This window comes from Orcinus orca, chromosome 15 (assembly GCF_937001465.1).
Source record: "Orcinus orca chromosome 15, mOrcOrc1.1, whole genome shotgun sequence".
NCBI classification, from domain to species: Eukaryota; Metazoa; Chordata; class Mammalia; order Artiodactyla; family Delphinidae; genus Orcinus; species Orcinus orca.
The window spans coordinates 39835085-40095288 of NC_064573.1; the positions used below are offsets into that span (position 1 = coordinate 39835085).

The following is a 260204-nucleotide window of genomic DNA, read 5'->3' on the forward strand; positions in this document are numbered from 1 at the left end:
GAGATTGATGTTTTAATTGAATTTTTAATCGAACAGTGAACTTATTGAATCTTCATTGGGTTTCTATTTGGCAACAATGAGAAGTTCATTTCTTTTAATCTTGTTAGGTAACATGGTGGGAAATGACTAATATATATACTACCCAGTATTGCCTCTAGGCCTCCCAAATGCCAACATATACTTTTATTTAAAAAACATTTTTCAGGAGGTACAGTCCAGTTTGCTTACTTTTTCTGGATTTGTATTGCTTTTAAAAATTCCTTATTTTATATCATCTTTTTGTGACTGGGATTATACTGCTGCAGGTAATAACACTTTCATATTGAGTAAAAGAATTTAGAACAGAAAAAAAAAAGGAAATATGTATCCTTATCTCCACACTTCCATAATTCCCCAAAATCATACTTTAATGTAAAAGTAAGTGATAGCTTTAAAATTTTTCAGTATACTCTCTTCTTATTTATTAATCCAGTTTCCTCTTACCATTCCAGTGAAGTTGAACCTTAGAAGATAGTAACCTTGTAATTGCCAAATCCAGTGACCGCTTCTCAATCCTTATCCTTCCTGAGCTCAAGCACTTTGTCACTGTTGACAGCCTATCCTTTTTTTTTTTTTTTTTTTTTTTAGTTTCTAGGGCACTGTTTTTCTCTACTACTCCAGCCGCGCGTTGCCTAGCTAGCTCCTCTTTACCACCTACTTCCTTCCTTCAGGCTTCTGCTGAGCTCATCTTCAACACTCTCCATATGTATTCCCTCTGTTGGGGGAGTGATTTCACTCTTCTACTCATACATAAATGATCTCCCAATTTGTATTTTCATTCCTGACTTGTTTACTAAAGGAAAACCATTTCTCTATTCATGACACTTCTGACACCAAATGTGTGGGTTTTCATTACCCAGCAATTCTCCAGTTCTCTGGGGACACAAACTAGCTGTCCTACAGTTTAATTCAGTTCTGACACTAACTACCCAGTCAGCACAGACCCCACAGGTTAAAGGTTGAGTCCCATAATACTGCCCCCAACTTGAGACAACAATTTTTTTTTTTTCTTTTTTTTCGGTACGCGGGCCTCTCACTGTTGTGGCCTCTCCCGTTGCGGAGCACAGGCTCCGGACGCGCAGGCTCAGCGGCCATGGTTCACGGGCCTGGTCGCTCCGCAGCATGTGGGATCCTCCTGGACTGGGGCACGAACCCGTGTCGCCTGCATCGGCAGGCTGACTCTCAATCACTGCGCCACCAGGGAAGCCCCCGAGACAACAATTTTAAGTAGTGGGTTCCCAGCTTACCCACACTTCTGTCTGACTTGGCTATAAATTGGAGGTTCCCACAGTCCCTCCTGCACAGGTATGATAATTTGCTCTAACGGCTCACAGAACTCAGGGAAATACTTGACTTACTATTACTGATTTATTATAAAGGATACAAATGAACAGCCAGATGAAGATGTATATAGGGTGAGGTCAGGAAGGGTCTCAAGGTGTGGGAGCTTCTGTTCCCATAGAGTTTGGGTTGTGCCACCCTACTGGTAGCTTTCTGAACCCATCATTTAGGATTTTTATGGAGGTTCCATTACAAAAGCATGATTGATTAAATCATCGACCACTGACGATTAACTGAATCCCTAGTCCCTCTCCTCTCCCTGGAGGTCGCTGGGTGAGGCTGAAAATTCCAGTCCTCTAATCATGTCGTTATTTTCTCTGGCAAACAGCCCTTCCAAGAGTCACTCCATTAGCATATACTCAGGTGTAGTTGAAAGGGGCTTATTATGAATAACAAAAGACACTCCTTTCACCCCACCACTCAGGAAATTCCAGGGGGTTTAGGAGCTCTGTGTGAGGAACTGGGGATGAGGACCAAATATGTCTTTCTTATTATATCTACCAAGCCCCAAATCTTAATTTCCAACCTGTGAGTACATGTATCCTGGACAGTTTACCAATTCTTCAACATTCACACAGCCAAATCCGACTTGACTACCTTCCTTCATTTTTAATCTTATTAATAATTGTTATATTATGGAATTATTAGAATAATTACTTATTAACTTGCCTTTTTAACCTCGCACATCACGGCTAAGTAGAAATTTTAGGGCCAGTGGAAGGGACTGGGAAAAATTGGTCATTTAAAAACTTTGATCGTATTGAGGCAGGAGATAGATGGGCCCCAGGCTGAGCAGCCAGAGTTTGTCCCCTGTGACAGATACTCCAAAATAGCAGGAGGGAGGAGAAGCTGAGCCCTGCCCAGATAAGAGATAAAAGACCACATATTCCTCATTCTCCAAGTCAAGGAGACCTTCCTGACTACACAGGCGCAGAAAGTCTCCTTGGAGGTCAGTAAGGGAGGGGGCACCACCCCAGAGTAAGTGATGCCAACCTACACATAGCCCTCTTTGCTAGAATCCATCTTGGCTAAGAGATGCACGCACACACGCACGCACGCACGCACGTGGGAGGACCCTGAGATATACCAAATACGGACTCAAAACCAGGCAAAGGAAGATGATTGGTCAAAGAAAACCCAGAAGAAATGCCCCATAAAAGTGATTCAAACTACCAAGAGGTGCAACTCCCTCTGAGCCCGCCCATGTGTCTATCCACAAGGACTCTTTTTCCTCCTAGTAAACACTTTGTTTCACTACTTGCCGTGTCTTTGTGGGAATTCATTTCTGCAAAGCCGAAAGGCCAGGGCCTTGTCACTGACCACTGGTCTAGTGGGTAGGATTCAGCACTCACTGCCGCGGCCTGACTTCAGTCTCTGGCTGGGAACCGAAATCCTACTTCAAGCTGCTGCAGGCCAAGGCCACCTGAGATCAGTATTGAATCATCATCTGAAGTAGCTCAAATTTGTCTTCTTTTCCTTTTTGCTGTTTTAATTCAAACCTTTATTATCTTTCTAGTAATAGCTTCTTAATCGATCTTGACTCACATCTGCCCTCTTACTCCGGTGCACCTTGCAGATTGCTGCCAGAGTCTTAACATGAATCTGATGATGTAATCATCCTATGTAGAAATCTTTGCTGCCTTGCTGTGTCCTCAGAATATAAGGTGCACACCATTACCACGCCATTCAGCATCTTCCTCCTTCTGACCCACAGTATTGTCTCTTGTATACTCGGGCATCAAAGCTGAGGCATCATCTCTCTCATCCTGCTCTGTTCAACATTTTGCCTTTGCGAGATGTCTTTAATAACCTTTTTGCTTTTGGATGTAATCCTGAGCATCCTTCAAGGCTGCTTTATGTATTGTTTTCCCTTTGAAACCTTCCTCAGCACCCTAGGAAGGGCTCTGTTATGAGTTGCTCCTCTTGTATGTGTCAGTATTCCTAGGATCTAGCAAAGCACTTTGAGCATACTGTTAACTTCTTTTTAAAATGTGAAGTCCTTATTTTTAGAAACGATCCTTAAAAATGTAGTTTTTATTACCATTTAGTTCTTTACCTGGTACATTTCCTTTGTTTGATTTCTTAGCAAACGAAACTAACATCATCATCACCCTCATCAACACTTTGACAAACATTTAACAGATGTCTAGACTGCTTGCATGCAATTAGGGGGCAGAAAGATTTAACAGTTGGTCCTGCACCACCAGCTCAGTCAGCTCCACGGTAGCCCTGAAGTGATGTTGCGTGATTGTACTTCTTCCAGTGCTGTGCTACCATACAGCCCATGGTGAGTCCTAGCAGAGACTGTGCACAGGAAGATGATGTGCTACAAAGTCTCCAAGTTTCATTTGAAATTCAAGGTCTACCCTGATGCACACTTCACACATTTCTAAGCTTAGTGGCTACTCCCTTATATAATTTTAAACAGGTCTCAAGTCAATTTTGCAGTTAAACAAGTCTAGTCGGTTTAGTTTTGTGTTTAAATAGCAACAGATTTCTCAGTCTCCTAGGAAACTGCATGGCAACTAGGAACTCTTTAAATATAGAGCATGCCAGGATCTCTTAAATCTTTAAAAGCAAGGACACTATTAATTAACAGTTTATATAGGTAAGCATGATGACATGGCAGAATGAAATAAAGTCAACTAATGACTGAATCTAACCAAACCAAACCAAACAAACTCCAACAAGTAATTATTTATCTTTAATATCTAACTGGCCCAATATTTTACCATAATTTTATTATTCTATAAAAGGATCACATCCTACAGGTATAATAAAATATATAAAAATGTTGAATGTCAGTCAAACAGAAGTACCTATGCCATGGGATAAATTCTTCTATTTTTACCGACTCATATACTTGTACAAAGAATGAGTAATTTAAACGACCTTAAAACCCTCACTAGTTTTTGTAGTTATTTAATTGTATTATTGTTAGTATCTATATTAATAATATAGATATATAAAGGGTTAGTATTATAAACTGTAAAAGTATATCACATATTAATCATGTTTATTAGACTGAAAGGTCATCAAATGTGCACATGAGAGGTGTTTCAGACTGCTCAAAGCATTCTTCAGTTTCTCTTATTCCCAAGCTCCCCTTGTTCCTTTACCTCTCTCCTCTCTGGCTTGGCAGGAACCTTGCTAGTTTGCGTTGTGTTACACCTGTTGTGAATTAACAAGCAGGTGATAATTAGCAACAGTGGTGACACTGGATCTAACTGTAAAATGGTTGAAACCATCCAATGACCTCTACTGCTTTGGACATTCAGTTTGGTTGGAACCAGTAGAATAGCTAAATTTTTGTTTCCCACAGTCCAGCAATTCTTTAGTGGTTCTAAATACTCAGGAGAAACAGTCACAGGATTTTCGCGACGTTTTCCTGGAGCATGCTGCCACCTCTTGGCCAGATGAAAGCAGGGCAGCTTTTGTAGGATCCCAGTGGAGCCTGCAGTATAATTCCTCATTCCCACTAAAATTTAATGCTTTCTGAACAGAGTAATTTGGATTTTCAACATCTAGAGGATTCATCAAATATTTGAATTATAAATAAAAATCATATAACAGCCAAAGGGACCAAATAATCTGAAATACTTCCCACAGAGTTATACAAGGATGCTGCAAAAGAGTAAACTCTATTACAGCTAATTTTGAGTTATATAAACAGAAAGAAAATTAGCCTTGGAGAATTTTATAGTGAAACTCTTAAGGATCAATTCCTCTTATGCTTATTCAGTCTTATAAGTCTGTCATATCTTTTTAACAGAGAAAGGTTTATCGCAGGACCAAAAGGGATGTCGGCTCCCCTGGCCCCGAGGGAGCCACCAACTGATAAACCTTTCTCTGTTCCAGACTCCGGCGTTTTGGTATTGTCTGGCCTCACTGTGTGTCATTGGGCACACGGACTTGCATCTTGGTAACAAAAATATCAATAGAGTCAATATGTGCTATACCTAAATTTTTTGATATCTAATCAAATCAACAATGTCTATTAATCATCATCAAGCCAAACACTCTACTAGGTTCTGTGACTACTACAGTGAATAGAAGACAAAGGGTCCTGCCTTCTGGAAACCTGTCTAGAGGGTGTCATGGAGACATCAACAGAATTCTAGAACACAGTAAGGTGCATTATACATAGAGTACTTTGGGAGCATGCGGGAGGAACTCTCAACCCCATCTTGGATTATGGAAAATAAAAGACAAAGCAGATTAATGTAAATAGTCTTTAATAGGCACACCAGTTTGCAGCTGACAAATACAGACAAATTTATGTCTCCCCTAACAAAAACTTAAGCCCCAGTTTTATATTGTCAGGTTTCTATCCAAAGTGTATATTATTCATTGTAAATTTCCCTTTTTCTTCTCTCAAGGTAAAATACTTAAATTTGGAAAAATTGTGTACTCTTTCCATAGTTAAGATGTAAATCATTTAATAACTAAAGCTTAGAAATGACTAGAAGCTATGAAAGTTATATTTATAGTCTCTCTGGGTTTAACATTTAGTGTCTTAGGAATGATCACTTTTACTTTTTTATGATCACTTACCAATGTGGTAATCATGCTGCCCTCCCATTTTATAATTTAGGCTTATGTTCTATAAAAAATTGCTTCTTTAAATAGATTTTTAGCTCTGTAGGTCTGAAAGCTTAAGAATATAATTCCCTTCAGCTTTTAAATTTATTTTGTTTGAAATGAAAGGACAAGGAATACAGTGTAGAAGTTCCTCAGAAAACTAAAAATAGAATTACCACATGATCCAGCAATCTCACTCCTGGGCATATACCCAGACAAAACTAATTTAAAAAGATACATGCACCCCAATGTTCATAGCAGCACTATTCACGATAGCCAAGACATGGAAGCAACCTAAATGTCCATTGACAGAGATATGGATAAAGAAGATGTGGTACATATATACAATGGAATACTATTCAACCATAAAAATGAACAAAATAATGCCATTTGCAGCAACATGGATGCAACCAGAGATTATCATACTAAGTGAAGTAAGTCAGAAAGAGAAAGACAAATACCATATGATATCACTTATATGTGGAATCTAAAATGTGGCACAAATGAACCTATCTACAAAACAGAAACAGACTCATAGACATAGAGAACAGACTTCTGGTTGCCAAGGGAGAGGGGGTGGGAGAGGGAAGGACTGAAAGTGTGGGATTAGCAGATGTAAACTATTATATAAAGGATGGGTAAACAACAAGGTCCTACTGTATAGCACAGGGAACTATACTCGGTATCCTGTGATAAATCCTAATGGAAAAGAATATAAAGAAGAATGTCTATATGTGTATCACTGAGTCACTGTGCTGTACAGCAGAGATTGCCACAACTTTGTAAATCAACTCTACTTCAATAAACAAAAATTAAATAACATGAAAGTTATCAGTCTGGGATGAATGACTAAAATAAACAAGTACATAAGTAAACAAATGAATAAATAGGTAAACACACACAGTACACAGATAATAAGCTGTTGGAATATTTCTCTCAAACTTTAGGTTGCTGCTGTAGTAAACTGTAGCTCTTTGGTATTTCCTACTAGTCATCTTCCTAGTGCAAAAGCTGCTTCCCCCACCCCTGCCAATTGTCCACCTTCATTGTTGTCTTTAAACAATATATTTTTTCTCTTTAAAATAGTGTGGCATTTCTAGACCTCAGAATTTCATAAAATTCAGTTGTTAATGCCTTTAAAATTTGCTAAAATACTTTTATGATTGTTCCTATTTTTAAGTAAATTTAAACTAATTTCTTAGACTGTTGAGTGGGAAATCATTTTTCAGTATTTTGACTCAGGGGCTCTTGGTAGCATCTTAAGACCTCCCAGTCTCTGATTACGTGTTTATAAGAATATTTTCAGTCTATTCAAATTGCTTGGGATACCTTTTAATGGAGGTTAAAATGAATAAAATAATCTTTTCCTAATCTGCTTAAAAGTTGTTTTTAATCTAATATTTTGAACAGATAAATTTTTGAATGATTCAAAAAAGTAACAAAAAGTATAAAATGAAAAATTTTTTCTTATCTACTCAGTTCCCACCTACCTGCCTACCCCTGGATAGCCAATATAAGTGGTTTATTATATATCATTACAGAGTTTCTTTTTGCATATAAGCAATATATATATATATTTATATTTTCTTAAGTTACCCTTTTACTCAAAAGGAAGCATACCATATATTCTGTTTTCACTTTACTTTTTAAAAAAAACAAATAATAGTTTTAATAATAGATACCTTTCTGTATTATTTAACTGAAGAACTTTTCCATTTTTTCACAACTGCATAATATTCTATCATGTAAAATTTACTGAACTATAACTTAATCAGGTTATTGCTGATGGACATTTAGGTTGTTTCCAATTTTTTGCTGTTATAAAGAGTGCTACAGGAATAACCAGATATGTTTTTAAAGAGGATTATTGATCTTATTGTTTTCTGTGAATATTTTTCCTCATTTATTCTTTGCTTTTTTGCTTTTCTTCTTTTTTTTTGAGATTTTTTTGGTTTTGTTTTTGTCATGCAGAACTTTTTGATTTTATATAGTCAGTTTTGTTAATTGTTTCTTCTATGGCTTCTTTGTTTTGTATCATGGTAAGAAAAGCCTGCCTTACTGCAAGGTTAAAAAGAAGTTTCTATTTTCTTCTAGTACTTTCATTGCTTTATCTTCACACCTAAGTCTTTGATCCATTTAGAATTTATCCTGATGTAAAGTGTGGGTCTAACCTTTACTTCCAGGTGGCTGTCCAATTGTTACAACACAGTTTATTGAATATTCCAACTTTCCCTGACCAATTTCAGATAACACCCTTTTCATATACTTAACTCCCAAATGTATTTGATTTATTTCTTGGCTTCCTATTCTGTTCCTCTGGATTTGTCTGGCTATATATGTGTCAGGTTTTCTAATTGCTTTTGATTAATTAAACAGTATGATTTTTGTTTGCTTTTGTTCAATAAAGTATATGGCTAGTAAACATCCTGTGCTTTGGGAGGCATATTTTGATTCTCAAGGTAGGGTGTGAATAAAGACAGAGAGTAGAACTGCCCATGCCTATCCTTGATATGCTCAGTGTCTAGTTCTCTTGTTTTCAGCCTGCAGGCCAACGTTTTCTTAGATGTGTTGGAGAGATGCTTAAAACATTTTATTAGTCATATAGGCTCCCTGATAATAGCTGTATGATTTGGACATGAAGTAGATCATGTAAATAATCAAAGGTGAAAAGAGGACTTGATCTTGCCCAGCTCTACAACAAAGGAAAGTCAGAAATATGCAAATAATCACTTAGTACTCATAGAACCGTTTTTCTTATAATGTATTATTTCAGTTATTTCTTGCCATGACGTGGTAGATAATGTTATTTTGTTTAAGGATGACAAAACCAAGGCACAGATTGCTTAGATGAGCTCAAGTTCACACAGGGGGTGGTGGAGCCTAGATTTGAACTTAGGCAGAGCTTTTTCTTTGTTTTGTTTTGTTTTTGAGATAACTACAGATTCACAGGAAGCTGCAGAATAGTACAGAGAGGTCCTGTGTACCCTCTACTCAGTTTTCCCCAGTGATTACATAAGATGTAACATAACCACTGGGGAAACTAGATACAGGCACACTTCAGTTTATTATGTTTTGCAGATATGTTTTTAACAAACTGAAGGTTTGTGGCAACGCTGCATTGAGCAAGTCTATCAGTGCCATTCTCCCAACAGCATTTGTTCACTTGGTGTCTCTGTGTCACATTTTGGTAATTCTTGCAATACTTCAAACTTTTCCATTATTATTATATTTGTTGTGGTGATCTGTGATCAGTGATCTTTCATGTTACTATGGCAAAAAAATTACAACTCATTGAAAGCTCAGATGATGGTTAGCATTTTTTTTTTTTTTTTTTTTTTTGCGGTACACGGGCCTCTCAGTGCTGTGGCCTCTCCTGTTGCGGAGCACAGGCTCCGAACGCACAGGCCCAGCGGCCATGGCTCACGGGCCTGGCTGCTCTGTGGCATGTGGGATCCTCCCGGACAGGGGCACGAACCCGAGTCCCCTGCATCAGCAGGCGGACTCTCAACCACTGCGCCACCAGGGAAGCCCGATGGTTAACATTTTTAAGCAATAAAGTATTTTTTAAATTGAAGTATAGTTGATTTACAATGTTTTGTTAGTTTCTGGTGTACAGAAAAGTGATTCAGTCATATATATATATACACACACACACATATTCTTTTTTATATTCTTTTCTATTACAGTTTATTACAGGATGTTGAATATAGTTCCCTGTGCTATACAGTAGGACCTTGTTGTTTATCTATTTTATATATAGTAGTTTGTATCTGCTAATCCCAAACTCCTACTTTATCCCTATCCCAACCCCTTTCCCCTTTGGTAACCATAAGTTTGTTTTCTGTGTCTGTGAGTCTGTTTCTGTTTTGTAAATAAGTTCATTTGTGTCATGTTTTACATTCCACATGTAAGTGGTATCATATGGTATTTGTCTTTCTCTGTCAAACTTACTTCGCTTAGTATGATCATTTCTAGGTCCATCCATGTTGCTGCAAATGGCATTATTTCATTCTTTTTTATGGATGAGTAGTATTCCACTGTGTATATGTACCACATCTTCTTTATCCATTCTTCTGTTGATGGCCATTTAGACTGCTTCCATGTCTTGGCTATTGTAAACAGTGCTGCAGTGAACTTTGGTATCTTTTCAAATTTTAGTTTTCTCTGGATATATGCCCAGGAGTGGGCATATATCCTCTTGTATATGTCAGTATTCCTAGGATCTAGCAAAGCACTGGATCATACAGAGACTCTATCTGCTGGACTCTATTTGCTGGATCATACAGAGACTCTATTTTTAGTTTTTTAAGGAAACTCCATACTGCTCTCCATAGGGGCTGCACCAACTTACATTCCTACCAACAGGGTAGGAGAGTTCCCTTTTCTCCACACCCTCTCCAGCATTTGTTATTTGTAGACTTTTTAATGATGGCCATTCTGACTGGTGTGAGGTGGTACCTCATTGTAGTTTTGATCTGCATTTCTCTAATAATTAGCGATGTTGAGCATCTTTTCATGTGCTTTTTGGCCATCTGTCTTCTTTGGAGAAATGTCTGTTTAGGTTCTCTGCCCTTTTTTTTTTTGATTGGATTGTTTGTTTTTTTGTTATTGAGTTGTATGAGCTGTTTCTATATTTTGGAAATTAAGCCCTTGTCAGTAACATTGCTTGCAAATATTTTCTCCCAGTCTGTAGATTGTTTTTTTGTTTTGTTTATGGTTTCCTTTGCTGTGCAAAAGCTTATAAGTTTGATTAGGTCCCATTTGTTTATTTTTGCTTTTCTTTCTATTGCCTTGGGAGACTGACCTAAAAAACCATTGGTACGATTTATGTCAGAGAATGTTTTGCCTATGTTCTCTTCAGGAGTTTTGTGGTATCATGTCTTATATTTAAGTTTTTAAGCCATTTTGAGTTTATTTTGTGTATGGTATGAGGGTATGTTCTAAATTCATTGATTTACATGTGGCTGTCCAGCTTTCTCAACACCACTTGCTGAAGAGACTGTCTTTTCTTCATTGCATATTCTTGCCTCCTTTGTTGAAGATTAATTGACTGTAGGTATGAGAGTTTATTTCTGGGCTCTGTATTCTGTTCCACTGATCCATATTTCTGTTTCTGTAAACAATAAAGTATTTTTAAATTAAGGTGTACCTTTAAAAAAAATAATGCTGTTGCACACTTGAGAGACAACAGTATGGTGTAAACATAGCTTTTTAAAAAAAATTTGTATTGGAGTACAGTTGATTTACAATGTTGTGTTAGTTTCTGCTGTACAGCAAAGTGAATCAGTTATACATAATCATATATCCACTCTTTTTTAGATTCTGTTCCCATATAAGTCATTACAGAGTATTGAGTAGAATTCCCTGTGCTATACAGTAGGTTCTTATTAGTTATCTATTTTATATATAGTAGTGTGTATATGTCAATCCCAATCTCCCAATTTATCTCTCCCCCCCAAACATAACTTTTATATGCACTGGGAAACTAAACAATTCATGACTCTCTTTGTTGCAATATTTGCTTTATTGTGGTGATCTGGAAGTGAACCTGCAATATCTCTGCAGTATGCCTATAAAAGGGTTACATCTTATGTAACCATGATACAATATTAATACTAGAAAACTGACATTGGTGCAATGTGTGTGTATAGTTCTATGCCATTCTATAACATGTAGATTTGTGTAACTGCCACTGCAATTAAGATACAGAACTATTCCTTTACTGCAAAGATTTCCCTAATGCTATCCCTTTATAGGCACGCCCACCCCAACCCTAACCCTGGTAACTGCTAATCTGTTCTCCATATTTTTAATTTTGTCATTTTGAGAATGTTATATAAGTGGAAAAATATAGTATGTGACCTTCTGAGGACTTTTTTCACCCAGCATCATGACCTTGAGTGCCATCCAAGTTGTTGTATGCAGTTTGCTGCAGACAGTGTATATCTGGGTCACGGTTTTTATCCACTCTGCCAATCTCTGTTTAAGTGGGGAACTTAGACTATTTTCATTTAATGTAATTATTGATATCTTATAGCTTAAGTATTCCATCTTATTTTTCATTTTCTGTTTGTTCTCTCTGTTTCTCCATTTTGCCTTCCTGTGGGTTGCTAAAACATTCTTTGGAATTCCGTCTTAATTCATCTATAGTGTTTTGAGTGTGTGTCTTTGTATAGCTTTCTGAGTGGTTGCTCTAGGCATTGTATTATGATACATAACTTATCACAGTCTACTGGTGTTGGCCTTTGCCATTTCAAATAAAGTATAGAAACCTTACCTCCACCATTTATAATGTAATTGTCTTAAATATTGATATTTCCTCTACTTACATTTAGAACCACATCAAATAATGCTATAATTTTTTTACTTCAACCATTAAACACAGTTTAGAAAACTCAAGAGGTGAAGGAATGTCTATTGTATTTGCCTAAATTTTTACTCTTTTTGTTCTTTCTTCCTTCCTGATGTTCCAAGTTTCCTTCTTGTATCATTCCTTTCTGATTTAAGAACTTCTTTTAGCCATTCTTTAGGGTAGCCTGCTGGCAACAAATTCTCTTACTTTTCTTTCATCTGAGAATGTCTGATTTTCCTTTCATTCTTGAAGGATATTTTCATGGATATAGAGTTTTTTTCTTTCACTGCTGCAAGAATATTCAGAGTCTTCTTATGTGTGTTTTATATATAATGTCCCAGGATTTTAGCAATGCTTAGCAGGAGGATTAGGGAGAGGTACATTTATGCCGTCTTGTCTTGGAACCAGAAACCCATTGGGCAGTTTTTAATATTTAGTGTTATTTGTATTCAGATTTGGAAAATGGAGACTCCAGGAGTTATCCAACATGTAGTTGATTTTTTCAAATATTCTAGAATTATTGTCAGTGGTACTAAAGTCATATGTCCTGTATATATAATGGAATATTACTCAGCCATAAAAAGGAACGAAATTGGGTCATTTGTAGAGACATGGATGGATCTAGAGACTGTCATACAGAGTGAAGGAAGAAAGAGAAAAACAAATATCATATATTAACACATACATACGGAATCTGAAAAAATTCGTTTAGACGATCTTATTTACAAAGCAGAAATAGAGACACAGATATAGAGAACAAACATATGGATACCAAGGGGGGAAAGCGGGAGGGGTGGTGGTGGTGGGATGAATTGGGAGATTGGGATTGACACTATTGATACTATGTATAAAACAGATAACTAATGAGAACCTACTGTATAGCTCAGGGAACTCTACTCAGTGCTCTGTGGTGACCTAAATGGGAAGGAAATCCAAAAAAGAGGGGATATATATATGCGTATAGCTGATTCACTTTGCTGTACAGTAGAAACTAACACAATATTGTAAAGCAACTATACTCCAATAAAAATTTTTTAAAACATCATATGTCCTGAAGCCACCAGAAAATGATGTCAAGAACAAAGCTTAAGATATTGGATGCAAACTCTAGATGCATTTCTAAGAAGTGTACAATAATTTATTTACCAACAGAAAAAGATATTAGAGTACAAATAAAAAAGCCAGCTGAATATGTCCAGTGTTTGTCACTCAGTCTGTTTTAGATTGATTACTTTCTGGGAGCTTAATGGAATAGCTCTTTGAGAAAGGAAAGGACTCCTTTCCAAAATTACGCGTGCAGGGTTTTAGTGAGACACACACTCATTAGTGTTGATTGGAGTTAAGTAACTCATATCACCTAGGGCATTTAGCTCGCTTTGTTAGTGTCTAATCTGGTGCCAGGCTCCCAAAAGGCCCTGAATTTGGCAAGGCCACAGTAAGATGAAATGCATAGCTGTTTCTTAAAAAAAATAAATGCAGTCCAAGCTGTTCTCTATAAGTTTTAAGCTTAGATTTAATCAAGTCCAGCCAAAATTATTCCACCCAGGAGCTATTATCACATTCTTCCTTTTGAAAGCATCTAAAACCACGGAATTGTTGGCAGTCACATCCAATCCTTTAGAAACGAAAAATTCTTATAGCCTCCCAATTCCTAACTCCAACTTCCTTTTCCTGTTTAACATGTTTGTGGAGTTATTTGGGGAAAAAAAGATTTGAGTTTTAATTTGTAAATCTTCAATTTAATGCAAGGTAACTTTCTGGTAATGAAAAGGATACTGAATCTGGGAGAAAAAGTAATTGGAAAGCTGGTTTACAAAGGGATTAATACAGATTTATTTCTCTCTCTCTCTCTCTTTAGTTAGCAAAAGATAACATAAGAACAAAACCCAAGAGATAATGGCAGTAACCTCAGACTGACTTTAAGAACTACCAGTTTTTATTTATTTAAATACTTTTTGAGCTGAAAAACTCAAAGCTGGACTTAGCCATAATTCCCCCTCCCCCATCCAAATCTGTTTCTTCACCTTTTTTGAAATAGATGTTTACATGAAAAAGAAAATACTTAAAGTTGTATATGTTCTACTAATACCTTGTCAGAACCATCTGTGGTTTTGTTTGGGATCTCTTTCTGTTTATGCAATAGCCACCTGCAGCTTAATAAACAGATACTTTTTAATTGGTTGGGCAGTTCACGTTAGGGAAGGCCTTTTAGAGCTGATCATGCGTGGTACAGGATGTGCTCATTCTAAACAAAGTTGAGAAATACATGGAAGCATGCTTTTGGCTCTTTCTTAAATCAGTACCCTGTTTCTCTTTCCTGAGTTCACCCATTTCTACCTATCCTGAGGCCTGATTGTACTTTCACAGGGCTGTCGGCAGATCTTTGCTACCATTAGCTTAAGGTATATATACAAAATGATTTAAGTAAGGTAAGGTTCCTCCCAATGTGTTTTGCTTTTTAAACAGGATCTTTGGAAGATAAAAAGGTGCTTTTCCTCTTCCACTCTGCCTGCCTGAGGCCAGAAGGAGTTAGTTAGCATGCCATCTTGAAGGAGTATGAACCCCTGGTCTGTGCCTGTTTGATATACACATTAGACTTTTTATGAATTATGGAAGCACTTCTGGGAGGAGAAGGGCTCCAACGTGAACAAATCACTGGAGTCTAGCCATCCGGGGCTCTCAAGGGAAGAGCTTAAGCTAAAGGCCTTCCCTCACTGGGCCATCAATCCAAATCAAACAATAAATTGCAAGTGACCATCTGCTCTCTTAATCATGTGCTTCTTTCTTTCCTTGGGCAGGCTGTCATCCTCTGGTCTGGCCCCTTTTTCTAATTAGCTGAAGCTTGATCTTTAGGTGAACCACAGTTTCATTTTATCCTGAATGGAATATGGGTTTATTTATTCTTCCACTTGGTTAAACCATTTGAGGGAAAATTTAAAAAATTGTTGTTACTCTGAAGTTTACAAAAGCTGGTTATTTAGAATCTGGGTTGATATTTTACTTTTGCTGGGTACCTTTGAATGCTCCCAAATGAATGGTTTTATTTTATTCCTTTTCTCAGCTTGGCAGTGAAAATGGTAATGTTTACATTTACTGTTTTTTAGAGCTAGACAGTATTCTTTGTTGTTTATTAAGTTTATTAAGTAATACGTATATATCACAAAGGATCTAGTTATATTGTATAAAGGCAAAGTTTAGATAACTGGTGCTAACAGTTTGGTATGCATCCTTTTGCTATGTTTATACGAATACAAGATGAACTCAGTATTTAAATGTAGCAAAGCTATCGGGGAATATTTCTATAACGTGGTGGGGTGGGATATTGGAGTGAAGGAGGGGAGCTTTGTAGGCAAGACGGAAAACCCGGAAGCTTAAAGTCAGATCTGAACTACATTAAAAGTTGAACTTTCTGAAGACGATAACCAGTTTGGGAAGTTGTTTATGATTCCCAAACAGTTGAATGTTTATTTCACCAAGCATAGTGTTTTCAAGGTCCAACCATGTTGTAGCATATATCATGCCATTTAGGCAAGGAACTCCAGAGTCATGGGGACCTGGAGAATATTCTAGAATGGGGATGTTTTGTGCTAAGAGGAGTGGAGAGGAGGACCAGAGTGGGGGCTCAGGGTCCTCATACAGCGCGTGAGGAGCAGCATTACGTTATTTATTGAAGCAAGTTATTAGAAATGTTGAACTGCCTAACAATAGAGGGAAGGTTGAGTGTATCCCCTTAATAAGAAGCCATAAACCACCAAAAACTTTAAACTTGGAGGTTATATAGCAACATGGAAAATGTTTATTGTGTATAAAATCCAATGTGAAATGTCCAGACTGTAAAATTGAATGGATACTATGACTTTAACTATAATACATAAAACATCAGCTAAAGAAGTTCCACTTCTAGGAATGTATCCCACCAATATACTCTCATATCTGCATAAATATATGAGTACCAGAATGTTTGTTGCGGCATTGTTTGTAATAACAAAAAATTACGAACAAGTGATTTGGTATTTTATAGGGACTGGGTAAATAAATTATGCTACATCGTACACTGAAATAACATGCAGGCATTAAAAAGAGTGAGGCAGCTTTAAATACCAATATGAATGCGTCTCCAAGAAATATTTTAGGTGAAAAAAAAAAAGCAAGGTGCATATAATATACTCCTTTTGGTGTAAAAGAAAGGATTTTATATATATGAAAAAACAAGACTAGACGGGGATAATGCAAATGATAATAGTTTTAAGGTGGCAGGGATGTGCATGGTGATTTTTCTTCATTTTCTAAACATTCTTTAGTGCTTTTTTTTTTTTTTTTTTTGTGGTACGCGGGCCTCTCACTGTTGTGGCCTCTCCCGTTGCGGAGCACAGGCTCTGGACGCACAGGCTCAGCGGCCATGGCTCACGGGCCCAGCCACTCCGCGGCATGTGGGATCTTCCCGGACCGGGGCACGAACCCGTGTCCCCTGCATCGGCAGGCGGACTCTCAACCACTGCGCCACCAGGGAAGCCCTCTTTAGTGCTTTTTAACTTAAAAAGGAAGATTAAGGAAAAATGAATGCCTAAGCAGCCATGAGAGGGAGGTTTCATGAGCCTTAATCACCTCTTCTTATGCTGCTGAATTCTGGCACTACTTAAATTTCAGCAGACTTGTTCATATCACAAGTCTTCATTGTCCCTGTTGTGTTCAGAGGCAGAGTGTTATGATTTGGCTTCTATTAATACAGTCATGTAAACATTGAGTATGTCTGTACGTTATAAAATGATGAAAAATATGGTTTCTGAACCTCATTATTGGGTTGCACGATGTAGCTACACTCAAGAGAGAAGGCTGAATTCTAGAGAAATCTCTGGCTTTGGCTAAGATTTACCAAATGGTTCATTTCTGTTAATGATTTCTGGCACATTTCTTATGAATAAAATAAGGCACCTGGATGCTTTTTTTAGCTTTTCTAATTGAGCCTTAGCTTGCATCATTTTATCTTTAGATATTGTACTTCCTTTCATACCTACCCTTCTGACTCTTGATAACTGTTTGGTCCTAATAGAAGAATTAAGGCAGATAACTTCTACAACAAAAGGATCTGGTACTATTTTGAAAAGCCTGGGGTATTGTGGTGATAAAATCAATTAAATCTTCTGAGTTTCTTCATTCTCTGTGTTCTGCAAGACTTAGCAAACTCATAAATATCTATTATTGGCCTGCTTGGCTATATAGGTGACATTTCAAGGGCTAAGCTGGTACTTATTTCTTATTAGCAGCACCTATGGAAGTGCCTGACTTATTAGTCCATGTTAGATTTCCAGTTGGTGCTAAATTTCTACCCTAGTTCTTGCGTTCCAGTACTTTTAATTTTTTTCCAAATTCTTGGTAATAATTACATAAATAAATTACTCTTTTTTTTTTGCACAGATGAAAAGGAAATGATCCTAGATTGATTCAATTTTATTCCAGGCACAGGCAAATTGTTTATGATTATAGCTTCCTTAATTGGCACGTAAACTAACCTTTAACTGTAGCTTATCTCCTAAAAGATACGATTCATTAAAATTGGAGAAATCCTCTTGATTTATGCTTACAGTTTTCATGTACCCTTTGCTGATGCTTCATTCAAATTAGTAAGTAATCAGATTGCCAAGTTATGCTCACAACTGGTGTTCTAATTAGTTTGGGATGGCAGCTCATTCATTTGAACCCACATAATAAGCTGGGAAAAGGGTGTTATATTTTTTAATTGAATTGTTGTCTCAGATCAGAATTCTGTTGCATTTTTTACCTTCTAGTTTTTGAATTTAAAATCCCTCTATTCAAGAGACAGCACATTCTGTATATTTATTCTGTAAACTTTGCCATTTTTTCCTCTAGGAGGTTATCAGATTGATAATGGAGAGAGTAAGACGTTTTATAAGCAGAGTTCCTGACTGGTTTAAAAATTATGTCTTTTCCCTTGTAAAATTTGGCAGGCAGCAGAGTATGTTAAAAACAACATGGGTTTGAAGTAGGCCAAGGTTGGAATGCTAACGTACTAATTACTAGTTACTTTCACACAAGTTACTAGATGTGTACATTGGCAAATTAAGCTTTCTAACACACAATTGCTTCAAATATAAAGTAGGCATATAATCTTTGTCATGCTAGGAAGTTGTGAGACATAATAAGAGAATATATAAAACTCTGGCATGTATGATTTTCAGTTTGGCCTTCAATTCAATAAATGCATACTACATTCTCAATATCTCTTAAAAATAAATCTTCTTGATGACTTCTTTTTTTTTTTTTTTTTAACTGCTCCACATGGCATGCGGGATCTTGTTTCCCCAACTAGGTCTCAAACCCATGCCCCCTGCAGTGGAAGCTCGGAGTCCGAACCACTGGACCTCCAGGGAACTCCCCTTAATGACTTCTAAATAAAAGGATACGTCACAGAATACTGTGCTATAGTAAAAGAATAATTGATATTTTATCATCTGGAAACCTCTCTTATTCAGTATTTCTGCATATCTATTATATAATAACGATGATTAATGTTTATTAGTGTAACCCTGAGCCCAGAGGATCCTCCCAAATGATTAAAAATAGGGAATTCATATGATTTCCTCTTTAAGCATTTTTATTATGTTCTAATTCCTTAAAAGTCAGTAATCCACTTGATTGGGTTTCCTTTTGGGTACAGGCAAAAAGTCCATGGTTTAATACTACATATTACTTTTAACAATGATAAATATATATATGAAAACTGTCTGCTGACTAGAATATAGTTTTTCATAATCATGCCAGATAACCAGTCCATTGAAAAGTACTAAGAATAACATAATAATACCACCCATTACCCAGTGCTTCCAATGTGCCAAACTCTTGTACGTTTCTCATCTGATCTCAACATCTAATCTTAACGTTAACTTGGACCACGAGGGATGTGTAATATTATTCCAATTTCACAGATTAAGGAAGTCAGAGAGGTTAAATAAATTGTTCAAGGTCATACAGGAAGTGAGGGACAGAACACAGACTTGAGCCTATAGCTGTCTTACTTAGCCACCTTACTCCAAAGCTTGAGCTCTTAACCTCCGTGGAATTCTAGACTGCCTCTTATAACTAGCTTCTCCTTAGTCTTTTTCTTATGCCTTGTGGTCAAACCCCTTTCTCTGAATGATTGTGTGCTAGGAAAATGGATTGTGCCTTATTATTATGTGTTCTGATATACAAGTCAAGACTATTTCAGCAGGAGGGAAAATGTACTGGCAAGTAGCAAAACAACACCACATCTGTGAGGCTGATGGGGTAGAAAGGTCACACCAAACTTAGCATCATTGTTGAAGATGTGGGGGTTCAACAGTGTGGAAAGTCCATTGTGAGTCATTTCCCTATGTCATGGCCAGAATATAGTAATGGAAACGGTACATTTCACACCCAGTAGAAAACAAAATCAAAGAATGGGAGGGCTTGCTGGTAATATCTGCAGAGAGATGACCTGGCAACATTAACCTGTGACTGAGAAGGATTCTAATCTCTCAGTGGAGACACCCCTAAAGTTGGCAGCCATCTAGACTGTTGTATGTGGGATATGTGTTTTTTTTCTGGGCAGAGGGTCCAACAGCACTGTCAAATTCTCTATGGTACTCATAATGAAAATAGTTAAGAATTAGCTCATCTAAATTTAGCCTTACAAAGTGATTTTAAAAAAGTTATAAAGATATAATTGAAGATACTTTCTGAGGATGTAATTATGTATGGTTTTATGTTAACCACTCCAGATAAAGAGAACTTTATGGGCAATATTACCTAAAGTTTAAGAGCAGTAAGTTTTGGAAGTCAGTGAGTGGGTTTGAACCATTATCACTGTCCTAGCCATTTCTAACTTAACTTCTGAGGCTCAACTTCCACATCTGTAAAATGGGAAAGTAATATATACTTCATTGGGTTGTTATGGGGATTATATGAGGGAAATTGAATTATCTGAGCAAAGAAAAATATAAATTATCCAAATAGAGCAAACAGTATGATAAGGGTTCATAGGTATTCAGTATATGATTATAGTCAGAGTCCCATAGCCTTTATTTCAAAACTTAAAACAGCTAAGTGAATCTAGCCCATGTCCAGGACACAGGAAACATAACAAAAAGAGTAAATTAGTTTAAGTCAAGGAAAGTGACTTTTCAGCAAAATTGAGGCAGGAAGTGTGAGAGAAGGCAGAGAGTTTGTTGTAGATGAAGCAAATATCCAGGTTACCTTGGGAAGGCTGGGTGGAGGATTTAGGAGTGATCTGATTGAGCAGTTGCTGGAAGAATGTGATGCTGCTTTGAGGTTACCTCAGATGCAAGAGTGGATCACACACCATAGGTACCATGTTCAGAGCTTCAGTGTTTAATTATGTAAATGACTTCTTGAGGGGATATTCCAGCTGCTTGCAAAGCCATGCCTCATTTATTATAGTCATGAACACACACAAGTCCTCATATTGAAAAATATATTAGTTTGTAATTGGGGTGGGGGTGGGAGATGAAAAGGAAGGCCTTGATAACTAAAAATTCTCCAGAGGTCCCATTGCCCTTAACAACAGTCAGAAGATGGGCAGGCACAATCCTTCACCTCAAGCAGGAGAGAGACTCCTTCACAGGTCAGCTTTCCTCAGCCTGCTTTTAAAAGAAGGTGTTAGTACGATATAAAAGAAATGCACTTTCACAATAAAATTAAAAATTTCCCAACAGAAATTGAAATAAGAGAAAATTTTTAATGACAATCAGCAATCGTCAAAACTTGAAGATGGAAACTAACATTTTAGATTAGCTATTTCCTTAATGTAATAATTTATATTAAATTTCCTAGCATGGAGCTTGTAGCATAGTAGGCTTCACATATTTTTTTCTCCCCTGCCCTTTCATATCTTTCCTGTTCAATGAAAACTTCAGAACTCAGTAGGGAACCTGGTCACAATACTACAGTGGTGTTCTCTAATGAATGACAAGGCACATTTATGTGATAAAATATCTTTTTTTTAAAAACTTTCAAAATATATCCTGCATAAGATTTTCGTGCCGTTTCAGAGCTAAACATTCTCTGTTCTCCAAGAATATGAAAGCTGAAGACATTTAACAAATAGAAACGGGATTTTTTTTTTTTTTTCTGTGCAGTAAAGGCCATAGAAAAGTTTATGGACTTGTCCTTGGCTTTTATGAATGGGACGTGAAAACACCCACTTCCCTTTCCCAGAGACTGTTTCAGGGAAAACCTCTTTTCTCATTCTACTTATATTCTAAATCCTTACACAAAACTATTAATTTATATTTGCTGATTTGACTGAATGTATAATCTCAATCTTAAGGCATTTCAAGTTCTTTTTGGCAATTACAGGAAGTTTCCATGTTCCTAAAGGGATGTTCAGTTTACTTTCTTCTTTAATTATGAGTTTTTAAACCTATCAGAAGTGATACGTTTTGATTGAAAGGATATCTAGATACTATGATGGGATGGTGAGGGACAATCAAATCATGAAGACTGTTCAGCAAGCAGCAAGTTAAAATTGACCTCCCGTCCTTGGTACTATCAGAACACCAATAGCCAGGATATGTCTACTTTATTCAGATTTAAAGGGATATATTCCAAACCTCATAGTAGTATCCCGTTGCTTATAGTGACAAACATCATTACTTTTCATCCAGATGACCCATAATTTTGTGTTATAAGAGGACTTTGGGCTAAATTTTTATATCTATAGTCATTAATTTTACATGAAACATGATAATTTTCTAGTGTTTCCTCTTGTTTTTTAAACAGTATATTTTGGTAGCACAGTATTGTCCCAAATTATCCCTTAGGGGACACAGTAACTTCTAGGCTTATAGCAAATTGGGAAAAGATGCTGGATAAAGATCTAGAAACCTTAATAAGGTGTCTGAGAACATCCAAATGCCAGGATAGATTTGGGACCCTCAGCGTCTCCCTGTGTTTCCCTTGTTAGAAGTCTCACATAGAACTATAATGAACCTGGGATCCACTTGGATGATTAGTGGCAAAAGTAATCTGCTCTGGGTACCAGCCAGACTTGGAGAGCTTCAGGAGTCCCTGAAAGGGCGGATGAATTTTTGAGAGCTCTTATCACAGTTAAAAGCTCACAGGAGTGGGTGGCAAGCTGTGGTCTCTGTGGTCAGACTGTCTGGTTTCAAGTTCTAGTTCTGCCATTTACTGGTTGTACAACCCTGGGGAAGTTATTCAACCTCTCTGTGCCTTAGTTTTCTCATCTGTAAAGTGGGAAGATGATAACAGCAGAGTTGTTTCGAGGATTAAATAAATTAATTTTTAAAAAGCCGAATAGGGCCTGGGACATAGTAACTGTGCATGTTTAGAAAAGAAACTACCAGAGAAGAGGAAGATCAATATACTCTAGAGCAGGAGGTGGTAAATTATCACCCGTAGGCCAAATCTGGCTTGCCTCTCTCTTTTTTTTGTAAATAAAGTTTTATTGGAACACTGCTACACCTATTCATTTATGTATTGTCTATGGCTGTTTTCGTGATACAACAGAAGAGTTTAGTAGTTGTCACAGAGACCTAATGGCCTGCAAAATCTAAAATATTTACTATTTGGCCCTTCACAGGCTCTGAACTATGGTCTTCATTCTTTTACATTAGTGTATTTCCTTTATTCAATAGTAAATGCTTTTGCCACAGATCCAGCAAAAGTGCTTCCAGCCACTCTTTCCCTCTCCAAATGCGTGGGAGTCTGTAGGTCATGAAACTCCCACGAAGCAGCATATTATACCAAGCCAACAGGCCGCCCATGTCACAGAATGAATTGTGACTGGATCTTTTGTGGTGGTACTGTGGACCATTGAGACTAATATGACAATTACCTTCTGAGTATTTATGTGAGATAATTTAATTTTAGAGCTCATAAACAAGATCAGAGTTATGTGGTTTAACAAAAGGTCTCCTTATGTGTACATACTCTTGCCAGAAACATGATGAAATCCTGAAACACGGCAAACTTAATGTGCACTTTTAGATTTACATGTGGCAAACAGAATTGAGTAGCGTATCTGTTCGTAAATATTCCTGCTGCTATTAGCTATTAGGAGGCACTTGGGAAACCTGGATAGTTCTATTCAATATGAAAATTATTTCCTCCCTCACTGTGGAGCCCCCTCCCAGTAAATACACTCATACCAAAACCCTGCAGGTGATTTTTCTTTTTAAAATTTTATGTTCACTTGTACCTGGCCTTGCTTACGCTGCCTGCTCATTGTAAAAGGAACTCCTGTCTTGAGGCTGCCCTGGTGCCGTGTCTTCCAGAGGCTCCAAAAGCATAGCAGGATACAAGAAAAGTTAAGTCTGTACTGGTACTAGGTTAAAGATTAGATTTGGTTTATTTACCTAACTTTTCAGGTAACTTTAACATTAAAAACAACCTTTTTTCTTTCAACCCAATTTGAAAACACCAGGCCCAGTCATGCCTACATGTCAACTGGAAAAGAATTGGTAGAGGAAAATGTGTTCAAATTAATTCAAAGTTATTGAAGAGATACACAACCACTCAGGAATGCACTGATAATTAGGGGCTTTTTTTTTTTTTAAAGGAGATGGTTTTATTACCTTTGCTGACAGCAAAGGCCACCAGTGATCAGTTTGGTTCAGCAAGTACTTATTTAGTACAGATTCAGTACAAAGCTTGTGTGGCCATACTTCTTTAAATTAGATATAGTGGAACCAGTGTTCTAATTACCTGACTATAGATTCGAATAAAGATATTTTAGCAATTTTGATTTTTAAACATAATATATATAATATAAGCATTTAATCACTGTAAATATAATAGTATGTATGAAAAAAGGACGGTAGTCATCTTATGAAAAATGCATACTGTATAAAACCTCACTGATAATTAAAAGAAGCAGACCAAAATAAGATATCACTTTTTACTTACAGATTGGCAAAGTTTGATAATGTGCCATGTGTTGGGTATGAGGGGAAATGATGACTCACATACACTGTTGGTGGAAGTTTAAATTTGACAAACCTTTTTGGAGGGCAGTTTGGCAATAGGTACGAAAATATATTCCTTTGACTCAGCAGTTCTGCTTCTAGGAGTTTATTCTACAGATACACTCACACACGTTCAAAGACACATGTACAACGATATTCATTGCAGCACTGTTACAATGGTAAAAAGCTGAAAACAGCAGAATTTATAATGCATTTGTTATGGACTGAATTGTGTTCCCCCCAAATTCATATGTTGAAGTCCTAACCCCCAGTATCTTAGAATGTGACTATATTTGGAAATAGGGCCTTTAAAGAGGTGATTAAGTTGAAATGAGGTCATAAGGGTGGGGCCTTAATTCAATATGACTGGTGTCCTTATAAGAAGAGAAAGAGACCAGGGGGCACACACAGAGAGGAAAGGCCATGTGAAGACACAATGAGAAGGTAGCTGTCTGCAAGGCAAGGAGAGAGGCCTCAGGAGAAAACAAACCTGTTGGCACCTTGATCTTGGACTTCTAGCCGCCAGAACTGTGAGAAAGTAAATTTCTGTTGTTTTAAGCCACCCGGTCTGTTGTATTTTATTGGGCAGCCCTGGCAAACCAATGCAGCATCCAGCTAATGAAGTACTCTACAGTTTCAGTGTAAGGTATATTATCCTCCCATTTATTGGATTCAAAAACATTTTAAAGATATACTATGGTATGCTTGTATATTCATAAACATTTTGCAGTTTTTTGGGGGGAAAGTCCTCCTAGTGGGGCTTGGGAGTAGGTGAGGGAGGCTTTTATTTTTCATTATATACCATTTTGTATTGCTTGAATGTATTTCTAAGAACTTATAGGTTTTATAATAATAAAGCATCCGGTTAAAATAGATAAAAGCAAAACAACATTCTGCCTAGAATATGAATATTATTTGACAGATAGGGGATGGAGTACCCCCCACACACCATACATACTTATAGAATAGTGTTTGTTTTATTGTCGTTTTTTCCCATTGAATTTCAGCATTGAGGAATTTATCCTAAGGATAAGATCAGAGATAGGTAAAATGATAGATGTTCAAAGGTGCCCAATGTAGCTATGCTTATGAGAATGAAATATTGGGAATTTAAACAACAGGGTGTGGTGTAAGACCTAGAGTTAAGTTTCAAGATTATGTACTGCCTTCTGCTATATTTAAAGTAGATAACCAACAAGGGCCTACTGTAGAGCACAGGGGACTCTTCTCAATATTATGTAATAACCTAAATAGGAAAAGAATTTGAAAAAGAATAGATACATGTATATGTGTAACTGAATCACTTTGCTGTACACCTGAAACTAACACAACATTGTTAATCAACGATACGCCAATATAAAATAAAAAGTTAAAAAAATAAATAAAAAGATTATGTGCTGCCTTGACATCTGAAACTGTGTGTGTGGAGAGGCTTGAATGGCTTAACTGCAAATTCCCCCCCCGCCCCCCCCCCCCCGCCCAATTCTGCTCCCTTGGATAAGATACACTGGCCCAAACCTCTCCTTATCGGGGGGCCAGGCACAGTGCTGCTTATCCCTGAGTAGTGGGTTTCAGTTTCCTGCCAGTCTGCAGGATTATTCAGAGAAGCCAATGGCACCCTCCTGCAGGAGCTAGGGGTCACCTCACCCTATTGTTTCAATGGAGCCTGCCTCTCACAGACGCTGCTTGTTCACTCTGTTCCCGGGGGGTAGCCCCCAGGCGGCTCCATGTGTTATGCAGTGTCTTCCCTGGGACGTGAGTATATGGGAGCAATAAACTGTTGTTGGTCTCATCAGTCCAGGTGTCATGTATCTGGCCATCCCTGTCACCCTAGGGCAGGAATCCCTCCCTCACCAGTGGGGTGAAGTGGAGGTAAATAAAACACAAGGGATTCATGAATTAAATTATGGTACATCCAAAAGCCAAAAATCTTGTAAAATATTTAATAATATGTAAAACTACTTATAATATATTAGGCTTAATAAGTAAACACTTTGAGATGTTGTGTCATCTGTCAATCTCTTGGTAGTTTTGAAAACTAAATGGACACAGGGGACAGTACTTGGAGGAACAACAGAAAGTCCCCCAGGACTCCAAGAGTTTGAATAATGGTATCAGACTTTTAGACTGGAAATCCACGGAGGTCACTTCTTGCCCTGATGTGTTGACTCATCTGAAAAATGAAGAGGTTGGACCGCTTCCTTTTTTATCTCTGAGGTCTCTTCTAGCTGTAACATTGTGATTCTATAGGATCAATTTCAAGGGGAATTGCATTCCAAGCAGCAATATTAGAGTCACATTCCAGTCCCCTGAGCGTAGTGACAGTACTTCCTGCATTGACACAGGGACCAGGGCCTCTTTTGGGACTGCTTGTGTATGTAAGACACACACACACACACACACACAACAGAGGCACACGTACAGTCTCTTTTCTACTCTCTGTCTTGGAGAATATATCAATAATTACCTGCACACTAATATGCCTAGTCAAAAATTGGCTCTTGGGTCTCATGAAACCCCAGGACCATCATTATGACGTGTCAGAGCATTCCACAGTGTTGGTTGGGAAATGGTACTCTAGGAATAGGGATACAGAAATAAGCCCTATTCCTAGGTATTTTTTCTTCTCACCATTTTTGCCTTTCAACATTCTAAAGAACTTGAGCAGAAATATTCATAGTAGTCTTTACTGCTTAGATTCTCATAAAAGAAAGACTAAAGCCCAGACAGTTGAGACCTAGAAAGAAAAAGCATATAATTTTTTGAGAGATCAAATTTCATTGGAAATGATTAATTTCAGAAGTATTTAAACTGATAATTCCATACCATAATATAACATGTAATATGATATAGAAGGGAATAAAGTAGTAAAGGGAAGGTGTAAGAAAACTATTTAACAGACTTGGATTCCAGGAGGCCCCACAGAGGTCAGAACTATTCTAAGGTAACACTGGAGCCCATTTACATTTATCCTGGAGAGAGAAAACCTGAGATTCTCCAGTAGTTTAGGAGGTAGTTTAACATGGTGGTTGAGAACATGATTTCTGGAGTCGAACTGTAATAGGGTCCCAACAGGAATCAAACTATACGTTCAAATTAGGTTAATCTATGGAGGATTTAATTCAGGGACAGTTTACAAGGATAGAAATCCCATTGGATAGTGTGTACCCAGAGCTAGTAGCAATATAGCTGTTAGCAGCTCTGGCTTGAAGGGATGAAGGAGTGGGGGCATTTGGTTCCTGGAACCCTTCAGGAGAGAATCATCTAGAGAGCCACGTCTTGAGAAGAGCAGTGATATCACTTGAGGCACAGAAACTTGAGGTGACTCCACAGGCAGGAAGCCCAGGGAATAAGCAGCCCAGCCTTAGTCTCCTTCTTCCCTCTGACCTCCTGCCTCGGCTCCCATGGGCTAAACAACTGCCATCCAGAAGGCAAGGAAGCCCATTGATGCGATTCACAGAGGTCAACCGCCTGGGTATAAAATTGGCACAATTTATCACATTGGTGCAGAGATTAGGGTGGAAGGTAGATCTGGGGGGGGGGGCAAATGAAGAGGTTCAGCGCGAAGACCCATCTGAGTTTGGGTTGAGGCCTTGCTACTTCTTAGCTGTGTAACTTTGGGCAAGTTATTCGGTCGTCATAAGCTTATTTCCCATATGTAAACTGGGCTTGATAGTCCTATCCCAGAGTCATTGTGAGGTTTAAGTGAGCTAATTTAGATCATGCTCTTTGTGTGATACTTCACTTGTAGAAATGAACAATAAACGCCAGCTATTTTCGTTGTCATCACCATATCCTCCTCCTCCTCCACAGATCATGTTTCTCAATGCACGACTACCCTGGGTTTGATTTCAAGGATCTATTGAGTAAGACAAGGATCCCTTAGGGGCAGTTTTGATCCCTTGCAGAGGGGAAGCAGTGTCTCACGCTGATTTTTATGTCCTCTCAAGCCAGGGCAACAGATTTATTGTTGAAATGACCTGATATTTTAGTTACAAAAAGTTTTTTTCTTGTGAAGATAACTTTTAAGATCTATTCTCTAAGCAACTTTCAAATATGCAGTATGGTATTAACTATAGTCACCATGCTCTATATTACGTCTCCAAGACTGGCTTATTTTATTTATTTATTTATTTATTTATTTATTTTTTTTTTGCGGTACGCGGGCCTCTCACTGTTGCGGCCTCTCCCGTTTCGGAGCACAGGCTCCGGACGCGCAGGCTCAGCGGCCATGGCTTACGGGCCCAGCTGCTCCGCGGCATGTGGGATCTTCCCGGACCGGGGCACGAACCTGCGTCCCCTGCATCGGCAGGCAGACTCTCAACCACTGCGCCACCAGGGAAGCCCTGGTTTATTTTATAACTGGAAATTTGTACCTCTGAACACTCTTAACCCCCCTTTTTTTTTGTTTTTAATGTTTCTTTTTACATGAATACATAATGTTGTCAGAATGTGATAATGTCTATTGTCTGGTAATAAGTTTGGAAAGTCCATCAGACACAAAATATCACCATAGTGGGGAAAAGGACAATCACTAAACATGTTAACTGCCATGATCCTTGGAATAGTTTCTGAAAAACTGTGTGAACTTTTTCTGGAGCCTACCTGCGTGCAATTCATTTTATTTTTGTTTAAAAACGTGCTGTTTTAAATTTGTGTTTAGAAAAGGTATCTGTGCATCTCATAATAAAACACAAAGTGAATAGTACATGACATTTCATTGAATGGGAAAACATTACCTTCTTGACAGTGAGTACAGCTTAATTCATCGGAGAAGGAAGATGTGTGAGAGCATTTCTTAGAGGAACATGTCTTTATAATTATGATTCCTTGGATTGTGGTTATTTTTATCATAACAACCATATATTGAAACCGTGTGAAATGAGCCAGTTAAAAATCAGGGTTCTGGGCCTCCAACTGAGGTGTCCTCCATTCACAGTTTGTCAAGTAAAGTTCTTATTACATAACCCCAAACGTCTATGGCAACAATATCCCATGATCTCTTCATACTCCCTCATAGCCTCAAAAAGTTACTATAACATGCTGCACTCGGGACCCAAGGATTAATATGTGTCCGAGACTTCCGTGCTTTAGGAAGGTCAATTGAGAAGAAAGTCTTTTCATTTCATGTCATTTCATTTTTTAATTTCAGAGAGTACTAGTTATCCCATTGCCTTTGTTAGAACTGCTTAAGGGATACACTGCCCTTCTTCACTTTAAACAGTTAATGTCAGAATGATACAAGGAGGAAAATAAAGGTTAAAAATGAAAATGTATGTCAATATTGCATGTTTCTTTTTCTAAGAATTCAAAATACTTTTCATGATGTATAATAATTTCATAAAATATCAGATTTTAAGTAAAATTCATATTAATCCCCTTCCCTCACTCCTCAAACACACACACACACATACACACACACACACACACACTCACGCACGCATACATACACACACATCATGTGCCAAAAGGGAAATCAGCCATTGTCCTTAGAAATGGTGCTGGTTTGGTTAACTAAAAACTCAAGTACATCCCAGACCTCATCCAGCGTCAAAGCTGAAATGTTGTGGAAAATCAACTCCAGAAGAGCATGGGAGATATTTCCTAACTTCACCAAAGTTTTTTTTTTTTGTAATGGAAATCTATAGTAGTGATTCATACAGTCTCCAAATTGCAAATTGATTTTGTTCCAAAAGTTCACTTGTAAGCCAGTTGTCATCGCTCAGAACTCATTTTTCCATATAAGCAATGTTTTACTGTTCCGTTCCCAGGCTGGTTCCTGAAAGCTTATTTAACACATGTGCAATTGAGCAATGCTGCTCTAGACTTGCAGATTATTAGTACCTGAAGGATCTTCAGAGGTCTTCAAGTTGAGTAAAAACATTAACTCATACAAAGGATGGGAGAAGGTAAGTGACTTGTTTGGGGTTATCCAGCAGAGCCAGGACTGGATCCATGTCTGACTTTCAGGTTGTGACCTTTCCAGTGTCCTGTAATTTATAAAATTAGACCACTATTTACCAGCTTATATCTCTAAATAATTTACTTCTGGATAAGTATGTATCGCTATAGCACTTAGAAAATGCTTTCCCACATAGTAGGCTCACAAAATCTTCACAACAATCCTATGACGATGGTAGAGCAGATGGTCTTCCCATTTTAAGGGTAAAGACATGGAAGCTGAAAGAGGTGAAATAAAGTATCCGTCGACACACAATTAGGAAGTGGAGGACTTCGGACTCAAGCCCAGCTCTTCGGAGTCTGAGGCCAGTGTCTGCTCCTCCGTAGACATTCTGGCAGGAGTGCAGCCCAGGGCTTGCTTGCACACCAGGTCTCCTGAGCAGGGAATGGCAGCTGCTGTGCAGGCTGGAGGCTGGGTCAGTCCTGGAGCTGAGGGGCACCTGCCGAGGGAGGCTGCAGGGCTGATGGGGCAGCAGAGGGGAGGAGAGAGGATGGGAGGGGAGATCAAGGGCTCCGGTGATGGTATAGCTTAGGGCAGTTCCCGGCGCCATGGTGGGGTGTAGGTGGTGCTCCGTGGCAGGAGGTTGAAATGAACGGATGAGTTGTGCTTGTTGATCTGTTCACATCACTTTTCCTTAGGAACTGCCTATACATAAAGGTGAGCTTTAATATATCATCTAGCATATGGTCGACAGTTTAATTTTTTAAGTTTGTGTGGATTAGACCATAGTACCTTGATATTAGTAGGCACTTGTAACGTAAATCCTTATTGAATTAACCTAACTGGAATTAACCTCAAACTTCTTTATAAACAGATGAAATGGCTACAGAGTGCCTTAAAACAAAACCAAAACCAAAACCAAAACTAATCCCCGCTTGAAGAGCAAGTGCTTAACTGGGCAATATAAGCTAATAATTTTACTAAGTCTCCCTTTACAGCTTTATGGATTTTAACCACTACCTTTTTAGAAAGAAATATTTACCTATAAAAACAAACCTAATGAATATGGAAGAAAAATTGATGACGGCTACAGGGTTTTAAAGGCTCTAACATTTTTGAGCATTCTGAATGTGATTTTTAAAATTCCCTGAAAGGGAGAGCAAGAGAGAAAACTTTAGGAAGAGTGTGACTTTTCCCTGGCGTGTGTCACTGCTGCTTGCCACTCAGCCCTTCAACCTGCTGGATAAAGGTGTTGGCAGGTGTGGGTGTGGTTGGGAGCATGAAGATTCCTCCTGCTTGTTCAGTAGTAAAGATGGAGTCAGATTCCAATGTACACTGGTGGACTAAGGGGGGAAGACATAAAATCTGTAGCAGCAGCCTGCAGTCTGGAGGCTCGCTGCAGAACTGACAATGCTTCCAGAACAACATCATGTTTCAGTGCCAAGTGCCACATTTCTAAGCATTATGTCATGTCGGGATTTAATTTGCATTCCTCAGTGCTTAATTTTCATTGTGAGGGTCTGTTTGCTCACTGATGCTTTCAATTTATTACCCTCCTATTGCAAAATGTAGCACTCAAAGTTGCTGATCCTGTTAATGTCAGGAAACGGAGGGGAAAACCCACATGGCAGGACATGGAACTAATTTATGAAATGATTGGAAACCTGCATCTGCCTTCTCCTTTATGTCATTCATTTTACCCCCCAACTTCTTTGTCCCACTCTTTCCTCTAATTTTTGTTTTTTTCTTGTTCTATATTCCTTTTACTTTCTCTAACTCTTGTCTTTCTCCATCTCCAGATTTCACCTTATCTCCTAGTTCTTTTTATGCCTCCTTTATATATATTCCTTCCTCTCCCACTCTCTCTTCTTATTCTTTGAGTCTCAGGATTCTTTCCCATTCCTCCTCCAGAACTCACGCACAGTTACCCCCTACCCACCTACTGTCTTTGGTTTATTCATTTTTCTTTCTTTGTCCGTAATAATGCTGTTTATTTTTAATTATGTCTTGTACTATAAGAAAGAGAGTCTGGTTCTAAGCTTGTGAGCTCTATCCTAAGGTGCCATTTGAGAAGAGGGGATAATTTTCACAATCTCATGGTCTAGGATTACTGAACCATCTCAGAGACATTGGAAAAAAGGTAGTGTATGCATCCAACATACTTGCCACATTTGCATTATTATGTCTGCTAATAATAACTATGTAATGATGAGTTACATCTACTTTGCAGGTCTTCCAACTTGGTTATGTACTAGTTCAAGCAAATGGCATAGTTTCTATTTTGGAGAGGCAAGGCAGCACAATATTGTGAGAAAAAACATGGACTTTTGAGTCAAACAGATGTGAATTTAAATTTTGGTTCTGCCCTTAATTAGCACTATAACATGGGCAAATTATTACCATCATTATTGATTTTTTTAATTATGAAGTATCTGAAGCTCAGAAAGATGTATATACAATACCATGTTTAGCCACCATTGTAACTTTGTCAGATCTTATCATTTTGCCATATTAATTTCAGATCCCTTCCTTTTTTGTTAAGAAATAAAATGTTATAGCAATTACGTAGTTGCTCTGATTTGCAGTTTCTTCTACTCTGAAATGTGTCTAATTATATTTCTACTCCAGAGTCGTTAGAATTAAACAGCATGACATATCTAAAGGGTCTGCCGTATTTTAAGGCATGTAGACAAGTTGTTATGTAGACAATCATGAATAAATCACTTTAGTGGCCTTTTAAAAACTTCAAATGAATTAAAAAAAAAAAGACAACATAATTTTGCTAATTCTAGGTAGGCCCTAACCTTGATTTTGTTACTAGAAAAATAAAGATGATTTTCTCTACCACTGACTTAGAAAATAACTCCAAATTTAGTATTTCCTGAGTCTTAGTTTTTCTAAGTATTAAACTTTCACAAGTATTAGAATTTTTTTCTTCAACATCTTTATTGGAGTATAATTGCTTACAATGTTGTGTTAGTTTCTGCTGTATAACAAAGTCAATCAGCTATATGCATATGTATATCCCCATATCCCCTCCCTCTTTGTTTCCCTCCCGCCCTCCTTTATTTTTTAACACCTTTATTAGAGTATAATTGCTTTACAATGGTGTGTTAGTTTCTGCTGTATAACAAAGTGAATCAGCTATACATATACATACATCCCCATATCTCCTCCCTCTTGCGTCTCCCTCCCACCTTCCCTATCCCACCCCTCTAGGTGGTAACAAAGCACCAAGCTGATCTCCCTGTGCTATGCGGCTGCTTCGCACTAGCTATCTATTTTACATTTGGTAGTGTATATATGTCAATGCCACTCTTTCACTTGTCCCAGCTTACCCTTCCCCCTCCCCGTGTCCTCAAGTCCATTCTCTATATCTGCATCTTTATTCCTGTCCTGCCCCTAGGTTCTTCAGAACCTTTTTTTTTAGATTCCATATATATGTGTTAGCATATGGTATTTGTTTTTCTCTTTCTGACTTACTTCACTCTGTATGACAGTCCCTAGGTCCATCTACCTCACTACAAATAACTCAATATCGTTTATTTTTATGGCTGAGTAATATTCCATTGTATATATGTGCCATATCTTCTTTATCCATTCATCTGTCGATGGACACTTAGGTTGCTTCCATGTCCTAGCTATTGTAAACAGAGCTGCAATGAACATTATGGTGCATGACTCTTTTTGAATTATGGTTTTCTCAGGGTATATGCCCAGTAGTGGGATTGCTGGGTCGTATGGTAGTTCTATTTTTAGTTTTTAAAAGAACCTCCATACTGTTCTCCATAGTGGCTGTATCAATTTACATTCCCACCAACAGTGCAAGAGGGTTCCCTCTTCTCCACACCCTCTTATTGTTTGTAACTTTTTTGATGATGGCCATTCTGACTGGTGTGAGGTGATACCTCATTGTAGTTTTGATTTGCATTTCTCTAATGATTAGTGATACTAAGCATCCTTTCATGTGTTTGTTGACAATCTGTATATCTTCTTTGGAGAAATGTCTATTTAGGTCTTCTGCCCATTTTTGGATTGGGTTGTTTGTTTTTTTGATATTGACTTGCTTGTAAATTTGGGAGATTAATCCTTTGTCAGTTGCTTCATTTGCAAATATTTTCTCCCATTCTGAGGGTTGTCTTTTGGTCTTGTTTATGGTTTCCTTTTCTGTGCAAAAGTTTCTCAGTTTCATTAGGTCCCATTTGTTTATTTTTGTTTTTATTTCCATTTCTCTAGGAAGTGGGTCAAAAAGGATCTTGTTGTGATTTATGTCACAGAGTGTTCTGCCTATGTTTTCCTCTAAGAGTTTTACAGTGTCTGGCCTTATATTTAGGTCTTTAATCCATTTTGAGTTTATTTTTGTATACGGTGTTAGGGAATGTTCTAATTTCATTCTGTTACATGTAGCTGTCCAGTTTTCCCAGCACCATTTATTGAAGAAGCCGTCTTTTCTCCATTGTATATTCTTGCCTACTTTATCAAAGATAAGATGACCATATGTGTGTGGGCTTTTCTCTGGGCTTTCTATCCTGTTCCATTGATCTATATTTCTGTTTTTGTGCCAGTATCATTCTGTCTTGATTACTGTAGCTTTGTAGTATAGTCTAAAGTCCAGGAGTCTGATTCCTCCAGCTCCGTTTTTCTTCCTCAAGATTGCTTTGGCTCTTCAGGGTCTTTTGTGTTTCCATACAGTTGTGAAATTTTTTGTTCTAGTTGTGTGAAAAATGCCATTTGTAGTTTGATAGGGATTGCATTGAATCTGTAAATTGCTTTGGGTAGTAGAGTCATTTTCACAATGTTGATTCTTCCAATGCAAGAACATGGTATATCTCTCCATCTGTTTGTATCATCTTTAATTTCTTTCATCAGTGTCTTATAATTTTCTGCATACAGGTCTTTTGTCTCCTTAGGTAGGTTTATTCCTAGGTATTTTATTATTTTTGTTGCAGTGGTAAATGGGAGTGTTTCCTTAATTTCTCTTTCAGATTTTTCATCATTAGTGTATAGGAATGCCAGAGATTTCTGTGCATTAATTTTGTATCCTGCTACTTTACCAAATTCATTGATGAACTCTAGTAGTTTTCTGGTAGCATCTTTAGGATTCTCTATGTATAGTATCATGTCATCTGCAAACAGTGACAGCTTTACTTCTTTTCCGATTTGGATTCCTTTTATTTCCTTTTCTTCTCTGATTGCTGTGGCTAAAACTTTCAAAACTATATTGAATAAGAGTGGTGAGAGTGGGCAACCTTGTCTTGTTCCTGATCTTAGAGGAAATGCTTTCAGTTTTTCACCATTGCGGATGATGTTGGCTGTGGGTTTGTCATATATGGCCTTTATTATGTTAAGGAAAGTTCCCTCTATGCCTACTTTCTGCAGGGTTTTTATCATAAATTGGTGTTGAATTTTTTCAAAAGCTTTTTCTGCATCTGTTGAGATGATCATATGGTTTTTCTCCTTCAATTTGTTAATATGGTTTATCACATTGATTTGCGTATATTGAAGAATCCTGGCATTCCTGGAATAAACCCCACTTGATCATGCTGTAGGATCCTTTTAATGTGCTGTTGGATTCTGTTTGCTAGTATTTTGTTAAGGATTTTTGCATCTATGTACATCAGTGATATTGGCCTGTAGTTTTCTTTCTTTGTGACATCCTTGTCTGGTTTTGGTATCAAGGTGATGGTGGCCTCGTAGAATGAATTTGGGAGTGTTCCTCCCTCTGCTATATTTTGGAAGAGTTTGAGAAGGATAGGTGTTAGCTCTTCTCTAAATGTTTGATAGAATTCGCCTGTGAAGCCATCTGGTCCTGGGCTTTTGTTTGTTGGAAGATTTTTAATCACAGTTTCAATTTCAGTGCTTGTGATTGGTCTGTTCATATTTTCTATTTCTTCCTGATTCAGTCTTGGCAGGTTGTGCATTTCTAAGAATTTGTCCGTTTCTTCCAGGTTGTCCATTTTATTGGCATAGAGTTGCTTGTAGTAATCTCTCATGATTTTTGTATTTCTGCCGTGTCAGTTGTTACTTCTCCCTTTTCATTTCTAATTCTATTGATTTGAGTCTTCTCCCTTTTTGTCTTGATGAGTCTGGCTAGTGGTTTATCAAGTTTGTTTATCTTCTCAAAGAACCAGCTTTTAGTTTTATTGATCTTAGCTATTGTTTCCTTCATTTCTTTTTCATTTATTTCTGATCTGATCTTTATGATTTCTTTCCTTCTGCTACCTTTGGGCCTTTTTTGTTCCCTTCTCTAATTTCTTTAGGTGTAAGGTTAGGTTGTTTCTTTGAGAGGTTTCTTGTTTCTTGAGGTAGGATTGTATTGCTGTAAACTTCCCTCTTAGAACTGCTTTTGCTGCATCCCGTAGGTTTTGGGTCATCGTGTTTTCATTGTCATTTGTTTCAAGGTTGTTTTTGATTTCCTCTTTGATTTCTTCAGTGATCTCTTGGTTATTTAGTAGTGTATTTTTTAGCCTCTATGTGTTTCTATTTTTTACAGTTTTTTTTCTTGTAATTGATATCTAGTCTCATAGGGTTGTGGTCGGAAAAGATACTTGATACAATTTCAATTTTCTTAAATTTACCAAGGATTGATTTGTGACCCAAGATATGATCTATCCTGGAGAATGTTCCATGAGCACTTGAGAAGAAAGTGTATTGTGTTGTGTTTGGATTGAATGTCCTATAAATATCAATTAAGTCCATCTTGTTAATGTGTTTAAAGCTTGTGTTTCCTCGTTTATTTTCATTTTGGATGGTCTGTCCATTGGTGAAAGTGGGGTGTTAAAGTCCCCTACTATGAATGTGTTACTGTCGATTTCCCCTTTTATGGCTGTTAGTATTTGCCTTATGTATTGAGGTGCTGCTACGTTGGATGTGTAAATATTTACAATTGTTATATATTCTTCTGGATTGATCCCTTGATCATTATATAGTGTGCTTTTTTGTCTCTTGTAATAGTCTTTATTTTATTTTTAAGCATTTCCAATGACCCTCTTAATTCTTTTTTTTTAAATTAATGTTATTTATTTTTGCTGTTTTGGGTCTTCCTTTCAGTGCGTGGGCTTTCTCTAGTTGTGGCAAGCGGGGGCCACTCTTCATCGTGGTGCACAGGCCTCTCACTGTCGCGGCCTGTCTTGTTGCAGAGCACAGGCTCCAGACGCGCAGGCTCAGTAGTTGTGGCTCACAGGCCCAGTCGCTCCGCGGCATGCGGGATCCTCCCAGACGAGGGCTCGAACCCGTGCCCTCTGCATTAGCAGGCAGACTCTCAACCACTGCACCACCAGGGAAGCCCAATAGTCTTTATTTTAAAGTCTAGTTTGTTTGATATGAGAATTGCTACTCCAGCTTTCTTTTGATTTCCATTTGCATGGAATATCTTTTTCCATCCCCTCACTTTCAGTCTGTATGTGTCCCTATGTCTGAAGTGGGTCTCTTGTAGACAGCATATGTACAGGTCTTGTTTCTTTATCCATTCAGCCAGTCTGTGTCTTTTGGTTGGAGTATTTAATCTGTTTACATATAAGGTAATTAGCGATATGTATGTTCCTATTACCATTTTCTTAATTGTTTTGTGTTTGTTTTTGTAGGTCTTTTCCTTCTCTTGTGTTTCCTGCCTAGAGAAGTTCCTTTAGCACTTGTTGTAAAGCTTGTTTGGTGGTGCTGAATTCTCTTAATTTTTGCTTATGTGTAAAGGTTTTAATTTCTCCTTCATTCTGAATGAGATACTTGCTGGTTAGAGTAATCTTGGTTGTAGATTTTCCCCTTTCATCACTTTAAATATGTCCTGACACTCCCTTCTGGCTTGCAGAGTTTCTGCTGAAAGATCAGCTGTTACCCTTATGGGGATTCCCTTGTATGTTATTTGTTGCTTTTCCCTGCTGCTTTTAATATTTTTTCTTTGTATTTAATTATTATTTTTTTTTTTTGCGGTACGCGGGCCTCTCACTGCTGTGGCCTCTCCCGTTGCGGAGCACAGGCTCCGGACGCGCAGGCTCAGCGGCCATGGCTCACGGGCCCAGCCGCTCCGCGGCACGTGGGATCTTCCCGGACCGGGCACGAACCCATGTCCCCTGCATTGGCAGGCGGACTCTCAACCACTGCGCCACCAGGGAAGCCCCTGTATTTAATTTTGATAGTTTGATTTATATGTGTCTCGGCATGTTTCTCTTTGGGTTTATCCTGTGTGGTACTCTTTGTGCTTCCTGGGCTTGATTGACTATTTCCTTTCCCATGTTAGGGATGTTTTCAACTGTAATCTCTTCAAATATTTTCTCAGACCCTTTTTCTCTTCTTCTTCTGGCGCCCTGATAATTCACATGTTGGTGCATTTAATGTTGTCCCAGAGGTGTTTGAGACTGTCCTCAATTCTTTTCATTTTTTTCTTTATTCTGCTCCCTGGCAATTACTTCCACTATTTTATCTTCTAGCTCACTTATCCATTCTTCTGCCTCAGTTATTCTGTTACTGATTCCTTCTAGGGTATTTTAAATTTCAGTAATTGTGTTGTTCATCACTGTTTGTTTGCTCTTGAGTTTTTCTAGGACTTTGTTACATGTTTCTTGTGTTTTCTCCATTCTGTTTCTGAGATTCTGGATCATCTTTACTATCATTACTCTGAATTCTTTTTCAGGTAGTTTGCCCAGTTCCTCTTCATTTATTTGGTCTTGTAGGTTTTTACCTTGCTCCTTCGTCTATAACATATTTTTTTGTCATTTCATTTTTTTTTTTTTTGATGGGTGGTTCTGTATTCCTGTCTTACTGGTTGTTTGGCCTGAGATGTCCAGCACTGGAATTTGCAGGCTGTTGGATAGAGCTGGGTCTTGGTGCTGAGGTGAGGACCTCCAGGAGGCCTCACTCTGATTGATATTCCCTGGGGTCTGAGGTTCTCTGTTAGTCCAGCTGTTTGGACTCAGAGCTCCCACCTTAGGAGCTTGGGCCCGACCTCTGGCCTGGGCACCAAGATACCGCAAGCTTCATGGCGCAGTTGGAAAAAAAAAAGGAAGAAAGAAAGAAAAAAAGGAGTAGTACAATGTGAAAGAATAAAAAGCAAAATAAAATTAGAAAGAAAAAATATATTAGGAAAAATAAAACTATAATTGAAACAACTGCAACAAGGTAAACTAAAAGCACAACAGAAAAAAGAAAGAAAAAGGGGGGGAACAAATGAAAACGAGAGAACAATAACAAAGTATAAAGAATAAAATAAAATTAGAAAAATAAAAGATTTTTTAGGAAAAATAAATAACAATAAATCAACAAGGTAAAACAGAACTCCAATCTAAAAGGGGAAAAAAGAAAAGAAAAAAAAAACCTTGGCTATGGGGGTAGAGTTTAGGTGGGTGTGGAACTTAGGCAGGGGTGGGGTTTTGGGTGGGGCGGGACCTAGGCAGTTGTGGGGGGTGACATTTGAGTGTGGGGCAGGGCCTATGCAGGGCGAGGTTCAAGCATGGGGCAGGGCCTCTGTTTAGTACCTGCGCAGAAGGGGAGAGGCAGCACATGGAAAGGAGGGCCTCTGGAGTGTGGAGTTCTGGAGTTTGGAGGTAGGGCCCTGTGTGGGGGTGTGTGGGTGGGGTTTAGGCCTAGCGCATTGGAGGGGGTCTCAGAGGGGGTCTCCGAGTGTAGAGGTGCAGCACTGGGTGGCGGTGTAGGGGCGGGGCTTGGGCACTGCACTGCAGGAGGGAGGCTCCAAGGGCAGAGGATTAGGCTTCCCGGTCCCTAAGTGGACAGGGAAGGCACTGTCCCCGTTCCCTTCCGTTCCTTCGTGCCCCTCCCCCACTGTCTCCCCCAGGGTTTCCCCCGTCCACGCTGGACCCCTAACCGTGGGTGGATCCCGCTGGGTGTAGGAACTCCTCCCCTCCCCCAGCCACCCCTCAGGGGCGCTGGTCCCGGAGGTCCGGCCTTTACTTTTGCTCCCCCTTCCCTCCCTCCCACTCCCTCAGGACTCGCCCGGCTGGAGGGGGCCTAGGTGGGCAGAGAATCAGGCCTGGGATCTCAGCAGGTTCCTGGGGGCCCAAGTGGGCAGGGGAAACCTGGCCACTCTCCCTTTTGATCCTCTGCCCTCTCAGTGGTTCCCCAATTTCCCCCTTGGGGTGTGGGGTCCCTTCCCCTCCCCCAGCTGCCCCTCAGGGGCGCCAGTCCCATCCCACCTCCACTCCTCCTCCCCCTTCACTCCTCCCCACGTCCCATGTCCTACCCGGTCACTGGGTGTTCCTCCCGTCCCCTTAGGTGTCCGTGGTCCCCCACCGGTGCCTGGTAGGTGCCCTAGTTGTGAGGAAACGTGAATTTGGCATCCTCCTAGTATGCCATCTTGACTCCGAACCAGGTATTTGAATTTTTAAGTACCAACTAGTTCCTCATTAAATGCATTTTGAAAACTAATATTTTATAGTCACTTGGCTACTTTGTAAAAAGTGAAAGAGTTACTTTTCCTGGCACATGAGGTTTGAAAGTCTTTCTAAGTGAATTTTCCAGATGTTGGGATGGGAAGTGTTTCCTTCAGTAGTTGATTCTGCTGCAGCAGCAGCTGCCCTAAAATAAGCTGTTGTCCAGGCAGATGAGGAAAGAGTGTCCCAGGTGGGGAGAGGGTGGCACGTCAGGGAGGCGTGATTGCCAGGGAACCTAGGAGGATCACTGCCTAGAAAATGCTAAGGCTGTCTGAAACCAGCTAAGCAGTGGAAGCTTGTCATTAGTTTGTGTTTATTAAGTGCTTACTGAATGCCAGGTGCTATTCTATGCACTTGGGATTCAGGGATGAACCAACGGTCAAAAGCCCCTTTGTCATGGAGGTTACATTCAGAGGGACGTGGAGATGAGGAGATAATAAGTAAAAGAAATAAGTAAATTTATAGCATGTTAGAGGCAGTAAGTGCTATGGAGGGGAAAAAACAAAGGAGGGGAGGGGGTTAGGAAGTGCTGGGTGGGGGCACGGTTTACAATGGCTGCGGCTTTATTTAATATGTTCATTCATTTATTCAACAAACATTTGTTGAACAACCATGTTACCTGGGCCATCTGGGTAGTGTAGCAAGACAGTTCAGGATCAGAAGTTACTTAAGGCATTTCAACTTTTTAGGGTTAGGGAGGGCTTCTTGGAAGAGGAGACAGTTTTGTTCTGTTTTTTTTTCCTCTTTTTAAAAAAATTGAAGTATAGTTGATTTACAATGATTCAGGTGTACAGCAAAGTGATTCAGTTTATATATATATATATTCTTTTTCAGATTATTTTTCATTATAGGTTACTACAAGGTACTGAATATAATTCCCTGTGCTATACAGTAAGTCCTTGTTGGTTATCTATTTTATGTATAGTAGTGTGTATCTGTTAATACCAAATTCCCGGTTTATCCCTCCTCTCCTCCCCCTTTGGTAACGATAAGTTTGTTTTCTATGTCTGTGCATCTATTTCTGTTTCATAAATAAGTTCATTTGTATCATTTTTTTAGATTCCACATATACGTGATATCATATAATATTTGTCTTTCTCTGTCTGACTTACTTCACTTAGTATGATAATTTCTGGGTCCGTCCATGTTGCTGCAAATAGCATTATTTCATTCTTTATGGCTGAGTAATAGTCCATTGTATGTATGTATGTATATATATATTTTTATATATATATATATATATATATGTACACACACACACACACATATACCACATCTTCTTTATGCATTAATCTGTTGATGAACATAAAGGTTGCTTCCATGTCTTGGCTATTGTAAATAGTGCTGCTATGAACGTTGCGATGCATGTATCTTTTTGAATTGGAATTTTCGTCTTTTCGGGATATACGCCCAGGAGTGGGATTGCTGGATTATATGGCAACTCTATTTTCAGTTTTTAAAAGAACCTCCATACTGTTCTCCATAGTGGCTACACCAATTTACGGTTCCACCAACAGTGTAGGAGGGTTCCCTTTTCTCCACACCCTGTCCAGCATTTATTATGTGTAGGCTTTTTGGTGATGGCCATTCTGACCGGTGTGAGGTGGTACCTCATCGTAGTTTAGATTTGCATTTCGAGGAGACAGTGTTGAGTAATAATAAAGAGTTGGAATTGATGGGACATAACTGGAAGTTGGGGCTGACTGAGGCAAGGTGTCCAGGACAAGGCCTGGTTCCGGCATGGCAAGCCGGGTGGCAGTGGTTCTGTCTCGTTCAGTCAGGGGATGCAGGAGGAGCTCGGTGGTTTGGGTGTGGTGATGAGTTCTGTCTAACGCCTTTGGGAATCTGGGGCAGTCGAATAGATGCGCTCACAGCAGAGAAGTCTGGCCTGGAGAAACCACGTGGTGCAGTGGGGGATTCCTGGCAGGTTGTCCAGAACGCATCGTGCTCATAAGCACAGCTCCCTTCTGTGCAGAATGACTTAGAAGACGAAAGGGATCTCACAGACTGCCTGGTGCACTCTTTTATGTGGGCCAGCCACAGATCTTTCTGTCCCTGCCCTTGTTCCCTTCTTATAATCTTACACCCACGCTTTAGGACTAATCTCTGGGGGAAATTAAGGAACCCTTGTTTAAGAGCTCAGGCAGGTCAGCCTTGTGGCCAGTCATACGCAGAACCTCAGCACCTATCACTTGCCTAGGACCTCGACCACCACACAATTTAATAACTGGGCCTTTATTTTCCCAGATTCTAAATCCTGTCCTGATACCAAGTCTTAGACTCTTACTCCCTTAAGACTAGTTCCCTGCTTTGACCTTGATAGTTCAGTTCCGTTTATTCCTGAGCACTTGCAAAGTATCGAGCACCAAAGGAACCATGCAAGGTGCTGAGATTCAAAAATGAGTTAAACATGGTCCCTCACAGACCTACTGGAGAACGGACTTGAGGATATGGGGAGGGGGAAGGGTGAGCTGTGACAGGGCGAGAGAGAGTCATGGACTTATACACACTAACAAACGTAAGGTAGGTAGCTAGTGGGAAGCAGCCGCATGGCACAGGGATATCGGCTCGGTGCTTTGTGACCGCCTGGAGGGGTGGGATAGGGAGCGTGGGAGGGAGGGAGACGCAAGAGGGAAGAGATATGGGAACATATGTATATGTATAACTGATTCACTTTGTTATAAAGCAGAAACTAACACACCATTGTAAAGCAATTATACCCCAATAAAGATGTTAAAAATAAATAAATAAATAAAAATTAAAAAAAAAAAAAAGCATGGTCCCTGCCTTTATGGAGCATATTAGTCTAGTAGGACAGCTGGTCAGATAAGCATGCAATGATGATACTGTATGATTTGGTATAATAATAGAAGATTGTTTTCTGTCTAGAGGACGTACAGTTCTGCCGAGGAGTAGGGGTACTAAAACCCAATCCTGGCCTCAGAGCCACGTGTACCTGCTGTAAGAGTTCCCTGTTGGTGGCTTCCCAACACTATTCCTCACTCTGATTTTATAGGACTGACCCATCAGTGGCTCTAAGCATTCTTTTGGGAGCCTAGACACTGTGTTTTGCCTGGTGCCTCCACTGCCTTTCTCTACTAAAGACCTGAACTGAGCAGCCTGTGTCCCTTCCCTCTGTGCCCTCCCATCTCACTTTGACCTCATGTGTACACTAGTTCCTAGTCCCCATTCTTAACATGGAAATTAACCCATGTAAGAGTCTCAAATCTGTATCAGAATTTGAATCCATTGTCCTGGAGTCCTAGCACAGTGCTCCTCCCATGAAAGCTCCTGGCCACGTATTTGAAAGGATGATGAGGAATCTGCATTTTCAATAAATACAGTACGGTGGTTTTAAAACACATCTGCAAATTCTTTGACATTCCTCCTATCAAAAGGTGGAATCTAATCCCCCTCTTTGAGTATGGACTGCCTTTGTCATTTGATTTTAGAGAATAGAATGTGGCAGAATGACAGTGATTGACCTAAAAGGCTAGGTTAGAAGAGGTGACGTGGCTTATAGCTGGCTCTCTCTTGGGATGTTGGTGTGTGGGACCCAGATGCCATGTTGTGAGGAAGCCCAGGCCACACAGAAAGGCTTTGTGCTGTGGCTCTAGTCCAGCTAAGGTCCCAGCTGACAGCTAACTTCAACCACTGGACTTGTGATCAACGAGCCTTCAGATGCTTGCAGCTCTCAGCCTTTGTGCCATCTGAGATGGCTCTGAGTGAAACAGAAATGAGCTGTTCCTGTTGAGTTCTGACCAAACTGTATATAAGACACTAGCTTTTGCAGTGGTTTTTGATATAGCAGTAGATCATCAGAACACATAATAAACAGAATTACTGGTCATGTTAAAAGTTGTTTGTAAGGTATCTGAAACCTTGATTTTGCATAAGGAAGGCAAAGAAAAATAGCAAAACTGTTCCTTCTTGTACTAGAATTGTTTGATCATCTGTGAATCACACACATTTATAACATTCTTTTGAAGAACTAAATCCTTCTCAGCTTTTGTATGGGACTGATTTGTCTATTTGCAGTTAGTTATGCCTATCTGTACAAGTGATATAATTTCAGTAGATTTGAGCAGAAGGAGGCCAGTCTCTAGTTCCTTATGTGTTATTTTTTAAAAAAACAGCTTTATTGAGGTATAATTGACATTCAATACTGTACATGTTTAAAGTATGTGCAGATAGTATTGATACATTTTGACCTAGGTACACACTGGTGAAATCATCATTACAATCAAAATAATGAACATATCCATCACCTCCCAAAAGTTTCTGTATGACCCTTTGCAATCTCTCCCTCCTGAGAGATCTGAGGCAACCACGTTGATCTGTTTTCTGTCCCTGTAGATTAGTTTTCTAGCGTTTCATATAAATGGAATCATATTTTATATATATATATATTTGTCTTTTTTTATTCAGCATAATTATTTTAAGATTCCTCCTTGTGTTACATGTATCATTACTTCATTCTTTTTATTTCTCAGGAATATTCCATCATATGGATATATTACAATTTGTTTAACAATTCACCTGTGAGTGTGCATCTGGGTTGTTTCCAGGTTTTGGTTATTACATATAGAACTGCTGTGAACACTTGTATACAAATCTTTGGGTGGAATGGCTGGATCATATGGCAGGTGTATATTTTACTTTTTAAGATATTAACAAATTGTTTTCCGAACTGGGTATACCATTCTGCATTCTCACCAGCAGTGTATGAGTGTTTAAAGTTGCTCAGTTTACTGTCACCAACACTTGTTCCTGTGAATCTTCGTAATTTTAGCCATTCTAATAGGTGTGTAGTGGTGTCTCTTTGCTATTTTAATTTGTATTTCCCTAATTACTAATGATGTTGAGCATCCTTTCATGTATTTACTTGCTACTTGTATATCTTCTTTGATGATATCTGTTCACATCTTTTGTCTATATGTTTGTTGGATTGTTTGTGCTGTCATTTTGGAATTTTGAGAATTCTTTATATATTCTGGATACAAATCTTTTATAAGATAAATGCTTTGTAGGTATTTTCTTCCAGTCCGAGGACTGTCCTTTCATCTCTTAACAGGTTTTAGTTTTCATGAAGTCCAGTTTATCAATTTGTTTTCTTATGAATCATGCTTTTGACGTTGTAGCTAAGAAATCTTTGCCTAACCCAAGGTCATAAAGGTTTTCATACATGTTTTGTTTCTGAAGTTTTATCATTTTAGGTTTTACGTTTAGGTCTGTGATACATTTAAAATTAATCTTTGTATATGGTGTGAAGTATTGATCTAAGTTCACTTCTTATGCATATTCTAGCACCATTTGTTGAAAAGATCCTTCCTCCACTGAATTGCTTTCACATCTTTGTTGAAAGTCAGTTGGCCATATATGTTTGGGCCTTTTTTATAAGCTCTTTAGGCATTTCCATTGATGCATTTGTTTATCTTCATGACAATACCACACCATCTTTATTACTGTAGCTTTATAACACCTTTTGAAATCAAGTAGTGTTAGTCCTTTAACTTTGTTCTTTAAAAACACTTTTTCTATTGTTATTCTGGATCCTTTGCAGTTCCATATGAATTTTATAATCATCTTGTCCTCGTCTGCAAAAAGTCAGCTGGGATTTTGATAGGAATTATGCTGAATCTATAGATCAATTTGGGGAGAGCTGCCTTCTGAATAGTATTGAGTCTTTTGACCCATAAACAATGAGCAGATTTCCAATCATTTAAGTGTTCTTTAATTTTTTCCAGCAATGTTTTATAGTTTCAGTGTATATATCTTTCAATGTATATATCTTTTATCATTGTGTAAAAGATGTTTATATACATCTTTTTTCATATTTTTGATGCTATTGTAAATGATATTTTATTTCAATTTCCAATTATTCATCACTAGTCTATAGGTACATAGAAATACAATTGATTTTGTACATTGCTTGTATCCTGCAGTGTTGTTAAATTCACCTATTAAAAAGTATTCCTTAGGATTTTCTACATAGAAAATTATGTCATATGCAAATGAACACTGTTTTACTTTTTGCTTTTTAAGCCAGATGCCTTTTATTCCTTTTCTTGCCTTATTAAACTGGCCAACATCTCCTGGGGCATCCCACAAATGGATTTCCACTTGGAATTTCCCCCAGTCAGTAAGCTAGGTAAATCATAGGGCTCACCTCATTTGTTTCCTATTTCTCAGGAATCACTGTCCACCACTGTGTGATATGCAGTATCTTGAAAACCATTGTTTCATACATTTTGTCTGTTTTTTGCTTTTATTTTTTAACCTTTCAGGTAGAAGGGCAAATCTGATCCTTGTTACTCTATGATGCTTGGAAGTGGAAGTTCTTATGTATTCTTAAAAAAAAAAGAAATTCATTTACAGGCTTTACTTTGACAGTAGAGTTCAGTGTTCAGTTTACTTAGCCTAAAATTTATCTTCTCTTTCACCCTTCAGACACCAGACCTGACATTACTTTCACTAAGAGATAGAGTGTTGTAATTAAAAGCTCAGATTTTCTTCCTCTTCATGAGACTTATCAACTTTCTGATATACTATATAGTTTGGTTATTTATTTTATTTATTTACTTTCTGTCCCTCCCCCTCCCAACAAGTGCTGTGAAGAAAAGGATTTTTGTCTGTTTGATTTCTGCTGAGAGTCAGATCCTAATTTGCCACTTTTACTAACTGGACTATATACTTCACCTCTCTCTGCCTCAGAATCATCATTTATAAAGTGGGAATAATAGTGCCCATTCTCAATGTGTTGTTGTGAGGATTAAATGTGTTACGTATAGCACTCAGAACAGCGCATGGAATATAGTAAGTCATTTTTCTTAGAGATGTTACTGAATATTCCTCGCTAGAGATTGGACGGGGTAACAGGAGATGATAAACGCAAGCTCAGCTCTCTCAGGTCAGCCACCAGCCAGTAGCTCTTAACACAGTTTGGATGGGGGTGTATATTGGAATGATCCATTTACGTATGATTATTAGATTATGTGCAGACGTAATAGCTATCCTTTTCTGAATTAAAAAAATTGAACATTGACTATTAAATTAGTAAAAGGGCTCTGATGACCTAAAGGAAGTAAATAGTAAAATTGTGTGCTTTGTGACTCTCTGTTTCTCATCAGAAAAGTAGAGATATCTGAAATTCTTGTGTCTAGGTATGTTTTAGAATTCAGATATTTTTAGATTTTAGAAAGAAAAAGGTGCATATGTAGTCTATAATACATAGTATGTTACATCCCAGTAGAGCCTGGGACTGTGCCCTCAAATCCAACATATTAACTCATTTGGCAGCAAAATGTATGGACGTTCACACCAAGTGGATAAGTAAAGACTGTAAAAACCCAGTTTTGGTTCACATTAGGTTTTGCCACAAAAAGAGTTTCCTGTATACTTAGGAAAATACATTTGAGTTTTCAGAACTTTTAACTTTTAGAATTGTGGATGTGAATTATGGACCTTTTATCATAAGATTTGGGAGAGGATTAAATATATAAAGCACCTGGAATATAATAGGAACTCAATCAGTTATTATTACCATTGTTATTCATTGCCTCAATATTATTAGTAGGAAAATGTTGTAGTAGGATAGTATTGTAGTAGTAATTATTTCAAGACTGTAGAAGTATGCAAATAGAAAGAAAAATAGACAAATGAGATCTAATTAAACTCAAAAGCTTTTACACAGCAAAGGAAACCATAAATAAAATGAAAAGACAACCCACAGAATGGGAGAAAATATTTGCAAATGATGCAACTGACAAAGGATTAGTCTTCAAAATTTACCAATGGCTTATGTGGCTCAATACCATAAAACAACCTGGACTTCCCTGGTGGCGTAGTGGTTGAGAATCTGCCTGCCAATGCAGGGGACATGGGTTCGATCCCTGGTCGGGGAAGATCCCACATACTGTGGAGCAACTAAGCCCACGCACCACAACTAGTGAGCCTGCACTCTAGAGCCCGCGAGCCACAGCTACTGAAGCCCACGCGGATAGAGCCCGTGCTCCGCAACAAAAGAAGCCGCCGCAGTGAGAAGCCAGTGCACCACAACAAAGAGTAGCCCACGCTCGCTGCAACTAGAAAGCCTGTGCGTGCTGCAGCGAAGACCCAATGCAGCCAAAAAATTAATTAATTAATTAAAAAAAAACCCTCATAAAAAACAAAAAACAACCCAATCAAAAAATGGGCAGAGTGGGGCTTCCCTGGTGGCACAGTGGTTGAGAGTCTGCCTGCCAATGCAGGGGACACGAGTTTGTGCCCCGGTCCGGGAAGATCCCAGATGCCACGGAGCGGCTGGGCCGGTGAGCCATGGCTGCTGAGCCTGCGCGTCCGGAGCCTGTGCTCCGCAACGGGAGAGGCCACGGCAGTGAGAGGCCCGCATACCAAACAAAAAAAAAAAAAAAAAAAAAAAAAATGAAAGAAAAAAATGGGCAGAGGCCGTAAATAGACATTTCTCCAAAGAAGATATACAGATGGCAAAGAGGCACATGAAAAGATGTTCAACATCGCTAATTATTAGAGAAATGCAAATCAAAACTACAATAAGGTATCACCTCACACCAGTCAGAATGGTCATCATCAAAAAATCTACAAACAATAAATGCTGGAGAGGGTGTGGAAAAAAGGGAACCCTCCTACACTGTTGATGGGAATGTAAATTGGTGCAGTCACTATGGAGAACAGTGTGGAGGTTCCTTAAAAAACGAAAAATAGAGCTACCATATGATCCAGCAATCCTACTCCTGGGCATATATCTGGAGAAAAACTTGGTTTGAAAGTATGTATGTACCCCAAGGTTCATTGCAGCACTGTTTACAATAACCCAAGACATGGAAGCAACCTAAATGTCCATTTACAGATGAATATATAAAGAAGATGTGGTACATATATACAATGGAATATTACTCAGCCATTAAAAAGAATGAAATACTGCCATTTGCAGCAACATGGATGGACCTGGAGATTATCATACTAAGCAAAGTAAGTCACACAGAGAAAGACAAATATCATACGGTATCACTTATATGCAGAATCTGAAAAAAAATGATACAAATGATCTTATTTACAACACAGAAACAGATTCACAGAACCTAGGGAATGAATTTATGGTTACCAGGGGAAGGGTGGGGGGAAGAGATAGATTGGGAATTTGGGATTGATATGTATACACTGCTATATTTAAAATAGACAACCAACAAGGACCTACTGTATAGCACACACACACACACACACACACACACACAAAAGACTATAAAAGTAAAGCCCTGTTAGAAATGTTACCCAGTTTTCTTGTTCATTCAAGCCAGGTTGAAACTATGGGTGGTGTTTTAGGGAGGGTTTAGATAGAAATAAAGGGACTGGGAAGCCCATTCTTCGTGGTCTTTCATACGTTTACTGGGGATGAGGCAGAGAGCCTGGTGATAAGTGTACATAGTGGAGGTGAGTAGGAGCTCTAGGTAGCATTGGTTCCCCAGATACTGGGAACTGCCTTTTTCCTCCTCCTCTTCCTCCTCCCCTTTCCCCTTCTCCTTCTCCTTCTTTTATGTACTCAGTTTCATGACTGTCATCTCATGAGACAAAGGAAATTACTTTAGCCATGGGCTAGAGGTTGAGGTTCACATGTAGGTGGTGGAAGCCTTGAACAAAGCGTTCTTGATCCTCTGAGAGTAAAGAGATCATTCATTATTGCCTGCATGGGGGAAGGTGAGACTCAAACTTAATGAGTTTGCATATTAATGAGTCTGCATATTAATGAGTCTGCATATTAATGCTAACAGCTTTCCAGTTACATTTTGGTCATTCACTGATTCAGTAGCACCTTGTTTTGCTCTTCTTTCCTGGATTTAGGTAATGAACAAACTGACCAACTTGGGGATTGCTAGGTTGGGGTAGGTTCCTAAGGAAGCTGGTAGACTTACGATTTTTCTGGTAGTCATCTTGTCTTAACTGGAGGGTAAGGTGGTTTATGAAGGCTGATGCCTGGTGCCTCAGAAATATCATAGACTTTGGAGTACTTTGAATCCTACCTACCTCCTCCTTTGTAAATGTGGGCAAGTCATTTAGCCTCTCTGAGCCTCAGTTTCATGAGACATAAAAATAAAAAGAACAACAGCTTCCTTAGAGTTGTGAGAGTTAAATGTGCAAATACCTAGTATATTCTCCAGTGCATAGCATGTGCCCCATTAAAAGTAGCTACATTATCTGTATAATTTCCTAATTTTTATCTAGTAAGAACGTGCTAAGAATGATCATTTGAATTTTCTTTATAGTTAAAAAATGATGATGAATTGTAACATGTGTGTTACTCTGGTGAGGGATGTTGATAATGGGTGAGGCTATGCATGTGTGGGGACAGAGGGTATATGGGACATCTCTGTACTTTCTGCCCAATTTTGCTGTGAACCTAAAACTGCTCTTAAAAATAAAGTCTATCAAACAGTAATAAAAATATTATGATGATGCAGTAACTGCAATAGCAGCTGTAGAGATATTCAGCATTATACAGTAAAACAGGTTATTTCTCAAATAATTTAGAACATGATGCTGCTGTGGAAAGAACCTGAGGTTCAGTAACAGAATACCTGGCTTCCAGCCTGAGTTTTACTGATTGTATGAACTTGAACAAATCACTTAATTGAATTTATCTTTACTGTCAGTAAAATGAGGATTATGATGTAGACTTTGTCTACCTCCCAGGGCTGATGTGAAGATCAAATGAGGGAATCTATATGGAAGCATTGTGTAACACTCTGATATGTCATAGAAGGGATAGGGTTTGGGTTTTGTAAACTTATTCTTTTCCTTGCCTTTTTGGCAAAAGGACCCCGGGTTCTGATCCAAGGGAGAAGGGTTAATCATAGGGTAATAGCCTGCATTCAAACGGAGTCTCCTCCTCCTCATTTCCTGCCAAAGCAACATTTTGGTTAGAAGCAGGGGAATACTGTCACTGAACGCAGTGGGAAGAGGATAGGCAGGGAAGAGCCTTTAAAAATGAAGTAAATGAATAAAACACACAGAAATTCCCTATTTTGCCCTTTCTCATTTAGTACCTAGCTCATTTCTGGCAATGTATACCTGCTTCCCTCCTCCTGCTGGTGTTTTCATTTATGTAAATTTCTTTATTTCCTTTTATATAAATCAAATTAACAGTGTCATTATTTGGAACATAGAGAATGCTTGCTGCTCTGTGCACTGAGTGGGCCAACTTGGCTATTGTAACCCCAGATCATAGTTTTTTCTTCCTGTACTATGTTGTCAAGTGGTTTTACTTTTATTCCAAGTGCTCTCCTTATTATAATAGCCCTTGAAAGGTAGCCTAGAGTTTCAGTGACACTGACTTAATTACTAAAAGGCCCTGGGAAAGGCGGCCTGGCACAGTGGCAGGAGCACGGGTTTGGAATCCTCAGACCTGGCTTTGAATCCTGGCTCTGCCACTTAATAGCTTTGTGACATGAAAAGTCAAGTGACCTGTCTGAACCTCACCTTCCTCACGTGGAAAGTGAGGATAATACCCCTCTGCTTTTTAGGGTGGTTTATAATGGTTATAAATATTGGTTTGGCCAAAAAGTTCATTTGGGTTTTATGGAAAAAACCCAATAGCTTAGGACAGTACTCAATACAGGGAAGTCTGGTTTTTTTAATCCAGCTATAGGCAAGTCACGTAATGTTCCTGAGTGTCAGTCCACTCAGGTGTGACAAGGGGATCACAGCAATTCCTATCTACCAGGGTTATTCTGAAAATTAAAGATAATGGAATTAAAGTTCTGGGAAGTGGTGGGAACTGGCTCTTCTTAATGCTGCTTGTTCAGTGGCTGAGTTTGCAGCCAGAAGGACCTGGGTTTAAATCCTAATTCTGCCACTTAGCTCCTTTGAACATCTTCCCCTTAGAAAAATGGAGATAACATCTTCCTTGCATAGTTTTTGTGACGATTAGAGATAATGTATAGAAAACGTCTGGCACTTTGGTAAAACAGCTCAATAGATGCTAGGATTATATTGTAATATGCAGTATAAGTACATCACTAGGGTTTGATTTGCTAATTGTGATTCTTCCTTTACTGGAAAATATCCAGTAACTGACAGGAGTGTTTAAACTTTAACTCTTGTCTTTCTAGACCTGTGAGCATTGCAGCAATGGAAAAACCGAGTTCTTGATTTAGTTAAAGGAAGAAATGAGGCTGGGCAGATGGCATCTGGTCTGAAGGCGCAGTATGGGGAAAACAGTTCAAAGTTTTTCAGGCTCATGTGACAGTGGCCTCTGTTCTCACCCTCACACCTAGGAAAGGTCCAATAACCTGAGTCTCTCGGCCTCCAAGGGAATTAAGCTGAGTTTATTCCTGAAGTATAAACTTTCAAACAGTGGCTCTTTTTTTTTTCCCCTTTTAGAATATGGTTTGGAACCTGATGCCAAAGCTAAAAGGTTGATTGTATATTGAACCAGAAAGCTAGATAGCTGGTCCAGGTAACTCAAACCAGACATTTTTCTAAAATCTGAACCAATGGATTGAATTTAGTCATATAATTTTAATGGTTTTCTAAACTGTTTTCCTCCCTATGTGGATCCAATTCAAACATATAATTGCCAATTAATAGTGCAGCATGTTTTCTGACTTTCGGCTTTGTAGACCAGCTTGCCTGTAGAAATTACAAGGCCGTTGTGTGATCCTCCCTCGTACTCAAAAGAGAGGATCTTTTTGATTCTAGAGTAGAAAGATGATTCCCTTATCCCCAGTTGAGTATCTTATCAGTGGAATGATTGTAAAGTAATAATTACAAAGTTGCTCTGGAATCAAGGCAATCAGTTAAAGAAACCTCAGTTTCAGGGCACATTGTTGCAACCTGAATAATTTGAAAATGTGGATATCTAACCAGATCTCAGCTCAATTTACTGCATCCAAATAATGGGTGCATTGGTTTCCTAGGGCTGTCATAACAACGTACCATAAACTGGGTGGCTTAAAATAATAGAAATGTATCACTTCAGAGTTCTGGAGACAAAAATCAAAGTGTTGGCAGGATCGTGTTCCCTCTGAAGGCGCTAGAGTAGAGTTTGTTCCAGGCTTGTCTCTTAACTTCTGGTAGCCTCAGGCATCCCTTGCCTCACAGATCATCACTCCAGTCCTCTGTCCTCACATGGTGTTTTTCCTGTGTGTCTTCACAACATTTTCCCTCTGTGTATATCTGTTTCTGTGTCCAGATTTCCCCTTTTTATAAGGACACCATTCACATTGGATTAGGGCCCCCCCTAATGCCCTTGAGGTCCCATTCTGAGGTACTAGGGGTGAGGACTTTGACATCTCTTTCCTGGGGGACATGATTCACCCCATAATGATGGGCTTGGGTTTCTCACCAAAGAAAGCTTGTGAACTTTTCAGTATTCACCCCGTGACTAAGGGACTCTCTGCTAATGTCTCCCTCTCCATCAGATGCATCTCTTAAAGGCATGAAACGTTCACAAATTCCAGGGGCTATAGTTCTTACAGAATTTCTTGTAAGATAAAGAACTGAGAGTTTAGCTGTATGTATATATGACTTAAAATTTACAGAGTTGGCAAACAGAGATGCTGATGCAAATTTTTTTGTTGACTAAGTACATAAAAATCCATGGTCAATAGAGCAGAGCTAATGTAGAAAAGATTTAAGAGGAGGAGGATTTAAATTGGAGCTTGAAGTGAGGAAAAGAGGAATTTATATTGCTAGAGAGGTTGGGGAAAGTCAGTCTAAAAAGGGAACCGTGACACAGATAAAACTTCAGAGAATAGAATGGGCAAGGTGGTGGTCTGGTGGACTTTAGTCAATTAATATTCACCCAGTGTGTCTATATTCTAGGCCCTTGGAATATCTCAGTGAACAAAATATAAAAATCACTGCCCTCATGGAGCTTATACTCTTGGTGTGTATGTGTGTGTTGTGGGAAGAAACAAAATAAATAAGTAAGTAAATATTAGAAGGTGATAAGTACTTTAGAGAAAGAAAAAAATGTACGGTAGGGGAAGGAGGATTGGGAGTTGGGGAGAGGGTGGCTGCAATTTTAAGCAGGCATTCAGAGTGGGCCTCACTAAGAAGGAAACTGTTGAGCAAAGACTTGAAGAAGGTGAGGGGACCCTATGGCTCTCTGAGGGAAGAACATTCTAGAAAGAGAGAAGCACCAGTGCAAAGGACCTAAGGGAGGAACGTGCCTGAGATGTTTAAGGAACAGCAGGTGGCCTTTGTGATCAGAGCAGGTTGATCAAAGGGGAGAAGAAGGAAACCAGTCCATTGTGAGGATTTCTGTTTTTACCTGCGTGAAACAGGTAGTCTGGGTAGTCGTTACTGAGTTGATGCGGAGGAATGAAATGATATGACTGATGTTTAAAGAGGATTCCCTTGGCTATCCAGGGGACAAGGTTGGAAGCAGAGAGAGAATTTTGGAGGCCATTAGGTAACCCAGGTAAGAAATAATGGAGCCTGGATCAGGGTAGTACCTATGAAAGTGATAAGGAAACAGATTGGATCCTGGATATAAGGTTTTCTTGAGGGCTTTCTTACAGCCAATAGGATTTTCTGACAGATTGAATGTGGAGAGTGAGAGTCAAGTGTAACACTATAACTTGTCTTGAGCAACTGGAAGGATGGAGTTGTCATTAGCTGAGAACAGGAAGCCTTGTAGGGGCAGAATGTTTGTGGGATGGCATAGGGAGAAACTGGGACTTCCATTTGGGACACAGAAGTTTGAGATGTCTATTAGACATCCAAATGGAGATATTAAACAGGCAGTTGTGTATGTAAGTCTGGAATTCAGCAGAGAGGTTGGAGCTGAAAATATAAATTTGAGAGTCTCTGGAATATGAAGACGGGATGAACTCTCCAAGGTTGTGAGTGATGATAGAAAAGACATCCCAGGACTGAGCCCTGGGACCTTCCGACGTTAAAAGGAGAAAGAAGAAAAAGAGACTGAGAAGGAGTAACCAGTGAGGTAGAAAGAACAGCAATAGGATTTGACTAGCTGAGGGTTAATAATCTGTTGAGACAGGACAAGGGATAAATTGGTAAAAGGACTTGAAGACCAAGCATAGTCCCTAGATTCTTTTAGAGGCTGAAACTAAGGCATAACTTGATAAAAGATTTGTCTAAAATGACTTCATGGTAAATATCTCCTTCTAATCCCAGTCCCTTGATTCAATCAGAATCCTCATGGTTGAGGAAAATTTTGTAATGTGCAAGGTTTAGAGATATGTATCCCACTCTCCCATGGAATTCGATAGGAGAGGCTGTTTCATTCTGAGTTGTTCAGAATAACAAATTCTTCATCTACTGGGTGTGTGTGTGTGTGTCTGTGTATGTATTTCTGATCAGTGGCATTTTAGAGAAGCATCCACAGAGCCACCAAAGTTAATAGGTCAGTATTACTTTCTTCAAACGTAGTTTTACCCACAAGCTTGATAAAGGCTAGAGGGTGCAGGCTCAAAAGCCAGACTTAAGGAAAGAGTTCCCTGCATCCTGTTTCTGGTCTCATGCTCTTTTGTTTTTGTTGAGATAATTTGTCTTGCTTGTTGATCTTTGACCTGAGACTTAGGGTTTTCTTTTTTGCAGGATGAAATTAAAGTTTGAAATTAAAGACCAGTAGATTCCAAAGGAGACTGAAATAATACCTTCGGAAGTTCAAGTGTGATGTAACAGTATACTAGAGAGGAAGACGTGGAAATTCAACAATATCACACAAGAGAGTTGAAGAGGTGGTGGTTTAGCACCTCCTATGACACACAGATCCCAGGTGGGTCATCCCGATCTTGGAAAAAGAGCATGTAGTAGAATTTTCACTAATTTCTGTTTGTGGCTCTAGGGTAATTGCTGACTAAACTGATGCTTCAAATAAGTAACTAAGTGTTGGCATTTTATAGCCTTTGAAACTTGTTTTTAGACATTTTTTGGTCTTATTTCTCTGTTGCCTTTTTGATCTAAACTCTCAAACTCTTTCAGAACTGAAGCAGGAAATTTAGATTTAACCTCAAGAGTCAATGTTTTGTCTTGTGTCTCCTCTAATATAATACAGATGTGAGGATGGCTGTATTTTACTTGAACACTTATTGAATTTCTGCCTTACTCCTTTCTCTTTCTAATGGGAAACAGTCTAACTCTAGTCCTCATTAAACTCTGAGAACCCAAGCTGTAATCTTGAGAATGTACATGGAGAGAAGATATATTTAGTTTATTTACTTAGGTTACAAAGCCTTAAACTGCTTCACTATTTGAGGAAAAATATCTCCTGTCTATGAAAGACAATGAGAAACAAAGAAAAATGTTAAAGATTTAAAAAGTGTTAAAGAATTGAAAAAATGGCCCTTCAAAATGCTCTTTTCTGACTAGAATGAGTATCAGTTCATTACCTGGGCAGTCTGTAATGTAGTGAGATGTCCCTTTTGAACACCCTACATTCTAGCTTGACAATGCCTATATTTCCTTTCTTTCTTTCTTTCTTTTTTTAAACATCTTTATTGCAGTATAATTGCTTTACAGTGTTGTGTTAGTTGCTGCTGTATAACAAAATGAATCAACTATACATATACATATATCCCCATATCCCTTCCCTCTTGCTTCTCCCTCCCGCCCTCCCTATTCCCACCCCTCTAGGTGGTCACAGAGCATGGAGCTGTTCTCCCTGTGCTATGCGGCTGCTTCCCACTAGCTACCTATTTTACATTTGGTAGTTCATATATGTCCATGCCACTCTCTCACTTTGTCCCACCTTACCCTTCCCCCTCCCCATGTCCTCAAGTCCATTCTCTACATTTGTGTCTTTATTCCTTTCCTTTCCCTAGGTTCTTCAGAACCATTTTTTTTTTTTTTTAGATTCCGTATATATCTGTTAGCATATGGTATTTGTTTTTCTCTTTCTGACTTACTTCACTCTGTACGACAGACTCTAGGTCCATCCACCTCACTACGAATAACTCAATTTCGTTTCGTTTTATGGCTGAGTAATATTCCATTGTATATACGTGCCACATCTCCTTTATCCGTTCATCTGTCAATGGACACAGGTTGCTTCCACGTCCTGGCTATTGTAAATAGTGCTGCAATGAACGTGGTGGTACATGACTCTATTTGAATTATGGTTTTCTTAGGGTATATGCCCAGTAGTGGGATTGCTGGGTCATGTGGTAATTCTATTTTTAGTTTTTTAAGGAACCTCCATACTGTTCTCCATAGTGGCTGTATCAATTTACATTCCCACCGACAGTGCAAGAGGGTTCCCTTTTCTCCACACCCTCTCCAGCATTTATTGTTTGTAGATTTTTTGATGATGACAATGCCTATATTTTCTATCTACAAAGCTAGTTCTCCCAAATTGTGCTATTCCAGAGAACTGCGCAGACTGAATATTTCAGCAACTTTGAGGTCACCATCTCAGCTTCCTGTGGCATAAATCTTCTGTAGGTCAGTTGGGCAGAGAAGGGCCCAACTTGTCCAGTGACTGTGATACAGACAATGACACCCAGCTCCTTTGGCCAAAGTGCTACATTTATCTATCAGTACTGATCCAACAATCTGAATTTTTTTTTCAGGTTGGTGGCAAATGTATTTAAGAGGGAGAAAATACTTCATAGTGTAGACGTGTAATGTGAGCTCATTTATGTGGTTTAGGAATGATTTCTTCAGTGGCCCAGTGACCTGATCTGCTTCAACTAGTCTAAACATGTGTCACAATTATGTTTGTACCTCTCTTTGGATTTATTTGATTAGAGGCTTTCTTGTTGACTTGTGTTACAGGGGAAAATAAACACGTATCCCTGTCCTCAGACCAGTCACTGGTTTGTTTACTCTGATGGTTGCAACCAATCATGAAACAGAGGTCTCCAAAGATGGCATGGTGGCCTCTCCTAGGACATAGTGAGCTCTCGGTCGGTGTAACCAGGGACAGCCACGACCCTGGCATGCAGCCAGGTGGCTTCATGGCCGGGGTCTTAGAAGGAGACTCATGACTGAAGGACCAGTTGGTCTAGATGGCTTCCATATCCCCTTCTCACTCCCAGCTGCTTTGATCAGTGCATTTGATTCAATCCTTTCAGGACTGACAGTATCTGGAGAGCTTGGTTAGTAAATGAACAGTTTGGAGTCATGTTTACATCTGGTCCATTGGGTGCCAGTGAACCAGCTAATAATTACATGTGTACACTTGGCCATGGTGTGGAGAATCAGCATTCTGTGGGAGGAACATTTAAAATCACTTTTTGTTTTGGCATTGACATTTTCTTTGAAATTTAAATTTTCTATCATGTCCTCATTAGAAATGCTGGGCATCTGATTTTAAAAAAAAACAAAAACCCCAAACAACCTATGTTAGCTGGCATTTCTAAAGTAATATATATTTATAAATATATAAGAGTATAATAATAAAACTAATGATCATGTCAGCAGTACCACTACTGTGGCAGAATGCAATTTGGTATATCTGGTCAAGAATTATATTATTTTCTAATAAGACAGTAAAATATTTCTATTGTTGTCACTATGGTACACCTTACCATTGTGGAATTATAACAACTCCTCATTTGTTCCCTCCTCGCGATCCTGCCGTGTGTTCCTTGCTTTGCATAGACGTTGCATAACATTTACATGTAAGTTTAAACCTAGAAAGGTGAACTAGAAGGTACTAGAGGAAAGAGTACGGAGCTGTTGGTTCAGATTGTTCTGGATTCGAAACTCTGCTGTGAAACTCATCAGCTGTGTTGCATAGTTTCCAACTTCTTCGATTCTTTGGAAAAAGACCCTGGGCTTCATGAAATTCTGCTTGATGTACATCCTGTGTCCAGAGGGACATCGTTCATAAGAGGGACCGTTATTCCCAGTTGGGCCTGGGGCATTAGAGGGAACAAGGCGCAACAAAGTAGTTGAGAAGCGACAGCATCCTTTTTCATCTGTGTTATTGGCTTGTCCCTTGTTCAGTTGTTGATTGGAGATCAAAGGTGGAAGGGAAACCAGGGTGTGCTCAACAACAAGGATCTTGATGTTCTTGAAAGACAGTATTTAGCTCAAATACTTCTGTGTGGCAAAGATGAATGCATATTAGAATTCTGAGAGTTTTTGTGATGACCAGGAAGTCTTCTAGTCAGTATTTGTTTGTTTCTCTTTATAGGCATATCTGAAGAAAGCCCCAAAGAAAGATGGTTTTTATGAAGCTTTGCTCCTTTTGGTGTTTCCTGCCTTGTTTTCCTTCCTTACTCCAAGGGCAGCCTTGCTCTATGTGACGTATGACCAGGCAGCCCAGACTTCTTTTTTTCTTTTTAAAGGGTTTGTTTGTTTATTTATTTATTTATGGCTGCGTTGGCTCTTCTTTGCTGCGCGCAGGCTTTCTCTAGTTGTGGCCAGTAGGGGGCTAGTCTTCAGTTGGGGTGCACAGGCTTCTCACTGTGGTGGCTTCTCTTGTTGCGGAGCACAGGTTCTAGGCATGCGGGCTTCAGTAGCTGTGGCTTGCGGGCTCTCTAGAGTGCAGGCTCAGTAGTTGTGGCGCATTGGCTTAGTTGCTCCACAGCATGTGGGATCTTCCTGGACCAGGGCTCGAACCCATGTCCCCTGCATTGGCAGGTGGATTCTTAACTGCTTTGCCACCAGGGAAACCCCAGACTTCTTATACTCATGTCTGGTGCTGCATTCTCCAGTGTGTCTGTAGAATCCCAAGGCCTTGCTAGTGTTGTTTCCCTGGCAAAGGCTCTTCCAAAGTGGAAGTGTGAGTTCTTGAACCAAGCTTGCTCTGACCAAGCCAGCCAGTATATACATTGCACATTTAGTGACGGCCTATCTTTTCAAAAGAGAGCTAGCTTCAGGCCTTCAGGTGCTGGGATGGCAAAAGTTATTTCAGGATGCCCTTCCCATATTTGATGATCCCACATCAAGACTTGGAATTTATATGGATTTATATATAGAAGATTCTCAAAACTAAAGTTCTTGGATGCAAGGAACTTGAATTTAAATCACGCGACTTATGTGTTTTGACATTCATACCTGCTGATGATCACCAGTTGTTGTGTAAGATGACTTACGGAGGATCTAGCAAAATATACTCTGAATCATGTGACATTGCTGTTCTAATTTACAATTAATTTATCATGGTATGAATGACAGATTTTAATTAGTTTGGTTAATACAGGGGATGAGAAGTCATATAGTTCAGTAGAAGCATCAGAAGGACCCTCATATATGTGATCATTTTTGTCAGACACACTGAATCAGTGAATTCTTTCCTTCTCTTTGGGAAGATGTTGCACTTGGGTGACATAGCGGGAAGCTCAGTGATGTTGGAGAATGTCTGTAGATAAAACTGATCTGTGTCCAAACCATTCCACTTGATAGGCAAGTGGCTTGGAGTTGCAAAGACTGGGGCTCCTAGAGCTGGAGATGGGTTCAGAGGAAGGGCAGAGCTGGCCTGGCCCTTGGGCTGCAGAGCACAGAGCCTTAGAAGATTGAACAACAGCATCTAGACCAAAGCTCGAGTCGGGTGCCAGACTAGGTGAAGGAGCAAACCAGAGTAGAGAGAGGAAGACTGGGCATGAGGCTATATAGCAAGGAATCTGAGGCCACTAGACCAAGAAAGTGAGGGTACAGGGCAGGCAGGAGGCAGAACACAAGGGCCTGGGTCAGGGTCTGACAGCCTAGCTAATTGGAGAGCTATGTATAACCAGCTTACTCACTTGGCAGTGAGCATGTCTTAAGGCAAATGCACTGTGCAGAAGATCTGATCACTGGACACCCTAATTTTGATTCCTTGGGATTCCTGGGCTTGCAGATCTGACTCTTCTGGTTTTGGAAGAGTGAACTCTGGAAAGTGACTGGGTTATCCCCAAAGAAGCTGGGGAACTCTGACCCTTCCCTACTCTACCTTCCCTCACCAGTCAAAAAAAGTAGCAAACCTCATAGCAGGTCTCAGGAATGTTCATGGTTAATGGAAAATGCTGGAGAAGAGGTAGGAAATTTTGGTCCTTTATAACTGGTTTGAAGCTTTACATTCTGGCAGCTGAAGATGTATTGAGTCCTCATTCCCTGTCATCTGCTTTTGCTATTTGGCCTGCAATATCATGCATTTAATGCATGTCTACTCTTGAATTTTTGTATGGGCCTATAAATATTAGAAGTTAACAGTGAAGGGGACAGGGACATTTTAGTGGAGTAAGCCGTTAGATGGTCTTGGTTTCCAGTTTCATTTCGTTAATTGATGGTCTGCTCATTTTAATCTGAAATACAAAGGAGCTATTGAAGTGGAGGAATGTTTTCATGTTCTCATATCAGAGCCACATGAGCAAAACATTAAAGAACAGTACTAGTTCAAATGGTTTCCAAATCAGTCACATTTCTCTATAATTTTCTCATTCTGATTCCTGTTTGTATTTTCTGTGGAGGCCAACTTGTGGTTGTCATAGCAATTCCTTTTTTCTACACGAATCTCTGATATTTTGATTTTTATTATTTGTACCTCATAGCAAGTCAAGATCTATTAAAATCTAAATATTTTCTTTAAAATAACCAGAATAGATCTTTAACCTTCACCTCATTACTCTTAATGTCTTTTGACCTCTGATTTATAGGATTTCTTAGGATTCTCTTTTGATGTAATAAGAAATAGTCCCATGAACAGGGTGGTTTGAAGACGATGAAAGTCTGTGAGTCCTGGTACCCACCATTCTTCCCTTTGCTTTTAGCACCTTCAGCGGCTCTGAAGCCATTGGGTATTTCTATCATGGCTGTACACAGGTGTGTACACAGTCTTTGCTGGATTTTGTTCCCTTTTCTTTCTCCCATCCTTATTATTTCCTTCCGTATGCTTTTAGATTTTTTTCCATGCAGTTTTCATGTATTGTTTTGACTCCACTAAAATTTTTCTATTAAAAAGTTTTGTTTGAAGCTGGCAATGATCCGATTCTTGTCACATCCATAGCTTCTCAGAATTTACCATTGTACCTTTTCTGTGGCTTTGATATTGTTGACCAGCCAATCCTCCTTGAAGCTGTCTCCTCTGGGTTTTTTTTTTTCCTCTTTTTTGTCTTTCCATCTTCCTACCCATCCAGTGGCTATGTCATGAATACCGTGCAGGGTCCTGCATTGTTCTGGATATCTGGCTTGGCCTTTCCCAACATCTCCTAGGCTCTTCTTTAGTTCCTGCTCCAAAAAGGAGCCCCTCATCCCAGGTTCTGCCTTGAACAGCTCCAGGTTCCACATGCACTTCCTGGGTGGGCTTATTCACCCTCTGGATGCCACCTGTCATGAGAGAAGGCTAACTAACCCTCAAATCCATATCCCTGGTTTGGACCGCTCACCTCCACTGCAGTTCTCTGTCTCCAAAGAGCGATTGAGACATTGCAGGACATCTCCACTTTCAGGACCTGCCATCTAACAGTGGGTTCATATCTTCTCTCCCAGTCCCAACCTGGCTATTCTCAACTACCAGAGGCACTAGTTTCCTGCCAGTTGCCTAGCCTAAAAACCTTTAAATCTTTGACTCTTACTGTTTTGCATTTTCTATATCCAGTTTAATATGAATGGTCGCTACTATTGGGCTGGCCAAAAAGTTCGTTCGGACTTTTCCGTAAGATGCTAACCCAAAACCCGAACGAACTTTTTGGCCAACCCAATAATTACTTCACAATACTTTTCCGATCCCAGCCTCTATGTTTACTGTCACCTTCTAATGTTACAGGTGAGGCCATGGAGCTTAGAGTGCTTCTTTGCCTCTTTATCAGTTACAACATAGAAAAGCCAGGACCTGATCTCCTGATTCAAATGCAAATCCCTGGTTGAAGACCATGGGTTTAGAGCAGTGGTTCTCACACTTAATGGTCTCAGACCCTATTTAGACTCAAGAAATATTGAAGACTCCAAAGAACTTTTATTTATATGGGTTATAGTTATTGATATTTATCATTTTAGAAACTAAAACTGGGAAGTTAAAAATACTAATTCTTTTTAAAAAGCAATAATAAACATTATATATGAACAAAGAATATTTTTACAAAAAATAACTTTTTTCAAAACAAAAACAGTGAGAAAAGTGATATTATTTTACATTTTTTTTGCAAATTTTCTTAAGGTCTGGCTTAGTAGAAGACAGTTGGACTGTTAAACCTGCTATTGCTGTGATGTCATCCTGTAACCCTGGGAAAGATCCGCTGTACACTGACTGGTGAAAGGATGGGAGTGAGAAAGGCAGATGATATCTTAATATCATCATGGAAATGATTTGATTTCAAGGACTCCCTGAAATGATCTTGGAGATCTCCAAGGGTCTCAGGACCATATTTTGAGAATCACTGGCCTAGAGGGTTGCTAAGTCTTTTTCTGACTCAACATCTTCTTGTTCTTGTCATGACCTTTCCATTTTTGTTTTGAGGTTTATATAAGAAAAGTTCAAAGTCGAACATAATCATGTAATCAGAATCTAATATATATTGAGGAATTCAATCTCTAAAGCTTGAAAATACAGCATATGATGAAGTGGTAGCTTTTTAAGAATCATGATGTTAAATTTCCATGCTCATGACCAAGAGGCCACACTTCATTGTTTTCTCCAATTCTGTGTTCTCATCTCTCTAGTTCTTCTGACCACCTGGATTGTAATTTTCTTTAATATAAAGCTAAATTTTTGTTATTTGTGTTAATGGAGAGCAAAATGGAGATATAGGAAATAACTCTAAACTCTATCACGGCGCCTTTCCCCTTCTTTATTTGGTAATCAATCATACACTGAGTTTTGCTCTGTGCTCAAACTGCTCAATGCTGGGATATTAAATTTATAGCCACAGTGGTCCCATCCCTGAATTCATACCTTGGTATGAACACAGGCTTAAACACCAGTAATCACAATATAATGTGTTAAGAGAGAAGACCTAACTCCTTTGAGAGAAACCTGTGGTGACACCAAGCAAGGTCATTCTCTCTTTTAAGACACTGCTAGATGAACAATGATCTCCAGTCCCCTTTTGGTCAAAAGAAACTGTTTGGAACGTGTAGATCCAACGGTTTCCAGTGTTTAGTGTTGATCAGAAAGCTTATCATCTATCAGTTAACTGTAGAAACTTTTTTTTTTTTTTTGGCGGTACGCGGGCCTCTCACTGTTGTGGCCTCTCCCGTTGCAGAGCACAGGCTCCGGACACGCCGGCTCAGCGGCCATGGCTCACGGGCCCAGCCGCTTCGCAGCATGTGGGAACCTCCCAGACCGGGGCACGAACCTGTGTCCCCTGCATCGGCAGGCGGACTCTCAACCACTGCACCACCAGGGAAGCCCAACTGTGGAAACTTATTCTTCTAGAGACTGAACATAAGCCAGAAGAGTATATCATGGTGGGTAGATTGTGGAGAGAGGAGGCAGGAATTTAAAGCTAGAAATGAAAATGGTGGTGATGGGGATCTGAAAAAAGCACTAGCGCAGGGACTGTCTCTGGATGGCTGCTTCCCTCTCTGGAGAACAGAGAGAGTATCACCTTTTCACACCACAATTCAGGCATGGATTGAGAGAAATAATACCACCACCACCACAACTGCTATTACTACTATTACTACACTACTAACTGTAGCAGGCAACAATGTACTGAGTACAGACCTACCTCAGAGATATTTGGGGTTTGCTTCTAGACCACTGCAATAAAGTAGATATAGCAATAAGGTGAGTCACACAAATGTTTTTGGTTTCCCAGGGCATATAAAACTTATGTTTACACTACACTGTAGTCTATTAAGTGTGCAATAGCATTATGTCTAAAAAATGTACATGCTTTAAATAAAAATATTTTATTGCTAAAAAATGCTAACCGTCATCTGATAGGGTTGCCACACACCTTCAACTGTAAAATGCAATTATCTGCAAAGTGCAATAAATTGAATCACAATAAAACAAGGTATACCTGTACTGATTATGTGCCAGGCACAATGCTAAGCTCTTTGCATGCATTATTTTACTGATTGATTGAAGTATAGTTTATTTGCAATGTTGTATTAGTTTCTGCTATACAGCAAAGTGATTCAATTATACATATATATATATATATTCTTTTTTATATTCTTTTCCATTATGGCTTATCACAAAATACTGAATATACTTCCCTGTGCTATACAGTAGGACCTTATTCTGTATATAACAGTTTGCATCTGCTAACCCCAAACTCCCAATCCATCCCTCCCCCACACCCTCTCCCCCTTGGCAACCACAAGTCTGTTCTTTATGTCTGTGAGTCTGTTTCTGTTTTGTAGATATGTTCATTTGTGTCATATTTTAGATTCCACATATAAGTAATATCATATGGTATTTGTCTTTCTCTTTCTGACTTACTTCACTTAGTATGATAATCTCTAGGTCCATCCATGTTACTGCAAATGGCATTATTTCATTCTTTTTTATGGCTGAGTAATATTCCACTGTATATGTATACCACATCTTCTTTATCCATTCATCTGTCAATGGGCATTTAGGTTGTTTTCATGTCTTGGTTATTGTGAATAGTGCTGCTATGAACACAGGGGTGCATGTATCTTTTTGAATTATAGTTTAGTCCAGATACATGCCCAGGAGTGGGATTGCTGGATCATATGGCAACTCAATTATTAGTTTTTGAGGAACCTCCATACTGTTTTCCATAGTGGCTGCAACAACTTATATTCCCACCAACAGTGTAGGAGGGTTCCCTTTTCTCCATACCTTCCCCAGCGTTTGTTATTTGTAGACTTTTTAATGATGGCCATTCTGACTGGTGTGAGGTGGTACCTCATTGGCATGCAGTATTTTATTAAATCTTCATAACAACCCTCTGTAGAGGCAGTTTTCACTCACCAATAGGTGTATTGTGCACCTCCTCTGTATCAGCTCAGGGGGCTAGATGCTAGGGCCGGAATGTTGAGCCATACAGATACAATCTATGTGGCTATGGTGCATGGAATTTAGTAGCGATGACAAGATTAGAAATTAGCCAAATAATTACACTGATAAGTATACATAGGTGATTATACACTGTGCTGAATGCTCACGTATGTAACTGTTATTTGTTGAGCACCTATGATGTGCTAGGCTGTGGCCATACAGCAGGGCTACCATTACTCTCCCTGTTCTAGATAAGCAAACTGAGTAAGTTTTAGCATATGGCCAAAAAACTTGCCAGGCTTCAAAGATGGGTCCTTGTACACTGTTCTGGTAGATGAATCACTGAGCGCATGTTGGGGTGTCAGGGAACGGACCGCCTGCAGGGTCACCGCCTTTGCCGTGGTTGTCATCAGACGTGGCTAAAGCAGAATGTGCTGGTGGGTCTCACTAGGCAGTTGGGAGCTAAGATCCTGATGAATGTGGCAAGGCTAGGTTTTCCCCCTGGACATTCAGAAGTTGGGAATACGGAGAAAGGTGGACAGTGTGATTTCTATGTTGAAAGCGAAGAGCCAGTCCAGTGAGGTATGTTTTTAAAATTATCTCTGAACTGTTTTAAAAATGTATCCAAGGGACTTCCCTGGTGGTGCAGTGGTTGAGTCCACCTGCCAGTGCAGGGGACATGGGTTCAATCCCTGGTCCAGGAAGATCCCACATGCCATGGAGCAACTAAGCCCGTGCACCACAACTATTGAGCCTGTGCTCTAGAGCCCACGAGCCACAACTACTGAGCCCATGTGCTGCAACTACTGAAGCCCCCACGCCTAGAGCCTGTGTTCCGCAACAAGAAAAGCCACTGCAATGAGAAGCCCATGCACCGCAACGAAGAGTAGCCCCCACTTGACGCAACTAGAGAAAGCCTGCGCACAGCAATGAAGACCCAACACAGCCAAAAATAAATAAATAAATAATAAAATTTTAAAAATCACTAAAATGTATCCAAAGTATTTCCCATAAATAGTCTTTTGGAAATAGCCCAGGTTTTCTCAGTATAAGGAAGGCAATGCAATTTCAATGCAAACAACATATTTTGAGCACTGACTATGGGTAGAGGGTAGCAGCCTCTAAAAGCAGAGTTTTGTTTCACATTTGACTTTTCTCCAAATGCCTCCAAGGTAGGAACACTAGGCCTCACTCAGGGAACTGTCCCTTCAGGGACTTGGGTTTTTGATTGTTATTTGTCGGGAGTCAGAATTTTTAAGCACCAGATTGGTCTGGCTCGTAGTCAGGCCATGTGGTCACTGGCAACCATAGGTTGACTGCCCCTGGGTTAGACGTCCACTCTGGACCATCGGCTGTGGCGGAGAGGGGGCAGGATTCTGTGGTATAATATACGGCTGCTAGGGCTGCTCCTGCAGGGGTGATGGGAGCAGTGGGCAGTAGTGAGATGTCTAGTACCAGGGTTGTAGTAGTATAATATCTATATTACCTCCCTCACAGGACTATCAAAGCCAAAACTAGTAACAGTAGCTACTATTTATTAACTATCTACTATGTGTAAGGTACTTTATACATGTAGTCTCATTTATTCTTCAAAACAAGTTTGCCAGGTAGGTTTTTCTCTACATATTCAGAAGAGGAAATGGAGACTAAGAAATGGTATGCGGTCTGTTGAAAATCGCACAGCTAGAAGTGGGGTGGCTGGGATTTGACTTCGGGTCAAAGCATTTTCAAAGCCTATTCTCTTTTTCCTCCACGCGGTTATTTGGGAAACTATTTTGCAACCCGTAAAGGGTTTTATAGATACAGTTAAGATTTTTATTAAAATATTATCCCTTCTTTCCCTGCAGACTTAGGTCTGGACTTAGTCCACTGACAGATGGTGTTTCCTATCTCTAGGATAATTTTGAGGGTTATGGGAGTAACAGCCAGTAGTTTCATATTTGCAATCTACACTGAAAACTGCCTTATCGGTAAATTGCCAAGAATAATAGAAAAAACAGAAACTCACAAGTCAGATCTTACAATGCTCTGGGGAAAACTGTGACCCTGCGCATGGGCCTCCTGCCTTCTCCATGAGCGGTGGGGTGGCCTGCACTTCCAGCCGTGTGCCGGCCAGGCTCCTCAACCTTCAGCATGAACTGCTGCCCCACACCCAAGGTGGGCTGACTGTCAGGAAAGGGACTGGGTCTTGATAGGTAGCCTTCAGTCCTAGAGCTGCCCTCTAGTGCCGGTCAGGTCACAGAAGGGCACACTCTCTGCCCTGCAGGGTCCACCTCAGCCTCCACGGCAAGGAGTTGAACCGGTAGCAGCCCCACCACGCACGCTGTTCCTCTGGATACTCTTAATCCTGGGATGAAGCCCGAAACTCCGGGGGCTAGTTCCACGCACAGACAGTTTTGGTCCCTGGTAGACTAGTCTTTACTGAACTGAGTCTTGGCATTATGGCATCAGGGATAGTACTGATGATTAATAGGGACAGGCCAGTTAGACCGTTACTGTATTTGCTGTGAGATACTGTGAAAGTCAGGTTCCCTGCATCGTTAATTTCTTAGGAGGAGGAGCCATGGAGAAATGTCTCTTAGGCCTAAGTATATGTACTCCTAAGCAACTGATTTGTTTTCAGCTTATGGACACTTTGGAGTGATGATTACTTCCTCTCTGTGCTGGCAAGTAGGAAGGTCAGAGACAATTTTTCCCCCTTGGTCCTTGTAAAGTCTAGAAGACCTTTAGGGCATGTGTGAGGCCACTGACATACTGCTGGCTTCATTGTTCCCTCCTTCTCTCTGATGTCCTCACTTATGTGTAATATACTGCTTTAAAAAATATGTGAACTGCTTCAGTTTACTTTCTATGGACTGAAGCAGGTATGGATTCAGAGTGCCTCTTTAGAGTATTTGAGGGACAGTGATATGATATTTTAGTAGTAAAAAGTCACTGGTGACTGCTGCGTTTTGCCCATGGTTGGTGCTCAGCTTTTGAAAACAATTAAATTGGAGGAGAAAATAAAAACACTCTTCCCTTACCCCTGCCTTCTTTTTAGCTTAAAAATTTCTTATGGGTATATCTGAGGAAGAATTAGCAGCTTTCTTGGATATGTATTTTACATATAAAGAGAGCTGTGTTAGGTAATTTTTTTCTCCCTCTATTTCTCTTGAGGAGACAGTTGAGTGAGCCTTTGAACATATACACCTTTCCATGTAAAAAATGTGCCCAGGAATAAACACCCTTTCTGTGAAGCAGCAGCCACTTCCTGTTCTGGATTCCAGGGCATGGTTTCTCCCAAGGAGCAATGTTAATGGGCCAAATGACCAAAGGCCTTCATGGTTTGTTTTTTTTTTTAACATATGCAGATTACATTTATTCAGCACTTACTATGTGATACATGTTCTGCTTATATTTTCTTTCTTTTTTATTTTAACATCTTTATTGGAGTATAATTGCTTTACAATGGTGTGTTAGTTTCTGCTGTATAACAAAGTGAATCAGCTATACATATATCTTTATCCCCATATCCCTCCCTCTTCTGTCTCCCTCTGACCCTCCCTATCCCACCCCACTAGGTGGACACAAAGCACCAAGCTGATCTCCGTGTGCTATGCGGCTGCTTCCCACTAGCTATCTATTTTACGTTTTGTAGTCTATATATGTCCATGCCACTCTCACACTTCGTCCCAGCTTACCCTTCCCCCTCCACGTGTCCTCAGGTCCGTTCTCTACATCTGTGTCTTTATTCCTGTCCTGCCCCTAGGTTTATGAGAACCTTTTTTTTTTTTTTTTTTAGATTCCATATATATGTGTTAGCATATGGTATTTTTCTCTTTCTGACTTACTTCACTGTATATGACAGTCTGTAGGTCCATCCACCTCACTACAAATAACTCAATTTCATTTCCTTTTATGGCTGAGTAATATTCCATTGTATATATCTGCCACATCTTCTTTATCCATTCATCTGTTGATGGACACTTAGGTTGCTTCCATGTCCTGGCTATTGTAATACAGCTGCAGTGAACATTTTGGTACATGACTCTTTTTGAATTCTGGTTTTCTCAGGGTATATGCCCAGCAGTGGGATTCTTGGGTCATATGGTAGTTCTATTTTTAGTTTCTTAAGGAACCTCCATACTGCTCTCCATAGTGGCTGTATCAGTTTACATTCCCACCCACAGTACAAGAGGGTTCCCTCTTCTCCACACCCTCTCCAGCATTTATTGTTTGTAGATTTTTTGATGATGGCCATTCTGACCAGTGTGAGGTGATACCTCATTGTAGTTTTGATTTGCATTTCTCTAATGATTAGTGATACTAAGAATCCTTTCATGTGTTTGTTGGCAATCTGTATATCTTCTTTGGAGAAATGTCTATTTAGGTCTTCTGCCCATTTTTGGATTGGGTTGTTTGTTTTTTTGGTATTGAGCTGCATGAGCTGCTTGTAAATTTTGGAGATTAATCCTTTGTCAGTTACTTCATTTGCAAATACTCTCTCCCATTCTGAGGGTTGTCTTTTCATCTTGTTTATGGTTTCCTTTGCTGTGCAAAAGCTTTGAAGTTTCATTAGGTCCCATTTGTTTATTTTTGTTTTTATATCCATTACTCTAGGAGGTGGGTCAAAAAGGATCTTGCTGTGATTTATGTCATAGAGTGTTCTGCCTATGTTATCCTCTAAGAGTTTTACAGTGTCTGGCCTTACATTTAAGTCTTTAATCCATTTTGAGTTTATTTTTGGGTATGTGTTAGGGAGTGTGCTAATTTCATTCTTTTACATGTAGCTGTCCAGTTTTCCTAGCACCACTTGTTGAAGAGGCTGTGTTTTCTCCATTTTATATTCTTGCCTCCTTTATCAAAAATAAGGTGACCATGTGTGTGGGTTTATCTCTGGGCTTTCTATCCTGTTCCATTGATCTATATTTCTGTTTTTGTGCCAGTACCACACAGTCTTGATGACTGTAGCTTTGTAGTACAGTCTGAAGTCAGGGAGCCTGATTCCTCCAGCTCCGTTTTTTGTTCTAAAGATTGCTTTGGCTATTCAGGGTCTTTTGTGTTTCCATGCAAATTGTGAAATTTTTTTTCTAGTTGTGTGAAAAATGCCATTGGTAGTTTGATAGGGATTGCATTGAATCTGTAGATTGCTTTGGGTAGTACAGTCATTTTCATAATGTTGATTCCTCTAAGAACATGGTATATCTCTCCATGTGTTTGTATCATCTTTAATTTCTTTCATCAGTGTCTTATAGTTTTCTGCATACAGGTCTTTTGTCTCCTTAGGTAGGTTTATTCCTAGGTATTTTATTATTTTTGTTGCAATGGTAAATGGGAGTGTTTCCTTAATTTCTCTTTCAGATTTTTCATCATTAGTGTATAGGATGCAAGAGATTTCTGTGCATTAATTTTATATCCTGCTACTTTACCAAATTCATTGATTAACTCTAGTAGTTTTCTGGTAGCATCTTTAGGATTCTCTATGTATAGTATCATGTCATCTGCAAACAGTGACAGTTTTACTTCTTCTTTTCCAATTTGGATTCCTTTTATTTCTTTTTCTTCTCTGACTGCTGTGGCTAAAACTTCCAAAAGTATGTTGATTAATAGTGCTGACAGTTGGCAACCTTCTCTTGTTCCTGATCTTAGTGGAAATGGTTTCAGTTTTTCACCATTGAGAACGATGTTGGCTGTGGGTTTGCCTTATATGGCCTTTATTTTGTTGCGGTAAGTTCCCTCTATGCCTGCTTTCTGGAGAGTTTTTATCATAAATGGGTGTTGAATTTTGTCAAAAGCTTTTTCTGCATCTATTGAGATGATCATATGCTTTTTCTCCTTCAATTTGTTAGTATGATTTTTCACATGGATTGATTTGCATATATTGAAGAATCCTTGCATTCCTGGGATAAACCCCACTTGATCATGGTGTACAATCCTTTTAATGTGCCGTTGGATTCTGTTTGCTAGTATTTTGTTGAGGAGTTTTGCATCTATGTTCATCAGAGATATTGGCCTGTAGTTTTCTTTTTTTGTGACATCTTTGTCTGGTTTTGGTATCAGGGTGATGGAGGCCTCATAGAATGAGTTTGGGAGTGTCCCTCCCTCTGCTATATTTTGGAAGACTTTGAGAAGGATAGGTGTTAGCTCTTCTCTAAATGTTTGATAGAATTTGTCTGTGAAGCCATCTGGTCCTGGGCTTTTGTTTGTTGGAAGATTTTAAATCACAGTTTCAATTTCAGTGCTTGTGATTGGTCTGTTTATATTTTCTATTTCTTCCTGGTTCAGTCTCAGAAGGTTGTGCTTTTCTAAGAATGTGTCCATTTCTTCCAGGTTGTCCATTTTATTGGCATATTGTTACTTGTAGTAATCTCTCATGATCCTTTGTATTTCTGCAGTGTCAGTTCTTACTTCTCCTTTTTAATTTCTAATTCTGTTGATTTGAGTCTTCTCCCTTTTTGTCTTGATGAGTCTGGCTAGTGGTTTATCAATTTTGTTTATCTTCTCAAAGAACCAGCTGTTAGTTTCATTGATGTTAGCTATTGTTTTCTTCATTTATTTTTTATTTATTCCTGATCTGATCTTTATGATTTCTTTCTTTCTGCTAACTTTGGGGTTTTTTTGTTCTTCTTTCTCTAATTACTTTAGTTGTAAGGTTAGGTTGTTTATTTGAGATGTTTCTTGTTTGTTGAGGTAGGATTGTATTGCTATAAACTTCCCTCTTAGAACTGCTTTTGCTGCATCCCATAGGTTTTGGGTCATCGTGTTTTCATTGTCATTTGTTTTTAGATATTTTTTTGATTTCCTCTTTGACTTCTTCAGTGATCTGTTGGTTATTTAGTAGTGTATTGTTTACCCTTCATGTGTTTGTGTCTTCCCAGATGTTTTCCTGTAATTGATATCTAGTCTCATAGAGTTGTGGTCAGGGAAGCCCCAGTCTGTGTCTTTTGGTTGGAGCATTTAATCCATTTACATTTAAGGTGGTTATTGATATGTATGTTCCTATTACCATTTTCTTAATTGTTTTGGGTTTGTTATTGTAGGTCTTTTCCTTCTCTGTGTTTCCTGCCTAGAGAAGTTCCTTTAGCATTTTTTGTAAAGCTGGTTTGGTGGTGCTGAATTCTCTTAGCTTTTGCTTGTCTGTAAAGGTTTTAATTTCTCTGTCAAACGTGAATGAGGGGCTTCCCTGGTGGCGCAGTGGTTGAGAGTAAGCCTGCCGATGCAGGGGACACGGGTTCGTGCCCTGGTCCGGGAAGATCCCACATGCCGCGGAGCAGCTGGGCCCGTGAGCCATGGCCGCTGAGCCTGCGTGTCCAGAGCCTGTGCTCCGCCACGGGAGAGGCCACGACAGTGAGAGGCCTGCGTACCGCAAAAAAAAAAAAAAAAAGTGAATGAGATCCTTGCTGGGTAGAGTAATCTTGGTTGTAGGTTTTTCTCTTTCGTCACTTTGAACATGGTCCTGCCATTCCCTTCTGGCTTGCAGAGTTTCTGCTGAAAGATCAGCTCTTAACTTTATGGGGATTCCCTTGTATGTTATTTGTTGCTTTTCCCTTGCTGGTTTTAACATTCTTTCTTTGTATTTAATTTTTGATAATTTGATTATTATGTGTTTTGGTGTGTTTCTCCTTGGATTTATCCTGTATGGGACACTCTGTGTTTCCTGGACTTGATTGACTATTTCCTTTCCCATATTAGGGAAGTTTTCAACTATAATCTCTTCAAATATTTTCTCAGTCCCTTTCTTTTTCTCTTCTTCTTCTGGGACCCCTATAATTCGAATGTTGTTGTGTTTAATGTTTTCCCAGAGGTCTCTGAGACTGTCCTCAATTCTTTTCATTCTTTTTTCTTTGTTCTGCTCTGCAGTAGTTATTTCCACTATTTTACCTTCCAGGTCACTTATTCGTTCTTCTGCCTCAGTTATTCTGCTACAGTTTCCTTCTAGAGAATTTTAAGTTTCATTTATTGTGTTGTTCATCATTGTTTGTTTGCTCTGTAGTTCTTGGTCCTTGTTAAATGTTTCTTGTAGTTTCTCCATTCTGTTTCCAAGGTTTTGGATCATCTTCACTATCATTACTCTGAATTCTGTTTCAGGTATACTGCCTATTTCCTTACCTTGGTCTTTCATCTGCTATTTCTCTGTCTTCTCATTTTGATTAACTTACCATGTTTGTAGTCTCCTTTCTGCAGGCTGCAGGTTCGTAGTTCCCATTGTTTTTGGTGTCTGCCCCCAGTGGGTAAGGTTGGTTCAGTGGGTTGTGTAGGCTTCTTGGCGGAGGGGACTTGTGCCTGTGTTCTGGTGGATGAGGCTGGATCTTGTCTTTCTGGTGGGCAGGACTGCATCTGGTGGTGTGTTGGGGTGTCTGTAAACTTATTATGATTTTATGATTAGCAGAGACGCAGCCTCTCTGCTAATGGGTGGGGTTGTGTTCCTGTGTTGCTATTTATTTGGCATAGGATGTCTGGCACCGTAGTTTGTTGGTTGTTGAGTGGAACTGGGTCTTAGTGTTCAGATGGAGATCTCTGAGAGAGCTTTCGCCGTTTGATATTACGTGGGGCCGGGAGGTCTCTGGTGGACCAATATCCTAAACTCGGCTCTCCCACCTCAGAGGCTCAGGCCTGACACCCGGCTGGAGCACCAAGACTGTCAGCCACCCGGCTCAGTAGAAAAGGGAGAAAAAAAAGGAAAGAAAGAAAGAAAAAATAAAATAAAGTTCTTAAAAAATATATTATTAAAAATAAAAAGGTAGTATAAAAAAAAAGGGAGAGCAACCAAACCAAAAGACAAATCCACCAATGTTAACAAGCACTAAAAACTATACTTAAAAAAAAAAAAAGACAGAACCCTAGGATTAATGGTAAAAGCAAAGCTATATAGACAAAACCACACAAAGAAGCATACACATACAGACCCTCAAAAGGAAAAAAAATATATATATAAAAGGAAGAGAGCCACCAAATCAATAAACAAATCTACCAATGATAATAAGCTCTAAATACTAAACTAAGGTAAACATAAAACCAAAAACAAATTATGTGCAGAAAGCAAACCCCAAGTCTACAGTTGATCCCAAAGCCCACTGCCTCAATTTTGGGATGATTCATTGTCTATTCAGGTATTCCACAGATGCAGGGTACATTGAGTTGATTGTGGAGATTTAATTTGCTGCTCCTGAGGCTGCTGGGAGAAATTTCCCTTTCTCTTCTTTGTTCACACAGCTCCTGGGGTTCAGCTTTGGATTTGGCCCCGCCTCTGCGTGTAGGTCGCCTTAGGGCATCTGTTACCCACCCAGACAGGGCGGGGTTAAAGTAGCAGCTGATTAGGGGGCTCTGGCTCACTCAGGCCGGGGAGGGGGGGGTGGGTAGGGAGGGGTACGGAGTGCTGGGCGAGCCTGCAGCAGCAGAGGCTGGCGTGACGTTGCAACAGCCTTAGGCACGCTGTGTGTTCTCCCGGGGAAGTTGTCCCTGGAACACGGGACCCTGGCAGTGGCGGGCTGTACAGGCTCCCAGGAGGGGAGGTGTGGATAGTTACCTGTGCTCGCACACAGGCTTCTTGGTGGCTGCAGCAGCAGCCTTAGCGTCTCATGCCCGTCTCTGGGGTCCGCGCTGATAGCCGCGGCTCGCGCCCGTCTCTGGAGCTCCTTTAAGCAGCGCTCTTAATCCCTTCTCCTCGCGCACCAGGAAACAAAGAGGGAAGAAAAAGTCTCTTGCCTCTTCGGCAGCTCCAGACTTTTTCCCAGACTCCCTCCCGGCTAGCTGTGGCGCACTAACCCCCCTTCAGGCTGTGTTCACGCTCCCTGGGATCCGCCCACCGAAGCCGGAGCCTCAGCTCCCAGCCCCCACCTGTCCTGGCCGGCGGGTGAGCAGACAAGCCTCTCAGGCTGGTGAGTGCTGGTCGGCACCAATCCTCTGTGCGGGAATCTCTCCACTTTGCCCTCCACACCCCTGTTGCTGCGCTCTCCTCCACGGCTCCGAAGATTACCCGCCCCCCGCCCACCTGCCGTCTCCGCCAGTGAAGGGGCTTCCTAGTGTGTGGAAGCTTTTCCTCCTTCACAGCTCCCTCCCAGAGGTGCAGGTCCCTTCCCTATTCTTTTGTCTCTGTTTATTCTTTTTTCTTTTGCCCTACCCAGGTACGTGGGGAGTTTCTTGCTTTTTGGGAAGTCTGAGGTCTTCTGACAGCTTTCAGTAGGTGTTCTGTAGGAGTTGTTCCATATGTAGATATATTTTTGATGTATTTGTGGGGAGGAAGTTGATCTCCATGTCTTACTCCTCCGCCATCTTGAAGCTCTCTCTGCCTCATGGTTTTTTGTTTTAAGCTCAGGTGACTGGACAGTGTCTATGTCTACAGGATAGGAAGGTCCCTGAACCTGTCTTTGAGACGGCTTAGCTTATGAGACATTTTCTTTCTCTGACATAACTTTCATGCTGGTAAAAAACTGTTCCATTGGTAGGAGGCTACATTTCACCTGCATCATAAATGTATCAGACTGGAAGAGAGTGTCCTAGTAGTAAGCTGTGAACTTGAATTAGACTAAAATTCTGAAATCATTTATGGGAACTTTTCATTACTTCTGTAATTTCTAAAGCCTCATTTAAATGGTCAGATTTGACCAATACATTTTAGTGAATAAGATAAATGTATCTTAAAAATTTTTTTTTTTATAATATACAGGTAACCTTCAAGACTGAAAGGAATACCATAGTGTAAAATATGAGGGGCTCTTGCTACACAGAAAGAAATGTGTACGTTATTTTCTGAAAAAGAATGCATTTAGGTACTGGGCTAGTTGGTTATGAATAGCATCAATTCAAAGGTACATTAATGTGCTCTTGCTCTTTAAAAACAATTTACACCCTGTCTTGATAAAATAGTTACAAAATATAAAAAGAAACCTGTTTAAGAAATTAAAACTTGGCAAAAGGTTCAACATTTTAGGTCAGTGGAAAGAGAGAAAAAGGCATTCAACAAGTAAGCTCCAGCTGGGCGTTCCATTTTTTTGTTCCAATCCTAAACCCAACAGGAGGAGGCAAGGCCTTAGCAAATGCACCTTCTGTGTAAGCCCTACTGGGGTCCAGGTCACAGCCTGGGGGAAGGGTCTGCCCTTGGGCAGTCTTGTGAGCTGAAGTCCTGGTGCCATCTGAGGGTCAAGGGTTCGATGGATTTTACGCTTTGCCTTCTGTTAGGCAGTAAAGCCCGAGCTCTTCCGGTGAATGGAGAGTGTCTCATGAGTTCCCAGTTCAGCAAAACAGGAGCTGTTAGACATCCAGGGAGATGCTCTGTTCTCACACTTGGTGCTGTTTGGCGGCTCTGTGTTGGTGCTGAGAAGTTGGGTCAGTGACTATTTACTCATAATAGCAGCCTAAACGGTCACGGTGGCTGTGTTCTAGCCATTAAGAGGAAGCATAAGAAAGGTCAGAGAAAGGAAGTTTGTGTTTAATTTTAGAGAACTGGCATCTTGTAACTCGAACTTAGTGTCAGTATATTAACTTTTTTCCCTTCCCTCTGGACTCATGGGCCTACCCATAATACCAGTAGGAACACCTCAAATTTTTATCGATGATCTCAGATTTAATAAAATGGAGCAAACATGTTATTGCACCACTTTTGAACTGTTTGTGATGTGTTTAGAGTCCACCAGTGTGCCTTTTAAGTAAAATGAATCACATGTATTCTTGAGTATTTGTGCACAAATGTCTAAGATCTAGTGTTTAAAACCCTAGGGTTGGTGAATTAAATGGAAACACGTGTGCTTTGAGTATGAGCTTTCCCAACCCAGGTCACGGCTCAGACTTCCATCACGTAAGTACCCTGTGGAGTAATGTGTAGGTGGAGAGCAGTGGTGGTAGCTTTATTTTCCTGCTTCTCTGCTTTTAAAAGGAAAGGGCCTAAAGGCAAATGAATGGAAAACAGTTGCCAGAGGACAGTACAGAAACAAAACTGGGCTCTAGGTGGTGCTTGAAAGCAGGTTCAGTAAGGCTGGCATCCTTCAGGGTAAAAGGGTGTCCGCTGAACCTCAGTAACCTGGAGGCTCCTGGGCAAAGTCTTCAACAGACTGTCGTCACCTGTTCTACAGGGTCTCCAGGAGGGCAGTGGGCCAGTTCAAATACATTTTTTCAGTTATTCCTGTAAGGTTGGTATTCCATTTATGTCTATAAATCATCACTGTTAAAGTCAGCAAACTGGTAGGCGGGGAGGGAGGAGAATACACTTAATCAAAGAGCTTTTGCCAATCACAGGTCGTTTTGCCACAAAGCTTTACATCGAAACACCTGCCTGCTTTTGCCCAGCCTTTGTGTTGTCCAGATGGAGCAGGTGAACCTGCAGGAGCGAGGCCCTTTGTTTGCTTTGCAAGTGGAATGTTTCCTAAGGGAATGAATGGTGTATCTTTGTTTTTGGTAAGAAAATATTTTTGGCAGAGTTTTAGAAAGGTAGTACAGCTGCTACATTGGATATCAAATACTAACTGTAATTCCTGTTAAAACATTTGCCGTCAATAAAAACAAGGCCCCCCACCATGTAAATCATAATAAAATGTGGGATCTATGTGTGAATTTACATAAATAGCCAATTCGTATAACTGTGCTCACTCAAAAGGAAACCTTTAGCATAAAAATTTAAGACTCTATAGATCCAGGCCGATTTTAACATATACCTTTTTTTTTTATTAAATATGTAAAAAGATAAATGCAAGTCAAGTTATTCACATATTCAGAGACAAAAAACTATTCTACCATGCGACAGTAGGTGGGTAATGTAAAATGAATGTGATACATCTGAATAAGACTTTTTCATCTATTATGTCATTACTTATCTATATTTATAATTAACAATACATATGTTTACATTCCTTTCAGTTTACATTTAATATATAACAAAAGCTTTATGGTGTACTATTTAGTAAAAGTAATTTGAATGCATATTAAACCTTAACGGAATAATGGGAATACTCACCAGGGAAGGGAGGAGTTCCTGGTTCCCTTCTGGAGTTTACTTCTCTCGGGTCAACAGGGTGTGTCTTTGTCTTTTCTTTTTCTGCTTTTCTGCTCTTTTCTCTTTACCCCCTGCTTCAATCACTTCCTACCTGATATGAGCAGTGGAAGTACTATAACCAGCTGCGGCGGGTGTGAAGGGGACTCCAAGACCGAAGTCTAGCTTCTGAGAGGGAGGAGCAGAGCACACACCAGGGGATGCGTCTCGGCCCAGCATGACGACACGTGACGGGGTCCACAGAGGAAAGCACGCACTGGCTGCCGAGATGAGAGAATGACGGGGTAAAGCCATCAGGGAGAAAGGAGCAGTCCTGGGAAATGAGAGGTGGTCTGCACAGAAGCTGGGGTGCAGCCGAAGAGGACCGGGATACTTAGCTGTCAAAGATTCCCCAAAGCATCAGTGATGTCCCATGCGATGCAGGGCAATGGAAGACGTTTCAGATGTTGACAGAAAGAGAAGTATATAGCTCCTCTCTAAATAAATGAATAGTCTGCCCCAAGACTCCGGGAAGGAGAAGGAAGTAGGATGACTGGCGAAAGTTGTCTTTGCCAGATATATGGCCAGTGTGTTTGTAGCTGAGAAAGTTGGGGATTTGGGGAGGAACAGAGTGGCTGAGTGTCACTGGTGAGGCTTATGCACGTTACCCAGTAATCACGTGCACCCACATGATGGGAGTGTGGTCCCCAATCCACCTGGCACTGGGTATTACTGACATGTCCAAGGCAAGCAAAGAACTGCCCAGGAACCACTGAAGGATCACCTGCATGGAATTATTTATCGTGCCTCTTTACAAGAGCTGTTTAGAAAGAAGGAAACTCAGTGAGTGCAACAGGCTTGGCGGGGCGGGGAGGGGAGGGAGGGGGTGGGGACGACACACTGTTAAGCGCGATGCTGCGATGCTGCGTATAGCACGACCACTCCCTGCGACCAGGTGTGGGAGGATGTCACCGCCGAGAGCCAGGCCGTATTCCAGCCTGAGAGAAACGAGCTGCCGCTGTAGTGCAGAGCAAGCAGGAGAGAGAAGAAAGGGAAACCAAACCCCATGAAACATCTGTCCAGTTCTGCACAGTGTCCTGTAATAACCTCAAAAATACAAGCAATCTTTTTCACATGTTACTCAGTAAATACCACTCTGCCACAGAAGATTTATTTTGAGAAGACTTCTTTTGGTGGAAAGCTTCAATGCTAGAATTTAGGATTAGTATGTCATCAGTTAATAAAGAAATGTCAAAGCTTTATGATACATAATTCAGAAATTTATTTTAAGCTTTTCAATTAAGAGGAAAGTGGGGTGGGCACACTTGTTTGCTGTTTTTGTTGTACCTGCTAAGTCAAATAACAAGTGAAAGAAAAATCTAAAGTCAGAAACCGAGTGAAATGAATGATCCAGGAAGGGAAACCATCTGTCAAAGGGCGGGGTGGGGAAGAGGCAAAGATTTGGAAAGACACTAAGAAAATGTGCAAATATTAGTTAAAAAAAATAAGGAATGCTTTTAATTCATTACTGTTTCCTCTGTTTATGAACTGCCACGATTTAGCGAAGGTCAATGACAAGGAGGGCCATAGTATTGAAGAGGGGGAATTCTTTATTCCACAAGGCATTGGGAGTCAGATTTTCCTGTGCTGTCATTCCAGTGTCAACAGCAGACTTCAGAACCAGGATTCTCCCTTGGGCTTACGCTCCTATTCATAAGGTCTTCACTCCCAGCCTTCCAGCATGATGCGGGACCCTGCCGCCCGGGGCTGCACACCCTGAAGTCATTCTTTAGTAGGAATCCCCTAGTGTGGATGAGAGGATCTGGGCTGAAACCCACAGGAGGAGGCAGGAGGACCTGTGCCCATGCAGACCCCCTCTGACTGCAGACAACTGATGACAGCTTTTGAGGAGAGTGGCTCCCCACCAAAGAGGACCCTGAGAAAGAAAAGAGCATGAGAATCTGGGTGGGGGGAGGCGAGGGAAAGGGCAAGCAGTTAGAGGGCCAAGTCGAGATGGTGTTTTCCTTGAGTGAATGTCTTTCAAAACTAACAACATACTGTGTGGTTGTCTAACATGCCGATGTCTGAACACTGTTGGGCCCTGACGTCCTAGTTTTGATTCCTTTTTTTCTTTTTCCCTTTTGTTTGTGAGTAGAGGGAGAAACTGACTTGGTGTTTTTCCCCGTGAAATAAGTCACTGTCATATGGCTTTCATATCAAGTATCTCTTTCCCTTTGTTCCAATTTATTATCTGACCAAATTTATGTTCAGAGGTTAGACTTGCAAACATCAAAGCACCACAAATGTGTGTGACATCTAGTGACACTGGGTTGAGAAATGCCAATATAAATACCATATATCAAATTACCATTGTTTCACACCAGGATAAAAAGGGGGTGGGGTGGGGGTGGGGACAGTTGTTCTGGAAAGAAATGCAAAGAGCAGAACCAATCTCAAGCAGCCAGGTGGTGAAGTTGAAGGTATGTGACCCCGTGATGTCTTGGGGAGGCTGCCCATGGCCGCAGCTAGTGTGTCTTGGCGAAGGAAATGGGAACCGAGCGCGGTGGCTGGCATGGGCGCCGGCGCAGTGATGGGACAGCAGGCTGGGAACAACTGGTTTCTGATGAGCTTGAGGCCACAGGTGTTCCAATTCTCCAGAAGAAAAGTTCCCACCAGAACGGAAGTGTGGAGAGCTGCCGAGACGGTTCAGTACTCTTCCTGCTGCTGGGGCTGCTGTTCGTGGACTTGTTCCTCTGCTTCCGGCTCCTCCGGGTGGCCCTCCTGTGGGGCAGGGGAAGAGGTTTCAGCTGAAGCGGTTCACTGCCGGCAGCCCTGCAGCGTCCCCAGCCCCACCATCGCTGCACAGCACGGCATCGCCACGGCTTTTGCCACGCACGTGCCTCCCTGCTCCCAGGAGCCCAGGCACACACAGGGATGCCTTCACCTTCCTGCCCCATCAAGGAACGGCCCATTCTGGAGCGTGGCCAGCAGGCTTTAGGCACCACGTTTTCCTTCTGACCATTTTGGAAGGACGTCATCACAGAACATACGACATCCTTTCCCACCCGCTGTACGACAGTAAACCAGATGCAAGGACTCAAGAGCGTCACGATAACCACGAGTGAGCCTGCTGTGACACAGCACAGGGCCCCAGGCCCCTGCAGTGTGTCTGATGGCTTCCTGTTTCCTGCCCTGCTGTCCTCCTCCTCACCTGGTAGCATGTCTGCTAAGCAGACTCCGTGTTATAATCTGTTACTCATCTGATGCAGAGAAGCAGCTCGTTAGAGTGGGTAGGTAAGGAAAGGACAATAACTATGGTTCTGGGTTGCCCCCAGCCAGACGGCGTCTCCAACAGGGGAGCTCAGGAGCTTGTGCTCAGGGACTTCGGGACATCTATTTTGGGTATGTGAGGACTTTTTTTGCTTACTTTCTGATGGTTGAGGTGTTCCTCTACTTGGCTTCAAATGACCTATTTACTCACTTGCGTATAACCCGGGGAAGCACATCATGAACACAAAACTCCAGGGAACATAAACCCTGGTTAGCTATATCTGCCAATTCTTTTTTTTTTTTAATCTCACAAAGAATAATTAGCTCTTTACTACCCAAGCAGAGGGAGCGTAGCTAATCAATAGGGCCGACTGCTCCCTCCAGAATGCACAATGCTTTTGCGATGCAGTCGGGAGCGTACGCTGGGACGTACAGACGTGCTTGTGTTCGCTTGCACTTTGCAAACCCCCATTCTGTCTGGCCCGTATTCCCTTTAGCCAAGGACACACCCGTCAAGATCCAACTCAAATACAGCAGCATCATTTCCCCCGATCCCTGAGCCAGGATTCTCTCCCTCCTCCTGCATTTTGCTTCTTCCTTGGCCTTAAAACTTTTGACTTGTAATCTTGTTTGTCTTGAACCCTGTGGCCTCGTCCACTGGATCCTGAGGATACTGAAGTCGGGATAGGGCCTCATCCATCTGTGTCAGACCTTGCTTACTGTACAACTCAATGCATGTGTGTCAGGAAGAAGACATCAGAGAGGGTGCAAGAACAGATGACCGAGACTATCAGACAAGGTCACGTGCCACTTGTCTTCTGAGAGGCAGCATAATGTCAAGGATATAAGCATGGAACTGGAGTTCATCTCCCAGATCCATTATGTACAAGCTGGGTGACTTAACTCTTCTGTGCCTCGGTTTTCTCATCTGTACAAGTGGGAGATAGGACAAAAGTGCCCATTTACCAGAGTTTTCAGTGAGTGCCATTGGTCACTGAATCGATGGAGTCACTGAGTTCAACAGAGAGCTCTGAGTTAAAACAGGTGAAGTGCCTAGAACAGTGTTTGGCACATAACATAAGTGTGAGCTGTGATTCTTTTTTCTTGGTAACTCATTGGAATATGTTCTAGAAGTAAAAATAATTTTTTAAAAAAGTCTTTTCTATGACAAGAGTAGAAAATGACATCGTATTGAAGACTTGGGCTCAAATCTAGCACCGTCCCTTACTGGCTGGGTGTCTTCAAGAAGCACATTATTTAATTTAATCAACATTAGCTCACCCCATGACCACACCCCGTCACATACCTAAAACTGCTCCACCTCTGAAATGTGAAGGCCCAAATCCTACTCTCCCTGCCCACATCCTGCTGTCCCTCGGGACACCTCGCTCCTTAATTCCTTAACCACGATGTCCTCTGACCTCAGAGCCCCAAGCCCCCCTTTGCTTCCGGCTCTGCCAGCTCGTCCCCGGGCCGGCCCTGCAGCGTCCTCCACAAGCCTCTTTGCCCACCGCTCAGCACACGTGAGGGTGGTCCTCTCGGCTCAGTTAGTGCCTCAGGGACAGAGGTGCCCTCCTGGGAGCAGAAGAGCACCTCTTGCTGGGATAGAACAAGCGAGGAAGAGCCACGAGCCTCCCTCTAGTCCAGGGGCAAAGAAGGAAAGTCACACTCATGGGAATTGACCAGGATGGTGGACCAGGAGCTCCGGGTGTCTGCTCTGCCGCACACTCCTCCCCACGCCTTTCTCACTGCCTTCACCCCAGAATGGATCACTCCTCTGAGCTTTACATCCTTGATTCCTGCTTCCATCCGGTTGCACACTGCAGCCCTGTGTGTGTATGGGCGCGTGCTTGTGTGTCCCCACTGGCTGGCTCCACGGCTGCCTCTTCAGCCAGGCTCTGAGCCTCTGAGTCCCTTAAGGGGTAGAGATGTTGTTGTATTCGTCATCCTAACCTGTTAATGCCAGTGTGGTGCCTTCCGTATCATATTGCCCAGACTTCAGCTGGTCTGAAGTGCACTTTTCTTACATGATCGTTTCTGTGAGTGTTAGGCTGCTGATGGGAAGATCGTCAGAAATGAGGATCTGTTTGACATTTTACAGAAAATCTTATTTGCTCACATCATGGACTGCGAGTTAACTGTGGGATAATGGATTTAATTCAGGACTGAGAGTCAGAAGATTTGGATTCAAGTAACTGTGGGCCTGTCAAACCAGCTGCGGGAAGAGAAACGCACTAGATAAGGCTCCCCCTCGGGCCTCCTTTCCATACTTGATGAGCCAGGGGGTGGGTGTGGTGCCCTTGTCTCCAGCTGGCCAAGGGCAGCTCCCTCACTCACGGTGCACCGCTGTGAGGTCATGCATCTCATCTGCAGGAACTGCGGACCCCAGATCACTCTTATTGGGTACCGTGGCTATAAAGAACAAACGTCCTGGGTTACCAATGGATTGCTAATGCTTGGGGTTCAAATTAAGGTGCTCTGAAAGTCTGGCAGGACGCACCTGTAACTCTGAGGCAGCTGTAGCCCATCACCACTGGGAGCTCCCCACCCACGCGTGGAGGCACTCACACACCAAAATGATCTTTCTCTTATGCCCCACGCAAGACTGAAGAAGAACTTAAACGCACAGGTGAGGAGGAGGCCAGGCGAAACCTAGGCCAAACATGTGACTAAAGCACTGGGGTGCCACCTACTTAATTAAGTCTAATATTTGCATATAAATCCACCCACAGCTGTGAGTGACGCTTTGGAGTTCCTTATTCTTATAATAATCATTAGAAGGAGAAGCAAGCAGGAAGACAGTACTGAAGAATGCTCTCGGCTACTGTGGGAGGAGAGCGGGGACAAAGGAGGGGAGGAGGGGGAGGGCCGTCAAGAAGCTGGGCTGCAGGGAGTGGGGAGAGGGCATGGCTCCCACCTTCCCAGATGTAGGAGGCAGCGCACAACAGGCTCATCTGCCGCCACTCACACCAGCGAGTCCGGCTGTTCTGTCCTCTCTGCTTTGTTCCTGCCATTTCCTCTGCTGAAAAAATACTCCCCCGTCTTACCTCTGTAACTGCTGACATTCCTAATCATCTTTCCACGGCCAACACAAATGTCATCTTCTCTGTGAAGTCCTTGCCTGTCCCTCCAGGCTCTCTTTATGTGCTCCCCACACAAGTTTATTTATGTCTCTATTACTGCGTTTATCACAACCTGACAAATTCCAGTTAGTGGTGTCCCTGTCTGTCTCAAGGGGACTGTGAGCTCTTCTAAGGCAGGGGCTGTGTCTGTTTTCTATAAACCCAATGCTGCGTCCAGTGACAGAAACGCAGGCTGAATTCAAAAGATGTGGCCTGAAGGGGGGAGTATCTTTAGGTCATTCGACAGTGGCTTCCGTGACAGGAACTCAGGAAACAAGTGTCTCTGTATTAGCAGGTGACCCTCAGCCTACAGATCCACAGGGCAGCAGCTAACCAACGACGTTAAGCCCAGACACCTGTGGCCCCTAGTTAAGTAGTAAAGATAATGAGAATCATAATGAGAGGCACTGGACGGCCAGCTGGCCATCTGCTCTGGAAACTTCCATTAGGTTTCTGTGACTGCAAACTGAACTGCCTCTGTTTACTTCCACACTCAAAACTCTCATCTGGATTTCTACATCTTCCAAACATGTTATCCTAGGATTGCTTGATCAAGAGAATCAAAGACCAGACATCACTAAATAAAGACTGAAGGAGGAGGCCTCTCCAGCGAATGCCTCCACCTGAAGTGTCAACGTCGGGTCCATCTGTGGTGAACTGAAGAGCAGGCACTCACTGCAGCCTCTGATTCCTCAGCACCCCTCTCATCTCCAGAGGGAGGCAACCAACCAGAAATCTCTGCCTCTCAGATGTGCACAGAAGTCCGACCGGCGGCATCATGCATAAAGTACCGGCATTTTTTCCCAGACATCATGCCCCCCGTGGCTGCACGTCCACCTAGCACTGAAGTGTGTGAATGGCCTGAAAACAGGACAGTGTCAGGGTCAAGCACAGCGAGGGAAAAAGGAGGCTCCGAGAGCTTGCGGGTGGGTGCAGTGGCCCAGCAACCTCTGAGCACATTTTTCCCCAAGTGATGCCTTTCCTAGGCAAGCGTGGAAGCTTTTTAAAGGCTCACTGCCTCAATGGTAGAAGCTGGATAAGCTGGGAGGCTACCACAGAATCAGGACTCACTACGCTTAGGGAGGGAGGCAAACGCTTGCGGCTCTAAGGTGTCTAGGACGGTTCCATGAACCTCCAGGAAGGGAAGCAGAGAGCAGAGCAGGCCAGCCGCTCCTGAGCCTCTCGCCATCCGCCTCTGTAAGAAGTGTCATGTGTGTGCGTGTGCAGCATGGAAAATACTGTGCAGTGTCCAGGCACGTGGCAGACAGCCTTCGCCTTCTCCCTATATAGAAACCGAAGTTTAAAAAAATGGGTCTTGTAACATTCTAAACAAGGACGCTTGGCATATTCCAGCTTATTCTCTATAGAAAACTCAGCATAGCCTGATGTGTTTCTTTTGGAGCTGTCCAGACACAGAGTTGCCTTAGAAGTTATCCTGGAATGAGAAGAATTAAGGCAGCAGCTGCATTTGAAGACTTTGCACTGGTAACCCACACGTGTTACGTTTGTGTTAAGTCTGTTTTCCCTTCCAGATTCCAGTAGCCTGGTTACTGCCTCTGAATCTCTTCCTGGACTTTGGATACTCCTTAGCTTACACTCAACAGTGATGCCACTGTCTCTCTCTCCTCCCTGCCATGTTTCTATTTGATGGCATCAGCACAGTGCCAGTCAGAACAACGAAGGTGGGTTTAGTGACACTACCCGCCAGAAAAAAATGGAGGTTCTTGCCGGATGCTGAATTAAACAGACTGCCCAGAGAAAGAGGCTAAGACAATACTTTTGAAGGCGTCAAACAACAAAACAAGGTGAAGAGAATTATTTGGAGAAAATCCAGGCAGGAATTTGACTGCTCCCTTCTTCACATACAGAACACGTGCAACTCAATACTGTCAACTAGACAAAATCTGTCCTGCAGTTTCCCCCAAGAGGTACCACCTTTACTTCTTCCCTTCCCCATGGCACCCAATATACTGAGAGGCAGGGAACATAGTCCTTAAGGATCTGGGCTCTGAGTTAGAGAAACCTGGGTAGTGACGGAGCTTATTAAAGATGGGTCATTGGGCTTCCCTGGTGGTGCAGTGGTTAAGAGTCCGATGCAGGGGACACGGGTTTGTGACCCAGTCCGGGAAGATCCCACATGCCGCGGAGCGGCTGGGCCCGTGAGCCACGGCCACTGAGCCTGCGTGTCCGCAGTCTATGCTCCGCAACGGGAGAGGCCACAACAGTGAGAGGCCCGCGTACCGCAAAAAAAAAATAATAAACATGGGTCACTGAGCAAGTAATTTTTATCTGTAAAGCAGAGATAAGTAATAGTACACCACATAAGGATGTGGTGAGAAATATATATATAGAACATAAACGTAATATCTAGCACATGCTAAATGCTCAAGGTTAGCTATTACTACTATCATGTTCCCCATTTAAAAGGTGGCTCAGGCTTGCAGAAGGGAGGGCATGAACTCAGGACTCGAGTTCAAATGCAAATTATGCTGCTTATTCACTCGGGAACGTTATTTAACCTCTCGGCTGCCTTAGTTTCTCTCATCTATAAATGGGCTAACACCCACATCTACCTAATAGGATTCTCCAGACAATTAAAGGAGCTGATACATGTAAAGCCCTTGGCCTTCCCCCTCATCTCCCATCCCAAGAGTTCGAGGAAAGGACCTGCTAAACCCATTAGTCTTAATGACTGATGATACTCTGAAGTATTACTTCTTTGAGGGGCGTGTGCATTAACTGCCCATACACTGCAAGAATGGCTCTCTGAATCCAGGCCGCGGTAAGCTGGTGCTGGTGTGTGTGCTGGGGGTGTTGGAGATATAAATGGTCTAACAGAAGCTGAGTGTAGTCATCCAGGAAGATGCTCCTGAACTCTCAGGAGGCAAGAGCTCTTGCCGAAGGCCAGCCCCACCTGCCATTAGCTAGGAATTCAGTGGCCCTGCCAACCCTTAATTTGGAGTTCACCTAACGGCGCTACCTCACAACGACTCCTCCTTTGGGACAAGATCTGGCTCGAGGTTAGCACCAGAAGGCTAGAGGTTAGCATCAGCAGGGAGATTCCATCCTGCAAGCGGGCACCGTCCCGGATGGGCAGCAGCATGGTTCACTCGGGCTCACTGTGCAGGTCTGCTGCACAGACCTCATCGAATTCAGCCTCAAACAAGCTTGTGAAGAGAATAACCATAATTCGTCTCGCGCTTGACAGAGGACAAAGCACTCTCTACATACAGAACGTCATAAAAATGCCACTTTGGGTGGTGCAGATACACACACTACAAACCAACCTTTGGTTTCTTCCGTCAGATCTGAAAATATTGAGAATATTTTGTAAAGCCGTCGCTATCTCTGGGACCTGGGCAGGTGGATCCCCAGGGCTTCAAGATCTATCGTGTGAGCTAACCGAGAAAGAGGTTTAAGAATATATACATATCCGGGGGAAACAAAAAAAGTGCTGGAGAGTCCCCAAACTCCAGACAGTTTCTTACAGTTTAGGAAAATTTCAGAGCTAGGATTTAAATCTTACACGGAGTAAACAACTGCCTGGTATTCGGCTGAAATAAGATAAAAGTAAACTTGCTGGTGGCTTCCTATGTTCTGTGGAAATACCAACACACATGCAACTCGACCACAGAGCCCTCAGGGCACCTGCAGGCCTCCTAATCACACCTACCCAAACACTTCCTCAGCCCCAACCTGGCAGCAGGACGCCTGCAACCCTGGCCCGTGGTCTCCTGCCTTTCACCGCGCCGTCCTCATGAAAGTGAAGCCCCACGGGGCTCCCACTGCGGCTGCCAGGGCCTCTCCCTGCCTGTCTGGGCGGACTTGGGGTGACCTGCCTTGGGCCCTGCCGTTTATCCTGCCCCTTCCCCTCCTCGCTTCCTGAGACTCATGTTCCTCCACTGCTCCTCACGTCGGCTTTCCATGCGTGGACGGAGCCACATCCTGGGTCCCCCCTCGGCACATCCACTCGTGGGGGAGCAACCCTGGTGGGCAGGGCCTCCACAGAGGAGGCCTTCCAGAAGTATTTTTCCACAAAGGGCTGTCACACAATGCTGCTCTGTACTGGCAAAGTGTAACCAAGACAACCAGCTATGAAGGAAAAAACAGTTGTGGGACTTCTGGGGATGGGAAAAGCATCTAGATTAATTTTTCCTTTAACCACATTCTGATCTGTGTGAAGAATCTTTGCACACATTCTTACTGCTCATTTGCTCAGAGAGCTGAAAACCACTTGAGATTTGGCTATGTAAGCCTATTTTTCTCAATCGAAGCCCCCCGGTCCCCTGCCCCCAACAACTGGCAACCATCCGCGCATCTCTTCCCAGATTGATGAATGCAGGTCCCATAAGCATGGGTCAATGGATCACGACGATCGTGTTTATTCCTCTGGGAACATCACATGCACTGGCTGAGCTGCAAGCCTCACTAAGGTCCCAGGGCAGTATCTGAAGGCTCGGCGCCACTGCACTCGGACCAAGAGCATCACTCTGGGACACAAGCCTCAGGGCTCTGCTTACACTCACGTGTTCTTCCGAAGCGTAGAGGACTTCCATGAGTCGCTGCACGAGGTCATCGTTTTCCTGCCCGTGTTCCTGGCAGAGGAGCTCAATCTCTCTCAACTTTCCGAAGTAGAAATCCCTCTCCTTTTCCACGCCTTCAAGGGCAAGTTTTAATGAATGTACCTGTGAGGGAGGGAAGGTGGAAAAGAAAACCCTCAAACTACAGCATAAGAAATAAATGACCAACTGTGCCTGCGTATAAAGATGCGAAACATGAAAAGACAGATGTGCAAAAATAACCAACATGCAGGTCCGGGGAGAGACGAGGGGCTGCTGCTGGAGCCTGGGCCCGAATGCCCAGCTTCAACAGCACACTTGTCACTCCTGTCAACCGACCGTTTATACCCAGAGGCCCGGGGATCCTTCTGCCCGAGACAGTTCCACCCGGGCTCCGAGTCAGCCTTCCTCTCCTGGTAACTAACCTGGGCTGGGGCACATCTTTCCCCCATCTCATTCATCCTCTACAGGGAGGGGAGAGGCGAGAGTGGGAGGAGGGAGGGGAGAGGCGAGAGCGGGAGGGGGGAGGGGAGGGGAGGGAGAGGCTGGCACTGTGGTCCCTTGAGACGCGCTTTGCGGAACTCCTTTCTTCACGTCACTTGAGAGCCACCCTCGACTTTGGAGCCCTTCATACATGTTCCTGAACCAACCTAGACAAATGCTCCTACTGAGGGACTGGGGCGTGGCTGCACAAAGAAAACTGGGTGAGACTAAAAGCAGGCTGAGTGGACCTGTCTTAACTCCTCTAGTTCTGGCTTCGAGCTCATCACGTGAAAGGCGGGAAGATGTGGAAGCTCCAGTCCCTCAGCAGAACAGCCCTCACTCCCTTTTTTCTCCCTTGATGCGGGTTCAAGGGCCTTGCAGCTTCTCACCGTGGTTACGGAGATGGCGCTGGTGAAGGGAAGAGGGCAAGGGTTGAGGCTGGCAGAGCCGTCACCTGGGCTGAAGAAACACCACAGGCAGTGTAGACAGATCTGGTCTCAAATTCCAGGCTGCAGGCCGAGCAGCTCCACACAGGCCCAAACCATCACCCGCTTCCTGCTCTCGGAGAATCCCTCAAGTTTTCTGAACCATTTGATCATTTATATTTATGCAGAGAATATCTTTAGGAGGTGAATTAGGTCTCTCATGGTTCTCCTCAGGAGAAATCTCTTTCAGTATATGAAAAATCACCCTTCACAGATTTCCAAAGATTACATTTGGAGTGGAAAATCTGTTTCTAGTAACTCCGGGCCTTGGTACATACTATTTATCTGTCTGGAGTTATTGACTCGTTCAAACAGATACTCAGCACATGCAGTGTCCGTCTCCTTGTGCACCTGGCAAACTTGTGTCCATCCAGTAAGACTCAAGGATATGGTTTTTCCGCAGAGTTAACCTCACTGATGCCCTCATGTAGCTGGTTACAAAGCAAAGGAGGATCAGTCGCTAACTTCTTTTTTTTTTTGGCCACGCCTTGCGGCTTGCAGGATCTTAGTTCCCTGACGAGGCACTGAACCTATGCCCCACTGCAGTGGAAGCACGGAGTCTTTAACCACTGGACTGCCAGGGAATTCCCTCAGTCACTAACTTTCAGCTCTTATTTCTGATAATACTATGGCTTGGACATTTGTAAAAACTGAAGGCAACCCAGTTGGCTGAATTCTAGAGTAAAGAAAACTGTTTATTCTAGAACCTCCCCCCCACCCCGCCCAGACTCGACCACAGACCCATCTCACGCCTGCACTGGTGCCACCAGCGGGTCTGTGGTAGTTTAGGTGTCTGCTGTCTGCCAGCTCCCCTTCCCTGTGTCGGGCAAGAAGGGTCTCTGGATGCCTCTGACCCACGGAAACCAGGCTTGTCAGCCTCTCAAGTGCTGTGGTCTGTACGGTGAACCAAGAGCTGAGGCTTTGTAGAAACACCCAGCCCAGGTTGGCCTGTGCTGCTATTCCAGATGCATGAGGTTAACAGATGCACAGCTATAAACTTTCCCTGGTAAAAACCAACAGGAGCTAAACTACTTGATGAAAGATCCGTTGGCAAATGGGATGCCATTTTCACAGTCCCACTCCGATGCCTCCTTGCTCCCGCACGTGTCAGAGCAGGAGCCTAAGCAGTGGAGGGGATGCTGGGGATGGACCCTTGAGAAAAGTCAAGGGGAAGTTCTCTTCTCCCAATTCTCTACCGCTCAGGTGTCCACACACTGTAGATCCGCCCAGCCTTCCAGTCCGAGCCACGGACAGTGTCTGTGCGGGCTAACCAGGCCCCACTCTTCAGCCCCCGTGGTCCCCGAGCACAAGCAGGGACCCCATCCCACCACCTGTTTGCTCATCTACTCTCCAGAAACAACCCCTGATTATTTTAGTCATGTCTTCTCCTCCCCTGTGTCTTTTGGTTCATTTCTATCATTGAAATTCTCTAACACAGTGGTGCTTTCATAGCATGTCATGGGAGACTGCCCAAATCAAGGCATGAGGCCAAGTGAATGAGAATTCTTAAAGTTTACGGCACTGGTCACTTTGTCTATTACCACTGTAATTCAGTCTTTGGTCCGGGCATTTTTACTTGGCCCTTCCTCGTCTTCGTGTCCTCAATTCCAACACAGTGATGACTGTGTGTGGCTCCCCACCAGTTTTGGGGAGCACCCTGTAGGCTTCGGGGACAGAAAATGGAGGGAGCATTAACATAGCCTTGGAAATACAGCTGAAGGAGGCGCTCAGTAAACAGCTGGTGAATGAAGGCTTACAATGTAGGATGGGTCCGACCTTCCCTCTGGGGGACAGATGGAGGTGCGGGGACACTCTCCTCCATGTGAATGCATGGGGGGGACAGCCCGGGAGTGAGGCCTTTGGAAGTAATGAAGGAATTACAAGCAGGAGGAGGAAGGCCACTGGAATGTGCTTCTCCGTGTCTTCTCTAGAGTGGCATTTTGGATGGGACAGCAGTTTAGCTGAAGCATCGTAGAGGGCTGGGGCCCTTGGGGCTCTGTGTGTGATTGGAGAGCTACTGGGAGCCCAGAGCCAGCCCCAAGGAGAGGAAGTGGGGCTGGTTGGCGAAGGCCGTAAGCGAGAGAGGGGCAGGCAGGATCTCGAGGTTCCAATGTGTTTCTACTTTGGGTTGGTGGTTTGGGAAACTGGGTGTGGTAGGGGTAGATGAAGAAACATTTGATAATAAAGATATCAAAAGAATTTGAGTCCTACGGAGAAAAGGGTTATAAATCTAAAGTATTACAGACCCACACCCGACTCTCTTCAGGTCTACTTGCTCAGAGCCTCAGGCATGTGGCCCAAGGCTAATTAGGGCTGTCCTAACTGCCTTTTTTTTTTTTTTTAAATTTTATTTATTTTTGGCCGCGTTGGGTCTTTGTTGCTGCTTGCGGGCTTTCTCTAGTTGCGGTGAGTGGGGGCTACTCTTCATTGCGGTGAGCGGGCTTCTCATTGTGGTGGCTTCTCTTGTTGCAGAGCATGGGCTCTAGGCACGCGGGCTTCAGTAGTTGTGGCACACGGGCTCAGCAGCTGTGGCTCGCGGGCTCTAGAGCTCAGTCTCAGTACTAACTGCCTTTCATTCTAGAAGAACTCATTGCTGGAAATTGTATAAGGGCTCAAACTGAGAATAAGCAGGTAATTAGAACATTCCACAGTTTCTAAATCAAAGTCCTACGCAGCGATGACTTAAGGTTTTACCTTTTTCATTAAAGTGTTCAGAATTGTAAAGAAACACCCTAGTTAAGCAACTGCTTGCTTTTTAACTAGATTCTTGTTTGCAAATATACAACTATCTCAAAAACTGTTTCCAGACTCTTGCTGGCTCATCAAGAATCAGATTAATCACCGGGATCTGCCCATGCCCAGTGAGTAGCTGGGAACAGCCTGGGCACCTGGGATAATGGCTCTTCTCCCAGGGGTGGGAGTGGCCAGGAGAAAAGACTCTCCTCCTGGGCTTCCCTGGTGGCGCAGTGGTTGAGAGGCCGCCTGCTGATGCAGGGGACACGGGTTCGTGCCCCCGGTCTGGGAAGATCCCACATGCTGCGGAGCAGCTAGGCCCGTGAGCCATGGCCGCTGAGCCTGTGCGTCCGGAGCCTGTGCTCCGCAGCGGGAGAGGCCACAACAGTGAGAGGCCCGCATACAGCAAAAAGACTCTCCTAACTCAGGGCAAGGGTGGGTGGTTTCTGCACTGGGCCCTATGCTACCAATTGTTTTATTACTTTTAAACTATGTATACTCTTGGGCAAAATTAGCTATTGTTAGTTAGAAAGCGTACCTAAGCTTTTATATTGAAAATTTCGAAGGCAGTAGACCTAGATTTACTGCAATCCTAGGGATATTAGATAAAAAGGCAAGTTCTATTTAACTGTGGCCTTTCTGATGCCCTATTCCTGGGTTCAGTGCTCCTGTGTACTTTCACTCTTGCGGGAAGTGTTCGGCCATTTGGCTTTTGCTTGTGTAATAGACAATGGTGTGTGGCTGCTATCTGTAAATTCTATGAGGGAAGAGAAGCTCTCTATCTTGCTGCCATTATATTATCAGCATCAAGTATAGTGTCTGTCACATCGAACAGGCTTAACAGATAGCTGCTGAAAGAAAGGAAGGAAGGAGGGAGACTAACCCCTGATGCCTTTAACACAATCTAGACTGGCTAGAAGTGGCCATGGTCTAGCCTGGAGCTCCTAACAGGCACTGAGGTGTACGGGAGGGCGAGGCTGGCCTGCATACCTGCATTTACCTAAAGCCGAGTCATCTGTCCCTCTGTCTCAATGTATAGCTTTGAGATTTGTGACTTAACATCTTTTATTCACAATGGGCCACTGATTATCTGCCCCAATGGTTCCTTTCATTCTTACTTGCTTGAAGCCACTGATTCCCGCCGCTTCCCTCCCCCTATCCCAAGCCCATAGGAGTTTGCTCATCTCACCCCCTGACACCTGTCACTGCTCCCAGAGACAGAGCTGGGGATGCCAAGTTACCTGTTCATTAAGCTGTATGACCTGTGTTTCTAAATCTCTATCAGATCTGGATGCTGAGCTGCTGGACGAAGCCCTTTTGGCTGATGAGGGACGAGAAGGTGTGGATCCTGGTTTAGATGCTGGACTTGATTTAGCCGCACCTGAAAGGACCCAGAATAAATTATGAATATTGGCAACATCAGAAATGCTTTTTAGGTATGTAGCAAAAGTGTGATATAAAAGGAATTTACTCAAACACAGAAGAGACACTGCCAGTGGTCTCTTGCCAGCACAGAAGTAGCACAGATACGCTTAGAAAGAGTGTACTCGATAAAACGACAGAATCATCCTGGGCAACTTACTTAACCTTTCTGAGCACTGGTTGTTTTTCTCAAGTGACATGAGATTAATGAAGTTGTCCCTTCTCCCTCCAGAGAGATGAGAACAGATACAAAGGGATTTTAAGTTTGTTTGTTTTTTTTAAAGAGGAAAGGTTCTTTGATAAGCTCAGAGCATCACCATAATTGAATTTCTAACACAGACCTTATGAGAGTAACACTTTAGGAGAAATATCAATGCACGTCTATTTTTTCCTCTTTTAATGTATTTCCTAGTTTTAGCCATTAAAAGAGTCTAGGAGCCATGATATCTCTGTAGCAACAGGCACTCCTGGTGCCCAAGTCCTGGTTTCTAAATGTTATTCTGCAATAAAAGGGCTTCTTGAGATATGATATGGCTGATTCCAGGGCTGGGGCAGGGAAAGGACAAGGTGGGCCTGGGACATCTCATGTCAAATAGCAAGGATGTGCTCAAGGATTAATGAATGTCAGGGGCCAGCCCAAAGGGGCTCCCAACTGGCCAGACTTGGACCATTTGCATACCAAAAAGAGTGATGGCTGTAATGTATTACAGTGCACTGAATAAATAAAAATCTAGTCCATAATGAGGGTAGGGGAGAGGGAGAATCCAAATATCTCCACAGAACACTGACAGCCAGTAAATGCTAAAGAAATGCTAGAAAAATCACAGTTTTGCAATACACATAACTGATTCAGGAAAGTTTCATCAATTGACTCTAAAACACTGAGACGTGTCTGGAGGATGGGATGTTTACACGTGTCAAGGTGTTACCCTATAAGTTGCTTATAAAGGGTGAAAGAATAGAAGCCTTTACAACAGGGAAGCCTGAGGATTGGGACCTTAACCAAGTTATTCAGTAGCATCACTAATAATGATAGAAATTGGCAAAAAAAAAAAAAAAAAATAGGACCATTGATGTCAGGTAAGAACTCATCTACCTGAAGCTCAGCTCATGACAGGCTCTCACTATCTAGAACTTGACAGACACAGGAAATGGCCTCTGCAGCCAAAACAGATGGCACAAGATATATGCAGTGAAGTTTATACACTCCATGGGTTTAGAAATTCAGGGTCATTACTGGGGCCCAGCCACTCCCTCTTACTCAGAACAGCTCAGTCCAGTGTAGGTGCTCCCGCTGGCCCAATTCTCCACCACAGTCCCCCCCAACTCTGCTCCTCTGGTTCTTGGAGGGCAAGGAACTCATCATACTCAGCTTTGCAACCTCAGTGCTTAGCACAGTACTTGGCGGAACACATATTTGATGAAGGAACAAATGTTTAAATACACGAACAAGTAAATAAAACCTGGTTGTATGGTTTCCAATTTTACAGTTTATTGGTACTAAGAGATTAGAAAAAGGCAAGCACCCTGGCAGCAGTTACAAGTTTCAACCAATCTCCTAATTACAAAGTAGCAAGCAGGAAGACTATAAAATTCCTATCTGTATGTCTTCAGAGTCGTGAGAGATGCAGAGTCATACACACCCTCAAGAAGCACTGACAGTAACATACCGTTTAAAATACATGCCTGTTATAAAGAAAGAAAGAATTCTTCTAAAAATACAGGGAAATGCCTAATATATGTAAAACTGAGGATGCTTAAGTTAGGAATGACTTAAAAAGTTTGAGTATTCAAACCTTCAGTGACCTGGAAACCTCAGGTCATGAAACCTTGTGCAGCGGAACTTCCCAAGTTGTCCAGAGAGCGGATGCTTTGCTTTGCTCAACAGCTGTGAGGAGGCTTCATCTCTGGAAAAGCCCAGAAAACACACTCCTGGACATAGCTTCCGTGTCCCATTGGCCAGCTTCTCTAACTCCACGCTAAGCCAACAGGGTAAAGAACACAGCGTGGAAAACAGCAGGAGAGGCAGGGCGAGGACGTGCTGACCTGACAAACAGCCTTCTCCAAGGGTGGCCACCAGCCAGCCTCGCTGGGGAAGCAGCTTTTGAAAAATCAAGTTACTTCAGACCTTTTCATGAGCACTCTGTCGTATTTTAATATAAAAATAGTCTAACAGAAAGCGGCTCAAAGACTGTCCATGACCACCCCCTCTTATTTACTAAATACGTATTTATTAAGTGCCTACCATGAGCCCTGTACTGGAAGTCCCTGCTCTACAGGAGCTCATGACCTGGTGGGAGTGGGTCATTTAAGAATGCCCACAGACAGAAAGACAAATACTCTGTTATCACTTACATGTGGAATCTAAAAAATAAAGCAAATGAATGTATATTTAAAAAAAAAAAAAAAAAAGCCCAGGCATGGCCACACTCAACATTCTCAGGAAAAAGGCAATGTTCTAGACGTGACCACGGATTGGGATCGGGCTGTGTTCCCTCTGCCTGAAATTCTTCCTCCCCTCCTTTGAGTGACTATGTCTAACAGCCTTCAGGTCTCAGCTTAAATGTGGTGGCTCACACACCCTTCACACAGCACCCGTCAACGGTAATGGTACAGTGATTTATTTAATGCCTACTTCTCCCATTAGACTTAATCTCCACGAGGTAGGAGCTGAGTCTGTTTTGTTTACTATTTTATGTTCCCAAGGCCAAGTACAATGCCTGACCCAGAGGAGACACTCAATAATAAGTTTTTATAACTCATGAAAGGACGCCTAGGACAGGCATCTATCCAGGGTAAAGATCCCAGGGGAAGCTCGAGGAGCTGATGCCAACCTCAAAGTAACTGACAGCAGGAGCCAGCAATACCTGAAGGAAACGAAACAAAACCCACCAGCCTCCCAGAAAGAGATCTCTTACTTGGTTTCAAGTTCACCTTCCATTATTACTTAGGCCCTGTATAGATGGAGTCAAGATAGTAGTTCATGTGGGTAAATTTAAATTCAGTCAGTAAACAGTTAACTCTGAGTAGGGAGGAGCAAGATGGTTTGTGCTGGGCTGTCCTATCCAAGCCTCTGCCATGCTTCCGTCCATGCCTCTTCTGAAGAGAACAGCTCTGGGGAAGGGGCTTCCCTAGAGAGCAAGTGACCCACCCACCCAGCCTGCGCAGGCCTCCCTAAGCAGGTCAGCAGCTATGACGTGGCTGGTTGCAGGAGCTGAGCGAGGTCCACCAGACACACTCATGTTCTTATATTCTGCCTCACCCAGTCTCATGTAAATTTTCAAAGAAAAGCGTGGAAGGAATAGAAGCTGATTACTTGTAAAACAAGGTTATCACTGATTATATTATCAGGACATCATCAAATGCAGCTTGGAAAAACTGAAACGTTTGATATGAAGTTAAAGTAGAAGAGGTCATGGCAAGCCAAAGCCCCATGTAAGACCAAGTTATCAGGGAAAGAAAGCCTAAAAATACGCAGAGGAAGCTGGCTGGGAGGGAAATGGGGTCACGGGAGATGCCGGGTGGCTCACGGCAGAGAGGCCAGAGCTGCTGCAGTTACTGACGCTGTCCCAGTTCCAGCTTTTTCCTGAAGAAACACATCCCTTGCTACTGACAGAGTCCAACTTTACTGTGGTTCACAGGGTCTCGGCATTAAAGTGGCATCTGTGTTTCACGGATCCTGTAAAGGTCAGCTGGGGTGCAGAGCCCCAGGTCCTTCAAACTGGCACACATGCATGCAGGCTGTGGGTCTCTGAGACGAGAAAGATGAAAGCAGTGAGAGTCAGACCTGGCATCCCCCTGCTGCAGGGCAGGGAGGGGACAGTGCAGAAGAGGGGGTCTGGTCCACGTTCTACCCCCTATGCTCCCTACACGGGGGACAGAAGAAAAGCTTCTGCCCCCAGAATATGGACAAAGAAGAGAAAACAAATTTGAAAAATTTAATAGCTCAATTAAGTAATTAGAATTTGAAATTTAAAATGAGAGGGGTTTTGAAATTCTGATTAAGTTGTTTGGAAAGAAACTGATAATCGAGGGAAATGCATGTCTGATGAATGAGAATACAAGAGGTCAGCACCAAGTTAACTGTACATTTCTACCTTCTAACGAATAAACGCAAAGAAATGAAAGACCAGGAAAGACAGAGGGAGATCTTAGTATCTTCAGAGGTTAAAAGTTTTTAAAAACCACACAAAGCTCATTTTCAAAAGAATGTAAACTGAGCTCTTTAAATCCTCACAGGCTGCAATTTGATATGAATGGAATTGACCACTCACGGCTATCACGTGATTAAGGCTAAAATACTAAAATGTATAAAGATGAAAATGCAACCTTTTGTCCATTGTGTTGAATGATTTCATGGTTTAACTTATTAGAATAAATAATGATAGACAATATCCTATATTATATCATGCTCATTAGTCAGTTAAAAACTAGGTTTTTGTTTATTTGTTTTACAAGCCTTGCTACCTTCTTTCAAAACACCATACCCTAAGGAGTACCCAGCTTCTGGGGTGACAGATATTCTTTTTTCACTTACCCCGGCTGCTATAATAAGGATGTTATCAGAAAACTGTACAATGTCAGTAAATTTAACACTGATATAATACTTTTATGTAAATTAACATTCATATTCCATTTTTGTGAAGTGACCCAATAATGTCCTCTATAGTGTCTAATCTTGGCTTTAGACACTGAGGATCTCAAAAGCTGCCTTCATGCTTCCCTAAATGCCTCCAAGTCCACTGGTGATTTCACTACTGGGCCTTCCCATGCCTCTCTGCTCAACGATGCTTACACGAAAAACATTTTACATAATAGCTTTTAAAGGGAGTACAGCTACTTTGGCAATAATAATAATAATACAGATAATAGATTTTTTTCCCCTGCAGCTATCAAACGTTTCAATTTTTTTGTCGAGCTGCATTTAATGATGTCCTGAAAATATAATTAGTGGTAGTCCTGTTTTACAAGAATCATTTTTCCTCAAGCTTTTCTCTCTCTCCACTAATTTCCCCTTTCAAAATAAAAAAGGAGTTTCAGAAGCAGCGGAAAGTAGACATAAATTCCTTGCAAGTCCCTATAATTCTCTGACTTTACCCATTGGATATGGACATGATTTACAATGCTAGTCTTTGAGCAGTTGTCTTAATTAATGCCTTCAGGAGTCGGGGTATAAATATGATGCTAAAACATTTTAAACCATAGTTGTAAAATACAAAGAGTGGCCTGATTCACTGCCTTAGTGAAGCCAGAGCACTGCTGTGTCTAATGTCAATAATTAGTAGCTTGCTTAATGTTTATGGAAAATGTGCCAACATTTTGGGCCTATGAGGCCCAATGAGTTCATAATGATGAAGCAAATAAAAGCACTTTATCCTTTTTTATACTTGGCTTTATCCTTCGCAGCCAGGGCTCTGATGGAATTTAGAAATTCTTCTCACATAATCTGCCGTATTCTTTCTGCCAAAATCATAAACAGAGGAGCTAAAAATATGACATTAATACTGTTGACAAGAACCACAGAGACATTAAGAACACACACACACTCAAGAAGCAACCACGCTTCTGGTCGTCCCCAGCTTCTTCCCTACTTTGAGAGCATCCCCCCAGCCCCCCGCCACGGAATTAAAAAGCCCATGGCGGGGAGTGGGAGGGATGAAATGGGTGAAGGGGATCAAAAGGTAAAGCTTCCAGTTATAAAATAAATAAGTCCTGGGATGTAATGTACAGCATGGCATTACACAGTTACAGTAATAATATAGTTAGTAATACTGTATTGCATATTTGAAAGTTGCTAAGAGAATAGAGCTTAAAAGTTCTCATCACAAGAGGAAAATAACTTGTAACTCTGTGTAGTGATGGTTGTTAACTAGATTTGTTGTGATGATCATTTTGTAATATATATAAACATTGAATCATTGTACACCTGAAACTAATAATTTTTTTGTTTTTTTAAATTTATTTTTTATACAGCAGGTTCTTATTAGTTATCTACTTTATACATATTAGTGTATATATGTCAATCCCAATCTCCCAATTCATCCCACCACCACCCCCTACCCTTGGTGTCCATACGTTTGTTCCCCCCTTGGTGTCCATACGTTTGTTCTCTACATCTGTGTCTCTATTTCTGCCTTGCAAACTGTGAAACTAATATAAGGTTATATGTCAATTATATATCAATAAAAACAAACCTAAACCCCACAGAACTGAAACATGACAGAAGATACCTCGTACCTACACTGATTAATCATTTGTGGATGGACCAGACATCATTTCCTTATCCCCTTTACCTTGGCAAACAGGTTTTATTGTTTAACTGAGATATGAACCAGGTTAAAATAAATAAGTAAATAAGGCCACTGCTGGGGGAGAGGGTATGGGGTTGGACTGATGAAAAGAGAGAATTCCCACAGGAAGAGGGTTTCCTAAGTGACTAAACTGACACCAGAGCTGTCACACGGCGGAATGACTAACAGCTCCCACACAACCCTGACCATCACAAATTCAAGATCTCACACTTTCCTTCGAAAATGCCTCCATACCTTCACTTTGTAGGTTCTGTAGTCTGCTCTGCCCTGAGAGCAAAAAAAAAAAAAAAAAAAAAAAACAACAAGAAAAACCCCACCTCAGGGCTTCCCTGGTGGCGCAGTTGAGAGTCCGCCTGCTGATGCAGGGGATGCGGGTTCGTGCCCCGGCCCGGGAAGATCCCACATGCCGCAGAGCGGCTGGGCCTGTGAGCCATGGCCGCTGAGCCTGCGCGTCCGGAGCCTGTGCTCCGCAACGGGAGAGGCCACAACAGTGAGAGGCCCGCGTACCGCAAAAAAACCCAAAAAAAACAAAACCCACCTCAGAGGCCAGTGTTGTGTCCAAATGGAACTTTAACAGGGGTTCTGGGATGCCCTGATTCATGAGGTCTTTAAGAGGGTGGCTCTTTTACTCTCAAATTAGTAGTTCAGAGCCCTTATGGCTTCTGTCCCACCAGAGCAGCCACTGGCAAAACTGGGCTCTTCCTTTTTGCCACTTTGGTGTCAGCTTATAAAAGTGGGCAGCTCCACTTCTGAGCAGCTTGGGGAGGGGCTCCACACAGCCGAGACTGAACCACATCAATCCTGTGGGAATGAAGACCTGGTATGAACTGGGTGTCCTTCGTCTTCCCCGAGGGAGGCAGTGGTTAAGAGCGGGGGCGCCCTGCAGCCTGCAGCCTTCGTAGGAATCCTGGCTCTGCTGCTTGCTTGGTGGCGTGACTTTTGCTGCCACCCGGATTTCTTTATGTTCTACAGAGTCAGTAGCAGTGCCTCCTTCCCAGAGCTGGGAAGAGTACCTGAGTTAATACATGGGAAGTTCCTACACAAGAGCCTGGCACACAGTAAGTGTACCCGATCATTACTACTCAGCAAACGAGGCCTGATTCAACTAATGACGAGAAAGCACACGGGTTTCCCATTTCTAGACACTAGCAAAATAAAAACTAAACTGCTGAAATAATAAGGAAATGAGACTCATTTTATTTAAAGAAAATCTTTATAAAGAAAATCTTTATAAAGAAAATCTTTATAAAAACTGGTTAACTCATAACCCACCAGTGGGCTCCCAGGCTTCGGTTCCCCCATTCCGCACTCTCTGTCTTGAGAACTGGTGGACTGTCACCCAAGTCTCTGTGCGCCTTCTGAAATTTCCCCAATTCACTCATTCCTGCCGCAAGTATTTACTGCACGCCTACTGTGTACCTGGCAAGCTACAGGCACTTGGGATAGAACACTGAATGAAACACAAAAGACGCTGGGCCTTGTGGAATTTACATTCTAACAGGGAAATTAGATAATAAATGATAACAATAATAAATTAATAAGTGACATAATAAACTAGAAAGTAAATGCCATGGAGAGAGGCAGAGCAGGGCAGGGGTAAGGAGTGCTGGGTAGGGCTGGGTGAGTGGCGGTTTTAAACAGGAACTTCAGGGAAGGCCTGAGCACCCATCATGAGCCCCTCCAGTCTCAACCCCTCACTCAGAAGGGTCCACCCAGACCCTGAGTCCACCCAGAAGGACAGGGGTCAAAATGCCCAAGTCCCCTTGGTGACAGTCGTGCAGCAGCCCAGCAGGGATGCAAGGAGGCGAGATCCACACCGGGTGTGCGTGGGGCTCACCCCAGCTCACAGCCTCCCTTCTCACAGAAGACGACGTGTGTTGTAACAGCTCCATAGTTGCAACTTCCAGGATCCCTGCAGGGGACATGCCATTTACAGGAGTCACCTTGACTTCTTCAAGGCCTCGTTGGGAAAGTGAGATCTGAGCGAAGACCTGAGAGAGGTGCAGCTGGCCTTCCGGACGGCCAGGAGCAGAATATTCCAGGCAGAGGAAAGGCCCAGCGCCAGTGCCAAGGCGTGGCCTCGCCTGCTCGGGAGCAGGGGGAGCACGGGCGCCGCGGGAGGAGGGTGCAGGTCACCAAGGGCCTCACGGGCTACTGCTGGAGGCTGGCTTTCATTATGATGGAAAAGGGCAGCCATGGCAGGGTCCTGAGCAGAGTGACATGATCTGACTTGGGTTTTAGGAGGCCCCCTCTGCCAGCTGGGAGGCTACTGCAGTCATACCCCTGGGGACGAGCAGTGAGTGCTCAAGATGAGTTCCGGTTTTGGGAAAGCGTTTACAATGCTACAGTTTATAAAACCCTACGATATACCCTATAGAACAGGCACCAAATATCCAGGCATTTATCACAACTTAAGTTGTGCAACATCAACAGCAACTAAGAGACATTCTGGGATCAACAGCATCTGCTCTTGGTTCCAAGGGGACGGCTGAAGGAGGACGAGGCGGTGACAAGAGCTGTGAGTCAGCCGGTGTCCCTCCCAGCCTACTCCCAGCTCGGGGTCATCACACAGTGTGCTGACCGGCTCTGCCCTGCAAAAATATGCCAGGGAGCAACACCGACAGCCAGGGCCCAGAGCCCCAGTGCCGGAGGCTTCCCTGACCGGTGGCCACTGAGATGGGCGAGTGGGCCTGACTCAGCCGAGCATGTCCAGCCAGTGTGAGCATTCAAGAACTGAGCTACTTCTGCCCTGGTTACTGTCCCTGCTGGAGATGATGTGCTTATTTTTAGCCATCATGTGATTCTCCAATATTTTCCAGGCTCTGCTTGAGTCACTCTGGTTTTGGAGAATTTTTCAGAGGGAAAAAAAAAATGCAGGAAAGAACTCCTCATCTTAAAATTAGCTCAAATATTAAAAATTCTGATGTGTAAGAAGTTACACGAACATGGTATATATTTCTTTCGATAAGCTGACTTTTCACACCTCTCACACCCTGGTAGAGAATTAAGTGTGCTTTGAAACGCATTAGGTGCCAAACAATTACTATCTTAGTTCAAATTCCTGTTTTTAAATTGTTCTCAGAGCAATTTTTCTCTAGAAACGGTGAGGCTCCCTCACCCCCGTGAAAACAAGATGCACCAGAATCCCAACAATAATTGAGGGGAACACTCCCTTGCCTGTTTGCTGCAGCAGTAAGGAAAGCTGGTGATTGAAAGAGTCCAACAAACTGAGACAGCCTGCTGAGAATAAAGACACACAGGCATCACCATGACAACAACATCACTGTGTCATGCATTCCTGGCATACATCAGTCATTTAAGCAAAAAGCTTAGGAACAAAGACGGCCATTTCAGGGGAACACAACTATTTAGTTCCTTTACGATGTTCAGAGTCCTGCTGATTCCATTGGCAAGACCAAGTGTTTCAGGTTGTTTTGCTGATGGTGGGAAGTCTGCTGTGCTCCACTAACACTACCTTACCGGGACTCCCTTGCAAAGAGAGACAGTCTGAGGCCACAGAGCCGCTGGAGCTCGGGGAGGTGAGAATCAGAGCTGCGCCCCACTGGAATCATCCACTCTACTCTACTCCAGCTGGCTCCCGCTCCAGGTTTTCTGCTTCCCCCAACCATTGACCAAGCCAGAAACTGTGCATTATTTATCCTTGGCTTCCCCTGTCCTTCACCTCTCATATCCCATCACCATCAAGTTTTGTTGACTAAACCTGCTTAAAAGTCTCTAGAACCCACATGGCCATGACCTTTATTCAGGCCAACCTCCACTCCTACATGTTTGGCTGCAACAGCTTCTTAGCTGTTGTACTTAAAACCTTTCAGTGGGCTTCCCTGGTGGCGCAGTGGTTGAGAGTCCGCCTGCCGATGCAGGGGATACGGGTTTGTGCCCCAGTCCGGGAAGATCCCACATGCCGCGGAGCGGCTGGGCCCATGAGCCATGGCTGCTGAGCCTGTGTGTCCGCAGCCTGTGCTCTGCAACGGGAGAGGCCACAGCAGTGAGAGGCCCGCGTACCGCAAAAAACAAAAACAAAAACAAAAAACCTTTCAGTGACTCCCCAGAGTCCCCATGGTAAACTGTAAACGTCTGTGACTACAGAACTTAAGGTGACTGCGACTTCTTCACTTCCTGCTATTCCCACCTTTGTGCAGTCCTCTCCCCTGGAATGTGGGTGGGACCTGGGGCTTGCTTCTAACCAACAGAATATGGGAAAGGGGATGGGATGTGACTCCCCTCATACGGAACCCAATTCAAAGGGAGTATAGAAAACTCTTCAGGTCAAAACTCTTTTCTATTCCTGCCCAACATACCAAGGGACAAAAAAAGGCACCAATGATAAAGAAAAGTAGGCTCACTGGTGATCTGTGATGTTCTGCTCATGGACACTGAAATAAATAGTAAGCTATGGCCTATTTGAGGTTTGACAAGTTTTATGGTGAGGCTGAGAAGCTAAATGCCAAGTTGTTATATCTATGGAGAGAAAAGGAACGATCCGTCACAGGAACACGTGCGGTTGAGCTGCAGAACTGATTAATAGTTCAGCATGTAGAGGGAGCAGCTATATAAGAATGGCCCAGTGCTGGTTATGAAAGGACCAGCATTGTTTAACAAAGGGCTAGGATGGCTTGCTTCCCAGGTGCAGCTGGGGCAACAATGGAGGCCCTTACCCTCTTCTGCAAAGTCCGCTGTGAGGGCACAGAGTATGACATGCTGAAATTCGGGCCAGTTTTGTCTGAAGCACTTACTCTTCACTTTGTAATCACCCAGACCATTAACTCAGAGAATTATCTGAATTGAAGGATTAAGAAATCAGAGATAAGTAATCCCACTAACCTAGGGCTCAGTTTTCTGGGCCTTATACACATTTCTACTTCGGGGCTGATAAGAGGCCTGGAACAAGTGGCTTAACGTTTCCTGCATTTACAAACATATATCAAATATAGTGACTCTCACCCAAGAGCCTATTGCAAGGATGACGGGAATGTTTTTGAACATTTAAAAATTATTGCTCTTGGGACTTCCCTGGTGGTGCAGTGGTTAAGAATCTGCCTGTCAATGCAGGGGACACAGGTTTGATCCCTGGTCCGAGAAGATCCCACATGCCGCGGAGCAAGTAAGCCCGTGCGCCACAACTACTGAGCCTGCGCTCTAGAGCCTGCGAGCTACAACTACTGAAGCCGGCGTGCCTACAGCCCATGCTCCGCAACAAGAGAAGCCACCGCAATGAGAAGCCCATGCACCACAACGAAGAGTAGTCCCCGCTCACGGCAACTAGAGAAAGCCCATGTGCAGCAACAAAGACCCAACGCAGCCAAAAATAAATAAATAAATTTATTTTTAAAAAACCCTTAAAAAAATAAAAAATAAATAAAAATTATTGCTCTTTAAAAAAATAAATGCCATTTGAATAGAACAGCATGTGCTGTTTCAAACCTTTACAACAGTGGTCGCCAACTTTTTTGGCACCAGGGACCGGTTCCGTGGAAGACAATTTTTCCACGGACTGGGGGAGGGGGGGATGGTTTAGCAGTAATGTGACACTGGGGAGCGATGGGGAGCGGCTGTAAATACAGATGAAGCTTCGCCTGCCTGCCGCTCGCCTGCCTGCCGCTCGCCTGCCGCTCACCTCCTGCTGTGCGGCCCGGTTCCTAACAGGCCACTGACTGCTACCAGTCTGTGGCCCGGGGGTTGGGGACCCCTGCTTTATAACACTGGAGGGCCTTTTATTTCCTCCATTCAGTATGCAATTTGAATTTCGTTTGTGAAAATTTACGCGGTTCAGTATAGTGTGGGGAGCAGATAAGAACATAACATAAGACCATATCCATGATATTTGAGAGGGGCAATATAATAATATAATGGTTAGAGAGCATCGGGCTCTGGAATCACAGGGTTCCCTATTTCCAGTGTGTGACCCTGACAAGTTGCTGAACCTCTCTGTGCCTCAGTTTCCTCAACTTTAAAATAGGGGTGTAATGGGAACTCTCTACCATTTAGGATTGTTGTGAAGCTAAACTGAGCTAACACAGGCTAAGTGTTTAGAACAATAGCTGGCATTTAGTATGTATTCAATACTTACTCCCTCTATATTTGATGACTCCCTCTACATTTTAAATGTTTTCCTTTTCCCTAACTTCCATTAAAAATTCTATTCATATTAGATTTAGATTTTGAGAGTTACACAACAATAACACCACAACATTTTGTAGGTTTTGATCTCCAAGCTTGAAAAAATTCCGGTTTTAAAAAAAACGAAACTCTGACATATTTTGATCCCCCAAAGCCAAAACAATTAAAAATTATAAACTGAATTAGTAAATTGTCTGTCAAAGGTGCTGTTTCCTTAAGCAAACTCATTGTGATGGAAATGAAAAATGCAGGGCTCTTCCTTGGAAGAAGCCCTTGGCCTCTTACACAGGCACTGCCAGAAGATTCCTATCTGAAGCTCCTGAATTCTTCATGACTCTTTGCTCCTCTCTGTGCCCAATATTCCAAACTCATAGATACTCAGTCTCCTGGCAAGGCAGAGCACTGCTCATATGTGATGCTGTGGTTTTATCAGTGTTATAGATACGGAAATGCCGTTTTAATTATTCTTCGAGGAGAAAAGTATCCCAACGCCTATCTTATATATTTCACATACGATAGATGTGTAACTGGAGGAACAAAACCACCAATACCCCTCTTCTCCTTCTAGGGAGTAGGGAATGTCATCTAAGAATTTAATTAATTGGACCATCATAATTTTTTCCCATTTTCTCCAGGCCTACTTGTAGCTAAGGGTGTAGCCATTAACTGGTATGCAGCTTAGCAATGGGATGGTTTCTCAACATGAACAGGCCAAGGGCATGCAATGCTGATATAAGGCAGGGACTGAGTGAAAGATACATTGTTCAGATAATAAGGAGACGTGCTAACACCTATTTGAAAAGAAGTCTTGTTAATTACGGGACTGGTAAGAAAAATGCATTTCTTCCTTGTTATGAGTTGATATTGCATGATCTTTTAAAATTAACATTGGATCCTTGAAGTAAGTAGGTATAGGGATAGTACAGTATGTGGTTAGGTGACTGGGGACTGTGAGACAGCAGTACCAGGCAGATATACACTGGGAAGTTGTAAGAATAAATAGCCCTGACTTCTCTTTGATGGAGAGATCATGAAGGGACCAGAAAGGTGGCACTGCCTGTGCCTATCCTAACAGGGTTCTGGAAAGTAAATGCCATTATGGACTGCTTAAGTCTAAAGAGAAGACATGGGAAATATTCATTTCTTAGAGTAAATGATAGCTTTGGGGTGAGACTAACATTTATGTTTAAAGGGTGGAGTTTCTCAAAAGATAAATGAAGATTTGCATCCTGGCAATAATAAGGAAAAAGGTCTTGTATAATGGTACAGGCTTGAGGCCAAGGTTAGAACCCTTGAGTGAAATATAACTTTTTGAGTACTTTTTACTTGGACTCTGAGTTAATACCTGTTACATCAGAAACATCAACACTCTGCAGAGCAATATAACAAAATCCAGAGTCTCCATAATATAACATCACAATGTCTAGGACACAATCCAAAATTACTCAACATATGAAGAGTCAGGAAATGGTGGAATTAGCAGACAAGAACTTTAAAGCAGCTATCATAACCATTCCCAGTCAGGTAAAGTATGCTCATAATAAATGAAAGATAGGCAATCTCAAGAGAGAAAGAAAAAAAATTAAAACTGAAAAAAAAAAGTTGAAATTTAAAAAATGCTCAGTAGTAGAATGTAGATGACAGAGGAAGAAGAGGGCTAACTTGAAGATACATTAATAGAAACCATCTAAACAATAGAGAGAATACTGGAAAAAAATGAGCCTCAGGGACCTGAGGGATAATTTCAAAAGCTCTAACATATGGAAAAATGAAGTCCCAGAAAAATAGGATAGAGAGAATGGAGCTGAAAGAAATTTGACAAAATAATGGCTGAAAATCTCCCAAATGTGGTAAAAGACATAAACTTATAGATTTAAGAAGTCTAATGAACTGCAAAACAAGATAAGTTCAAAGAGAACATCATAGCCACACTACTGAAACCCACAGATAAAGAGTCTTGACTGCATCCAGAGAAAAACAACTTATCATTATAGGGGAAGGTGATTAGAATGAGTATGCATTTCTTATCTCTAGAGGTCACAGATAGTGGAAAGATATCTTTAACAGGAGGGAGGGAGGAATAAAAGATCAGTCTGAATTCTTTACCTAGGAAAATTTTCTTTAAGAATGAAGGTGAGGGGCTTCCCTGGTGGTGCAGTGGTTGAGAGTCCGCCTGCCGATGCAGGGGACACGGGTTCGTGCCCCGGTCCGGGAAGATCCCACATGCCGCGGAGCGGCTGCGCCCGTGAGCCATGGCCACTGAGTCTGCGCATACGGAGCCTGTGCTCCGCAACAGGAGAGGCCACAACAGTGAGCGGCCCGCGTACCACAAAAAAAAAAAAAAAAAAAATTGAAGGTGAGGTCTTCCCTGGTGGCACAGTGGTTAAGAATCCATCTGCCAATGCAGGTGACACAGGTTCAAGCCCTGGTCCAGGAAGATCCCACATGCCGCGGAGCAACTAAGCCTGTGCCTCACAACTGCTGAGCCTACGCTTTAGAGCCTGCGAGCCACAACTACTGAAGCCCGCGCTCTACAACAAGAGAAGCCATCGCAATGAGAGGCCCGTGCATTGCAACGAAGAGTAGCCCCCGCTCACCGCAACTAGAGAAAGCCCGCACACAGCAATGAAGACCCAACGCAGCCATAAATAAATAAATAAATAATTAAATTAAAAAAAAAAGTGTACTTTGATGCACAGAAGTTTAAAAAACAAAAGAATGAAGGTGAAATAAAGACATTCATAGAAAAAGGAAAACTAAAAGAATTTGTTGCCATTGCACCTGCTCTACAAGAAATGCTGAAGAAAGTTATTCAGTCTCAAGAGAAATTAAATTAGTAGGGAACTCAGATGTTCAGGAATGAATGAAGAACACTGGAAATGGTAAAAATATGAAAAATAAATAAGTTTTTTCTCTTAATAGCTTTAAAATTCATATGACTATTTAAAGCAGCATTGCCTAATAGAAATATAATGGGAACCATGTAAGTAAACATTTTCTAGTAGCCACATTAAAAAAAATCTTGAGATGAATTTTAATATATATGCAAAATGTACACAATATATGCAAATTATAATTTCTATGTGTAATCAATATAAAAATTATTAACTAGTTTTATATTTTTTCCCATACCAAGTCTTCTAAATTCAGCACGCATTGTATACCTGCAGCACATTTCAAGGCAGAATAAGCACATTTCAAGTGCTCACAAGCCACGATATCAGACAGGGTTGATTTAAAACAAAAGTTATAACACTGTCTTGTGGGGTTTATAATGTAATACATATGACAGCCAAAACAAACGACAGTGGAGGGAAGGGTTGCCAGGGTTCCACATTTTACATGAAATATTAAGTACACTGTGAAAAGGTAAGAATATATACGGTAATCGTTAGAACAGCCACTGGAAAAGAAAATCAAGGCAAAGCGGTACCGTTAAAAAGGCAATGGATAAATTAAGATGGAATGCTAAAAAATATTTTTAAAATTCAGAAGACAACAAGAAAAAAGAAACGGAGAAACAAAAAACAAAGGGGACAAGCAGAAAACAAATGATAGATCTAAATCCAACCAAATCAATAATTATATTAACAATGGACTGTACGCTCCAATGTCCAGAGATTATCAGAATGAATAAAAAATGCAAGACCCAATTACATGCTGTTTATAAGAGACACACTTTAAATATAAAGACAAAGATAGGTGGAAATTTACCTATTATGGAGAAAGATACACCACGCAAACAGTAAGCATAAGAAAGCTGGAGTGGCCATATTAATAATTAGATAAAATAGACTTCAAGACAAAGAGTATTACCAAAGATAAAGAGGGAAGCCTTATAAAATACAAAGGTCAATTCATCAGCATGACTCAACAATCAGAAATATCTATGCATCTAACAACAGAGCCCTAAATACAGGAAACAAAAATTGAGAGAATTAAAGGGACAAACCGGTAATTCCACAATAAATGTTAACATTCTCTTTGCAGCAATTGTTAGAATGAGACAACAACAACAAATCAGTAAAAACAGAGATGATCTGAATAACACCATCCACTACCTTGATACTGATATTTCTAAAACACCATACGACCAACAACTGCAGAATGCATATTCTTTTCAAGTGACACTGACCAAGGGAGACCACATTCTGGGCCAGCAAATCAAGATCAGAACAAGGATAAAAAAACCCACTGTAAACTGCTACATTGCATTGCTTCTCCTAAAAAAAACCCCCCAAAACCCCCAAACTTTTGGGGAAAGTAAAAGCAACTCTTCTTTCCGCAAAGGTGATAGGCGATGTTTACTTAAGTTTCAGGTACTCAAAGAATATGCAAACACTGGTAAACAAATAAAATCAATAAACATAATCACTTTGTTAAGGTTGTACGAACAGCCTTAGAGAACCCAAAATTAAAGATAATTAAGAGTGAGAGTATTCATATACTCAATACAGTTTTTGAAAGTCGCTGTTAGGATTTATTTAAATCTCCATGTAGGAATTTAATTATGATCATTCAAATGCTTTATTCTATTCAATTCTAATTCTTAGGTTGCTTCCTTTTTGAAATCATTCTTCTAGTATTTCTACTAATCTTATTTTGAGGCTACAATGCCTAAAGGAAAGTCCCTAAGGAAAAGAGAAAGCTCAGAATCAATTTCCATAGCAACTCTAAATCCATCACACTATATTTGTATATGGGAGTTTGATTTCAATGCATTAATATATGTGGATTTGCAACATGTCTAAGCTGTGGTTGCTATAGGAACCGCAACCTCAAATTTCGTTTTAAGTTTAGTTAAGTGCTCACACATAAAAACTGATCCCGCTGACAGCTATCTCGAGTTGCAGATATGGCTCATAGCAATAAATTTATAAACATCATGACTCACGATGACATATGCACTTAATAGATATCTGTCATTATAAGAATGTGTATTTTAACATATGCTCCTTGTTGGGAGATCAAAAGCAATTCAAGATGCAATTCCTCAGGATGTAGATAGAATAAGACTTGCCGGGCAGCCATCCACCCTTAGCGACAGCCTCTGCTCATGCTGAAGCTTGTTACGGCCCAGGTAAGTCACCCAGACTTACACACAGACACGGGTTCTACGGCTTCTCTGAATCCACGGAACACTGGTGTCTATACTGAAATGGCAGAAAAATCTAGCACGTTTTATAGTCAGGACATGCAAATGACTTTTAATACTAGTTTAAGGATATATTTGGAGAGACATAAAGCCACTGCAAAATGAACCAAATATCCCAAAGCCAAAAGGAAAAAATAATTAAAGACCATCTCCTGTTTTCGATTACACCAGACGTTGCTTGTTTCCACTAATACAGATGATTAACGGCCAAGGCCTAGAGATGGGCACAGAAATTACTGCTGAATGCTGCTGACCTGGCATCACTGGGAGATGACTGGCATAGATATGTGAATTTCCTGGACAGCTGACCCTCACCTCATCAAGCACTTTAATTTGTCTTAAATTTTGGATGGACACAATCAGACTCATGTACGACGAGGATGGTCTCGAATGGTTTCAGACCAGAGGCAGACAGGCTAGTTTAGAGACTGTAAAATAATTCATGGGAGAGATGATTATAAATAGAAAATTAAAATCTTAAGAATTAGAAGGGAACTCTGAGTGTATCGATTAGTACATGCTGGTGTCATACAGATCTTGAGGGCTACTGAGAGACACGAAGCTCTTTCATTCAGCAATAGAGATCTCAGGCTGCTGGACTATTTATAAGGTTTCATTAAGATTTTTTGGCTCTTCTTTGACTGATGTTCACATTTTGTAGTGCTATCAGTATACTCCTTGCCCTAATAAGATACACGCTGAGAAACCATATCCCCATGTTTGTTATAATTATATCCAAGTCAAGAAAGAGCAAATAAAGGGGGGTCGAGAAGTACAAGTTTCCAGTTATAAACTAAATAGGTCATGCGGGTGTAAAGTACAGCATGGGGAATATAGTCAATAATATCGTATCAACTTTGTATGGTACAGATGGTAACTGGAATCATTGTGGTGATCATTTTGCAATGTGTACAAATGCCAAATCACTATGTTGTACACCTGAAACTAATACAATGTGGTGTGTCAATTAGATGTCAATTTTAAAAATAAATATATATAAAAGAAAGAGCAAATAGACTCTGGGTAAGTATTCTAGGAACTCTCCCTTGTGGAAAGAGTAGAGCGTATGAATTTTATAGCACAGATTTTACAACACCTATTCTGACTTTTAGAAGACGTTCTGGCTCACACTTTCTTGGCTGTTTTCCCAAGAGTTGGATACATGACCTCCAGAAAAAAATGAGGTCTCATTGTATTTATAGGAGCCTTTCTCCTATTATAGCTTTTAAAACAATGTTCTACATGTGATGTATACCTTGCTAGAATTTTTTCAGTATAGTTTTACTACCCCACCATGTCCAAGAGTCAGAACATGTCTCATAAAAAACCGTATGACTGGTTTGACTTCTGGAAATATCCTTCCTCCTTGATTAAGACCAATGAGGTAAACATGGTCGAGGTATCAGGAACACAAGCCTTGGCAATACTGTCTTCCAGAACATTAAAAACCAGATTTATGATCTGCTGACTTTAATGTGTTTCCTGAGCTTTGTCACCAGAGAAGTTAAGCTCTGGAAACAACGTATTTCTTTTCCAGGTTCATGGACATTCTTTCTATCAAAATGGCACAAGTTTCTCTGTGGCTTTTGTGAAAGACAGATGAGGGAATTCCTTGAAAATGACGCCAAGGCAGCATAATGACAGTTCTGTTTGGGGGCGGGGTGGGGTTAGAATGGTTGGTGCCAATTTAAGGACACGTTATGACTGCAGAAGAAAAATGTTCTGAGGCCTGTCCGGTTCCACTGCTGAAAACTTGAAAAAGTAGCAGCTGAGTTTCAAGATGAATCTGTACATCATTAGCAGCTGCAGAAAAAGAGCTTGCGGTGAGAGCTACCAGCTGCTCTTGGTTTTCGTACCTTCCTGTCCCCCAACTCCATCTGCCTGTGTCTCCCCAGCTCTGAAGGAGACACACCACTCCCCTTCTCTATCCTGGTCCTAGAATAATGACACTTTCTGACAAAAGCTGAAGGCCTGTTTGAACTGCAATAAACTTTTGTTCCCCAAACTCCCTGTGGCTTCATTTTTTACCCAAACTCTTCCCAGCACTTCTGTTCTGAAAAAAGATAAACATTCCCTTTCCTCGCCAAACCTCTTTCGATGCCCTTGACCCCATTTTTTCCCTCCAGCCTCAGGGTCATTGTTCCACCAGTTTCCCCTCCTTTTTCCTATTATTCCTTCTCACAGACCTTTCTCCCATCTTACAAACCTGCTCCTTGTGCCGTGTCCTAAAAGCAAACAAAATCAAATCGAGGACAATACCGTTCTCTCCCCAATCTTACTTCCTAAAGCAACTGTCAGCTTCTTCCCCGACACCAACAAAATGTTTTTATTTCCTCCACTTATTCTCCTGATTTGGTGAAGGTGGAATCTCCTCTCGCATCACTTTCACGTTTGTGTGTCATGCCCTTGTTCATAAGCCGCTGCCATCTAGGTGTATGGATTCAGCATTTCTACAGACCAATTCTCTAAAGAACTCTTAATCACCTCCCAGGAGCCAGATTTCTTTCTTTGGCCTATTTTCAGGCTTCATCCTATCTGATCTCTCCAACAATTAATACTCAGCGCTGTTGGTGATCCCTCTTTCTAAAACTGTCCTACTGTTTGTTCTCTGATGTTGAGCTGGTTTTTCCCCTGATGTTCCTCCTTTTCTCAGCTTCCTCTTTTTCCTCTTGCCTCTTAAATGTATGTATTCCCAAAGATCTGTGCTTCGTTTATTTTGTTTAAGCGTATTTATTCTATGGCTTTGAAGTTGGATTTTTATGCTGTCTCAGTTTCCTTTCTCCAATTCCTCAGCCCCCTCCTGGACCCATCATCCCACTGAGTGACCCCAAAGGACCCTTCCAGTCCTCGTTGTACTTGACTCCTCAGCAGATTTAGACACTGGTGACCGTTCTGCTCCCTTCCTTCTATTTCCCTGACACGTCATTCCTTCATTTCTTTCAATCTTTCTGGTGTCTTCCCTGGTCCTATGTAAGCCCTTCCTTTTCTACCAAAACATTAAATGTTCGAGTTCCTCAGGGACTCTACCCTTCTCACTGGGGACTCACTTCCAGCTTCAATTACCTGGATATGGAAGACTCACCAATGTTTACCTCTAGCCGACACTTCCTTGAGTTCCAGACACATGTCCACACAGTTTAGTATTAGTCTTGTTATAATCATTTCTAATAGTTCTCATTGGAAGTTGGGCATAAATAAGGAATTTGCATTCTTACAGAATTAAGGCTGTTGACTTAACAAGTGTGAACACTGGTGTTCAGGATGGAAACACATGGTTTCTGAGGATTTCATCGTTTAACTCTGCAGTGTCACAGCTGATGTTTATACTAATGACCCTCATTGGACAAGAACACATTCTGCTTGGTAAAGTCTGTTTTCTACACAAGAATGTTTGTAATGTATTTTAGAAAGATTTTTCTCTAAAATAGTTAAAACATTTTTTAAAGTTCTAGGTATTTATCCTCAGTGACTTCACTTTGGGATGAAGTTGGCTAAGTGAGGTCTTGCTGAATGTCATCACATAGAAATTGGCACTGCCCACACAGGAGACAGGATGGCTATTTCATGAATTTCCTCTGAAGGATTATAGATGATGATCTATATTTAAAAGTGTAAATCGGTTCACAGTACGGTGCAGGAGGGCCTGTGAAAGTGACTCTAGGATTTCATTGTTACGGTACCTGCTGTCGGGGAGTTTGCATGGTGAGACTTCTTGGGCAGGTTGAAGATCTGTTCGCCGGGGTCGGGAGGAGGAATTGCATCTTGCCCTTGTCGTGCTTCTACAGGGTCATACTCCTTGCCATCGTAGTTAGCATCATAGAACTTCTTAAACCACTGAATAAAATCCAGGTTGTCCTGGAAACGCCCTTTCACGAGCTTTTCCACTGGAATTACCTGCAATATAAAATCACCTGGTGAGTCACGACCCTCAGCCTTGTTTGTATTGAATACAACTGAAGTGTTCCCTAAATATAACCTTACATCCGCAATTCATGTCTGCTGGCCTCTCCCCCAGTGTCTTAGCCAGTGGTACTCCAGAATTCATATAATTTTTCATTATATTAAAGAAAAATTAAAATGTCGTAGTTGGTTCTCCTGGAATATTTAATACATCTGAACAAACCACACGAAACAAGGAATACCCTGAGCTGTCAAGAGGGGCGAATCCTCTTCGTAGAATGTTTATTGCCAAAGCATATCCCCCCCAAAACATGGGTCTGGGATGTTGTGCTGTTTCAAGGTTGAAAGGTTTTCCTTATTTCTTTGTAACACTTGGTCTAGCTGTGTTGGAATAAGCTCTTAAAAGGACTGTAGCTATTAGAGAGTACGAATGAATAAGACTCAAGTCAATGAGAACTCACACTAATCTAATGGTTCCTATGAAACAAAATGAGCTTTCATGGAGTGTCTTTACAATGTAGAGAGACAAGCATAAAATAAAAACAACTAACCACAATACAGGGCTCAGTAATTCATGGGTTACACTGGAGCACAGTTAATGTGCCAGGGGGGTACATATCTTAAACAGGTTTCTTTTTGTATTTTGTAACTATCTTATCAAGACTGGGTGTAAATTAAGTGTTTTTAAAGGGCAGTCTAAAGAGCCAATCAGTATTCCCTTTCGAGGTCTTTTCATTGTACAAATATAAGTATTTTCATGTTTTCTGACTTATAAGTTTTGTTTATGCTGGTATTGTGATTGTTTTAGAAAGTGCCTTCTTGGAGCATAAGGCCCTTTAATTAACATGCTACTATATTTTGCTCTCTGCCAAACGTGAACATTTATAAACAGTTTTAGATGATGATGATGCATTAGCCATTCAAAGCAGGCACTTAACTTCTGTTGACTTAACTTAGCAATTCCTATCAAAATGAAAGTTCCAGGGTCATAAGTTCAAAATCTGAGGTGGCGAGGAAATATTTGTACATGTGCTTCCCACGTGCTGTCGCAAGCTATGACAAACATGAACAGGGATCACTGTCTCTATACCAGGATCTTTGGGTAGAATCATAGCATATTAAGCTAGAGAGGCCAACAAAGGTCATAAAGGTCAGTGTTCCTCCAGTACAAGAATTTTATCTTCAAATTTCTTTTTTTCTTTTTTTGGGCCACACCGTGGCTTGCAGGATCCTAGTTCCCTAACATAGGATTGAACCTGTGCCCTCGGCAGTGAAAGCTGGGAGTCCTAACCACTGGTCTGCCAGGGAATTCCCTATCTTCAAATTTCTTAACAATGGCTGACCCACTCTCTTGAGTGTATACTTCTACGGAGATATGGAGTCCCCAACTTTGTTACACAGCAAGTTCCGTCAATAAATGTATGAATGGGTGTTTCTTTCCTTTTTGATCTAGAAGCATGTACAGAAAAATGATACAGAAGTGTACAGAGAAGTGATGCTAATAAGGAAGAAGAATCTATATAACTCTGGTTTCGAATAAATACAGAAGGAGCTAATTGGAAATTAACCACAGCAAAGGATATCAAGTTGAAAAGGAGTCAAAAAATTAAAATGTTAAAGAGGATATATGTTTTGCAATAAAAATTGTGAGACAATGAGAAGCCAAAATTTTCTTAATATTTTGATAAGAATGCTTTGATTTAGGAAGATATTAATTGCATAAATTAAAAAATATATACAGTTCAGCAAACTTTTCTTTCCTTTTTAACCTCTATCTCTTATAACCCAAAATTTAAATTTTTTTTTTTTTTTTTTTTTGCGGTACGCGGGCCTCTCACTGCTGTGGCCTCTCCCGTTGCGGAGCACAGGCTCTGGACGCGCAGGCTCAGTGGCCATGGCTCACGGGCCCAGCTGTTCCACGGCATGTGGGATCTTCTCGGACCGGGGCACGAACCCTTGCATCAGCAGGCAGACTCTCAACCACTGCGCCACCAGGGAAGCCCCCAAATTTAAATTTTTATTTCCATAGCCTATTTATTGCTACTATCTATGAAAAGAAAACTTTCTATTTCTCCCCTCCTGTTTTTTCTCTTTCCCTTATTCAAAATTCATTTCTTTCCAAACTATTCACTCCAAGAGCTATATCCTAAATAAAGACTATGAACGTAATATGTACTTGAATAGCAGGAAACATGCAGAGCCTGAAGGGGCTTCAGCAATAGTCCTCTATGGGGGAAAAAGGACTCTAGTCTAACTTCATTTGTATCACTCTAGAATAAAATGATGAAGTTCAAAGTGGGTGAAAGAATATTTTATGGACATTGAGTGAGAATCTGAGTGTATATACTGGACACTTTAACATGCAGTCCTCGCTTTAATTTCATAACCACAGGGAAGGGGGTTTTAGTCCCATTTTACAGATGGGTAAACTCAGACTCAAATAATTTAAATAACTTGCTCAAGTCATGGTGCTGGGATTCAAACCCGTGCCATTTCTACCGTACTATGCTATTTCTTTAAAGAAACAAAACACTCAAAGAACCACAGTGGCATCTGGCAAACATAAAAATTTCTCATCTGCAATGCTAATACAGAATAACAACATTTCAGCATTCATAATTTCTGTTAGCGTTTTTAGTCTAATGGCTACAAGTTTAGAAATCTCCTCAAATAAAAACCTCATGCAAATATGGGAAGTGAGGGTTGGTGCTTTATGCCCAGTACAGGACCCAACCTACTATAGTGATGTCAAGATATATCCCATTGACACATTTTTGGATGTTTGCATCTCTGCATAAAAACCATTTTAAGCAAAGACAATGCATTTTATGGAGGTACAAGTGTGTCTCCTACCTTATCAACATTCATTCGCTTAAACGATGCTTGCAGAAGCTTAAAATTGTGAATGTACTCATGTTCCAACTTCGCTTGAAATTTTACTTTCTTCAAACTAATGCAGCCAGGGAAGAGCATGTCCATGAACTGGCAGTAGGCTGCTCCTGGAAAGAGACAAGAAAAGGACCAGTGTGAGTCTGACTGTACCACGTGCGACTGAGGGTTGTTGGGCAGGAGGGAGCTGGGAGCCCAGAGCCCTCAGCCCTCCTGCCGTGTGTGCTCCTCTCCTCATTGCACCCACATCTCCTCATCCACCAGGGGAGGGTGCTGGTGGGCAGGGACATGCCTTGATGCAGCTCCTGCCACTTCCCCATCCCTAACCACTGTGGTACCGACGCTGTTCACCAGAGCATCACCAGATTCCACAAACAGTGAACAGAACTTCATTCTTCAACACAAAGGAAATCAGTGTATGAACAACTCTTCTTAGCTTCTATCAGAAAAAAAAGGAACATATTTTTCCTTCCATCTAGCTGCTACTGGCTCCAAATCATTAAAATACATAAGAGAAAAATAGCAGAAAATTTCAACATGAGCAAACTACATGAAATATGGAGCTCAAAAAAATATGCATATGCCGCCCGAGCTGTTTTATGTCCAGCCTGCAAAATGACTGAGGTGAAACCGTTTAACTAAGCCAACTAATACCAAAAACAGTTGTATACCAACTTAATTTCAGTCCGGAGCAATGAGGTTCCTATATTAACGTGAAGGATGGAGACATGGAGACTCTGAAACTTACAGAAGTTCAGAGTCATGCTAGTTATGACTGAGAAATAAAAATAACAGACATGTTCAATGAGTTCCCTGAGGAAACAGTCATAGAAAAAAGGATATTAGTAAGTCTTTCATATATATATATATATATATATATATAAATTTTATGCAGAACTCTTAGATCATAACAATATCAACTAGAAAATCCCAGGAAGATCATACATATCGACTCACAAAGGCTAAAGGCATTTAGAAATTCCAAGCCAGAATGATTATTTTTCTTTTACAAGTAGGAAAAGCGATTGAGTGGTGAGAATGGAACAAATGGCCATTTCTGTGTTCTTTCTTTCTTTGCTTCTCCAGATCTCTTGGTCTGTTTCTGTAACGTGTCAACGATATGCCTTTCTGAACATAAAGGGTTCTCCTCCATCCTTTGGTATCAAGGTTTCTGTGGGGAGCCTTTCATTCTGTTTGGGCGACTCACCTTTACACAGGAAGAGCCCACTTGGTCTCTTGTGTCAAATAGATGTTGAGCATCCTTTACTGAGATAGGAATCCCAGGAAAGAGGGAACCAGATATTAAGAATCTAAAGGCTGCTACAACAGGAAATGGTGGGGCAACTCATTATTTGTAGGCAAGAGTATAAAGTGATGAAATAGAGGCCACGATAAACATTACCTCCAGAATCCTTATATCTGTGATGCTTTCCTTTAGATGCCAATACCCTAAGTACAAACTGGTACTTTTGTAGTCAAGCAGATGGGTTCTCTTAAAAACAAGACAAAATAAAACAAACCAAAACAAAAAACACTGGAGGAGGTGAGAGAAGCATCATAATCTTGGGGGGCATTCTTACAGCCATCATCCAATTATTCAGGTCCTCCTTTTGAAGCGCCACCAGATGGAGCCAATACCAAAAGCCATTCAACATGATTTTTATACAGATGGGGGTGTCTACACACAAGTGTCTCATTACCTGCTCTTTAAAGAGTTATTTTCACTTTTGTAGTGGTTAGCATAAAATTTACTTATGGAGACACCGGTATCTATGTGTTCGTACAAATCCAGCAAGCAAACCTTCCAAATTGAAAAAGCAATAACAGCTTTTGAAACAAACAAAAAAAACCCCACCAAACTTGAATACAGAGCGTGAAGGAAGAAATGAAAAATCATCTCTGGTCTCATCATCCAGAGAAAACCACTGTTAATATTCTGGCATATAACATTCTATTTTTTAAAAAATTTAACAGACCATGGTTCCCTTTCTGGATCATTAAGTATTCGCTACTGACATTTTTAATGGCCTTCTGATTTTTATATCATGCTTAGCAACTTTCCCAAGCCAAGATTACATAAATATTCATGTGTATTTTCCTTAAGTACTTTTATGGTCTCAAGTTTCACATTTACATTCTGAATAGACGTGGAATTTATTTTGGCCTATGATATAAAGGACGGCTCTAATTTTAGTTATTCCAAATGTTAGTGGAAATTTTTGGCTCCCCAGCATTTGGACACCTTCCTATCTAACTTGATGCACCAGGGCCCTGCCTCTCACCACAGTACCGAAAGTGGGCAGATATCCCTTTCCCAACACCCAGGGTAAGATGCAGACCTGTGACCTAGGCTCTGCCTTTGGATGCTCTTGCCCGGGTCTCAGAGTCTTAAGGGAGTGAGTGAAACATGCAGGGATCATTAGAATTTGGTCATGGTGGCAGCGGTGGGATCTAGCAGATGCTTCAGGAGCACAGCAGCATCCTAACCATCCTAGTCCAGTGGCTCAAGGGAGGATCTATTCCTAGTTTCTTCACATCTTTTGGATGCTGTCACCTTCTGAACTTGGTTCCCCACTGACTGTGAGAGCTGCCCAATGTGATTTCTGTAGATCTGTCTCTGCTTAAACTTGCCAGAATTATTTTCTGCTATTTTCAACCACAATTGCTGACTGATAAAGTTAGCTAGGCGTTGAACACCATAATTTCATAGATAATCTATACTTTTCCCACTGAGGAATCACAAATTTTACTCTTTCTCTGACTTTCCAAATACATGCATTTAAAGTCTCTTCAAGGTTTTTTTTTTGGGGGGGGGCAGGTCCTGTCCCCATGATAGTTTCACAGTCTTCATTATTTAAATACATATATAATATGTATTACTATCTGTAGAATAATTTCTCCTCTCCTTTTTCTCAAAATTTTCTTAAATTCTGTCATGCATTCGTTCTTTCCATTATAATTTTGAATTATAATGGCATGAAGAAACTAGATCTTCATTCATGGCATGAAGAAACTAGATCTTAAAAATTTAGTCATTTATTGAGATAGCCTCATCCACCAGAGGGCAGACAGCAGAAGCAAGAAGAACTACAATCCAGCAGGCTGTGGAAAGAAAACCACATTGACAGAAAGACAGACAAAATGAAAAGACAGAGGGCTACGTACCAGATGAAGGAACAAGATAAACCCCCAGAAAAACAATTAAATGAAGTGGAGATAAACAACCTTCCAGAAAAATAGTTCAGAATAATGATAGTAAAGATGATCCAGGACCTAGGGAAAAGAATGGAGGCAAAGATGGAGAAAATGAAAGAAAGGTTTAACAAAGACCTAGAAGAATTAAAGAACAAACAAAGAGAGATGAACAATACAATAACTGAAATGAAAGATACACTAGAAGGAATCAATAGCAGAATAACTGAGGCAGAAGAATGGATAAGTGTCCTGGAAGACAGAATGGTGGAATACACTGCCGCAGAACAGAAAAAGGAAAAATAATGAAAAGAAATGAAGACAGCCTAAGAGACCTCTGGGACAATATTAAATGCACCAACATTCACATTGTAGGGGTCCCAGAAGGAGAAGAGAGAGAGAAAGGACCAGAGAAAATATATGAAGAGATGATAGTTGAAAACATCACTAACATGGGAAAGGAAATAGCCACCCAAGTCCAGGAAGTGCAGAGTCCCAGGCAGGATAAAGCCAAGGAGAAATACAATGAGACACATAGTAATCAAATTGACAAAAATTAAAGACAAAGAAAAATTATTAAAAGCAACAAGGGAGGGCTTCCCTGGTGGCGCAGTGGTTGAGAATCCGCCTGCTAATGCAGGGGACACGGGTTCGAGACCTGGTCTGGGAAGATCCCACATGCCGCGGAGCAACTAGGCCCGTGAGCCACAACTACTGAGCCTGTGCGTCTGGAGCCTGTGGTCTGCAACAAGAGAGGCCACGACAGTAAGAGGCCTGCGCATGGCGATGAAGAATGGCCCCCGCTCTCCGCAACTGGAGAAAGCCCTCACACAGAAACGAAACCCAACACAGCCAAAAATAAATAAATAAAAAAAAAAAAAAAAAAAAAAAGCAACAAGGGAAAAACAACAAATAACATATAAGGGAACTCCCATAACGTTAACAGCTGATTTCTCAGCAGAAATTCTGCAAGCCAGAAGGGAGTGGCATGATATATTTAAAGTGATGAAAGGGAAGAACCTACAACCAAGATTACTCTACCCAGCAAGGATCTCATTCAGGTTCAACAGAGAAATCAAAAGCTTTACAGACAAGCAAAAGCTAAGAGAATTCAGCATCACCAAACCAGCTCTACAACAAATGCTAAAGGAACTTCTCTAAGTGGGAAACACAAGAGAAGAAAAGGACCTACAAAAACTAACCCAAAACATTTAAGAAAATGGTAGCAGGAATATACATATCGATAATTACCTTAAATGTGAATGAATTAAATGCTCCAACCAAAAGACACAGGCTCACTGAATGGATACAAAAACAAAACCCATATATATGCTGTCTATAATACACCCACTTCGGACCTAGGGACAAATACAGACTGAAAGTGAGGGGATGGAAAAGATATTCCATGCAAATAGAAATGAAAAGAAAGCTGGAGTAGCAATACTCATATCAGATAAAATAGACTTTAAAATAAAGAATGTTACAAGAGACAAGGAAGGACACTACTAATGATCAAAGGATCAATTCAAGAAGAGGATAAAACAATTATAAATATATATGCACCCAACATAGGAGACCTCAATACATAAGGCAACTGCTAACAGCTATAAAAGAGGAAATCGACAGTAACACAATAATAGTGGGGGACTTTAACACCTCACTTACACCAACAAACAGATAATTCAGACAGAAAATTAATAAGGAAACACAAGCTTTAAATGACACAATGGACCAGATAGATTTAACTGATATTTATAGGACATTCCATCCAAAAACAGCAGATTACACTTTCTTCTCAAGTGCACATGTAACATTCTCTAGGAGAACGTACACACATCTTGGGTCACAAATCAAGCCTCAGTAAACTGAAGAAAACTGAAATCATATCAAGTATCTTTTCTGACCACAGCGCTATGAGGTTAGAAATCAATTACAGGGAAAAATAACATAAAAAACACAAACACATGGAGGCTAAACAATACGTTACTAAATAACCAAGAGATCACTAAAGAAATCAAAGAGGAAATATAAAAATACCTAGAGACAAATGACAATGAAAACACGATGACCCAAAACCTATGGGATGCAGCAAAAGCAGTTCTAAGAGGGAAGTTTATAGCAATACAATCCTACCTCAAGAAAGAAGGAAAATCTCAAATAAACAATCTAACCTTACACCTAAAGGAACTAGAGAAAGAAGAACAAACAAAACCCAAAGTTAGTAGAAGGAAAGAATCATAAAGATCAGAGCAGAAATAAATGAAATAGAAACAGAAAACAATAGCAAAGATCAATAAAACTAACAGCTGGTTCTTTGAGAAGATAAACAAAATTGATAAACCTTTAGCCAGACACATCAAGAAAAAGAGGGAGAGGACTCAAATCAATAAACTTAGAAAAGAAAAAGGAGAAGTTACAACAGACAACGCAGAAATACAAAGCATCATAAGAGACTACTACAAGCAACACTAAGCCAATAAAACGGACAACCTGGAAGACATGAACAAACTCTTAGAAAGGTATAACCTTCCAAGACTGAACCAGGAAGAAACAGAAAACATGAACAGACCAATCACAAGTAATGAAATTGAAACCATGATTAAAAACCTTCCAACAAACAAAACTCCAGTACCAGATGGCTCCACAGGTGAATTCTATCCAACATTTAAAGAAGAGCTAACACCCATCTTTCTCAAACTCTTCCAAAAAACTGCAGAGGAAGGAACACTCCCAAACCCATTCTACAAGGTCACCGTCACCCTGATATCAAAACCAGACAAAGATACTACAAAAAAAGAAAATTACAGACCAATATCACTGATGAATATAGATGCAAAAATCCTCAACAAAATACCAGAAAACAGAATCCAAATACACATTAAAAGGATCATACACCATGAATAAGTGGGATTTATCCCAGGGATACAAGGATTCTTCAATATACGCAAATCAATCAATGTGATACACCATATTAACAAATTGAAGGAGAAAAACCATATGATCATCTCAGTAGATGCAGAAAAAGCTTTTGACAAAATTCAACACCCATTTATGATAATAACTCTCCAGAAAGTGGGCACAGAGGGAACCTACCTCAACGTAATCAAGGCCATATATGACAAACCCACAGCAAACATCATTCTCAATGGTGAAAAACTGAAAGCATTTCCTCTAAGATCAGGAAAAGACAAGGATGTCCACTCTCACCACTATTATTCAACATAGTTTTGGAAGTCCTAGCCACAGCAATCAGAGAAGAAAAAGAAATAAAAGGAATACAAATTGGAAAAGAAGAAGTAAAACTGTCACTGTTTGCACATGACATGATACTATACATAGACAATCCTAAAGATGCCATCAGAAAACTACTAGAGCTAATCAATGAATTTGGTAAAGTTGCAGGATACAAAATTAATGCACAGAAATCTCTTGCATTCCTATACACTAACAAAAAAAGATCAGAAAGAGAAATTAAGGAAACAATCCCATTCACCATTGCAACAAAAAGAATAAAATACCTAGGAATAAATCCACCTAAGGAGGTAAAAGACCTCTACTCAGAAAACTATAAGACACTGATGAAAGAAATCAAAGATGACACAGATGGAGAGACACATACCATGTTCTTGCACTGGAAGAATCAATATTGTGAAAATGACTATACTACCCAAAGCAATCTACAGATTCAATGCAACCCCTATCAAATTACCAATGGCATTTTTTACAGAACTAGAACAAAAAATCTTAAAATTTGTATGGAGACACAAAAGACCCCGAAGAGCCAAAGCAGTCTTGAGGGTAAAAAACGGAGCCAGAGGAATCAGACTCCCTGACTTCAGACTATATTACAAAGCTACAGTAATCAAGACAATATGGTACTGGCAGAAGAACAGAAATGTAGATCAATGGAACAGGATTGAAAGCTCAGAATAAACTCATGCACATATGGTCACCTTATCTTTGATAAAAGAGGCAAGAATATACAATGGAGAAAAGACAGCCTCTTCAATAAGTAGTGCTGGAAAAACTGGACAGCTACATGTAAAAGAATTAAATCAGAACACTCCCTAACACCATACACAAAAATAAACTCAAAATGGATTCAAGACCTAAATGTAAGACCGGACACTATAAAACTCTTAGAGGAAAACATAGGAAGAACACTCTGACATAAATCACAGCAAGATCTCTTTTGACCCACCTCCTAGACTAATGGAAATAAATACAAAAATAAACAAATGGGACCTAATGAAACTTAAAAGCTTTTGCACAGCAAAGGAAACTATAAACAAGATGAAAAGACAATGCTCAGAATGGGAGAAAATATTTGCAAATGAATCAACAGACAAAGGATTAATCTCCAAAGTATATAAACAGCTCAGGCAGCTCAATATTAAAAAAACAAACAATGCAATCAATAAATGGGCAGAAGATCTACACGGACATTTCTCAAAAGAAGACATACAGATGGCCAAGAGGCACATGAAAAGATGCTCAACATCACTAATTATTAGAGAAATGCATATCCAAACTACAATGAGGTATCACCTCACAGCAGTTAGAATGGGCATCATAGAAAATCTACAAACAACAAATGCTGGAGAGGGTGTGGAGAAAAGGGAACCCTCTTGCACTGTTGGTGGGAATGTAAATTGATAGTAGCCATTATGGAGAACAGTATGGAGGTTCCTCAAAAAACTAAAATAGAATTATCAAATGACCCAGCAATCCCACTACTGGGCATATATCCTGAGAAAACCATAATTCAAAAAGACACATGCACCCCAATGTTCATTGCAGCACTATTTACAGTAGCCAGGTCATAGAAGCAATCTAAATGCTCATCGACAGATGAATGGATAAAGAAGATGTGGTACATATATACAATGGAATATTACTCAGCCATGAAAAGGAATGAAATGGGGTCATTTGCAGAGATGTGAGTGGACCTAGAGACTGTCATACAGATTGAAGTAAGTCAGAAAGAGAAAAAGAAATATCGAATATTAACACATATATGTGAAATCTAGAAAAATGGTACAGATGAACCAGTTTACAAGGCAGAAATAGAGACAGAGATGTAGAGAACAAACGTATGGACACCAAGGCGGGGAAAGTGGGGTCGGCAGGGGGTGGTGGGATGAATTGGGAGGTTGGGATTGACATATATACACTAATATGTACAAAATAGATAACTAATAAGAACCTGCTGTTTAAAAAAATAAATTCAAAAAAAATTTAGTCATTTATTATGTAATGATAGAGGTTTATTGAAATATAATTCATATACCATAAAGTTCAATCTTTTAAAGTTTATAATTCAGTGGTTTTTAATATATTCACAGAATCATGCACCTATCACCACTCTCTAATTCCAGAAGATTCTCATTAGCCCCCCCCTCCCCAAACAAACCCCATACATATTAGCAGCCACTCTTGATTCTCTCCTCCCACCAGACCCTGGTAACCACTAATCTATTTTCTGTCTCTACAGATTTACTTATTTTGGCCATTTCATATAAATGCAATCATAAAATACGTGGCCTTTGTGTCTAGTTTCACTCACTTAGCAAAATCTTTCCCAGGTTCATCCATGTTGTGGCACATATCAGAACGTCATATTCCTTTTTATGGCTGAATAATATTCCATTGTATAAATGTAACACATTTTATTGATTGAATCATCAGTTGATGAACATTTGAGTTGTTTTCACTCTGGGGCTATTATTAGCAATGCTGCTGTAAACATTCATGCAGATGATTTTGTGTGAACCTAATTTTCAATTCTCTTGGGATATACCTAGGAGTGGAAAATGGTACCACTGTGTTTTAACATTTTGAGGAACTGCCAGACTGTTTTCCAAAGCAGGTGCTCCATTTCACACTCCCACCAGCAACATATGAGGGTTCAAGTTTCTCCAGATCTTCACCAACACTTGTGTTTTTGATTCTAGCCATCCTAGTGTGTGTAAATTTTGATTTGATTTCCCTAATGGCTAATGATGTTGAACACCTTTTTCATATGCTTTTTTACCATTTGTATAACTTCTTTGGAGAAATGTTTATGCAAATCCTTTGCCCATTTTTAAAGTGGGATAAATGCCTTTTTGTTGGTGAGTTATTAAGAGTTCTTTCTACATTTCGGATACAGGTCGCTTATCAGATATCTGATTTGCAAATATCTTCTCCTGTTCTGTGGATTGTCTTTTTCTTGATGGTATCCTTTGAAGCACAAACCTTTTTCATCTTGATGAAAACTTTATCCATTTTTTCTTTTGTTACTTGGCTTTCGTCACATCTAAGAAACCACTGCTTAATGCAAATGCATAATGATTTCACTTACATTTTTTCTAAAAGTTGTATAGTTTAGTTCTTACGTTAAGGTCAATGATCCATTTTCAGTTATTTCTTCTATATGGTGTGAGGTTTGGATCCAAACTTCATTATTTCGCATGTGACCATTCAGTTATCCCAGCACCATTTAATTATCTTGGCACTCTTGTTAAAATCAATTAATTATAAATATATGGGTTTATTTCTGGACTCTCAGTTCTATTCCATCTATACACCTATCCTTGGGCCAGTAACACTGTCTTGATTACTGCAGGTCTGTAGTCAGTTTTGAAATCAAAAGTAGAAGCCCTGGAACTTTGTTCTTCCATTTGAAGATTGTTTCAGCTATTCTGGGTCCCACGAATTTACCTATTAATCTCAGAATCAGCTTGTCAATTTGTGTAAAAAGGTAGTTGACTACGTCTGCATCTCTATTCCTGCCCTGCAAATAGGTTCATCTGTATCATTTTTCTAGATTCAACACAGACACGGGGTGGGAGGGAAGGGGCGAATGGGATGAATTGGGAGATAGGAATTGACATATATACACTACCATGTGTAAAACAGATAGCTAGTGGGAACCTGCGGTATAGCACAGGGAGCTCAGCTTGCTGCTCTGTGGTGACCTAGATGGCTGGGATGGGGGGTGGGGTGGGAGGGAGGTCCAAGAAGGAGGGGATATATGTATACATATAGCTGATTAACTTTGTTGTACAGCAGACACTAACACAACATTGTAAAGCAACTATACCCCAATTAAAAAAAGAAAAAGAAAAAAAACACAGAATGTTCTTTGTGGGGAAAAAAAAAGTAGGTAAGATTTTGACAGGGACTGAATTGAATCTAGAGATTAATCTGGGGAGTACTGCCATCTTAACAACATAAAGTTTTCCAATCCACGAACATGAGATATCTTTCCACTTAAGTTCCTCCAATGATATTTTAAAGTTTTTAGTATATAAGTCTTATACTTCTTTGTTAATTGTATTCCTATTGTTTTATTCCTATTGTATTCCTATTGTATTCCTATTGTATTCTATTGTATTCTCTTTAATGCTACTTTAAGTGGAATTCCTATTGTATTCTCTTTAATGCTACTTTAAGTGGAATTGTACTCTTAATTTTATTTTTGGATAGTTAATTAATGTTAATAAGGTTGATTTTGGGGTACTGATCTTGTATCCATCAACCCTGCTTAACTGACTTATTAGTCGTAATAGTTTTTTGTTGGTTCCTTAGGATTTCTACATACAAGATCATGGCTCTGCAAACAGAGATAGTTTTACTTCTTTCTTTCTAAGCTGAATGCCTCATTTCTTTTTCTTGCCCAATTGCCCTGGCCAGAACCTCTAGTAAAATGTTGAATAGAAGTGCCAGGAGTGGACATCCTGTCCTGTTCCTTGCCTTAGTGGGGAAGCATCTATTCACTGCTAAGTATGATAATAGCTATGGGTTTTTCATAGATAGCATTATTATCACACGGAGGAAGTTTCCTTCTATTCCTAGTTTTAGTGTTTTTAATCATGAAAGGGTATTGAATTTTGTCAAATGCTTCTTTAAATATCCACTGAGAGTATCATGTGGCTTTTGTCCTTTATTCTATTAATATGGTGTATAACACTGATTGCTTTTCATATGTTAAGACAACCTTGCATTAATCCTATTTGATCATGGTGCATAATCCTTTTTATATGTTGCTGGATTTATTCTGCTAGTATTTTGTTGAGGATTTTTACGTCTATATTCATAAGAGATACTGATCTATAGTTTTCTTGTGATGTCTTTGTTTGTTTGTTTGTTTGTTTTGGGCCACTCTGTGCCACATGTGGGATCTTAGTTCCCTAACCAGGGATCGAGCCCATGCCACCTGCATTGGAAGCACGGAGTCTTAACCAATGGACCGCCAGGGAAGTCCCTGGTTTTGTTATCAGGGTAATATTGGCCTCACAGAATGAGTTGTAAAGTGTTCCCCTCCTTTTGCTTTTTGGAAGAGTTTTTAAAGGATTGGTGTTAGTTTTTCTTTATATATTTGGTAGAATTCACCATTAAGTTATTTGGGCCTGGGCTTTTCTTTGTGGAAATTTGTATTGCAATTACTAATTCAATCTCTTGTTTTATAGGTCTATTCAGAATTTCTATTTAAGTAGTTTATGTCTTTCTAGGTATTTATCCATTTCATCTAGATTACTGAAAATTATTGATTTTTAAACATTTACTTCTATTGTTACAGAGTTATTACTCATGAGTGCTAATAAATTTTCAGTTATGTCTCTGGTTTTCTAGAGTGAAATCAATGCAGAAAGTAATGCCTTTGTTATACCATATATACATGTATATGGTACACAAAAACTATGTACCAACTACCTTTCCAACCACCATGGAGATAATAAAAATGGTTTCCTTCTTTGATTAATATGATCAGTCATAATCATTGATTTCCTAATGTTGAATCATCTTTGCATTCTTAGACTAAGTCCTGCTTGGTAATGTTTACAAAGTCTTCATTACAGTGCTGGTTTAGATTTGCAAACTCATAAGTGAGACTGTGTGCAACATTTATTGTGTGCTTTTGTCTTATTTTCTTATGGCTCTTTTAAGTTTAAAAAATAAATATAAAATATGGGAGGGACTTCCCTGGTGGTGCAGTGGTTGGGAATCCGCCTGCCAATGCAGGGGACACAGGTTCGAGCCCTGGTCCGGGAAGATCCCACATGCCGTGGAGCAACTAAGCCCATGTGCCACAACTACTGAGCCTGCGCTCTAGAGTCCGCGAGCCACAACTACTGAGCCTGCATGCCACAACTACTGAAGCCCACGCGCCTAGAGCCCGTGCTCCGCAACAAGAAAAGCCACCACCATGAGAAGCCCACACACCGCGATGAAGAGTAGCCCCCACTCACCGCAACTAGAGAAAGCCTGCACGCAGCAACGAAGACCCAACGCAGCCAAAAATACATAAATAAGTAAATAAATAAATAAATTTTAAAAAATTAAATAAAAACTTGAGTGCTAAAGTTAAAAAAAATTTTGATTAGAATCCTAACTGCACAACTTGCTACCTGTATGTCCTGGGCTTTTCACACCTTCCCTATGCATTTCAGAGCCCCATGAGCATCAAATAAGCTGACTAATTTTTTCAATAAACAATGAAGAAAGGGTGGATCACATTAAGATTTCCAGTAAATGGTATATTATATGATCATTTAGGTATAATATCGTATGCCATCTTCTAGAGTCAAAGGAGCCTCTGAGAATTTTTAAGAATTATCTTATTGACTTTGTGAACTATGCTAAAAATTTCTTGCTATTGCCTCTGGTTATGTCCATTTGGGTATTTTCAACTTCCATTCCTCAAATATCTAGTGCTTAAAGAGACATCAGGAAAAGGATACCTTGACATTAATTTTTGCTACTAAGAACATCATCAGTGGTTCTTGCAGAGCAGGAAACCACACTCAGGCATAACCTGAACAAGGCTGCCATGTTCTGATTCCCATCAAAGGACGACCCGCCACCTCTTCTCTGGATCACGTCTCCCCTCCCGTTCTCGTTGATGTCATTCCTGCAACTATCCTCACCCTCTCTTGCAATGTTAATTTCTTTCCATATGGACTGTTCTTAACATGTGCAAACATGCTCTAGTATCATGTGACTTTGACAAAATAAGATAAAAAAGCTTCCTTAACTCCACATGATCCATTAGCTATTATGCTATTTATCTCCTCCTATACACAGCAAAACTTGACAAAATTGTCTACTTCCATTGTTTCATCTACCATTCAAATCAGTTCTGTTGTCTTCCAATCTCACCCTGTTCTGGTCAAGGCCATCAATAGCTTCTCTGTTACTGAATCTAACAGTCACTTCTCTTTCTTCATCCAACTCAACCTCTGAATAGTATTTGGCTCTGGTGACCACTCCCTCCTTGAAATTCTGTATTTTATTCCTTAATTAGACAAAATGGGTACCAACTAACTTGAAAATTCAGGAATCACTGCCATTGTCCTGAAAGTCTAGCCAGCCACAAATTAGAATGTTCCTCATTGAGAGGTGTAGAGATTTTGGGGTCATTTCATTAATCTCGCAATAATGTGGGCCTACATTTTACACAGATCCCACTTTCATCGAATTATGCCAAGGCTGCCGTTATTCATGTACTGCCCCTTGCTAAGGATTCCACAGTGGTTCCTATGAAACCACTACAAAATCCAAACTCCTTCCCTGGCCTGTAGTGTCCTGTGACCAGGCCTCTGTCCACCTCTCCCTGGAAGCTCCTTTCACACTGGCTTCCTTGTTACTCCATGTTCTTACTATTCAGATCAAGGCTTGGACGTCACTTCCTCAGAGAGGTCCTTCCTGACCATGCCATCTGAAGTCACCCGCCAGTTACTCTACCACCTCATCTAGTTTTATGTCTGGTATTTTACTGTTAACTCATATGTTGGTTTGTGGTTTACTGCCCCCCTCACTGGAATGTAGGTTTCAAGAGAGTCTGCACTTTAATCGACCTTGGTCCCCTCTGTATCCAAGCCTTTACTGCAGTACCTGCCATACTGTGGGCTTCAATAAACATCCGGTTAATGAATGGAGGTCTACAAGTTGTGTAGCAGTTGAACCCCAACAAGGGATGGTAAATGATAAAATTCTAATGTTACCAAAGCCCCAAATATGAGGTATTCCTGGAAGAGTTGCTACATATTCTTTTAAAAATTGATGGGGTATGAATACATTAAAAACAGAACAAAATAAAACAAGCAAACAAAAACCTAACCAAAACAAGAGTCACTCTGGAAATCAGTCTTCAGTAAAGTGAAAAATAAACTTCAAAAGGCAAAATATTAGATGTCACACCAAAGTAAAAGCATTCCAAATTGTAGGATGTTGTGTTCACCAAGAGATCAACTATAATGGGCTATGCTCTAAGCCTATCAGCTCAAGGTGCTACTGCAGTTATGAAGGTCAGCAAGATTCTGGAAATAATCAGGAAATGAGTAGAAAAAGGGAAAAGATTCTGTCTTTGTACAGTGCCATGCTATGCCTGTGCCTATAGTCCTAAGGATGGTTTCAGTTGTTATACATCAAAAGTGACATAATGGAGCTGAAAAACTTGGGGATAGGAATCTAAAAGGAACAGTTGGGGCACTGTATAAAGGCAGAACTCAAAAATGAACCTCCACACTCAAAAGATTTGAGGATGTATGATCTCAGTGTATGAAGTCATGAAAAGCATGAGAAGACAAATCATCTCATTTTTACCAGATCCCAGGACCTCAGGAGAAGAATATCAGGATAAACTGACATTTTTAAAAGGAAAATTTCAGATAACAAAAGGGAAAGGAAATATTACTTTATAAGTTTATGGACTGCATTATGCCAAGAAATATAAGAAATGAAAACACCTACGTTTGTATAAAATCTATTAAAGCTTCCATATCTATTTTAAACATTCTGAACCCCACAGAGATAAGTATTTGTAATTATCATTATTCTATTTTAGAGACTTGGGAACAGGCTCAGAAAGTCATTCAGCTAACAAAAGTAACAAAAGTAGAACTTACACTCTGTTCTGAACTCCAGTTAAAATTTTTTTTTCTTCTTCTCTATGCTGCTTCTAGGGATTATAAAATTTTAGGGTTCAAAGAGAGTTTAGAAAATTTGCTAGATTAGAATTTTATAAGGAGTCACAAAGGAAACTGCAAGAGAACATATGAACCTTTCAGACTGACAGGAGGAGTGTCAGCCATACGTTTCCTCCTCATAGAACAATCCTGGGCTAGACAGATAGCTCATTAATCTGCTCCAAGGTCATGGTTTTATATTTTAGTATATATACTCATAATAACTTTATTTTACATATATAGTATATATGTGTAAATATAATAAGCACATCCTTTCTCAATAATATATTACTATTCACTTTGTTGTACACCTGTAACTAATACAACATTGTAAGTCAACTATACTCCAATAAAAATTAAAATAAATAAATAAATAACATTCTATATTCCTTGAAAAAAAATATATTACTGCTGTCAAGATTTCACAGTACTCTCCCAGAAGTGGGACACAATCTGTGGAGAAGATATCAAGCTATTTTGGGTTCAGCCACGAACCGCTACTCAAATTGCCCATCTGATTTTCTCCCAGGCCAAATAAAACAAACAGCAGCCCTTATACAGAAAAGCCTATGTCACTGGTCTTCAGTTACCATTTTTCTACAATCTTACTTGGTACCGATGAAGGGTCAGAAGAAAAGAACGACAACGTCTATTCACTGGACACATCTATGCCATTATACCTTTAATTACAGAAATCATTACAGGCAAACAACTTTTTAAAAAGCTTATTCTCTCAAACTAGTATCAGTGAGGACCAGGGAGGGAGCGGGAAGGATAGAGAACCAGACTGTCGGAACTTGGATCTAAGCCTCAATCATCTTGAACGGACTGTGACATGTCATCACACCCTTCTAAGCCAACAGTATTTCTAGCTGCAAAATGTCTGGTCTGGACAGATCTCTAAGCTCTAAAATTAGATGATTCTCTAATTCAAAGTCCATCACCAACTTGTCTTTTAAGGGATACTTGATATTTCTGCTAATTAGGATGCAACAATGTCTTTCATCCTCCCATGACTAAGACTTTTGCCAGCGCGCCTGCTTGTAGCCATCACCGTCCTTTGCCACAGTTGCTGTAAGAGCCAGGAGTACACAGCTGCACCTGGAGGGGTGCTCCCAGGAGCACCCAGTCATGCCCTTCCCAGATTATATCTTCCAGGTACTCCTCTCTGAGCTCTTGATATTAATACACTCAGCAACATAACCATATTTTCTGTCATCTTCAGCAGCTGACTATTAAATATCTTTCCTGTTAGAATATTGTTTTTACACATAATCACAAAATCATTTCAGTTCTGTTTTCGCATTAAGCCCCGTCTTTCCTGGAACTGATCTCACTGCAGAACCGCATATGTTACCAAAGCCCAAACCTCATGCTGAAGGCAGTATTTCCCTTTGGGAAATCAGGGCTTCCTAACGCGGAAAGTGAGGCTGCAAAACGCAGGGTTACATATTTCCAACACATCAGCAGAAATCGCTCTACCTACACAAACAGAAGCCTTGAAGAGCTTAACGGCAACTGTGAGATAGTAATGCTCTGAAACATTAACATTTTAAAGGAATTTCAAATCCCAAACTTCAACTGCATTTTTCTAATACAACAAAAATATGCTGAAATTGGTAGTAGCTCTGTGCTGTTTTTATAGGCATCTTTCACATTCCTGGCATGAACAGCAGCTTCATAGCTTCAGTTACCACAGTATTATTTAACTCTGTGAAAGTGAACTTAGAACACTGTCTACTTCACCTGCCCCAAGTCACAAATGCAAAAATAAAGATCTGCAGTTCAGAAACACGGTTTCAACTGAGCTTCTTGCCGGGAATTCCCACGGTCCTCAACTGGGCTTCCTACTTCCTCTCACTGCTTGGAGTTATGTCAGAAACTTTTAATTCAAATTTTAAATGAGTCTCAAAGACAAATAGCTTTCAGACCAATTCCTTGAAGAGGAAAAGGAGTTAGAACCAGCAGGAAGATTTCAACTCCCGCAGACCTAGAGACAGAAGGCTTCTGTGGCTTGTGCCGAGTGCTGAAAGCATGCTATCCGTGCCCTTCTCCACACTCAGAGGAAGCTGTCAAAGGACATTTTCATCACCTTTCTTTTATAGAAAAAGAAATAAGCCAGCAATCATTATTCCGGCAGATGGATTTTGAAGAGTATCAGCAGATATATTAAAAATCCTTGTTAAACCACGTAGCTGGGCTTTCATCTGATACATGCCCTCAAGTTTTACTGATTCATATGATATCAAACCTTTTTAAGAATCTTATACGGCTGCAGCAAATTGCAGATAAAGATACCAATGTTCCCTGTTCACAACCTGCCTTCAAAACCCAGGAGTACTTTTTAAAAAGTAACGTTACCTTTAAATCAGATTTTTATTAAGAAACTTGCAGAACAATGTTAAAAGGGACACCTTCCATAGAGATAATCGATCAGATATTAAGATCAATGTACTGAGTTGATTTAGTGCTTCTTCATCAAAACATCATGGAAGAATGAAGACTGTTTTCCTCTATCTTTCAATAGGAAATTTCAATGTAGTAAAAATCTACATACCAAATAGCCCTTGATTAAGATTTAGGTACCAATATTTTTATTTAAAAAGTAAATTTTAGAGAAATAATTAGATGATAACAGATAGAAATACATAATACTCAGAACAGAGCTGGTACTTTAAGAGTGGTATTTGTGAAAATAATTTTCATAGAAATTAACCGCAACTCTATCTGTGTTGAAAACTGGAATGCAAAGCACGCTAAAGTCTAACTGGACTGTTTACAGTTGTTTTATTCAACGAAATCATAATTACCCTGTAACTTATCATCTTGCATTTGAGTGCCTTAGGGAAAAATATAAAACTCCAAATGTGCCTACAGATGCAGACAAAGATTCAGTCAATTGAAACAAGAAAGAAATGGCAGAAATACGAAATCATCGTATTGGTTTGAAAGATTTCTTTTTAGCTGCTAATTGACGACCCAGAGCTGGGTGTTTGGTTTCACTTCTAGTTTCTCACACCAGTGATTTCCTTTAGGGTAACGTGCTCATCAAATTTTACCCAAACAAGCTGCCTGACATATGCAGCTTCGTACCATAAGATCTGGCTTCTACGTGGGAATCATGAATGAAGGAAGGGGGAGAGGCACTTGGAGCGCAGGCAGGAATGGTGTGCAGGACAAAATGTCACTGGCTCCCAGGGAGTCTGATACCGAAACTGGCAGCGAGACATACCGAAGGCTGAAGGCCTAGAATAGAGCTGAAGTCAGAATTTGGCATTCCAGACAGAGAAGGACAAGGAGGCACCGAAAAGCCTTTATTGTGAAAAACAAGGAAGAAAGGTACATATGAAACCCATTCTGAAGGGGTCAGTTTTCTCATTAGGGTGATCAAAATAGAAAGTTCTATAAAGCTGTAGTATCAGAGGATATAAACTGTTTCTCTGTGTCTCCATTCAGGTATTTTCACACATTTGTTTGTATTACCTCCTCTACTTGAATGGACAAAAAGTTTTTTCTTTAAGTACTGAAATTACATGTGTGACTATGTAAAAATGCAAGATTTAAATTAAGAAAAGCTTGAGGAGAAGGTAAGAATCTGAAAAGATAGATTTCCTATCTGATTTCTGTGGTTACAGGCTAAAGAAACGCCCACCTTTAGGTGGCACAGAGGGATGTCACTTTGTTTATTAATCAATGAAAAACCAATAAACCAACAACTACTTATTGAGGAATATGATTTTACTCTTAAAGGACCAAGGAATTTAGTTTTGAGAGACCAGAGAAACACACATGGAAAAACTAGCAAAAGTACAAAACAACTCTAAGTGTTAACCTATGAGACACAGAAATACTAAAGGAGTTAGTTCAAAAATTCTGCCCAATAAACTCCCCCAAAAGAGTAATCAATATTAACAAATGAAGTCAAGTCAAACTTGCATGGTCATTTCCAGTCCTCAAGGACCTTGACCTCTAATGTTGAGGTTACAGGTACTCAACGACCTTAAGACTTGAAGAGGGAGCACACAGAGTTTGTTGAAGGAATGGGCTGGAAGGTGGCATTGGAGATGGTCCTCAAAGGAGGCATTCCAAGCAAAAATGGGGAATTACAACATCTGATGAAAGACGAGTTTGGGCAAATGCAGGCTATAGGTAGGGGAGTCATGGGGGTAGATGCTAGAAAGATGGTTGCAGCCAGACTGTTCAAGGCTTTAAAAGCAGCAGCTTAATTTAATTTGGTAGGTAGTGGGGAACCAATGCTTATTTCTTGGCACAAGTATCTTTAGAGAAGAGTCCTAAATTGTGCCATTTTAAAGCTCCAATTGTAAGAACGTATCTATTTTAGGGACAAATGAGATTACAGATAAGTAAACTAAAGCTGTCCATCTACAGGTGAATGGATAAAGAAAATGTACACACACACACACACACACACACACACACACACACACACACACAGGAATATTACTCAGCCATAAAAAAAGAATGAAATAATGCCATTTGCAGTAACATGGATGGACCTAGAGATTATCATACTAAGGGAAGTAAGTCACAAAGATAAATATCATATGATATCACTTATATGTGGAATCTAAAATATGACACAAATGAACTTATTTATGAAACAGAAACAGACCACAGACATAGAGAACAGACTTGTGGCTGCCAAGGGAGAGGGAAGGATTGGGAGTTTGGGATTAGCAGAGGCAGACTATTATATATAGGATGGATAAACAAGGTCCTACTGTATAGCACAGGGAACTATATTCGACATCCTGTGATAAACCATAATGGAAAAGAATATGAAAAAGAATATATATAACTGATCACTTCATTGTACAGCAGAAATTAACAGAACACTGTAAGTCAACTATACTTCAATAAAGTTTTTTTAAAAATCCCTGAAGGTTATAAACTTTTCCCAATTTTTCAGGGAATTTCTACTGAATCATTGCTCATATCATTCTATCAACAGTTCTATATGCAGGCCACTATGTGAACTCTGGGTATCATAGCTGATGAAGAGGCTTTTAGTATAGTGGAAGATGCAGTGGTGTGAACTGACCAGCATAAACCCGCAGTCCATTTCTATACTATGGACCACTCGCTCAGGTTGCCTTTTGAATGGCTAAAGTCACTGTCCCTGGGACTGAGAGCTGCAGGGTTCTTCCCAGATCAAAGCCATTTCACCTGCTTTCCAAGGCTTGCAGGTGAGGGTTTCTTCTCTACTGCCACTCCCCATCACATCCAGTCTACTGGCTCTCACCAATACCAGTACCAATACCAATACCATCCCCTATTTTCCAGAGGTAAGCACTCTTCCCCACAGCTCCCTGAGAAGAGGCCTAGAGGCCACAGAAAGCCCAGAAGGCCAGGGGTGGTACCAAAGGAAGCCCCCAGCAATTACAGAGGAACTACCACGTAACATTCATGCAGACTGTGATACCTAAGACAGTATTTTTCTATAAGAAATTGCTTTCTGTATATTTTGCTGGTTAACCCCAGAACACTTTGCTTTTCTAAGCACAATTCTAGTATTAGGAGGAACCCAAATTAGTATGAGGACTGTATAAGTATTTACTTCTAAGATTCAATCACATGATCACAGAATAAACAGAAAGGCTGGAATTTAACTTTAGTTAAAAAAAAAGAACAAAAAAGGCAGGAAAGGAGTTTTTTTTAAACACTGAATTTAAACACAATTATGTGTAATTTTAAAGTTGCCATACACCATGAATTGTCATACAAATGTAATCTAAAAGAAATCATAGTGGAGAAATGACCCTCCTTATGGAGGATGTCAAGAGAAACTGCAGGAAATTGTGCTGTCATGAGTTTCACATTTACATGCTTCTTATTGTCAAATAATTTGGTCATAAGAGCTTATGAGTGTTGATACTTGGATAAGAACAAACTTGCAAGGGAGGGGACAAATAAAGAGAGGTAACTTGCAATCGGCATGAATTATGTAATGGTTACAGGGTGGAAAAAAATCCAATCTGCGGAGTGATGGTTATTTTAAGGGGTGCCAAGCAATTCAATTCTTCTGTTTCCAGGTATGTAATTCTAACATGCCCAAACATTTGACAGTGACTTCTGACACTCCTTTTTTAACAGTGTTTACATGGCTGATAAACTGTAAATTTAAAACACAATTTGGGAAAAAATAGGTTAGAAAAAATATTTCCTTTTGAAGAACAGCAGAACTCGAAGATGCTTGGCTTCATCATCTCAGTTGTGTAGAAACTGGACGGCCTACTACTGCTTCAGGTATTCAGAGCACAGACTGCCCATTCGTGTTATAAGGCCATCTGATGGTGAGACAGGCTGGAGGACCAGGACTTTTTGTTCAGGGTCCTTGCTCCACCTTTGCTTTGCACTGGGGAAAGCTGAGAAAAAGGATCTTGAATGCTCTGGATACAAATGTGTCAAAGGAGAACTTTGGTAGTAAAGGAATGGGTCCTAACTCGGTATAGTCTGTATTGCTTTTCATACCTAGCTGTATCCCCAGATCCCGGCCCGCCTTCTGACACATTGTAGGCACTCAATAAATATCTGCTGACTTTAGGAATACATAAAGCGATATGTTAGAACATCAAAAAAATATCTGAATAGTACCTTTACTTGAAATCCCCAACTTTCTCTTCTCAGCCTGAATCTTATCTGTATGAAAAACCTAGTTAGGAGAGCATTTCAATTAAACTCCATTTCATAAATATTTATTGACCATCCACTAAATCTGCATGGCTGTTTGGCCAAAGACCCAAGAAGCTTTTCTAGGCTGACATCATTTCCCCTTTCTTCGAATACTACGGCATTTATTACCTGCCACTTCACTGCCCCCTCTTCTGCTGCCTTGAATCCTAACTTAGGTTTCAGAGTCTCATGTGTGCATGTACGTGCATAAAATGCTGCACCTTCTCTCTGCCTTGATCAGACATTTTCTGCCTAAAATGTCACCTAATTTTCTGCCTAAAATTTGCCACCTTTTACATTGAACAGAAATTTCTCATTTGTTAAGTTTAGCCCAAACATCACCTCCTCTGTGGAGTTTTTCTGTTCCCAGTGCAGAATTAACTGTTTCACTATAATAGCTACAGAAGCCCCGCAGTAAGTTGGACTTGCATTTTAATTAGCGATCTCTCTTAGCTGACTGCTGGGTAACTCCTTAAGACCAGGGATGGGGTACAATTCATCTCTCTACTGGGCTGGCACAGTGTCCACTATGACTATAAACCACTGGCAGCTCTAGAATTTCCTCTATGGCAAACAGATACGGTAATAAGGGGACAGAACTGGATGGGAGACAGATGACTATTCTTAAATGTTGCACCAGCATGTCCCTTTGTACAAGACTGAGAAAACATCAACTTTTCATATGAAAGGAGTTGGAGAAGTACTGACAGAGGTGCTCAGCACAGCTACAGCAATCCAGGTTCACTGAACAGAATGAAATATGTGGGAAACAGTGATTCCTTGAGTCGTAAATCCTTTGGGGGACCAAGCTGACAACAACGTTATCCTAGAAGATGTTCTTTTTTCTCAGTAGCATAGATATTGAAGAAATGAGGATGTTAATTGTCCTCTAAGGTCCAAGCTTATTAAAATAAGCCTGGGTTCAGCGTGAGGAAAGGGCCACATTCTTGGGCTTCAAATGTGCACGTGTCTCCAAGGAGCCATTATTTTGGTTACTGTTCCACTGACCAGGGATTATCCTGAGAGAACCGAATCGCTGCAGGTGGCAAACTTTCAGAGCCCCCTCATCTTGCTTGGAGGGCAAGAGAGTTTAGAGCAGGAGAGGAAGCAAGAAGAACAGACAGAGAGAAGGGGAGCCTCTTCCCCCACCCACTCTCAGCACGTAGAACTTGATAAGAGCGGGAGCAAATGTATGTTTCTACTAGCATCTCGGCTACCTTTGGTAAGAAAGTTCTTGATGATGATACTAGGTCACAGTGTGCAATCAGCCGAATTACCAGATGTGTCTCATTACCTCAATTAGTAATTTAAAGGGTGGGGATGTGGACTTCTAACTCCTCTGTTCCTAGAGATGTTCAGTGGGCTCCTGATAAGTGGATATGGAAAAAAATCAAAAACGTGCACACGCACACACCCCTCTTCCACATCTACAGCGGCTGCACACACGACGAACAAGGAGAGCATAAGGCTGTGATCCAGGGAGGCCCCAGCTAGCATCACCCGTGAACACTTGGCTTCTCTGGGCTTTTATCCTCTTATATAAAATAGGAATAAAAAAGTCCTATTCTTCTTCTGCACACAGTTGTTATAAGACTTAAAATAAATAATAAATATAAAAGCACAATGAAAATGTTAAAGGACGATACATAAAGGTTGAGGTCCTATGATATCATTTTGCCCCTAATGTACAAAACCATGTATTATGTGGCTGGTTAAAATAATTGGAGCTATAAAAATGAAGAGGATGGAATGGGATTGTTTCAGCTATGAAATATGAATCTCCAAAATGCATGTTTGAGATTCAAAGGGCAAAGAACCAAAGAACAAAATGAGGTCCTTGGCCTCTCCTGCTAGCAAAGAAAGGGGATGAACACATTCCTAAGATCCTCCAGTTTATCGACTGAAAAACATTTGAGGGCTTCTCCAGTCCTTAAGTCTTTTCCCCAGATAAACATATGAGGTGCTTAAGTAATCACAAATTCATTTATAAAAGGAAATGACTATTTTCCACCAATTTTCTACTCTTCCTGTTAAAGTCTTTAGATGATTTAAACTGAAGAGGAGAAAAGGGAAAGAAAAAAAATAGCAATATAAATACAAAATAATGTTTCATAAAGAATATATCCATCACATAAAGTAATAACATCTTTAGGAAAATCAAAATAACTTACAATGTGTTGGAACATACCTTTCTTTTTCCTTAAGATACTTGTTTTTAAAGATCTTGGTGAATGATTTCAAAATAAATGTATCATCATATGCTAAGCATCTTATCATAAAGCAAAGACAAAATCAGAGGAGAAGGAGCTCTAAAGGTTTCTGAAATTAGAATTATGAATCACAAAACCCAACATGTCCTTGGGCTCCAGCCCTATGATTCCCACACCCTTCACCAATATTTCTGGGGCCGTTGAGTCAGGGCTCCAGGTATAACACTAACGGAGTCAATGTTGGGGATTTGGAGATTCATTCCTTGGTCTAAGTCCTATACTCTCATCAGTATCATCTTCATCACCTGGACACACCCTACACTTCTTTTGATGACCTGCCCCCAGTACAACAATTCTCATTTCCAGACTCACAACCATGGACCCATTTATGGTTTTGGAGCAGGTGAAACCTGGCAGAGTCTTACTATAGTAGATTAGAAGAAAAAGAATCTGAACCCAAGGGGGGACTGCATGATAAAGATTTTGCGAATTAGTGATATACTTAAGAACCCTGAAGACAGGATTCATCTATGTCATCTGGGAATTTTCCCAGATAAGGGAAAACAGTAAAAGATGAACGTCTAGGATTTAATTAAGGGTACTGCCTTGTATAAATTCCTACAATTATTCAATTGTGTGACTTTATTGAGAATTCTCAAAGGCAATCATGAAAATTTCTAATAACATGTCACCAGTTTGCTTTGTTCCTGTTAAGACACAATGTTAAGCTCATAGTGATTACATGTTCCTTGATTTTTTTCTTAGTATGTAAACTGCCAGTCTTCATTCCAGGTGATCTGTTTTCCCTGTTTTCCTTCCCCTAGTTTATGGTGTTCATCTCTACTTAGGAGGGATTCCAGTAGAAATGGGTAAGAAAAGAAACGACACATCTGTAGGTCTGTCCCTCTGGAAAATACTAACGGAGTTGCCCGACACCCATTCAGTTAAGAGGCCTGTCCAGTTATTGTATCACTGAGGACTGGCTTTACGGAACTGAAAATATTTGTTGCATTTCTTCCAAAGAACCGAGCAATTCTATGGTTTCCGAGAAAATCCCAGATGTACGCACAGTTTCTTTAAAGAAATAGAGAAAAAACAATTTTCACATACTCATATGATATCATCCGGAAAAACTCTACATTTCTCTTAGAGAAACAACATACTTCACGTATTTAAGGGCTGGACCTAATAAAACACACATTATCCTGCGTCCTGGTCACTCCATGTGACTCAAGAGGAGGATTTCTGAGGTGTTTCACAAACTTTGGCCATTCTTCAGCCATTCTAAGGCAGCACCCACTAACTCCCAAAGAATCTGAAGGAAGGTGTTTCTCCACAGACTCGCTGTGTTCCCCACCTCTCCTTTGTAAGCTCAAAGCTCTTCCAAATCAGCACTGGCCACAGTGTGCTTTCTAGTTTTCTGCAGGACAGTGCCCTGCCATACTGAACTCTTAGAGGACCACGACCCCATCTTATTAATCCAGATCCCCGGGGCCTAGGCCAAAGAAGGGCTCAAAACGTGTGTACATAAAAGTAAATTGATTGTCAGAACTTAATACAGTAATGAGACAGATGAAGAGATGGCTGACTGCTTTCAGCATCAATACATATATATGTGTGTGTGTGTGTGTGTGTGTGTGTGTGTGTGTGTGTGTGTGTATCAATGCATATATCATCTATGTAAAAAAACAAAATTTATAGGGGCAGTTGGATAAATGGAGTGAATGCATACATTTTTTTCCACTATGGTATTTAGCATTACAAAATGCAGTAAACCACAACAAAAACACCAATTTATGTTTACTTTTGGTAACAAAGTAGCAAATATCTATAAACAAACATGTTTAGAAGGAAAAATATACTACTGTATCCCATATTCTGCTCAAAAAATTAAACTCCCTTTCGACAGGTACATTAGTGGAGACACAGGAGTGTATTATCCACTGCAACAACTGAACCCAATGTTGGATTTCCCTCCGCACCTTTTTCCAGCTCACTTTTTTTCCCACCCCCCTGCCCCGCTCGCCAATTAGTTGGTTTGCTGAGACCAAGCAAACGGATTTTAAAATTAACTTCAGCAAAATAAAATCAGAGAAAACCTGTCAGCAAAACCCCTAAAACCCCACCTCTCTACATAGTACATCGCAACTATGAATAATATTCCGCTATAATACAATTACATCTGTAACAACAGTAACACAATCCAAGATGACTTAACTTTCTGAAAGCAAATAACAGTCTATGATTTTATAAAGCTAAGTAAGCTCTGGAGCTACCAGACATTGACGAAATATCCTTACTTGGTTTTAGTTCAAGAGAGCCAACTCTCTTGAGAAGGTCTACTAAATTTAGACTCTGAGCTGATTGCATCACTAACCTGTCCTCCTGACAGAGGTCTCTGTGGACAGGAGGAAGAAGGCATAGCGGACCCCATACTAGGGTGAGATCAACCTATTTCACAGGCACAGATGGCAGCCAAAAACGTCACAAAGAACGCTCTGCGGGGCTCAGAGCACATGTCCTACAGGTCCCAGGCACGGCTGACAACCACATCTCTGAATCTTGCAGTGTTACTGTAAAGCCTAGCCCCTTCTGGGAGCCATGAAGGACTGAGAATTGTCATTTTTGACTATGATGTGACCAGCTGTATTCAGGAACTTTCCTGGAAGAAGAAAACACCAAAACCTTGATCCAAGACAAAGCCTGAAACAATGTGGAGAAGCACAAAATGAAGCTGAATCGAATCCTGATTTTTCTTTTATAAAAAATTATTTATTTATTTAATTTATTTTGGCTGTGCCAGGTCTTAATTGTGGCACACGGACTCTTAGTTGCAGCACGCATGCGGGATCTAGTCCCCTGACCAGGGATCGAAGCCAGGCCCCCTACATTGGGAGCACAGAGTCTTACCCACTGGACCACCAGGGAAGTCCCTCTGTCTTTTTTTTTAATGCTAGTCAAGAAAAGATCTAAAAATTTCCATTATAAAAAAATGGTTTCATCCAAACCAAATTTTATTCAAATACTAAAATGAAAATCACTGAGCTGTTATAACTAGCCTAGTGACAGTACTGGAATCTGAGCATCAGTGGTTTGCTTGTGCTGTGGACAGAGCGGGGAGGAGGAAAGGAAGGTGGCACAGAGAGAAGGGCAGCCTGCCTCTCTAGCCTCTCTCTCCCATGCATGGGAGAGTCGCTTGTCAGGTGCCCACTGGCCAAGCTCTGGCAGCGACCCAGCAGTGGACCAATGGCTCTGCTGCCTGCATCCCAGTTGAGGGGAGAGGACTGGGACACAGAAAAATGGATGTCAGAAAAAAGTTTCCAAGGAAATTTGTATGTTAGAGCAGAGGATGGCAGGTGAAGAGGCAAAGGAAAGATACATTCCTTCCACTCCCAACCAACTCCCTGCCTCATTTCTTTTCACTCTTCTGCTCCAGATAGCTCACTACCTTTCCTATCATCTCCAATATGGTACCTCGAGTCACTAAAGTGGATTTATAACCATACTGCCCATTCTCTCTCTCTTTGAAAAAAATTTTTTATTTAAAAATTTTCATTTTTCTCTTAACTATATGTCCATTCTCTCTCTTGAATCCCTTATAAAATATCTAGTAAACTGGTTTGAGCCGGTACTAAAGTAAAACCAAAATGTGTCACCCCACAAAAAGCCCTAAACATTTTATTAGGCAATTGAACTAAACACATGAAATATTTTTAAGCCAAACAAATCTGGTATTTCATGTGGTTCAATCCCCCATCCCAACGTGGGAAATCCACAAATATTCATTTTCAAATCAAATGTAGATAAGCCGTATACTGTCATATTATTATAGGCAGTTTTCATACCCATTGACAGCCTGTTCATTTATACAGTCCAGCTTTTCACTTGAAACGTAAAGGTTGCTGTTCACAAGAAATGAATGCGAACTAGATATGCATATGACTGTATGACCCAGATTTCATGTCCAAAGACAATTTCATAAGGTTACATCCTTGGGATAAAATTAAGAGGAGAAAAGAGTCAGTTTCATTCTTTTGCAACTTACTGCAACGTGTTTCTAAGTGTTAAACCTCATACCATCTCTCCTTTAAAAAGCTTTTAAAATGCTTAGATGGAAACAAATGAGATGTTATATAAAGGCAGAAATTTCTGCAGAAAAAGGCACACACACGTGAAGCAGTATTTCAGTTCTTTATGAGCTAAAGGAAGCTGATGTTAGTTTTAATATTAGCTGGAGGGCAATCTCTTAGCTGGAAATTTAAAAAAAAGAAATAGGAAATAATGCAAATGGGGGAAAAATGCCAAAGGGGGACTGCTAGGATTGGAACATAAACATTTAGGAAAAAGAGTAAGGAACAATTTTATTGAACAAGAAAAAAAATCAGTTAAATACGTGAAGGTATTTTGTGTATGTTTTTCCACAACACACTGCTAAAATAATATCACACAGAGTAAACTAAAGAAATTAAAATGAAACTGAAAGGAAAAGATATTTTCCAAGAAATCTGACTACTCATTAAGTATGCTGAGGATAAATCATTTAGGTCACCAATATTTGGTTTTGTTCTTATCCTAATAGCATTGTCCTAGCTGCCTTCAATGTCTTCTAGAACAAAGAAGGGTATAAATAAATAAATTCATAAATAAATAAGAAGATAGCACTTCCTGCTAAATGCAATTGCTGAAGGCAAGAGAAAAGTCACAGACTAAATTATGAATGAGGACATCGTGCCAGATAAATTTTGGATGTTTTAACTTTACTTTTAGTGGTTTGGAGTTTCTCTAAGATGCACTGCAAGCTCTTGGCTGCAGCACAGAAGTACTTGGGATGCTTGTTAGAATGCACACTTTAGGCTTCACACATCCAGAGACACTGATTTAGAAGGTGAATGAACCCAAGAACCTGCATTCTTAAGCAGCTTCTCAGAAGATTATAAATGCACATGGGCCGCAGTTCACACTCGGATGAAACTACTGCCGAAAATAAAAGACATGTCTCTCTACTGTGGACACTGACATGTTTTTGAGCCAAAAAAACCCACAAAAAAACAAAAAAATATCCAAAAAACAAAAAACCAAGACAAACAAAAGAAAGTATTTCAATAAAGAAAGGAACCTTTAAATATAATTTAAATAAATATATATTTAAATATTCTTCTGAACCATCAACCTTGTAACCTTAGGTAACTAGTGAGTTATCCTAACGGAAATTATCTATTCTCATGATCAAAATGGTTTCTACAGGTTTCATCAAGCCACGCTGGATAGCAACATAGCTACATACGACTATAAAATGCACACCAATGCTTTCTTTAAGGAAACTGTACAAGAACTCTTCACAGATGCTACCAAAATTTTTGTTGGATTTGGCTTATGTGAAATTTGAAAGATATGCAAAGAAATTTTACATATTTATATAAATAATAGGTACACACACATACACACACATACATATGCACACATACACTCCAGCATTTATTACTGCTGTATCTAAAAATTCGAATTTGCTTCTCATTTCATTTGTCAGCAAAAACTCCCCAAGTGCATTACATAGGAAGCTCCTCATGGGCTCCTTCAACACTTTAGACCCATGACTGGCGATTTTCTCTATGACTCTTTTTCTTATCTCCTTCCTTCCTGTGTCTCTTTTTCTTTGATAACCAACCCCATGACCCTTATCCACAGGTACATACAGCCACTTTATGGGAAAGATACACAGTTTTGTCTTTGCCCCACAGCAGTTTCCAACTGATTTTCATTCATCCCAATATGACCATTTCTGACGGAAGAGTATGTGTCAGGCCGTATGGAGAAACAGACCCACAAGTACAATATAAAGTGGTACTTGCTATTAACAGAAAAGGGATGGCTAATAACAGAAAACACTCTGGGTTGCATTTCCCTCCAGCAAATTAAAAATAAAATATTAGAGAGCTCCAGATGTACAGCAAGAACGGCACCAGAAAACTTGACTGAGTGGAGATTTGCAGTTGAGGAGCGTGCAACAGGGGCTGTTTCTGTCAGTAACTTTTAGAAGTCATTTCGAGAGGCCAACAACACATACCTGGGGTGTCATCATATTCTAAGTCAGCTTTTCTCTAGCTCGTACTGCAGGGCAAAGAACTGGCCGGTTAGCATCCATTATTGACCTCACAAATCACAGTATTGATATTAGAGGCCTGGGCGCAGAAAGGGTGGGTGAGGCAATGCCTAGGTTCTGGCCACCCTCACAGTCTTGCTCGTGAGAAAATGGTGATGGGAGAAGAGGTGTCAGCAGATGGGAAGTTTGTCCGCTAGTCGATTCTAATCCAGTCTAGATGTGGAGAACGGAGAGTGTATTCACTGGGGGGTTGGATTCGGGCACATCGGAGAGTGACTAGTGCGGGCGCTCCAAATTCTGACGGCACCGCATGAAATCCTTCTACACGCGACCCACTGAGAAAGCCAGCAGAACGCCCTTCTGCTGCCCCAACACCACTGCACCAGCTCTATCTGATGACTATTTTGCACCTATCGTGTCTCGTGGGATTTCACATGAATACATTTCAGTAATAGTTTCTAGTAACACCATATCCGGTCAGAGCCAGAGGCAGAGAGGAAATCTCTTACCTGTTAGTTCACAAGAAGAAAATACTTCCTGTTCCCAAAGGAAGACTATTTCTTTGATAAATACTCTAACCTAAGAATGAATTATTTTACTAGTGACATGTTCTTTAACAAGCCCCTACTTTATCATTAAAGTCAAATCTTTTTTTTTTTAAAACAAGTTTAGCTTAATACGCATTTCCTGCAGACCTACTTTATAGCAGGCAGGCAGGGTGCCACCGCAGACACATGACAAAGGATGAAACACAGTCCTGTCCTCAAGGGCTCTGGGTACCTTCGGGGGAGTAAGAGCTGGACCTTCCAACACAGTGTGGCATGCATTATTCTGCAAGGGTGGGCACAGCGCTCCATGAACACTGTGGAGCCTGGGAGATCTGGGGAACCCTTCGGGGGGGGCGGGTGACAACCGAGTTGGATTTTAAAGTGTGAATGAGATTTTACTGCAAATGAAAAGAAGGGCAAAGGGAGCCTGGAAAAAAGCTGTGGGACGCAAAAGGGAAGGAGTCTTTAGGGAACAAAGAGTATTTTGTGGGACTGAGGCACAGGGGAGAGAGATGTGGAGGATGATGACACCAAGGAGATGCGTTGCAGCCAGAACAGAAAGGACCTTATCAGCCACATCAAGGAGTGGATTTTATCCTGTAGGAAGGACAATGTACAGCCTGGAAGGTTTTTAAGGAGAGGTGTTGCAGGACCCAATCTGCATATTAGGAGGAGACATGTGGTGGCTGACAGCGGGTGACGGAGAAGAGGCTGGGAGACCAGTTACAGAGCTTAAGCGAGACCATTCATAACATGTGCCGTGGAGGCTCGATGCTCTTAGGTGGCCATCATTTTCCCCATATGTTCTTCAATTATATCTGGGCTTTCCCCCTTTAATTATATATCAATACGGATACATATATTTTTTCCTATCCAAAATACATCATCTGTGGTCCATAGAATCCCATTCCACACGATAGGGAGTAAACGTTTATGTAAATACTTAAAAGGGTCTCTTACCTGAACAAAGCTGTTCCACTTTCGTGTAGTTTAGAGACACTATGTCATTAACCCAGGCAATGATGTCATGTCGGCTCATAGTCTCCTGGGTTATCGAGGTAGAATACACGTTGACTGCCATTCCCCAGCTAGAAAAAACAAACAAAGTTTATTTACCTACAAGGAAAAAAGTAACTCAGAAAGATGACAGACATCCATTCAAGCTCTGGATCCCTGACAGAACTCTAAGGCTTGTAAAAGTCCTGCTCTGGCTAAGCCCTTTCTCGTCCCTTTGTCTCTGTTCTACGTGTTTGCTATAATATGGTTAAATCTCATATATTGTTCGTGCAGGATCATTTTTTGTCTCCCTCAACTTGACTCAAATGTTTTTCAGGTTCTGAGATTCCTAATCTCTCATGTAATTTAGTGAGTCACTTAGAAGGTAAGTTGGGGAATTCCCTGGTGGTCCAGTGGTTAGGACCCCACGCTCTGACTGCTAAGGGCCTGGGTTCTATCCCTGGATGGGGAACTAAGATCCCATGAGCCGTGCGGCCCAGGCAAAAAAAAAAAAAAAAAGTGAATATTTTTTATCAGCTTTAGAGAAAAGGAAATTCACTTTAGAAACAGGTTACAAATACACTCCATTAGAAAAAAAATCCTTGGGACTTCCCTGGTGGCACAGTGGTTAAGAATCCACCTGCCAATGCGGGGGACATGGGTTCTAGCCCTGGTCCGGGAAGATCCCATATGCCGCGGAGCAGCTAAGCCCGTGCGCCACAACTACTGAGCCCACATGCCACAACTACAGAAGCCCGCGTGCCTAGAGCCCATGCTCCGCAACAAGAGAAGCCACCACAATGAGAAGCCCGCGCACCGCAATGAAGAGTAGCCCCCACTCGCCGCAACTAGAGAAAGCCTGCGTGCAGCAACGAAGACCAAACACAGCCAAAAATAAATAAATAAATTTATTAAAAAAAAAAGAAGAAGAAGAAAAGTCCTCGCCTGATAGTCTCTATCAGTCTCTAAAAGCTTTGGATAAAGCCTTGAAAAAATATATATACAAAAAGTATTTGGATAATCTGGAAGTCCTGCCTGACTGCACAAGTCTTCCTTTCAGCTATGATTGTTAATATACTCCTTCTGACCATTTCATAACACTTACTATTTCCCCCAACATTTCGCAGGAGGAGCACACATTGGCCATAGAAAAGGTAACAGAAAAGGTTTGTTTTGCTTAAAATGCTTTGATAGCTAGAGTTTGGTGTAATTGGTCTCCTTTTCTTAATTAATAAACTTTATTTTTTTAGAGCAGCTTTAGGTTCACTGCAAAATTGAGTGGAATGTACAGAGTTTTCCCACATACCCCCCTGTCCTCCACTGCCCCCCTCCAATCTCCCCAACCGGCTGGCACGTGTTAAAATTGGTGAACCTACAATGATACATTATCACCCAGGTTCCATAGTTTACATTAGGTTCACTCTTGGTGTTATACATTGTGCAGGCTGTGACGAATGTACAGTGCCGTGTATCCACCACTGTAGTACCAAACAGAATAGCTTCAGTGCCCTAAAAATCCTCTGTGTTCTGCTGATTCATCCCTCCCTCCCACCATTCCTGGAAAACACTGATTTCTTTTAATGTCTCCATAGTTTTACCTTTTCCAGAATGTTGCATAGTTGGAACCACAGACTGGCTTCCTTCAGTAATGCACATTTAAAGTGCCTCCATGCCTTTTCATGGCTTGAGAGCTCACTTCTTTTTAGCGCTGAATAATACGGCACTGTCTCAATGTACCACTCACCTACTGAAAGACATCTTGGTTGCCATCAAGTTTTGGCAATTATGAATAAAGCTGCTATAAATATCCATGTGCAGGTTTTTATAAGTTTTCATTCATTTGGGTCAATACCAAACAGCATGACTAATGGGTTGCAATGGTAAGAGTATATTCAATTTTATAAGAAATTACCAAACTGTCTTGCAAAGTCGCTGCACCATTTTGCATTCCCAACAGCAATGAATGAAAGTTACTATAGACTAGTTTGCATTTTCTAGAATTTTCTATAAATAGAATCACATAGTATATACATTTGTATGGCTTCTTTCATAAAACCGTGAGATCCATGCTGCACTGTATATCAGTAGTTCACACCTTTTCATTGCTGAGTAGTGCTCCATTGTATGTATATATTGAGTTTGTTTATTCATTTACCTGTTGATGGACATTTGGGTTGTTTACAGTTTGGGGCTATTATAAATAAAGTCATTATGAACATTAAAAAAAAAAGAAAGTTCTGGGACTTCCCTGGTGGCGCAGTGGTTGAGAATCCACCCACCGGTGCACGGGACACAGGATCGATCCCTGGTCTGGGGGGGATCCCGCATGCCACGGAGCAACTAGGCCCGTGCGCCTGCGCTCTGAAGCCCGTGAGCCACGACTGCTGGGCCCGCGCACCTGGAGCCCGTGCTCTGCAGCAGGGGAGACCACCACGGTGGGAGGCCTGCGCACCAGCGGCGAAGGGTGGCCCCCACTCGTCGCAGCTGGAGGGGGCCCACGCGCAATAGCGGGGACCCAACGCAGCCAAAAAATAAAATAAAATAAAAAAATAAATAAATAAAGGAAAGTTCCTATTGCTTCATATCCTCACCAAAATTTGGTATTGTCGGTATTTTGGATTTTGGCCGTTCTAATAGGTGTACAGTGGTAACAAATTCTTTTTAATATTTAAACCTGGTTGAAATTTTGCAATTTTACTAATTTTGTACAATTATACCACACATAATTTTTTATAAAATGTGTGTATATATATATACACTTCTATTTTGAAAGTTTTCTGATATATGCAAAAGGAGAGAGAACAGAATAACAAATCATTTGTGTTCACTTCTTGGTTTCAACAATTATCTATACTTGGCCAATCTTGTTTCATTTATATTCCCATCAACACTCCCATCCTCCCACCCTCCATCTCCCAAGCCAGATTACTTTGAAGTAAATGCCAAGCATTATATGGTCTCACCTCTAAGTATTTTTGTATGTGTCTCTAAAAGATAAGGACATTAAAAAGAAAACAAAACAACAGCATTATCACACCTAAAAATAAAATTTCTTAATACCATCAAATATGCATTATAATTGTTTCAATTTGTTTGAATCTGAATTCAAATAAGATTCATACATTGTGATTCTTTGATATGTACTTTCTTTTATCTATAGGTTTCTTCTCCATTTCTAATATTTCCCTTGCATTTAAAAAAACTGTTGTTGAAGGAATGGGTTGTTTGTCTTGTAGAATTTCCACAATCTAGATTTTTCTCGCTGCATCCCATTGGTGCCTTTTAACATATTCCTCTCTCCCTTGTATTCCCAGAAACTGGTAATTTGACCTAGAAGCTTGCTCTGATTCAAGTTCTAATGGAGGAGAGGGGACAAGACTATTTCTTTTTTTTTTTTTTACATCAGCAAGCTAAGCGACACACCCACAGGTGCCACGACAGTTCCAAGGATGACCATAAAGGTCAAAAAGTGGGCGGTGGCTCAATTCCTAGAAATCCCCACCCCTTCCCCAAAATAGCTGGAATACTCCTCCCACTCATCAGCGTATGAAATTACTCACCCCTATAAAACTAACAACCCCATACCCTGGTGCTGCCCTCGCCTTCTTTTTTTTTTTTATTTTTTTTTTATTTTTTTTTTATTTTTTTTTATAGATATACCTGGATTTAATTCTCACTTCTACCACTTGGTAGCTGGATAGCCTTAGGCAAGTTTCATACCTCCCTGAAATTCACTTAATTCAGTCTGTAAAATGGCATAATAACTTATTATAGCATCCTTTTAGGAATTTTAAATCAGTTCTTGAAATAAAAGTACACAATATATAGACAAGTATGGAATCCTCAATAGATGTTTGACCTTTCATTTCTCCAGTATCCCACCCGCATCAAATAAAGAAAAATACTTTTTAAAATTTACGAATATTTCATTGTTGTAAAGTTAAAGCCATAAAAATAATCAAATGGCCTACTATCATACCGTTAGAAGAAAAAAAGAAAGGTGTTCATGAGAGTTCCATATTAGAATACAAGTTTTCCTTAGGCACCTGTTTATGTATGCTATTCTGCTCTTTACAATAAATAATTAAATTTAAAAGACTTAATTCCTCACTTTAAGACCTTATTAGTTTACAAATTACATATTGACCTATGCTAAATTTTATACCGACCCATGCTAATGAATTCAGTACAGAAAACAAAAAACACTGCACTCAAGCAAACTACATATATATATATATATATATATATATATATATATAACTTATATGAGGATTGCTACTCCAGCTTTCTTTTGGTTTCCATTTGCATGAAATACCTTTTTCCATCCCCTTACTTTCAGTCTGTATGTGTCTCTAGGTCTGAAGTGGGTCTCTTGTAGACAGCAAATATATGGGTCTTGTTTTTGTATCCATTCAGCCAATCTGTGTCTTTTGGTGGGAGCATTTAGTCCATTTACATTTAAGGTAATTATCGATATGTGTGTTCCCATTCCCATTTTCTTAATTGTTTGGGGTTTGTTATTGTAGGTCTTTTCCTTCTTTTGTGTTTCTTGCCTAGAGAAGTTCCTTTAGCAGTTGTTGTAGAGCTGGTTTGGTGGTGCTGAACTCTCTCAGCTTTTGCTTGTCTGTAAAGGTTTTAATTTCTCCATCAAATCTGAATGAGATCCTTGCTGGGTAGAGTAATCTTGGTTGCAGGTTTTTCTCCTTCAACACTTTCAATATGTCCTGCCACTCCCTTCTGGCTTGCAGAGTTTCTGCTGAAAGATCAGCTGTTAACCTTATGGGGATTCCCTTGTGTGTTATTTGTTGTTTTTCCCTTGCTGCTTTTAATATGTTTTCTTTGTATTTAATTTTTGACAGTTTGATTAATATGTGTCTTGGCGTATTTCTCCTTGGATTTATCCTGTATGGGACTCTCTGTGCTTCCTGGACTTGATTAACTAGTTCCTTTCCCATATTAGGGAAGTTTTCAACTATAATCTCTTCAAATATTTTCTCAGTCCCTTTCTTTTTCTCTTCTTCTTCTGGAACCCCTATAATTCGAATGTTGGTGCGTTTAATGTTGTCCCAGAGGTCTCTGAGACTGTCCTCAGTTCTTTTCATTCTTTTTTCTTTATTCTGCTCTGCAGTAGTTATTTCCACTATTTTATCTTCCAGGTCACTTATCCGTTCTTCTGCCTCAGTTATTCTGCTATTGATCCCATCTAGAGTACTTTTAATTTCATTTATTGTGTTGTTCATCGTTGCTTGTTTCATCTTTAGTTCTTCTAGGTCCTTGTTAACTGATTCTTGCATTTTGTCCATTCTATTGTCCATTCTATCTCCAAGATTTCGGATCAACCTTACTATCATTATTCTGAATTCTTTTTCCGGTAGACTGCCTGGGGCAAGACTATTTCATGCAGTGTTTCAACTTCCATCAGGAGACACATACTGTCTGATTGACTCCTTAAGTGATATAGTTAGCCATTGATGGTATCTGCCTAGGTCCAACAACTCTTTAGAGACTTCAAAGTGATATTCTATTATTCATTCTTTTTTCTTAAATTGAAGTATAGTTGATTTATAATGTTGTATACATCAAAGTGATTCAGTCATACATACATACATATATATCCCTATGTATTCTTTTCAGATTCTTTTCCATTATAGGTTATTTCAAGTTATTGAATATATTTCCCTGTGCTCTACAGTAGGTCCCTGTCGTTTATCTATTTTATACTTACTGGTGTGTACATGTTAATCCCAAACTCCTAATTTATCCCTCCCCCTGCCCCTTTTCCCTTTGGTAACCATGAGTTTGTTTTCCATGTCTGTGAGTATGTTTCTGTTTTGTAAATAAGTTCAGTTGCATTTTTTTTTTTTAGATTCCACATGTAAGTGACATCATGTGATATTTGTCTTTCTCTGTCAGACTTACTCCACTTAGTGTGATAATCTCTAGATCCATCCATGTTGCTGCAAATGGCATTATTTCATTTTTTATGGCTGAGTGATATTTCATTTTATACACACACACACACACACACACACACACACACACACACACACACCTGTCGATGGACACTTAGGTTGCTTCCATGTCTTGGCTATTATAAGTAGTGCTGCTATGAACAATGGGGTCCATGGATCTTTTCGAATTAGAGTTTTCCTCTTTCCTGGATATATGCCCAGGAGTGTTACTGCTGGATCATATGGTAACTTTATTTTTAGTTTTTTAAGGAACCTCCATATTGTTCTCCATAGTGGCTGCACCAATTTACATTCCCACCAACAGTGTAGGAGGGTTCCCTTTCCCCTACACCCTGTCCAGCATTTATTATTTGTAGACTTCTTGTTGATGGCCATTCTGACCAGTGTGAGGTGGTACCTAATTGTAGTTTTGACTTGCATTTCTCTAATAATGAACGATGTTGAACATCTTTTCATGTGCCTATTGGCCATCTATATGTCTTCTTTGGAGAAATGTCTATTTAGATCTTCTGCTCATTTTGTATTGGGTTGTTTGTTTTTTGATATTGAGCTACATGAGCTGTTTGTATATTTAGGAAATTAAGCCCTTGTCAGTTGCATTGTTTGCAAATCTTTTCTCCCATTGTATTTTCGTTTTGTTTATGGTTTCCTTTGCTGTGCAAAAGCTTATAAGTTTGATTAGGTCCCATTTGTTTATTTTTGCTTTTACTTCTATTACCTTAGGAGACTGATCTAAGAAGGTATTGCTACGATTTATGTCAGAGAATGTTTTGCCTATGTTCTCTTCTAAGAGCTTTATAGTGTCACATCTTATATTTAAGTCTTTAAGCCATCTTGGGTTTATTTATTTTTTATAAATTTATTTATTTATTTTTGGCTGCGTTGGGTCTTTGTTGCTGTGTGTGGGCTTTTTCTAATTGTGGTGAGCGGGGCCTACTCTTTGTTGTGGTGCACGGGCTTCTCATCGCAGTGGCTTCTCTTGTTGCAAAGTACAGGCTCTAGGTGCATGGGCTTCAGTAGTTGTGGCACGTGGGCTCAGTAGTTGTGGCTCGCAGGCTCTAGAGCACAGGCTCAGTAGTGGTGGCACACGGGCTTAGTTGCTCTGTGGCATGTGGGATCTTCCTGGACCAGGGCTTGAACCCGTGTCCCCTGCATTGGCAGGCAGATTCTTAACCACTGCGCCACCAGGAAAGTCCGACTTTATTTTTGTGTATGGTGTAAGAGAGTGTTCTAACTTCACTAATTTACATGCGGCTGTTCAGCTTTCCTAACACCACTTGCTGAAGAGACTGTCTTTTCTCCATTTTATATTCTTGCCTCCTTTGTCGAACACTAGTTAACCGTAGGTATGTGGGTTTATTTCTGGGCTCTCTATTCTGTTCCATTGATCCATATGTCTGCTTTTGTGCCAATACCACACTGTTTTGATTACTGTAGCTTTGTAGTATTGTCTGAAATCCATGAGGGTTATGCCTCCAGCTTTGTTCTTTTTCCTCAGGATTGCTTTGGCAATTCTGGGTCTTTTGTGGTTCCATATAAGTTTTAGGATTATTTGTTCTAGTTGTGTGAAAAATGTCATGGGTAATTTGATAGGGATGGCATTAAATCTGTAGATTGCTTTGGGTAGTATGGCCATTTTAACAATATTAATTCTTCCAATCCAAGAGCATGAGCTACCTTTCCATTTCTTTGAATAATCTTCAATTTCCTTTATCAATGTTTTATAGTTCTTAGCCTGTAAGTCTCTAACCTCCTTGGTCAGTTTTATTCCTAAGTCTTTTTATTTTTGATGCAGTTTTAAAAGGGATTTTTTTTTCTTTCTCTTTCTGATACTTCATTATTACTGTAAAAAAGCACAACAGATTTCTGTATATAAATCTTGTATCCTGATACCTTGCTGAATTTGTTTATCAGTTCTAATAGTTTTTGTGTGGAGTCTTTAGGGTTTTCTATAGAGAGTTTCATGTCATCTGCATATAATGACAATTTTATCACTTCCCTTCCAATTTGGACTTTTATTTCTTTTTCTTGTCCAACTGCTGTGGCTAGGCCTTCCAATACTATGTTGAATAGAAGTGGTGAGAGTGGGCATCCTTGCCTTGTTCCAGAATTTAGTGGAAAGGTTTTCAGCTTTTCACTGTTGAGTATCATGTTGGCTGTGGGTTTGTCATAAATAGCTTCTATTATGTTGAAATACGTTCCCTCTATACCCATTTAGGTGAGAGTTTTTATCATGAATGGATGTTGAATTTTATCAAATACTTTCCCTGCATCTATTGAAATGATCATGTGGTTTTTGTCTTTTCTTTTGTCGATGTGGTGTATCACACTAATTGATTTGCACATGTTGAACCATCCTCATGACCCTAGGATGAATCCAACTTGATCATGGTGTATGATCCTTTTCATGTGTTGTTGGATCCAGTTTGCTATATATTGTTGAGGATTTCCGCATCTACATTCATCAAAGATATTGGCCTGTAATTTTCTTTTTTGGTAGTGTCTTTGTCTGGTTTTGGCATCAGGGTGATGGTGGTTTCATAGAATGACTTAGGGAGTGTTCCCTCTTCTTCAGTCTTTTGGAAGAATCTGTGAAGGATCAGTATAAGTTCTTTTTTGCATGTTTGGTAGAATTCCCCAGTGAAGACATCTGGTCCTGGACTTGTTTTTTCAGGGAGTTTTTTAAATTACAGATTCTATTTAACTTCTAGTGATCGGTCTGTTCAAATTATCTACTTCTTCTTGATTCAGTTTGGGTGAGCTGTATGTTTCTAGAAACTTGTCCATTTCTTCTAGGTTGTCCAATCTGGTGGCATATAATTGTTCATACTATTCTCTTATGATTTTTTGTATTTCTGCAGTATTGGTTGTTATTTCTCCTCTTTCATTTCTTATTTTGTTTATTTGAATCCTCTCTCTTTTCTTCTATTCATTCTTGATTTATTAGCTAGAATAATTCTACAAACAGAAATTTGCCCTTTGAGATACTGAGCATATAGGAAAGGCAAGATAGATGCCCGATTCTTTCCTTTTATTTACAGATTTTCAAAACAATGAGGTAAGTTCCTAATATTCTCCAAACACGACCAATGAGGTTTTTATTTTTTAAGTGTAATTATGAACTCATGGATTTAAACACATTTGATACGTTTCAATCCAATGCAGTTTATGCCTTTATTCAAACTGGTTTCTAGGTTCTTTTGAGAAGATCCTAGTAGTCTTTGCTAACTTCCCTGCTTTCTGGTATGACAAAATGCTTCAGGCTTGACTTGTACCTTTGCTGCCTTAGACCTAAAACCAGTCATTTCTCCAAGGACTCCTTATTCCTTTGGTCACAAATGGTATTTAGAGATAATATTTTTAAGCACGACTATATAGGACAGAAAAATCTAGTCTTATGGGTTTTACACAAAAATCTATACTTTATGAAACAGTTGTGTTTGGAATTCTTATTAATCCTAAAGCAACAAAAATCTGCTTTTTACTTAAAGTGCTAAGTAAAGATTTTATTATTATTATTTTTTAATTGTTAACATGTTTTAATTTCTCGATTTTTCTACATATTGCTTTGCCTACTTTTTTTTTTTTAACATCTTTATTGGGGTATAATTGCTTTACAATGGTGTGTTAGTTTCTGCTTTATAACAAAGTGAATCAGTTATATATATACATATGTTCCCATATCTCTTCCCTCTTGCATCTCCCTCCCTCCCACCCTCCCTATCCCACCCCTCCAGGCGGTCACATATAGGTATAAAAATAAATATCCACCCATCCCCAGAAGCACCCTTGTCTCTAGATTCTCTTGCCCTGAAGATCTAAAAAAATTCATGTCACTGACATCCCAGATAATGTGACTACAGTAACTGCTTTTCCATAACATTATTAAAACGCTTTTCATTTTTTGGTTAATAACTTCCACTGTTTTCTTTAGTCTATCACTTAGTAAACAAAACCATTTGCTTTTAGTTACTAGTCAATTTTTAAAATCAACTAAGTATATTACATAAAACCTCAGAAAAAATTCAAAATTTTAAGTGTTTTGGACAGTCTGGTATAATTTTCACACACTGGCATAACTTTTGGCAGTTCACGTACTTTTCTAATGGCTTTGCCTATAGGCAGTAGTGAGAAGCTTTTGCTTTACCAGGCGATGTATTGATGGAGGAGGAGGCACCAAGGCCCAGAATTGTGCCAGATGGCATTAAGCCAAGTTGGGAGATGAAATTTTTGCTCTAGATGACTTAAAAACAAAACTAAACGCAAAGTGGGACAGGCACAATCAGATCTGTGTTTTAGAAAGATAATCCATATATAAGTGAGTAAAGATGTTCTGTGGTTAAATAGAAAGAAATGTACAACCAAAGGGCAGGTAGAAGAGTTATGATAGCTTTTAAAAAATCCATAAGAACAAGGAAGCAAGTCATTTGCTGCAGGTTCTGTCGATGAATCACACTCTTTTCTGCACCTTTATTGACAACGTTCACCAAAGGACAACAATCCTTTCATATCAAGACAGTCGGCTCACAACAGCAAGCAAAGCATTATCTGCCTTCAAGGAGCTCATTAAGATGACCAGGTAAACAGTGGAATAGCACCTGATTTTTGCTTTATTAATACTCCAGTTAATTAGTTACTAGACTCACCACTCGAACCTCTACCACATCCCCATCTCCACCTGACACAACTGCAATCCCTAGAAACCTGGCAGTAAAAACAACCATTGTTAAGGGACCTGTGGGAAAACTAGGATAGAGGACAGAGTAAGGGTGAATCAGTCAAAGTTAGGAACAGTTCCTTACATTTTCTAAAATAAAACATTAACAACACATTAAATAGATTTCCATACCTACTTCAAATTAACAGCAATGGACTCAACACAGTTAATTTCTATTTACCATCCATGCTGATTAGAATATTCTTATCATCGATCTTGCTCCGAATTTTACCAAGATACTTCTAAATTCATTTCACTTTGTGGTTATCTCTCACTCCCTTTATTAGTTCCCCATCCAAATGTGTGGCACCTTCAGGTTTTAGGAGGGAGAGCTGAGTCCTGATTCTCTCTCTGCGGAGAGGGAAGTGCTCTTCCCAACCTCTAGTAAGTCAGGGGGCAGCTAACATGGAAAAAGAATTCTATTCCTGCTCTGCCCATCCACTTTTTTCTCCCCCTAATTCCTTCAGAAAAAAGAAAACTTTTTCTTTCTACAGGTGCAACTTCAATACCTTCAAGCCCAAATTATTCAAGTTGACTCAACAGTTTGTAGCAGAAAATTTATATTTTTCCAAATGTTAAACTCAGGGTTGGTGGAGTTTAACAGTCTTAGCTCTTCTGTAGATATCCACTAGAATCTGAAGATTTCCTTATAATTTCCTGGATGTCAACCTATATTACAATATAAAGGTGAAAGTACTGGTCCCTGCTTATTCTTCAGAAGTGTTGTGTGGATAACAAAAGGAAGTTTTCTATCATTGTAGAGTTAAAGTGATTCCATGCTTCCGTTTTGATTCTTGAAAAAAATACCATGAGGGGAGCTGGTCAGGAACTGTATTCTTCCCTGACAAATGAGGATTCCTAGTCCTTTTGAAGGTATGAATTAAAACACTTCGAAATATTAATTTTTTTAAAATGTACTGAGTAATTTCCAGAGACTCAGGCAAGCAAAGTAAGTGGCTACGAAAGGTAAGGTAATACCGAATGCTACAGAATAAGGAGCCAATGCACTGTGCATGGTTTATTCTGTTTGGATCTTCAGCGTTATATCTTCCACAGAAATAACTGTTTATTCTTCGATGACCTGACATCTGTTCTTTAGAACAAGCATTTCTCTCATTGTCATCCTTGTAAAAAAGGAAGTCAAAGCACTGTCCTCTTATTTGTGGCTTTCAGTCAGAACTTTAACCAGATCACTATGTGTTTAAAACCTGGTAAGTACAAAAGCACTGAGAGCAGTAGGTAAGGGACAATTTTCTGGCATGTCAGTCTCTGGGTCACATATTTTGAAAATGGCATTGAAATTTTATTTTAAAATGAATTTGCACAGCAGAAATTAACACAACATTGTAAATCAACTATACTTCAATAAAATAAATTTTACAAAATGAATTTGCATCCATTGCTTCTTCTTGAAAGTAAACCAATAATCACCATGTAGTTTACACAATTTCTGTGAATGTCCAAATACCTTTCTGGGAAGCTGGCACTCTCTCTCTTCTGGGAAGCTGGCACTCTCTCTCTCTCTCTCTCTCTCTCTCTCTCTCTCTATATATATATATATATATGTATGTGTGTGTATATATATATGTATGTATATATATTTTATTTTTACAAGTGAGAGAAACAAAAACCCAGAAAAATGAAAATCCCTTCATACCTCGAGCAGGTGAAGTCGTATTTCTGGCTTGTCTGTGGATAGTGACCACTGACACATGTGACTTCAGAAAAAGGCCAGCCTCAGGCTGAGGGCCAGTGTGTTGATTTTGCCCCATTTCAATCTTGTATTCAGCACTTGGGGGTGCGGGCAGGAAACGTACGGCAAGTTTATGCCTTGCAGCAGTCGCTCAGCCATAGAAATGAGAAATTACATTTCTGCTACTGAAACAAAAGGAATTTTATGGACTGAGACTTGAGTTCGCCTACTGAACAAAGCCTGGATAAAGACTTGGCAAGCCCCGAACCGTGGAAACCAAAACATGGATTCTACCACCTTACTAGTCATGGGCCCCTAAACCAGTTACAAAATAGTCCACAGTTGTGTCCAAGAACAAACTGGGCAAGGTTTATTCATTATTCCAGAGGAGTGTCTCTTCAAAATGTAGCAAACACGTAAAATGTCATAGCTAGCATTATATGTGCCCTTCAACTGGAATTATTTCTTATGTAATTCATTTCATCTCTCCGCCCCACCCTTACCAATAGACCACAGCCACACTGTGTACATTTAAGGGGAAACATGACTGATCACTCCATTTGGAGGAAAACGCAGTGTTTTTTCAGCAGGGCTCACAATAAACCAGGTGTCTCAGGACCCTGGCTCTGATGCTGTTTTGGGTGCATGGCTGTAAGGAGAGGGGCTTGAGAAATTAATTTTGGGACTGAGGCATATGGAACCTATTTTGATTTTGATTTTTTTTTTCACAACTATCGTCTGAGTTTGCCAGAATTCCCAAGTTTAGACACGACCATCTGCAGAAGAACTGCCTTCCGTAAGTGGTTGACTTCTGTCTGCTGCTCTGTAAGTAGGCTCTGTTTGGCTTTGATTTACCCCAAACGCATTTTGAAGCTGAACCTTTAAAAGCCAACCCCCCCCGCTCTCCCACCCCACCCCACACACCCTGACTTAAGTTACTTTCTTTATTTCATTCCCTAAAGGAGTCTATACACAACTGGAAATTTCATGTTCAATATAAAATGTTCTGTAAATTCACCGCCCCCCCCATGGCAATATACTCTGTTCACACAATTTTGCGCTGACAACTGACAACTATACTCATGTCTGTGACCATCTTTCTTCTCTCTCTCTCATAACAATCTGTATTTTCACTGGGGGAAGTAATCCACCAGCCTAAGACCGACACATGCAATCTACCCTCTACCCAGTTACAAAACAAAGAACAGACTGGAAAAGAGGTATGAAGAATAATGGCATTTTTCTTTCACCTGGGAAACACATCTTTGAGCTTGGGCACATAAGGATTTCTGAAGTCCATTAATCATCTATAATCTGAGTGGTTTCTTAAGTAACGTCTAAAGGTATCAATGCTTCGTAGGAAGCCATGTCCTGCTGACCAAAACAGCTCTGAAGTCTCCATATATGTCAGGGTGGAAAAGTACCTGTGAGTCACAAGAACACTTTCTTTACCAATCACTGGACTTACACTTGGTCTAGGTCAAGGCCTCACCTTTAATTCCCTTCCCACAGGGCTGTTCTTTGGTTCATATTTTTTAACATTGTCAAGGTTGGCCTGTTCCTACATACTAGGTAAAGGGAGGTGCATTATTTCAAACACACTCGTAAATGTGGCTTTTTACTCAGAAAGAAATTTGGGGGGGGGGTCATCCTAACAGAAATAGCCATTTTGCAAACACTTCTATGGACCCACAAGTATTATGATAAGAGTTTAAAAAGAGATCAAGACAATCACTGATCTAAAAATGAATTATTTCCTTCTCTTACAAGTGGCATCTTTCTAAAGTAACCTGTAAATATACACTGAAGAAAAGAAGTGTATATTTATACCCACTGATTAAATATGGAGACAAAGGAAGGAAGTCCAAAAGTTGTTCATCAACCTGAGGGGGGATGAAGAGATTGGGTCCCAATGGCAGACACTCACTTAAATGTCAGAGTTTTCCTCTGCAAAGCTTTGTAACAACAGAAATAGATTCTGCGTGAGTGTCTGCTTCCTGGCTCCCTCCTCACAAAAGGCTGATGTGAAATCCCTGTGGCTGTCCCTAATAATGAACTGGGCATCCGTTGGGAGTAACTGGTAAGTGTCCCCTGAACCAGAAACTTCTCCGCCTTTCAGCTGTGCATAATTCATTCTCCAGATTCAATACCGTGAGGGGGAGGATTTAAACATCTCACCAAAGAAAGAGTATCTCCAGATAATTCTCGATTCATCATTTGCTCTTTATTTGCGACCCAGAATATGGGGGCAGGGGGACGGTATTTGGTTGGGGAGGGAGATCAGGATGGAGGGAAGCTGGAGTCACAGAGGGTCTCTGAAAGACAAACACTGACAAGATGAAATCTCCCTGGAGAGACATTCTGGAAACTGTACTGAGTTTCATTGAAAATTGGGTATTAAGGCGTCCACTTAACTTGTGGAATAATTGATGGCTGCATGGACTCTAGGGCTGGGAGGGGAATTTCAGGGGTCATTTATTGTCTTCAGGTAATAATAACACACTTAAGCCACCGTGGGCAGATGTGCATCTGTTTTATTTTTACAGGGCTCTACGACTGTCTTATGGGATGAGACAGACAACGCAAAACGGACTCTTCCAGGCACCAACCCTCCCCAGAGAGCTCAGCGGGGGCAGAGGCCTGGGTGCAGTACTAACTTTAGACAAGGACAGCAGAGAAGCATCAAGATACACCCACAATTATAAAATGCATATATTTTATTAAAACACAGGATGTGAAATATACTCATTTTTCCTCGAAATTAGGCTATTCACCATTTAGAGCTAGTGAAGAAAACCAGTGTAAAAGAACTTTAATACTAAGCTGCTTAGAGAAACATTGCATAAAATATGAGTTTTATCAGAGGGCACATTAGCCTGCTCCTTATTCCAGGCTCTTCCAAGCGGCCTACCATTGCGACTATTAACATGCCCTTCGTTATCATCCACTGCTTGATGATAATGCTTTTAATTGTGGCGCAAAGCTCCATGTCGTCTCACAGAGGTCCTACCTCCAGCTAATCATTGCCATCTCCCAGAGAGAATGAACAGAAAATAATACCCTTTTGCAGGGTGTCCATCCCATCTACCATTAACTGTTCCTTTTAAAAACAGAGATCAAGCTCCTTCCTGCCATATCACCAAGTATTCCAAGGACTATTTTTTAAAAACAGAATATGATTACAACAGATTTCTCCAACCGCCTGCAAAAGGAGACTCTCTAACTAGCCTTGAAAATCAACCTCCACTTAACAGCCTTGTGGTTATCTGTGTGAACCCCACCAGGTACTATTCAGTAGGTGGCTCCTTAGCTTGGCTACCCCCAATATTGTAAGGAGATGAAACAGAAATGCAATTTTCAAGATAGCATACACATATAAGTATAACGGAGTCACTATGCTGTACACCTGAAACTAACACAACATTGTAGATCAACTAGACTTCAATAAATTACAAAACAAAAAAACACTCCTGCATGGCTCCACCCCCTAAGGTCCAGAGAGTGACTGTTTAGCTTGTCTGAGATTTTGAGGTCATGCTGAATGATGAAAGACATAGACGATTTGTGTTCATTTATTCAATGTGTTAAAATTGCATGCTAAGTAAAATATTAATTGATTTGTTAAAAAAAAAAAAACCCAGCATATAAAGGGTTTGGGTTTTTAAATTCGGAATTAACAGTCAATTGCTACGGCCCTGAAATGACTTGGAAACTTGGCTCTTATCCAAGGAGTGAAGAAATTTGGGAATTCTAAAAGTTTTTTGTGGCATTCATAACATTCACGGACATGAATGAAATTCAACTGCGTATAACGGAAGCAAAAAGTTTAAAGCCATAAGCACACATACACGCGCGCACACACACACACACACACACACACACACACACACACACCATATGGTCAGAAATGCAACTGATTATAACTGATTACATTTGCCTAAATGTCCATCTGTTTCAAACAGTGAGTGGCTTGGTCCATGCTCTGAAAATAACTTCAATGACCCAGAGCTCATTCCCATGCCACAGGCTTGGCTGGCCTCCTCAGGGCACCAACTTTTGCCCAGTCCCCCCGCCCCTCCTCAACTTGGCTCCGGGTACATCCACTCGATCTGGACCATATGCCTTCTGTTTAACTTTCCTAGCCCTACTTGGCCCTGTTCCTTCTCACCCTGACCTTAGCTCTCTCCCATGATCCTAAGTCATTTCCAGTCCCAAGCCTCCCCCACCCCGCATGACCTCGGGTCAACCCTTCAGGGCATGGGTGCTGCTGCCACCATGGTGGGCGGTCATGCTCAGTTGCTAATGCCCCCTGCATAAAACCAGGTGCGTAAGACGTAGCAGAAGAGTATGTGATGACTGCATGAACACACCACCAATACCAGGCAAAGCCGGGTGGGGGGCAAATTTTGTTAGAAGTGCCCCCCACCTCCGGTTCTGAACTATTTTGTGCTCTTGGTGGTGCTGATTCCTCCTCAGGTACTTCTCATCCTCAGCTGTGTGACTTCCTGAAAACTTCGCATAATAAAAAACAAATGAGGGACGACAGCTTCAACGTTGATCCTTAGGGATAATTGGGGCTCAAGGTCTTACGCGAAGGAAGGGGTCATTCCCAGCACTTGGCACCATGGGTTACATCTCATGCTTCAGGTTCAGCTCAAATGTCACCTTCTCAGCAAGCCCTCCCTGACCACACTCTAAAGTGGCCTCCTCCAGGTACTCCTCCACCACCTGTTCTTTCCTCCGTGATACTAACACAAGCTGTGATTATCCCGTTAGTTTAGTGTCTGTCCGCTACCTCTTGCCCTAATGAAGTTAGCTCTATGAAGGCACGTTCTTTATAGAATACATTTTGTTACCGTGTGTCTCCTATGTCTAGAGCAGTGCCTGGCACATAATGGGTGCACAGTAAATAAAACCCGAATGGATGCATGTGAGGGAGAATTTCGTGGGGAGGAGAAAGTTACAGGGTTCCCGAAATCATGCCATGTAAGCCAACTGTCAATACACGTCTCTAGTGCTGTGTGAGATGGTCAGGTGAGGATAAATTAGGGTTGAGTGAACTAAAGGACTCTGGTGTCTGCTGTCTAAAAGAAAGAAGGGAGTAGAGAAACATGCCATTCTTCATGTCTCCAACACCAGGATGAAAAGCGCACTCACTATTTGTACACATTTCAGCTTCACGAGACCGCTGATCTGGCTTCTAACCCCAGAGCTACCACCAACCAGCTAGGCGAACTTGGGCACATGTGCCTAACCTCTTTGGATCTCCTGTCCTTCCCAGGAGTACGTAGTTAACACTCGTCTTCTCATTTAGTCTTCACGACAATGCTATGCGACAGCTACTGCATTTCTGCCATGATGGAGGAGAAGGTACACAGGCTCGGGGAGGGTTAGGCACTCGCCCAGTCACAGTTATTAAATGCAAGAGCTGGGATCTGGACCCAGGGCTGATTCCAGGAATCCTGCCCTCAACCAAGTCCCTTTCTGCTCTCGGGTTTTATGATGTCACGAGAGTAAGTGAGAAGAAGACAGACCTCCAAGTGTGAATACCACTGTGGCCTTGAATAAAAACCATTTTTCCTTTTTTAGTCCTCATTGTACATTTTCCCTTTAACCAAGATGACCTTTTAACATAAGTTTTCCTGAAGAAGAGCCTGAAATGGAGAGATTTGGGTAACTAGTTTTACTCAGTTTAATGCTGGGAATGAGTTTTGGCTCAAAAACCTGCCAGCTGTAACATATAAGCCATGCTAATATTTTAGGAATCACCACATTTTGCATTTCTAGTTACTACGTATCTTGGACTCAAGTCTCTCAATTTTCTTTCTGTGGTAGCTTAGTCAAAATGGACAGAGACCACGTACACTATTACTGCTTATAATTTTTTTCAACTAATAAAAGGCTTCAGATTGATGCCTTGACTATGTGTTTAAAAAAACCAATTTCTTAAAAAACAAATACCAAACACAGATCTCTGGGTATCTCACTCTTAGAGACTGGTGCCTATCCAAAGGTCTGTATTTACACTGTGGCAAAATTCATTTTTTAATTTACGAGAACATTCTGAAACGGAAATGGAAACTGAAGTACCAATAAAATTAAGCCCCAAAGAAAAAGGGAAGTACAGGCCAGTGTTAAAATATGTCCCAGTGAATTTAACTCTAAAATGGATGATATACAACCCACATACCCCCAGCCCTGTCCATGCCACCCACTCTTCTTAATTCTTTCCTTAAACTTCTTAAATACCACCTTTAGTTGACAAGGCACTGATAGGCTTTGTACCTCAAACCCACTCCCCAACCCCAGAGGACATCCTGTGAATTACATCCAAGATGGCTGCAAGTCATGAGCACAGGAAATGGAAATTTCTGTCTAAGATTAGTCATGTTCAGCCAAACTGGTGCAGCAGTGAGGAAATACTATCAAAACTTGGAGCACTATTTCATCACCAGTTCCCCAGGCCATCATTCCCCAAACTTCCTTTCCCAGGTGAAATGATTCATTTAGGCCACAGAATAAACTCCCCGCTATCTGCCTACAATTCCACCCCAGAGTCAGTGTTCATCCTTCTTTCCCCTTCCCTGGTTTCCTGCTACTCTTGTCTGGGCAACCAAACACCAATCCTATCTGCCTTGTATTGGAGTAGAAAAGTTTTGTTTGTTTGTCTGTTTTAAGCCAATAAACTCATTTACTATTTATTTATGGGAATGAAGAAAGGGCTGATAGACTTGCATCAAAATACCCAACAGCCCCTGACAAAAATCAGTTCACACACACACACACACACACACACACACACACACACACTCACTCACTCTTAACCTGCAGTACCTCTCCACTCTCCTATCTGCTGCCTTTTCACAGGTCAAAAGTTAAAACATTTCCAGCCATCAGTGTAAGAACACTATGATTCTCAAAAGGAAGTGCAGGTACTGAGCATGTGAGGGAAAAGTGGATAAGAACTGTGCCATTTTCAAACTGAATCAGGTACAGAAATACCAGAGGGGCAGATACACAGTCAGACCCTTGGGTTTAGGAAAGAGTTGGATGTATAGCAGTTACTTGAATTGAAGCCTCCTGTTTTGATTCTGCAGTTCTACGGTATGAGGCCCCCCAGGAGCAAAGGACAAAATTTAATATACTGTTGTAGTTTAACAAACGTGGGGGATTGTGGTCCCTGCTGAATTTGGAATGTTTTGTTAAACGTGGGATAAAGACAGAAAAATAACAGTTGATTGATGAGCACTCAGAAATTATTAAGGGAAAGGAAATTACTAATGAGAAGACTTTATGAACAACTTGACTAAATAGAGGTGTTACTAGAGACAGGAAAGTCTAAAGGCATTCGGGGAGTAAATGACTGTGAGTTCCAGAGTGAATGTGTATGTTAAAAACTGACCAGTATTTGAGTCAATTTGAATGGATGAAATTTGGCAAAGTGCCTCCCCATCCTGCCCCCATGCCTAGTTTCTAGGTTCCTAAGATTAATTTAACTTAGAGACTTTAAAACATATTTTAAAAATGAATTTGAATTCAGCAACTGAGTATAATTGTAACTTTTTTTTTTTTTTGCGGTACGCGGGCCTCTCACTGTTGTGGCCTCTCCCGTTGCGGAGCACAGGCTCCGGACGCGCAGGCTCAGTGGCCATGGCTCACGGGCCCAGCCGCTCTGCGGCATGTGGGATCTTCCCAGACCGGGGCACGAACCCGTGTCCCCTGCACCGGCAGGCGGACTCTCAACCACTGCGCCACCAGGGAAGCCCAATTGTAACGTGTGTGTGTGTGTGTGTGTGTGTGTGTGTGTGTGTGTGTGTGTGTGTGTGTGTGTGTGTGTGTGTGTGTGTGTGTGTGTGTGTGTGTTTCCCCAGACTTAAACCAAAGGTCTGATATTATACTGGTTGACCCAAAGTCACAAAGACCTAGTTTACTTTACTTCAGTGTTAGTTATTGTTATACTAAGCATAATAAACACAATTAATACCATAAAAATATGAATTGACTCTATATATTTTTGTGTATATATGCTACAAAGGATTAATTTCTATTTTAAATTAAGGTTAAAAAATCTCATAATAGTGTGATGAAGCAAAGAAAACAATTTCAAGGTAGAATGCTAGTTTAAAAAAACTACTATTTTTAAAAAGTAGATGTCAAAGTGCTATTTTTTTATTTTTAAAAATATTTTATATTAAAAAATCAGTACATTTTCACTAGAGAAAAAGTAGAAAATAAAGATAAAAATAAAATTAAAGACCTCTTTTATATGAGTGTGTGGGGTGTGTGTGTATTTTATACATGTACATTTATAAAAACAGTTATACACACACACACACACACACATACGTACACTAGATTTAATAGTGTGCCCCCTGGAATTCACGTCCACTCGAAACCTCAGAATATGATCTTATTAGGAAAGAGAGTCTTTGCAGGTGTAATTAGATAAGATGAGGTTAGGGCCCTAAATTCAATGACTGGTGTCCTTATGAGAAGACCGTTTAGAGACCCAGAGAGACACAGATACACAGGGAAGGAAGTCATGTGATAAGAGAGCAGAGATTGAAGTGATGCGGCTACAAGCCAAGGGACACAGAGGGCGACCACGCAGAAGAGGAAAAGAATGAATTCCCTTCAGAGCCTTCAGAGGGAGCAGAGCTCTTCCATCACCTTCATTTCAGACTTCCAGCCTCCACAACTGTGAGAGAATATGTATCAAGCCACCTAGTTTGTGGAAATTTGTTATGGCAGCCCTAGGAAACCAATACAATGCACACGTATTTTTGTACTAGTCAGCTTACTTCTCTTAACATATTTTGAACATTTTCCATATCTTCTTCATGTGTAGTACTTGCATTACATTTCATTGTTCAGATATACTATAATATGCCCGATTCCAGATTTTATGTTAACATATTTAATTCCTAGAACTTCTAGTTTGGTCTAGTTTCCTCCCTTTTTCAGTTATTATTTCAGGACAACAGAACCAGCAGTCACTTAAATGCAAACAATGACCAAATCATTGTTGGCTCACATAAAAAGACCTGGACGTTCGTCTATGTCCTATAATTCTTTTTTTTTTTGCGGTATGCAGATCTCTCACTGTTGTGGCCTCTCCCGCCGCGGAGCACAGGCTCCGGACGTGCAGGCTCAGCGGCCATGGCTCACGGGCCCAGCTGCTCCGCGGCATGTGGGATCCTCCCGGACCGGGGCACGAACCCGTGTCCCCTGCATCGGCAGGCGGACTCTCAACCACTGCGCCACCAGGGAAGCCCAGGTCCTATAATTCTTTAGGTGATTTTGGAGTGAGGTTTAGTTGTTTGCTAGTTATTGTCCTTAAAGCCAAATGGACACCATCGGTTCTGGGCTCCCTTGTTAACAGGAAAGGAAGCAAGCAATCATCTTATAAAAAAAAAAGTCATGTTCTTGGCCATCGTAAACTAAGGGAATCACAGGATGTCCTGTTGAGTGGTATTTGGCTTCCTTTCATGGAACAACCTCAATTAAAGCAAAAAGAACACTTTCAACTCTCAACTGATCCTCGAGTGGCTATAACTTGCTCAGTCCTAAACAGAACACAGAAAATAATCATCCATGACCTAGACAGCAAGAGATTACTGCCACCATAGAAGCAGTAATTCAGCTGAAATCTGGCCTCACGGTTTTGCAATGAAATGAATAAGTGACAGATGAAAGAAGTTGCACTCGAAATCTACTAGTAGACCTATGGCATTTGTGAAGTCACAAGTGACCTTTATTTTATAGTATCTTTGGGTTTTGAAACATATGTGGTTAAGAAATTTGGTTTTCAGCTGCAAAGATTCTGGAAGCCAAGCATTCCTACCCTTTCAAAAATCACAAGGGCCCTCAGCAGATCCTTTCAGGTAAACCTAGGACCTTACTGAGCTTTTGCTTCCCAGTTTCTAAACTCTACTTGAGGCAATTTCTCCTCAGGGGTTTTGAGAAGTCAGGAGCCAAACTGGCAACAACAACAGAAGTGCCAGATTAGACAGAATGAAAAGGAGTGAGCAAGATTAAAAAAAAAAAAAAAAAAAAAAAAAAAGGGCGGGGGAGGCATGTAATGCTTTGATTATCCTGGGCAAAATTTCGAAAGTATGAAAATGGCTCCTTGCTCTTTTTAAAGAAGAAAACGTTTCTACACACGTTTTCCTTTTAAATTCAATAGCAGAAAGTTTCATACAGCGTTAAGGGAACACTCAATAGAAAGAAAAGAGTATCTACAGAATCACAGGGTTCTTCCCCACAGAGTTAAAAGAGCATCTCATATCTATCAAGGCCCCAAAGAAAACACAGCTCCAAAATTTAACTCTTTAATATAACTTTTTAAGTGGATTTAGTGGTTTTTCCCTGAGTTAATATAATGATCCTGTTATTATTTTGCAGTCTATTTTAATAGAATCATTTAATATATATTTGCTAAGAGCTGGACCTAATTGCTAGAAAAGGCAGTGGGGATAAAGAACACGTAGAAAAAACTATTCTTTTTCTTGAGAGGTATTATATTCAGGTTAAAGACACAAGACTCAAACCCATTAAAATCTAAGTCAAGACTATATTATAGTATCTAGGTTATACTTTTTATAATCCTCTTATAACAATAAACCAACTAATTTTTTTAAACAGGCAAAGCATCTGAACACACACTCCACTAAAGAATATACACAAATGGCCAATAAACACATAAAAGACACTGAACATCATTAATCATCAAAAAAACATAACTTAAAATCTCAACAGTATACCTGTACACATCTGTAAGGATGGCCAAATTGAAAAGACTGACAATACCAAGTGCTGGCAAGGATGTGAAGCCACTGGAACTCCTACGCTTCTGGTAGAAATGTGAAATGGTACAACCACATTGGACAACTATTTGCAGTTTCTTAAGTTTCTTAAACACCAATGATATTACCCAAACATTCCACTCCTAGATATTTACCTCAAAGAAATGAAAACATTTGCTCCACAAAGATTTATACATGAATATTCATAGAAGTTGTATTCATAATTACCAAGAACTGGAATCAACCCAAATGTTCACAAGCTGGTAAATGATAAAATATGGTATAGCCATACAGTGGAATACTACTCAGCCACAAAAAGTAACAATGTGCTGGTAAACCCAACGTGGATGAATCTCAAAATCATTACACCGAGTAAAAGAAGTCAGACACTAAAGAGTACAATTTGTATGGTTCCATTTATATAAAATGTAGTCTAATTTACAGTGACAGAAAGCAGAGCAGTGGTTGCCTGGGGCTGTGGACAGAAGACATATGAACTGCAAAGGGTACCAGGGATCTTTTGGGAGTGATGGCTTCAAAGGCATACATACCACCAATACTCATGGAATCATATACTTTAAATGGATACAGTTTACGGTATGCAAAATTAATTCTTAATAGAGTTGGTAAGGTGGGGGACAGCACAGTATAATTTGTTTGAATTTTTCCCAGACTGAATTTGAACTTTTAATGAACATCTGCTATGTGCCAAGTATTGTAACACGTACCGACGACACAAAGGTCATAGCTAATTATAAAGACAGGGTAAAAGGGTACATTGAAATTACAAGCAACAGTACTAGCTAACATTTTTAAAGGCATTTACTTTTGCACCATTCACTGCTTGGTATACTTTATATTCCGTATCTCATTTAAGTCCTCATTAAGAACTGTGAGGTTGATGCTATTATTATTTCCATTAGCACATTAGGAAAATGAGGCTTAGAGAGGCTAAAAAATTCACCCTGGATGAAACGGTTAGAAAGGGGTGGCAGAGTGTCTCAGGCCAGAGACCAAGCTTTGCCTGCTACCGCTCCCTGCTTCTCTGAGCAGCAATCTGGGACTTTGAGAGCCCCAGTTGGTCTTACTGGGGGGTACACTAAGTTTTGAATGGGAGGTGAGGTAGCAGTGACACTCATCACACAGCCTGCAATGCATGTTCACACTGACATCTTAAAGTCGGTGATATGACAATGCTATCTGCCTGTCAGAAATTCCAGGGAAAGACAAACCGGCTTCCCAAACACCAAACCTGCTTTTCCGTTTATTGTGTGTTGCCAGCCCCTCTAAGGGGTGTTGGAAAGACTTACAGGTCCCCATGCCTTCCTGTCCTCAGCCCCCTGCCTAGGCGGCTGATGACTCTCATCTCTTTTTCCTTCTCCCTGGAGAATACGTGCTGGAGGGACAGATGTACTAGGCCCCCAGAAACAGAAAGAGATGGGAAGCCAGGGGGGAAGGGGAGGGACTGACACATCCACCCCAAGAAGCCCTCATCCTGCGCTCCCCTCTCCACCCCACGGCACCCACCAATCACTCCCTCTTCCGCTTCCTCCTTTTCTAGCAGAGACCTTGGCTCACGAGCTCCGCAAGCTTTCTATTTCGTGGCTGCCGCCGGTGAGCAGCAGGTCCCTATAGCTGGGATAATGTATTCAAAGCTCTCCTATTGTTTCTTCTTAATTGGTCAGTCTCCATGGGATCCACTCAGCCTTCACCCAGACGGGCGGGGGAGGGGCTGGTGAATGCAGATGGCCTGTTTCCTAGCTGGTGTCTAGCACGACCGCGGGGGGTCCCATCAAGGCCAGATATTGCTCAATAACTTCCATAAGGGGGCGAGTCAGACTCAGAGCTGGGGGCGGGAGGTGGGGCTTGGGGCAGAGGACAGCAGCAGAGTGGCTAAGAAATGGCCATAACCCGCAATCTCACATTTTTAAGGGCCCCTGCACAATACCTGACACACACCAGGTGCTCAATAAATGAGCAGAGAAACACCCAAAGCGGATACTGACAAAGAATCCTCACAGAAGATTATTTTGCAGTTAGTGCAAGATTCCTGTTGCATACTAAGCAGGCTGGCCGCATCACAAAAAAAGAACGATACCGATCACGCTCCGATGGCCTCTGGGGGAAAGGAAACAAAACATGGACTATGCATTGCTATGTGTGAAACCTCAAGGGGCGGATGCTGTGCGAGCACGTTTCATCTGTGATTTGCGACGTTTTAAAGGGCGGTACTTGCGTTAGGCAAATCTTTAATATCATCCATGTGACTTCAACAAGTCCATGATATTTTGAGATGCTTCCCAACACACTTCAGCACGTACAACTCACTGTTAAAAATCAAAACTCATTTAATTTTTAAAATGCTACTAAGGTGTTAAATGAAACACCATTGATTGATTAGGTAGTGCATTTACATAGTCGTAAGCTTTTTTGTTAAACAAAGAAAGGTACCCAGGGACGGTCTGTACAGTTCCACTGCGATTAGTCTATATTCCTTCAGTTTCTCCATGCACATCAAGGAAATATGAATATATAAATTTTCTTTACATAAAAGTTAGAATACTGTACTATTTTAAACATAGTGATGGTCAGTACAAATATAAAACTTGGCGGATCAAAAGAGATAAGCCTTTTACTTTTCCCCAAGTGACTACCTTCCCACCACGTAGGTCACTCAACAATGCTCAAACCTGTGCCTTGGGGCTGTATAAAAACTTATACACAGAGGTCGTGGTAGGGAACACACACACTCAAACATAGCTTTTATTTACATGCGCCATTTCTAACAGCTTCTGAAAATTACAGGAGTGGTAATTTTGCCCTGGCCGAGCATCAGCACAAGAATCACAGAATTACTTTCTTGGGGTCAGAGGTACCTCTTCACCTCAGATTTCTTCCGTCAAGCACTGCCTTCCTGCCTGCTGTCCCCAATACTAGAGGCTTTTCAAGAAGGGGCTTTGCATGATTTATCTCTGAATTCAAGTGCCTGGCATGGCGCCTGGCGTACAGAAGGAACCCCGTAAGTTTGCTGAAAGAACAGATTCTTAGACTGCCGGAATTCTCGCTTAAATTTTGTTGTTGTTGTTGTTGTTTGCAATACGCGGGCCTCTCACTGTTGTGGCCTCTCCCATTGCGGAGCACAGGCTCGGGACGCGCAGGCTCAGCGGCCATGACTCACGGGCCCAGCCGCTCGGCCGCATGTGGGATCTTCCCGGACCGGGGCACGAACCCGTGTCCTCTGCATCGGCAGGCGGACTCTCAACCACAGCGCCACCAGGGAAGCCCTGGCTTAAATTTTAATACAACAATAACTGTGTAATTATTTAAAGAGTGGAAATTTAAAAGATTTTATTATTAATAACCTGAAAACACGTTTTGGCTTTCCAAAATGACAAAATGGAAGTAGACTGGGGTGGGGGAAGAGGAGCCCATGTTAGTGGCTGCGCCTTCTCCTGATTTGCTGAGCACCAAATGCAAACCTTGCGCGGAACCAGGCGGGCTCTCGCATGAGGGGAGACTACTGTTTGTAACCAAAGTAGAACTGTGAACCCAAGAACGACGCCCTGAGATGTCAATGCCGCTGGCATTTTTGACAAATTACCTCTCAGGGCTTTGCCAGGGTAGGCTCTCTTAAGAACAAAGAATTAATGTGTTATAAAAGAAAAATAAACACTACTTCTAGGAAAAATAAAACAGTGTGCCTCATAGGAAGAGCACTGTCATGTTACGGATGATGTAACAAGCATTGGCTATAAACCTCGGGACCAATTCTGTACGCAAGATCCCAAGTTTTACAGACTTCTGCCAATGCACACTCTATAACGCGTGCTCTTCATTTTCAAGTCTCTTGCCCTACTCCTCTTCTGTTCCACGTCATAACCCAAATCTGGCTCTTTGGGCACATTTTACTTGCCCGAAGCAAATGAGGTCTAGAAAAAAGACAAAGACTGAGCTCTAGTTACACTTCCTTTACTAGATACATTACACAAAAGCATCCATCACTAAAAGCAGCCATCAACTTGACCATCCCATGCATCTATCACCACCTTCCGCTCCTTTAGAAAAAACAAGATAACGCTTTAAGTCAGTCCTGGTTCAAGTGAGTAAAATTCAAATTAGCCTGGGGAGTTTGGGAGGATCAAAATAGTGTAAACTCTATACAACAGCCATCTCTTTAGCCCAGTAACTATGAAGTGGGCATCTGTAAATACAGAAGCCACCATCTGACCTAAGTACCAAACCCGTTATGGGAAGAAGTTGCCCTGACTGGTTCTACTGAGGGAAAGATGACTTGAGCCAGGAACATCTACCTACACTAGAGCTGGAGAGTTCTCTCTGCTAGAGCAAGCTAAGTATTCGCTAGGAATTCTGGGCTCTGCAGGGTGGGGCACTGGAGGATTCCATTTTCCTTTCAACTCTCACTGCAAAACGGGAGATCAATTCCAGCACGCACCTCTGTTTTTACTATGTTGTCTTCCAATTAATGTGCTTTCAATGGCTTTCTATTTTCAAGTCTGGTCACCTGCCTGCCTTCCAATGCTCCTGCCCTACTCTCCGCTTCTGCCCAATACATGCCTTGCCAGGCCCATGAAAATTCTGATTCTAAAGTCTGCACTCTCTTTTCACCCAAATTGTTGGTCTCCACCAATGTCTCTTAGCTCCCTACAGCACACTGGCCTGGAGGGTGTCTTTTTCTACTTTGAGTCACTGTGGGCTCAGGAAGTGCAATCCACTTTTGCTATCAGACCAAGCCAAACATTCACAACAAAGTAAACCTGTTACAAAATGAACAGCTCACACATCTGACTTTGAAATAGAACTCAAGGTCCTTGAAGGCACATCTGGCAGAGAGCTTGGCCAGAGTACGACTCTCAAGCGTTTGTCAAATTAATTCTCCAAGCCAAACGGAATATTTAGATTAGTCCTGATATTTCCCCCTCCGCTGACCTAAGGGATTATTCATTGCAGCTTCAAGAGGTCTCTGTATATACAGGAAAGATACTGCGTATGGAAATCAACCTCCTAAATTCAGAGGACCATCTCAAACCACTGTTCTACTAAGATAATGTACCGTAAAGAGATAAGACCAGTGACAACCACTGCTGAGCAGGGGTGAGCCTCTCACCAAGGGCACCAGGAAGACCATCCCCTTAGCAGACGCCCTGACAAAGGACCCTGAAAAGAAGTTCAAAAATTGGGCACCTAATAATCAAAGCATCAAGTACCCTTTAAAAATACTAAGAAAAATGTAAAGGACAAAAATCACTTTTTCAAAAACCTCCTATGACAGTAGTAAACCCAGATGATACTAATATATACATAATGGAGATGTATGAAGGAGACTTCTGCTGTCTGCAGCTCCTATTCAGGGGAATGTGATCTGAAGTCTACATTCTGGTTAAAGTGAGGCGTGTTGCAACAGCTTCTATTAAACAGAACACGCTTTCACAACTATCTTTTGTGCACATGCGTGTGCACACACACACACATTATTTCTTTTTGTTTTCCTTACCACGAGTTCATTTTTCAAAACTGGCAAAGTTGGATGTCAGAGCCAATGTTTTAGGCTTAAGTTTTCGTTGTGCTTTTCTTTACAGTCCATTGCCTGGGGCCAAGTAATTTATTATTTTTTTTTTAAGTATTCAGAAACACATGCTACTGTAGTTGCGTGTTCTAACACCCATGTGGAACCAGTCCTCTGGACTTATACATTCATTCTTAAAAGCCTGGAGTATGCAAACAAAGATGCAGTGGGCAGAGGGCCAGTTAATAAATTTCATTTCCTACGAGCATCTGCATGAAACAGAGCTATAGAGAGTCGCCCCTCCCAGCAGAGCAAGAGCTCGACTTGTTCGCTCTGTGAATTAAACAGTCACCTCAGATGGCCCACACCACATTTATTTTTTAGGCAGCTCTTAAAATATATGGATTTCTATCGCTCATAAATGCAATGAGGAAGCTGGGGCTGAGAAGGCGATCACACAGGAGTGGACGTGAGCCGTGGAAACACGTCCAGTCAGCTCTGCTGAGCCATTTTTGCACTTGCTCTTTTCAATTGAAATTGCTAATGGAAGGGTAATTTTCTAAAGGAAACGCTCTGCTAATCGAAGTGCACTCTGTTTCAATAATGATTTACCACCCCCTCTAGTCCAGTCTGTAAAAATGGGTTCTGTTTATACCAAGAGATACCTGGATCAAGATATCTGGGTTGTGAACCATATTTGATCCTTACTTATAAACAATCTCATGCAAATATTATGACAATAATGTCTCCTCCTGGGAAGAGTGACCACTTGCCCCCAGATGGGGCTGGAAAGAACAGTCTTGTTCTCTGGGTGTCTGCTTCTCCTCTCACCTGTGCTCCCAGCCAGGTGAGGGGTGTTCTTGTCCTGCAGTACCTGGAAGAGTCCCCTTTCAGTAATAACTGCGCTCTTCTTATATTACATACCTCTTAAGATGGTGTTTGTTTTAAATATTTGAAGTTAACTTCACAAAAACTTTTATAAGAATGTGATGAGAGAGTCTATATGTAGTAAGAAAAGGTAGAAAATAAAGCCAAAGATTGAAGGACCTGCTGCGGCCCTACCTAGAAGTCAGTAAAGGAACCACAAAGAGAATTCCCTGTGATACTCCCAGGGCTCTCGGCTGACTCAGGCCCCTCCGTGGCACTCCAACAGAACTCTCAAGCTCACCTCATCGTTGGGGGCCAAAATGAACCTACAGCCGAAGTAAAACTTACGTGGTTAAATCTCTCCTCTGGCTTTCAAATTGCCTTCCAAGTTTCCTCAGCAATTAAACGGCAATATTACTCCAGCCTCAGGACGCCAAAATAATTATGGAACACTTCCTGGATAGAAAAACGTGTCACATTTTTCCTTCCTCTCCACCCCTCCAAAAAAATAAGTGGTAGTTATACTACGTTGGTCATCCACTTTGAAAGAAAAACAGACCAAGGAAAATATCAAGTGTGTCTGTCTCCATGTGCACTCTTTACATAACACAATACAAATGTAATTTTGGAGTCTTCTTTCTTCATTTAACCTATGATGTCTCTCACTATAGCATCCAATACTCCTATTATATTAAATACAAAGGTGATGATGCTCTTAGTGACTTAAGATTTTGCTCAGTCAGATCTTTATTCAAATTCAGTTTTGTTTTTCACATAATTTCAGGTACCATACAGGGACTCAGACAGCAAACTGGAAATAGTTCAGGAAATGGAAATAATAACTTGGACTGAATTTAAAAGGTGAATAAATTTTTATTTTAAAGCAATAATTCATCAACAAAAGGTAGCATTTAACCTTTCTACCAAATGATTTTTCCACTGCCATTGCAAGTTTGCTCATATGACTAATAAAACCCAACCAGGCGACTGCCTTCGTTCGGCCCATGTGGTAAAATTCGAACTCTGTCTTAAAAACAACTGCTACCTAAGTGCCAGAGGTGAAATCACTGAAGAAATATGGGCTTCAAATTTATCACCTATAAGAGCAGTTTAAATAAGTGCGGTTTAAAAGCAACTCAGAGTTTTTGTTTTTGTTTTTAAATTCTACTTTAAGCTTTGGAATATCCAGAGAAAGGTGGAGAGAAGTAAAGGAGAGAAGGGACCCAAAGTTCCAGTCTCATGGGTCTCCAAAAGGAGAGTCCCAGAGGTTGTGGACCAATTTTGGTTTATATTAAGCAAATTTATATTAACCAATTTTGGTTTATATTAAGTGCTTGGTTTAACCAGCACTTGGAATCTCTAAGGATGCCATGTCAACATATTACTTGGAACCATAGGCATGAGATTTTGGTGACCTCATGGGCACAGCCAAAATTAACTCCCACTATTTATGTAACTGCCAGAGATGACAGGGCAAAGATTGCTTATAATTTTTTTTTTTTCAGTCAGCTCATAGCATTTCTTTGGTCAAAGAGAGAGGATGTGGGGGTACTTTTGGCTCTATTTTTAATATATGCAATATTTACACACACACAGACTAGTCTGCCCATAATACCATTTGAATGTTTAGATGAAGGCATTAAAAAAAAGTTATTTCCTGTTGCTCGCTGAGAGGATGCATTTCAGAGGTATGTGCGCTCTGCCTCAAAGCAAAAGCATTGTTAGCGGTTATCAAGGTAACATTTAAAAATAACTACCCCAGTACAAAAGAACTTCAGAGGAAACATGAGCGAAGCTATCAGTCTCCCTTAAAGTCTGGCCTTGAGCTGCATTAGACTCTAGCTGCATTCTCCATTACATTGTTATCCTTATCAAACAATGCAAACAATTTTAATGAGCTTATCTACTAGAACATATTGCCAGATATGCTAATGTAAAAATGATGCCAACCGTACAGGCTGCCTCATTAATCAAAAGGCTCACAACACAATGACCAAGATCAGCCCCATCCTCAAATCAGACCTCAGCAAAATACCAGGAATTACCTTCCTACTGTAAATAAGAAGGGCGGGCTCCCCCACCCATGCGGCGGCCATAAACTCCTAAGAAAATGCATAACGGCACCCAGTTCTTTTCAGGTCCATTGCAGTCCAGTCTCTTTCTAATAAACCTTGGGTTCTATGGAGAAAATTTTGATGAATGTCTGACACCGTGACCTCTGCTGTCAATCCTTGCACCAATCAGCGAGCAGAATTCTTACAAAGCTCCATCAATCTGGCGGTTCAACATCACAGACTGCAGCTTAATCTAGAGGATTCCATCTTTCCTGCACACACGCACACCAGGGCAAGCGCAAACCTTTTCCTCACCATCCTCCTGGTTCCCTGTCTTCAGGCACAGCCTACCTCATGGTTCCTTTAAAATCTAAAAAGGAAGGAGGAAAGGAAGTGCTCCAGCCTGTCTCCCTTTGGAGAGGGGGAGAAAATTGCTTGCATTTTGAAATCAATGTGGAAGGAAAGAGATGGAGGGAGACCCCTTGCAGGCAGCAAACCTATTCACAAAATGCTTTCCATCTGCAATCGGGAAGCCTCCGTGCACACCCAACATGACACATGGAAACAGATAGCAAATAATCACAACCACCTTTACAAACGCCCGTCTGCAGCCGGGTCCGGGGGCAGCGTCTGCTCCATTATATAACGGGCGGACTTCCGCGCGCCCGCCCGCCGCGGTCCCCCGCCCGGCGCCGCTCCCGTGCCAGCCCCATTACCTGTAGGAACGCTCCCCGCGCACTGTGTGCTTCCGGAAAGGAATGATGGTCCCGTTATCCTGGATGATGTCGTTGTTGTTCTCGCCATTTGGGGACAGGGTTTGGGTCGGCCCGGGCATTGGCGCACTCCCGAGGATGGAAACAAACCGCTGTGGGCTGGCTGGTGAGGAAGGTGGCTGCGTCTCGCCTTCCCGCTCGCCTGCTCCTCGCGCAGACCGCGCCTGCCGCCTGCTCGCTGCTCGCAGCTCCCTTCTCCTCTTCGGATCCCGCCCCGCCCTCTCGAGGCCCGCCCTCCCGGCTGCTGACGTCAAAGCGCCGGCAGCAGCACCCTGGTCACGTGGCCCGGCCCATCCCCATAGCAACCCGCTAACTCATCACCTCGTCTTGATTAGCGCTGGGCCCCGGCGTGACCACGCCAGCGGCTCCAAGCAGGCACCCGGGCAGGCCTACATCTGGCATGTAAAACCCCAGGCCACCCCCGGCCCCCCTCGCAGACTCGCCTGGGTCTGAAAACCAGCTCTTCCTCTAACCATTTCCTTTCCAACCCGAGCTCCCACTGCAGCTGTGTACACAAAAGAACGATTCAGGCAGAGGGGTGTGGGAGACCCTGTAACTCCTTCAATACCAAGTTCTTGTGTCATGAAAATTAAACTCCGTCTGGTTTCAGAAAAATATAAGACGACCTGGTAGCCTCCTTCTAGAAAGTATATCAGACTAAGGGGTTAAAACTTCCAGGTTCCTCCCCCATTCTCCAAACAGCAGCAGCCGCCTCCCCGAAAGTAGCCCCAAACCTGAAAAGCTAAGAGGAAGCTGCATTTCCTTCTAATCAATATACCTTTACGTTAATAATGAGAAGATCAAAGACTGCAAATTAAGAGATTTTCTGCACAAAAGAATCCCCAGAGTTAAAAAAAAAAAAAAAAGATAACCACCATTTTAGAACATCATGATTACACACGACCTCCCAATTCAAATTCTTATACTGTCTCCTGATACACATAATTAAATCCTTGTCATGTATTTTATTTCCTTTGAATTAAACACGTGAACATCCAATTTAGTATTTGGAGGCTCTCAACATTCAAGCTGTTCTGTATCATTGCAATGGAGCTTTCAAATACATTGGCTAGGAGCCAGGTACTATTATTATTACCATCCCTATTTTAAAGATGAGTAAACTAGTGAGATTAAGCAACATGCTCAAGGTCACACAGCCAGGAAGTAGTGAACTGGAACTTCAAAATGACATGCTTTTATCAATGTGATTGGACAGTGGTGGTCTATGTTTAATGTGAACTCATAAATGTTATAGATCAAGGTAAGAATCAAGTACTTTATGTACTTCTCAACATGACCACTGTGAAAAGAGAGCCGTGAATAGAATTGCTAGTACTGTGCAAAGTGTATGGATTAGATTATAAATTCTGAACAGATTCCAGATGTGTCCAGTGCTTTCCTTCAGAAAGAAGAAGGGAGTTTGAAGGATTCTCTGCTTATCAAAAGTGGTCTCTGACCCTTTGTGGGGTGGGAAAGGAAGGAGAATTGGAATGTAAAAGACGGAATAAATATATGTAGCAGAAAGTACTAGACTCATGCCTTCACATCATTGTATGGCTTACCAGCTTTATCATTTTGTGATACAGATGTTAAAACAAGTAAAAAAATTTGTCATTCCTGACAATTCTCCAGCATATTTCCCTGGTAATAAGTTATTTCTGGCATCAAGCTCCTAGAATTAGAGTCAAATGGTTTACAACCCAGATGGTAATGATAATCTTAAATAAGGGGGCATTTTTTCCTATTCTGAATTCTCCTTTTGAACTATATTTTAATAATTTTATTTTCTACTTTCTCCAGTGAATTCACAGTGCACAAGTTGATTCCTTCATCCATATCTCAACTGACATGAGAATTTTTTTTCGTACAATAAGGATCCAGTTCTGACCTGAGGCTTCACAAGGTACAACAGATAAATATCTGAGTACAAGAGATACACAGCAAGCCTCACATTGCACAGTGAGCTAAAGGGGCATGAGAGTGTAGTTACTGCTACAAAGATCAACACTTCCTCTTACTATTTCTGTTACTTGACCCATGGCTGTTAATTTCCTTACTAATTTGTTCCTCTTCACAAAAGCTTCCCCTTTCTTTGGGAACAGTCTGAACTTAAAAGGCACAGTCTACAAATCAAATATTTAATGTTTTCCGCATACATTCTCTCATTTGGGGCTCTTTTGAATAGCTTTCTTTTCCATGATCCCATATTTAAGTAATAGGTTACATAACTGGTGTTATCCTAGGGACTATGTTTGTCAGAATTTGAATGTATATATAGATCATTGGTTATACCAACTAATTTTGTGGAGAGAATACTCCCACTGTTTCTGGGCTGTCCATGAAAAAGAGGACTATGGCCAGGAATTTGGGTGAATGGGCTGAAAGGGGAGGGGTAGTGAGGCAGGTGGAGGAGGTACCTAAGAGCCTTGTAAGTCTTCCTCCAGGACTGCTCTGAACCACACCACTCTAAAGGGACCCAGAGAGCCCCCAGAGACTTGTGATTACCCTCCGAGATGCAGGGGTAACAGGGGTAATAATTTGAAAATATTAAACAGATGTGTTTTCATTCCTCTCCCCATAAATCAGGTTACCTGGCAGCCATTCTCCAGTTTAGCCCTGGGGAGAAGGGGAAGGCACATTCCACTTTGGGAAGGAGGATGCTAGGACAGAGAGAAACGCCAAACAGGCAGGAAGAGGGCGGGGAGAGTACCCTTTCCAACCCCAAGGTTGGAAAGAAGCAGGTGGAAGTGGGAAAAAGAAGAATCTCCCACCTCCGGGTCCCTGAAGGGAGACGTTAGAGAGGTTTTGGCTTTGTTCTCAGCCTAAGGGAATTTCCTTTGCCTAATGAGGCAGAAGTCCCATTTGAGACTCTGGGAAGAGATGGCGTTCAAACAGTGTCTCCCCAACACCTTCCTCCCCAATCAAGGTGCAGCCTCATCACACTAAAATCAGTGGCTTGGTACAGTTAGGCAGAGAACCTGGGGAGAGAGGAGGACATCTAAAAGACTGAATATTCACGCAAGAGATTGAGCGCTCCAAAGACAGTCTAAACTGGAAGAGGCTGTGATACTGTGAACTTTTTAAAACCTTTCATTTCCCGTCCCCCTCAGCGGGGCCAAGAGAGTCGCACAGATCACATACACACAAATAAGCTAAAATGTCTCGTGTACATCTGACTGTAGGTTAAGGTTTGTCTTATGTACACAGACGTACCTAAAATAAAGTATATCCAGATCACCATCCTACATCTCCAACTGCCCCATAGAGAAATGGCTCCTCTTACGAAGCATCATGGATTGAAGCTGGGGCTCTGGCATCAGGCAGACTTGGGTCCCTGGCTTGGTTTCACCACCTGCGGGCTATGTGACCCTAGCAAGTTACTCTGCATCTCTAAGATTTAGTTTCCTCATCTATGAAGTAGGTGTAATAATACTGGTTTCATAGTGTTGCCGTGAAGATTAAATTACGTAATACAGTTGAAGCAATTGACATAGTCTCTGGCCTATAGCAAATGGTCTTTAGTGGTAGATGCTATTTTTAAACAATAAGTTAAGCATACTCTGAAATGTTCATTCACTCATTCACTTGACACATATAGCTGGATTTCTTGTGTACTACAAGCTGGTAACATAAGAAGAAAAGTCCCAGGCTCTGTCCTCAAGGAACTCAGAGCTGTAGACGAGCAAGAGGAAAATATTGGCAATTATGACACAACATGATGCTGTGATAACGGCACCATACAGTGTGATATAGAGCCATAGAAGATGAGCACCTAATTCAGAAAGGAAACTGGGACGTAGGTCTGAAAAGTTTCCCCAAGGAGCTATTACTCAAGCCTTGGGTGAGTAATAATTATAACCTTTTTTGTTCACTTTCTCTGTGCTAAACAGAATACAAGATCCCTTAGGGAGGGGCTTCCACTGCTTTGCCCACTGCTATATCTTTGGTTCTCAGCGTAAGGGCTGGCAGGTAGTAGGCACTACATGAATACATAATTCACTGATTCAACAAATATCTGATTTGATTCTTTCTGACCCTAATGATGAAATTGAGGCTCAAAGAGCAAAAGCAACTTGTCCAGGATGCCTTGGCCCCAAAGTTGACATGCTTCTCCACTAGGCTCTACTGTCATTTAAAAGAGGAACGGTAGTGTAGAGGGGAGACAAAGGGCTTCTCAAGCAGATATACTTAGGTACAGAGGTACGAAAGGGTGTGATATCCCTGGGAGACAGCAAGTTGTTTAGTATGGATGGAGAACAGAATGCACGATGGCAGAGGACAGGGCCAGGACCAGGTGCAGGAGGGGCTGTGACCAAGCTATGAAGCTTGACGTTCACTCTGAAGGTGTTTTGGAACCATGAAATGCTTTAGGAAGGGAAATTCACGGTGAAATTTGCATATCAAGAAGGTCTGATGCTGCAGTAGCATAGAAGACATGTTGGAGTATTTATTTGTTTGTTTGTTTATTTTTGGCTTCGTTGGGTCTTCGTTGCTTACTGCGCACAGGCCCTCTCCAGCTGCAGCGAGCGGGGGCCACTCTTCACTGCGGTGCGTGGACTTCTCATTGTGGTGGCTTCTCTTGTTGTGGAGTACGGGCTCTAGGTGCACGGGCTTCAGTAGCTGTGTCACGTGGACTCAGTAGTTGTGGCTCTCGGGGTCTAGAGAGCAGGCTCAATAGTTGTGGCGCACGGGCCTAGTTGCTCCGGCGCATGTGGGATCTTCCCAGACCAGGGCTCGAATCTGCGTCCCCCACGCTGGCAGGTGGATTCTTAACCACTGCGCCACCCAGGAAGTCCCATGTTGGAGATCAAAATGCATCAAACAGGGATGAAGGCCTAAACTTAGACAGGAGCCAAGGGGTTGTAGGAGCAAGCACAGATCTGAGATATTCAGAGGGAATAACTGCTATGATTTCTTGGACTAAATGGATGTGGGCACGATGTTGATGGGGATTAAGGGTGGGCAGTGAAGGAGAAAGATATTTCAAGTGAATCCTAAGTTTGTGGCTTGGGTGACCAAGGGGATAACGATAGCATTCATCAAGATGGGAAATACATGGGCTTCCCTGGTGGCGCAGTGGTTGAGAGTCCGCCTGCCGATGCAGGGGACACGGGTTCGTGCCCTGGTCCGGGAAGATCCCACATGCTGCGGAGCGGCTGGGCCCATGAGCCATGGCCGCTGAGCCTGTGCGTCCAGAGCCTGTGCTCCGCAGCGGGAGAGGCCACAACAGTGAGAGGCCCGCGTACCACAAAAAAAAAAAAAAAAAGATGGGAAATACAGATTGAATTGTCCTTCTGGAAGAGAGATTCTCATAGCATGTTTTGGACATAGAGAAGTACCTATAGGACATCCTAGTGGTGACAATGATTGGTCACCAGGCTTCATACACAGTGGGTTTTCGTTAAGTATTTGTTGAATAAGGGAACATGTGGGTCTTTGAACGTATATGTTTCACTTGGAGATACATATGATTTGGAGGAAATTGTCTCATGGGTGATCATTGAAGCTGAGGGTGTGGATGCCCTCACTCAAGGAGAAAGAGAAGGCCTGGGATGGAACTCTCTAAAAGCTGAATGATAAAAAAGAAGCCTGCAAAGAGACGGCAAAGGATTTGGCCCGATGGGGCCAATCACAAGAGGGAGTGGTTTCACTGGGCCCAGGGGAGAAGTGAGTATCAGAGAGGAGGGAGGTGTCTCTTGGGCCAGATGTGTTTGAATCAGATAAGGGCAGAGAATGGGACTTCCCTGGCGGTCCCGTGGTTAGGGGTCCACGCTTCCACTGCAGGGGGCACGGGTTCAATCCCTGGTTGGGGAACTAAGATCCTGCATGCTGCAAGGAGCGCCCAAAAAAACAAACAAAAAACAGATGAGGGCACAGAAGTGTTGACTGGATTTGATAAGGTGCTCTCAAAGGTATTTTTAAGAGACTGAATTTCAGATCAGACCCATCAGTGATTACTGAAGAAAATAAAGAAATCTTCAATAAGTAGGGAAACTGTAATTCTTAGCAAGATCACTAGTATTCTGACCTAACAAATATACTGAAAGAATGAGGTGACATTAAATTACAGGTCATGTATATATTGTCAGCAACTAACTAGCATCAACAAGTATTTGCACTAAAAAGCTCTCGGCAGTATTGGAGGAGCCAATATGTTCATTAACGAGCACTTGTTAGGCACCAGATGTGTCCCCTTCTATGGGGTCAAGACCCACCCTTCCCCCCAAAAGTCAAACGAATATTTACAATGTGTGTTTGGAGAGCAGGATTATTAAGGCAGACCCAGCAGACACAGAGCCAGAGCAACGAGCGAAAAAGGAAACCAGCCGCCGTCCCAGTCCACAGGCACAATCAAGGAAGATGGAACTGGGCACCAACCCAGATTTTAATTTTCCAAGTTCCTAGGTTATAGCACAGTCCTGTTTCTCTTGAGGTTTAGGCCAGAGAGCACCGATAATTGCATCCTGGCAGAAATCATTGTCTATTTCTCCAACATGTGAGGTTTGTCTAAAACAGGGATTTTGCATGGCCTTGGATTTGAGAAATCCAAAATACAACAGTAGAGAAGATGTGAAATCATCAGCCAGGAATGGTTGCTAATCCTGATTCCATCCCAGCAGTACCTGCTCCTCACGAATGCCTTTTCCAAGTTAAAATGTGTTCACTGAAGCTGATAATCACTGCTGTCAAAGGCATTCACAGCTGTCACACCACCTTAGATGGAGGGAGGGGAGCTTCCTTAGATTGTTATCGCCTCTGAATGCAGACAGAAGATTCCACTTAGCAGTCACCACTGCTGCCCTGGGACAAGCAATTTTCCCATGCATATGTCTTGGTATTTTCCAGCAGGGAATGGCAGGGACAGGTTATCAATCAGTGGCTTAAAATATGCTCCACACCCAAAATGACAGCAGTGAATAAATACATGATTGGCCAGCCAGCGGCGTTGGCTCTGAAATCACATCGGTGGCATAGAGATGTACTTGAGAGTGGTCCTTGCTCGCTACTTTCACCCTGAGGCATAGAAGATTTTATTAGTTCTTTCTTTAGATCTGATGAGAATTCTATAATATGTATATGCCTCCTGGCTTTTAGTAATAGCGTTTTATTTAGGAAAAATTGGTAAATGTTTTCCCCCAGATGAAGAATGCCCTCCTTCAAAACCAACCCGAGCAGGTGGACTCTTCCAGGATTGACTTTTGAGATTACTTGTATTTGAAGATTATTTATCAGCCACAATTATAGCTATGCCGATATGTCCACAAGGCAGAGTTTTGCAAGCCTCCTTCCTATTTGCTAGTAAAAAAGCGAGGTTTCTGTAATGTCAAAATATAGAACGTGCCATTGCTTAAGGGAAGATTTCTCTGTGTGTTGGAATTTGCTTTCTAATTCGCTTTTTCTTGGATTTTCTCAAGGTTGGACTTAATTTTGTGGAATAACTCACAGAACATGATGGGAACGCAATTCACAAACTTGCAGAACATTATGATTTCTGTAACCAATCAAATCTGTGCAATTTAAGGTTTCACTCTATTAAGTAAAAATGTGCTTCTGAATTATACCATCTTGTTAAACTGAAGAACTTTAAATATGTTTTCCATAAAAATACAATGTGATAAATGTTATAATTGAAGAATGTATTCCATAAAAATACAATGTGATAAATGTTATAATTGAAGAATGTATTCCATAAAAATACAATGTGATAAAAGTTATAATTGAAGAATGTATTAAGTAGCACAGGAATATAGAAAAGAAAGCAACCATGACTGGAGAGACAGGAAAAGCTTCACCAAGGCCATGATATTTGTACTGGGGCTCGGTCATTCACTCAACATTCATTTACTGAACACCTACTACATGCTAGGAATAACGGGTGCTGGAGAGCCAGAAATGAGCAAAACAGGCAAAATTCTCTGTCCTCGTGAATCTTATACTTGAGTGTGTGATGTGTGTGTTGTTGGGTAGGAGGGTGGTTGTAGGAGGTGAGGGTAGAAAAGATTGCAGTGACCAGAATGTACAGGGCTTTGAACGGCCATTGTGAGGACTTTGGCTTAAAACCAAAGTTAGGAGCCATCACTCTGCAGCAGGCTTCACAGTATCTATTGGTCCAGATGCAGAATCCTCTCCAGCAGCAAAGACAACGATAACAGCAACACCTAATATTTACTGGGTACTTTTTAGGGACCAAGTGTTCTGTTTCAATTGGGTAGGTATTTTTAATCCTCACAGAAACTTATGAGGAAAGGGGGATTTTAAGTCCTGTTTGTCAGAGGAGGCAGCTAGTTAAATAACTTAGCCAGTTCATCAGCCAGGAAGTGGCAAAGCTGGGCGTGAACACACCCGCCAGGCATCAAAGCTGTCATCCTTGTTCACTAGCTCAGGCTGCCTTCCACTAGGGTCTGATAAAACCTGGGTGCAAGAATGCAGAATCTAGGGCTGGGGAGCAGCAGGGTTGAGACGGCAGGACATGGAAGCAAGAGAAGGTAGACCGCTGCCCTGAAGGCAATTCAGTCTAGGGAGCGAGGAAGTAACGCCAGGAAAAGAGTGGAGAAAGAGAGAATAAGGTGGGTGGGGATGAGAGGTAGGATAAGAGAGCAGTATTCATGGCAGTAAGGGATGGAGACTGGAAGGATAGGAGTTGTAAATTATGGTTAAGGAGGACTTCCCTGGTGGCGCAGTGGTTAAGAATCTGCCCGCTAACACGGGGACACGGGTTCGAGCCCTGGTCCAGGAAGATCCCACATGCCGCGGAGCAACTAAGCCCATGTGCCACAACTACTGAGCCTGCTTGCCTAGTGCCCGTGCTCTGCAACTAGAGAAGCCACCGCAATGAGAAACCCGCGCACCGCAACGAAGAGCAGCCCTTGCTTGCCGCAACTAGAGAAAGCCCGCCCACAGCAACGAAAACCCAACATAGTCAAAATAAATAAATAATAAAATAAAAAATACTAAAAAAAAAAATATGGTTAAGGGAGAGGGAGGGAGGAGGAGATACCACGACTGGGGGTTAACGGTATATGTGATTAGTAGGGAAAATTAATTTTCTTACCCTTATTTATAGCGATTAACTATTTTCTTTTTCTGAGTAAGCCTCAACCATCAATATACATTTCTTTGATATCTTCTGGAGGGGAGAGGAGACCACAGGCATTTTTTGGTATTTGTTTTCAAAGCTGAAATCTGCTTTCATTTTCACTATGCTAAGACTGTGACAATTCAACCCTCCAACGCTAGACATGCCTAGTCGAACGTTCTTACTGAAATGTGTCCATGCCCAAGTTCATGAAATTCCTTTACCTCCTTCCCCTATTTTATTTCCACGTTTAAACAAAACAGGTCTTGATGAACGGGCTGGGTAGGACAACTGAGAAAGAATAAAAGGCACCTTGGGCTCGGTTGTGGGGCAAAGGAAAGGAAGGGGCAAATGTTACCATTAACAAGTAAATTATCTTCCAGAAGCCTCACAAGCTTTCAAGAGACAATTTCCTTAGGGCTATCAAAAGTTAACTAGCCCACTGGACTTTATTTCTGATTTTGATATTAAAAAGTACCAACTGAGTAAAGAGACTCCTTAATATAAATTCAAAGTCAAGGTGGAGGGATGGGAAGACAGGAGTTCTAACAGGTACCAGTGGCCTCTAGAGTTTCAGAGCTACTCAGGACCTAGGCCACCCATGGCAGGGACACTGGGAGGGAGGGTGTTCCTGAGCCTGGGGCTTCTCTGACAAGGCTGGTGTGTGGGGGGCAGAACTGCGGCTCACGGGTGGCTCCTCAACAGTGTGTCAAGTGAACATGAGGCCAGCAGCTGGGAAGCAGTGTGAGTAATGGAAGAGAAATTCCCCAATTTCTGACCTCATCCAAATAAAATTTTTAAAAAGAAAATTAAAAAAGCTTACTTCATTAAAAAAGAGAGGGAGAGAATGCAACTGGAAATCATGAATTAAGATCTAAGTCTCCATAAGAAATGTTTTAATTAGCACTTACGTTTTGTTTACTCAAGAGCTTATAATGCCAAGTATCTTTTCTCAATTCACACTCGCTATAGGGCATGAGCATGAGGGGTCCAACTACAGAGTATAGCACATAAAAGCATGAAGGCTTACCTTCAAGTAGCTTCCACTTAATTTCTATGTGAAGGAATCAGACTCCTAGGAAATCCAAAGGGATCTTAACATATAGGGAACCACGATGAGTTAACAGTCAGCTGAGAGAGCGAGATCAATTCTTGGGATTAACTCCTCACACAGCCTGCCTTTCATACCCTCCCCCAAAGGCCCATCTCCAGTCTCTTCAATGAGGATGTCATAAGCCTTCAAAGAGGCAGCAATGGAATCAATATGAATGAGACATAATGGCATGTAGTGCAAAAAGCATGTCTAGTGCATTTCTATTATTTTTGTCTTCCCCTCCTTCTTCTGGGAACTATTCCTTCAAACCTTGTGATTCTAGTAAAGCTTGCCAATTATAATATTCCATCCTCCCAGACCTAAAGATTGGTTCAAGGTTAGGTCTGTGACCCAAGCCAGGCCACTGAATATTTCTCTAGGATTAAAAAAAATTAGAACTGCAGTAGGTGTGTTTTCGAGGTGGGATATGGGAGACGGTATCTTCCTTACTGAAGATACCACTTTAGAATTAATATAGTATACTGTTAGGCAATAAAAATAAATAACAGGCATCCAAATCAGAAAGAAAGAAGTAAAACTGTCACTATTTGCAGATAGCATGATATAGTACATAGAAAACCCCAAAGACTCCACCAAAAAACTGTTAGAACTAATAAATGCAGTAAAGTTGCAGGATACAAAACCAATATACAAAAACCTGTGGCATTTTTACGCACTAATAGTGAACTGTTAAGAAAACAATCCCACTACAATTGCATTAAAAATAATAAAGGAATAAATCTAACAAAGTAGGTGAAAGACGTGTACATTGGAAAGTATGATGAAAGAAATTGAAAGAATTAAAGAATACGCAAATAAATGTAAAGATATTCCACGCTCGTGGATTGGAAGAATACTGTTAAAACGTCCATATTATCCAAAGCAATCTGCAGATGCAATGTAATCCCTATCAAACTACCAATGGCATTTTTCCCAGAAATAAATAATCCTAAAATTTGTATGAAACCACAAAAAATCCCAAATAACCAAAGCAGCTTGAGAAAGAGGAACAAAGCTGGAGGTACATGCTCCAATTTCAAACAAGATTACAAAGCTATAGTAATCAAGACAGTACGGTATTGGCATAAAAACAGATTCAAAGATCAGTGGAACAGAATATATAGTCCAGAAATAAACCCATAAATACATGGTCAATTAATTTATGGAAGGGAGCCAAGAATACACAATAGGGAAAGACACTCTCTTCAATAAATGGTGTTGGGAAAACTGGACAGCCACATGCAAGAGAATGAAACTGGACCACTATCTTATGCTATAAACAAAAATTAACTTAAAATGGTTTACAGGGACTTCCCTGGTGGCGCAGTGGTTAAGAATCCGCCTGCCAATGCAGGGAATATGGGAAGATCCCACATGCCACGGAGCAAATAAGCCTGTGCGCTACAACTACTGAGCCTGTGCTCTAGAGACCGCGAGCCACAGCTACTGAAGCCCGCGTGCCTAGAGCCCATGCTCTGCAGCAAGAGAAGCCACCACAATGACAAGACTGTGCACCTCAACGAAGAGTAGCCACCACTCGCCGCAACTAGAGAAAGCCCGCGTGCAGTAACCAAGACCCAATGCAGGCACACACATAACACACACAATTAATTAATCAATTAATTTAAAGAAATGGATTAAAGACTTGAACATAAGACCCGAGACTATAAAACTCTCAGAAGAAAACATAGTTAGTAAGCTCCTTGACATCAGTCTTGGTGGTGATTTTTTGAATTTGACTCCCAAAACAAAGGTAACAAAAGCACAAGTAAGTGGGACTGCATCAAACTAAAAAACTTCTGCACAGGAGAGGAAACCATCCACAAAATGAAAAGGCAACCTACCAAATGGGAGAAAATACTTGCAAATCATACATCTGATAGGGGTTAATAACCAAAATATATAGGGAACTCATACAACTCAATGGGAAAAAAAACCAGCAACACGGTTTTTTAAAAATGGGCAGAGGATCTGAATAGACATTTTTCCAAAGAAGACATCCAGATGACCAACAGGTACATGAAAAGCTGCTCAATATCACTAATCATCAGGGAAATGCAAATCAAAATCACAGTGAGATATCACCTCACACCTGTTAGAATGGCTATTATAAAAAAATAAGCGTTGGTGAGACTGGAGAAAAGGGAATGCTCACGCACTGTTGGCGGGAAAGTAAGACTGGTGCAGCCACTATGGAAAACAGTACGGAGTTTCCTCAAAAAATTAAAAATAGAGTCACCATATGATCTAGCAATTACACTCTGGGTATTTACCTGAAGGAAACAAAAACACTAACTCGAAAAGATATGTGCACCTCCATATTTACAGCAGCATTATTTACAGTAGCCAAAACATGGAAGCAACCTGAGTGCTCATCAACAGATGAATGGATAAAGAAAACTGGCTCGCATGAGCATGTGTGTGTGCGTGCGCGTGCACGCCTGCACACTCACACACACACACACACAAATATTATTCAGCCATAGTGAAGAAGGAAACCTTGCCATTTGCAACAAAACAGATGGACCTTGTGGGCATTATGCTAAGTGAAATAAGTCAGACAGAGAAAGACAAATTCCACATAATCTCAATTATACGTGGAAACCGCCCCCCCAACAAAACGACAAATTCAAACTCATAGACACAAAGAACAGATTGGTGGTTGCCAGAGGTGGGGGGTGAGGGGTGGGTTTAATGGGTGAAGGGGGCCAAAAGGTACAAACTTCCAGTTACAAAATAAGTAAGTGCTGGGGATGTAATGTACAGCACGGTGCCTATAGTTAATAATACTGTATCGTATATTTGAAAGTTGCTAAGAGAGTACATCTTAAAAGTTCTCATCACAAGAAAAATATTTGGAACTGTGTGGTGACGGATGTTAACTAGACTTACTGTGGTGATCATGTCACAATGTATACAAATATTGAATTGCTGTGCTGTACACCTGAAACTAGTATGTTATGTCAACGATATCTCAATTAGAACATAAAGTGTAGTACAAATTGTACATTTACTATATTTTTCACAGAAGAGAAGTGAAAAGAGGTCATGGTTTGGATTCATACAGACTTGGATTTGAAACCAGATGCTGGTTCTTAACAAGTTGAGTAACCTTGGACAATTACTTCTCCCAGCCTCAGTTTCTTCATCCGTAATGGGGGTACTAAGATTTACAAAGTAATGTTTTGAGATATAAAGCTAGGTTCCCACTTTGTGCACTGGGGCCATAATTTTTTTTTGAATTTTATTTTATTTACTTTTTATACAGCAGGTTCTTATTAGGTATCTATTTTATACATATTACTTTATATATGTCAATCCCAATCTCCCAATTCATCCCACCACCACCAACATCCCAGCCACTCTCCCCCGTTGGTGTCCATACATTTGTTCTCTACATCTGTGTCTCTATTTCTGCCCTGCGAACCAGTTCATCTGTACCATTTTTCTAGGTTCCACGTATATGTGTTAATATACGATATTTGTTTTTCTCTTTCTGACTTACTTCACTCTGTATGGCAGTTTCTAGATCCATCCACGTCTCTACAAATGACCCAATTTTGTTTGTTTTCATGGCTGAGTAATATTCCATTGTATATATGTACCACATCTTCTTTATCCATTCATCTGTTGATGAGCATTTAGATTGCTTCCATGACCTGGCTACTGTAAATAGTGTTGCAATGAACATTGGGGTGCGTGTGTCTTTTTGAATTATGGTTTTCTCAGGGTATATGTCCAGTAGTGGGATTGCTGGGTCATATGGTAATTCTATTAGTTTTTTAAGGAACCTCCACACTGTTCTCCATAGTGACTGTATCAATTTATATTCCCACCAACAGTGTAAGAGGGTTCCCTTTTCTCCACACCCTCTCCAGCATTTGTTGTTTGTAGATTTTCTGACGATGATCATTCTAACTGGTGTGAGGTGATATCTCATTGTAGTTTTGATTTTCATTTCTCTAATAATTAGTGATGTTGAGCAGCTTTTCATGTGCTTCTTTGTCATTTGTATGTCTTTGGAGAAATGTGTATTTAGGTTTCCTGCCCAATTTTTTTTTTTTTTTTTTTTTTGTGATACGCGGGCCTCTCACAGTTGTGGCCTCTCCCTCCGTGGAGCACAGGCTCCAGACGCGCAGGCTCAGCGGGCATGGCCCACGGGCCCAGCCACTCCACGGCACATGGGATCCTCCCAGACAGGGGCACAAACCCGTGTCCCCTGCATTGGCAGGCAGACTCCCAACCACCGCGCCACCAGGGAAGCCCTCCTGCCCATTTTTTGATTGGGTTGTTTGTTCTTTTAATATTGAGCTGCTTGAACTGTTTATATATTTTTGAGATTAATCCTTTGTCCATTGATTCACTTGCAAATATTTTCTCCCATTCTGAGGGTTGTCTTTTCATCTTGTTTATGGTTTCCTTTGCTGTACAAAAGCTTTGAAGTTTCATTAGGTCCCGTTTGTTTATTTTTGTTTTTATTTCCATTACTCTAGGAGGTGGATCAAAAAAGGTCTTGCTGTGATTTATGTCAGAGTGTTCTCCCTATGTTTTCCTTGAAGAGTTTTATAGTGTCTGGCCTTACATTTAGGTCTCAAATCTATTTTGAGTTTATTTTTGTATATGGTGTTAGGGAGTGTTCTGATTTCATTTTTACATGTAGCTGTCCAGTTTTCCCAGCACCACTTATTGAAGAGACTGTTTTTTCTCCATTGTATATCCTTCCATCCTTTGTCATAGATTAGTTGACCATAGGTGCATGGGTTTATCCCTGGGCTTTCTATCCTGTTCCATTGATCTATATTTCTGTTTTTATGCCAGTACCATATTGTCTTGATTAAAGTAGCTTTGTAGTATAGTCTGAAGTCAGGGAGTCTGATTCCTCCAGCTCAGTTTTTTTCCCTCAAGACTGCTTTGGCTATTCAGGGGCTTTTTGTGTCTCCATACAAATTTTAAGATTTTTTGTTCTAGTTCTGTAAAAAATACCACTGGTAATTTGATAGGGAATGCATTGAATCTGTAGATTGCTTTGGGTAGTATAGTCACTTTCACAATATTGATTCTTGCAATCCAAGAACATGGTATATCTCTCCATCTGTTTGTGTCATCTTTGATTTCTTTCATCAGTGTCTTATAGTTTTCTGAGTATAGGTCTTTTACCTCCTTAGGTAGGTTTATTCCTAGGTATTTTATTCTTTTTGTTGCAATGGTGAGTGGGATTGTTTCCCTAATTTCTCTTTCTGATCTTTTGTTATTAGTGTATAGGAATGCAAGAGATTTCTGTGCATTAATTTTGTATCCTGCAACTTTACCAAATTCATTGATTAGCTCTAGCGGTTTTCTGGTGGCATCTTTAGGATTCTCTACGTATCCTATCGTATGTCATCTGCAAACAGTGACAGTTCTAGTTCTTCTTTTCCAATTTGTAACAGCAATCATTTTGTTATCTCTTGTTATTCTGGAGGCTGACTGGGCTCAGCTAGGTGGTTGTCACTTATCTCTCACACAATTGTAATTAGAAGGTGGCTGACTACTGAAGTCATCTTAATGCTTCCTCAGTCTCACAACTGGTGGTTGATGTTGCCTTTTGGTTGGGACCTCAGCTGGGGCTCTGGCAGAACACCTACACAGACCAATCCTTGTGGCCTGGGCTCCCTCACAGCATGGTGGCTGGGTTCCCAGCACTCTGATCCCTAAAGAGAGGGCAGAAGTGCATGGCAGTTTTAAATCTAGTCTTAGAAGTCACAGACCATAACTTCTGTCATACTTTGCTGGTCAAGGCAACCACTGAGGTCCATCAAGATTCAAGAGGGGGCTTCCCTGGTGGCGCAGTGGTTGAGAGTCCGCCTGCCGATACAGGGGACATGGGTTCATGCCCTGGTCCGGGAAGATCCCACATGCTGCGGAGCGGCTAGGCCCGTAAGCCATGGTCGCTAAGCCTGCGCATCCGGAGTCTGTGCTCCGCAACGGGAGAGGCCACAACAGGGAGAGGCCACAACAGTGAGAGGCCCGCGTACCGCAAAACAAAACAAAAAAATAATTCAAGAGGAAGGGATATTGACTTCATTGATATGCTCAGTGGGAGGAATATCAACATTACACTGTAAGGGAAACATGTGGATGTACTGTGGCAGCCAGCTTTGGGAAATGCATTCTGCCACACACACCCTGCTTCACCTTCTTCTCCCTATTTCTTCAGCATGGGGTTGTTACAGCAGGAATTCCAGGGAAGAAAAGAATCAGGGCTGAAGCGCTCATTTTCAAAATAGACTTTTAATCCCACGGCAAATAGGATAAGCTGAAGACATTAGTGAGCCTCAGAAGTCTGATTTACAATGATGAAAGGCTTAAGACCCTTGAATGACTCAGAACCTAAAGTTCATGCCATCAGTCATAGGACTCCATGACTAGTTGGAGACAATTGAGGTAGAGGTTGGTGAGTATCCCTGAGAGGAATCCTGCCCTATGTCCAGCCACACCCCAAGCTGGCTTGGGAATTTACAAATAGAGGGAACCTGTCCTTTTTCATACCTGGAGCCCTGAGGGATGGGAAAGCCACACAGAAGCTCCTGACTCACCACAGCACAAGGAAAGGAGGGGACAGATGTTGGTGAAGGGTTTCGGGTGACACCGATTTTTCTTCAAAGCTGCCCAATATTTCTGGGGAGGGAGGGAGAACACACCTGACCCCGTGCAGTAGTGACAGAAACGTCAGCAGCAAAGAATAGGCCTGTGTACTGACGAGCCAGTTTTCCTGATGGACAGCTGTCATGAGAGCAACTCAAAAAATCAAATCTCCACTCAGGTTTCCAGAAGTACCTCGTAAAAATGTGGTGTGATGTCTACAGTCATCGCCGCCTTCTCTCACTTACTGAAGAAGCAGACCAGAGGCAGAAGCAGAAATTAGGTTGGCGCCATTGGTTTGGACAATTCACAGGGCATTTAACGAGGAAGATTCTCCCCTACTTGGCTCCCTCTCTTTCCGCATCTCCTGCTTGAACAGACTCAAATCCAGCAATCAGTTTTGAATCCTCAGCTTTTTGCCCACCCTTCCTCCCCATCTCTCTGATTCGGTCACTTACCTGTTCATTTCACAATGTGGCATTTAGGCCCCTCCCACTTCTGACACCCCTACTGTGGACGTTATGCCTGGCTTGAGAGACTCCGGAGGGGTTTCCTTGCTTCCTGATGCTCCTCTCCGTGCTTCTGACGTATCGACACGACATCTACCCTTTCTCCCTTCTTTTCCAAAAGTCTTCAATGGCTCCCTATCACTTTCAGGATGAAAATTCCACGTTTTACTTTTGGCGCTTAAGGCCCTACACAATCTAACTACCCTTAGAAACGTAACCTCCACCACATATGGTAAGAGAGGAATTTAACCTGGTTAACTCTTAACCAGGAATGCTAGTTCTGCCTCCTGGTATCAGCAGAAGAAAAGATTTCCTCTACACGTAATTAGCGGAGAGAAGCACGTAACCGTTCCGATTGCGAGTCCTTTACAAATGTTCCTGTAGAAATAGAGTCTTCCATGTGATTATTGTATTGGACTAGGTTCAGTGGGACTGCGAGACCTCTAAGCTACCACTTTAAAATAACTCAGCTTGCTTCATCATAGAGCTCGGAAGACGAGATAAACGTGGTCAGATGAATTATGATGTAAATGTAACAGTATCTGAGTTGTCCTCACGGCGTCCCTGTCCATCCAGGACGAGGAGAGAGAGCCAGGAACATTCAGCTACTGCCATCTCATCCTTACAATTGTTCTGACTAATCAGATTACATCACTGAAGTCCAAATCACTCTGCTTTCAGCAAATTAAAATATCAGCTGAAAAATTCATAAGGCGATTATTGCTTAGAAGAAATAAAGAATTGTAGGGTTGCTATTTCCTACTGCTGGTTAGAACATTCAAAGTTCCTCAGAGGCTGGATGACAGGTCCAAAGAAAAGGCTCTCCGGCCAGTCACTTACATTTGGACACAACCCGTTAAACAGCAGCCTCACATTCTGCACGCAAAACACTCAACTCAGGGTGAAGGAAATCATTCCCCAAACGGCCTCCTCCTACATTTGCAATATTTGAGGAGAGTTCCTGAAGTCTGGACACAGTGCTGTGGAGCTGAGCCAATAAACTTCACAGCGGTTACGAAACAGCTGCAAATCCATGCTTATGTCATGCTTTGTACAAATACTATATAAAGGACACATTCAGATCAAGAGAAGAAATATGGCTTTGCTAGTGTTAAAGCAAGATGCTCGATTTCACTAGGAAGATTTAAGAAGAACCTCCAATGTTTCCTAATTATGTGGTTCTAAAATGTATAGTTAACCTGGATTACTTTTATTTTATTTTCTCCATTTCCCCTCCTCCAAGCCAAAGAATCATTTACTTCCACCCTTTAAATTCATCACTCTAGCCATTGACAACATGGAGGGAAAAAACCCAACCACAACTCCAAACAAAAAGAATCTGTCCAAACTCTCAGAGCCTCTTCACACTGACTTTACCTGGCAAAAGACAGTGCCTTATAGTGATGAGAGATGCTGCTGTCCATAATATTGTCTGTGGTACAAAGATACTAAATTTACTGAAAAGACATTTTCTTGATTCCTTTCGAATGTCAGGCAAATGTAAGAGCCAAATTTTCTGCATAATTTTACACACGATTATAATTCTTTCCAAAATGGGAAATGGAGGTCAAGTGAACTTTTGGATCCTGTTTCACAGATCTTAGTAAATTTTATTAATCTTGAGATTCTTATTTTCATTTGCTGAAGAAAAGCAAGTTATGTAGTTATCAGAAAATATGTTTGTTTGTATAAAATGCTTTGTTCTACTGCAGTCTAAAAAAAGTGGTATTTATAGCCAAAAGCTTTCAACAAAGGATATTCCACGAGTGAGGGATGAGGTCAGGGTGTGAATGAAGGAAGAGGGATGTGAAGAGTTCGTAATTTACGTAAAAACCTTTAGTGAATAGGATCAAGCCCAGGAAGATGCTAAAATTCCAGCTCATGGTAGCAGAGGAAGATTAGAAGCTTATTGAAAACTCAACAAATATTCTGAGCCCTGGGACTTTGAGAACTTCTAATGTAATAAAATGTGAGCACTTTCCCTCTGCCACAGATCAAATCATTGAAAGAGATCTAATCTAACAGTATACACAGTTAGCCTGAAGCATCAATTCTTGGCTGTATATATGAAAGTTTTGACCAAAAAATGATGTTATTAACTTATTCTTTACTGTAGCCTATAGTGGTTCTTTAGTGTAATATATTTGGCATTTATGATTAAATAAAAAATATTTGGGTTATCATATTCTTATTATGATAAATATTCAACCATATTATAAATATCACCTAATAAAATGCTACATTTTCACCTTTCAACTAGCCTGGAGACATACCACTGGGTAAGAAACAGCAAGGTAATGATAAGTTTAAAAATAAGTATATTATCCTGGGTATCATTTTGTCAGTAGCTTCAGTGTAGATTACCTTGTAAAGATATTCACGAAGTGTGAAAATATCATATATCTTTGCTTCACCCTTTTAAAAAAAATCTGTCCTATTCAAATATCTGCACAACCACCAAATGCTATCAATTCTTCTCAAATTGCCTCAACATTTTTTGTTTGTTTGTTTTGGATTTTTGTTTTGTTTTTTTTTGTTTCCATCAAATCTGTGTCCCCTGAGAGGCAGAGAAATGTGATAGCTTCTGGGAGTCTTCCTGGCTAAACTCGTTCCTTCCAATCCATTCTATATATATGAATAGTTATTTGTAGTTTATAAAAGTAATATGCACACGTTAAGCATCAGAGGACTACAGAATGTATAATATTAAATGTGTAGTTAATGTTTTTTTAAACTATGTTTAGCTCTTGTGAGGTTACAATTGTATCTCTAAAAATTCAGCCGTTTTTATTCTTGATTTATCAACATAGTATCTATTTTCTACTATAAAAGAAATTCGACATACTTCTATTAACTTTCTCCTCTCAATTATTGTTAATATTTAAAGTTGTTCCAGTGGTTACCTTTACAACTTCAAGCAATATCCTTAAAATTTCTTGACTCATTCCAAGGAATATTACTTATTAACTCTTCATTTTATATGTTTCTTCTCAACTTTCCACTTTTATTTTTATTTATTTATTTATTTATTTATTTATTTATTTATTTGCGGTACGCGGGCCTCTCACTGTTGTGGCCTCTCCCGTTGCGGAGCACAGGCTCCGGACGCGCAGGCTCAGTGGCCATGGCTCACGGGCCCAGCCGCTCCGCGGCATGAACCCGTGTCCCCTGCATCAGCAGGCGGACTCTCAACCACTGCACCATCAGGGAAGCCCCCACTTTTAATTTGCATGGTTTTACCATTATGTCTCCTTTATCGTTTATATTTACATTATGTTCTATGACTGTAGTCAAGTCTTCCTTGTTTTGACTATAGGTTGCTTCTAAACTTGAAATCTAGTAAATGGCATTTATGAGTATGTAATTTCTTATTCTCTCCAAACTCAAGTGGTATTACCTTCCGTAGAGAAATAAATATGTCATTAAATCTTGAATCTTGCCGTCAAAATAATAAGATAACAAAAACATCAGGGTCAAATGAATTACCTTTTTTCACAGGCCATTAATTGTTCCAAAATATATCTCATTTTAAGACTGAACTTGAATTTTAACAGGTATGTCAAATACATAGATGTGTTATCTCTCTATATTTCTATACTGTATAGCTTATTTTTCCTAGACTTTTTTTTTTTTTTTTGTGGTACACGGGCCTCTCACTGTTGTGGCCTCTCCCGTTGCAGAGCACAGGATCCGGACGCGCAGGCTCAGAGGCCATGGCTCACGGGCCCAGCCGCTCCGCGGCATGTGGGATCTTCCCAGACCGGGGAACGAACCTGCGTCCCCTGCATTGGCAGGCGGACTCTCAACCACTGTGCCACCAGTGAAGCCCATCAGTTCATATTTTTTGACAGACCAAGCAAAGTTTCTAAGCCAGGCACGGGAAAAAGATGCTAATGGTTCAGTCCAGCTTATAAGCCAAAGTAATGCTGCGTGAGTGGCATTACCTCACACAAATCTGAAACATATCTCTCCCCAAGAGCAAAAGTAAAGTTAGAGACACAAGAATCCCATGAGAGAAACTCTACCAGGCAGGTATTATATAGCCTAGTCATTGCCTTGAAAAATAACAGAACAACACCTCAGCAGTTTGAAACGTCATGGTCCAGTAAAGGTTTAACACCGTATTCCAAAGCAGAAGTATGAAGTACTGGAAAATAAAAAATCCTCATGGCCTAGAATTTAGTCCTCTAGGGAGGCACTCTGAGGCTTATCCTAGCCTTGACTGTTCATGTTCCCTAATATAGTTTGATATCAACTTTATCACCTGTGATTCATTTAAAAGGATTTCTTGAAGACTCAAACATGACTAACTTTAGAACAGAGACAAACACGTCAGTGCATGCATTTTAGGCAGAATGATATTTGAGGTAAGGGATGCTGAAAATCTGTTATCCGCAAGTCACTGGGCAACCTGATTCCAAGCCAGTTTTATAGACTATACAGAATTCAAGAAGCATATATTACGTAACTAATGTCTGGGAGAGGGGGTGGTAATTAAAATAGAATGCATCATCTGTTGCTCTTGAGAATATCACGTTTTAGAAGTTAAAAATTACATATGTGAAAAATTTGTTTAAAATCCAAGGTAATATCCAATTAGGAATTCCACAGTATAATAACTATTCACAGGGGATGTGGAAACACACAGATAGGAGACTTCCAGCCGGGGTATTAACCAACCAATTATGATCTATAGGTTTAAGACCTGCCGAAGTTAGTTTTTAAACAGACTCTACACATCAAACAATGGAAGGTTGGAATAATAATGGTAAGTCGACTCTAAATACTATTGTATAGATATTAACACTGTGATCATGAGTATGTGTGGCAGCATGGAAACTGCTCATGACAAAGTGAAATAAAAAGCAGTGTCCTAAAGTATGCACAAGGTATGCTTATAACTATGTCAAATTATATGAAGGGGGGCATTTGTTAGGGTAGGATCATAGGTGTTTGCTTTTCATGATTTCCACCATTATTTTCAATAGTGGACATTTTGGAAATGCCATAGAAGTAGAAGAAAATATACATGTAAGAGACATGTGAGAAGGCAGGCAGCATTTGAACTCTGGGAGATGTTTGATTAGATGACTGTAGATAATCTAACCTACCTCTCGTAAGATATATCATAAATATATAGAAGTACCAGGAAGCTTGAGACTTTGCTGTGATGGTAACTAAGCTGTTGGGATCTGTCTTTATTTCTTGAGTCAGTCCGAATGACTGTATATCTATGACACTAATAGTTGTATTTCTATGGGGGGCGTAAGCTACAATCAACATAACTGAAGTGGTAGGGGGTAGGGAGGGCAGGGAGGAGAGGTGGCACACAGGTACAACTTCTGAGATAATTGGATTAAACACACACACACACACACACACACACACACACACACGCGGAATTAAAGTCTGTGAGTACTGCTTGTGGAAATAACTTTGGATTCACACCTGCTTGAATTCGCATCTGTCTCTACCACTTACTATGTGCCTTGAACAAGCCAGTCATCTCTCTGAAAACTCAATTTTCTCATTTCTAAAAAAGCAGAAACAAGGTTCACAGCGGACATATATGATAACCGAGACATTAATGTGTGAAGTTGCTAGCCGGGTATTTGTACACAGTAGGCATTAAGTTTGTTCTCTCTCCCACACTTTTCTTTGTACACAGGACTCCAGTGTTCAGGTATCAGAGACAAAATTCAGGTAGAAATGAAGGTGACTCTCCCCTAGCAGTAGGTTGTTTTCAGATCTTGCCCCCTCCCCCATGCTTACCCTCACATGGGCCAGCGTCCCTAGGCTATAACCAACTTGATGGCAGAATGAGGCCAGGCCAGAATTGTTTGGCCATCAAAGACCAGAGTGAGTTTCCTGGGTTAGCTCTGCTTGTATGCTGCATTTAAATTTTCTGTACTGTCTAATCTGGCTTCTAGAAATGGACGGTCCAATACAGTACCACTGGCCACATGTGGCTATTTACATTGAATTAAAATAAAATAAAATAAAATCTTCCTTAATCACATAGCCACATCTCAAATATTCAATGGGCACATATGCCTAGGGGCTCCCCAAATAGTTGGTATAGATAGAACATTTTTATCACTGCAGAACATTTAGAACTCTGCTCTGAAGCTGTGGGGTATCAGTGGGAATAAGAAATGTCATAGCCTTCGTACTCATCATCTTTGTTCATTAATTCTTCGATTTTTTAATGACTTTCAGGCCAGAAAAATAAACTTAGAGAGTGAAGCCAGGTAGAAGAAACATATTTTCTGATTAGGGGGCCTCAGTATATACAAGCATTCCAGGCACCAGCCTATGAGACATCAATAGCATTCTTTCCACATACCACAGCCCACTTGTAAAGAAAATTGTGATAAGATATGTCAACCTCAGAGTAATTTAAGTGACACTTTTGCTAGCAAAAATGAGTATTTCTTAACCCGATCCTGGTGCTCTATGCATAAGGCAGAAATCTCCTCTAGGGATATACAATCTATGAACGGTTTGCCAAGCAGTTCGGCAGTTTTATTTCTTCACACAATGCAATGGTTGCCTGTGGCGCCACCAATGACAGGCAATACAGGTTTGTGAATGGGAGATGTGACACCAAACTACTCAATAAGCCATTCAAAGTTTCATTCTGAACCAATCAATTGTTAATTACGGGTGGCCCCCAACAATCTATTCTGTCAGCAGGGGGCCCTCGTGAGTTAGTTACAATCCCTGTACAAATATCGAACTCATAAACCAAACAATCAAGAGCTCTTAACCCAGTCATTTGGCTCGTGCAACATTTTAAAAAGAAAGAATAAAGCATTTGCCCACTTGAAAGTAAACATATTGTCCTTGACATCAATTTCATGTTTCCCCAAAAAGGAACCCTTATAAAGTTTTCATCTACTCACGTACATATGCCTTGTTTGAACTGTTGAACCCTGCTGGGGGGCAGGGGGAAGAGGCACCCTGCCTAGAAGATCAGCACAACTATAAATTCATGCCCTCCACACCTGAGTGTGTGTCAATGCTTCCAGGTCATCCTTCTGCTTCCCTACTCAGCACTCTGTCATTATTCACAAACCAGCAATTTCAATATTTTTTCAGTTTCTTTAGATCTCTGACCTTTCCACCTTCCCTCCCTCAGCAGATAGCCTTGTCCTTGACTTCAGAGGGTAATTGAAGCCATTAGACAAGAATTTAAGTTTCCTGCCCCCAAACCTACACATTTACCTGCACGGTAGTCATCTTATTCTGTTTCGGGCTTATTTAAAGCTGCCCTCTCCACGCCTCCATTTCCCCCTCACTCCTCAGCTTCCATGCTGGGTTCCACATTGACCACGAGATTGAAATCGTCATCACCAAGATCACTAACAACCTTTTGCTTGCTAAACCAATAGGCACTTTTAGTCATTATCTTACTTAACCTCTGTGGAACATTTGGGTTTATCAATCCTTGTCTTTTGCTCAGTCTTGAAATGCTATTTTCCCTTGGCTTCCATGAGAGCATATACAACTGGTCTTTTCCCCATGTTTCTAGCTAAGCATTATCAGTCTCTCTCTCTCACTGTAGTAAAATACATATAACATAGAACTTACCATTTTAACCACTTAAGTGTAGAGTTCAGTGAAGTGGCTACTCTAGGTACCTCATATAAGTGGAATCATACAGTACTTGTTTTTTTGTGACGTTTCACCTAACATAACGTCCTCAAGGTTCATCCATGTTGTAGCATGTAGCAGAATTACCTTCCTTTTTTAAGGCTGAATAATATTCCACTGTATGTATAAACCATATTTGGTTTATCCATTCATCTGTCGATGGACATCTTGGTTGCCTTTGGCTATTGTGAATAATGCTGCTATAACCTACCCCTTAAATATTGGTGATCTTCAAGGTTCTGTTCTCCTTGGACAGTTTTACCGAGATTCACAGCTTACTGCTTACATGCTAGTGACTCCAAAAACTATACTTGTGGTTCATTTTTCCCTCTTTTGGGATTCAGATCCCAAATCTCTATATACGTACTCTTGGATGTCATGGGCACACTCAACTCAACATATTTAATACCGAGTTTCTGATTCTTGCCATCGCACTTTCAGTGTTCCCTCAACCCTGTGTTTCCTATCTCAGTAAATACCACTAGAGCTCCCACTTACTTATATCAGGCACCTGGGCATCATCCTCTGCAAACCGCAGCACTGCCATTGGCGGAGCTCCCAGGGAAGCCCACTGAACTCCACGGTTGCCAGGTGACTACTTCTTACTTTGACATCCCTGAAGGGGGTCCCGAAGGATAATGAGTGCTTTGGCGAAAGACCCCTCTCCATTAGTCCCCTCTCTACACACCCTGTATTCCCTATAGCCCTTACCTGACTTTTCCTTCTCAGCACTGAAATAGGCTTACCACATAGCAAGCACTCAATACACGTGTTGAATGAACGAATTAGACCTTGACCTCTCCCTTACCCATGCTGGCTATTTTGCTTTCTAAACTATACTCAAACCCACCTACTTCTCTCTACCCCAGCTGCCACCATCAGCTAATCTAGATGCTCATCAACATCCTCCACTTTGTGTCTCCACTTCTAATCTTATCCCCTCCCGATCACTTTCATACAGTTGCCAGAGTGACCATCCTAAGATAAAAATGATAGAAGTTTTACTTCTCTACTTAAAACACCTCAACCATCACTTTCAGGATAACAGCTCAAAGTTCTTCACTGGCCTCACAGGGCCCTTCCTGATCTGCTTGTCCATCCAACCCTCCTTCTGACTACTCCCTTGATGCTGCAGCTCGTTACTGAATGTCTTTCAATTTTGCTAAAATGTCATATGCTTCTCTTATCTTCTTTCCAGGTCTTTGAAGATGCTACTCTTTCTGCCCAAACAATCCCTCATTCCCTGCAGTCCCCCTCTCCCCAACATCTGCTAGTTCCTCCTTTTTCTTTGGGTCTTAGATGAGATGTCACTCCCTCTTGGAAGCCCCATCTGACCTCCCTGCACCAGTCGTGGCTTTGCTGTCACTGCTAGGAGGATCACAGGATGCCATGGGAGCCCCTACCATAGCCGTTAGCACCCTGTAGAGGAAGTTGCCTGTCTTATTAGTGTCCGCTATGGTGGGTCATAGCTCCATCAGTGTTGAGACCCTGACTTTCTTGCCCAAAACATACCCTCGGCACCTTGCATGGTGATGGGGCCATGGTAGAAGCTTCATATTTAATATGTAATCCTCCAAAAATAATTTGACTTGGGACATTTCAAACATCCAGAAAAGTAGAAAAAATTGTATAATAGCATAACGTACACCATACCCACCAGCTATGTTCTGTAGTTAACATTTAGCCATATTTTCTTCATCTAATCATCTTTCTCTCTTTGACAAATCATTTTGAAATAAGTCATGGAGAAAATGAATGAATTCTAAGTCTCACCAACATGTTCACAGACCATATAAAATAAGCTACTGAAGAAAAGGATAAAGAACCACGAATAAAAACCTTTAAATCTCTACTTAACTGTAGTCCAGTGAAATTCAGAAATGAGAACATTGAGCTGTGCACCAGATACTTTTTTATGAATGTACTCTCACTCCATCATTTAATTCTCCTGAGTCTTACAAGGTCACCTCATTAATAAACAAAAGGAAATCTGTCAAGAACCTGTAGCTCCAGGAGGTAAAGGAGAAAGAAAATAAACATTTGCTGAGTGCCCATAATGCATCCAACACTTAATGTTACTGCCAATTATTCTCACAACAAACTCAAGATGTAAAAACTCAGTGAGGTCAAGTTATTTGCCCAGAATCTAAGGGAGGTAAATGGCTGATGCAGGAATTTGTTCCAAGTTCCCTCTCTTTCTACCACTATTCATTACTTTTAAAATTAAAAATATTTACTTTAAAATTATTTTTTGCTGTGGTCTGAGAGGGGTAAAAAAAATATTGCTTCTACAGGCATAAGGAATGCTTAGGCTAACACTTTTTAGTTCTTTTTACTTCGGTGGTATAGATGAGGCAGAAGAAATTACAGCAGTGAATATGGCACAAGAGCATGTGAGAGTCAGAAGCCAGGGTTCTGGTGCCGTGGCACTGTCACCAAATGTCTGACACTAGGCTAGTCACCCAACTCTCTTCACAAAGAACGTGCGTCTGTCAGATAAGTGAGTTGGATTAGATTATTACTGAGGTTCCTTCCGGCTGTTAGAAAACAAAACACCCATGAAACCCTGTACTTCTTAGTGCTTTGCTTCAGTCATCAGCTGGTGAGGGCCAGGATGTAGGTCTTGCTGATCCCAGCCTTAGGCTCTGTGCATTCTCAGTTAATATGCCCACTGGGGGAACCAGCTGTAAATGTAGGCCAATTTTAATTGGAATGTTGGTCAGTACAACTAGAGTAACCTTCAAACTTCCAGAAGCAGATCTCCCACAGATTCTGACCCAATAACTGATGATGAAGACAGTGCCAAAAGAGGAGCCAGGGAAAAGCTCCTCTTCAAAGAAAACCCTGGTTTCATCCCTACCTCCATGTGTATCCTCTGCTAGATAAGCCATCCCACCGATCACACTTACAATTTTATTTTTAAAGGCTGTCTACTCCACTAGAGAGTAAGCTTTGAGAGCTCTGTCTGTTCCCCTTTATATCCTGAGCTTGTAGCACAGGACTTGGCATGTAGTTGTCAATCAAGACATGCTTATGGAATGAAGGGCAAATCTCACCATCTCCAAGCATCCCAATCCAATCTACCTTCAAAGTTTGGCTCAGATGCCATTTCTACCTCCCCTCACCCCTCCCAAATGCCTTCATATTTTAACTATATTTCTCCTATGGTGTGTCTCATCTTGTGTATTTTATTAGTTATTCACTAGGTATCTTAGCTCCCCAGTAAGGTCAAACTCAGACAGAAGCTATCTTCTGCTCATCATTAAAATCTTACAATACACAGTTCATAGTAGGCACTCAATAAATGTTTCTGGAAGGAGCACATCATTTATATATTGATACATATATGTTTACATATACACACACACACAAAGTAATTGGCACAGTTCTTTACATATAGAAGACATTCAATAAATATTATTGAATAAATTAAGTGCTACTTCTCACAAAGTTGTGGTGAGCCTAATACCCTCAAACTGTAAACACTTGTAAAGTACTCCAAACCTTTTAAGAAAAGATGTGGGGGGCTTCCCTGGTGATACCCAGGTGGTTGGGAATCCACCTGCCAATGCCAGGGGACACAGGTTCGAGCCCTGGTCTGGAAAGATCCCACATGCCACGGAGCAACAAAAGCCTGTGTGCCACAACTACTGAAGCCCGCGTGCCTAGAGCCCGTGCTCTGCAACAAGAGAAGCCATTGCAATGAGAAGCCTGCGCACCGCAATGAAGAGTAGCCCCGGCTAACGTAACTAAAGAAAGCCCGCGCACAGCAACAAAGACCGAACGCAGCCAAAAATAAAATAAAGAAAAAAAAAAACATGTGGTAAACTAGATTAAAAGTCATACAAATGGTCATAGCCTTGGATAATAATCTTCTGGGATTTTGTCCTAAGGAAATAAACAAAACTAAAGAAAAAACAAACAACTAAACTGAACCAACCAAAACAATAACAAAGTCTACAAAAAATTTAGTATAGCATTTTTTAGTGAAAAATTAGAAGATATTTTATGGAACATTGATACAACATAATACTATTCTAATGATTGTTCTGATGACTCATGAAAGATGCTTGTGATTAATATCAAATAAAACACAAAATTCACATGTGCTATGTTATCCACTATAGAAAAACAGGAATACTTAAGGGAATAGCAAATATGCAAAAAAAAAAAAAAGAAAGAAAAAAAAGAAAGAAAAATAGTTATTTTGGGGTGGCATTGTTATGGGCGATTTTTTTCCCCTAAAGTTTCCTTTAAATTTATTATTTTTATAATAAAAATTCTGGTAGAATCAACATAAAAGTTTCCTTAATGTGGCTGTATTTCCTATAGACAGTTATTTAGTGAGGACCAAAGCATAAATTACAATGTCTGTTAATAGCTATCGCTCCAGTATTTGACACTAGGACTCAAGTGATACCTGAGTAGGGATGCTATTCTGTGTCATGAGGTACAAAGCACAGGCACGGTGTGCAGGTGCAGGAACAGATTGGATGAGAAGAAAGCAGTTAGACCCAGCAAAGGAATCTTGGGAACCACACAACTGATGATGAAATTGCTCACTCAAGGAAACTATTAATACTAGCTTCCGAGAGGTTAAATGAGGAGGCTGCAACCCACAAGGATATGAAGAGAAGGGAGAAGAATGAAGGATGGCCGTCTTCTTGGTTCTCCACCATCTCCTATTTCCTTACGGTCTACTATCGCAGACAAGGCTGTATACCCTGCCAGCCAAATGCTGCTGGCTGCCTGTTTTTTGTAAATAAAGTTTTATTGGAAGCCAGCCAAACCCATTCATTTATGTTTATTATGTTTTCATGCTACAATGAATTGAATAGCTGTGACAGAGACTGTACGATCAACAAAGCAGAAAACTATTTACTATGTGGCTCTTTACAGAAAAAGAATTTGTCCCATAGCCCCATATATATAAGGAGGTTTATACACAGACACCTAATTTAGATATCAGGCCATCTTTTTCTATTACTTTTTCTTCAAACATGCCAGCTTGGAAGATAAATTATACAATCACCTTATTATCCAGACAGAATTTTGAGGGTGAAAAGGGGTGGTAAAGATGATATTCCAGGACAGCAGAAGTTAACTAAGACTGTCCTGGACACCAGATATATAGGCCCCCTCCTAGGGCACACGAGTGGGTTTCAAAGGGCACTCAGTGCCTGTCCAGGGACTGCTTTTTTTTTTAATGAAGTATAGTTGATTTACAATGTTGTTTTAATTTCTGTTGTACATCAAAATGATTCAATTATACATATATATATATACACATCCTTTTTCAAAAATATTCTTTTGCATTATGGTTCATCATAGGATTTTTTTTTTTTTTCTTTTTGCGGTACGCGGGCCTCTCACTGTTGTGGCCTCTCCCGTTGCGGAGCACAGGCTCCGGACGCGCAGGCTCAGCGGCCATGGCTCACGGGCCCAGCCGTTCCGCGGTATGTGGGATCTCCCCGGACTGGGGCACGAACCCGTGTCCCTTGCATCAGCAGGTGGACTCTCAACCTCTGAGCTACCAGGGAAGCCCCATCATAGGATATTGAATATAGTTTCTCATGCTATATAGTAGGACCTTGTTTATCCATTCTGTATATAATAGCTTACATCTGCTAATCCCAACCTCCCACTCCATCCCTCCCCCAACCCCCTCCCCCTTGGCAACCACAAGTCTGTTCTCTATATCCATGAGTCTGTTTCTGTTTCATAGATAGGTTCATTTGTGTCATATTTTAGATTCCACATATAAGTGATATCATATGGTCTTCATCTTTCTCTTTCTGACTTACTTCACTTAGTATGATAATCTCTAGTTGCATCCATGTTGCTGCAAATGGCATTATTTCATTCTTTTTATGGCTGAGTAGTATTCCATTGTAAATATAATACGTACTACATCTTCTTTATCCATTCATCTGACGATGGACATTTAGGTTGTCTCCATGTCCTGGCTATTGTGAACAGTGCTGCTATGAACTTAGGGGCTCATGTATCTTTTTGAATTATAGTTTTGTCTGGAAATATGCCCAGGAGTGGGATTGCTGGATCATATGGTAATTCTGTTTTTAGTTTTCTGAGGAACTTTCATACTGTTTTCCATAGTGCAGCCACTTACATTCCCATCAACAGTGTCTGAGGGTTCTGTTCAGGGACTGCTTTTATGTGCACATGGAAAGCTCAGGCGGTTCCTCTTATTGGTTCTTCCTATTTCAATTGCCCTCAGATGCCTTTCTACTTCCCTCCCTCTGTCCCAGCTCTGTCCTAGAGCCCGTTCTGATTGTTGAAGAGGGCAGCTCTTTGGGCACCACTCAGGGTACATACAGCATCTCTACTTTCATTAGAGCAAAAGGGGCAAAGTTTACTCATCCTATTTAAATAAACCTTAATTATTTCAAATCATTACAAATAAGAATTTTGTACCTGTAAATTTCACTTGGTTTACTATCTAGGCAACTCCTTAAAATTCTACTCTTCTTTAGAATTTTCTGTTTCTCTTCTCAAATAATTCATTTAAAAATGACCATCAATCATAGCATTTATCACAAAGAGACCCCAAGACAAATATGGTCTATTACCCATTGATTTGAGCTTTTAAGACTCACCAATACTGTTTGGAGAATTATTGAAGAATGAAGTTTCTAATGTTATCCTTCCAGAATGATAAACAAAAGAAAACAACACATACCCCCCACACACCTATTTTCCCCCTAGTAAAAATTTCGATGCTGTGGGCAAAAAGTAAAACAAAAGATGTTTAGAGCACCCTTAACGAAATGTAGGACTTTACACTTTGTGAGACTATTCTCGGTGTGAACAATAAATAGCTCAAATCTTTGAAACCTCACTGGATGGCTTTCCAAATATTGCCATCTGGTGGAATTTCAGTTAATTGTTCCTTTGTTCTAGTGAGCTCCTGGAATAGTAGATGGAACACCAGTGGGAAACAACAGAAGGTCCAATGATTTTGTCTCAAACACAAATCCCAAACTGAAAAAATGGGGCTTCCCGAGCTTTCATCTCCTTTAAGATGCCCCCCTCTACTGTAAAGCCAATAGAGCAGTTGCCTGGATTTTTAATAAATAATCCCTTCTTCATAATTAGAAATGTCATGAGGTCATTTGACTACATCTTAAATTTCTCTCACTTCACTTCTCACCAATAAGATCTCCAAAGTTCAACTTTAACTGGCTTGAGCATTTTTAGAGGAATTGCGGATAACAGTTAATTAGCCCTTAGTACATACGGGAAATGGAATGTAGTTTGAAAAACAATGTTTTAATGAAGCATGTTTACTCGAATACTCGCTTTAACTGTATAATGGAATTTTGAAAATAAATTTGTTACAAAGGCATTAATAATATGCACTCCAATTTAATCTGTAAACAGGGAGTCACGCAACATAATTTACGTTGAAATCTTACCTTGAGCATCCAGGCTCTCTCCCTGGCTGTCGAGAAGAAATGTTCCTCTGAGAAACAGGATACTGGGATCGTAAAAATGAAAAGAAAAAAAGCATTTACAGTGCTGAAAACATCAGAGCAAAGGGTTGTTTAGTTCATTGGGTGTGGCCAGCAATGGAAGAGAAAATTAAAAAGCACACATCCAAATTCAGTTGACTTTATCATATAAGAGAGTAACTCAGCCAAACAATAGGGTTGTCAGCTACATTATTATATCAGTTCTTGGGTTGATTAATCATAGTTTGAGAGTATTTAGATAATGTCAGTCCTATGAAGGGAATTTTTTTTACCCTCCCCCCCATAGCCTCATGTGATGAGAATCATGTGTTAGCAGATAACCCAAGGAACCAATGTCCCCAGTGAGGTATCAAATGCCAACGTCAATTAAAGTATTGACTTTCCCAAACTTGGGTTAATCTGCAGACTTTATATCTAGTATCAACACAGGCTTATTCTTCTAGTTAAAAGATGTGTTTAGGGACTTCCCTGGTGGCACAGTCGTTAAGACTCCGTGCTCCCAAGGTGGGGGGCCTGGGTTTGATGCCTGGTCAGGGAACTTGGTCCCACATGCATGCTGCAACTAAGGAGCCCACGTACCGCAACTAAGGAGCCTGCATGGCCCAACTAAGACCCGGCGCAACCAAATAAATAAATATTTTAAAAAAGATGTGCTTAATTTTAACAGGACAAGCATTGCCAGGATCAAACTTCAAAATATATACACCATCAAGGAATTATTTACTTTCTTTATATGAATGTGCTATTTAATTTCAAAACATGCTCTGACTAAATGATAAGACAATAAATTGATGAAGGACAGGTCCAATTCCAGAGGTTGAGACATGTGTGTGAGCTGTGGGTTTTGAGGGGCCCAGTTTGGGGGTGGGGTGGATGATAACTGGGGAGGCTGCTTGTGGCTCAAGCAGTTGCTCCTAAAAAGGACCCGAGATGCAGATGTGTGTGAGCCTTAGTGGTCTTCCCACCACACCCAAGAAACAGACTAGAAAGGACCCCTCTCCACCTGCCACCTAAGCCCTCACCCTGCACATTGCTCTTCCGTGTTTTCTGTAAATGGCCATTTCAGAAATGCCTTTGGCGTTTGTTTAGTTTAACATCAATTGTATAAAAATAAAGTATTTGTGGCAGATCCAACACAATGTGATTAATCCCAGACATAGTTCTGGAGATGCCACTGGGAGAAAGATTTTAAGAAAGGGAAGAGGGAGGCATTTTATACATATATATATATATTTTTTCTTTTAATAAGAGAAAGAGGAGATGGTGAAAGGAAATAAATGCAAATAACAAAATGTAAGTGCTGAGAGAATAAACAAAGGCGATAGCTGAATTTTCAATGTTATACCATTCAATAAGGGAGTTCAAAAGTAATTCATAGAATTTGGCTTGTATAAAAATCAGAAAATTTAACGTGGATGGTTTCAAGAACTGACCTCGGATAAGCTGACAATTTATTCCCTTCAGATAGAACAGGTAGAATTTCTTCACATATTTTACAGAATTTAATTTTATGAGTGTTTCACATTTTTCCCATAATTTAATGAGAGTTGATAATACTAAAAAAATCAGGTTTAAAAAAATCTGTTCCCATCCATGTCAGTTTCTTTTCCTAAGTCCATCTTTGAGATATTTTAACTGAATCAGAATAAAATTTTCATTTGCCCTCTTTATTTAACTAGTACCAGTAGCTACGTTACTAGGCGAAGTATTGGCTACCAAGCTAGGAAGCAAGAGTATAAGTTTCCTAGTTTATCTGTAAACCAGATAATTAGCCCTTAGAAAATTCGGGACCAGCTGTATACGACTGGTCTTTTCTGTTCTGACAACAAGAGCCCGTTGCTAACATTCTCAACAGCTGCGATGGATCAGTTTGGAGAAGAATGAGACCGTTTATTGAATACCCCTGCACAAGTCATTTGACATATTTTATCTAATTTAATACTCAAAACCATCTTATTACAAATGAAAAAACAGAGGCTCAGAGCAGTGGAGCAGTTTCCCAATATCATGCAGCTCAACTAGCAAGTTCTAACTGAGTCTGACAGACTCTGCTGTTTTGTCCACACAACACCACGTTAAAAGCCAGGCCTCTGACATTGATTTGAGACACCTGGAGAGCTCTTGGTCTACTCCTGGGATGTGGTAGGTGCTCAATAATGCATGGCCTTGTGAGGGTGGAGGTCTAGGGTCCCCACTGGTGGGGATGGCAGGGAAGGCAAACAGTGTTTTCTGTGCTGCCTGGCATAAGCAGAGCAGTTATTGTCTCTAAGTTTCACACTTTTTAAAAAGACGAACTCAAAATAGGTCACTATGTACATGTGAAATGCAGAACTATGAAACTTTTAGAAAAAATTAAAACAGGAGAAAAGCTTTGGGATCTAGGGCCTGACAAAGAGTTTTAAGTTTTTGACAACAAAAAACACAATCCAGGCAAGGAAAAAATGGATAAATTGGACTTCATCAAAATTAAGAACTGTTGTCCATTGGGTGTAAATATAAGGTGTAATTGGGAGAAAATATTTGCAGACCACATATCTGACAAAGGACAAGTATCTAGAATAAGTTAAGAACCCTCAAAACTCAGCTAAAAAAACCAAACAATTAGGAAATGGGCAAAAGACACTGACAGACATTTCACTGAGGAGGATATACAGATAGGAGATGAAATGATATTCAATGTCATTAGCCATTAGGTAAGTGAAAAAAACAAAACCATAATGAGATATCACTAGACATTTATCAGAAGGGCCAAAATAAGGACAAGTAACAATCTGAAATTCTGATGAGGATGAGAAGAAACTAGACCATTCATATATTGCTTGTGAGAATATAAAATGGTTCAGCTACCCTAGAAAACATTTGACTGTTGTAAAAAACAAAAGAAAACAAAACCAAAAATGAAACAGGCAACTACCATACAACCCACCAACGATACTCTTGGCATTTTTCCAGAAAATTTAAAACTTTTCTTTATTAGATTTATTCATAGTAGCCAAAATTGAGACAACACTGATGTCCTTTCACAGGTTAATGGTTAAACAAACCAGTATATCCATAAAATGGAATGCTACTAATCAATTAAAAAAAAGAACTACTGATACCTGCAAAATCCTGGATCAATCGCCAGAGAATTACGCTGAGTGAAAAAAGCCAGTCCATAGGTTAGATACCGTATGATTCCATTTAGCTAACGTTCTTCAAATTAGAAAACCACAGAAAGGGAGTAGAGACTAGTGGTTGCCAGGGGTTGAGGAGGGAGTCGGGGCTGGAGGGACGAGGCTGTGATTATAAAAGGGCAACACTAGGTACCTTTGTGGTGACAGAAACATTCTGTACCTTGCACATGTATCAATGTCAATTACCTGGTTGTGACCCTGTACATAGAGCTTCCAGATGTTACCATCGAGGGGGAAACTGAGCAGAGGGTACAGAGGTCTCTCTGTATTGTTTCTTATAGCTACATGTTAACGTACAATTGTTTCAAATTAAAAAGTTTAACTTAAAAAAAAATCAGGAGATTGGACAGCAACTAGAATTGAGCAAGATACCTCCTTTCTTTTTGGTTTTTTTTTTAACCTTTTCAGAGAAGAACAAAAGCCTCAAGGCAGTGGACCAGTTGGGTCAGGAATTTGTTCCATGTTGCGCAGAGCCGAGAAAAATAACCTCTCACCCACAACTTTAGCATTCAGAACTCATGCCAAGCATTCGCTGTCCAGTCTTGCCTGTCTTGGAATCTTCTCTGCTGTTATGCTCTCTTGCTCCTACATTTACCTTCCCAACCTTAAAATTCAAAATACTGACACAAATACACACACCCAAAACCAGAAATGACTTCTAAATGGCAGTGTGATACGCTCTGCATTTTGGAAACCATCTCTTATACTTTCGAGTTCATGCTTTCCATAAATTTTCAAAATTCCCACATCTTATTGGCACAGGAATAGAATTTCATCCTTTGTGGTTCGTTGATGACAAGGCAGGTGTTCTCTATTCTAACTTGGGCCACACACTAAATAAGGCTCTAACTGTAATCACCCCACGAAGAGGAGCTGGCGGACTTTCCCTTCACCTTAGGAGAGACCCCATTGACTTTTCCCATTTTGAGCACTAGGCAGCCCTCAGAAATGAACAGCCATAAGCCAGCTGCCTTCCCCTGGCCTGTCTGTTGGATTTGTTTTCCTTAAAAAGACCAAATAGCTTTGTTAGGATAAGAGTCATGACATGGTCAGACTCTTTTAACAAAGCACATTTTGTTTTCCCTCAACCTCTGGAAATTTCAAATCCTCTTTCTTTGAACAAACTCAGAATTCTGGCATCCCATGTGTGGGGCACAGCAGAACTTCTGTCCCAGCTCCAAAATCACCCCCAAAGGCTGCTTCCTCGTCTGGCCATAAAACCGCAGGCACATAACGAATACATCAGAATGAAAACAGAGTTGTAAAAATATTGCCAATCATGCCATACCATTGAAAGGAAGAGTTCTTTTTTCAATGCTACGTATCTAGCCAACGAGGCATCTGCTCAATGCAAGGTTAAAGCATTCTCCTTGCAAAGAGCCAGGAATTATAGCCTCCTGCCAGCTGCTCCTAGCTTTTCGGAGAAGAGAACGCTGCTGGGATCTGAACCTAGGTTTTCCTACCAGGAGTTAACTCAGCTATCTTTGGATCTTCAGAATAAGCTGTATCTTGAATTCCAAACTCCCCGTAGCAGCTTGGAGATACTGAATCACTCCAGTTGTAGATCACAATCTTTAGTGTGGGAGGTCCACAGCTTTCTAGGAATAAAGCAGCTTGTAAGCAGCTTGGGAGCAGAAGGTCACAGAGGATGACTCCTTACACAGATCCTACTTGATGTCAGCCTTCCAGAGTGCCCTCCACCAACCACTGCCTCAATTAGGGGTCTCCAGTTGGGCTCAGGGCCTTCCCAGAGGCACCGGAGAGAGGCCAAGAGCCTGCCCAGTTCAACTCCCTCAGGGGACCAGAGGCATGACTGCCGGGAAGCAAAGAGCTGAGCACACACCAGGGAAACCAAACCCAAATGAGGTTATCTGGCAAGAAAATGTCAAACTGCACCGAATCTTGGGTATTGGATACGGTACAACGCATTCCTTGACTTAAGAAAGGCAGACTACAAATGACCCATATTGTATATAAAAGGGCTTTTGAAAAATTGTAGTTGGCTGATAAAGGGATTTTGGGGGGATATATTAAGAATGGTAATGATGTTATAGACTTCTTATGGTCGTGTGATTTGGGCTTCTATAAAAATAAGAGAATCCCAAGAGACTATTTTATAATTAAATAAAAATTCAGTTCTTTTCATACAAACTGGGCCTAACCCTCTCTTCTAGAATACTCCTTGATCCATCTGCTACTACCTACAGAAGTAGACAGATTGACCTTTCTATTCTAGAATAGGCATAGTGTTAATGTATAAAAGAAATTTTAAAAAATGACATGAGACAAACTACATGAGAAATACCACATTCGCTGTACTTCTGTGAAATATTTTTGATAACTATTTTTCACTTATCCTTTTATCCACTTTAAATCAGATATCCTTGAAAATAGAGTAGCTGGAGTAGAAGAACGGCTCCTTTGCTCATAAGTATGAACGATAATGAAATGTAGCAGAATGTTCATGAAGCAGGAAAGCAGCACAGAGAATGGTATCAGATTCACTTAGAGTCCAGGGTTCGAGCTTATTGCTCAGATCACACTGAAAACTGGAACCCTGCTTTACACGTGTACTGGCTGTAGTTTGTTATTCCTTTGACCACCCAAAGAAGGAACGCAGTAACATGTTAAAAGTGTAAAAAGGGTAATATGAAATCTAAATAAGACTTCGGCAATGGCAAAAGCGTTGCTAAGATCTCCCTCAGAAGATGGATAGTCATTGTCTAACTTGTGCGGAAATCTTTTCAAACTCTAACATTTTCAGCAGAGTCTGTTAGAAGTCTTGGTAAGTGGACAGAACTTGTTAAAATGTGCAGGAATTTTTGCATAGCCTTTGCCCATGAGTTTTCTGTTTGAGCCATGTGGTCCCTAGAATGCTGATCTGGCAACAACTAACACTGCTCGTGGGATCCCAGCTGTGGGGTTTGGTTTACAGAGGAGTCCACTTATGAACCGTTTGGGGGCTGTCTTAGTAACTAGATTCCTTGATGGAGAAATTCATGCTGAATTCCACTCACCTGGGAAATAACCTAGTGAAGTTCTAGAGCAGAAGCTAATTTTCTTCATAATTGTTTTTTCCCTAACCAATCTATTATGGGCAATAAATCCAGGTAAAATATCCAACTTGAAAATATAGTTGGACTATTTGCAGATGATGATACCATACACAGAGAATCCTAAAGATGTTACCAGAAAACTACTAGAGCTAATCATTGAATTTGGTAAAGTAGCAGGATACAAAATTAATGCACAGAAATCTCTTGCATTCCTATATACTAATGATGAAAAATCTGAAACAGAAAGTAAGGAAATACTTTAATTTACCATTGCAACAAAAATAATAAAATACCTAGGAATAAACCTACCTAAGGAGACAAAAGACCTGTATGCAGAAAACTATAAGACACTGATGAAAGAAATTAAAGACGATACAAACAGACAGAGAGATATACCATGTTCTTAGATTGGAAGAATCAACATTGTGAAAATGACCATATTGCCCAAAGCAATCTACAGATTCAATACAATCTCTATCAAACTACCAATGGCATTTTTCACAGAACTAGAACAAAAAATTTCACAATTTGTATGGAAACACAAAAGACCCCGACTAGTGAAAGCAATCTTGAGAAAGAAAAACGGAGCTGGACGAATCAGGCTTCCTGACTTCAGACTATACTACAAAGCTACAGTAATCAAGACAGTGTGGTACTGGCACAAAGACAGAAATATAGATCAATGGAACAGGATAGAAAGCCCAGAGATAAATCCATGCACATATGGTCACCTTATCTTTGATAAAGGAGGCAAGAATATACAATGGAGAAAAGACAGTCTCTTCAGTAAGTGGTGCTGGGAAAACTGGATAGCTACGTGTAAAAGAATGAAATTAGAATACTCTCTAACACTGTATACGAAAAGAAACTCAAAATGGGTTAAAGACCTAAATGTAAGGCCAGACACTATAAAACTCTTACAGGAAAACATAGGCAGAACACTCTATGACATACATCACAGCAAGATCCTTTTTGACCCACCTCCTAGGGAAATGAAAATAAAAACAAAAATGAACAAATGGGACCTAATGAAACTTAAAAGCTTTTGCACAGCAAAGGAAACTATAAAAAAGATGAAAAGACAACCCTCAGAATGGGAGAAAATATTTGCAAACGAAGCAACTGACAAAGGACTAATCTCCAAAATATACAAACAGCTCAAGCAGCTCAATATTAATAAAAACAAACAACCCAATCCAAAAATGGGCAAAAGACCTAAATAGACATTTCTCCAAAGAAGATATACAGATTGCCAATAAACACATGAAAAGATGCTCAACATCACTAATCATTAGAGAAATGCAAATCAAAAGTACAATGAGGTATCACCTCACACAGGTCAGGATGGCCATCATCAAAAAATCTAGAAACAATAAATGCTGGAGAGGGTGTGGAGAAAAAGCGAACCATCTTGCACTGTTGGTGGGAATGTAAACTGATAGAGCCACTATGGAGAACAGTACGGAGGTTCCTCAAAAAACTAAAAATAGAACTACCATATGACCCAGCAACCGCACTACTGGGCATATACCCTGAGAAAACCATAATTAAAAAAGAGTCATGCACCACAGTGTTCATTGCAGCTCTATTTACAATAGCCAGGACATGGAAGCAACCTAAGTGTCCATCGACAGATGAATGGATAAAGAAGATGTGGCACATATATACAATGGAATATTATTCAGCCATAAAAAGAAACGAAATTGGGTTATTTGTAATGAGGTGGATGGACCTACAGTCTGTCATACAGAGTGAAGTCAGAAAGAGAAAAACAAATACCATATGCTAACATATATATATGGAATCTAAAAGAAAAAAAATGGTTATGAAGAACCTAGGGGCAGGACAGGAATAAAGACGCAGATGTAGAGAATGGACTTGAGGATACAGGGGGGCATGGGTGGAGGGTAAGCTGGGACGAAGTGAGATAGTGGCATGGACATATATACACTACCAAACGTAAGGTAGATAGCTAGTGGGAAGCAGCTGCATAGCACAGGGAGATCAGCTTTGCGCTGTGTGACCATCTAGAGGGGTGGGATAGAGAGGGTGGGAGAGAGATGCAAGAGGAAGGGGATATGGGGATATATGTATACGTATAGCTGATTCACTTTGTTATACAGCAGAAACTAACACAACGTTGTTAAGCAATTATACTCCAATAAAGATGTTAAAAAAATAAAGGGGAATAATAATAAAAATATATATATAGTCAGTTCCAGGAAAATACAATACGGTTCCAGGACTGTCCATGGATACCAAAGTCCACAGATGCTCAAGTCCCTTATACACAATGGTGCAGTTGGCCTTCCGTGTCTGCAGGTTCTGCATCCGTGGATTCAATCAACCGTGTATTGAATTTGATCCAGAGGCTGACTATTCCTTAAAGCCTTTTCTTTTCTTTTCATCGTTATACATGTCTATAGCTCTTAATTTTGCAAGATTCTTTCACATATACCAGGGGTCTCCAACCCCCGGGCCGCAGACTGCTACCGGTGTGCGGTCTGCTAGGAACCGGGTGGTACAGCAGGAGGTGAGTGGCGAGTGAGCAAGTGAAGCTTCATCTGCCGTTCCCCATGGCTCACATTACTGCCTGAACCAAGCACCCCTGCCCCGTGGAAAAATTGTCTTCCACGAAACCGGTCCCTAGTGCCAAAAAGGTTGGGGACCACTGACATATACCATCTCACCTAGATCTTGAAATCATAATTCTTCTACTGCTAGAGGTTCACTCTGCTTGCTTTTCGGCTCGCTGCTTTTCCTCCTTTGTATCTTTCCTTAGGAACTCTCATCTCGTACCAAGTTGCAGAGCCAAACTTCTAATTCAGAGTTTTTTCATTATTGTCTCCCTCCCTCACCACCTGTCCACAGGGAGGTTTGAAAGATTTTTTCTGTGCCATACTACCCCTTACCCTAAAGAAATTAAATACAAAGGAATAGGATTTTGTTAGGGTTGCGTCTTGGAGGGCCACAGTCCATTCTAATACCCAATTGTCATTGCGTTTACATGGCATGCTCTGATTCAATTGAGCAAACATCCATTATGGGGCATCTCCTAAGTGCCAGGGCCGTGCTGAGAGGTAGGGATACTTTGTCAGTGACAAAACTTTTTTTTGCATAAGCTGAGAAAAAAAAAGAGGACCGCTGATCCCATTCTTCAGATGAAGAAACTGAGGCTCAGCGAGCTTGTGTGTTGTAGGAGATCACACAGCTAGTAAAGGACAGAGCTGGGATCCAAACTCTGGTCTGGTTCCAAATTGCATGCTTTCCTATAAACCCATTCTGACCCATTCTACCTTTTCCTTCTCTTACGTGAGGCTTCCTTTGCATATTGTTTTAAAATTCAATTTCATATATTTGAAGCAACAGGGCACCAAGTATTGACCATCTTTCAGTTTTTTTCTTTCCACATGAAGTTCCTATTCATTCATTTGTTCAACACTTATTGAGCCCATAACAGCTACTACTTACACACAGCAAGTGTGCATCGGGTGCTGCGCTACATATGTCACATGCATCAGCTCATTTACTCCCAATAACCCTGTGCAGGGTGCTATTTTTATTCCTATCTTATAGGTACATGAACTGAGCTTTGTGGCGGGGCTGGGATTCAAACTCAGATTTGTGGATCTCAGAGCTGGAGCTCTTGAGTGCCACCTATACACCTATTTTATCCCAGGCATTATGCAAGGTGCTGAGGCTCTAATACACAGTGCAGCCCCCAAGGCACTTACAGACACAATAATTATATCATGGGGCTGTGAACGCAATGATTGACAGGGCGCATGGAACAAAGGGGGAAAACGTACGACTGCTGTCCTCTTGGATATTATGTAGTTTGAGTTTTTCAAGAGTCACCTGGAAATCCTGTTAAAGTTCCAATTATGTTTTGATAGATCTTGGGTAAGGTCTGAGGCTACCTTTCTAAAAACCTCTAGGTGATGCTGCTGCTGCTGATCTGGGGGCCACACTTTGAGTTGCAAGGTCTCCCCACCTCTGAGCTCTTTTCACAATCTGCTGGGTGGTAATCTAACCTGTGCTTAGTCGGATGGGCCACCCAGTCTGTTTCAACTGGGATCATCTGAACAACTTACAGCTCAGACCTTGTTATCCAGGACAGATCAAAGCAAAATTAAGGAGGTAAATTCCATCCTTGGGGTACCCCATCATTTTCCTCTTGCTTCTCCTCTCTCTTCACATCCCTAACCTCCCAGGGGTCATGTACACATCCAGAGTTTTAGGTCTTTAGAGAAAGCTCTCTCCTTTCCAAGATGATACATACTTAATTGAATAATGAATCTGTGTAAATGGGTTACAGTGTGATAATAACAGACATTTGTTATTTCTTCTCTGCTGATATGAATGGCTGGTTCTGAATCTTGTTACATGAGCAGCCCCAATGAAGCCACTGTTATTTTTCTCGTGTGTAGACCATTGATTCAGGTGACGCCACCACACATACATCCAGTGTGCTGGAGAGTCAGGATGACGCTCGGATGACCTGCCAAACACTGGCAGAAGTATACAAGGAGCTAAAAGCTTAACTTTGCAAATACTAAGGATCTCCACAACACTACAGTGTACCTGGACCATCGTTCTGCCTCAAAGCGTCAGGTTCAAAGCGATTTTTTAAAAAAATGTCTTTATTGGAGTATAACTGCTTTACAATGCTGTGTTACAAAGTGACTTTTGAGATTGCCAGCACTCTCTAACAACACTCCTGGACGAATCAGGGCACTTGCATTTTCAAACTGAGGGAAAAGAAGTGACCATCAAGGTCTGAGTATCGGGAGACTTCATTTGAGGTCGACTGTGTACTAAAAATGGATTTGTCAACCAATTTTTTTGAAACCCCATGCATCTTTCCATGGGAAATACAAAGAGGCTAGAGGTTAAGATGTTGTTATAATTCAGTACCTTTATGGGTTAAAGGGACCACTGAGGGCTACTCAGAGAATCCGACTATCATTTGTAAATCTGCCTGGTGGAAGGAACATTGGACCTGGGATAACATTCCCTGAGGTTGAGGTTTTCCCAATTGTGTGGTTTTGGGCATGCCATTTAAACTCTCGGCCCTAAGTTTTATGGTTTTCTGTAAAGTGCAGCTACTGAGTGTTGCTGCTATGCGTAAAACTTCTTTAGCAACTGTAAATTTCTAGGTAAATGGAAAATACTTATGTTTATCATTATTACTGTTAAATAACTGAATTTGAACACATATCCCTCATCAACTGGGTCTGAGTATTAATTAGATTGTCAGGAAATATCAAAATAATATCGACTCTAGGGAAACCCAATAGCTTAAACAGAATGGGAGAGAAAGCCTGAATGAAAGAGATCTTGTAGGCGTGGCCTGGATGAAAGGGACCCGAAGGAATCCTTTCAGCAGGACCCTTACTGGCCCTTCTGACACCTATTTTGCTGCCTTTTTTGGAGGGGGCTGTAGTCTGTGACCTCAGCAAACCCCACATTTTGACTATCACCTCTCTAAGGTTGGCAGCCAAGGGAAAAACAAAACTTTATCTTTTGACCCCAAGTGGAACTTTTCTTGTAGAACCCTAGCTCATAAGACTGTTGGAGGGGTTTCAGGCTTTGTAGATATCACTTCATTTCATGCCGTGCTCATGTAATAGTCTCATTTCTTTCAAGTCTTTTGGATCCTGAGAGGCTTATTTTTCCGCCTTATTGTTCCTCCCCACCCCACAAAGTCCTTCCTGTCTGCTCCTCAAGGGGACTGCCAATGCTGAGCTGTTAGCTGAGCACCTTAACGAGGACCGTGTGCTCAAGAACCAGGAGGATGCTTAGATGACCCGCCAAACACTGTCAAAGCAAACAATGAGCTGAAAAAAAAAAAAAACCAACTTTAAGACTCTGAAATTACTAAGTTTTTAGTAGGAGAAGTCTCCATGCCTCAGTTTTTCATCTAGAAATATAATGGGATTTAAATGAGATGACTGCCAAGGCTACGTGTGGCTCTAAAAATAGAGTTGACCCTTGAACAAGGTTGGGTATTAATCCGAGTATAACTTACAGTCGGCCCTCTGTATCCAAGGTTCCTCTACATCCGGGGAGTCAACCAGCCAGGGACCATGCAGTACCGTAGTATTTACTGTTGCAAAATCTCCAAGTATAAGTGGACCCATGCGGTTCAAACCCACATTGTTCAAGGGTCAACTGTACTTGGCATAATGAAGGGTCAATCCAACTTGGCATCATGAAAAGCATACAGAGAGTTAGGTACCGATTTTGTGAGACCATCTCTGCCAGAACACACTGATGATGCCAGACCTCCAAGATGGGTGGAACACACCTGCTGGGTTTATTCCCACCAGGAGTGGGAAGGCATCCAACGGCCGTGTCTCCAGAGTCCGGCCTGCAGTGACATCATGGGCCGGTCAGGGGAAGGCTTTGTTCATCATAAACCCCTCCTCAAGCACCATCTGGCATTAATGATGGTACCATAAGACAACAGTGGCAATGATTTTTACCTCTGGCCACAAATGTTGACGTTTGGCCTATCTACTTTTTCTAGCACACAACGGCAGTCTTATAAAAGGGAACGTCCTTTGTACCATGGGATGCAGGCTTTTTTGTCTTTGCCTGTATCTGGGGGCAGCACAATATAACTCAATGCTAGACTGAGTCTGTGTCTCTGCTTTACCCGTGTCCTCCCTTCCCTCTAACAGGATGTGATTATATGACATCTCCATATCTCAGCCCAAGCTGATTGGTGGAGAGATGACCCAATGCCAATTACCACATGCACAGGGAAAAGTGAGCGCAGGAGGGTCTCCGAGTGGATGCTTTATAAAATGCATCTGCTCTGCTAGAAATCCCATTGCTTTCCTATTTTGGCGAGCTGCAATGGCATTCTCTGTATGTTAAGTGGAAGTTTGAATCTTACCACTGCATCTGCCTGTTACGACTTAACTCGATCATTCGATGTGCTAGTGGATTATCAAAACTATTTTCCTCATGTTTTGAACAATGTGTAGATTCTCCAGAGGAAAAAGAAAATACAGTCCTCAGTGCATTTTCTACGGTATTGTATTCTAAGAAAGCTAGATTAACAACAACCTTTCAGAGCACTGGGATATCTTGTGGGGAAAGGATAAGTTAAAGACAAGAGCCCCTCTTTACTGATGAGTTGGGGTCACAGGTGAGTTGAGCTGTTTTGGATTGCCCTTTGAGCAGAACTAGGACGAGAACCAGGTCCTCTGACAATCAGTTTAAACTGACTTATTGTTAATAATAAATAAGGACAGGGCTTCCCTGGTGGCGCAGTGGTTGAGAGTCCGCCTGCCGATGCAGGGGACGCGGGTTCGTGCCCCGGTCCGGGAAGATCCCACATGCCGCGGAGCAGCTGGGCCCGTGAGCCATGGCCACTGAGCCTGCACGTCCGGAGCCTGTGCTCCACAATGGGAGAGACCACAGCAGTGAGAGGCCCGCGTACCGCAAAAAAACAAAAAAAACAATAAGGACAAAGTTATGCCTAACTTGCAAAGATTTTAAGAGAAGATCATTGTTTGAATAGGAGGTTAATTAGAGACAACCATTTTTTTGGTCTTAACTCAGGTTTACTTTTCTTTTGAATATTTTGGTAGCTGTTGCTGCTGCTTCTTTGTTTATCATCTTTCTGGTTCTTCATATCTGGAATAATTTTAACTTACTCTTTTAATATTTTAATCTCTAGAGCCTCTACTCATGATCATTAGTAACAAACATTTGTATCATTTTTCGGATAGAGAAATCAAGGTGTAAAACTCTCTCAACCAAATTCATACAAAATTATTAACATAATCAAAGTCCAAGGTTAGTAACAAGGTTATTTAACATTTTAAAACAAACCCCCCAAATGTGAAAAACAAACAAAAAATGCACATAGCTTTCAGAATCCAAGAGCAACCCTTAGAACACCACCAAGCCTCACAAGGATATGTTAAAAATCGCTTTCCTCTGGGATGGGCCACAACTACCACGGGAAAATATGACTCAAATGGACCTAGGCTTGATGTTACAGCATGTAGAACACACGATTGTTCTGCCCATCCTGCATGGCTCACCTGCGTCAGATTACTCAACAAGGTACACTCTGAAGGCATCAAATGACTTACAAACCCCACCCAAGGTCCAAAGTCTGGGCAAATTACCATGAATAGTATCATCACAGACACTCAGGTAAGCAGTTTGGGACAGAAAGACAACCTCATACACTCTTCCACAAGGGATAAACCTAACTCAGATTCACCATTCCTCTGGAGTTGGTGTCCGTGGTGATGCGTAAGTACGGCGGGGCGGGGCAAGCCACACATTCTTTTTTCTTTTTAATAAATGTATTTATTTTTGGCTGCATTGGGTCTTCGTTTCTGTGCACAGGCTTTTCTCTAGTTGTGGCGAGCGGGGGCTACTCTTTGTTGCAGTGTGCAGCGCTTCAGTAGTTGTGGCACACGGGCTCAGTAGTTGTGGTTTGCAGACTCTAGAGCACAGGCTCAGTAGTTGTGGTGCACAATTGCTCCACGGCATGTGGGATCTTCCCGGACCAGGGCTCGAACCCGTGTCCCCTGCATTGGCAGGTCGATTCTTAACCACTGTGCCACCAGGGAAGTCCCACACATTCTTGGACATAATTATACTCCTTGTGGTCTGTGTGGCTAATTGTGAGAGCTGTTGGTAAGCAGTACCAGGAGCCTCTCGTTCCTTTCAAATATGACGAACAATAGCCCTGCAAGACAGATGCTCCTTGTTTCTGGGTACAGTTTGATTCCAAAGCCTTAATCAGTTTCCTGCTACTTCAAAACAGCAGCCTCCAGGGCTGAGCCTCCCTCCATCAGACTGTCCATCCCCAGGTTCACGAAACACTCCTTCCACAATGAAAAGACTTAGTGGTTCACGAATACAGTGAAAGCTCCCCATGCTTCAGGTGTTGCTTAGTTTGAATGTGAGTTTAGAAACATCGGTATAGATGTACCTGCACTTTGTCTACAATTTAAAAACAAACATTTGAAAAGAAAAATCGCCAGGGTAGCAGTTTAGTTTTGCTCTGAATGTAGGGGGTGGATGAAATTTGTCATAGATGAGATGCAGGATGGGGGAGAAAAGTCCAACCTGAGATTTTTTTTTTTTTTTTTTGGCGGCACCTCGCGGCACGCAGAACTTCCTCCACCAGGGATCCAACCCGCGCCCCCTGCAGAGGAAGCACGGAGTCCTAACACCTGAACCACCAGGGAAGCCCCATCCTGAGTTTTTTTTTTTTTTTTTTTTTTTTGCGGTACGCGGGCCTCTCACTGCTGTGGCCTCTCCCATTGCGCAGCACAGGCTCCAGACGAGCAGGCTCAGCGGCCATGGCTCACGGGCCCAGCCGTTCCGCGGCATGTGGGATCTTCCCGGACCGGGGCACGAACCCGCGTCCCCTGCATCGGCAGGCGGACTCTCAACCACTGCGCCACCAGGGAAGCCCCTGAGATTTTTATAGATTAAAAAATGTGATTTTTTTAAAATGGAAAAGCGTATGATTCAAGACAAAACTATTGTAACATCTGTCAGAATTAGACGTTGTTTTGCAGCATTCCACTATCTTTTCTATCACCTACTAGTGTTCCGTATCTTTTCCCATCAGATAACCAGTATCTGTCTCTCGCTAAACACTTACCCAGACCTGCCAGCTGCTCCACCTTCAAACCGAGGGTAAAGCGCGATTCCTCTCAGAGGTGTTGGTATTTAACAGATATTAATATTTAAGTAAAAGAAATAAAGTTCCAGCAGTGGACTTTCAGAAATTACTTGCAGACAGAGAATCATCCCCCACCCCATAAGCTTTCCATAATAAAGACTGCAACAAACGGGACCCCCAAACTGCAGGCCAATGGCCAAGAGAGCCCTACCTGAGTACCCCATTTCCCAGTAGGAAGAAAAACTTACTTCTGCATTTCTTCATCTGCGAAAGTAGTGGTGTTGGAAAACAATGAAACAATTCCAAATATAAAACTCTTACATGTCAAGTGCTGCACCAGGACCCGGGGATGTGGCGATGACTACGCATCCATCACCATCTCCAACCAGTTTATGTGCTGGGGAGGCCCACGTGGGGGCAATTAAAGGGCAACCGCAAGGATCCACCTAACTTGTCCTGGATGGGAGGACCAGTGGGAGGTGGTGGGAAGCAACGGTTAGGAGCTTAGGAAAGACTTTCCAGAACAATGTTTCTCAAATTTAACCCACAACGACACCTGTGGATCTTATTAAAGGAAAGATTCTGATGGAGAATGTCTGGGGTGGAGCCTGAGCTTGGGCATTTATAAGATGCTCCACTGGCCCCGGGAGAACACTTTGAGGGGTGGGGACCTAAAAGGATTAACACCTGTGGTAAGACAAAGGCTGGAAAACGCATCCCAGGCAAGGCATCCCAGGCAGAGGAATGTGCCAAGACACTGAAGCTAGAAACACTGTTGAATATGGGAAACAACATTCAACATGCTAAGGAAAATTTCAGGCGAAATATGGTTGAATGCGAACACAGACAATAAGAGCTTTGCACAAAAATAAAAATAGATTTGTGATAGTTGCATGAAGGTGGTAAGATGCGAAGCGCTTCCCCTCACGCCCCTACCTCATCTTCTTCAGACCCTCACTAATGAATTTGTTTCTGTAATGAATTTATTGAAACAACAACAAAACAAATGAGTTTCTCCTCCATGGGCTGCGGGGGGTGGGCAGAATTCTGCACTGGGGTTCCTTTAACAAAATGACCAGGCAGCTTCTTCCAATCTTGGATTATGTGATTGTTTAACACCAAGCTACTTAATAACTGATTACAACAATTATATAGCGATGTGCTTATGATGACAACATAAAAACGTGTTTTCAAAGGACTAATATTTTATTTTAAAAGTTAATTAAAAATACTGAAATGCGTTTTTATAACCCATTAGAAAATTTTTCCTGGGAAAAAAAAATGCAGGAGGAATTGTATAGAATTCTGGCAGCAAAAAGCCTTGTGTCATTTGACTTCACAGAGCCATGAGTGGTACCCTGATAAGGAATTCATTGCTTGGTTCCCCAGGACACGTCGCTGTCCCCAGCCAGGAGGAGAACTTTAAGTTTCTGTGGCGAAGAAGGGAGAGTTGTGCTGGCCATGGACATCAAGCTGCATGTCTATGAGATATGTGCTCGATGGTTCCATAGATGGCGCCATTAAAATGACCACCACCTTTCTTCCAGATCAGGCGTGTTGCAGGAAACCACATCATGTAGTATTTAGTCAACGGCCAGCCGTGTCTGAAGCGGGTCACTAAACAAATCATACGACCACAGCACCATACACAACACAGTCATCACGAATACCCACACATAGAATTATCTAATTTGATCCTTACAAGAATCTTGTTCGGCTTCCCTGGGGGCGCAGTGGTTGAGAATCCGCCTGCCAATGCAGGGGACACGGGTTCGATCCCTGGTCCGGGAAGATCCCACATGCGGCGGAGCAACGAAGCCTGTGCCTCACAACTACTGAGCCTGTGCTCTACAGCCCGCGAGCCACAACTACTGAGCCCGCATGCCACAACTACTGAAGCCCACACGCCTAGAGCCCGTGCTCCACAACAAGAGAAGCCACCGCAATGAGAAGCCCACGCACCGCAATGAAGAGCAGTCCTCGCTCGCCACAACTAGAGAAAGCCTGCGTGCAGCAATGAAGACCCAAAGCAGCCAAAAATAAATAAATAAATTTATATATAAAGAAAAGAATCTCGTGAGACAATTTCAGACCCCACAGTCTCTATTTGACAGACGAGGAACAGTTTGAGGGATGGTGATGAAGGATGTTAAGGTCTCCAAAATCACCAAGTCCCGTCAGCTGCAGAACTGGTTATAAACATCAGGCCTTCTGATGTTCTCGCTCCAACATCTCTAATTCTTCCTATGATACAACCCTATGACATCTAAAAAACAAGCAGGCAAGCATAGAGAAGGAAGGTTTTTGAACTCAAAAGGGATTAAGATCTATGGGACCTTTTAAATTACTTTTTAAAACTTAGAATTTCATAAGTGTAGTTTGGAATTTGCCATAGCTCCAAACTGTATGCCCTTTGTTCAGCTTTAGAGGAACCTAGGGATACCATGAATGTGTGGTGTTGGATTACAAATATTCTTATGTAAGTTGCAATAAATGAAGTAAAAAAGCACGAAAAAGATTTATTGGTGATTTGAGGGCCAGGAACTATTTGTCACCTAATTCATTCAAGGGCAACCCAGACTGTTTTAATAGGCTGTTGAATTAGTTCTAGTGAGTCTTTTTTAAACTTACATTTGTCTTATTTTATTACATATGCTCATTATGAAACAATATTAGAAATGGTCATTTAGAACTTTCATATGAATAAAATAGAAATACAATAGTTGCCTATCTTGAAGATATTTGATCCAAATAAACCATTCCTTCCTGTGTGTTAAAAGAAACAGTTTCTTAAGGATTATTGCAACGTGATATTAAACATAAAGACCAATTTATGGTGAAAAAGTGGATCCTTTAGTTCAGGGCTTCTCAAACTTTAAGGTGTATTCGAATCACTTATGGATCTTGTTAAAGTGAAGATTCTGATTGAGAAGGTCTGGGGTGGAGCCCAAAATTCTGCATTTCAAGGCATCCCAGGAGATGCTGATGCTACAGGTCCCAGGACCTCGCTTGACTAGCAAGGCATCATTGGAATCACCTGAGATTGAACTTCAATCAACAATGTCCTGTGGACATGGTTAATGGGTTTCTCACGTTACCCCAACTGAGCTAATAATTTACCCATTAAAGTATCTACTTTATTAAAATGTCTGTGAAAGAATAGAAAGTACCTTAAGATATCTTACAAATAAAAAATTGCTAATTTTCGAGATCTGGCTTTACTTTTTATTTCCCTTCTTAATTAAGCAAAATGTGCAGAAAACTTCCGATAATGGCTTGAGTTTTCTCTTTAGTAGGTGAAGGCAGCTCAGATATTTTATTAACCCAGAAATAGAGTCTCGGATCAGATATTTTACAGACCAGGAAAGCTAGTCATTTTGAGATTATGAGATAAAAGTAGGATTGTGAAATTTAGCAAAAACAAAAAGAGAAAACAAAAATAAAACAAAACTTCAATCAACCACCATCAAAAAGATGGGATGGCCAGTTAAATTTGAAATTTAGATAAAAGATTAATTTTTTCAGTATGAGAATACCCCATGCAATATATGGGACATACTTATACTAAAAAAAAAAAAAAATCACTGTTAAACTGAAATTCAGATTTAACTGGGCGTCCTGTGTTTTATGCAGCAACCATTGCTAAAAACATACCCTGGATTCTAACTTACATTTAGGTGTTAAGGGAGCAGATGCTGGGATGAAGAATTAACAGACCCACTGACAGTGTTGCTTAAACATTCCAGCTGCACAGAGAATTGCTTTCTGGACTTGGCAATACCACATGCAGTACTTGGCTATTACAGCTGTTGATTCATGGAAATTCCTTTTAAGAGATTTGTGCCCAAAAGACCACACTTAAAAAAAATCATGATAGAGGGCAAGCTGGAAGTGAAGCTAACAGGAGTCTCATATCAATAGCTTCCTTTCTGGGGAAGGACCAGGTGGTGCAAAGCAGGAAAGTGTTTCTTCTAGTTGGCTGTCTTTTCCACTTCTGGAGAACTGAAGATGCTCAGCGGGAAAATGGAGATCGTGGTTTCTTACACTCATGAGAAGTTCTTAATACATCACATTTTGGCAGGGTGGTTAGATTTAACATTATTTTCGAAGGAAGGAAAGTGTAAGGTGATTGCAGGCACTCTCTCCCTTCTTGCTTATCAGTTGCTGAAAGCCGACTTAACCAGCTTTTAAAGACGGTAATTTAGTCCTCTGATTTCACTTTTAAGTATGACAGCCAATAAAAAGTTTCAGATACTTTAGCAAAAAAAACAGGAATTACCTCATTTTCCAGCTGCCTTTTCTTGCTTATTTTCCCTTCTACTGACTTTAAATATCAATAGCATTCCTGCCATGATGTTTATGATTAACTCTAAGTTAGAACCAAGGTTTGTGTGTTAGCAAAATGCTTTTGAGTGCTTTGCCCCTGCTTAAGCAATTGACAATTATGAATTCCCTATTCTGGTAAAAATATAGTCAATCCAATTAGTTCCTAATTTTAGGAACTACTTTGGAGAGAACTATGAGTGATATATGTACGGCAGACACTATATCAAACAAAATGTATTTCATAAAAAAATTTAGTGAAATCTAAATGATGATAAGGGTGGAAAGTTAATTTCACTTGGACTAGTTCCTTACCCAGTCAGCACAGGAGTTAGACAATCTGTCTTCTGTTGTCTCCCTCCTCCCCTTCCACAATTACTCCTGTCAGGAACACTAGTGGGTTAAGTTACCTTGGAAGTTAGTTGCCTACAAGCCGTTACTACCAATAGCCCTAGGATGGGATTAAATACACTTACAATCTGTTTTAGTTTTCAGAAATGATTTACCTGACCTCAGGCACCTCAAAATTTACATTACTTATAATGCAATGTTTGATTTTTTTGGTCTCTAAATTGCAGGTGTACTGATTCTGGAAGGGATGAAGAGGACACAAATTATATATAACCCTTAAAATTGCTCTATTAATCTAAGTGAAACTCACTTGCAAATAGCCTGTGACATTAACAAGTCATCAAAAAGAGGAAGTTCTCTTAACTGAAGGAAATTTTATGAGAGGCAACACTTACAGTAAAAAATTAAGACAAGTTCCTATCAATGTAGTTGTCCTTTCAAATATTCCTTCTAGAATCTTAAGAGTAATCTGTCCAGCCTTGAGCAGAAGGCATATAATTTGAATTTCTGGATCATAATTGATCTGTTTTTGAATTTAGAAATTTCAAACTAAATTGTCCGTGGCATACTGTCAGCCTTTAGTGATATAAGTGACTATATGTATATCTGCTTATTACCTAATGATCATTGCCTTTGTAAGTAGCAAGCAATTTACCTTAAATGTATACTTTAGAAGAGTGGTGCTATTTCCCAAAGCAGCAAGTTTCCACATCATGTTTTAAGTGTATGAAGTGACAGTCAATGAAAAACATCTAAATCTGAATAGATCCTCAAATTATGCATTAATATACTAAACCAAATAAGAATATAAATGCCCTCCTAGGGTGGAAGAAAAGGAAGTTTCTACGGCTAAAGAATTGAGGCAAGTGTGACCATGGGCTTGTTGTCAAGGGTATGTTTTCCTATTTTCTAGAGTTCTGGAAACAGTGATGTAGCTCAATGTAAGTTAGTATTGCACTGTTTGGGCTGTTTAGGTTCAGAAGTTTTACAGCTGACCACATCACTAAAATTCACATATTATTTAGAAATGTACTGCTTTTGCAAATATACTCAACAGGGGAATAAATACACAGAAAAGGGGAATGTGAAACTAAACTATCTTTGGAGATTAGTTGACCTATGTTTGGAAACAAAATTTTTCCCCTTCTCTAAAGGGGAAAAAACTGAAAAAATACCAAGGTTTTCAGTGAGCAAATTCTCATTTAAAACAGAAGTATATTGAGTTGGAATAAACCCAGGGTCTGCAAACCTTGACTGTAAATATTCAGTAAATATTTCAGGTGTTGGGGCCCATACAGTCTTCGGTGCAACTATTCTATTCCACTGCAGCAGGACAAAAGCAGCCACGGGCAACATATATGTGAGTAAGTATGACTGTAGTCCAACAAAACTATTTTGGACACTTACATTTGAATTTCACATGATTTTCCAGGGTCCACAAATGTTTTTCTTCTTTTGCTCTATTTTCAACCATTAAAAAATACAAAAACCAATCTTAATTCATAGGCTATACAAAAAGAGACATTGGGTCATAGGTGGCTGATCCCTGATCGAGTTTGCTGATCTGTTGATGGACTCATGGGTTTCAACTCAACCTAAGCTTAATGCCATTGCATGAAGTTTGTCAGTAGTCATTTCTGAAGTGCGTAGATTATTAGGTCTGTTGGAAGCAAATTTACCGATAATTCTATTCTATGAGGCTCTGGTGTAACAAACCACAATTTTGAATACTTCTCTTAAAATGTGTGGTTATAGATTTGGAGCAAAAATCTTGTGCAGTTAACAGATTTGAAATACTTTAGCCAGATTGTCCTGATTAAGGAGAATCAATTCACTTTAAACACTTAGGATGGTTGCAGGTGAACATGTAAAAGAGTTGGGTGTGTTCTTTGTGGTCTCCAGTAAGTGAATGCTGCTGAGAGCCTCCTGTGAATGGAATGTGCTGCCAGGAAGACAGTGAAGCATCTGTTGAAGGACTATTTAGTAAAGATGCTGTACCGGGCATTTACGCTTTTGCTGGATGATACGACTAACATTTAAGAACCCTCATACAAGTTAGAAATTCTTACTTTGCTTATCTGGATAAGAAGCCAACGATGTGGCTCCAATCGTTTGGGGTTGGCCTAGTTCAAAGGTTGATAATTTGAGAATAAATGAGAGCATGATATAGGTGAAGAGTTTCTCCTACTTTAAGAAGGGATGATATAATTAGAACTGAGCTTGCCTACCCAAAACCTCCAGACAAGATTACATCAAAGCTAGTCAAGAAATAGCAGGATGATAGACCAGACCCTGGAAAAGGAGTGAGGGCTCCAGATTTCTCCCCACTTTGAAGATCATTTAATTTCTGGACCTGTGCTATTTGGCACATGGGAATACTATCTACCCAACTGTGTTTAGGCCCTGATAGGTTAATAAGATCAATGGGCTGTATAAATTTAAGGTAATAAGACTGGGTGGTTCTCATCTGTTCTCAAAAACTTCAGAGCTTCTAAAGTTGAGGCTATACCCTTTCTTTGTACCTCGCCCTCTTGGGCTACTTGTAAATATCACAGAGCTAGGTTTGTACTATCCTCTCATGAACAGTTTCTGATTTATCTGAATTCGTCCCATTTTTCTAGACTATGTTTCAGCCTTTCAGTATCTTACACCTTCCCTAAAAGGAGTTGAAATTTCAGAAGTGCATTCCCAGAGAATTTTCTCAGCTACACAGAAATGAGAACGGGTCCATTTACATCATTTTGGCTTTTGGAAATTCTTATTAACATTTATTTTTGCTGGTATCCAGCAAGGAATATATCCAAATTTCCATTTTTAAATATGCTGGATATTTAAATATATTTGCGCTATTTTTAATGTAGGTAGAAGACAATAAAAGCTGTCTAACTATTAATCTGCCATTTATCCTACTCTGAAACAACTCTCCTAGCTTAATTGGTTCCTTTTGGAAAAAATACGTGTTTTTTCCACAATAATGGGTAGAGAGTGAAATTTTCATGAAGTGAATCTTGGATCCATGAGACTGTAGTTAAGTATATAACAATTATTAGTTATTCTCAGGATGCTAAATTGTTTTATGTAAAAATGTAAGCAAACAAATGAGCTACCATTTTATGGCTCTTAAGAACGGTAACAGAACTTTGGCTCCTACATATCCAGAATGTCTGTCTTGGAAAAAAATAAAAATGAATGTACTCAGGATGCTTTGCTTATAAATATTCTCCCCACCTTCTGATAATGTTCAGTACAAACACAAAAGGCCTGTGCTCTGTGCTATAGGGGCTGCAGACATTAAAGACCCCTTCTAGATAACAGAATACCAAGCAGGGTACATAGGTGTTATGAGGGGTTCAAATAAAGTTCAACAGCTGATGATATTGAATGCTTTTTATGTGATAGGCATGGTTGTTCCCCCTTAAAGAAACTGAGAATGCAGAAGAAAGCGTTTAGGCAAGAGAGTTATGATGATATAAAGAATAATGAGGAAAAGAGAGATAACTGAAGTTAATAGTAATAAAAATAAGTATTTCATAAACTGTGTATATCTATAAATAGGCTATCATGCCTGAGGATGATTTTTTTTTAAGCAAGAAACCTTTGGTTAATAACATAAGATTCCTCGTAAAATGTTAGATGTAACCATTTCTATTTAAATAGATCCTTTAATTTACCTCTGAATGTGTAATCAGTTATTTGACTTTTTTGTATTCAAAATTTGTTTTGCAAATTCATCCTCTCTGTTTCGCATAATTGAAATAACCCAAACTACTTTCCAACATTTTTTTTTTCTACATGCCTCTCACCAAGGAAATTACAAGACGTCTATCTAGTTGGCTTTGTGTTTTACAGGGCTGGAACAGGGAGCGGCTCAAACAAGCAAACAGATCCTGATCACATATTCAAAAGTGCTTTCAAAGGAGTGGAGTAGTGGGTGTCAATAAGCTACTCCATGTAATTACTTCCTATTCTCAGGATCCGCCTTTGAGTGCAGGCTTCTGACTCACCAGGCTGCTCCAAGTTAGTTTCTGCTGGGTTTCCCCACTGCCTGCTACACGTGAATCACCTCTGGAATGAAGTTTCTCCCGTATCCTTAACAACCGTGCAGAAACCAGGCACTGACAGTGAACTTCGAGCTTTCCACTAAGAACCAGACCCTAGGCTGAGAGGGTGAAAAATGATGTGGCAGGTACCACCGCCAGCCAAGTTGCCAGATGACAGTCCCCGCGACCCCAGGCATTGGTCAGCAGCACTCCAGTTTCAGTGTGGTTTTCCCCACCCACCCAGGTAGTTAAACTGGCATCTTGTCTTGCAGCTTGCAGCTGCCGGCCACTGAACTCTGCCCTTGCCTCACTGGTTCTCAAATTTGGCTGCACAATGGAATCACCTGGAGATGAACACACACACACAAACACACACCACAACACACCACAACAACAACCCCAAACTTCACTGTCATCTCAAAACAGTCTAATTATGGTTTGGGATGAGATATGGACATCAGGATTTTTCAAAGTTCCCCAGGCAGCAAAATTTGGGAACCTTTGCGTTGAAGAAGCATTGTTCTTCCCACGCAAGTGAAACTTGCCAGTTGAGCTTACCTAACGACCACTCGGTGGGCTCCCAACCCCCATATCTTGGAGATCTATTGACAGCCCCTAACCGGTATCTTAATTAATTTGGCAGCAAAGAACGCTAGCAAAGCAAGGGGCATTTCCAGAATGGAAGGTTGGCAAGGACCCCTGCCCCTGCCCCCCACCCTTGCTAAAAACTAAGCTAAATTTAGTGCTTAAGCGAAGCATCTCAAACGTTGCTATTCTTTCGGTTACCTTCTGATCTCTGTTCTGTTTCATTCCACAGTGTATTGTTCGGCAAAGTTGGAAGGCTCGGGTCCTTCAGATTGGAAGCAGGTGCTGCGTCAAACCTCAATCGAGAGGGGACTGCACTCTTCACCTCGCTGGGACCGACCCGCCGCGTCGCAGTGCGGCCCCCAGGGCAGATACTATGCTAATCAAGAAAGTTCTTCCGTCTCCTCGCGGGCGGGCGGGTGCAGGTTTGAACACTTAACCCTTGATTTTACGTGACTGCACTACAGTGCGTTTAGTAACCTCCTCTTGCCTAGCGGGTCTGGACCACATTCCATGTTTTTGGAAAAGAAGAGGATGTGCGCAAGAGATGGCGAAACCCGCAGGGAGGGTACAGCAGTGTTGGCTGGTGCCCGGGCGAAGGGACGGCTAATGTTTGGAATATTAATTAGTCTACGCGCTACTGACCCAGCGAGGACTAGCAGAAGGGGTCTGGGGGTTAAGACAAAGGCTCCTCCTGAGCTGCAGCGCCCCTGCCTCCGAGGTTACAGCTCTGCCCTCTGCACTGGGCGGCCCTTGGCACGGGACTGGCAGAGTGACTCAAGGGGTGACCTAGTCCACTGGCCCTTTCGGGGTCTCAAAGTCTGCGTGACCGAGCGCTCCGGGTTCAGAAGGGAGGGTCTTTCTGTGCCCACCCCTCCTGCCCGCACTTTGTGGGATTTGTGGTCACTGCCCAGTCCTTTGAAGGGTGGACTGAAGAATTTCTTACTTAAACAGAATGGGGAGTCGCTGAGTTGCTCCCGCCCTGAGCGCAGGGTGCTCCTTGCAGAAAACCACTTGCGATCAGAATAATAACCCGCTCTCTTTCCCACCCATCCGGCTCCCGCGTCCCGGGCGCCGGGAGCACAGGCGGGAACCGGAGTCGGAATGGAGAGGTGGGGCTGCTTTTCGCTGGAGAAGTCCCGGGGGAGGCAGCTGGGCTGGGGGGGGGGGGGGGCGGTCCAAGGTTTGATCCCCAGCCGGCTGTCGCCCGTGCGCTGCACTTCCTGGTCTGCCGCGAAGCGCACAGCCCCTGCCAGCGCCCCTAGTTCTCAGTCCCCGCGCCCCAACTCCGTCGCCTTGAGGTCCGCGCGCTACGGGCGCGCATCGCAAGACCCCCTCCTTCTCCAGCGCCAAGAGTCCTGGCCAGCCCGGCTCTCAACCCCCGAGCCGGTCCACTTTGCCTCTGCCAGCGTGGCAGCCCTGATTCCCTCCCCTTTCCCGGGGTGCGCAGCTCTGGGGCCCCGAAGGAGGGATGTGGCCCGCAGGAGCGCAGCGGATGCACACCCAGGGGCCCCGGCGCCAACCCCTGCACAACTTCTTGCTGGGCTTGGAGACCCCCGGTCCCGCCGGCTGAGCGACTGGCGGACTGAGCCCCCAGGCGGCGGAAGGAGGCGCGGCCAGCGTCTGACCTGGGAGGGACTGCGCCAGGCCTGGGGGTGTCCGGGTGCGCCAGGGCGGTACCGCTTTAAATGCACTTGACTCACCTGCTCCGGCGCCTTCGCCTCCTTCCTCTACTGACAGCTGGGGGCTTTGTTTTCTCCACCCACCCGACCGGTCGCGCTCCGCCCCCTCCGCCACACGTGACTCGCCGTCTGCCACCGCCGCCGCCCGGCGGGGCCACCCGTGACAGCCCGGCTAGGGCCACCCCTTCCCGGGGGGTGCGGGGTGCAGGTGGGGACCGCCGCCGCCGACAGGCCTGGGCAGGTCGGAGGCGACCCGCCGGCGGGTCAGTCCCTAACGCTGGTTAGGGCCCTAGGAAGCCAGGGTGAGTTGGTGACAAGGAATAAAGTGGTAGCCGGTGAAAGGAGCCCAACTGTTGGGCCCCAGCCGAGAGGGAGGAGGCCGGCGCGGCTCAGAAAGGGGACTTAAGAGGCGACCCCACACCCTGAATTAAGTACCTGTAACTGGGGGCCTGCACACCAACCGGCTTGCATCTGCTTTTTACACCAAGTGTTTGTACTCATACCTGGGGAACAATGGATACTGCAGAGCAAACTAGTTTTGTCCTGAACATTATTAATTAAACTAGGCAATTCTAAGCTGAACAATATGATAAACAATGTAATAAGTAATAGCAAGTTCTACTGAGGTTTGAAATCTGCTTGTTGGTGCTGGTTGAGATCTGGATTCTGTTTGGGAAATGGAATCAGGCTGGAGGCGCTAACTCCAGATTATCGATGTGGGCACTTGTCCACCTGGAAGAGCACACGGAGTTTTAATGAAATGAATTGAGAAAATGTTCTGGCTTCAGGATCCAGCTCCGTATCTGCTGCCTTTGGAAGTGGTCCTGACTGTTGCTGATCTCCAGTGTTTGAAACTGCAAGAACCTGTTGTCTGAATCCTTCCTTTTGCCCTTGGAGAACACACATATACCTTTGTTCTCCCCCAAATTGCAACTCAGGAGAAAGCTTGTCCCCATCTCCCCAGCATCCATTAAAGTGAAGTCTGCAGAGTGGAGTGACTTTGCTCTGTGCTTCCCAAACTTTAATGTGCAGAGGGATCATCTGGGGGCCTTGTTAAAACCAAATTCTGTTTGAGTGGGTCTGAGGTTGGACCTGAGAGTCTGTATTTTTGCAAACTCTTAGGTAACATCAGTGTTGCTGGTTTGAGGACCACACTTTGAGTAGCAAGGTTCAGAGCACCCTTTTGGCGTTGGCCAGCGTATTTTGAGTCTGACTGCACCACTTAATAGCTTTGTGACTTTAGGCAAGTTTCTTTTCTTCCTTCCTTCCTTCCTCCCTCCCTCCCTCCCTCCCTTCCTTTAAAAATATTTATTTATTTATTTGGCTGTGTCAGGTCTTAGTTGCAGCATGCGGGATCTTCAGTTGCGACATTTGAACTCTTAGTTGCGGCATGCATGTGGGATCCCTGACCAGGGATGGAAGCCGGGCTCCCTGCATGGGGAGTGCGGAATCTTACCCACTGGACCACCACAGAAGTCCCTAGGCAAGTTTCTTAACACTTAAGCCTCCACAGCTGTAAAATAGGGATGCTCCAACTCAATCTTGAAGATTAAGTGAGAAAACCCATTTAAAGCACCTAGTGTAGTGCCTGGCCCACAAACCTAGGGTTTAACAAACGTTAGCTAATTAGCTCTTGGGGGCATCCTTGCGGGAGCAAATCTGGCACAAAGTCCAACATACCAGCAGGGGAAGCAGTGTGTGAAATGGGCTCAGGGGATGAGGCAGCCTGCCCGAGGCTGAGTACTCTATGCCCAAGGGCACCTAGCACCACCAGATGTGTAGAATAAGTTTGTTAAATAAATGAACAACCACAATGCAGAGCAAATCACACATGTTTAAAAGTTCTTCTGTTTCTTCTGAAAAACTCTAAATCTTGATAAATTAGTTCTGGGACATTGAATTAAAAAATCATTTTGCTTTTTATTACAGATAATGTCCAGGTGCCTGTCGGATGGGTAATCTATTTTAATCTCCGAGGGAGTAAATGGATTATTACGGAGTAGTACATTTTTTATCCTCATTAAAAACCTTGAAATTTAACTGGAAATGAATTTATTAATGAAGATATGGTATTCTTAGCTTTCAAAATGAATGGGTATTGTCATCATAGTTCCCATATTTCCCTTCTTTGCTTCTCCTCTCTCTGCCCGTCCCCATATCACTGTTTCCTAAGACTCTTTTCTTGGCTTTTTATTTTTCTCACTTTCTGCTATTTCCCTTGGAAATTTTATTTCTAACTTATTTTCACCTTTCAAGTGTGTGGAGATTACTTCTGAATCTATACCCACATTCTTGACCCATTTCCAAGCTCCATTTCTGGATTACCAATTACTTGCTAGGCATTTCCACTGATTTTCCCCACTAGCCTAGAAGTTTCAGTGTGTTCTAAATTAAACTCCTCTCTCCTCTCATAAAATGGATACCTCCTCAGTAATAAATCAAGATGATCATTTGCATTGGAAAGCCCTCAGTGCTAATTCATGGACCAGTCAGGGGTGTGGCTCACACAGTATGATTGCTCCAGCTACCTTCTTGCTGCTACCAGATATTTCTGTGAGACTCTCCTTCAATAATGACTGGGGCCAACTCATGTGTAAACACAACTCGCTAGTATAACAGCCACATATGCTGCTGTGGGCTGCTGCATAAATGGTGATCAAGGTGAACTGATCGGGTGGGAGACTGCACACATGAGAGTAGCCTAGATTATGCTGCTGTGACAGACACCACCAAAATCTCAGTGGCTTTGCTTCATATGACAAAAATTAATTTCCCGCTCAATGCAAAGTCTCCAGGGCAGCTCTCAGGGTGAATCACCATCTAGCCTGCTTCATTCCTGTGACCTCTCCATGAGCACCACGGCAAGGGAAGAGAATATGGAAAACTGTGCACCAAACCTTAAATGCTTTCACCCAGTCAAAGGAAGGGGCATGGTCATTACCTAACTTTAAGGGGGTATGTGCTCAGAAGGAATGGGGAAGTAGAAATCTTGGGGGGCATGAGTAGTGTTGACCATAGGAATCCACTCTACTACTACATAGGAGGGTTAGGGATAAAATTAAACTGAAAACAGTCTAGTTATAGTAGAGGGTGAGTGTAGATTACCAGTTTGAGGAAGCTGCATGTGGAGCCTTTGGGAAAACAACACCATTGCTGTTATGATACAATATTGATATTATGTAGACAGACACTTATAAGTGAGAAATTCTGTCTCTCTGCCTGTCAGGGTCACCTTATGATTTAGTCAAGGTCAGTCTTTCCAGGAATTGATCATCCAAACTCCTCTGTCACACAAGAGTGGGGAAGTATCTTACATCTTGATTATACCCTGAGGAACACACCAACCATTAAATAAGTAAGCTTACATTGACACAAGCAAATGTGCTAATTTTGCTGACTTTGTTGGTCATTCTCTACTTGAGGAATGAATGTGTATCTCAAGAAGGAAATATTTTAGCAGTTTCAAATTGTCCCATATTTCTCCTATGATTGACTGAGACAAATTATGCCCTTGACAAAGAATGTTCTTGTCTTCAAGAGAATGTTGAAATGTAGCCCTGAGTATAAAAATCAGTCCATAAGCAAGGGGAATAAAATCACTTATCATTGGGAATAAAATAAAATCATGGTTTTCAATAAGCTTTCAGGCTTCTTTCCCTAAAGAGCAGAGATTCTGTCAACTAAACTTGCTTCCTACATCTCCCAACGCTTCACGTGCCTAAAAAGGATAAAGCATTGATGAATGCTGTAAACTCTAAGATGCTGTACAGATATAGGATATTATAATATGTTGTTGGGCACTAAAATAGTGCCTTTGATCACAACAATTTTATATTGTCTCTGTCCACATCCATCAGTGATACCCCTTTTGAAACATTTACCTCTCATAAAACAGTTCCCAAATAAATATTTTTATATAACACCAGTAACTTCCTAAGGCTATATTCTGAAAGCTTCAATCCCACATTTCCACAAATATCTAACAGGGGAGATTAAAAAGGAGAGGCAGAGTTTATCAATTAATATTTTAAATTGTTTGCTCAAATCCTTTTCATTTTATCTGATTTATTTTTAACTCTGAGTCTTTGCTAAGCTGTAATAGTGCTCTAAGTATAAATCATAACCTCAAGAGATATGCTGCAGTGAACCACTTACAAATGTATCAGTAATACCATCTAAGATGGAGATGGATGTGTTCATTACCAAGATATGATAGCATTTATCAAGATGAGCAGTAAAGGTGGCATAAGAGGACAGCTTCACAGGGATCACTGCCTTGTGATGACTCTAGTGTCTAGTTACAGAGTAAATGTTGGAATAAAAATCAATGCCACCTTCAAAACAATGTGTGAGCTCTTATGAGTAAATCTTTGTGAGTTAGCTAAAAAGCATTGTTATTTCATAGATGACGTTAAAGAGAGAACTTAAATGACTGATCCAAGTCCTAATTTCTAGCTATGTCTGCTGGCAAAAAGTGCTGCCTCCATAAGATACTACAGAATGGCAGAGAGGAAATATGCTTATTATATACTACATATTGGTGTATACATCATAAGCTATGTTTAATGTACATCAAAAGGAACAAAATGTTACCTTGGCTCATAAAAAGCCATTGTGGCATAGAGGTCTATGTTTATACCACACTGAAAAAAACTCATATACAAAGAAATAAGTTGGACATATATTTCTATATGCTGCTTAGAACACAGTAGAACAATTGTAGGAGAATCAATTGTATTCAGTATTTTTATCACAGCACATTTCGACAGCAGCTGATATACTTAATTAATTTGTTGATTAGTAATTATCTTTTAAAGGATGAAGTCTGAGGCCAAGAGATGAAACCTGTTTAAGTTTTCTATGGCAGTTCCGTGGAGCTTCTAGGGACCAGTGGGATCATCACTGTCTCACCTTGGGATCCCTTGGGAGACAATTCAGTCAATTTTTGTTGACTTGAAAGCTAGTTTTGATTTATTAAAGACTATCTTGCCAGTTGCATTTTCTTTTTGATTCTCCTATATCCTGTCCGTGGGTTGGTCAACCAGTGTGAGAATAATAGGTAATTGATTCCTTGTGTCTTCTCAGAACCTTCTAGAAAGAAGTCTTTGATTCTTCAAAAGAAGTTTGCTCTTCTTCAGCTTTTCTAATTTTAAAATTGCTTAACTCTTGCTAAGTTGTAGTTTATCCAACAAACAGTTTTGTGATGCCTTTTACTGGGCAGTCAGCAAGTTAGGTGCCTGTGGTTGCCCAAATGGTCTTTGGTCTCAAGGGACTTACAGGATAGAGAAACATGGAGTGTGCATAGTGTGGCTTGAGGGGTATTAAAGGTATGAATAATATGTTAAGAGAACACTGGACAGTGAGGAAGAACATCAGAGAAGGGCTCACATTTGGGTTGAGTCTTGAAGGATGAAGAAGAGAGTACCAGGTGAGGATGCTTTGGGGTGAGACAGAGTGTGTGGGCAGAGTATTCCAGAGACGGAATGGGAAAGCAAAGATCTGATCAGAGATTGACCAGAGATACAATCAAAGAATGATGAGAAGTTCCATGTGGCTGAAGGATAGGGTGTTGGAAGGGTGACCCCAGTGGGGTAGACTAGGAAGGGCCTAGCTGAGATGTCTGGATGTAATATACTGGCCAGTGGTCTCCTAAGTGGGGTAAGAACACACTAGGGTTGTGTGAGCTGATACACTGGAGTGTGGGAAGGAAGTGTGAAAACTGAAAATACGAGAAAGAACTTAGTAACATATGGATTGACATTGGTGCCCTTGCGTGTTTGTAATGTCAGACAGACAGAGGGACTTATGAGGTGCAAAGAATACTGAAGGAAGTGTTGGGATCCACAACATTGAAGAGGTGTCCCTATCCTCCTTCCTAACTCTGAAAACAACTGCAATTAATTAACATTTTATGAGTGCTTGGTTAAGTGGATCTATGTATATTATCTCGGTTGACTAATCTAAGCCTCGTGGAATGGATAAATGACTTTAAAAGGTTGAGGATAGCATGAATAACGCAAGCATTAGTCAATTTTCACAAAAGTCCTTGCAAAATTGGTGGATGATTATGAAAAATGAGCATCACAATCTCATCCAATGATACACTTCCTCCGTTTGTATATGGGGCTCTTTGTAAAATGTATGCTGCAGCCCTGACAGCCATGAAAGTAAACATTGAAATAAACTGCACTTAGAACCAGATTTTAAGTTGCTTTATCACAAGGCAATAAATCTTTATAGAAATTACGAAGCATATTCAACCACATTACTCTCACTAAATAACATTTTAATGATAGCAAAATATTTTATCTACCATTAACAAATAGAATATAAAATAACATATATTTTATCTTGCCCTTTAAAATTTCAAGTTTTATGTTACATTTTCTTATGTGTACAATATATTAATGCAGTAGTTGTGTATCTATATTATTTACAAATGAATATGTATATGTGAGATAAGAAATGTTTTACCTATAGTAATGTGTAGGCAGAAGGGAGCCAATAAAGGTATTAGAGCAAAGGTGCCTATGGTCAGGTTCGTTTTTAGGAAGATGACTTAGGCAACAGTGTGGAATGGAGAATGAGAGACCAGTGTTCAGAAGATCAGCCAGAAGGCTAGTATTGTGATCCAGAGGAAAGCTGATGATCAAGAAGAAAAATGATGATGGTGATGGAGAGCTCATTGAAGAATGTGGTCTTCAGTTAAAGTGTGTGTGTGTGTGTGTGTGTGTGTGAGAGAGAGAGAGAGAGAGAGAGAGAGAGAGAGAGAGAGGGATTCCCAGGTTTGTAGCTTGCTAGTCTGAGTGAATGGTGGAACTGTTACTTGGGATGAAGAAATGGGATATTGAACAAGATAAAGAGTTCAGTTTAGGATGTGTTAAGTCAGAGGTCCCCAAAGGATTCCTGGAGATTGACTAATGGATGTTTTAAATATAATTCTGAAGCTAAGGAAAGCTTATACAGATTTTATATACCTTTAATTTCTCAATCTGTAGCCCTTTCTACAACTGCTGGTCCTAAAAATATTCCTCCACCTAGAGACAAAGTAACACAACAGTTTAACATCTGTAATTATTTATAATGAAATGAAAATGATTAAGAATCAGCATACCATTGCGTAAGGGTAAGACATCATCACTAAACAGACAATCTTAGAATTTTAATTTGACATTTAGGCTAGTTCTGCATTCTACTTAACCTCTTTAAAAGTATATTGTCCTTTGGTGAATTTCCATGTTTACTCTTTTTACTATTTTGTTATTTCTCAAGTGTCACTGGGGCTATAGTTTACTGTAAGGTAGTCACTCTCTCTTACACCCATTTTGCTTTTGTGGGGGAAGGTGAGCTCCTTGTCTCCTACTCCGCCATCTTGATCTCCCCTTAGTCTGCGCCACATTCTGTCTTTCCACACCTAAAACCCTGTTGTTCACATCAGCCAGTTCTTTTATTATACTGTAGAAATTGTGAATGTTTTCTGATTCTGCTGTACATATATCCCTTCTTCAGGAATCTCGAACATTGTGAAACTCTGGTGTGATATCCTCCATCCTCTCCATGTTGTTTATTGACCAACCTGTCAAAGCATGTTTTTGCTCAGTTATAAGGATGCCTTTCATATAATGCCATTTCCCCCAGCTCCTTACCTTATAATGGGTTGGCCGAAAGGTTCGTTTGTTTTTTCTCTGTAAGATGGCTCTAGTAGCACTTAGTTGGCTTTAACTTCATTAGAAACAATTTTCTTAGATTGTATTGTGACAGCTGTCATATCAGCGTGCATTAAAAAAAAGACATCAAAATAGGTGAATTTTTGTGTAGCCATTTTAATATTGAAGATGGAAGAAAAAAGCAACATTTTCATCATATTACGTTTTATTATTTCAAGAAAGGTAAAAATGCAACTGAAACAAAAAAAAAAAGGTTTGTGCAGTGTATGGAGAAGGTGCTGTGACTGATCGAACGTGTCCAGAGTGGTTTGCAAAGTTTCGTGCTGGAGATTTCTCGCTGGACAATTCTCCGTGGTCGGGTAGACCAGTTGAAGTCGATAGTGATCAAATCAAGACATTAACTGAGAACAATCAATGTTATACCACGTGGGAGATAGACGACATACTCAAAATATCCAAATCAAGTGCTGAAAATCATTTGCACAAGCTTGGTTATGTGAATTGCTTTGATGTTTGGGTTCCACATAAGTTAAGCGAAAAAAACCTTCTTGACTGTATTTCCGCATGTGATTCCCTACTTAAATGCAATGAAAATGTTCCGTTTTTAAAACAAATTGTGACGGGCAATGAAAAGTGCATACTGTACAATAATGTGGAATAAAAGAGATTGTGGGGCAAGCGAAATGAACCACCACCAATCACACGGAAGGCCGGTCTTTAGAACCAAAATGGTGATGTTGTGTATATGGTGGGATTGGAAGGGAGTCCTCTATGATGAGCTCCTTCTGGAAAACCAAACAATTAATTCCAACAAGTACCTCTCAATTAGACCAACTGAAAACAGCACTCAATGAAAAGCGTCCGGAATTAGTCAACAGAAAACGCATAATCTTCCATCAGGATAACTCAAGACCGCATGTTTCTTTTTTGTTTGTTTGTTTTTGGCGGTACGCGGGCCTCTCACCGCTGTGGCCTCTCCCGTTGCGGAGCACAGGCTCAGGACGTGCAGGCTTAGCGGCCATGGCTCACGGGCCCAGCCGCTCCGCGGCAATCTGGGATCTTCCTGGACCGGGGCACGAACCCGCGTCCCTTGCATCGACAGGCGGACTCTCAACCACTACGCCACCAGGGAAGCCCAAGACCGCATGTTTCTTTGATGACCAGGCAAAAACTGTCACAGCTTGGCTGGGAAGTTCTGATTCATGCGCCATATTCACCAGACACTGCACCTTCGGATTTCCATTTATTTCGGTCTTTACAGAATTCTCTTAATGGAAAGAAATTTCATTCCCTGGAAGACTGTAAAAGACACCTGGAATAGTTCTTTGCTCAAAAAGATAGAAAGTTTTGGGAAGGTGGAATTATGAAGTTGCCTGAAAAATGGCAGAAGGTAGTGGAACAAAAGGGTGAATACATTGTTCAATACAGTTCTTGGTGAAAATGAAAAATGTCTTTTATTTTTACTTAAGAACCGAAGGCACTTTTTGGCCAACCCAATACTTACTAAGAATCTGTGGATAATTTAGCAGTTTAATTTTCAGGTTTCATACAATTCTATTTTTAACCTCATAAATAAGATGTTATAAGTAAATAATGCCAAATAAGCATTTATTTAAAATTTGAAATTTCTTATATCGTGGTTTTGTGGCATTTTTATTATTTAACATCTCAAGCACTTATGCACTGTCATCGTCATTAAATTGGAATTTAATTCAGGGGCACATCTCTCTCCACTAGAGCGTAAGCCCCGTGAGGGCAAGAATTTTTGTCTGTTTTGTTTACTGTTCTGTGTCCAATGTGCTGAACTGTGCCTGGGACATGATAGATGATAACTAAATATTTTTGAATGATTGAATGAATATATAAATAAATAAAGGAACAGAGTAGACTGATAAATTTGTGTTGATTTGAATTATTTTCCTTCCTTAAAAAAAATCTAAATCTTCTTTATCATATTGTATTATTTATCTATAATTTAGCCACTCCACTAATGTTTTTTAAAACTCAGTTTAGCATAAGTTTATTGTGAGGTCATTCCTTTCACACGTACAACAACTTTAATCTTTCAGCACCTGGGAGTTTTTTCAATCTTCTTTCAGCTTACAGATATTCTAAAGACCTCAAATACATTTTACATGAGTTTCCCAGTGATATTTAGGTAGGACGGTTAAATATAGTCTTAAAAATAAAACCCAGCATTCAAAAGCAAAGTTATCTCTAAAATATGACAAATAAGTAAATAAATAAAAAGGAAATTCATAAAATATATTAAAATACTAGAACAGGAGACCTAGAAATCCGTTTCTTGAAGAAACGCTATAATCATATGCTACATTTCAATGTCTTGCTAAAATTGCATTTCACCACAGCCGCAAATTAATTGTTGTCATTAGTCTCACCATTTCACAAAATGTTTTTTTCCCTCCATCTAAAGTCTGAGAAAAGTAATTGGGAAAAAATGCCACTTAACTGTTTCAGAGAAATCCAGCTGCTGGGAGCTGTATGTTGTCTCTGGGGACTTGCATCAGGCCCTCTGTCAATGAAGGTAATGGATGGAGAGTGAAATCTGCAGTGGCAGGGGTGTCAGGTCCAGAAACCACCCAGGCAATTGTGCTTCGGAGAAATGCTGGTGTGGTCTGCCAGGCGGCCATATGTTTCTTTGTTCTTCAAGAATGTCCATTCTGTTCACCACTCATGAGCGCACGTTCAGTTTTCTCTCATAATTAGGAGTATGAATAGGTAAATACAGGATACAGAACATGTTCCTACTGAGATTCTATACAGGACCATTCATAACTCGTCTTCCTCCTTTTATTTTCCTTGGTGTTGTTGTTTTCATTCTTTTGAGGATCTTGCAAGAGTAAACACATTTTTGGACAAGTCACAAACATTACTATGTTACTTGAAAACAAATGTATGCCCTTAAAGTGATGATGACTTAGGAGCAGGGACCAGAGGTCTACGTCACTGCCCCAAAGACCTTCATGGTAGGTGCAGATCTTCGTGGTTATCTCCAGAAGAGTGATATGTTTTTGATGCCAGGTCAGATCATCCTGGCTAAACCCTGCATTGGCAACACACTCTTTATTCATAATAAGCTCTAGCCAACCCCAAGTGCAACACTTTTCTCTGACATATAAAAAGCTGTACATACTTAATTTATACAGGTTGATGAGTCAGGAGATGAGTGTATACCAGCCAAGTGCAACCCTTTTGGTCCTGACCTCTGGAGGCCTCAGATTCCAGAAGTGGCTCCTTACTGGCTTTTCACATCAGGAGAGAGGGCTGTGTATTTAGAGAATAAAATGAAATCATCCAAAAGCCCAGAAACAGTCAAACGGATTATAGTTCAGTTATGTAATGGATTATTTGGTAACTGCTAAAAAAAATCACGTTAAAATATTTAAGGGCATGGAAAAATGATCACCTTAACAAATAAAGGGACAAAACCAAAATTAAAAAGTTCTGAGTCTTGCATATCCAGTATGATGTCATTTGAGTAAAATGTTTCCATATGTTTTTATGCATAGAAAAGTAAATAAATAAAGTTGGAGAAAATATTTTAAAATGGTATTCCTGGGGGTTGGGGTGGGGAGAGTGAGAGAATGAGCGAGATTAAGGAATTGGCTCCCACAATTGTAGGATGATTGAGGGGGCTGGCAAGTCCGAAATCTGTAGGGCAGGCCAGGAGGCTGAAGACTCAGATAAGCGTTGATGTTGCATTCTTGAGGAGAATTCCTTATTCTGTGGAAAAGCTCAGTCATTTTTGAGGCCCACCCACATTATGGAGGGTAATCTAATTACGTCTTAAAAATATCCTCACAGCAACATCTAGACTAGCGTTTGGCCAAGCAACTGGGCACCAGAGCCTAGCCAAGTTGACGCATAAAAGTAACCATCACAGATTTCAAGCAATTCCCCCCCTTCCCCATTGTTTTTTGTTTTTTTGTTTTTTTTCTAGCAATAGGCAGATTTTCTGGTTGGGTATTACTCCCTTCCCCATGCAGTCCGTGTACTTTTCATGTACATTTGCATTTTCTAAGCAGCAGTTACAGCTCAGGTGAGGTGAGATGATGGAGATGATCTTAAGAGTACAGGTGAATTTCAGAATTCTTCCTTGGAGTGCCAGGATAGAAGCCCTATCTTCAGTGTGGATTGAGGTGCAGATGGGACACCTGGAACCCATACCATGAAAGAAGTTTGTCTCAGGAAGGCTGACACCATGGAAGGCAGATCAGAGAGTGGAAAGAAACTTCTTTTGAGATAGCCTTCAGGCCCTGAATGAAACCAGCCCTAACCTCTGTCCTTCCAATGGATTTCCAGTTATGCAAACTCATTTAATCTAGTTTTTCTGTTGCTTGCAACCATGTTTCTGCTAATACACAGTCTTTGGCAATTTTTCAAGAAATATGGATTCCTTTTATAATAAGACAGTAATTATTATATTCATTGATTCTAAGACATAATTTTTTTTTCATTTTAAAATCTCTGGAATTGGGATGTGTCATGGCATGTCATAGTTTAGTAGAACTTCCTTTTGTAGTGTATATTAAAAAAATGGTGTATCTTATATTCAATAATAATTTAGACTTGATGAAAAAATATGATGTTTTACATTTGATAAAAGTTATTTTTAAGAAAGATGGAATGTAAATTCTCAGGACACTTGGAAGGATATGGCTCATACTCCTAGGACTGTACGGTGAGCTGGATGTCCCTGTAGTTTTGGAATGGTTCAAGAAGAAATTTAAAAACCTAGGAGTTGGTTTTGCTGTACTGCTTAAAACTGATATAAACTAGACTGATACAGAACACTTAGTTCCACATATTGGAAATGGGAGCAAATCTTTTCCTTTCAAGGGATCTGTAGATCACTGCTTGGAATGGCCTAGCAATAGGTGACTTTTCAATGTCTATTTTTATTTTTCTTGGACTCTATCATTTTTTATTACTTTAGTTTCAAATGGTTTCAAAATCTACCCCACCAATTTTACTATTTCAGGCTCTTCCACACATGAGTATTAATAATAATAATATCATACATTTTCTCCTCTATGTAGTATTTTTTAAAAACTTTGAAACATATTTTTGGATCTATTATGTGATATGAATCCCATAATATTTATGTGAGTTAGGCAGGTTATTTTGATTCTTTCAGTGTTCAAGAGACTTACGTGCTGTCATGGAGTAGTTAGTGGTAGAGGTGGACTTCCACTGGACTAGAAAGAAAGGGCTGAAATGAAATGAAGTTTTATTGCATGAAGTTATGATCTGTGTCATTAGCAAAGACAGAATACAATTTTAGAGTTTTTGAACCCTGGTTCAAGGTTATGGTCATCAATTCATGACCATCTTTCTGTTCACATATATATTCCTGTCACTAAAAATGGTCATTGGTGACCTGAGGTCATTGTGATTCACTGGTTTTTAAAAAGCCCTATTTATTTTGCGCTCACATCATGCTGTAAATAATTCAGCAATGCGCTATCCTAGGAACTAAGGTCTTAAGCACTATTATAATTTATTAGACTGATTTGAATTTTAAAAATGATTTGGAATGTGTCTTACATTTACATTTTTCTAAAAGGGATCCAGCAGAAGTTAAAGATAGGAGAATGATCATAAATTAGAAATTAGGAAATAGTTAGAATGAATTCAGGGAAAAACCCCAGGTAACTACATTTTTTACTTCCAGTTGTTTTTATAAAACTCTGCTTTTATAAAACTTTACTTCCAGTTGCTTTTATAAAACTGTGAATGACAGTCCCATCTCACTCAGCTACACTTACTATCTTTTGTTTAAATTATTTTTTCCCACATCCTCCTCTTCACTAGGCAATGCTTTTCTGGAAGGCAGAGACTGAATCTTACTTTTCTCTAGGTATATTCTTTCTAGCATACTGCCTAGTTCTTCAAGACATGTTAGCTGGATGGCTGTGCAAGGAAAGATAAGGGATAGTCTTTATTTTCTTGGTGAAGTTAGTGGTTTCATCTGCTGAGAGTTGAGTAGGATCAGACTTGGGAACTTGAAAGCATGAAAGCAAAATTTCTAAGTTTTAGTCACAGGATTTCCAAGCAACACGGAGATTCCAGATGAGGTTGGCAGCCACAGGATTTGGGCTTGGATTTGGGGTGGGGCAGATTGGGAATTCTCAACTGCCGGCTGCTTGCATTTTATATAAGAGTGGCAGTGAATCAGACAGATGGAATATTTGGGTCTTTTAGCCTCACCTTCTGACTGATTTATGGCAGTGAACAGTAACCAACACTTTTAAAAGTTTAAGTATTTTACTTATCTTTTTTTGAGAAGCCCATTACGTAAAGCAAATACAACCATTACTATTCAGAACTCCCTAGAAAAACAGGGCAATGCAGTGCTTTGTTTTATTTCCCTGGACAATGCCCTGTAACCTACTAGGAAATTCACTGAAATAAAGATTCCTTCTAATAAGGAAAGAAAATGTTTTAGCTAAGTCATTAAAGTAAAACAAAGAAAACAAATTAAAAAATTCCCACATACACCCCAAATCCTGAACATAAAACAGTTTCATTTATTTAAAGGAATTGATACTTTCCCCTCATATAATTGTAAAAATTCAGTTAATCAGGATAACAGACATAGACAATGACATTATTCTGATCATTTTAAGGAGGGGGAAAAGAAGTAAAGGAGATACAAAGTTCCCATGTGATTTAACTTGTGGATGGTTGAGGTGTAGAGAATGTCATTAGCATGGCTGTTTATAGGGTTGATCACAGTTGCAGAGTTCAATTGGAGGTCCTTTTACTATCTCTGAGACTGTGGCCTGGAGAGGAAGACTATGAAAATAATTCCAAAAAGAATCAGGCAGTAGATAGAGGAAATTCAGACAAGAGGGTGAGAGGGTTGAAAATGCAAATCATTGAGAACTTGTAATTCAGGGAACTTGGGGGCTCTAGACTGCCCCCTTTTAAGATACAAAATCCATAGTGGTTATAAACATGGTTTCACGGCATCCCACTCTTGAAAGGGTGAGTCTTTTGGTTGTCTTTGAGAGCAGGACAATTTATACTTGCTTTGATTTGTAAAATGTAATATTTGATTTATGAAAGTTGCAAATTCAAACCCCAGTTTTTCCTTCATTTTAAAATTTGAACTTATAAATACAATTATTCTGCTTATAAATCTAGTCTATTTAAAAAATAATTCTAAGGAGTATACATAAATTTAATATATTTAATTTTTTAAAATCAGTTAAATTATCAGAACAAACACCTTCCCAGGCATTTAAATTATTCTTAAAATCTATTAAATTATATTTATAAACATGAGGATTCTAAACATATTACTTATTCTGAATGTTACAATACTACTTAAAAGTCCATAATTCTTTTATATATTTCTATTTAAAATCACAAGTCTGAATGAATTACCTAAGTGCACGTTTAAAATAGGAATCACAAGATTCATTTGACTGATCCTTTATTTTCCATTATTACACTCAATGCCAATTACACATATGTTTTTTCTAACATTTAGCACAAGCATATTATATATTGAATTTACCTTTTCACCTTCCTCCCTTAATCTAAAAGTTTTTCCTGGGGCGGTGGGTGGGGAACAAAGAGAAAAATTTCAAGCCAGTAAATTGAGGTTACTCTACTAAGACTTTCTTAGATGGACAAGGTTGCATATCTGATGTAATTTTGTTTGGATCATAGGATGGTTGTTGTCCTGAGACACTGCCAAGGCCTCGGGGCAGCGTGAGCCCTGTGTATAGTGGCTTTAACAGGTCCTGACAAGAGTAGTATCTCAGCCCACTCAAGTCCCAATTCAGTTTATACAAAATCCAATTCTTCCTCCTTGCAGTTGCTTTACCAATTAATAGGAGTCAACTAATCTCTTTATCCCTTGAGTCTATTCTGAATTTGTCTCATATTTTTCTAACCTGATAGGGCCCAAACTTTTATAAATATTTAAATAATATCTGATTGGATTCTGCATATTCCTCATGGCTTTGCCTGGTTCTTTAGGTGCAACACTGAAGTCATATTAATGATGGATAAGACCATTTGATTTAATCTGGATGTCCCCCAAAGCAGACCCTGAGACTAGGACTGGAGATTAAGTAGGATGTAAAGCAAACTGGGAAGGGAGACAGAGAATGAAGTCAACTATTAAGAAGTGTATCATCAATCCAGTTATCACTGTGGGCTACTGGAGTTTAATGCCAATGAGGAAACTCTGGGAACCAGTGTAGAACATGCATCTCAGAGTCATCTATTCTAAGGGTGAGGGAGCTGGGGTATTTATACACCAATACCTGTTGCTCATGGGTTGAATGCTGTTCCTGGAGGTCATTAAGTCCCAGACTTTAAGTCTACTGCACACAAGGGCAAAATGGCTTCAGTGGCCAAGAATGCTCTCAGGCAAAGGAATACAGGAGCTGAGTTGGTAGGAGCATGAGTCTGCCTGTCTTTTTCTTCCTTCAGAGCTTCAATTGCACTTAACAACAACAAGCCGATTTCATCATTCTTAATCACTGTTACCCTCAAATCTTCTAAATGCTGGAGTTACTGCATCATCCAATACATCCTCTTCCATCTGTATCATGCCCCAGTTCATTCTTGCTGAGTGGCTTATTAATTGGGTTGCCACAGCATGTCTGGGATTGTTATCACTCCACTGGCCACAAGAAATGGACCCCTCATTGTCTTTTGGCTGGTAAGTCATTCAGTTCTAAAGTCCCAGCCTGAAGATCTGCTTCTCAGGACCTCTTATCTCACTAACTGTCTTAATTTAAGCTTTCACAGAAGTAGACTATTAGAAAAAGATTGAATGCAAAAAGTTTATTTGGGAGGTGAAGCAAACCTCAGTAGGAGAATTGGGCAGTAAGACAGGGAGGGATGACAGCCAATAAAAAGGTACATTGTCCGGCCAGGTACCACTGTGGGCTACTGGGTGCAATCCCACCGGGCGGGGGGGGGGGGTGTCCTTTGGGAGCTTATGTAGAACACACACCTCCGTGTTATCTGCTCCCCTCCAGTGTAAGGGATCTGGAGTATTTATTTACTAATTCCCTTCCACATTAGTGGAGAGCTCCTGTAGAGAGAGGTTAATTCCCTGGCATTTTTGACCTGCTGCATAGTGGCTAGAAAAAGCCCTTAGGGAAAGGAACACAGGTGCTGGACACATGCACAAAGCAGTAAGGTCGAGGGATATTAATGGGGTACTCACTAGCATCCCTTATGCTATTTTTTCCCACTTAAGATATTTGCTTTAATTTAATGTTAGGTATTTATATAAATAAGAATAGTTAAAGAT

General features: G+C 40.9%; 1 protein-coding gene across 4 annotated transcripts; it reads right to left on the minus strand.

Moving 5' to 3' along the window:
- Nucleotides 1–80598: 80598 nt before the first annotated feature.
- Nucleotides 80599–243274, minus strand: MAPRE2 (microtubule associated protein RP/EB family member 2). 4 transcript variants are annotated; one of them, XM_049697989.1, is made up of 8 exons: nucleotides 243255–243274; nucleotides 216294–216355; nucleotides 151462–151589; nucleotides 119772–119917; nucleotides 116699–116912; nucleotides 95234–95373; nucleotides 90259–90417; nucleotides 80599–82121 (listed from the first exon to the last, which is right to left on the minus strand). In XM_049697989.1, the coding sequence occupies exons 3-8, from the start codon at nucleotides 151580–151582 to the stop codon at nucleotides 82047–82049; spliced, it is 855 nt and encodes a 284-aa protein (XP_049553946.1). In that variant the 5' UTR covers nucleotides 151583–151589; nucleotides 216294–216355; nucleotides 243255–243274; the 3' UTR covers nucleotides 80599–82046. The 4 variants fall into 4 exon arrangements, with proteins under 4 accessions (XP_049553946.1, XP_004273733.1, XP_004273732.1 ...); XM_004273685.3 differs by lacking the exon at nucleotides 243255–243274 and adding an exon at nucleotides 241753–241994; XM_004273684.4 differs by lacking the exons at nucleotides 216294–216355; nucleotides 243255–243274 and adding an exon at nucleotides 183846–184109.
- Nucleotides 243275–260204: the final 16930 nt, after the last annotated feature.

Excerpts from the sequence above, each read along its gene's own strand:
- MAPRE2 (XM_004273684.4), bottom strand. The coding sequence starts at position 183,964 with ATGCCCGGGCCGACCCAAACCCTGTCCCCAAATGGCGAGAACAACAAC. Across the intron at positions 119,918-151,461 it reads AGTGGAACAGCTTTGTTCAG|GAGCAGCCTACTGCCAGTTC; the intron begins GTAAGAGACCCT and ends GTCTCTTTCCAG. Across the intron at positions 95,374-116,698 it reads TGCAAACTCCCCGACAGCAG|GTGCGGCTAAATCAAGTCCA; the intron begins GTACCGTAACAA and ends GGGTCCTTTCAG.